This window comes from Bacillus rossius, chromosome 11 (genome assembly GCF_032445375.1).
Source record: "Bacillus rossius redtenbacheri isolate Brsri chromosome 11, Brsri_v3, whole genome shotgun sequence".
Taxonomy (NCBI): domain Eukaryota; kingdom Metazoa; phylum Arthropoda; class Insecta; order Phasmatodea; family Bacillidae; genus Bacillus; species Bacillus rossius.
The window spans coordinates 52692578-52974458 of record NC_086338.1 but is presented as its reverse complement, the minus strand read 5'-3'; the positions used below and the strand labels follow the sequence as shown (position 1 = coordinate 52974458).

Genomic DNA, 281881 nt, shown 5'->3' with positions numbered 1-281881 from the left:
TTACATACTGTTTACATTTTTTTTATTAGGTGGCAATCAGAAATATATATCTGGCGTATTGGTTAAAATATTTTCTTTATATTTTTTGAGTTAATTCTTCTTCTTCGGTGGCATTAGAGAACTTTTAAATAATTATTTTACACCTCCTATCAGACGAACCAGTGACAGAAAGCAATAAAATTAGCTGTAAATCAGTGCTCATAAAATTTACTGGCAGATCATTCAGTTCTCCCTGTTTTTAATTCAAAGAAGCACGCTTATTCCAGCAAAGATTTCTTAATGTGGACCTTCATTGTGACAAGTGTCAATGTCACTCACAAACCACAAAAGAATAAAATTATTTTAATGTTATAAAAAATAAGCTAACATCAAAGAAATGAAAATCTCAGGACGAAAAAAGATCAAAATATTTTCTAAGATTCGTAATTTGTTTGATTGCTACATTTATTTAATGTTATATTTTTAACAGGGTTTTTTATGTGATATTTCAAGAACTGTAAATAAATGTATAAGTTATTTTTAATTATCTAAAATAATGTTTTTTATTTTATTTTTCTATTCTGAGTTTTTAAACACCAATAATAATTTTACATGTTAGAAATATCTCACGTGTTATTATGTATTATGTTTAATACTTTTTTATCGTAAATTTAGAAGTTTGATTAATCAAAAAAGTTAAACATTTATTTGCAATACTATTAAAGTGATACATAAAACATCCACACAAGTGAGTAATGGAGGAGTGAAAAGGTGACAAAACGTTTCGAGTGAACATGAATGTGCCGAAGAAAAAAAAACACAAAAAAAAACTGCTGAACACGGGTCGAAGTTGTACTGTTCACTAAAATCAAAAACAGGAAGTGAGTACACATGATAATATTATATTGTACAAACGTTTGTAAAATCACCCAGAAAGGCAAAACGTTTGAGCTTAAAGTTACCGTGTCTATTTCTGGTCAGTAGTTGATAAAAATATAATTGGCTTCCGAATCGGACGCCAAACGTTACATGTGTACAAACCTTAAAAGAATAAAAGTATGATTTGTTTTGTATTCAAATTTACCTCCGCTTATATCGACATAAACGAAACCTCTTACCGTGTAAGTAAATTGTATCTATACTGAGTGTGTTAATAAATGGAATTATGCTTATTGGTTGGCACTGTTACTTCCTCCTGATCCTACCCCCAAGTCCCGATTAGCATCACACAAGACCCGTTCGTTTCGTGGCCGGGGAGATAAGTGTCCAGACACGGCCATTCGCACAGGAAGCGGCCCATCGCGGCGACGCGAACAGGACACGGGCAAGAAATCGTAAACAAGGGAAACACTTCGGACAGCTGAACACACCCGGGCCGCTGTAAAAACCTCTAATAAAGACTTCGGACTTGGCACTTACGCACGCCTTCAGAGGCGAGATAATAAACACATAACGTCTCTTTGTCCGTGCCATTTCCGGTTCATCTTTTTTTTATCGCTAATTTATATTTTGAATTATTCATTCAAAATTTTTTTGGCACGAAAAAAAATTTTTTTTGAACGAGTAGGCTACTTTCAGTACTCGCCAGAGATGTGTGAACATGAACCCCGGTAGCGAGGTGTTCTCGTTTTGTTCATGTTGCAAATGAACTTATAATACGAAACTAGAACACGAAATATAATGTATAATTCTTTAAAATAATGCCGAGCCTGATGAATGGACCGACAAATAAAATATTAGCCTTTTAAGTTCATACCGAAATTTCCAGACGCGAATAGCACATTATTATTATTTTAATGTTATTTTAAAAAAATAACAAAAAAATTCTAGTCACGAGATTTGAACCATGTCCCTTAATGTTGATGGGCGCGCTCTACTCCTGCGCCAGCGAACACGTTTTACAAATTGCAAGGAGAATAAGACAAGTATTATAATCATTGTAATGCCAGCATTCTTTGTTATTTTGAAAATTGAGTTTACCTTTTACTATGACTGTTTTAGTTTGCTAAATATATCCCATGGTAATTTGACTATCATAAAGTTTCATTTGGCACATCAATAGGTTGGGTAGGTCCCATGATGTTTATGAAAGTGACTACATACGGGTTTATGTTGCTGCACGTGGGTTCGCCAACTTTTGTGTCACATTTCCGTTCATCGACATCCGTTACATTTTCCCGGAATCACACCTGCCAACTGCCGTATTGCCGACAGATAAGATGTTTGCACATCAAACATCTTCATTTTTACTCTTAAAGGTTGCTACACATTCGCATCCACAGTCATCGTATGTGGTTTGTAGAGCTCCATTTACAAACGCGACATTTGCAAACCTCTCAAGATCGATTAAAAGTGTCTGATTACGTATAGCATTTAAGAGCTATGGCACTTGTCTATAGGTACAAGTTTCATTCCACGGTTTCGTCTTACACGTGTATGTTTTTCGGACAGTTAAAAAGGCTAAACAGTGTTTTTTCTCGGACGTTTTAAAATGTTAAAAATTTCTACACTTAGTATAGAAAATGGTTTAGGGAAATTCAGGAGACTGTATCTTTAATATTCCATCATAAAATGATAGGGTCGCCGCTACAAGTCCCTCAGAGAAACGTCACCGACGACAAGACTGCGCGCTAGTTCTGTGCGTGGCGCTTAGAGGCGAAGACGCGTGTGCTGCGCCAGCCAGTGTGGCCCTTATTGCCACCGTACTTTTAGATCCAGAAGATTTTTCTCCAGTCTGAAACTGTCATGTATTATTTAATGCAGGCGACTGCAAATGGTGTGACAATTACACTAGTTCATGAACCATTGACTCATTCCAAATGTAAGCCCATTTCATCCATGGAATGAAGTCTAAATATTAAAATAAAATAAAAAAGCAAAGATGTCAGAGCAGCTGACATTTGAGATTACAAGATGAAAGAGAGATGGTATAATCAATAGTTTTGTTTAAAACAATACAAACAGATTTTTTTAAAATATTTTGTATGTTAGGTAATTGTACATCTCAAATAAGTGCTTATAATAGTCATTCAGACTTTATAAATCAATAATTGATTTGCATTTATTAATTAACGAATTAATGTTTAGAAGGGGCCAGTGATGACTTGAAGAAGGGAAAACATTGTTAATTGAAACGACAGTTCCTGACACTATAGTTCCTGCAAGCTTTAAATAAAAGTATGCGTTTCTGGCATTTCCAAATTATATTCAATTTCACAGTTTATTTTAAAATGTGTAGCAAGAAAATAAGTTGAAGCGTGCAATTTCCCACTCAGGGCAAACCTATCGATAGCATTGCCAATGTCTGTAGCACTGTCGCGAGATATGCTTATCTACACTTTCTCCCTGTACACAAGCTAGCCTATGGGTTGTCAGGTTTTGGTGAGGCACGCATAGAAAGTGCTATCCATTTACTAAAGAGATAGGTATCATATGTTTCAAATAATTTTCCCATAGAAACATAATTCGAAGGTGAAATAAAAATGAAAACTGCATACATCTCATTGATTATTTTGACGTATTAATTTTTCTAAATTATCACTATAAAAATGTATAGCACTTAAGGAACCCCTCCCCCCCCCCCCCACCCAACAAACAAATCTTATTTTCCCCCTTGGATCCGCCACTGGTAACAACCCGCGCTATATTAGAGTAAACATTTCAATTTTGACCAATCAAGCAATGTTTCTTTAAACATTCCTCTTTTTTTTTTTTTTTTTTTTTTTTTTCAAGAAACGTTAATCGTAAATAGAGGAAATATAAAATGTTTAAAAAAAAATTTAATGCTTAAAGTGTGTTTTTAGAACGTTATGGAAGAGATGTGTAGGAAAAATTAAGCGTAAACAATGAAATTTGAAACGACAAAACATTTAATCTTAACTCCCTTTTGATGAAAATGCGTTCTTCAGTCCGATGCCGAACTTCTCTCGCCAGCCGCAGAGTCTATGGCGCTCTCAGCATGGGCGCGCCGGTCGAACTGACAGCCTTCCTAGCTGCTGGAAGACCGCCGCCAGCTATTAACTTAGCGATCTTTCGTTTGAGGGGGGGGAACATCAAGATATAATTTGAGAGCGCGTTCAATTGTGGAGGCATTTCGTTCGTTTTTTTTTTCCAGGCGCAGGCTTTAAACGCAGGCCTCGACATGGCCCACATATTCGACTACGGGCTCTGGACCCAGGATCGGAGACACGCCCCCCCCCCCCCCCCGTGCTACATTATAATCGCATGGTTATTCCTTAACTACACTCTTTTTAGAATGTTATTTAACCTGAAGATACTGGGTATGATTATGATTGCTATTTTGTAAGTCCAAACTAAGCTTTGTTTATAAAATTTATTTTACTTTAGAATAACCACAGCAAAGTATTTATTTTTATTTCACACACTATGATAAAAATTAAAATAGTTACAGAAAAATATGTATAAGTAGGGACCGGAAAAATTTGCGGGTTCAATGACCTCTAGGATGAACTTTATAGTTCTACGTAAACTCGGTCAAATGTCACCCTCTCATTGGCTGCTGTCTTGTGGAGGTGTCCCAACGTAGCGGCCTGTGATTCGATACAGCTTCGGTTGAGTGTTTCTCACTGGCCCAGAGTCATCCAGGTTGAGTTGCGAGCCAATAGCAGAGGCAGCACTGAAGGTATTACTATTTGAATTTCAGGCTGTCGGGAAATGAATCTGCGAATTATTTCCGGTCTCTGTGTATAAGTAGCCTATGTGTGTAAAATCTTCTAAAATTTCATTGGATACAAAAATAATCAATGTTTTTTCTAGTTTGTAAAAAAATTATAATAGTTAAACGTTTAAAAATAAACGGGCCCTGGACTCTTGTGGGTCAATGGGGCTCGAACACAGACCTCCAACGGGCGAGGCGTGTGGGAACAGTTGAAGGAGTGTGGCGAAGCAAGTAGCCCCTCGATTAAGGCCCCTCAACGTCAGTCCTGAAGTGTCCGTGCAACAAACTTTTCCCCCGCCCCCTTATTTTATTTTTTATTTTCCAACCGGTCATCGCGGCTAATGACCCCAACGCGCGCGCGGAGGCCAAAAGATTTGTCGCGGACGTCGCTTATTCAATCGCGCGATCCACCTTCTCCCCACCCCCCACACCCCCCTTTTCTTCATCCTTAATTAAACCGGCCGCCCGGTACACTTCCGGTTCCGGAGATGACGTGAGAGCGTTGGACTTCACTCGAGAGATAACGATCCACCCCTCCCCTTCCCCCCTTCCCCCAACACACACACATTACAAGTACCTCTTTGACGAGAGCAAATAAACTAGCTTCTTACATTGTCACACTAACTAACCGCGCGTGGATAAACATCTTAAAAAAAAAAAATTACGTTCTCATGTTTCATTACACAGCGAAGCACTTCGTTCCTTCACCCCCCCCCCCCCCCCTCTTCCAAAAAAAAAAACTTCTTCGAAACGACAGCCTACTTGTATGCAGATTTCTTTATTTTTTTTAATCTCATTAGCATTAAAGGAGAGTATTCTTTATTTGATTTTGTTTTTTTTTTCCCTTTAGAAGATGGCACTCTTGTCATTATGTGCTCCACGTATGTACATTATCTGAGCTGTCTCGTGACGTTAAACTGCGAGTGAATTTATTCCCCGGGCCGGACAGCGACATGGCGGGGATGTTCGCAGGCGCCGCTAACGACCCGTCTCACCTGCTCGAAGACCCGGGGGTCAGGGGTCAGGGGTCAGGGGTCAGTGACAGGACCTCCGAGATCCGCGGACAGGACAGCAGGTACAGTCTCAGCTCGAGAGAGCACGTTTTGATGAATCTATTTGTATTTTGGACCTTAGTGTAACCTGGTTTTTTTTCTTATGTAAATATTTATTACTTGTGCGCACTTAACGTTCCTATATTATATATATACTATATATATTATGCATATTGATGTTACTATTTAATTTCTCATTGTATTCATGCTTGGCGCTTAATTTAACTTTGTTTGGTGTTTCTATGTAAATTTCTTATTATATACACATATTTTATATTGCCTTAATGTAATTTTCACCTGTCTTATATATATATATATGTATATGTTCAACCTGATTTAAAGACCGTGATTATGCTATACCGTCTTTACCTGTAATTTATTTGGCATATTAATAAATGTGCACATAATTGTGTTGAAGGGAATACTTGAGTATCGACAGAAATTCGACACACCTCTACAGGCCCTTTCTAATCTAGCTTAGAGCCCTTTGTTAGGACTGTTCGATCGCATTTTGGAGGGTTGTCGGCAAATACCCCCCCCCCCCCCCAAAAAAAACCTTCAAGACATCTGCACTCGCCAGTGATGTGTGACAGTGTGGCAGTGTGGCAGTGTGGCAGGTCTATAGTGATACCGTCAATTATTTCCCGTGTTTTATTTTTCGCACCCCCGAGTGCGCTTTCCTGTTCCACGTCGGTCACTGACAGCGCGTTCTTTTAGAAATGTTGGAATCATACAAACCGCGTCGGTCGCGATGCGATGTACGCCAGTGTTTTCCCTGCCAATCACGTTCGATACATCTGCGACATACTTCCCGGTTAGAAATTTTTTTTTCTATATATTCATCGCGTCGTGGGCGTTTCTTACGTAAAATATAGATACATCAGAATAATTTCGAAATACTGCTTAACTGGTGCATCGGTATTAATATTAGCTACCAGTCTCATTATGCTACGTGTAGCGTTTTAATCGATAACTAGAGATCGGAAAAATTCGCGAATTCATTTCGCGATAGGCTAAAATACAAATAGTTATACCTCAGTGCTGCCTCTGCTATTGGCTTACAACTCACCTGGATGACTCTGGGCTAATGAGAAACACCCAACCAAAGATGTATCGAATCACAGGCTACTATGTTGGGACGTCTCACAAGACAGCAGTCAATGAGTGGGTGACATTTGACCGAGTGTACGTAAAACTGTGGAGTTCATCCTGCAGGTCATTGAACCTGCGAATTTTTCCGGTCTCTATCGATAAGGCAGTCGCCCACACTGTTAAAAATTTTCACCTCAAATTTACGAGAGAAAAAATATTATCCGGGGATCTTCGTTACATTACGGGTTTCATCGAAAAAATTCATTGGTACTGAGTTATCTTCCGTCAAACGTAAACTCATACAAATCTATTTAAAGAGTATTAACTAAACCTTCAAAACGCTTTCAAATCTACAACAAAATTATGCTTATTATTTCTACGTGAAACGGAGCACAATATCTAAGAGCCAGAACCCGCCGTAGTTCATGCGATAATCTAGTTATCAGTAGAGAACTGCAAAACTCGCGGATTCATTCGGTGATAGGCAAGAATTCAAACACAGATACCTCTCAGATAATTTTGCTATTGGCTTACTGTTTATCTGGACGAATCTAAACCAGTTATAAACCCTCAACCATCAAAGAAGGATCCAATCACAGACAAACCAGATGAGACGATTTACAAGTCGGCAGCCAATGAACTTGCGTTATTTGCCAGAGTGTACAGGGGAATGTGCAGTCTATCCTGAAGGCCATCGAAACCGCGAATTTTGCAGGTCTCTATATCAGGCAACACAAAGACCATTTCGTTTGTTTGAGACCGATTCTTCTTTGAAAAGTCCGTCAACTTGCTTTGATTTCTAACAGTGTAGACGCGGCAGGTGGTGACTTTCGAGCCGAAATATTTCATAGCCCGGAAATTCTGACGACTTGTCAACGTAACTTTTAATGTCCCCGAACCGGGTCATTGTGAATAATTTATTAAAACTGAATGATGGCATTACTAAGCAGAATCACCACGTGATTAAGAAAATTCAATGTGTATAATCACTCCCAAAAGTGATTTTGATCTACCACAGTAATAAATAATTAGTAAACGTCGAGTTTTTTTTTAAATTAATTTATCATACTTATTCTTGGTAACATGCATCTGCGCCTTGAACGAGATTCTTAATTTTAAAAAAACCTATAGCAAGACTTATAATAATTTTTGTATGAATAGTTTTGTTCTTTAAATTATTCATGCAATGTGCTTTGTTTCAATTGTTTGGACAAACGACATTGAAGTTTTGCACTGTTTTCAATGGAAAAATTTACAAGAATGCAAAATTAAAAGTAAAAAAAAAAATTGGTTGGCTGTAAAGTCGGTTTATGGACGATTGTTTAACGTGACAACGTCAAAACAAAACATTGATGAAATGATTGCATACTTTTATGAATAAAATTGAATCATTTTTATTGAATTATTACTATTTTGTATGGATACAAAGAAGGAGTGAAATGAAATCTACAATTTAATTGATAAATTTACTTTTATTTGCACTCATTAATTCAAATATGTTTATTACTTTAACGAAGATATTATTTCAACTAGAACTTTTATACATGTTTGCTATTTAACTTCTTCCAATCTGTGTTATTCTGTTAAGGATAGGACGATAATAGGAAAAGTAGGAAACGAATGAGAGTGTTTTCAAGTTTAATGTGCCTCGAAAAAGTGAAATCGATGGTTGTTCCAATCTAGTGGAAGAGAGATAGATGCGGCGCAAGCGTACAATGAGCGTAGCGGGACACAGCGTAACGAGACAATGTGCGTAACGGGACACTTTTTCGTGCGTGCAGCCGACGTTCATCGATTTATTAGACGCTGCCACGTCAATAAAAAAACATAAACACACAAAGAACAAGTTTAAATCGGCTGATGTCGAAAAGATGGCCCAACGAAGAAGCCAAACAGGTATTGCGGACAACCCAACAACGGCAGCACAGACAAACACTTGAATTGTCAGAAAGCACATGAATTTTGTGGAAGGAATTTGAATGTGTTCATCTGTGCTTTCGTCCGTAACAACTATTTAGGTTCATCATTGGGTCCACGTGTTCGACATGAGCTCATTTAGACATGCTCTCTGTGAATTTATGTTTTCATTTTTTTTTCTTAGTTTGCATTCTTGAAAAAAAAATTTCCATGACAAACAGGGCAAAACTACAATGGCGCATGTCCAAAGAATTGAATTTAATCAATTTGTTGTGATTAGAGAGACAGGAATATGCAGTTTCTGTTTGAGATGTCCAAGAAGCACGGAGACGAACAAACCTCTTGTCAAATTAATTCCAGTTGTTTAATATTTATCTAGCACAGATGAAATCCTTTTACAAACAAGACAGTAGATTGTGCTGGGTGTTGACTATGATTGTGGACCGCCATACAGGATTGTGACGTAACAGCCGCCATCTTGGATGACCTTGATATTGACCTACGACATTTACTTTAAAAACTACCTCAAATTTCTCTAAAATTTCCTCAGTTGGACTCAAAATTAGACGTTAATTGACCCAAAATTCGCAAAAATCACTAAAGAAAAAAAGAAAAACACACGTTTCGAAAAAATATTTCCAACCTATTTTTTTTTTTAACTTAAAATTAAAAACGACTCAAAGATGACATTTTTTGAAGGAAAAATTTCATTATTCAAAAGCGAAAATTTCTCGCCTAGGTTACCAAAAAGCCGGTGGCTTCAAATGTCGAAGTAAGCCTCCAGGGAGACAGGTCATCGAGTTCGAAGTCCCCAGTTCGAACCCGACGAGTTTAAAAATGTATTTATTCAGGTAAAATTTATATTTTTTTTAAAAACTAAAAAAAAATATTTAAATAGGATTACAGCATGGGTTGAATCTACATTTATAATAAAAATAATAAACACAGTAATAATATAACACTAGATATTCTTGCACTTGGAAAAAAAACTTGTAACGTATTTATAACATGGAAAAACATGGCTACCAACGCTGCCAAAGTACTCGGCTGCTATTAGTCGCACACAGAGAAAAAGGTTTTTTGAATCAAGCAAATATTTGTTTACATATGGCGAAAAAAATATTTACTTGGTGGAACAAAAATATTTTTTTAGTTTAACCAAACTCGGTAAGTAACAAAAAATTATTTGTTACACCCAACCAAATGTACATTTGAGTTGACAGAATCTTTTTTTTTTGGGTCGACAGAATCTTTCCTACTAAAATATAATTGTTTGAATTAACAAATATATTTTTTGTTTCGCCATGTATAAACAAATATTTTGTTGAGGCAAAGAAACTTTTCTCTCGGTGGCACGGAGTTCTAAACAATTTGCAACTGTTTTAATTTCATCCTCTGATCTAACGATGCATGCGATATCGTCGGCATATGCATTAAGCTTAAATGAAATGTGGTTTACAGGAAAGCCATGGTAATTTGGTTTCTAACAATCAAGCATAAAGGTTCGATGGCGACTGTACATAAAACCAGTGACGATGGGCAACTTTGTCTGGCGGAGATCTCAAGAGCTCGGAAGAGAACAGTTCTTGCCGAGCTGGCTGCTGTTGTCCTCGGCTCGCGATAGATCGATCTTTCCAAAGTCGATACCCGGTGTCAGCGTCGACCACCCGCGGCGCCAGCAGCACAATATCGCTGCTGTTTCGCGGGAGACCTGAGGGGCAGACGAAGCGAGGGGAGGAAAGTACGAGAAGAGAGAAAGAGAGAGATGGAACCGAGGAGGTAAAATAACCGGGAGGGAAGGACTCCACCGGAAGAAAAACAGGAAACAATCTTCACAATCGTCGGGAAAACCTCATCAACGGGGGCTCGGGGGACGGGAAATAAAACCGGAGGGACAATGGTTCCCCCGTCGTGGACCCGTCTCCGAGCAAAACGCCTTATTTTGCTCAATTAGTGCTCGCAGCCCCGCGGTGCTTTCATCGCGTCTCTGCGCTTTCATGAAGCGGTCCGTGAAGTGCTGCGTGAGGAAGGGGGGGAGGGGGGTGGAAAGGGGTGGTTCGGGGGTGGTTTGCGTGGCGATTAAATGAGATTTCTGCCCGGCGACAATGCAACCGGAGGAAGGGAAGGGGCTGAAAAGGCGTTCGGACGGAGTTGGATTGCCACCACACAACCCCCTCTCCTGCCACTACGCTCTATTTACAGAGACCCGACTCACCCCCCTCACCCCCTCTCGTCAATTTAAATGTCTCGCGGAGTGCTCCCGAGGTCCAATTACCAGCCGGGGCCCCGCGACCGGAGACAAATGCGTATCGGAGCCAGCCTTCGTGGAGGGATTCGGTGTGGGGGGGGGGAGGGGGAAGTGACTGCATCCGTCCTCCTCCTCCCACATTGGTGGTACGATCCGCGCAGCTGGACGGCTTTCAAACATAATTTTTTTCGAGCAAAAGAAAATCCATCATGAAAAAACAAAACACACACACACATTGAAAAAAAAAACATGTCTAGTGAGATGTGCTTCTATCGCGGTGTCGCCTCTATGGCGCGGGAACGTAAGTAAGATTGCATTTCACGCGCAGAGAAAAATGTTTGTTTGAATCAAACAAACATTTGTTCATATATGGCGAAACAAATATTTACTTGGTGGAACAAAATATTTTGTTAGCTCAACGAAACTCAGTAAGTAACAAAAAAATGATTTGTTACACCTAACCAAATATACATTTGAGTTGACAAAATCATTTTGTTGGGTCAACAGAATTTTTCCTACTACACAATAGTTGTTAGAATTAACAAAATAGGCCTAAATTTATTTCGCCATATATAAAAAATATTTTGTTGAGGCAAACTAACCTTTCTCTCAGTGCGGTTACGCAGTGGCGTAGCCAGGATTTGTGTATGGGGGGTGTTAAGAAGCGTGCCCCCCCCCCTCCCCCCCGTATCAAAGCGGGGGGTCCGGGGGTCCTCCCCCGGGAAAATTTTGATTTTAAGGTGTAAAATAGTGCTATTTTAGCAGTTTTCGGTACTTAAATTTAATATTGTAATGGTAAAAATTTTATTAATTTTAATATCAAATTTGTTTGAGTGATGAATAAGAAATTAATTAAAGATTTGGTGCTAAGAGGGGGGGGGGTTGAACCCCTAAAACCCCCACCTGGCTACGCCCCTGCGGTTACGAAATATTAATTAAATTTAATATATAAATATTTATTATGCTTTGAGATCGTAGCAGGGCAGAATCCCTGCTAATGTTATAAATGCGAAAGTGTGTTTGTCTGTTTGTCCTTCTTTCGCGCAGCAACGGAGCAACGAATCGACATTAATTTTTGCACATGGATAGTTTGTGGGCCGGAGAAATACATAGACTGCTTACTACATCATTCAAAAGTTTTCGGAACCCTTTTCTTCAAATATGGATGTCGGGAAAGCAAGCCAAGACGCAAGAAAGTTGGCATCCGAGCAATCCTACTGGTGCTGCGTTATTGTTGCCACCTCAGGAGTTTATAAACCAGGCCTTGAAAACCGGACAGCACCAAGATGGAAACGTGGAAACCTGACATTGTCACGTCAGTACGACGGTAAATTCATAATATAAATATGTTTAATTGTTAAAAATATTTTTTGACGTGACAACGTCTAATAAATCTATGAACGCCGGCTGCACGCACGAAAAAGTGTCCCGTTACGCACATTGTTCCGTTACGATGTGTCCCGTTACGCTCATTGTACGCTTGCGCCACATCTATCTCTCTTCCACTCGATTGGAACAACCATCGATTTGACCTTTTCGAGGCACATTAAACTTGAAACACTCCCATTCGTTTCCTACTTTTCCTATCATCGTCCTATCCTTAACAGAATAACAATGATTATAAGAAGTTAAATAGCAAACATATATAAAAGTTATAGTTAAAATAATCTCTTCGTTAAAGTAATAAACATATTTGAATTAATGAGTGCAAATAAAAGTAAATTTATCAATTAAATTGTAGATTTCATTTCACACCTTCTTTGTATCCGTACAAAATAGTGATAATTCAATAAAAAATTATTCAATTTTATTCATAAAAGTATGCAATCATTTCATCAATGTTTTTTATGACGTTGTCACGTTAAACTATCGTCCGTAAACCGACTTTACAGACAACCAATTTTTTTTTCTAATACACAAGTCTTTATTTAATGGATTACCGTATCGCTGCTCTATTCTCAGTTCATAACCCTCCATCGTCCATAATCACCCCAAAGCAAGCGAGACGACAGAGTCCTTACCACTAGGGTTAAACATTTACCGCGCGCGTACGAGAGATACCGTAATTTCGCCACGTTTATCGCATGCGTACCATCACAGTATTTTTTTTTTTTCCTGTTGTAAATGGAACAGAAATTTACATGGAAACAACTGTATCAGAACAAAACAGTGTTCGCAAGTAATACTGCATTCCCACTTCCTCCAATGTTAAAGTTATTTGCATACCGTTACCTGAATAGCTCTCCATTATTAACTGCGCAAATTAAATAAGCATGATAAAACAAACAAAAAATTAAATTCATGAGGTTGAATATTCGATTGTATTTTCCGTGGTTTGAAAAAAAAATAGGCTTGAATTAAACATCAATTAAAATATATAATATATTAAACAAAAATGACAATGTTTCTCAGAACTGGTTTTTTCAAAAGATAATTTGTAACGAGAATGATTAGAACAATAATACTCTGAACAGTAAAAGATAACTTTCAAGAATTTGTGTTCGAAAATTGTATCAACATAATTAATGTGTAGATTAATTACTTATTACAAATAATAGATCAAAGAAAATTTTAATTTTTTTCCAATCCATTTAAGTTAATACATTATGGTATAAATTTGACAATATGCATTACAGGTAAATATTGACGGATCACACTTGGCTAAATCTGCATTTCGAGGAATGTTGAAATAGTAGGTACTATTATCTAAATACATTTAGTAAGTCAAAAAAAATTTCATTTTTTTTTTTTTTTTTTTTTTTACTTTCCTTGACTATATCACGCAGAACATGAGCAATCAGTAGAGACCGGAAAAATTCGCGGATTCATTCAGCGATAGGCTAGAATTCGAATATATGTACCTTTTAGATGATTTTGCTATTGGCTTACTGTTCATCTGGACGAATCCAAACCAATTATAAACCCTCAACCAAGGAAGGTATCGAATCACAGACAAAACCAACTGTGACGACTCACAAGTCGGCAGCCAATGAAATTGCGTTATTTGCCCGAGTGCACAGGGGAATGTGTGGTTTATCCCGAAGGACATCGTACCTGCGGATTTTTCCGGTCCCTAGCTATCAGCTTACAGATGAATAGAGACTGGAAATTCGCGCTTTGGATGACCTCTAGGATAGACTCCACAATCCCCTACATACTCAGGCAAATGCCACCTGCTCATTGGTTACCGACTCGTGACACGTGTCAACTGGGACGCTTGCGATTCGATACCTTTTTGGTTAAAGGTTTTCCATTGGCTCAAAGTCCTTCAGATAAACTGTGAGCCAATCAGAGAAACAATTTAAAGGTACAGTTGTTTGGATACTATCATATCGTGAAATGAATCCGCGAATTTTTTCCGGTCTCTACAGATGAACAACGTGATAATAGCCGCAGCAGTGTGTGTTACACAAGGTTGCGATATCTCTCTTGCAGTGTCACGAACTGGTCGCCGAAGGAATCTCGTGCGGCGTTGCCGCTGCGGGTGTAATAAGTCGGCTGGTGTCGGGGGGTTGTCGGAGTGGGGGGGGGGGGGGGGGAGGTTGACGCAGGAATGGTTCGGAGTGAGCGCGGCGGTGTGTGAAATAGCCCTTAGCGGTGCGGCGCGCGCGACAAACCAACCGTGTAATGGAGTGCTTCCCCGCCACCCCGCGCATATCTGCTGCAGCCCTCTGGGTCTTGGGGAGGGGGGGAGGGGGGTGTCACCGGCCAACGACTGCATGATCGACCCCCCACCAATACACCCTTCGTCGACGATCGCCAGAGGGGACGCACCACAACGCCGAAATGCCAAATTGACTACAACGCCGACAGCTAGAAAACTGCTGTGTGCCACAACGCCGAAATACATTAACGCCGAAAAATGCCATTGCAGGACTGCCACAAAGGTTAGGTTAGGTAAGGTTAGGCTAGGTTAGGCTAGCCTAGGTTAGGTTAGGTACACAAATTCATTCAGTTTTTTTTTTTTTTTTTTTCATTTTGCTCCTGTGGCCCCTCCCCTCCCCGCAGCAACATTTTTCGGCGTTACTGTATTTCGGCGTTGCGGTACACAGCAGCTTTCTATAGCCGTCGGCGTTGCGGTCAATTTGGCATTCGGCGTAATGGTATTCGGCGTTATTGTACGTTCGGTGTTGTGGTAACGAAACCATCGCCAACGCGTGGGAGTAGTTACGGGTGTTTGTTGGAATCTCAGTGCGCGCCGGACATCTAACATCTAACATCTAACATCTAACATCTAACATCTAACCTCGGCCACGAGCAAGTTCGCGTGTTCTCGTGTCGCGAATACACTTAGCCTACAATACAACAAAGAGCGAAATTCCATGCACCAGGATTTTTGAAGTGAAAACTTCTATAGGAAGGTTTGGATTAGGGAGTAAATTCATGTAATTCGTCATCGACATGGTCACGTGACGTGTTAACTTTTTTTATATTTCAAAGATAAAACTTAACTTATTTTATTTTTGAAGATACGAGTTTTTAATTTTATCTTTATTTTCCAAGGAAAATTTAACGTTATTGCGTGGTACATGTTGCGAGTATTGGATATTTTTTAGTAGGTAGTTAAGTTAAGATTATGTTTTTTTTCTCTTTTGTTTATTTATTTACAATGTGAAATTCTTAAAATGTCAGGTTATTGATTTATTAGTGATAATGTTGATTATTTGTATGTTTAAGTTAATATTTTTTTATTCTTTCAATGGAAAAACTTCATTTCTTCTAGTTTAAAAGTTATTTTTGGTAGGCGTAAAACTTATGGGTTCACGTCACATACCGTACATGCTAATGATATAATACCAATATCATTTTCTTGCGTACATTTGACGTAGAAATGATTTCATATTACACATTTAAAAACCAAATTTTAAATGTTCACTTCTATCGACAGTCCCCATGACTGATGATATATTTTTTTTAAATATATATAAAACACATACTAATCTTCTATTATTTATATATGTTGTAAAGTATGTACTTATACGTATGGGAAGTGAAAACGTGGTTAATAAGTTTAAAGGAATTTTTTTTTTTTGTTTTACGTTTGATACAAAAACAAAATTATTTGCACAGAGCACTAAAGTGAATTCTACAAAAACTTTTTTATGGTGCTCATTTTTGTTTTTGAAAATAGTTACATTGTTTGGTTTTTTTTTCGAGACCACCTGTAGGCACAAGCGCGTCTCACACCCTGTGGGTAACTCAGTTTTGAGGGCGGCCTGCCCCCCAAAACTTCTCCCCCTCTCCCTCCCACCTCACGCGCCGGGGGGGGGGGGGGAAGCGTTTAGAGCAATTTCCACCCGACACGCCGTCTAGCGACCCCAAGGGTTTATTATTATAATAATAATTCGAGTCCTCGCCCATTCACGCGATGCCATTCAGAGTGTTTGCAGCGCGCACTGCGACCCTCTGTCGCTCTGCCCGTGAAAAAAAAAAAGATAGGGGGGAGGGGTTTATGGTTTAGCCCCGTTCTCAATTGAAAAACACTCACTTAAACTGCCCGCGGGGGTCTTTGCAGCCATTGGGTAACGAAGGGGGGGGGGGGGTGAGAGAGACACGGGACCTCCCATTAGCCCGAATTTGATTTCGAAAAGGGAGGATCATCTTTCAGTTTTTATGAAAAACGATGAAAATACACAGGCATAATACGAGCGCTCTTTTCCTCGCTGTTATCATCCATTCTTCCAGCAAGAGACGGAAGGAGGGGGGGGGGGGTGCTCGATGGAACTGCTGGACAAAAAAATATACATATTTATAATGAATTGCTTTGCGGTGCTTACACGTCGGAGATGTTAAGGCCCCTCGCCACCCGGACACACAAGCGGTGTGCAGAGCTTCAGAAAGAAACAGCGTGATTCCAAAACTGCTCAAAATATCACAGTGATGTTTCTCAGCGAAAATCGTTTATGGACACGCTAAATTAGGATGAGTAATTCCGTTTCCGTATTTCGTAACTAACTGTAGTTTTTTAAACAAAGAAAATATGTAACACGCGCTTTTTTAAAGTACTTCAGGATATTAGAAAGTTCATTGTATTTTTATTTTTGCGATGGTTCTGACCATTTCTAGTTTTTTTTTTTGCAGTAACAAATTGTATCGATGGTTGCGAAACGTCCGCTAGAATTCGCTGAAAAAAAGTTTCTAGCCTCGCGCAGGGGCACCGTTTATTGAAACAGTTGCCGATTTGTTTCCCTACTGGGATTCGGGTTTGTACATGTTCTGGAACGAGTCAGGTTACTGTTGTGTCCCAACCGAGGCAGTGCTCATTCGCTACTTTATCCGATCTTCTTAGTTTTAGTAAGGTCAAAGGGATATTGTTTTTTTTTTTTACGTGATAACATCTTATAAATCGACGAGCAACCGGCTGCACGCACGAAAAATTGTCACGTTCCGCCCGAGCCGAGCGTGCAAGAACCGGCCCAACCACCGTGCGAGAAAATCTTCCTATAATATCAAACAGGTTAAGGCGGGCTTTTTTAACTAATTAAATGTTCGTGATTATATTTGAAACAAATTATTTAAATTAATTTTTGGAAAAAAAACGTAAAATAATATTTGAAAATTAAAAAAGTATGCAAATATTTCATCTCAATGTTTTCTTATGACGTTATCACGTAAAATTATCGTCCACTAAGAGAAAGGTTTGTTTGCCTCAACAAAATATTTGTTTATATATGGCGAAATAAATATATTTTGTTTATTCAAACAAATATTTTGTAGTAGGAAAGATTCTGTTGACCCAACAAAATGATTTTATCAACTCAAATGTATATTTGGTTAGGTGTAACAAATTATTTTTGTTAATTACCGAGTATGGTTAAACTGAAAAATATTTTGTTCCACAAAGTAAATATTTGTTTCGCCATATATAAACAAATATTTTTGATTCAAACAACCTTTTTCTCTGTGTCCGTAAACCGACTTTACAGACAAACCCCCCTTATTTTTTTTTTCTAAATTGCTGAAGCGGCACGGCATTGTGTAGTGTGTAGTGTGTAGTGTGCTTGTCACGGGAGTAACCAGCGGTAGTTTATCGACGTTCTTCCCGAAGTTAGGAGGAGGTTGGCAAGGGAGAAGGTGGTGGGGGGGGGGGGGGTTGCAGCTGATGGCTCAACACCTGTCGGTCCACGGGGCCGCCTTTTATCTCGCTTATCTCGCCGTCTAAATCACCCTCGACGGCCAGCGAGGCCGGGACGTGTCGTAGGAAGCGTGCCTCCGCATATCTCTCTCTCTCTCTCTCTCTCTCTCTCTCTCTCTCTCTCGCCCGGAGCGAAGAACAATCCGGTTCCGAGCCGGCTCCGGGCAGCTGGAGGCCAAGGCTCTCGTCCCTAGCCGGAATCTCCGGTGGGAGACAAACATCAACCAGGTTGCAAACAGTAAGTACTATGCTACTACAGTAGTACCTACTAAGTGGGGTCGAACCCTGTCATCTTGAATCTTTCCAACATATTTATGTGATTCCCACTGGGTTTTTTTTCCTAACCTAACTAATAACTAAGTGTATTTGGGAGGGGTCTGGGTAGTGAAGACTCTTAAGTGCGTCTCAGGCCGAAGCCTATACAGTACGCTGTAAGCATGCAGGTTATGAACCATGCAGGAGAGGAAGCTTGCATAATGTGCTAGGAGGGGATTGGCCGGCCATGGCAACGATTGGCGCCATGACTAACTCCCCTCACTCTTAAATCTAGACTATAACTAGAGATAGGTTGGGCCCAGGTAAAGCCTGCATAGACACAGGGAAAACCCTGGGCACATTCATGCGGGATGCAAAATTTCATGCATTGATTGATTCCCACTGAAGGGTGCACATGGGTGTGTATTCCGAGAGAGAGGCAGACCCCCTCCCCTTCCCCCTGGAATCATCAAAAAAGACACTCTCTGTGAAACGGGAATTAGCAATGTAATCCCTCCCCCCTCCCCCTATACGGTGTGCAGGGCTTCAGAGTAGCCCGCGCGAAGATAAAACCGCTCCAGAAGTCAGAGTCAGGGAAAAGCATCTGTCGAGGTGTCGAAATGGTAGTTCTGTTTCCGCATTTAATTTTTCTTACTTTTTTTTTCCTTTCGAGAGCGAAAAAAAATGGCTGACCTGGGTGTTATCAGGAAAGTATGAAACTCCCGGAATAGATTCTTAAAAGCACCAAAGTGAATTGCAACCAAATTTGTCATCTTTATTTCTGCCCCATACAATGTTGTGGTTACCATCTAAATTCTCGTGGTTGCTTTATACACTACGTAAATAATGCGCGCCAGTTCAAAGCCTTGCGCTTAGAGGCGATACCGCGCTATAAGCACCAGCGATTGTCGCGATTACCATTCCACGTCACTAAACACAATTAAGGTGGACCTCATAAGATTGCGAATTCAAATTCCTGGAATGGGAGGGGATAAACAATATCTTGGCGGAAGATTTTATACTTTTTTCTTGTATGATATCTACTAAGAGACCCCATGCTCGAAGTATGTGACTGCTAGGATAAATTTATCTTTGAAATATTTGTGCAATGGGATTAAAGGACTTGATGTAGGCTAAGCATGTTTACAGAGTAATTTTTAGGCGTAAAAAAAACCGGTGCAGATTCTTGAAAGCACTTAAAGGACTTGCATTACACATTTATCTTCATTTCTCGGCCATATATAATGTTACGGTCACCGCCCAGTGCACTGGGAGAAGACTGCGCGCCAGTCCAGAGGAGACACCGCGCTAGAAGCACCAGCGAGCACACACACACCGCTGACGAGGCGGGGGCCCTAAGGGCGCAGGGGCTAGGGGATCACCGAGGCGCTCCGCCGAAGAACCTCGGCTGTTTCCGGAGAACCCGAGCGCAGGCACGAGGACTCGGGTTTCCGCGCGGACTTGCAAGACGACACACACTGGGGGGCGCGTCGAGACAAACATAACACACATTCTCCCCTCCCCTCCCCGTCCAACCCTCCCAGGGCCGCGCCCGAAAACCCACCGCCGACAATGGCGACGGGATACAAACACAGAATGATATAATGGCGACTGCCTGCCTCGACCCTGCGAAGAAAGGCCTCTTCTTCATTCTCCGACGCCTGCAGACATCGGCAGAAGAAACTGCTGCCCGTCGCCTGCTTTTGTAGCGCCCGTCCTCACAAGCTCTGCTTGAGGGGGGGTGGTGGGGGGGGGGGGGTGTTTGGACAGCAGCTGTAGGTGGCGGGTGGAGGTTTGAGGAAGTGCGTCAGCCGCCATCATTTATAATGACGTTTTATTTTGGATTGCTTCACCAGGAGAAAATATAAATTCGCAGGTTCAATGACCTGCAGGATGAACTCCATAGTTCTACGTACACTCGGTCAAATGTCGCCCACTCATTGGCTGCTGTCTTGTGGAGACGTCCCAACGTGGCAGCCTGTGATTCGATAAAGCTTTTTGTTGGGTGTTTCTCATTGGCCCAGAGTCATCCAGGTGAGTTGCGAGCCAATGGCAGAGGCAGCACTGAGGTATAACAATTTGTATTTTAGCCTATCGCGAAATGAATTCGCGAATTTTTCCGGTCTCTAAACATAAGTATTATTTCATAGTGGAGGTACCACCAACAGTTTAAAACCATAGGATAATTTAATGGAATTATGTTTTTTTCCAAAGTTATTCCAGACATTGGTTCTTCATTGCAATTTATATTTCAAAAATTTGTTGGAATAGTTTTAAGATCTAACTAGCAAATTTAAAAAAAAAAAAAAAAACAGATCGTAGCGGTAGTAAATTTTACTCTGAACATCTAGTCGATGGTCCTGGTTTAGTTAAGCTGGACTCACAATGTCAACACGAACACTACACGCTCAGTAGCCAATGAGAGACGAGGTCGCCGTGACGTCAACACGACAAAATACGCGCCGGCCTGCAAGAAGTCGATCCTATTTATAATATCGTTGTGTCGTGCCGCACGGCGGGAAGCAATACAGAAGCTTTACAAAACTAAACTTCAAAAATATTTACCAATTTGGTAAATCTTTATATGCTGTAAAACGAAATTTCTTTATACGTTCCGGTACAGGTTCACATTTGATTGTGTGAATTCAATGGTTTATTAACATAGCTAACAGAGGAACTATATTCTGTCCCTTATCGACATATCTACATATAATAAAATAATGTTCGCAGGCATTTCACGGCCAATTGTCTGAAGTAGCTTGTATTCCGGGTTGTAGCCGCGTCCTTGGCGAATAATTCAACCGACGTTTCGGTCGACATTTCAGTCGCCATCGTCAGGGAGCAGTTACCTACTGAGTTACCTATTGATAGAGACCTGAAAATTCGCGGATTCATTTCGTGATATGCTACAATTCAAATAATTACACCTTAGCGCTGCTTCTACCACAGGTTCACTGTTAATCTCGAGTAATGAGGGCCAATTAGGGACCCTCACTCACAGAAGTGTCGAATCACAGACAGTCGAGACGACTCACAAGTCAGCAGCCAATGAACAGGTGGCATTTGCCCGAGTGTGTAGAGTGTAGTAGAGTCTATACTGGAGGTCACTGAACCCGCGAATTTTTCCGGTCTCTGCCTATTGAGTAGGTAACTGCTCCCTGATGTTGGCGACTGCAATGTCGACCAGAAACGTCGGTGAATTATTCGCCGAGGACGCGGCTACAACCCAGAAGCCAAGCAGCTTGAGGTGTCCAGGTGTCCAGGTGTCCAGGTGTCCAGGTGTCCAGGTGTCCCCGCCCCCACCCGGAGACGATGACCTCACTCGAGCTGTCTCGTCGAACTGGCGGGGCGCTTCGCGGCAGATAAGGGTGAGGATAGCACGTCGCTCATTAGCATCTCATTTCTGGGTTTCCCCTCCCGCGGGGGTGGACCCCCTCACCACTCCCCCCTCCCCACTTCCCACCTTCCCCCCTTCCCCCTTCCCCCTTCCCTCCTTCCCCCTTCCCACCTTGCCCCTTCCCCCCTTCCCCCTTCCCATCTTACCCCCTTACCCCCTTACCCCCTTACCCCCTTACCCCCTTACCCCCTTACCCCCTTACCCCCTTACCACCGACCTTACGTTCAGTTGCCAATAAACTGAAACCACAAGAAAGATGACTTGATGTAAGCTTTTGGACATACGCCATTGCTGAGCACTTTTTCTGTACAAGAAAACTAAAAAAAAACAAATGACAACAAAAACACAAATTAAGCAAAAAAATTGCTGTTGTCAACAGGATATAAACACCACATAATATTCCATAACGGGGTCCATGTGGTGTTCATATCCTGTTGACAACAGCAATTTTTTTGCTTAATTTGTGTTTTTTTGTCTTTTGGGTTAATTTTTTAGTTTTCTTCTACAGATAAAAGTGCTTAGCAATGGCGTATGTCCAAAAGCTTACATCAAGTCATGCACTCCCATTGCACAATTTTTTCAAAGATAATACACAAGAAAGATATTGAAACTTTTTTTTTACAAAACATAGCTATGGATATTTTTACAGGTTATGAAGATAACACTCATTATTTCACTATTTTTTGTTTGTAGCTACATATTTTATGAAGTGTCATCCCCTACCCATTTTTACAGGAACATGACTCTGTTTATTACAAAACGGTATTAAGTGTTTTTATTTAACATTTTAAATCTCTTCCACTTAAGCAAATAGTCATCAAGTAGTCAAATTAAAATTTTAAAACTATCATTTTGGATTTGAATCTCTCACCCGAGTTGTTATTGCTAGTGGTTATGGGTCAATCTGACAGATAGCGTCACATGTCGCGCAAAAAAAAATTGTCTTGGTTTCCACTGTAAGAGTCGCACTTGCATATCTATCTGCTTAGTTCAACCGGCCATGGCGTATGTCAAAAGAAGAAAAAAAGGGGGGGGGGGTTGTGTGTAAAGTCGGTTTACGGACGATAATTTTACGTGATAACGTCATAAGAAAACAGTGATGAAAAATTGCATACATTTTAATTTTCAAATATTATTTTCAGTTTTTTTTAAATTAAATTTAAATAATTTGTTTAAATATAATCACGAACTATTAGTTATAGAAATAAACTGAAATCAAATCAATGTCAATAAATGGTTAATTTGAAATGACAAAATTGGACAAATAAATCAAATATTTTTAATTGCTGATTTTAAAAAGCCCGCCTTAACCTGTTTGATATTGTAGAAGATTTTCCTCGCACGGTGGTTGGCCGGTTCTTGCACGCTCGTCTCAGGCTGAACGTGCTAATGAGTCATGTTTAGGGACAGGAAAAATTCGCGGGTTCAATAACCTCTAGGATGAACTCCATAGTCTACGTACACTCGGTCAAATGCCACCCACTCATCGGCTTCTGTCTTGTGAGACGCCCCAACGTGCAGCCTGTGATTCTTATAAAGCTTTGGTCGTGCGTTTCTCATTGGCCCAGAGTCTTCCAGGTGAGTTGTGAGCCAATAGCAGAGGCAGCACTGAGGTACAACTATTTGTATTTTAGCCTATCGCGAAATGAATTCGCAAATTTTTCCGGTCTTTAGTCATACTTTTTCGTGCGTGCAGCCGGCGTTCATCGTTTTATGAGACGTTATCACGATCAAAAATTGCGAGAATTATTCCAAGAACGCGCCAGGCTCGCAGTGGACTCCGAACCACGCGGATGCCATCTCACTGTTCAGAAATCAGAGCCGTGCAGAGATTGAGTGAATCGGTCACAAAGAATGGTCCTTGGATGTCTGTGAGATAATCGCCTCGAGCTGAACAATAAAACAGAAAGTTCTCTAAGGGTTGCGGAGTATTAGCGGTCAACAATGAGTCCGGGTTCAATACAAAAGAAGCTTTATTTCAAAGCCCGCTCAAAGAATTCCTGAATGCCGTTTTTTTTTTCGGTTGGTTAAGGAGGGAGTGATATGGGAAGGGGAGAAGGGGGAAGTAAGACGGGAAGTAAAAAAAAAGGATAGCGCAAGTGAAGATAATGCGGTGTTTAAGCGCACGAAGGTCTGAACAAACAAAAACCCGTGGTGTTTTCGTTATCAGCGCCGGCCCATCTGTAATTGGTGTTTGTGTAGACACAGCTTGCCACGGGCGCACGCCATTGGCCTGACGGCTCCGCTGCGTTTTGTCCTCGTCGGGAAGCGATTGGTTCAAATGGGTTCCGTCATTGCTGTTAATTAGCAGGTTCTCCGACAGCTGCGCTGCACTTGTTGTAGGGTCAAAGGTTTTCCCGACCAGAATATTTGCGAAACATTATATTCCATCATAAATGTGAACTCTCACATGACTTGCTACCGTTATAAGTAGCGACCGGAGAAATTCGCGAATTTATTTGGCGATAGACTAAAATTCAAATACACATACCTTTTAGATGATTTTTCTATTGGCTTACTGTTCATCTGGACGAATCTCAACCAGTTATAAACCCTCAACCAAAGAAGGATCGAATCACAGACAGACCAGATGAGACGACTCACAAGTCAGCAGCCAATGAACTTGCGTTGTTTGCCCGAGTGTACAGGGGAATGTGCAGTCTATCCTGAAGGCCATCGAAACCGCGAATTTTTCCGGTCCCTAGTTATAAGTAGAGACCCGGAAAATTCGCGGGTTCATTTCGTTTTATGCTAAAATTCAAATAATTGTACCTTAGTGCTTCTTCTGTCATTGGTTCACTGTTAATCTGGAAGACTGAGGGGCAATTAGAGACCCTCACTCATAGAAGTGTCGAATCACAGACACTCAGTCGAGACGACTCACAAGTCAGCAGCCAATGAACAGGTGGCATTTGCCCGAGTGTGTAGAGGATATTGGAGTCTATCCTGGAGGTCATTGAACCCGCGAATTTTCCGGGTCTCTAGTTATAAGTAGGGATTGGAGAAATCCGCGCGTTCAATGACCTTCCACCAATCCACAAGATTACGGAATTGAAAAAAAACAAACTAAAAGTCAGTCATGGGGACTGTCGACAGAAGTGAAAACTTAAAAATTTTGTTTTTTAAATGTGTCATATGAAATAATTTCTACGTCAAATGTAGGTACGCAAGAAAATGATTTTGGTATTATATCACTAGCATGTCGGTGACGCGAACCTATAGGTATTGCCCCTACCAATAATAACTTTAAAACTAGAAGAAATTAAGTTTTTTCATTGAAAAAAAAATATTAACTTAAATCTACAAAAAATCAACATTATATCTAATAAATCAATAACCTGACATTTGAAGTTTCACATCGTAAATAAATAAACAAAAGAAAAACATAACCTCAACTTAACTACCTACTAAAAAAAAATCCAATACTCGCAATATGTACCACACATTAACGTTAAAATTTCCTTGGAAAATAAAGATAACATTAAAAACTTGTATTTTAAAAATAGAATAAATTAAGAGTATCCTTGAAATATAAAAAAAATTAACACGTCACCTGACCATGTCGATGACGACTTACATGAATTTACTCCCTATCCAAAACTTCCTTTAGAAGTTTTCACTTCAACAAAAACCATACCGTAATAAACGTAACATTCGTAAAGCGAGGAAGTTAAAATTACTTCCGTAATACACCACAGCATTAATAAGACTCGAATATTTGACCTAATGAAAACCTTCTATGGGATCTTAAGACAGTGAACTAATAATAATGGTATTTAGGGCCTACCACACATTTTGTGAGTTCTCTTTAAAAATATATCTTTCTAAAATAAAGCGTTTTGAAATCACTTCATTTTCTTTCTGTTAGATCCAGGAATGATTTTTAAACAATATCTTATATTTATTAATATTTTCTCAAATGAATGAATATTTATGAAAATAATTTTTGCATCGAAAATGAAAAGTTACTGTATCGATTATTATTGAATTATTAATCGAATGGCATGTGCATACGTTTTTATGCACCCTGTGTAAGAGCGTTTTCATGGTAAAGGAGGGGGGGGGGGCATATTCTGTGGAAAAAAGTTTAAGTGTTTTTCGTTGTCATTTATCAGGACTCCCTCCTTATCGTTTCACTTAAAATCCATTATTTTTCCATTTGTTAGAAACTACGTGAAATCGCAAATTGTACGTTGTCTCACAAAATTACCACTATCCACGATCTCCAGAATTTTGGGGCTGCCCCGAAAAAAAAAATCGTTAAGTCGCGATAACGTTAGGGTTGTAAAAAAAATGCTATAATTTTTTTTTACTTCGGTCTCTTCATGGGTGGTTATTACGGAACTCCTATAATAAATTGCTGGCGGGAGCCAATTTTTTTTAAAATAAAAGAAGCTCGCCCCTTTCGAAGAAACAACAATTGATTCTCTGGTCTATTAAAAAAAAAATATGGATAGCCGGTAATTAGATGATATCTTCCTAATAATAATTTTCGCTGTCACAATAGACTTGTTAACAGACGTCCGTTTGGCGAACAAATGACTTCTGCTGAGCGGCGCGACCCCACCACCAAACTTCACCCCCCTTCTCCACGACGGACTAGGCCGCAAATGGAGGGAGCGAAGGACGTCATAAATTAGACCACCCTTTCCCTCTTCTCACCCCCCTCTTCACCCCCCCCCCCCCTCTAGCAGCAACACGGCCGCATCCAGCTCAACAGATGGCGGGCAGCAGGCGCTAATTAGAGTAATTAATGACGCGCGCGTGCGCTTCGAGTCGGCCAGCCGAGAGGGGGTGGTGGAGGGGGGGGAGAAGCTCCCGGACAGTCCGGGCGTGACGTCACAACATGGCGGAGCCGTCCGTGTCCGCGACAGAGGACTGTTCACAGGGGGGATGTTTGGACGTCGCCTTGAAAAAAAATATATATTTATTTTTAGTTATAACCGTAAAACTCTATTGAATACGTATGTTTTTTTTGCAAAAAGTTGGAAACAGTAAGTAATGTTTAGAGACCGGAAAAATTGGCGGATTCATTTCACGATATGATAGAATCCAAACAACTGTACCTTTATATTGCTTCTCTGATTGGTTCACAGTTAATCGGAAGGACTTTGAGTCAATGAAAAACCTTCAACCAAAAAAGTATCGAATCGCAAGCGTCCCAGTCGACAGGTGACACGAGCCAGTAGCCAATGAGCAGGAGGCATTTGCTCGAGTGTGTAGAGTATAGTGGAGTCTATCCTAGAGGTAATCCAAAGCGCGAATTTTTCCAGTCTCTAGTAATGTTCGCAGGCTTTCACGGCCATTGTCTGAAGTAGCTTGGCTTCTGGGTTGTAGCCTTTGTCCTTGGAGAATAATTCACCGACGTTTCTGGTCGACATTGCAGTCGCCATCATCAGGGAGCAGTAACTGATGCCAAACATATTCGGAAAATTTCCGGGTCTCCATTTTATCATGAAGCCTAGTAAAATTTGTCAATAATTTGATTTAAAATTGTTATTTGTTTTTTCACTGTGCGATAAATATAACTAGTGAAAAGGTGATGAATGTAATCAAGTAAAACATTGTAGACTTCTATGCACATGTCGTATGCGTAAGAGGCTTGAAAGATGCGTGGGTTCAATGACGTTCAGGATAGAGTCCAAGATCATCTGCGTACTTGGGCAAACGTCGCCGGTTTTGTTGGGTTCTGACTTGCGAATCGTCTGAGCTGGATAGCTTGTAATTCGATGCGTTTTTTTTATTGTGTATCTCTAGGGGTATGCATAGTTCGAGAAAAGATTCCTCGTCTAGCTGAAAGTTAAAACACTGTAGCATCGTCTGTGTTTCGTGATTAGGTGTCTTTCCTCCAGGTACACGACGACTGTCACAACACCAATCACAGCAATTCAGTTCAGAAGCAAACGCGTCCTGAGTGGTTCAGTAAAAAAAGGCAACAACTTCTCTCGCAAACGACCGCCAATCACAAGGAAGAAACCCCTGGCACGGGTGTACCTTGTTGCAGTCTAATAGGCGTTCAGATTTATTCGCCAAAAATGCCTGTCCGTATGGATAGAGACCGGAAAATACGATTATTCATTCGGCGATAGGTTAAAATTCAAATACATATACTTACCTTTTATATGATTTTGCTATTGGCTTACTGTTCATCTGGACGAATCTCTACCAATTAACAACTCTCAACCAAAGAAGGATCGAATCACAGACAAACCAGATGAGACGACTACAAGTCGGCAGCCAATGAACTTGCGTTATCTGCCCGAGTGTACAGGGGAATGTGTAGTCTATCCCGAAGGCCATCGAAACCGCGAATTTTTCCGGTTCCTATTGATTAGGCGTAACGGCTTCGGCCTGGGACGCACCTAGAGTCTTTACTAGGGACCGGAAAAATTCGCGGGTTTAATGACCTATAGAATGAACTTTATAGTTCTACGTACACTCGGTCAAATGTCACCCTCTCATTGGCTGCTGTCTTGTGGAGGTGTCCCAACGTAGCGGCCTCTGATTCGATACAGCTTCGGTTGAGTGTTTCTCACTGGCCCAGAGTCGTTCAGGTGAGTTGTGAGTCAATAGCAGAGGCAGCACTGAGGTGTAACTATTTGAAGTTCAGGCTGTCGGGAAATGAATCCGCGAATTTTTCCTGTCTCTAGTCTTTACTAATCGAAAATCCCTTCCAAACAAATACACTTAGTTATAGTTAGCAAATTAGACGTCTGCCTTCAAGCTTCATAATCATGAGTAGAGTCCCGGAAATTTGCGGATTCCTCTGGCCTCAGGATGGAATTCAAAGTTATAGGTGTGCTCGACCCATGTTTTCTTTCCAATTGGCTTATTTCTTAGCCAGAACATTTTTATCCTTGTTATTTGGCACTACCTGATTCGCTTACTTCTCTCCTAGCTGGGCGTCTTTGGCTCACGGTCGTAGAGGGGCGTGTCCAGATAACTTCGGTCCAATCATGAACACAGTGCGAGAGTGTGGAGGTTTGCATTCTAGCTTGCGACTAAATGAATGCGCGAAAATTCCGTGGCTCTAGTCATGAGTTGAGGAGGTTGTCGGGGTGCGATAGGAAGGCACTGCGAGGCAGGACGCGGCAGGACGAGGCAGGACGAGGCAGGACGAGGCAGGACGAGGCAGGTCAGGACTGCTCGCCGCGCGGGGGGCGACTCCCAGGTCGCCGCACCTGTCCGTCTCGCCAGGAGGTCCCGGGAGGCAGCCCCGCGGCCCGCTCGGGCGAGATCGTAAACAACCCCGGCCAACCTTCCACTCCACCCCCCAACCCCCCAACCCAGTTCGTGTTTCCGCCCTCAGCGTGTTCCCCAACATTCCTGAACACGCACACGTCGTCAGCGGAGACTGCCATTCATTTTGTGCCATTCTAGAGTTCAAATAATTATACCTTTCGGCTGCTTCTGTTTTTTTTTTTGTTTGTTCACTTTTAATCTGGTGGACTTTTTACCGATTAGAGATCTATAGGTAGGGACCGGAAAAAAAAATCGCCGTTTCGATGGTCTTCAGGATAGACTGCACATCCCCCTGTGCACTCGGGCAAGTAACGCAAGTTCATTGGCTGCCGACTTGTGAGTCGTCTCAGCTGGTTCGTCTGTGATTCGATCCTTCTTTGGTTGAGGGTTTATATAACTGGTTGAGATTCGTCCAGATGAACAGTAAGCCAACAGTAAAATCATCTAAAAGGTATATGTATTTTAATTTTAACCTATCGCCGAATAAATCCGCGAATTTTTCCGGTCTCTACTTACATCACGTTATCACTTTTGTATCAGTTGTGAATAAATATTTTCCACTATTAAAGGTCCAACCCTCGTACGCAAAAAAAACAAAAAAAAAACAACCATAGCCGTGTACATTATCTTTCTTGCAGCATTGCAAAATATTCCTTGACAGTAGAGACCGGAAAAATTCGCGGATTCATTTCGTGATAGGCTGAAATTCAAACATGTGTACAATTCTGCTGGTTCTGCTATTGGCTCGCAGTTTAACTGGAGCTCTCTGGGCCAATGAGAAGCTATCGGCCAAAGAAGCGTCGAATCACAAGCTACCCAGTGGAGACGCCTCACAATTTAGTACCCAATGAACACCACGTGTTTACTTGAGAAATGCAGAGTATAATGGAGGCTATCCTAGACCTACTTGACAGCTGTTTCGAAAAGAAAGAGTCTTCTGGTAAAGTACAGAACACTTGTTTCCTGTGTACGAAGTACGAAGTACAAAGTACGCGCATGCGCACGGCAGCTGGAACTCGAACAGATAGCATCTCGTGCCATCGACAGCCGCGACGACGCCAATTACCCGAGGAGAGAGAACCTGTGGATAGGTTGTGGTCTCTCTCTCTGCCCGCTTCTTCGGAACGACTCAGATGATCAGCGCGATAAGCCGCAATGAAGATAAAGCGAGGACTGGAGTCCTGGAGCGTGACGTAGTAACCGTTAACTATCGCCTCCAGGCGGGCCCTCAATCGCCGAGCAGAAAGAGCTACGAGTGTCTACGCGCCGCCTAAAAAAATTGGTTGTCTGTAAAGTCGGTTTACGGACGATAGTTTAACGTGACAACGTCATAACAAAACATTGATGAAATGATTGCATACTTTTATGAATAAAATGGAATCATTTTTATTGAATTATCACTATTTTGTATGGATACAAAGAATGAGTAAAATTAAATCTACAATTTAATTAATAAATTTACATTTATTTGCACTCATTAATTCCAATATGTTTATTACTTTAACTAAGAGATTATTTCAACTATAACTTTTATACATGTTTGCTATTTAACTTCTTCCAAACTGTGTTATTCTGTTAAGGATAGGACGATGATAGGAAAAGTAGGAAACGAATGGGAGTGTTTCAAGTTTGATGTGCCTCGAAAAAGTCAAATCGATGGTTGTTCCAATCGAGTGGAAGAGAGATAGATGCGGCGCAAGCGTACAATGAAAGTAACGGGACACAACGTAACGGGACAATGTGCGTAACGGGACCCTTTTTCGTGCGTGCAGCCGTCGTTAATCGATTTATTAGACGTTGTCACGTCAAAAATAATTTTCATCCTAAATGTATGAGTTATCAAAATTCGTCAAACGATTTAAAAAGGGGGGGGGGGGGGGGGGGGTTTGTCTGTAAAGTCGGTTTGCGGACGATAATTTTACGTGATAACGTCATAAGAAAATATTGTTTGAAAAATTGCATACTTTTTAATTTTCAAATATTATTTAGAGTTTTTGCAAATTTAATTTAAATAATTAGTTTAAATATAATCACAAACAATTAGTTAAAAAGCCCACCTTAACCTGTTTGATATTATAGAAGATTTTCTCGCACGGTGGTTGGCCGGTTCTTGCACTCTCGGCTCAGGTGGAACGTAACAATATTTCGTGCGTGCAGCCGGCGTTCGTCGATTTATAAGATATCACGGCAAAAAAATAAAAATATTTTTCTGTTTTCAATTGAATCGAATATCATTGAATTAAATGTTTGAATTGTAACGAAATCAATCAAAGAAAAGAACTGATATGTATTGAATTGTTACATATCTCTACATATCTAAGTGAAACAATCGAAATAATTTAAAACGAAACAAATAAACAGCCATATGAATTGAGATTTTTTTAAAAACTGTTTTGACAGTTATTGTATAGTGATTGAAGTGGAACGTTAGTAAATTGGTGCATTTACATGAAAACAACTGAATCTCTACAAAATAGTGTTCGCCGTATCTTGATAAAATTTCTTGTCGAAATTCACGCCCAAAGCCGGGGTTTAGTATTGTTTTAAAGAATACTTTTACGCTTTTATTGTAAGATCGCGGGCAAGCAGAAGGAAAGGTGTGCGGTTCTGCCTAACAAAATGTGCTTTTACAAACAAAACAAAAATCCTTTGTAATTCAGTTGCCAAGTAATAAATTATAATAATTCATGTAAGATATTGTAACTTTGTACTTTGTACTTTGTTATATTTTTTGCATACGTTTTTCGAGATAATATACAGTATTTAAAATTTTCCTATTGATGTTCCATTCAAGCATTATTTTTTTAATCATTAGGAAAGGATAATTGAATATTACAAAATTTGACTTAGTTTTTTATTTTGTTGCATCATGCTTATAAATGCGCGCAGTTAATACTAGAAAGCTATTCAGGGAACGGTTTACAAATTACGTTAACCATTTTGAGCTACTGGGACAACACGTAGCATAAAATTACCGGGTGAGGATCCGAACCGGTGTTACACTACGTCTACTGTCAGCACACCAATCGCAAACATCCAGAGCTATGATTGGCCCGGCCGAAAAGGGCAATGGCTTCTCTCACAAGAAAACACAGGCACACCATAATATTTCAGTCAGCGAATATATTGTTTCGCGTAAAAAGTACATGTCCCAAGCCATTATAGGGACAGGAAAAATTCGCGGGTTCAATGACCTCTAGGATGAACTTTATAGTTCTAAGTACACTCGGTCAAATGTCACCCTCTCATTGGCTGCTGTCTTGTGGAGGTGTCCCAACGTATAGCGGCCTGTGATTCGATACAGCTTCGGTTGAGTGTTTCTCACTGGCCCAGAGTCGTCCAGGTTAGTTGTGAGCCAATAGCAGAGGCAGCACTGAGGTATAACTATTTGAATTTCAGGCTGTCGTGAAATGAATCCGCGAATTTTTCCGGTCTCTAGCCATTAATTAAAATATATTTCACTACACGTGAAAAACAGATTATGTCGTTCAGATCAATAAAAGAATAGAGTCGTGTACTTGAAGAGCTGTGTTTTTGTTTTGGAAAACATTTTCGTGCACGAATTAATCCGCGATAGAAGACGACAACGCCTGTAAGATGGAAAGGTATCTCTTCAGCACCTTAACTCGGAGAGGCGTCCCTTTAACGAGACTAAAACCGATCTCGTTAGAGAGGATCGTGGAAAAGGCGCTAGGGGAGGGGGGTGGGATGGGGGGTTCAGCAGGCGCCAGGCGTCGCTTTGTAGTGGTTTAGCGTTGCCCCGGCGTCACGAATTGGTTTTTGAAATCCCTCGCTCAAACAGCGCAGCCCGTCGGGGGCGTAGAGGAAGAGAGGTTCGCTCCGGCGTCTCCGCAGAGAAAGAGAGAGAGAGAGAGAGAGAGAGAAGGGGTGGCGCGGACGCTTTACAAAGGCGCGTCTAACTTGTCAATTACGGGGGTGGAAAGGAACCTAGACTGGAAAAGCGGCGAAGGGGGGGGGGGTGAAAAGGGAGGGATTGTGTTCGGAATCGGGTGGGAGACGCCTGGCCAATCAGGAGTCGCCTGGCGGAGAGGAGAGAGGGAAAAAAAGCAGGTGGGGAAAGTGAAAAAAAAATGCAGGGGGTTGGGAAGACGCCACGGGGAGAAAGGAGGCGCTTTGAGCGCCTCTTTGGCGTCGCGTTCTGTTTCGCGCGCATGCGCCATGCCGATGCGCACCCGTCGGAATGGCGTTTCGATGCATCGATACGATATCGACAGAGGCCCGGAAATCTCGCGGTTTCGACTGGGCCGGTATTCCAAGAGACAAATATACAGGTTAATGTGTTGAATATGCCACACCTGTACTCTAACCGTATTCCTAGTGCCGGTCCCTTATTTTTTAGGGAACGGACTTCGTTTTCCTGCCCGTTGCCGATCTGTTGCCCTGCAATGTTGACCGAAACGTCGGTGAATTATTCTCCAAGGACACAACCCAGAAGCCAAGCTACTTCGGGCAATGGCCGTGAAAGCCTGTGAACATTATTTATTGATTTCTCATAGGACTATTCCACGCAGCGAAAATATTTCGAATGATTTTAATTCAATGCATCTAGCATTGAATAGCTTATAACGAATTTCATATTATACCTACTAAGGTACTTGTGCATTCTTGACCTTCAACCACTATTTCCCATCCCTTGCACTAATACATGGTCATATAAAAATTGGCTTTGGGCCAAGGTTTAAGATAATATTAAAATTGTTTATAATAAATTTTGAAAACAGTCCTGTACACACATAAGCATCTTTATTATTCTTGCTGACAAAAACCAATATCAAATGTGTTCTTTGCATCCGGGTGCCTCAATATTAAGTAATTATTTCTTTTCCTTGCTTGCTGTTAGCTCAGGGTGCAAGAACCGGCCAACCACCGTGCGAGAAAATCTTCTATAATATCAAACAGGTTAAGGCGGGCATTTAACTAATTGTTCGTGATTATATTTAAACAAATTATTTAAATTAAATTTGCAAAAACTGTAAATAATATTTGAAAATTAAAAAATATTTTAATTTTTCATTAATGTTTTCTTATGACGTTATCACGTAAAATAATCGTCCGTAAACTGACTTTACAGACAACCCCCTTTTTTATTTTTCGTGTCTTTTTTTTTTTTTCAAAAAAAAGGAAGGAGGAAAAAAAATTTTGCGTGCTCAGTGGTTACATCTGACACCGAGATATTCCGCAAAAACATGAATAGGAAAACCGTAGCTCGGTTGTGCCTGAAAGAGAAAAGGTCTCCAATTAAAGCTTAGGATTTTAAAAAAAAAATTGGGCTGTTCCACCCGGGCATGCCACGTGCCTAAAAACATATTTTTTTTTTTTTTTACTTCTCTTTTGCCTGTAAGCATTTTCCATCAACCATCCCGCGAGAAAAAAAAATGTATATATTTATAATTCCATTGAGAAAAAAAAATTAGCAACTGCAATGTTTCTAACTTTCCTCTTTTTTTTTATTTTCGGAATCCTCAAAGTAACTTCTGTTCCGCGCTGTATCTATGTATCTGTTCCTCTCAGCTCTCTAGGACCGCCTAACGATCTAGCGGGAGTATGTCATGGCGGCTTTTTTTTTTCCTGCGAACCTTCCGCTTCCGCCGACCCACCCTTTTTCCCCCGCAAGTCCTCAATTCTCAACCTCTTCTCCCTCCCCCCCCCCCCACGTCCGTGAAAAACCGTCCGAAAAACCTTTCATCATTCTTTTTCCCTCCCCTTCCTTCACCCCCTCCCCCACACCCCTCGGCGTGACTGCTTTGTGTATCATGTTGCGAACGCGCGGAAGGGCCTGAAATAATTGGACGATCCAGCGGGGAATCGCGCGCGGCGGACACAGAAAAACTGCGAGCGCAGAAAAAGTTAAAAAAAAAAACTGGGGGGACGGGAAAGGGGTGGAAGATAGAAAGGACGTGATGTTTTGCGGACCGGAATTCGCGTGAGGAATGGAAAAGGAGTTTAAAAAAAAGGGTGGGGGGGGGGGGGGGGAAAGGGGATGGAACAGAAATGTCGAGGGGGTTGCATCGGGAATTGGGCACCATCAAACCCCCTCTCCCCCACCCCAACCCCCTTTTTATCTCTCTCGCGGAAAACATCAATGTCTACTATTTTTATCATCGTTACCAAGTTATTCGCTGGCAGCTTCTATAATATCATACAGAGAAAGAGCGAAATGGGGATGGGGAGGGGGAAGGTGAGTAGGGGGTGGGGGTGGAAAAAAAATAACATGCAAGGTACAATGGAGCGCGGGCCTTAATGAAACGTGAGATGGAAGTGTTTGGCTGAATCACGACAGACAACAACAACAAAAAAAAATTATATACGTGTATACCTGCGCTTCAGTTCGTTCTGCCTCATCCTCCCCCCCCCCCCCCCACACAAACCTTTTCCCTAATTGAGGTTTAAAGTTACGTGAATTTGTTCCTTCGCATCGACGGGGTTTGGTGGAAGGGGAAAAAAAATATTTTTTATATATATATATAACACGGATACGTGGGTGTTTGAAAGGCAAACATCGATTACATACACGTCAAAAAAAAAAACGTAGCATCGGGGAATTTTTTTTCTCTCTTTCTCTCTTTCTCTGCGAAAGTTGGAAGCGCAAATTAATTACCGGTGGCTTCGCTCTGCCGTCGCGTATGAAAGATAACACAATCTGCAGGCGAAAGAGGGTTTGTTGCCATCAGACGTAGTCTTACTCGTGGAGGTGATGTTTGGAAGGGGAGAAGGGTTAGCAGATGTGACATCGTCATTGGGAAAGCGCGCAAATCATACTCCGGTTCTAGGGAGGCGGTCTGCAGGGTAACAATGCGTGGCATGTAAGAATAAGCACTGTGTAAGCATAAAATATAGTCTTAAGAAAAAAGAAAAAAAATAATAATGCATAAAAACAATATAAAAATAATATAATTAAGTATTATTCATAGAATAAAATAAGTCATTTGCTTCCGCCCTGCACGACGGCATGTTTATTTTATTGTAACATGTTTCTTTTTATTCACTTTTACTACTTCAGTTTTAGGTGCTGACTGGCAGCGGAGTGAGTGGTCAGTGTAACCACTCACCACCAGGGGCGCTTGCGTCCCTGGTCACTAAATCCAGTACTGGATACACGAGTCCAAGTGCCCAACCCCCCCGCATGGTAGACTCTACTCTGTCCAACACTTCATCCAGACCATCCTCTGTCTCCTGTAAATTACTACACTTGCTCCCAGCATGACTGTGCCCAGGGCTTTCCCCTATGTCTATGCAAGTTTTACCTGGGCCCAACCTATCTCTAGTTAAAGTCTAGATTTAAGAGTGAAGGAAGTTAGTCATGGCATCAATCGCCACCATGGCTGGCCAATCCCCTCCTAGCACATGATGCATGCGACCCTCTCCCTGCATGGTTAGAGACCTGAAAAATTCGCGGATTCATTTCGTGATATGCTAAAATTCAAATAATTATACCTTATTATACCTTACCACTATGGTTCACTGTTAATCTGGAGTAATGAGGGCCAGTTAGAGACCCTCGCTCAAAGAAGTGTCGAATCACAGGCACTCAGTCGAGACGACTCACAAGTAGAGACTGGAATAATTCGCGCTTTGGGTGACCTCTAGGATAGACTCCACAATCCCCTACATACTCAGGCAAATGCCACCTGCTCATTGGTTACCGACTCATGACACGTGTCAACTGGGACGCTTGCGATTCGATACATTTTTGGTTAAAAGTTTTTCATTGGCTCAAAGTCCTTCAGATAAACTGTGAGCCAATCAGAGAAGCAATATAAAGGTACAGTTATTTGTATTCTATCAAATCGTGAAATGAATCCGCGAAATTTTCCGGTCTCTACTTACAAGTCAGCAGCCAATGAACAGGTGGCATTTGCCCGAGTGTGTAGAGTGTACTGGAGTCTATCCTGGGGGTTATTGAACCCGCGAATATTTCCGGTCTCTATCCATGGCTAATCCCAGCATGACTAGGCGTATAAACTTCGGCCTGAGACGCACCTAGGTCCCTCCATAACCCGGACCCCTCCCAAATACACTTAGGGCGGTATTCCAAGACGTTTGAGTAAGGTAGCGAATATGCACTGCCTTGTTGGGCAACTGCCGTACCCTAACTCTCGGGTCATATTCCAAAACGTGTCCTAACTGAACCCCTGTAAGGTATCAGATCGGCAGCCGTTTTAATAAACGAGGACTTGTGCGAGGCTATAAACAGTTGTACTGCGTGGAATCCATCGTAATTTTAGCTTATTTTTTTTTAAACTTTGGAATTATAATGTGAAATAAAATATTTAATTTTGGTTGTACCAGAATAAACGATGAATTTTTGGCCGTATTTATGTTTGCTGTTTTTTAAGATATTAGGGGGGGGGAGGGAATTGTAATCGTAAAAGTTCCGTTAAAGTTCATTAAAAAGGAAAAAATATATATACAGTTATGGATCAAATCGGCAACAGATACGACACAAAAATCAGTGCCCTAAAAATAAGGAACTGATCGTGTCCTATCGTGCACTTGGAATATGGTTAGGGTACAGGTATTACTTATTCAACACCTAAACCTTTATTTTTGTGTCTTGGAATATGGCCCTTAGTTTCAGTTAGGTTCGGAAAAAAAATTGGGAATGCGTCAAAACCGAACAAGAGCGAAGTCAATCCGGCGCTTCGGTGATTCCGTTACGTAAGGACGTGATCTGAATCTGACGAGTAAACGTTTTTACCTTGGGTAATAAAGAAGAACACTTGTTACGAATCATCCAGGGATATTCACTACACTGTGATAATTTTTTATGGAACAGAAATATTCAAGTAAACTTACAGATATTTGTATTTTTTTTTTACATTTAGATGAAAACGACTGTAATACTGGGTTCGGATTTTTACCAAGGCATTTATGCTTTTTATTGTCCCAGCACCCCCAACAGTTAAAGTGTGTTTATAAACCGCTCCTTAATATCATTCCATTGTGAACTGCGCGCATAATAACCGCACGATACAACAAAATAAAGTCAAATTATTTAATATCCATTTATCTTATCCATGATTAAAAAAATTATGGTTTAATGAAACATAAATTAAAATATAAAATTGGCCAATTCTCATAAGAAATTCTTAGTAATATCTCGAAAGACGTATTTCATACGTGCTAGTATAACCACAGCCGTTTGTTGTGCAAATGTTACAAAATCTGTTCTTGTAGTATTACAAACTATTTTTTAGCAACTGGTTTCCAAAGGAATCTTTTGCAAAAGTACATAAAAAATATTTTCTGCGAAATATTTGGTTTACTCTACTGATAAAACACTTTTCTTCTCTTCCGCGCGTCTGTTCGCAGACAAGACCCAGAACTCAGAAGTCAAAGCCTTTCTTAGTTAATACGAAAATCAAGTTCTATGGAGCTACGAAGAATCCTTGTTTGACGACTCCGATGCTTAAATATTCTGCAGTTTCGAACAGCGTAGTTAGATTAAAGATATAACCAGCATTACCAGTTGCCGCAAATGATGTTTTAAATCATTTTTCCAGATTGCAAGAATCATTTAACGATTGTAGAAAGACTTTTATTTATTTCCACTAAGTGGCTTATCAGTGAATGCGTGAATTTTGCTTTCATTAATAAACAGTTTTGTTGAAGACGAAAAATGATTTTACTTGAAATACACTTTAAAATTTTCACCTTAAATTTACGAATAACGCTGGTTACAAATTTATCGAAGGATCTTCGTAAATTTGCGGCTTATTTTCGAAAATTTACTGTAATGAGTTAGCTTATTTTGAACATGAATCAACTATAATAATCGTATCAACAAAACATTCCAAATCTTGTTGTATATACGGTGGAAACCACGGTTGTGTTTTCCCTGTTCACAATGAAACACTAAACTCGAAGTTGAAATCAGACGTAGTTTCTACGAAGAATCAGTTATCTGAGATTACAAACACTCCATGTATTTCATGTCGGTTTTTCGTCGAAAAATCCGTAAACAACGTACAACAATGTACAACATATTTTTTGGCATCAAAGGAATTTTTTTTCATTCCATTGTCTACAACACTTTTTGAATTTATTTTTCTTGAATTTTCCTTCTGTACAAAATGATTAGACACTGAGGCAAAATATTTTTGTTATGCAATCGTAAATAACCCTACTATTGACAACAAATCAAAATAAAATCAAACATGCTACACTTTTATGGGAAAAGTTATTTGGAAGACTTAAGCGACAAAAATAAATTTAATTTAGTAAATTTGACTAGTTATACTAAAATAAAATTTATTTTCTACTTAGCAAGTTATTTGAAAGGATGGCTAATTAAAACAAATAACTTGCTGGGTTAGCAAAGTAATTTATTTTCACAGTTCAACTAGTCAAATATGCCCAATCAAAACATATTTCCGTATAAGTCGTTCACACAAAAAAAAAGTAGGTATAGATTGTTTGATTTTATTTTGATTTTTATTAATAGTAGGGTTATTTATGATTGCGTGGCAAAAATGTTTTTAGTCACATTATCTTATATTTTGGCGTACGTTGGACATTTAAAACCTTTTGTAAAAAAAAATGCATGTAACTCGAAAACTACGACATTTTTTTAATTTAGTTTTTTTTTTTTCTAATTCGTGATTTATTGTCATATCAACTGCTCTCTGCTGGACATTGGTTATGGGTAGCGACTGGAAAAATTCGCAATTTGGATGACCTCCAGGATAGAATCCACCATCCCCTACATACTCGGGCAAATGCTACCTGCTCATTGGCTACTGACTCGTGTCACCTGTCAACTGGGACGCTTGCGATTCGATACTTTTTTTGGTTGAAGGTTTTTCATTGGCCCAAAGTCCTTCAGATAAACTGTGAGCCAATCAGAGAAGCAATTTAAAGGTACAGTTGTTTGGATTCTATCATATCGTGAAATGAATCTGCGAATTTTTCCGGTCTCTAGCTATGGGAAAACCCGTATATATTTTCTACAGTGAAATGTTTAGCAGGGAACACTCCAACCCCCTCCACCCCCGATCTTCTTCTTGGTCTACCATCCCTCCAACCATCAACCTCCCTTCGCCCTTAACGCGGTTTCCAGTGGGTGTGTTGCGTGGGGGGGGGGGGGGGGGGGGTTGTTGAAGCGTGTTGCCTGAGGGTCTGGCGGGCCCCTGCATTAAGACGCACCAACATCCCGACAGTTGAGAGCATTTTTGTGTCCGCGCCCCCTATTTACGGTCCCACATACAAATTTCTTTGCGCGCGCGCGGAAATTATTCTTTGTGCGTGACTCTCTCTCTCTCTCTCTCTCTCTCTCTCTCTCTCTCTCTTGGTTTAGCCCCGGAGTCGACATCTCTTATCCTCCCCCTCCAACCACCCCCACAAACCAACCACCCCCCTTTTTTCCCGTCATGATGTAACGACTGCTGATTATTAGAGGAAAAAAAAATATTTGTTTTAGTTGGGCATTAATTCTTATGAAGGTTATGATGGGAAACGTGCTATAATAAAGCAGCCTTACGAATGAATTCTCCCACATCATTCATAATATAAAAAAATAACCCAGAAGAACTAGAAATAATAAATGATAACAACGTAAGTGTTTCTATTTATCTGTGGCGATATATTTATACATTTCTTTTCAAAGAAAGGATCAAACAACAACATTGAAATTGGCGTTAAGGTAAGCAAAATGGTTATAACATTTTAGCTAAATTTTAAATATATGTTAAGTATTGAAAACGTAGGATGAACCCGAATTACATAATAATAATGTTAAATATTACTTGAGATTTACATATAGTCTATCTTTATATTTATATATTTCTTGTGTGCGTGTGTATGTCACTGAACTCCTCCTAGACGGCTGGACCGATTTTGATGAAATTTTTTGTGTGAGTTCACGGGGATTCGAGGATGGTTTAGATTCACAATTGGATATTTTATCTCGATTCTGAGTTAAGAAAAAACTAAAAAATGTAATGTGTGTCATATATATACAAACTGTTAGTGTCATTCCTCTATGTCTGCCGAGCAAAAGCTTTCAAACCATTACGTTACGTTTTGCTATTGTAAGGAACTAAGTAGAGAGTAAGAAAAAAAAAGCTCTTGACAGTTTGTAGTGTTGCCATATTTGTTTCAATTTTCAATACCGTTTTTGTATATTACAATTTAAATTGCAGAAAAAAATCATGTTTCATAGACACATAAATAGTGAGTGTGTCATTTCTCTATGTCCACGAGGTCTCGCCGCGTTATTTTCTCCTTGGGGCGAACCCGTCCGCTTAATTAAATAAACAGGTTTTATCGTTGAATGATTTCATGATTTATTTCATGAAAATCTGCTCTCATAAAAAAGTTAGTTTTATAGACATTCAATAGGTGTCTCGCTCTCTCTGAAGATCAATCTATGATTCGTTACAAATTTATTTCCTTTATTTTTTTTAGTTTGATTTGATACAATATGATTTCACTAAAAGTCAATTTCTACCCATTCCTATTTTCATTTCCACATTACGAAGTTTCACTTCTTCCACGCGGAGGGACTCCACGCAATATTTTTGCATGCAATTAAAAACTATTTTTTAATGATGCCAAAGAAGTATAACTTCTCATGAGCGTACCTAAGTACACGCACCCATTTTTTTAAATTTAATTTCTTCTATATATTTTTTTCCTCCCTACCTAGGGCACTCATAATTCTTTTAAATTTCACGTGTATGTTTTCAATGCCATTCGAGTTGTACAATTTTTTTTTGTCAAATTGGTCATAATTTATACTTTGTTTCATTTTGGAAACATACGTATTTTAGGTATTATGACAAATAAAAAAAATTAGTTTCACTAACATTCTTAGGTTTTTATTGTGTGGATAGTTTCAAGTTTAATATTATGTAGGTACATAAATTCTTAAACTTATAAATTTCTTCGAAATTTATTCATAGGTAGGTAGGGCCTACTAATATTTTCTATTTGTCAAATTGTTATTTTTTTTACATTACCTACTTATTTGCAAGGAGTTTGGTTTAGTGTTATAATTTATCTGCTGAGAGTCAAGAGTCTTAGGGCTGCTGAGACCGAAGACCAGAAATATTTATCAATTATGTTATATATTGTTGAAAAATTTGAATTTAACTATTTCAGGAAAGTTGATTTTTTTATTTATTAGAATAGTTACGTGTAATTGCCATCTTCCTTTATTTCATATTAAACATTATGTTTGGTTGAGTGTGAGATAATTTTATTTATGTATGTTTTAATTTCATTTAATTTCTTATATATATATTCTTACCTACCTATTTCTATTAAATTTCAGGCGGATGTTAACATTGTCATTCCAGTTGTATAATTTTTTTGTCAAATTAGTTGTTATTTATACTTTTTGTTTCATTTTGGACTATGTTTTTTTTATACTTAATTCAAAGATTTGTGGTGTGTACAGGGAGTGATGTCTCTATTAATTTCTATACTCCTTTGGATAAGCGGAATATTGCCACCACAGTTTTACATATAAAGAAATCCTACAGATGTTTTAAACATTATGACAAATAAATATAGTTTCACAAACATCCTTAGTTTTTTTTGGTGTGTATAGTTTGAAGTTTAATATTATGTATGTACGTAAATTCTTAAACATAGAGTTATTTATTAATTTATATAGATAATTATTAATAGGTAGGTAATAAGCTTTCTATTTGTCAATATTGTTATTATGGTAGATAGGAGTACAGTAAATGCCTACATTCTTATATTCCTTTATATCTCTTTCGATTTGGAGTGTTTCTGAGCCATTCGGGGTCCTCAACGTCAACCCCCCCCCCCCCCCCCCCCCCCAGGTGGTTAAATCCCCAAAATTTCGAAAGTTTAAAAAATTTGAAAAATCTATCTCTTTCGATTTTAAGTGTTTTCGAGCCATTCAGGGTCCTCGAACTCCCCGCCCCCCTCTGGGAACAAAGCCCCAAAATTTCGACAATTTCAGGAATTTCAAATATCTATTCTTTCGAGATGGAGTGTTCCAAACCATTCGAGGTCCTGAACATCCACTTTCCGCAAAAGTGAAAGCCCCAACATTTCGAAATATAAGAATATATATAAATTGGATGTTGGCATGTATGTCGTCGATAAACTCTTACACCGTTTGACCGATCGCCATGAAAGTTGGCACATCGAAGTGTTTTTATCATGGAGAAGGTTTTTATGCTAACAATTTTTTTTGTAACTCGCCGCTAGATGGCGCTGTAGCGCATCAACTTCTAAACCTTTCAACCGATCGCCATGGGTAAACAGAAAACCATAGGTCACAGATACACAAACAGTAATTATGTGTCATTTCTTAATGTCCACCACACTGGACATATCGCTATCCATTTTGTTGTAACTCGCGGACAATATATCACCCGGTGTTCAGCCCGGGCAAAGCCGGGTACTGCAGCTAGTGTACTTATATAACAGAAAAATACGTTTTTGAATAAATATACTTATCAATATTAAGGTTTTTAACTTTTACAAATATATAAAAATAAGCTTCTTCAGAAACAAAATGAAATAATTATTAAATAATTTAATCTTGCTTATGATTGTCTTCTGTGGGCATTAGGTGACAAAACGTTTGGACGAAAAACAACGATACAATAATTCATGATAGAAAGGACGGACTTAGCTGAAGATGAGAAATTTCCGTGACCGGTTCAAGTCCGAAAAATCGCGTACGACCGCCAGGTGTTGAACCATGTACCCCGAGTTGATGAGGAGGAAGTTTTAACAAGACATCAACAGGTAAAAGATCAGAACTCGGAAAGTAACTAAAACGGGAACCTCCAGCAACATGGGGTTGTCTGTAAAGTCGGTTCACGGACGATAATTTTACGCGATAACGTCACAAGAAATCACTGATGGAAAATTTGCATACTTTTTAACGGTGGTTGACCGGTTCTCGCACGTTCGGCTCAGGCGGAACGTGACAATGAGTCATGCCTTTTTCGTGCGTGCAGCCGGCGTTCATCGATTTATAAGTAGGGACCGGAAAAATTCGCGGTTTCGATGGCCTTCAGGATAAACTGCATATTCCCCTGTACACTTGGGAAAATAACGCAAGACTTGTAGTCGTTTCATATGGTTTGTCTGTGATTCGATCCTTCTTTGGTTGAAAGTTTTTAATTGGTTGAGATTCGTCCAGATGAACAGAAAGCCATTAGCGAAAATCATCTAAAATTTATATCTATTTGAATTTTAACCTATCACCGAATGAATCCACGAATTTTTCCGGTCTCTATTTATAAGACGTTATCGCGTCGAAAACGGGGTAGTGGCTGTGTCATGCCTATGGTACATGCGCCATGGTCATGATAACGTCCAGCCAATAGGAGCGACAGTAATTGCGTCGGTGAACACGGGTCTCTCGGAGGGACTCGTTCGGGGATTGATCGTTTGTCGAGAGACGTCTCCCAGGTACACGCCCCCTCGGGCCGTACCTCCGTCGCGGGAGGGACGAGGGGAAGAGAACAGGAGACGCCGAGACATGTAGCAAATTAAAAACATCGCTTGTTTCCACCGTTGCAGCGCGTTGCCCGTGGCGGATATCTTCCTCCTCCACCCCCCCCCCCCTCATCCTTCTTAATCCCCCTTCGACTCAGCCCTTTTACCATCGTTCAATTTTTCTTTTCTTTTTACGTAGCGTCCTTTGTACGAGGAAAGGATTGCGATTTGAAACACGGCGTTCGTATAAGCGACCGTTGTAAATTAAATCACTTTTTTTTTGTTTCCATAAAATTAATTTTAGTAATTCGTGTTGTGGCGTCGAACATGTTACTTTTATTTTTTAAAAAAAAAAATAACATGGTATTTAGATGGGAATTTTGATTTTCATTTAACATGTGCGGATTTCTTCTTGATTTTTTTTACTCTCTCTCTCTCTCTCTCTCTCTCTCTCTCTCTCTCTCTCTCTCTCTGGCACAACAAGAGCTCTCGAAATATTGTTCTTGTCATTCTCTCTTCCAAAGCTGAAGATTTGTGCTTCCGTACATTGATGTGAATTAAAGGCTTACCTATCTTTTAAAATGATTATGTTTGAAACCTAAGTTTAAAAATATTTAAAACTATAGAAAAATTTGTTTGCATCTTTTAGAATTTCCCAGGGGATAAATTTAAAGTGAAAATTCGATCATGGTAATAAATTATTATTACTTCATGTAATTTACCATAAAAAATGTGCAAATAACGAATTAGGCAGCGAAGATTGTTGTTGACATTTGCTACCTAGTCATAGAGCTTACCATACTAATGCATATAAAAACATTTTACTCTAAAGTAAGTATTAAATGTTACAACATCTGTAAAAAATAATTCTGTCAGAATGTGGACTTTCCATATGTTCTGGTTTTAAAAATGACAATCCCGAATTTTTTTTTTCGAGCAGTGCCATTCACCTGAAAATCTAATTAGTTTTGGTTCGATTGAGGCAATTTCTAATTGGGGGGGGGGGGGGGGGCTATCCTTTTACAACCAATAATATCTATGATTGTGGGATACGATACTTTTTTTTGTCTTTTTGCGAGGAATGATAAAGAAACAACTCTTCGGTATCGCTTTCTTTTCTTTCTCAGCGCCTTCGGAAGAGAAGGAAAAAAAAATAAAGGAAATTGGTTTCTAGCCTTTACAAAAAAAAACTTTCAAGCGTAGTTTCCAATAGGGCTTTTAGAACTGTTTTCTTTCGAAAGTTGCTTTAAACTTGCCATGGAAACATTTTGCGAGCCGGTGAATGAGGAGGGGGGGGGGTAGGAAGGGAGGGGTTATGATCTACCGTTGTTAATTACAGCCTGTTTATGTCCCAATAACTGCCAGCCAGCGAGGGCTGAGTGCTCACCCTACTGGTGGAGGGGAGTGGGGTGGTTGCGGGGGTGGAAAAGTGGGTGTTGATAGGCTCTACGGGACTACGGGTTGGGGGGGGGGGGGGTAACTCACAGCGAGGCGGGGGAAGAAGAACTCCGAAAGCTGAAGGTTTTCCTCAGCTACGCGGGAAGGAAAACTTTCAAACTGCAAATTAAAGCCAAAAGTGAGTTTCAGGCAACAAGGAAGAATATAATAGCTGACAGTAATTTTTTTTTCTCCTCGTAGCCTTTTGTGAAAATTTATAGGCGAAATCATAAAACGACTAGGAACTTTCCAACGTTGCTCAGAGGTTTTTTTTTTGTTTGCGTGATTTGGTTTTTGGTTTTAGTTGGTGAGGCACGAGATAAATGGTGCTTATAAAGAAGAATAATACCTCTACAAGCTTACCATAAGCCCTCTTGCATTATTCTCTAACAGATGATTTTGTAACCACCACAAAATAAATATTTGGAAAGGGGGTAAACTATAAATGATTTTGATAAAGATATACGTAGATTATGTTGCTCTCTTTTGTGCATAGACCTAGATAGACTGCAAGTATCTTAGTTTCTTAGTCTCTTAGTCTCTTAGTATCTTATGGCTAAACTCTCAAAAAAAACTGTATAGTTTAAAAACAAACAAAATATGCATTTTAGTAATATCCGAAAAAAAGTTCACATTTAGTGTTTACCAACTTTTTACTATATATCTATTACTGTGAAAAACGCTAATGATTTCATAAATCTCTTAAGCTAAAAAAATCAACATAAATACATCATTTTAAAGAGCGTTAGTTTTCCTTGTTAATTTAATCATCATTTCCTAAGCCTACTGCAACTTATTTTCAAGCCTACTGAAACATATTTTCTAAGCCTACTGCAACTTATTTTCCAAGCCTACTGCAACTTATTTTCATATGTGGATATACCAATGTATCTTGAATGATTTTTTTTTGTAAGTGGAACTGAAATAATCTTTTAAACTGCATGTAATTATCTTAATTTTGTACATTCACGTTAAAGCAATTGTATCGCTGCAATAAAATGTCCGCAGTAATCTTTGGTTTGAATTCTTGTCCGAGCATTTATGCTTAGTGTTGTCCCAGTACCTCCAATAGTTAAAGTTATTTGTAAACCGTTCCCTGAATATCTTTCCAGAATTAAATGTACACAATAAAAAACATTACAAAACAAAATAAAGTTCAATTATTAAATCTGCAATTATTTATTACATGATTATAAAAGTTATGTTTGAATAAACATCAATTAAAAAATATAATTATTCGCCAATTTTCATAAGAAATACTCAGTAATACCTCGAAAAAAACGTATTTCACTCTCGCAAAAATAACCGTAGTCATGTGTTTTGCAAAGTTACAATATATTTCATGTAGTTTTTAAAACTATTTCTTGGAAACCGGTTTCCAAAGTGATCTTTTGTAAACGTACAGGACATTTTTTTCCTCCGGGACAGTCGCAGAAAAGCAGGCCAGAAGTAGCAGTGTTTGAATTCTACCCTGTCGCGGGAGGGGGGAGAGAGAGAAATATTCCGGTCTCTACATGTAACCTTAAAATTAACTCGACTGACTGTCTAGTGACGGCTACCCGGCCCGGCTTGTCACGTGGTATAGATGAGGTCACTACCCTAGCTACTCGGCGCTAGAGACCGAAAAAATTCGCGGTTTCATTTCGCGATAGGCTAGAATCCAAGTGCGTGTAACTTATTGCCGCTTCAGTGATTGGAACACAGTTTGCCTGAAGGACTGTGAGCCAATGAATGACCCTCAACGTAAGAAGTATCGAATCACAAAGCATCCCAGTTAGCAGGTATCACGAGTCAATGAGCCAATGAGTAGAGACCTGTAAAATTCGCGATTTCAAATCCCTAAAGGATAGACTCCATGATCCTCTACGCACTCGTGCAAATTACATCTGCTGATTGGTTACCGACTCGTAACACCTGTTGACTGGAATGATCGTGATTCGCTAATTCTTCTGTTATAGATTTTCCATTGGGCCCAAGAGTCCTTCAGATAAACTGTGACCCCAATCACTGAAGCAAAATAATGTCGAAAGTATTTGGACTCTATCCTATCGCGAAATGAATCCGCGAATTTTACAGGTCTCTACCAATGAGCAGGTGTGATTTTCCCGCGTGCACAGTGGATCGTGGAGTCTATCCTAGAGGTCATCGAAACCACGAATTTTTCCAGTCGCTACGTCGGCGCTACCTCGAGCCACGGTGACGTGTCGTGCCGCTATAGGGCGAGCCGCATGTCGAAAATAAAAAAAAAACACGGTGCCTCTTAACTCCCGCTTTGGAAAGAAAACCTTTCCCATTCCCGGTCGCTCAATGGCTCGTATCCCTCTAACGGGCGGATACACACACCCCACTCCACCCGCGGCGCGCACCCCCTGGTAATAAGTAAATCGTGTTCCCTCTTCTCCTCTTGGTAGTGGGGGCAGGGAGTGGGGGGGAAAAGCCCGGCCCACACAATTAACGAGATGGCGCGACATTAGTTTATTTAAAAGCCGTCCTGGGTTAATCTCTCCCCCTCACCAACCCACCCACACTCACACACTCACACACACACACACACACACAAACCCTCTTCGCCGAAGCAAACCACCCCTTGCTTTCCCCACTGTCATCCCTCATCTGCGCGGAGTGGTGCCGCGAGCTACAAGGGCGTAAGTGCTCGCACATGCGCCGATTACATCACGACTTCATTTTGTTTTTTTGTTTTTTTCGAACTGAGATCACGCCGTTTGGAAATAAGTGTATTTCACAGACTTTCGACAACTTTCAGTCTACACTGAAAAAAAAAATATTTCGTAAATGGAACAGGAATATGTATTCATGTAAAATTACAGATATTTGTAAATTTGCACGTTTGCATGAAAACAGCTGCATCACTACAAAGATTTTGTTTGCTGTAATACTGGGTTCGGATTTTTTTACCCGGGCATTTATGATTTGTGTTGCCCCAGTACCTCCAATATTTAAAAACCGTTCCTGAATAGCTTTCCAGTATTAAATGCGCGCATTAATAAGTATAATTAAACAAAATAAAGTTCAGTTATTGTATATCTGATTAAATTTTCCATGGTTGTAAAAAAAAATCAATGCTGAAAGAAACATCAATTATAACAGAATTTCGCGTTTTCAGTTTCCTCCATGCACTCGGGAAAAATTACGCCTGCTCATTGGCTGCTGACTCGTGACACCTGTTAACTGGGACGCTTGTGATTCGATACTTCTTACGTTGAGGGTCATTCATTGGCTCACAGTCCTTCAGGCAAACTGTGTTCCAATCACTGAAGCAGCACTTGGATTCTAGCCTATCGCGAAATGAAACCGCGAATTTTTCCGGTCTCTAGGTATAATTATTTGGATTGTAGAATATCACGAAATGAATCCGCAAATTTTTTCAGGTCTGTACTAATGAGCGTTCAGGTGTTTCCTAACCCTCCCCCCCCCCCCCCCTTTTCCCGAGGAACATTGACCGTGTTCGACTGATAGGTCTTTTTGGTTGGCACACTCTTGCCCAGGCTACTGTCTCCCTCCCTCGAGACCTGCCTAGCCACACCCCCCAACCCCCCAACCCCCCCACTGATCAGCCAGTCCTCTCGAGGGGGCGCCCATCTGGCGCATAACCACCCCCCACCCCACCCCTCTAGCGTCCTGCGACCCCCACCAGACCGCGACTGCTGCCTTCTGGTGCGCAGATAAATCTCGATTCGATGCGCCGACAGCGAGGGGTAACGCCGACAACCCCCCCCCCTCCTTCCACCACCCCCCGCACCCAACACCCGGTCCGCAAACACAAGAGCGCCCCGTCGCTAACTCAATGACGTCTTAATGAAAACGAAACACCGCGTGCTGTGTATGTGTCCGTGTCTGTGTCGTCCGACACGAGAGCGTGTTTGAAACACCGATAGGGTCGCGGTTACACCGTCAGAAATTACAGTACCTCTTCACGGACGTGTCAACGATAAATTCACCTCGAATAAAGGAAAATTTCAGATGGCTGGATCAACGTATATAAACTACGGTCTATTTCAACTTCCACGTTCTTCCCCCCCCCCCCCCCCCCTTTTCGTATAAAGAGGACAAACTCACTTGTAGAAGAGGTTTTTTTTCTTCATGTGACTTAGTCAGTTTTTGAAAAACACTAACATTTATCTTGTGGGTTCATGTTCACAGTAAATTGACTCTGAACCTGTTAATTTACGAAGATAATCCCTGGACGATTTTCAATCGGCGAACGTGGTAAATTTTAGCTAAAAATGTTTTGACAGTGTTCTATCCTCGACTTAAAATATCATTCTTTCACTCTTGTGTTCCATAACTGGATACTTTTTTTTAAATTATTTTTAATATGGCATTCGAGAAATTTGCTGAAACTCCACGTGTTAAGTTTACCACGCAGGAAACAACATGTGTGAAATGCCATGCATCAGATTGGAAGTGTTACTTTCATCCTTCTGGAAACATTTAAAGTTTGTAAAACATCGTTTCTTGTGGCATTTGAGGAACCAGCTGTAACTCTGCCTGTAAGTGCTGACACTAACTGAAAACACATGCGTGCAAACCCGTGCAATACGTTCATCCTCAAAGAAACCTTTTTGGTGTTCTTCACTCGCACTTAGAGACAGGAAAATTTCGTGGATTCAGTTCGTGGTAAGCTAAATCTCAAATAATTATACATTTGTGCTACTTCTGCTACTGTTTCACTGTTAATCTATGCTTGAATGGAACATCAAATAAAATATAAAATTATACGCCAATTTTCGTGAATAATAAGTTACTCAGTCCTATCTCGATAAATGTATTTCATGTATGCGAAAATAATCAAAGCCATGTGTTGCACAATGTTTGTAGTATTACAAACTATTCCTTGGCAGCTTATTTTCAAAAAAAAATATGTTGTGTAAAAGTACATAATTTTTTTTTCTGAGTAGATGTGAAGTCATCCAAGTTGGGTTGGGAGCGTGCGGTAGAGTTTTGAGGCTGGACTTTATAAGCGTGCTAGATAGCAGGTTTATTAAAGTTGTATTATTAAGGGCATTATTTTTTTAAGTACGTGTGTTTTACAGGTCGGTTAGCAACACTCTCTAACAGCACTTGAATAACACAGGCAAATCCATTACATAATGCGATTTCCCCAAGCTGAACGCTTTCACGAACGGTGTTACGTATTTGAAGTTGAAAATTTTATTCAATGCCGCGTGTAGGGAATTTTAATTCAAACTGCGATCGTCGCTAAATCCCGTTGCGGTGCGGTAATCATTTGTCCCGTGTAATCTGCCGCAAAATGGAAGCGTTGCCAAAGCCGGCTTACCGGCGAACCGCATCATCGGCATGATCTCGTTTGCGCAACGGAACAGTCCCTCGCCAGAGTAATGCGCGGAGTGCTAATTATAACTAATCTGCCATGCATCGTGGTTAAAATAACAAGTCGGTGGCGTTGGAGTTTTAGCGCATCGATTTAGTCATTAGTCGGGGTCGGTCGCGCCGGTTGGCAACACCTCGCCCCGTCTTCCTCGCACGCAGGATTGCCAACTGTGTCGCGACGAGCATCCCGAATAGTTGGCGCTAAACAAAATAAAGTAATACTTAAACAGGACTTACATAATTCAATTTAGATTTTGTTAAACACCTTATATTCTAAAAAAATTACATTTTTTTCTATGCTGCACATAACTAAGATGTAAAAAGTAATTCAAGTGAAAAGTTACTACGCTAGGCTTATATATGTATACATAGGCCTACGTATAGAAGGTTTCGTTTGTTTGTTTTATTTTACAATTCTACAGTTTTATTCCAAGCATGATGAAATTTTGGACATCTGACATTAAAAATAAGTTAAAAAATTAATGTCAAATCAATTTAAAAGAAAAGAATGATCTACATTGGATTTTAAAAACCACACCCATCCAATGTTTCCCCCCCCCCCCCTTAAAGCAGAATTATGGTACTTCTAAGTATTTTTCCACGCGTTAAAAATAAGAGAAAAAATTTAAGTCTACAACTGATTTAGAAGAAAAAGATCTATCCTCCTACCCCAAAATGAAGCCTCTTTACTTTATACAAATTCCGAGAAATTCTGGAAGGTTCATCTAGTAACACATACAGAAGATAAATTCGCAGTATCTAGACCATCGCTTGAAAAAGTTGATACCCAATGGTTAGAGACCGGAAAAATTCGCGGTTTAGATGGCCTTCAGGATAGACTGCACATTCCCCTGTACACTCGGGCAAATAACGCAAGTTTATTGGCTGCTGACTTGTAAGTCGTCTCATCTGGTTTGTCTGTGATTCGATCCTTCTTTGGTTGAGAGTTTACAACTGGTTGAGATTCGTCCAGATGAACAGTAAGCCAATAGCAAAATCATCTAAAAGGTGTATGTATTTGAATTATAGTCTATCGCCGAATAAATCTGTGATTTTTTCCGGTCTCTAGCTCGAAGTATTACTTTGATCAGGTTATTGCCAGGGCATTTATGCTTTGTGTTGTCCCAGTACTTCCAATAATTAAATTAGTTTGTAAGCCGTACCCTGAATAGCTTCCCAGAACCACCTAAGCACACTAATTAGCATAATAAAATAATTAAAGTCAAATTATTGAATATTCGATTATCTTTTTCATGGATGAAAAACATTATGCTTGAATGAAACATAAATTAAAATATAAAATTATGCGCCAATTAAAAAAAAAATACTCAGCGTTATCTCGAAAAAAAAAACGTATTTCATATTAGCAAAATTAACTATAGCCATGTGATGTACAGAGTTACAATATATTTCATTTAGTGTTAAATGACATGGTTACAACGTCTAAATTCGCTGAGAAGGTTATTTCATTTTCTTCTTTTTACTATCGCTTCGGGTGTTTTCCTGCATATTTGTTGCTACAGCTCTCTTGAGTTTTTTTTTTCTTGTATACCTTGAATTTTCACATGTAACGTACATAGTATGTATTAATTTTACGAAGGAAAAAAAAACAACACATGTGAGTGAGTTGTTCAGCACCCGCCAGAGATGTGTAACATCCAACCTAAAGGTAACGGGAAAATTCATGTGTTATCATGTTGCAAATACGCTTACAATACGAGACTCGGACACGGCATTTAACGTAAAAATTCATTTAAAAAGGGGGGTTGTCTGTAAAGTCGGTTTACGGACGATAATTTTACGTGATAACGTCATAAGAAATCATTGATGAAAAATTGCATACCTTTTTAATTTTCAAATATTATTTACAGTTTCTGCAAAACTTTATTTTAATAATTTGTTTAAACATAATCACGAATAATTAGTTTTAAAAAAAAACCGCCTTAACCTGTTTGATATTATAGAAGATTTTCTCGAACGGTGGTTTGGCCAGTTCTTGCACGCTCGGCTCAGGCGGAACGTGACAGTGAGGCGTGCTTTTTCGTGCGTGCAGCCGGCGTTCATCGATTTATAAGACAAGACGTTATCACTAGAGACCTGTAAAATTCGCGATTTCAAATCCCTAAAGGATAGACTTCATGATCCTCTATGCACTCGTGGAAATTACATCTGCTGATTGGTTACCGACTCGTAACACCTGTTGACTGGAATCATCGTGATTCGCTAATTCTTCTGTTAAAGATTTTTCATTGGCCCAGAGTCCTTCAGATAAACTGTGGCCCAATCACTGAAGCAAAATAATGTCAAAAGTATCGCGAAATTAATCCGCAAATTTTATAGGTCTCTAGTTATCAACGTCAATAAATACATGGGCCTCAGCAAACTGTTTTTTTTTTAACTATATTTCTTGGCGCGATTCACACGTAGTTATCGCATTCGCCGCTAGAATCCCTTTCCGAAGCAGCTACGACTATCGAATAATCCGTTTAGCATACCGTAATTTTTAACAATGTAACGAAACGGCTCCGATAAAAGTGAAGAGGGAAAAAAACTAAAAAAATTACCCTATCCCCGGCTTCAGACATGATTTTCTTACAATATTTTTTTTTCTAAAATACTGGCAATTTTGTTCAAATTAATCAAACCGTTAATAAAATTAAATTTTCCTTTTTGGTTGGCACTGTGCCGCCAATTAGTATTTTTGGCACAGTTCTAAATTTGAATTTTTTAAAAAAAATAACGTCGCCAGTCATTTTTTTTGCTGTAAGAACTTAAAACGTTTTTCCGCCTCCTGTACACTCCCGTTTAATCTTTAGAGACCGGAAAAATTCGCGGATTCATTTCACGACAGCCTGAAATTCAAATAGTTATACCTCAGTGCTGCCTCTGCTATTGGCTCGCAACTCACCTGGACGACTCTGGGCCAGTGAGAAACACTCAACCGAAGCTGTATCGAATCACAGGGCCGCTACGATGGGGCACCTCCGCAAGACAGCAGCCGATGAGAGGGTGGACATTTGACCGAGTGTACGTAGAACTATATAAAGTTCATTCTGGAGGTCATTGAACCCGCGAATTTTTCCGGTCCCTATTAATAGGGACACCTGTATTTCGCGATTTCATTTCGTGTCAAGGTATTTCACAAAACACTGTAGCTTTTTCTAAGATTCATGGCAAATTGTTGAGAGTGCAGCAGTACGGTGACCACATTCTCATTGGCCCCGTCAAGAGCGGGACGACACCTCTCGCCGACCTCAGCCAATAACCACAGGAGAAAAGCTACAGTATCTTGTGAAATACCTTGACACGAAATGCATTCGCGAAAAACAGGTGTCCCTAGCTATTAATAGAGACCCGGAAAATTCGCGGGTTCAATGACCTCCAGGATAGACTCCAATATCCTCTACACACTCGGGCAAATGCCAACTGTTCATTGGCTGCTGACTTGTGAGTCGTCTCGACTGGGTGGCCTGTGATTCGACACTTCTATGAGTGAGGGTCTCTAATTGGCCCTCAGTCCTCCAAATTAACAGTGAACCAGTGGTAGAAGCAGCGCTAAGGTACAAATATTTGAATTTTAGCATAAAACTAAATGAACCCGCGAATTTTCCGGGTCTCTAGCTATTAATCTTTGTCAGACCCTTTCTCCACCAATATTTCCCAAGCAGAAATGTATAATTTTTTGCCGACCGTCTAATGACCCTGCAAGCGCTGTCGTCTTATCCCCGCCTCTGAGCGGACGACCGTCGCCTGTGAGTGCATCGAAGGCGCCAGCTGTCCCAGGTGGCAGCACCGCGGCCACACATCAACGAAGTTCCTCCCGCCGAACGCCGTGTGCCGACGGCTGAGATGTTCACACGTCCCCGGGCCAGTGGCATCTGTACACGAATGACAGGTATAGGGACCGGAAAAATTCGCGGTTTCGATTGGCCTTCAGGATGGACTGCACATTCCCCTTGTACACTCTGGCAAAACAACGCAAGTTCATCGGCTGTCCGACCTGTGAGTCGCTCTCGGCTGGTCCGTCTGTGATTCGATCCTTCTTCGGGTCGAGAGGGTTTTATAACGGGTTTGAGATTCGTCCAGATGAACAGTAGTAAGCCGATAGCTAGAGACCGGAAAAATTCGCGGATTCCTTTCGAGACAGGCTGGAATCCAAACTCGTTTAGCTTAATGCTGCGTCAGTGATTGGACAGCAATTTACCTGAAGTACTCTTGAGCCAATGGCAAACACTCAACAAAAGAAGTATCGAATCATAAGAATCGCAGTAAACAGGTGTCCCGAGTCGGTAGCCAATGACCAGGTGATAGTTGCCCGAGTACATAGAGAATCGTGGAGTATATCCTAGTGGTCAATGAAACCGCGAATTTTTCCAGTCCCTACCAATAGCAAAAGCATCTTAAAGTTATATGTACTTATTTGAATTCTAGTCTATCGCCGAATGAATTCGCAAACTTTTCCGGTCTCTAATGACTAGAGACCTGCGAAATTCGCGGATTCATTGACCTCTAGGATGGACTCCACAGTCCTTTAAATACTCGCGGAAATGACACCTGTTCATTGGCTACTGACGCGTGAGACGTCTCAACTAGGCTGTCCGTAATTCGGCACTTTCTTGGTTTAGGATTTTTTCCCATTGGCTCACAGTTCCCCGGATAAAATGTGGGCCAATCGCAGAAGCGGTACGAAGGTATACTTGTTTTTATGCTAGCCTATCGCGAAATGAATCCGCGAATTTTGCATGTCTCTACTAATGATAGGTCTCGCTTCAGCAGAATTTTTGGTTCGCGCCGTAGCGTAGTTCTCGTAGTCCTGGTAGTTGTGTCTTCCGCCGCGGTACAGTGGCGCCACGTGGCCATTGGGGCGTGTCGCGACCAGCGAACAAGGGTCGCGAGGTTTATATATATATGTGTGTGTATGTCCAACGAACGAGAGCGATCGTAGCATCGGCGGCCGGTATCGGCGCTCCACAGGAATATCGCATTAACCGCGCGCACCTCCCATCTCTTCTCCCGCAGCAGGACGTACATCGCGTTGTGTGTTGAAGGGGGAGGGGGGGTGTTGGTCGGGTAGAGAGGAGGGTGGGGCGGAAGGGCTAATGGGAGTAATTATGTGCTTCGTAGCCGGCGCGTCCAATTAAATAGCTGCTAATTCATCACCATCCATAACCACGTGTCACGTCAGTTGCGAATGTGTGCCTCTAACCCCCCCCCCCCCCAACCACTCAACCACACGCCTAATCAAGAGAATAACACCTCTGTTCAACGAACTGTCGAACAACGTGGTGAACATGCCCCGACAAGGCGAGATATCCGACCGAACTGAACATCACAGTTGTTTCATCGACTTGACGAACAACACTCCGGATTCCACGCCAACCTACAAAGCCTTTTTCCACACGTGTAACTACTTTTTTTTTAAGTTGAAAAAAAATCACGTTGGTTAAAAGCGCAGGATAAAGGCATTAGTTAGCAGGCACCAGACCGAAAAACATTTGACCGAAATTTCGCGGAGACAAAAACAATTTACTGTTTGCAAATGTAGTTATTTACAGTGTAAGATTTAAAAAAAAATCAATTCCATAGACATATGTATTATTCCTAATGTAGTGTAACTAATTATTATTTAGTTTCGTTTCTCCCCACTTTTTTTCACATTATTTACAGATTCATACTAAGATCTTCAGAAATTTAGCAACCACAAAAGCAACCTTGTGCAGGCTCTTAATGCTACGAAAAGCTAAAATTAACATAACACAAAAGAAATACTCAAAATTAAATTTAAAAAAACTGAATAATTTTTTTTTTTTTTAATCCAGTAACATAATTTTTTCCTGTTTCGTTATCTTATGTATGTTCCAATTATAAATTATAATTCACGTTTCACATCTGACGTTCTCATCTCTGGGATTTGTCATGCGGTGTTTCGCAGTTCTCAAACACGCCGCCAGTGGCGCTCTTTGTCAAATGCACGTGTTCCGTCTCCTGCTGCCGCCGCAAAAGTCTTTGGCAACAAACGCGCGCCTGGTTGTGTAATTTTTTATCGGAGGCAAAGTTTCCTGCAGAGCTCACGTATTCAAAAAAACGTACGCGGGGCGTAATTAGCCAAGCATCCTACCCTCCAAATCCCCCTTTTTTTTTCCTCGCACGACGGCATAATGAGGAGGAGGGAGGTTGAATTATTATGTTATTTCCCTCTCTAGAGGTTTGTCATTTGGAACTCGTCGAGGGTTGCGGGGGTTGGACTGATGTACAGGTAAATTGGATAGGGTTTCGGAAGGGAAGTAAGAGTGCGTTTGTGATTTATGTGAGTTTTTTTTTTTTTTTTTTTTAATCTCGCTGTTGCCCCTGGCGGCTCCTGGGAGATACGGGACCCGCCGCGCGCGGCTGCCAGGCGGGCTGCATAAATAACGTCCGCTCAGGGGCCTCGCTGACAGGCGCCTCTCTCTCCTGCGGCGGGTGAAGGGTTGGGGGGGGGGGGGGAGGAGAGACGCCTCGGGACGCCGGGGCGTCGACAGCCGCGTGATGAATGGCCGGGGCCAATACGCGCTCGGCGGCCGGCCACGTGACCCGAGGAGCGGCCCAATCACACGCCTCGCGCGCTCCGAGCCGCGCTTGCGCTTGCGCTGTCGACAGTCCCGCACTTCAAAAAACTTGGAATCCAAATTCCATAAATATTTGGCACGAGAAAGTCTTATCTACAAGCAGCTTCAATAATATCATTTATTCGAGACGCAATAATTTTAATTTAATCGTGTTTTCAATGTATATAAATAAAAAAAAATTATTTCGAAATAGATGCCAAGAAATACTTTGTAAAACTTCCAAAAAGAAATATATTGTAACGTTGTGCCTATGAAATACGTTATTTAGGATAATACTGGATACCTCTTACGAAAATTAACGCCAAATTTTATATTTTAATTGACGTGCAATCAAGCTTTTAATTTAACCATGAAAAATATAATCGAATGTTCAATAATTGGACTTTTTTTATCATGCTCATTATTGTGCGCAGTTAGTACTGAAAAGCTATTCAGGGAACGGTTTACAAAATAACTTTAATCTTTATTCCAATTTTTTTTTTAATTACAGAGAACCAATCAGTTATGATATAAGAGCTGATTTAATGTTGCATTAATTTATTGAATATGAATAAAATAAATTCTGATGAGTTTGTTTTCGCCGAGAAGTAAATGTTTTTTTTTGCCGAAGGCGAGAAGGTCGCCCGAGGCATGGGTCAGGGGGGACTGTGTGGGGGGGGGGGGGAGGGGGGAGCTGACTGATAGTCCTGGTTCCAGGAGACAGCTACAGGACCTCCCACGTCCTGGACTCCTGTCCCGACACTCGCGTCCTCATTCGTCTCCGACCGCGTATCAAAGCTCGCCGGAGACGTTGTTTTCTTCCTAACCTGACTGAAACTAAGTGCATTTGGGAGGTTTCCGGGTTAGGGGAGAGACTCTAAGTGCGTCTCAGGCCGAAGCCCATACGCTCTAATCATGCCGGGTCAAAATACCGCATGTATAATTTGAAGTGACTAGATGCACTCACATACAAGCTTGTTTTCGTGAGTGCTAAAATTCCTGGTTAATTAAGTGAATATTTTTAAAAAAAGTTTAAAAAAGGGGGAAATTAATTATTATTATTATTATGTTCAAACCATGCAGGAGAGTAAGCATGCATCATGTGCTAGGAAGGGGATTGGCCCGCCATATGCAACGTTTTAGCCATGACTAACTCCCCTCACTGACTATTCTAGATTAAAACTAGATAAGTTGGGCCCAGGTAAAACCTGCATGGACACAGGGAAAACCTTAGGCAATTTCATGCATTAATAAACAAACAGTATGCTTTCGGGAAATCAGAAGGATGGATCTGGAAGAAGAGTTGGACAGAGTAGAAATTAAACTACTAATCAAAGGGCGGGAGCTTGGACATGGCTGTCCGCCGTGTGACGTCTAACCTCTAATATTCTAAAACGAGCCATTTTTGTGTGTGTACATACACATTGGCATATCGTAAACGGCTCCGACGATTTGAATGAAAATATGTAGTTGGTTAACGTTCTGCTTTTTAAGTTTATCAATATAGGTGAATTCCACGGAAAAACACGATTTTACACTTTAATAATATATATATTTCTCTAAACGTTGCTTTATAGTTAGCGCCATCTGTCGTTAGCTTTTAATTCAGCTACTCAACTACAGATGGCACTCGCATCCAATAGCAATTGTGTTGTTGGTTAACCAATCAACGTGTCGTGTTAGCTGAGTGTTTCCTTGGTTATGGAGCACTCGAATTTACAACAGAATTCCTGGATACTATCAACGTTTCAGAGTTGCCTCCAGACGAATTGAAATAAGGAAAAAAAATACACTAATAGTACTATTGCGTAATTTTGATGTATCAAAAGGTTTAAGTTATGTAAAGGTGTAAGACTTATTGTTAAAAGTCAGTGTAATAACATAATAAAGAGAAAAATCGCTACTGGTGAACAATCCGGAAAAGAAGTACTTACACCTAGGATAACTCTTGACTCATCAAAATGTCAACCATGCAGCGACCACCAATTTCCAGTAAGATCTGAATTTGCCATTACAGTGCACAAATCTCAAGGCCGAACTTTTAAACTTGGAGTGGGCTTAAGATCATCAGTTTTTATGCATGGCATGTTGTATGTGGCATTTTCCCGAGTAAAGCGAACAAATACATTAAAAGTACTCCTCCCAAATGAAAATCCTCGACACATCCGCAACATAGTATGAAAGGAAATATTACTTTTAAGTTCAAAAACTTATAATTAATTAGGTATAACTGTGAAGTGAAAATAAATAAAAACCATAATATGGCTGATTATTTAAAAATAAAGTGTTTAACAATGAGCATTAGTGATTTTTTTATTTAACCGACTGCAGATCTTAACAGTAAGTTGGTAGGTATGAAGTATAGTGAAGATTGCAAAATATTCATCTCTATAGCATATATTGTCTATATATCTAATCTATCTAATCACATATCCAGTTATTGGAATAGGTAGAGTTATAGGTAAACTCGAATAAGGAAAAATCTACCTATTCCGCTCACTTCATAAAACACTAAACTTTAAATTGCTCGTATAAATAAATGCATACATTCATAACATATTTTTTTTATAAATATAAAATATCTACATCTCTCGTATCTCGGAAACAGCTCTAACGATTTGTATAAAAATGTATATTTAATAAAGTGTTGCTTTTCAAGTTTATCTAAATAGGTGTCTTCCCTGAAAAACAACGAATTTATTTAAAAAAAAAAAAAAAAGACACCGAGCGAAACTTGAATTCCCAGGTACTACACTTAAATTCGAAACTCGGAAACTAAAACTAATGTAGAATAATTTTAAATAATGCCGAGAGTTTCAAATATATACGCAAATTGTATTTTCAACTACATTTCTGGACGCGAATCACGCGTAGTTTCCGCGCCCGACGCTAGAATTCGCTGTCGGAGCAGCTACATACATCAACTATCAAATCACTCCATTTGCAACACAAAATTTTAAACTATATAACGAAACGGAACCAATAAAAGCGAAAAAGACTAAAAAAAATACTCAACCCGGACTTTGGACCTGAATTTTTGACTAGGAATTTTACTAAAACACTGTTCATTTTTTTAAAATTCATCGAACAGTAAGTACAATAAAGTTTCCCTTTGATTTTGGTTTTGTGAACTTTTGTTCGCGCCACCCACCACAGATGGCAGCACCATTGTTACACATTTCCGTTCCATACGACTTCCGTTTCGTTTACAAAATTACTCTCACCAAATGCCGTATACCGGGAGCTAAGATGTTACACGTAAAAAACATAATTCTGATATAAGACCCTTTGTAATATATTCGTGAATAGATGGAAATCTGTCACCTTGGAAAGTGTTATATCATGGCACGCAGTCTCCTGATGCTCTGTACAACTTCTGTCCCCTCTACCCCTCCACCGAGAGGCTCTGGATGGACGATGTGGAATGATTATGATATTCTAAAATAAAATAATTACAATATTTACTTATTGACGTGACAAAGTCTAATAAATCGATGAACGCCGGCTGCACGCACGAAAAATTGTCCCGTTACGCACATTGTCCCGTTACGCTGTGACCCGTTACGCTCATTGTACGCTTGCGCCGCATCTATCTCTCTTCCACTCGATTGGAACAACCATCGATTTGACTTTTTCGAGGCACATTAAACTTGAAACACTCCCATTCGTTTCCTACTTTTCCTATCATCGTCCTATCCTTAACAGAATAACACAGATTGGAAGAAGTTAAATAGCAAACATGTACAAAAGTTATAGTTAAAATAATCTGTTCGTTAAAGTAATAAACATATTTGAATTAATGAGTGCAAATAAAAGTAAATTTATCAATTAAATTGTAGATTTCATTTCACTCCATCTTTGTATCCATACAAAATAGTGATAATTCAATAAAAATGATTTAATTTTTATTCATAAAAATATGCAATCATTTCATTAATGTTTTGTTATAACGTTGTCACGTTAAACTATCATCCGTAAACTGACTTTACAGACAACCAAAAAATTTTTTGTGACTACCGAAGGCAAGAATGAACTCTACCAACCTTCACGAAGCATTCTGCCCCGCCGCAGCAAGAAAAGTCTCCTTCCAATAGCAGCTGAGATACGCACACCGTGACATTATAAAAAAAAAAGTTGCACAAACTACGTGTGATAATTACATTACACAATACACAACGTCACAATTATTCTAATTGTTGTTAATAATAACTGTATAAAGCATAATCAAGCACGTATTTGACAAAAAAAAAATTCAACTGGCAGAATAAAACCGCTTACATTCGGTTACAGAAACAAGGAACTTCTTTTTTTACTTTGTTTATACACAAATGCAGTAGTATAATCACAAACAAAAAAAAATCCAAAATAATTTTTTGTACATTCTTCGAAAATTAAAATGATAAAATTTTTTTGTAAATTCAAATAAATGTTCTGTGGCTAACTGACAAACCTTTGGATTTTGATTTTTTTTTTGCAGTACTTTCCACACACGGTGGCGAGGAAAGCGCGCAGGTACCACGTGACTAATACCGGCTGCACTCGTGGTTCGCCGTGCCAGACACAGGGGTCGCTGTAATAAGGAACCTGATACGCCGGCGCCCCTGAAGACCTCAGGTTTCGCCCCCTGCACGCACGCACGCACTCGCCAAGGGGTTGAAGTGGAACGGGGTGAAAGAGAAGAGGGGGGTATGTGGGGGGGAGGGGAAGGTGGTAATCTGCCACGCGTTACTTTCCCCCCCTTCTCGACCTCACCTGATACCGCGCCAGGCTCACGTATGTGGCGCGCCTAATTTGCTTAATGGCACGCCGCGCGCGGCAATGATGATGTATCGTCCCCTGCGTTCTCCGCGAGATACCTCTCTCTTCCCCTCCTTCACCCCTGACGCTTCCTCGCTCTCCTCCCCCCCCCCCTTCTTCTACACCGCCCACTCCTCCTCAACCCCCCCCCCCCTCTCCCGGCGCTGACCGCGACTGCAGCGCTCCAGGCGGCCAGCCGAGGAACCACGCGGCGAGCTGGAGTGCGCCTGTCGCGACATGTCGCTTACCTCTGCCCAACTGCCAGACGGCTTGCTGCGACGTACACACTCCAACCTCGCTGTCGCCATGTTGTCATGTCCATGGAGCTCTTGGCCACGTGTTGGTGACGGTTGGTAAGTTTGATCGTTAAACACAGTTCATCCATGTAATGGACTAGTTATATTTATAACGAAATATTATGTTTGTTTTTTGTTTGTTTTTTTCTTCGCAGTTACTGGGCTAATGTAGAGTTTTATCTTTTCCTCTTTGACGGCCTTTTTAAAAACGTGTAACCAAGGACAGAAGTTGAGTTGATGGGAGGCTTTTTCCTCCGCCATGTTGTTGGAAATAAGAAAACTTGAATGACAATGCTGAAAATCTAATTATTTCCTGTACATCAAAAAATACAGGCCTATAGCTAGGTAGCTGTGAAGGAAAATAAAGGAATGTTGGTAGTGACATCGGTTTTAACTGATTGTAGGGAGAGACAGGCCTGGATTCATCAGAGAAATATTCTCTCTTCTTTGGTGCCTGAACTGCATACAACATTCTGTCCACAAGGAATCTAGGCTAACTGTTAATCCTGGTGATCGGACTTTAAATTATTAAATTATCGTGCATGCGATACATGATAGTGTAAATTTTATCCAGAAAACTTTCATTGAAAGGTTAGTTGGAAATATATGCGAGGTATATACGGACTGAAGTCACAACACTTTTTATTCGCCACCAATCACAGCAGAAGTATTATCGCCTTCAATGTACTCCCCTTGGCGATCCTAGGGACTGGAAAAATTCGCGGTTTCAATGACCACTAGGATAGACTCCACGATTCTCTATGTACTCGGGCAACTATCACCTGGTCATTGGCTACCGACTCGGGACACCTGTTTACTGCGATTCTTATGATTCGATACTTCTTTTGTTGAGTGTTTGCCATTGGCTCAAGAGTACTTCAGGTAAATTGCTGTCCAATCACTGACGCAGCATTAAGCTAAACGAGTTTGGATTCCAGCCTGTCTCGAAAGGAATCCGCGAATTTTTCCGGTCTCTAGCGAACCCTACACCGCTCCATACGACGTTTCCATTGTTGAAAGCATTGCTGGAAGTCTTCTTCTGTCAGCCGGTTTGAGAACCTCCGTCGCTTTTGCTTTAACCGCTTCCACACTTTCAAATATTGTTCCCTTCAGTGCCGAGTTGATCTTGGGAAGTAGAAAAAAAAGACACGGGAGTCAAGGTCGGGCGAGTGCGGTGGATGTTCCAACAATTTATTTTGGACTTGGAGCTAGGAATAATTGTCAGGGGACTGCATGCTATGACGTATTGAAGCCACTTTTTTTTACGTCATCATCGCCATATTTTGTCGTCGTAAACTTTGCGGAATTGGTGTTTGACCACGGACTGATAATGGTTAGTAAATGTCAGCTAAAATCTACCTCTTTAAACACAGTCACTTCCATAACACACAGCCGTTTAAAACCTTTTTGCACAATGCGAACACTACGCTTCAGCCATTGTTTTGGGTGTCTAATCAACATGGCGCAGACCACAAACTGGAAAAAAAAAAAAATGCACGTATCTTAATATTTTCTTTGTCCATTAATCAAGTTTTCTCTATGAATTTCAGTGTAAACCATAAATGGCGTATGTCCAAAATAAGGTTTTGAATACAGTTGTAGTAGATTTTAAATGTAGATGAAGGCATATGATAAAACTTCTTGTAATTACACGAGTGTCTGTCATCGAACACAACGGAAGTTTATTTTCTAATCACCCTCGTGTGTCCAGTAACTGTGTTTTTTTTTTATGGAACAGAAATATTCATGTAAAATTACAGACATTTGTAAATTTGTTCATTTACACGAAAAAAAAAACTGTATCACTACAAAAAAAAGTGTCCGCAGTAATACTGGGTTCAGATTCATACCCGGGCTTTTATGCTTTTGAGTTGTCCCAGTGCCTCCAATAGTTCAAAGTTATTTTTGTAGACAGTTCTCTTAATAGGTTTGCTGTTTTAAAACTAAATAGTCAAATTGTTTAGTATTCGATTATCTTTTCAATGGTTTAAAAAAAATTAAAATGTAACATTATGCGCCAATTTTTTTTTAAGAAATACTCATTGTTATCCCAAACAAAAAAAAAAGGTATTTCATTAAGTGCAAACAGTAGCCATAGCAATGTGTTGTTCAAAGTTACAATACCTTTCTTTTAGTTCCTTATTTTTGTTTCTGTTTCTTGATAACTGGTTTCCAAAGGAATCTTCTGTGTGAGTCCAGAAGACGTGTTCCCGTGTGCTTGCTCCACGGCTTATAGCTAGAGACCTGAAAAATTCGCGGGTTCATTTCGCGATAGGATAGAATCCTAATACATCTGCCTTTCTTGCTGCTTCAGTGATTGGGCCACAGTTTATCTGAAGGACTCTGGACCAATTAAAAACGTTCGGCAGAAGGAGTATCGCATCACAAGCTTCCCAGTTAACACGTGTCACGAGTTAGTAGCCAATCAGCAGGTGTAATCCGCACAAGTACATAGAGGATCATGGAGTCTATCCTACAGGTCATTGAAAATGCGAATTTTTCCGGTCCCTACTTGTAGCACGAGACGCGTGGAATCCCCCCACCCTCAACCGGGCGGTAATGGCCAATGGCATGGAGGGATGAGGAAGTGGGGAGGGAGAGTGGTGATCGTCACAGCCTTTTTTTTTTTTCTAATCCGTGTGTAATGTTCGTGTAGTCACCTCTCGAGTGGCAGCAGTCGGCGTGTAAACACATTACCTTCTGTGGCATTATCGCGGGAGGGTTATTTGATTAATGCCACCCCCCTCCAACCTTCCCCCTCCCGCACGCAGGCCCGCAGAGATGGACGCGGGGAGGGGAGGGGGCAGTGCAACCACAGGGGCGGTGGCTTTTCGCCCTGCCGGGTTGGGGGGGGGGGGGGGCAGTTTCGCGCGGCCATTAAGCGCCACAAACGAAATGAGTTTCGAAAAAATGTTGATTTCCATAAGTGGACTTTTCTATTTTAATAAAACACGTCCAATCATCTAAATGGCCGCCGCCGCATCGCTAATAGCTTTTTTTTTTATATAATGCCCGGGCGCGAAACGTGTAAAAATAAAAAAAGAGTTATCCCATTTTACTCATCATTCTTCTGGAGGGGGGGGGGGAAAGGGTTTGGTGAAAAATGGTAGGAGTTGGGATTTTTTTTTTTGGGTCGGCCACTGCGTTTTTGAGGTCAATCGTAGCCCGCGAAGGAGTGTAGGTGGGGGGGGGGGGGAGTCGCTCGATTCCAAAGCGATAACTAAGCGCGCGCGCGTGCACCGCACGGAGCACGCGAGCGGCCGCAAAACGGAACGCACTCAGACATATTAGCGCCCCTCGTGCGCGCTATGCTGCTGCTCGGAGCGAGAGGGGGCTAAGTCGCACTCCTCCCCTCGCGGGCGTCTGCGTTTGACCGCTTCCCGAACGCGAATTCCCGGTTTCGGGAAATCGTCGTGAAAAGGGGGGGGGGGGGGAGGAATAAAAGCACACACAGGCGTTAGTGAGCGGCAGAGTTTGGCTGTTGATTGAACACTTTGTATGAACTCCCAGGTTTCGAACCACCTACACTTCCACCGCGCGCCAGAACTCTGCGCTGGCGTGCAATTGATAGAGACCGGAAAAATTCGTGGATTCATTTGGCGATAGGCTAGAATTCAAATACATATACCTTTATAATGATTTTGCTATTGGCTTACTGTTCATCTGGACGAATCTAAACCAATTATAAACCCTCAACCGAAGAAGGATCGAATTACAGACGAACCAGATGAGACGACTTACAAGTCAGCAGCCAATGAACTTGCGTCATTTGTTCAAGTGTACAGGGGAATGTGCAGTCTATCCTGAAGGCCATCGAAACCGTTAATTTTTCCGGTCCCTAGCAATTGAACTACACTAGTAGTATGAAGTAGCTTGGCTTCTGGGATGTAGCCGTGTCCTTGGCAAATAATTCACCAACGTTTCGGTCAACATTGCAGTGGCCATCATCAGGGAGCAGTTACCTACTGTGGTCCTTACCAGTTGTCCTGCCTTTATATACTCTCGGCTGAGGCGAAGGTGCTTCTTCCTGATTGGCTGCTGCTGTGGGCCAATCAGAGTCTTCCTTTCTTTTAGTTGTCTGGGCTATTTTTCCAATCAGGGGCGATTTGACCTTGACCTTTGACCTTCAAAATGTTAAAAATTGTCACCTTTAATTTAAGAAGAACGCCGAAGAATTCGCCGTTACATTAGTACATTTAATTGATGACGTTAAAAAAATTCTTCCATAAATTTAATCAAATAGTTAGGGGTCAAGAACCCCGACATGGCAGTTGACATGGTACCTTGTTTACCGAATCACACACAGATTTAATTTTTCTCTACTTTTACAAAAGATTCCTTTGGAAACCAGTTTCCAAGAAATATTTTTGTAATATTACAAGAAAGATTTTGTAATCCTGTACAACACATGGCTATGGTTATTTTTGCATAAATTTAGACGTTCTTTTCGAGATATTACTGAGTATTTTTCACGAAAATTGGCGCATAATTTTACATTTTAATTGATGTTTTCATTCAAGCATAGGTTTTTAAAACATGGAAAAGATAATCGAATGTTGAACAATTGGACTTTGTTTTGTTTTGTTGTGCTTATCAAGTGCGCGGTTAATACTGGACAGCTATTCGGGGAACGGTTTACAAATAACTTTAATTTGTACTGGGACAACATAAAGCATACATAAATGCTCGAGTAAGATTCCGAACCCAGTATTACTGCGACCACTATTTTGTAGTTATACTGTTGTTTTCATGTAAATTTACAAATCACTGTAATTACAAAAAAATAATAATTTGAAATGCATAGTTCAATGACACAAAGACGTGTAAACACACGTGTGTTTTCAGGGAAGTCTGGCTGAGAAAAAAAATATATTCCGCTAAATATGGGCGTCTTCCTGTGCTGAGTCATGAAAATCAAATATATTTTTTTTATTTACCACCAACTCAACACGGGGCGTGTCCCGTGACGCCCATGTCATATTCTTTGTTTCGTTCAGCGTTTTATCAACGGTTAGATTCCGAATAATGTCTCCAAATTAAGGCGAAATGCTCTTCACTCCCGACGTTTCATCTCTTTCTTTTGTTTGCTTTACGGCGCGCCCTCCTCGGGTCACAAAACCATCCCCTCCCTCCCCTTTTTTTTTCTTTTCCAATCGTCCCTTTATTTCCGTCTTTGGTGATCGCGTGGTTGCGGGGGGGGGGGGGGGTTACACCAGCCCCTCTTACAACAGCTAGGGGTAAGAGAGAGAGCACAGCCCAGTCGGCAGTTGCGCCCCTGGCTTACAAGGGACTGCGTAAGGGGGTGGAGGGTAGTCAGAACAAAACACTCTTCAAAATGTTTTCCCCGCTTCCTCCCCTGACGTTATGACGCTAAGAGACTGATGGGTTCGCCGGGGGGGGGGGGAAGGAGGGAGGGAGGGCCAATGGCTGGCTCGGGAAGAGAGCTGATGATGATGTTACAACCCCACGCACAGACCTAGGGACACGCCCCACTGGAAGAGCGAAGATATCCTCGGCCGCAGTGTTATGATGGTCTCGTACATGTGATTATTCCCTGGAGACGGGTGCCGTTGTACGCCAGAGGGATGGGTTTGGGGGAAAAGTGGAGGGTGGTAGGTCGACTTCCAACCCTCCTCCCCTTCCCTTCATCTCTAGGGTCTTTACCCACACACGCGGCTTAATCCGCGCGCCTAATAGAGCCGAAGTAAAAAGCGGTGTCGCGCCTTGACGAGTAGGTGGGCTACCCTCTCCCTACCCCCCCCCCCCCACCAACCCTTACACACACCTTATCCTCCGCCGAGGTACAGTCGCGACCCGCGGCCCGTGGGGGGACCCCTACCCCCCTTCCCCCCTGTGAGTACAGTCGCGTCCACTCGCCCTGCACACCAGGGCTTTCCGTCGTCGACCGACATCCGGTACCAGTACACATGTTCTCCAGTTGCTTGACAGAGCCACGACGTATGTTTTTCTCTGCATTTTACGTGGAATTTTAAGACCATTAAATTCACGAGATAAAATCAAAATATTTTACTCACAATTCCAACATAAAGTTTTGAATATAATGGCTGCTCTGGGGGGGGGGGGGGAGGAAACTCGTAAATGTAAAACATATATGGTAGTCATCAGTAGAGTTCTACTGATAAAACAATAAAAACTAATTTAACAAATTAATTAAGTATCATAATAAAGAGCAGCCGGGCGAGGTGCTAGCTTGCAGGTTGAGGCCATGCGCTGTGATGCGGCGCAGTGAGTGGCAGAGCCGTGAGCGGTAGAGCCGTGCGTGGTATAACCGTGAGCGGTAAAGACGTGAGTGGTAAAGCCGTGCGTGGTATAACCGTGAGTGGATAGCCGTGAGTGGTAGAGCCGTGCGTGGTAGAGCCGTGCGTGGTATAACCGTGAGCGGTAAAGACGTGAGTGGTAAAGCCGTGAGTGGCAGAGCCGTGAGTGGCAGAGCCGTGAGCGGTAGAGCCGTGAGCGGTAGAGCCGTGAGTGGTAGAGCCGTGAGTGGCAGAGCCGTGAGCGGTAGAGCCGTGAGTGGTAGAGCCGTGAGTGGTAGAGCCGCATGAAAAGAGCCGCGGACTGCCGACCCCTGCTCCAGTCTCACGACACTCAGATACTCGGGCTTCACACAGGATCTCATCTAGCAGAGTGTCTGTGCTAGCTGGAAACTATTCGTCTCTCCTGAATCGTCTCATAAACTACAGGTCATACGGTGCCTAAATCCTTAAGCTCTCCAAAGTTCTCAAACACCCAGTTCACCCGATTTCCAATGTTCAAAATTGTTTTCACTAACAGTGATAGCTTCCTTTTAAGAGCTAAAATTTAAATTTTAACACGATTCCTTACTGGAATTTGTTGTTGTCACACGAATATTTTCATCATATATTATTCACTTGCAATATAATGAAGGAAAACATTTGTGAAAATTTACGTAATTGCGTGACATTTTACACCCATTGTATTCCACCCATTTTATTTGTAATAGATAGAGACCATATAGATTCGCGGATTCATTACGAAATAGGATAGACTCCAAACTCGTTCAAACTTAATGCTGCTTCAGTAATTGAACCACCGTTAATCTGAAGGGCTCTGGGCCAAAGATAAACCCTCAGCAAAAGAAGTATCCCAGCTAACAGGTGTCACGAGTCAGTAGCCAATGAGCAGGTGTAAAATTTGCCCGAGTACGTAGGGGATCTCGGAGTCCAACCTAGAGGTATTTGAAAATTCTCCAGTCCATAGTTATAGAATAACAAATGCAACGGAGTTATAGTGTTGACATTTTATAAATAGACCGCGAATAATAGTAATGACGAGAAAAAGAAAAAAATCAACATTACGTGTAAGACTGAGCCTTGAGTAAACTAAACTCCAGTACTAATAAAAATTCCCCCAACGTGTAAATTTCCTTCACCACCTAAACTTCTACGCCACCCAAAACTATCACACTTCAGTGACTCCTCCTGGGTCTTGACTCTGTGAAATACTCAGCTGACAGACCGCCAACTCTGTGCCAACATTGGCCTCCAACACTTGGGTTAGTCGACGTACCTTTCAATGCGCCTGCGCGGCTGTTTTCTCGCACAGCTTCTCTGTACGGCGTGAATGTCTGAAAGTATGCGTACACTCAGGGTTAACTAGATTACGCAAAGTTTCGTTTTTATAACTTTTTTTATCACCTATTATGTTAATGATTATTGCTAATAACTTGTGATGTGTTTTAAGGTTTATTGAGCAATACATGTATGTTTTATTTATTTTATATTAGCCATTATAAGCATAATGGTTTCATCGTTTTACAACAGTTTTACACTCCATAGTATATTTTACGGGTTATATACATATATACATATATATACATATATATGAGAGATATTTGTAATGAAAGTAGCGTTTGGTCAATTAAAAAAATTTTAACTCGTGAGAAAAAGTTTTTATTGCGTTCTAGTTTACTACATATCTACTTCACATCTTCACTTAATCGTCATTCAGTTCCAAACACTTTTCATAGCGCTGAACCAGTGTCTTTGGCGTCTTTGCATAGAATTTCACCGCCTGGGAATGTAATTGACATTTTGGCCATTGGCATCATGGACTTCGAATACGCAATGCGTGTAGCCTAAGTACAGGCGGTTAGCAAACATCTCCGAAAACGTTTAAGCAGTCTCCGTACTCGAGTCGAAAAATGATGGCTTCCGTTGTTTAGTACGAAGGGGGTTTTATTTTGTTTGATTTAATTAAACGCTGGTAAAAAATTGCAATAATTACAAAATTACTAATCTCAACTGGTTTAATATCCAGGTGGTGAATGAACTACTATGCAGAGGGGTTAAAGAAACTGATGCAGTGTTAGGAAATGTGCTTGTAACTGACTATCGATTATGTTTTATAGATAATACTGAGTATACTTTTAAAAAAATTGGTGCATAATTTCATATTTTAATTGATTTAAAATTCGATCATAATTTAACGTTAAACCCTTGAAAAGATATTTGAATATAGGTATTATGATTGGAATTTATTTTGTTGTATTATGCTTATAAATGCGCGCAGTTGGAAATGGAAAGCTATTCGGGTAACAGTTTACAAATAGCTTTAACTATTGGAGGTAGTGGGGCAACACAATAGCATAAATTTCCGGGTGAGAACCCGAACACAATATGTATTACCGCGAACACTATTTTGTAGTGATGCAGTTTTTTTTTCACGTTTATGTACGAATGTACGCTTTCGTTATGCCTCTCGTGTCGTATTTTTTGACGTGACAACGTCTAATAAATCGATGAACGCCGGCTGCACGCACGAAAAAGTGTCCCGTTACGCACATTGTCCCGTTACACTCATTGCACGCTTGCGCCGCATCTATCTCTCTTACACTCGATTGGAACAACCATCGATTTGACTTTTTCAAGGCACATTAAACTTGAAACACTCCCATTCGTTTCCTACTTTTCCTATCATCGTCCTATCCTTAACAGAATAACACATATTGGAAGAAGTTAAATAGCAAACATGTATAAAAGTTATAGTTAAAATAATCTCTTCGTTAAAGTAATAAACATATTTGAATTAATGAGTGCAAATAAAAGTAAATTTATCAATTAAATTGTGGATTTCATTTCACTCCTTCTTTGTATCCATACAAAATAGTGATTATTCAATAAAAATGATTCAATTTTATTCATAAAAGTATGCAATAATTTCATCAATGTTTTGTTATGATGTTGTCGCGTTAAACTATCGTCCGTAAACCGACTTTACAGACAACCAATTTTTTCAATCGAGTGTTTGGCCTAAGTTACCTCGGAACCAGCTCGACGACGGTCCATCTATTCCGGGCGAGTAGTCGCGCCGGCCAATCAGCGAGCTGCCTCGCGGGCCAATCGCGCGCCTGTTCTCCCAGCGACGGGGCGCGGCCCCGGAATAATAATTCGAAGCTCCCCGGTGAAGAGAGGTAGAGTGGGGGTGGTGAGGTAGGGGGACTGTTATCGCAACGGAATTGCGGACGAGCGAACGTTTTGTAAAAATGAAAGCGGTTATCAGCCGGAGCTCACGCGATGCAGGAACACTCATGGAGATTGGCTCGCCCTCCCACCTCGCTCGCTCGCCATGTACGGGGTGTCGCAGCCGCGCGCCGTGACTCATCAGCGCCATCTTGGCTCCCGGCGTGCGGGAACAAATGAACAACGTTAAGGGGCCCACCTCGTCAGGGGTGTATGTGTGTCAGTAATATATAATTTTACTAGTTTTTACCCGCGGCTTCGCTCGCATTGAAGCCATTCAATAAGTATCAGAGATCATTACAATAGAAATGAATCAATAAAATATATTTCTCTGTAACAAAAAATAAATAATTTTGAAATTTTGAATTTTGACCGTTGATAATACAGTGCAACACTATTACAGTACTAAGGGTTGGAACTTCATAACTGTAATGCTAAATGGCGTTAAAGTAGCTAGATATTGAGATTTTTTGACAAATTTTTTTTTATCTTTCGTAAAAAAAAATTTTTTTCAATAAAAAGTATCCTATGTTACTTCTAATACCTCAAAGAAAATGTGTACAAATTTTCGTGATGATCGGTTAAGTAGTTTTCGCGTGAAAGCATAACAAACAAACTTACATTCACATTTATAATATTAGTAGGGATTATTTTTTGTGCGGATAAAAACATATTGTTACGAGGACGCTAGCGACGAGGCCGGCCAGCGTGAGGGGCGCGGTGGAGGTATCACCACCCGTCCCTCTGCGGTATTCCCATTAGAGTGTTAAATAGGGTGTTCTGATGACGTAACACTTCGAAGGGTTGCGAGATCTTTGGCGTCCTAGTTACGCCCCTTGACGCAGGTGGGGCTCTGGAAATGTGCCGAACACTAGAGAAGGAGAGAGAGAGAGAGAGAGAGAGAGAGAGAGAGAGAGAGAGAGAAATGTACAAAGAAATAAATTTCTCTACTTTTACAAAAGATTCCTTTGGAAACCAGTTGCCAAGAAATAGTTCGTAATACTACAAGGAAGGTGTTGTAACTTTGTACAACACATGACTGTGGTTATTTTTGCATATATGAAATGTGTTTTTTTTCTAGATAACGCTGATTATTTCTTACAAAAATTTTACCATATTGACGTGACAACGTCTAATAAATTGATGAACGCCGGCTGCACGGACGAAACAGTGTCCCGTTACGCACGTTGTCCCGTTACGCTGTGTCCTATTACGCTCATTTTATATTGATCTTTGCTAACCTGAACCTCCTAGCATTTCTGCAGAGTCCGTGGTGCAAATATCTCTCTTCCGCTCGATTCGAACAACCATCGATTTGACTTTTTCGAGGCACATTAATCTTGAAACACTCCCATTCGTTCCCTACTTTTCCTATCATCGTCCTATCCTTAACAGAATAACACAGATTGGAAGAAGTTAAATAGCAAACATGTATAAAAGTTATAGTTAAAATAATCTCTTCGTTAAAGTAATAAACATATTTGAATTAATGAGTGCAAATAAAAGTAAATGTATCAATTAAATTGTAGATTTAATTTCACTCCTTTTTTTCCGTACAAAATAGTGATAATTCAATAAATATGATTCAATTTTATTCATAAAAGTATGCAATCAATTTCATCGAAGTTTTGTTATGACGTTGTCACGTTAAACTATCGTCCGTAAACCGACTTTACAGACAAGCAATTTTTTTTTATTATGTAAACAAACAAATTTACAAATATCTGTGAATCCACGCGAGTAGTTTCTGTTCCAGTTGCGGGATCCGAGCGCGTCTCGAGTTCATCAGCCGCGAAGGCGCGGGTCGCCCTAACAATCGCATCTCCTCGCGGGAGGAATCGAATTTGCTGCGACAAAAAGACTTATTCTGAGGTGCTTCCGAGGAAGAAAAAAAAATTCTTTCAAACCCACAGCGTCTCCCGACACCATCTCGAACCAAAATCCTCTTTTTTTTTTTTACAAGAACGGGAGGGTGTGGGTGAGGATTGTAAAGAATGATGGAGGAGAGATAGAGTGAAGTCGCTTCTTCGATCTGACGAATAATTCCTCCGCCCTCTTTTATAGTCATCTTGAGTTACGGGCGGCGAAAAAAGGGAAGGGGGTTGGGGAAAAGAGGATAGACCTTTGGAGGGTGGGGGGTTGAGGAAGTGATAGAGGGAGAGAGTAGAAAAGAACGAGAAAGCCACAATTGAAATTCGCAAATACATCAATCACCCGTTTGTGCCCATCATCAGGATTGAATCGCGGAGTTGCCGTGGTTAGGGAAATACGTGCGAAGGCGAGAGGAATTTCGCGATTTGGACCGCGGTGAGGGGGAGGGGGTGTTGAAAGGAGAGTTGTGAAAAGGGAATGAAAGGGGGAGGGGGAATAAGTTGACGATTTTCGATCTCAGAACGAGAATGATTGAATGCCTGCCGGCGGCGCGCGTGGACGAAGTGGAAGCAGAAAATCTTTTTATCACTCTTCCCCTTCCCCCCCCCCCTCCCCACAACACCCTGACTGACGCAGGCACCATTTCCTGCTCAAGTGAGGACGAGCCACGTTTATTGAATGTTTCTTGCAATGGCGGAAATTTATTTTAAAAAATTTTTGTTGTGTAAACATCTTAGCACTCGGGATACGGCATTTGGTGACAGTAATTTCGTGAACGGAACGGGATTCGATTGTAAATTACGGTGCTGTCACCTGTGAAAGTCTCAGAAATATTGAAAAGATGGCAGACCCACGTGATTCACACGTAAGTATATATTGCTTTCGTGAACATCGCAAGAATTTACACCGCGCAAACGTATTTAAAAAATACAACTTTATAATATAGTACAATTTTAATACTTTCTGTTATAATTTATATCTATAAAAGTGTATAATGACAACTTTAAAAAAATACGTTAGAATCCTGGAATATAACCCATTGTTAACATTGAAATGTAGAGACAGCGCAGCGTTCAACATACTGTCGAGACGCAACAAATTGTTAATAAAAGAATTTTGTGATAAATTTTGACTTTGAAATAATTGTTGAATCAGATCAATACGGTTAAGGTATGTTGCAAGAAGTATTTACAGACTGATTTAAGTGTTTTAAGCAAAATCAAATAAATACAAACATATGCTTAGTGTTATAAAATGGTTTTTTTAATGTGTCCGGTTAATATTTTAGTAATGCCATATAAGTAAAACGCCTAACTTTTGTGCCTACGTATGCACACACTGTTTTATATTAAATAGTACAGTTATTAAACGTAATATAAATCTTTATTTCAAAATTAGTAATACCTATGCAAAATTTGTTAATATGTAACATTTGTATAACTAGGGACCGGAAATATTCGCATTTTCAATGACCTGTAGGATAGACTCCATGATCCTCTATGTACTTGTGTAGATTACACCTGCTGATTGGCTACTAACTCGTGACACGTGTTAACTGGCTTGTGATTCGATACTCCTTCTGCCGAACGTTTTTCATTGGTCCAGAGCCCTTCAGATAAACTGTGGCCCAATCACTGAAGCAGCAAAAAAAGGCAAATGTATTTGGATTCTATCCTGTCACGAAATGAACCCGCGAATTTTTCCGGTCCCTATGTATAACTACGGGGTATGCCAACTATTCTGATTTGCCGGGGGGGGGGGGGTGAGAGAACAAATTGTGTTATTTATAACAATTTTTCTATTGGGATTAAGTTTACTTAACGGTGGGGGGGGGATCTCCCCCCCCCTTATTTTTATATTTGTTCGCATAACGTCTGCGTGAGTCAGGCTTCAACTTATGAAATGCTGTATCAGTTAGTTTTATGTGACCAAAAACGATATTTTTATATTGATGTACAAAAGCTACTTGGCATATAAACTTTGAAAAAAATATATATATTTTATTTTTAATTTTCAATTTATTTTTTGTTCCTAGAATACTTTTTTTTTTATGTATTTGAACCTCTTTTCGTGCTCAAAAACGTAAGAGACTGTGAAGTCTAGTTCATCGTCATAAAATAACACGATATTTGGAAGTCTATTTACAATTTTACTTGTATACAGGATTGAGTTAAAATCAGGGAACGTTTTGTGGTGGAAGTGGCAGTCAAAGACACAATGACTATTTCTGCGGTGTTTTTAAGAACTCCCCAATGTCACGAGGTACGTAGGTGAAGATTGCCCAGTTTCCATTGAGCGTTTTCAAGTCTCTTGTCAACAGCAGCGCTTTCAATTTCAACTAATTTACATCTAAGTGCGCGACCTGAGAAGCTATTTCAACCATCACCTTCATCTTAGTGAAATTGTAAGAGCGTTTTGAATCTGCCAAACTCCACTGTTCTGTATTCAAAAACGCCACTTAATTAAGAACCATGTATTTTTCGCGAAAAGATTTTCTGACTTGCTGTGTATTAAAAACTTTGTAACATTTTCTGAGTTTCGTGGTTGGCTGATGTTTTTTGTTTCAGTTATAAGTCTTCTGTCAGCACACCAATCATAGCCATCCAGGTGCTGAATGGCCCGGCCAATAGGGCAATAGCTTCTCTTGCAGACGACCGCCAAATACAAGCGCAGGCATACCTTATTGCAGTCTAATGAGCAGATTATTTGACTAAATATACATTCCCATACTTATAGCTGGTAGCTGATGGCTTAAGGCTGATGGCTGAATGCTGATGGCTTAAGGCTAGAGACCTGAAAAATTCGCGGGTTCATTTCGTGTTATGCTAAAATTCAAATAATTATACCTTAGTGCTGCTTTTGTCCATGGTTCACTGTTAATCTGGAGGACTGAGGGCCAATTAGAGACCCTCACTCATAGAAGTGTCGAATCACAGGCCACCCAGACAAAACGACTCACAAGTCAGCAGCCAATGAACAGTTGGCATTTGCCCGAGTGTGTAGAGGATATTGGTGTCTATCCTGGAGGTCATTGAACCCGCGAATTTTTCCTGTCTCTACTTATGGCTGGTAGCTGATTACTTAATGCTGATGGCTGAAGGCTGATGACTGAAGGCTGATTGCTCAAGGCTGATGGCTATTAGCTGATGACTGAAGGCTTATGGCTAGGGACCGGAAAAATTCGCGGATTCAATGACCTCTAGGATAGCCTCCATTATCCTCTGCACATCTCAAGTAAACACGCGTGTTCATTGGGTACTAAATTGTAAGGCGTCTCCACTGGGTAGCTTGTGATTCGACGCTTCTTTGGTCGATAGTCTCTCATTTGCCGAGAGAACTCCAGTTAAACGGCGAGGCAATAGCAGAACCAGCAGAATTGTACACATGTTTGAATTTCAGCCTATCGCGAAATGAGTACGCGAATTTTTCCGGTCTCTACTTATGGCTGATGGCTGATGCTGGTTGAAGGTTGACTGAAGGCTGATGGCTGATTGCTTAAGGCTGAAGGCTAATGGATGCATCTGCCAGTCTCGAGATGGGAATCGTCGCTCGAAGTCCCATTTAACTCGCGGGAAGATAAAATTCGCGTGCGGTGGATCTCACCCTAGCGTGCGACCACCCTCTAGCCGGCCGCGGTGTGACGTCACATAGTTGGGAGCTTTGAATTGAGGGGGGGGGGGTGTTTCGCTGTAGTCCCGACGTCGAAACACGCAACTGTTTCAGCATCGCAAGTGTCATTCCATTTGCGGGGCAATAGCTGGGTTTGTTTCCGCTGTGTTTCGTCCGCGGCTGCAAATGAAGATAACTCTGCGTGCGTTTACGGCCGTGTTTTACCGCGCGCTGAACTTGCCCCCCTCCCCTCACCACACATCCGTGCTTTGAAAAAAAAAATACCACGATACTTAAAACGGAATTGTTGTCTGCGTGTGTAAAAAAATATTGCATTAAATGTATGTGACAACGGTGTGACCATTACGTGGAAAGATTTACGCATCACGAAATAAAAATACCGCTACAAAAAAAACCTCCATATGTTACGAAACTTATGTAAAACTATTTATTCCTATCGCCAAGCTAGACTCGACAGTGCTATTAGTATCTAAAGTACTTTAAACAGAACATCATTAATGCCGCATGAATAGAGACACTGATATATCGCGCATTCATTTAGTCGCAAGTTAGAATGCAAACCCCCACACTCTCGCACTATGTTCATGATTGGGCCGCAGTTACTTGGACACGCCCCTCTACGACCGTGAGCCAACTACGCCCATCTAGGACAGAAGTAAGCGAATCGGGTAGTGCCAATTAACAAGGATAAACATGCTCTCGCTAAGAAATCAACCAATGGGAAAGCGAACATGGGTTGAACACACCTACTTACTACCTTGAATCCTACTCTGAAGCCAGACGAATCTGCGAAATTTCCGGGTTTCCAGCCATGAATTTTACGCAAAACGATCTCCAGACCAACAGCGTGTTAAAAACTTTGTAGCTCTGTGGGTGTTTCGTGGTTGGGTTCATTTGAGGTACACGCCCACTGTCGACAACAACAGAATCATCAGAGACAATATCCACGTCCACACCAATCACAGCCATCCAGTGCGGAAGCAAGCGTGTCCTGAACGGCCAAAAAAGGCACTTCTATTTTATACACATATCTAGAGACCGGAAAAATTCGCGGATTCATTGCACGATATGATAGAATCCAAACTTCTGTACGTTTATATTGCTTCTCTGATTGGCTCACAGTTTATCTGAAGGACTTTGAGCCAGTGAAAAATCTTTAACCAAAAAAGTATCGAATCGCAAGCGTCCCAGTTGACACGTGTCACGAGTCTGTAACCAATGAGCAGGTGGCATTTGCCTGAGCATGTAGGGGATTGTGGAGTCTATCCTAGAGGTCATCCAAAGCGCGAATTTTTCCAGTCTCTACACATATCTATGGAGAAGGCAAACATTCGTGCTTCATGATACGCTAGTCTCCGAGGTGTACATATATCTTTGGCGTCGCAGAGTCAGTGAGTGAGTAGGTGTAGGATTCACAGTGGCCCAGCGCTCGCCAGCCGGCGGGCTTGCGCATAGAGGCGACGCCACGCTAGCGGCACCAGCGAACGTCGCCCCTACACGCGAGAGACACAGGGGCTCGCGCCAGGAGCTGCGTAGCAAGTCTATTACCCCCCCCCCCCCCCCCCCCCAAGCCATCAGTTCCCGCGGAGGAAGAGAAAATAAAAGAGAGGAAGGGGAAGGCTGTGGAAGAAGTTGAAAGGCGGATGTTCACGGTGGGAATTAATAATCTGAAATTGAGCTGGATCTTGAGGGACCGCCCGGTGCGACAAGGGGTTAAGTCCCGTCCAAGATTCGGTCGTGAACTACCTTCACAGACGCGATGTGTGACGTCTTACCAACTCCACAAAGCCGAAGGAAAACTTTATAGTATTAACTTTTCAATGAATTTTTAACAAGTTGGCCAGTACTTTTGACGTGATAACGTCTTATAAATCGATGAACGCCGGCTGCACGCACGAAAAATTGTCACGTTCCGCCTGAGCCGAGCATGCGAGAATCGGCCAACCACCGTGCGAGAAAATCTTCTATAACATCAAACAGGTTAAGGCGGGCTTTTTAACTAATTGTTCGTGATTATATTTAAACAAATTATTTTAATTTAATTTGCAAAAACTGTAATAAATATTTGAAAATTAAAAATTATGCCATTTTTAATAAATGTTTTTATGACGTTATCACGTAAAATTATCTTCCGTAAACCGACTTTACAGACAACCCCACCCCCCCCCCCCACCCCTTTTTTTTTAAATTCCTTGTCGCAAATCAGGTACAAAGCCCGGGTTTAGTATTTTTTACAAGTTTTTTTTCCTTCTTCTTCTTCTTCTTTTATCGGAGTCGTTTCGGTATATAGTTTAAAATTTCAGTCTGCAAATGGAATGGTTCGATAGTCTATGTAGCTGCTCCCGCAGTGAATTCTAGCGGCAGATGCGCATGAAGAAATGTATTTGAAAACACAAAGTGCGAAATTTATCACGGCTCGGCATTATTTAAAATAATTCTACGTTAAATTACCGTTACCGAGTTTCGTATTATAAGTAGGGACCGGAAAAATTCGCGGTTTCGATTGCCTTCAGGATAGACTGCACATTCCCCTGTACACTCGGGCAAACAACGCAAGTTCATTGGCTGCCGACTTGTAAGTCGTCTCGGCTGGTTCGTCTGTGATTCGATCCTTCTTTGGTTGAGGGTTTATAATTGGTTGAGATTCATCCAGATGAACAGTAAGCCAGTAGAAAAATCATCTAAAAGGTATGTGTATTTGAATTTTAGTCTATCGCCGAATAAATCCGCGAATGTTTCCGGTCTCTAATTATAAGTGCATTTGCAAAATAAGAACACGTGAATTGGCTCGTTACCGAGGTTAGATGTTGCACATCTCTGGCGAGTTACTGGAAGACTAGCTCGCGTTATTTTTCAAACTCACTTTCGTACATTTTATTTAATCTGACCGCCATTTTACCTCGAAACTTAAGTTCAGTAGCGACTTAACGCCACCTTAGAGCCAGCCATTAAGGACAGTAGGGTGCACTATAAGTAGGGATAGGAAAAATTCGCGGGTTCAATGACCTGCAGGATGAACTCTATAGTTCTGCGTACATTCGGTCAAATGCCACCCACCCATTGGCTGCCGTCTTGTGAGACGTCCCAACGTAGCAGCCTGTGATTCGATAAAGCTTTGGTCGGGCGTTTCTAATTGGCCCAGAGTCATCCAGGTGAGTTGTGAGCCAATAGCAGAGGCAGCACTGAGGTGTAACTATTTGTATTTTAGCCTGTCGCGAAATGAACCCACGAATTTTTCCTATCCATAGCTATAAGATGACCTTAGAGCTCAGAGAATCGTTCTGAAAATTTTTAAAAGGTTAGTAGCTTGACTACTAAACAGATTTGTGTAGTGCGGAACCCCATAAGCGTGAGTTCTACTTACACAAGCCCAATTTATTATGTTTCTTAAGAATTAACAAGTTTTTACCACACGTGAGTTCAACGTACGGTTTAGACGATACTGTTACATTTCAGTGTACGAGGTCAAGATTAATGTTTTTAACTATACCGACTGAAATGTCGCTGTCTCCAAGGGAAAAGATAAGTTCCTCTAATTCCGATTATGTTAAATATTAGTTTGATTACTCGCTGTAATTTTTTTTTCCTAGAATTGTCCTTCGAAATTCTGTTGCCAACGATATCACTTGTAAAATTACAAGGCAGAGCTTTGTATTATTTGCAATTTTACAAAGCTCTGCCTTGCAGTTTTACAAAAGTGATATCGTTAGCAAGTGAATTTCGGGGGATTTTCCTTGTAAAAAGTACAATTTTTTTTTACATATATGAGTGCTTTCTTCCTCGTAATTGGCGGCCATCTGCGATGGAAGCCATTACACACTGGATGGCTGCGATTCGTGCGACGACAGCAGAAGTGTACCTCAAAGAAACCCAACCAATCGATAGAGACCTGAAAAATTCGCGGATTAATTTCGTGATATGCTACCATTCAAATAATTATACCTTAGCGCTGCTTCTACCACTGGTTCACTGTTAATCTGGAGGACAGTGGGCCAATTAGAGACCCTCACTCACAGAAGTGTCGAATCACAGACACTCGGTCGAGACCACTCACAAGTCAGCAGCCAATGAACAGGTGGCATTTGCCCGAGTGTGTAGATTGTAGTAGGGTCCATCCTGGAGATCATTGAACACGCGAAATTTTCCGGTCTCTACCAATCGAGAAACGGAGGCGATGCTACAGTGATTTTTAAGCACACAGGTATAGTATCTCAAAAAAAATTTAAGGAAAAATACTTGCCCAAATATCATTGGTCTCTCCGCGTCGAAGAAGAGCTGTCATTGGCCAGGTCCAACCCCTGGACCTTGATTGGCGGGTTGTGTTCCTTGAAGGCCCTCGCCTATTGGTGGCGTGTGCGACTGTAGTTCGCGGTAGAAGCGTACGCAGAATTTCATTTCGGTGAGGGGATAGAATTAAATTTGCTTTCAAATGATTTTCTTTTGTTGGTAAAGATGATTGATTTTTTTTAGTATTTCGTAAAGGGGAGGGGGATATTTTACCCCCCCCCCCTTACATTTCACCCTGTTTCAAATTGTTAGGAGGTTTAGAATTATAATTAGAGACCGTTAAAATACGCAGATTCATTTAGTAATATGATAAAATTAAATTAATGATAGGTATACTTCTGCCGATTCTGCTATTCGTTCACTGTTAATCTGGAGGACTCTTGGCCAATTAGAAACCCTCAGTCAAAGAAGTATCGAATCACAAGTTACTCAGTTGAGACGCCTCGCACAAGTCAGCAGCCAATGAACAGTCGACGTTTGCACATGTATAGAGAGGCTGTTGGAGTCTATCAAAGAGTTCATGGAGACCGCAAATTTTCCCAGTCCCTATTCATGGGAAATTTCGCAAACAATCGATAGGTAGGGACCGGAAAAATTCGCGGTTTTGATGGCCTTCAGGATAGACTGCACATTCCCCTGTACACTTGGACAAATAACGCAAGTTCACTGGCTGCCGACTTGTGAGTCGTCTCATCTGGTTTGTCAGTGATTCGACCCTTCTTTGGTTGAGATTTTTTAATTGGTTGAGATTCGTCCAGATGAACAGTAAGCCAATAGCAAAATCATCTAAAAGGTGTATGTATTTGAATTTTAGTCTATCGCCGAATAAATCCACGAATTTTTCAGGTCTTCATGTATAGATTAATCTCATGGTTACCAAAATAATCCGCGCAAAATCCTGGTCGGAGCAGTCTGTGGGCTCTTGCGCCGCTCTTGTTCTGAGGACGGGCGGTGTCGTATTCATCTGCAGTCTCCGCGCCTGCCGGGGTTAATCTTTTGTCGTCTTTTCTTCCAGGGTCTCCCCCGCGTCTGAAGAGGGTAGTGGGCGGGTGAGGGGTGAGTGTGTGGAGAGCAGCGAGCGAGGACCAACCAGAACAGCTGGAGCATCCTAAAGTCGGGCGTCTTAACGCCTGCATCCCCCCCCCCTTCCTCACCGCCTCCCTCCAAGAGTGCTATCGCCTCTCTGGAACTCATTCCAGCCGCGCCTCCTCATCTCGTAATCATCTCGCGAATTCTTCAGTTTATCTCCGCCCGGCGCCACCATCTCTCTCTCCCTCTCTCTCTCTTTCCCTCTCTCTCTCTCTCTCTCTCTCTCTCTCTGTGTGTCTCTTTTTTTTTTCGTTCTTCTTCCTCTGCGCTGCATCTAGTCCTCCCTCCAATGGCGGTGGGTTGGGAAAGGGGGGAAAGGGAATTGCGAATCCAATGGCGGGCGAATCTCGGCGCCCCCGTGACGTCACGACCGGCGGAGTCACGAACTTATACATAGAGACCTGTAAAATTCGCGGATTCATTTCGCGATAGGATAGAGTCCAAATACTTTTTTTACATTATTTTGCTTGATTTATTGGGCCACAGTTTATCTGAAGGACTCCGGGCCCAATGAAAAATCTTTTAACAGAAGAATTATCGAATCACGATCATTCCAGTCAACAGGTGTTACGAGGCGGTAACCGATCAGTAGATGTAATTTGCACGAGTGCATAGAGGATCATGGAGTATATCCTTTAGGGATTTGAAATCGCAAATTTTACAGGTCTCTACTTATACAGGACGAGTCCGAATTCGCCAAAAATTCAGCTGCAGGTTCATCACGACGTATTAACTTCAAAACGTCTCAGCGACTTGTGGTCTAAGGCGCTTCACTGACTCACTGACTCCGTAACGCCAAAGAGGTGTGTATACCTTGGAGACATGCGCATCATGAAGCATAATATAGACACCTGCCAAATTCGCGGATTCATTCGGTGATAGGCTAGAATTCAAACACATATACCTCTTAGATAATTTTGCTATTGGCTTACTGTTCATCTTGACGAATCTCAACCAATTATAAACCCTCAAGCAAAGAAGGATCGAATCACAGACAAACCAGCTGAGACGACTTACAAGTCAGCAACCAATGAACTTGCGTTATTTGCCCAGTGTACAGGAGAATGTGCAGTCTATCCTGAAGACCATCGAATCCGCGAATTTTTCCGGTCCCTAAGCATAAATATTAGCCTGCTCCCTAGAGATGTGTATAAAATTTAAAATGGAAGTGTAACAATAGAGTAACATACAGCTATGTACATAAGTGGAACACGCCTTGCTTATTAAATTAAGAGGTCTTTTATATTCATCTTTTTCAACGGGCCACTTAGGCGCCTTACAACCTCCTAGTTGTAAATAATAGAGAAATAATCTGGGATAGAACATTGCGCATCAGGTTTATGTTTAATTGAAAGAAGTTCTGCAAAATTATTTTATTGAAATAACTATAGGTATAACTTTTTTTTTTTTTGGCTGGTTACTATCTCCAAGTATACAAATTCATTTTAAGCCACGTGCAGTTTGTGCAATTGAAGCATTTGGAGCCAAATTCATTTGGAGAAATTGAAGCAGTAGGAGTCAAATTCAGTTGGAACAATTGGATCAATTGGAGCCAAATTCAGTTGGAGCCAAATTCAGTTGGAAAAATTGGATCAATTGGAGCCAAATACATTTGGAGCCAAATTCAGTTGGAACAATTGGATCAATTGGAGCCTAATTCGTTTGGAGCCAATTTCAGTTGGAATAATTGGATTAATTGGAGCCAAATTCAGTTGTAACAATTGGATCGATTGGAGCCAAATTCAGTTGGAAAAATTTGATCAATTGGAGCCAAATTCAGTTGTAACAATTGGATCGATTGGAGCCAAATTCAGTTGGAAAAATTTGATCAATTGGAGTCAAATTCAGTTGTAACAATTGTATCAATTGGAGCCCAACTGTGTTGGAGCCACTGGAGCAGCAGCCAGAGGCCTGCAGTGCGCCAGTCCGCCGCGAGACTGCGTGCCGGGCGCACGGCCTCGGGCCAAGCGCTCATTAGGACGCCCTGTGCTCGTCAGAAGTGTCTCCGCGCGCACCTTCTCCGAGAGGAACCGTTATTTCCCACCCCCCCCCCCCCCCCTTTCCCCCGCGAGCCCAGCGCACAGACGTCGCGACAGCGGCCGAGGGATGGGGGAAGCTATTCATGTTTATGGATCGCGCATTTTTGCGAGAGCGCTGCTAGATCAAAGGGACGACTGGCAAATCTCTGCCTTTACCCCCTCCCCCTCTTCCCTCCACAAAAAAAAAACAAGCAACCCCTTCCCCCTTCCCCTAGCGGTCCTGGCATGCTAATGTACATGTTCGCGGTAATTAAGGATCGGTAAATGAGAGGCGCACAGGATTAATAATTATTGTGCCGACTCCTCGGCTGCAGGCGAAGAAGTGAAAAAAGGGGGGAAAAAAGAGGGGAAAGGGAGAAGGGGGGTTAGAAGTGGAAATGAACAGCACACAGGCTTTATGGCGACTCGCTTCATCTTGTACGCCGAGTTTTTACTCGAATATATGTTTTTTTTTTTTCTTTTTTCGTGGCGTTGAAATGTCTTCGTGGATGACACCGAGAGAATAGGTTTGTTTTGAGTCATACAAATATATTGTCAGTTATTAGCGTTATTTTTTATAAATTAATGCTTTAGTTTAACTCAAATAAACACGACCAATAAACTACTGTGATTCTACCGACTAATTGTATAGTTGCGACCAATAAACATAGGTAAATATTATGTGACAAAATTAGATTTTAAAAAAAATATTTTCAATTGAAAAAAAAAATATTCTTAACTTGACTGGCACAAGTTCAAACAGATTAAATTATTTTTCTTTTTAATTTTATGTTAAAAATTTTTTTTTCCTTTTTTACAAGGGGAACCCTACCTCTTTAAAGCAACAGTAACTTGCGAAAAACGCTGAGTTCCACAAATCTACGAGTATTTTATTTAAGTCAAAATTGTGTTCCCTGAAATACGACAAAACTCTTAAATGAAGAAGGGCGTGTTAAAAAAAAATTGTTATCGAACTGTAAGTAGGTGGAAAAATGTAAGTCCGAGGATTTTTTTTTCTACCGCATTTTACTCCCGTAAACAACTTGAATGTTTATTTTAGCGTGAAGTGCGATTTTTCACACCAGAGAATTAAAACGTCTCTTACTTAACGTTTCCCACCTGGTTACACACTCAAACCGCCGAATTATTATTTTCCCACCCGACGATTCTATCATTGCAAGAGGAAGAAATAATTATAAAATTGTACCTTTTTCTCTAAAATTTTTCCTGGTATTGAAAAAGTCAGAAGGCCGTGCGATTTCAGGAAATATGCACTACCAGCCTCAGATTCCCACGAGGCAAGATTCAAATCAGAAAAACTGTGTAGTCGCTTAACTTCCTTCGAATTTTTCAAGTTCAACTTTTCAATTTCGCAAATTCATGCTCAGTCAGAGAGCGGCTCCCAAAGCAAAGCATAATGTGGCGGAAAAACACGAAAATGGCCGAAGATAGCCGAGAGAGAAGTCTCATTGTCTTATTCCTTGGGGGTAGAGACCGGAAAAATTCGCGAATTCATTCGTCGATAGGCTAGAATTCAAATACATATAACTTTCAGATGATTTTACTATTGGCTTACTGTTCATGTGGACGAATCTCAACCAATTATAAACTCTCAACCAAAGAAAGTTCGAATCACAGACGAACCAGCTAAGACGACTTACAAGTCGGCAGCCAATGAACTTGCGTTGTATGCCCGAGTGTACAGGGGAATGTGCAGTCTATCCTGAAGGCCATCGAAACCGCGAATTTTTCCGGTCCCTACTAGGGGTGTGATGCAACATTTGTCCCTACATCACTATGCCAAAACCTGCAAAATTTATTCACTCCCAATCCGTATCATGACTTTATTTCGACAGTAGAAGTTTTACAAGTTTTTTGGTGCCACACAAATAAATTTTTCATGAGTTCATATTTGCTATTCTGTTGTAAAATATAGCACCCCTTATTAAAGTTCTGTAAAGGAGTTTCACCATTGAAAAAAAATAATTTAGGGCTTTACACGTTGAGGGGATGATTCGAGTGCCAGAAATTTCGCAGTTTCATTCGATTTCTGATAGACTTTCAAATTATGTATTATTTTGCATAGATTTAATCATTGCAATGCAACATTTTTGGCCTAAATCCAATAGTCACCAGTGGTCAGTTAAAGGAGATAATCCCGTAGTTCACTACCTACTTAGAGAACAATAAGTTCCTCGTGACACGTCAGGTGTGATCTCTAAGTGGGAGGGGAGGACAAGTTATATTTACCAATAGGCAGGGGCAAGCATTTTTCGCGAAAATATCTGAACCCTTATTAGACTGCATCAAGGTATACCCGCACCAGCGTTTTCTTCCTTGTGATTGGCGGCCGTCTGCGAGAGACGTCGTTGCCTTGTTTTACCGAGCCACTCAGGACGCGTTTAATTCGGCACTGAATCACTGTGATTGGTGTCGTTACAATCTATATGTACCTGGGAGAAACTCACCCAATCACGAAACATAGACTGTGCTACAGTGTTTTAACTTTCATCGAGTCTCGAAATTTTTTCGCGAAATCTGCATGCCCCTACCAATAGGAAATTTTCCGTATTTGTATGTTAAATTTCTCATACAATATATAGGTAAATAATTTCAATCACATGTTTGTAAATTTAAAAAAAAAACTCTTTAGAAATCATTTTACATAACAGATAAACGTATTGCGGAAACAGCTTTGCATAGTATCAAGAACACAGATCTTACTCACAGTCGGGGAGGGTTGTGTGTACAACTGGCTGTGACGTAGCTGAAGCAACTTTATATATCACCATCGCCACTTTGCACCGTCCAGAACATTGTGGAAATGATGCTTCACGTGATTTTTTTTGTTAAATAAGTATAAATGATAATCTCCATCATAAATAGAAATGTCACCTCCACAAAACAGTAATTTAAAAGCTCTTTCCACAAAGCGAACACTACAGTTCAGCCAAGGGTTTTTGGATGCAACTTCTATCATGGCGTAGACGATTAATATAGACCGGAAAAATTCGCGGATTTATTTTGCGATAGACTAAAATTAAAATACATATGCCTTTAAAATGATTTTGCTATTAGCTTACTGTTCATTTGGACGAATCTCAACCAATTAAAAAACCCTCAACCAAAGAACGATCGAATCACTTATAAACCAGACGAGACGACTCACAAGTCGGCAGCCAATGAACTTGAGCTATTTGCCCGAGTGTACAGGGGAATGTGCAGTCTATCCTGAAGGCCATCCAAACCGCGAATTTTTCCGGTCCCTAGTGGTGGGTGAAGTTCAGCACTTGGCAATTTCCCAATATTTGAGGTCTTCCTCTATCTGGCTTGGGCGCCACCCCTGCAACTCACCCCCTCGGCACTCCTGAATCCTGGACGACACGGGGGGGGGAGGGGGGAAAGAGGCGGAAAAGTCATTTCAGCGAAGCGACGGCTGTAAGCCGCGCCGAGTCTCCGGGTAAGAAGATTTCCAAGTGACCGGTTGGTGCTGGGAGTGTCTCCTCTCTCCTGTCGGGCCCGACACGTCTCGCCCAAAGTGGCGCTCCTGGCGGCCCGAAGGGGGAAAAATATCATCGTCGACACTTCCGCGGCAGCTCTGGCCGTCGATAGGCGCTTTATCGCGGGGGCAGGGGAGGAAGGGAGCGAGGGAGGAATTGGTCGGCCATTTCGGGAGAGACGAGTTCAGAGTGGTTGGGAGTGCGGGTGAGAAAAGGCGTCGTCAAAAAGAACGACCCTCTTTGCCGGAGACGGGACGATTTCTCCCGCTGGGTGTTCGGCAACCGGGGCTGTGTCTGTGCGATTTCTATATTCCTACCCTTTAGAAACCCAGAAATTCTGAGGATCATTTTGGTCACCAGTTGGACTGCAAACATCTATACCTCAGCTTTGTTTTTACGACAGGTTAACAACAGTTCGAGACCGGAAAAAATTCGCGGATTTATTCGTCGATAGGCTAAAATTCAAATACATAGTAAGACCTTTTAGATAATTTTGATATTGGCTTACTGTTCATCATGGCGAATCTCAAACCAATTAAAAACTCTCAACCAAAGAAGGATCGAATCACTGATAAACCAGATGAGACGACTTACAAGTCGGCAGCCAATGAACTTGCGTTGTATGCCCGAGTGTACAGGGGAATGTGCAGTCTATCCCGAAGGCCATCTCAACCGCGAATTTTTTCCTGTCCCTAATCATGGGTCGAGTACATGCATGACTTTTAATTCTACCCTGAGGCCAGACGAATCCGAGAGATTTCCGGGTCAATATTTCGCGTGCGACACAAGAGGGAAAGTGGAGTGTGACAGCAGCTAACGGTTGACTTGATTGTGCACACGTCACCAGAGAAGAACACGGAACTCTCCAGAACTGGCGCTCGGCGAGAGAGGAGAGGAACCGCCCAGTCCATGTTACACGAGGCGAGGGAAGCGCGGTGTCGAGGCAAGCAGAGGCGAAAACGAACGCAATTCAGCAGCAAGTCTTCTTTTCGCGAAGAGGTTTAGCGGCGTCGCCCCATCTCTCTCTCTCTCTGTCTCCCTCTGCTCTTTTTTTTTGTCCTACCTATTATCCGCGAAAAATGCGCGCATAGAGATTGGTCTTTTCATGGCTTTTTTGGTGCAAGAGCAGCCAGCACAAATGGAGGGGGGGAATTCAGACAAGAAGTTGAGCTGCAGTGTAGAAGGGGAGAAAAAAAACACACGCTCACATAGATGCGCCTTCACCTATCTGTTGCTCGCTCGTGAAAAGACTGTGCGGATGAGAGAGAGAGAGAGAGAGAGAGAGAGAGAGAGAGAGAGGTAGACGGAGCAAGAAAGGCAAGAGAGAAAGATAAGGGGAAGAAAAAAAAGGAGGAAATTAAAAGGAGATATGTTCTCCTGCACCTTCCTTCCCCCCACGAGGTTTTCTTTTTTTTTTTTGTTATTACTATTTTCCTCTTATTTTTTTTTTTTTTTTTTTAATTTTCAGAAGCGAGCAGACCCGGCTATAGAAATCACTCGCGCTCATGTCACGCAGTTTGTGATCCACCACCCCACCCCCTTCTCTTTCTCTCTCTCTCTCTCTCTCTTATCCTTGAGGCGCGGTGCTTTTCACAGTCTCTACCCCCTCCCCCCACTCATGGAGGTTGCCCGGCCACGCCCCTCCACCCCACCCCCCTCCACCGGCGGGACACAACTGCTGCTGCCTGGCGGCGGGTAGAGGCAACCACCGGGCAACAGGGGCGCCTGACGTTGCCTCGCTCTTGTCCCCAATATTCTAGAGTGTCTGCCTGAGACCATACCAGGCCAGGGGGGAGGGGGTTGGCAATCGCCATAGTTTCAATCGGCAGATCAAACGTAGCAATCTTCCCCCCCCCCCTCCCCTTTTCAACCTCCCCGTGTTTTCACTCTCTGCAAACCTAGCTGAAGAGCGGTGGTGGTGGTGGGGGTATCTGCTGCTAGCCTGATGAGGGAGGTTTGGAGAGAAATTATTTTTCTGATGTTACCTCCCTGCCGCGGATCACTAGTCGCAGCCCGCGTCGGGGCGTGTCGCGACCCGCTGGAAAATTAAATACCTACATTTTTTTCCCCCCTGATTTTTTTTAAGTCATACTTCATATACTGGTCCATATCATTAAAAAATAACATTTGTTTATTGTCAAAATTATTGACAAATTTATTGTGTTTATAAACTTTTTCTAGTCTATTTATATAAGTGAGATCACGTTCTCGTATGTATAATTTATTTTCCATTTTGAAATATCACATTTTATTTAATAAATAATTAGAATTAATAAATTATAATTAACATTCAGCATATAATTGATTTTCATTATTAAACAAAATACAGCTCGATTTTTTTACTAATTTAATTAATAATAAATAAACATGAGTTTATATTAATATTTAAATACAGTAGATATTTTTTTTATTTTAATGAATGTATACTTTAACAAACGTATTTATAATATAAATTCAGTCTTTCTATTATTTTATTTCTATTAAATATCTGCATGTAAAATATAAGTTAGTTTTTATTACGTTAAGTAAGTATAACTTCTAACACGCGTACATAATGAGTACACGCGCCTTTTTTTTTTTTCTATCTGAATGTTTTTAAAAATATTTTAGCCTAAGTGGCACTGGAACGTGCGGACGATTTCCTCAAATAAATAAGAACAAATATGTGATACGCATAAAGGAAGTAATTCATAGCGAGAAAATCAACAAAAATATCTAATAGAAAACTTTAGATTGTTAGAGACCGGAAAATTCGCGTATTTAGTTCGCGATACGCTAGAATTCAAATGCCTGTACCTTTGCGCTGATTTTATAATTGGCTCACAGTTTGTCAGGAGAACTCTGGGCCAATGAATAGAGACCGGAAAAATTCGCGGATTCATTCGGCGATAGACTAGAATTCAAATACATATACCTTTCAGATGATTTTGCTATTGGCTTACTGTTCATCTGAACGAATCTAAACCAATTATAAACCCTCAACGAAAGAAGGATCGAATCACAGACAAACCAGATGAGACGACTTATAAATCAGCAGCCAATAAACATGCGTTTTTTGCCCAAGTGTACAGGGGAATGTGCAGTCTATCCTGAAGGCCATCGAAACCACTAATTTTTCCGGTCCCTAGTTATAAAGATATATTTTGAAAAAAAAAAATTCTGTAGAAGTAAAGTTGTGTGCTGTGGACTCTCAGCAAAATTAAATACTGATGAGCGCTCATTACAAATTATTAAGGGCGGGTATGTTTCGCGAATATATCTGGGCGCTCACTAGACTGTAATAATAAGGTATATGTCTGCTTTAGTGATCGTTCACTTGTGATTGGCGGCCGTCTGCAAGAGAAGTCATTTCCATGTCTGGCCGAGCCATTCAGGAAGCGTGGATGACTGTGATTGGTGTTCTAACAGCAGGCAAGTACCTGGAAATAACCCAGCCAACCAAGATGCGCAGTCAATGCTACAAATTGTTAGCACACAGCTGGTCTGGAAATCTTTTCGCGATGAATGCATGGCCCTACAAATTAATGATATTCGACTGACTTACTACAAATAGCAGTAAACGCAACGATTATACCTTGTGCGAACGCAAAAAAAAAAAAAAAAAAAAAAAACAATTTGTAGAGACTGGAAAAATTCGCGGGTTCAATGACCTCCAGGATGGTCTCCACAGACGATTGCATGCTTGATCAATATTCACCTGTTCATCGGGGCCGATTCGAGACGCCAACTAGATAGCCTGTGATTCGCCACTTCTTTCGTTGAGGGTTTCTTATTGGTCCAGAGTCCTTCAGATAAACTTAGGGCCGATAGCTAGAGACCGGAAAAATTCGCGGATTTATCCGGCGATAGGCTAAAATTGAAATACATATACCTTTTAGATGATTTTGCTATTGGCTTACCGTTCATCTGGACGAATCTCAACCAGTTATAAACCCTCAACCAAAGAAGGATCGAATCACAGACAAACCAGATGAGACGACTCACAAGTCGGCAGCCAATGAACTTGCGCTATTTTCCCAGTGTACAGGAGAATGTGCAGTCTATCCTGAAGGCCATCTAACCCGCGAATTTTTCCGGTCCCTACCGATAGCATAAGCGACGGAGAAGTATATTTGCATGAATATTACCGTTTAACGAAATATGTCCACGAAATTTTCTGTCTCTGAAAATTTTACAATATTGTCTAGGAAGTGCAATGAAACTAATATTTTGTAATGAAGATACAATACCCCAACATGTCATAGCTGTTGGTGTATTTTTACCCCGTGGTATATGTAGGCCTATATAAATTTAGATATTAACGCATGTGTATTTTCACCACAACTGTTAGTTAATTTTATTGTATCGTTCAGGAAATTTACATTAACCATGAACATGTTGATTTGTACAACTTCCAAAAAGATTTTAATTTCTATTAGCTCATAGCTGTTAACTAACAATGTGTACTTTCGAGCGGTTTATATTTTTAATCACTCAAAATCAAGACACTGATTAATAATACACTTTATGTGATTGTAATTTGGTCTATACTTCCAAATGTGTAATTAAACACGTTAGTTATCGTAATAAAAGTTGGAAATTTCTATATATTTACCGAAGTCTGTAGTACTATTTGGTTTTCTAGAAACTTTTGTGTGAAGTGTTACCAACTGTATTCGTTTTTTTCTTAAAATAACATTACAAAAATGTAAAAATACTACACCTTTATATATGTTACATTTCTAGTTTGTTTACAGTGTTAGATGTAATTCCCCGAACAGGAGTGTCTCGCGATTCGAAGACTTACACGCATAAAACAATTTTACACTTTTACAAAAGATTATTTGAAAATCAGTTGTAAAGAAATATTTTTTTTTTAATCCTACAAGAAATATATTGTAACTTTGTACAACAAATGGATAGGGACACCTGTATTTCGCGAATACATTTCATGTCAAGGTATTTCACAAAACACTGTAGCTTTTTCTAAGAGTCGTGGCAAATTGTGAGGGTGCAGCAGTACGGTGACCACATTCTCATTGGCCCCGTCAAGAGCGGGACGACACCTCTCACCGACCTCAGCCAATAACCACAGGAGAAAAGCTACAGTATTTTGTGAAATACCTTGACACGAAATGTATTCGCGAAATACAGGTGTCCCTACAAATGGAGTTTTCTCTCGCAGACGGCCGCCAATCACAAGGAAGAAACCGCAGGTGCGGCTATACGTTGTTGCAGTCTAATGGGCGTTCATATTTCGCGGATAATGCCTCCCCTACTTATACGTAGAGACCAGAAAAATTCGCGGGTTCATTTCGTGCTATGCTAAAATTCAAATAATTATACCTTAGTGCTGCTTCTGCCATTGGTTCACTGTTAATCTGGAAGACTGAGGGGCAATTAGAGACCCTCACTCACAGAAGTGTCGAATCACAGGCCACCCAGTCGAGACGACTCACGAGTCAGCAGCCAATGAACAGTTGGCATTTGCCCGAGTCTGTAGAGGATATTGGAGTCTATCCTAAAGGTCACTGAACCCGCGAATTTTTCCGGTCTCTAATTATAATAATAAATAGAAAAATAAACGCTTCTTCTACGAGTAAATACGCTTTCCCTTATATAATTAAAACTTGAATTTAAAGAGCCGCCGCTTTCATGCAGCCTCTACTTCTGAGTTTCCTTATTTGTTTCTCGTTGTTCGTTGCCCGCGCACGACAGCGCGCTCTGTCCTCCGCGCAGGGCATTAAGGGCCACTCTCGCCCGCCGGGACACGCAGGGGCGACGTCTGGCTTACTGACTGATCATCCCGGGAGAGCGCGCCTTTCTTTGATGACATAACCACCCCCCTTCCTCCACTCCGGGCAGGCATTCATCCTGATGAATTCTCCATCAATTCGCCGGGCAGAATGGGGACCCCGCCTCCCCCATTTGCCCTGAGCTCCTGATAATCTCTCCCTCCAACCCCGCCCCTCCCTCCCAACAGGGCCTTTGATTTTAACTTGACCATATGTGGCGCGCGGGAGCGACCCTGGTTCTTCTTCTTCTTTTTTTATATACCTCGCCCCCTCCTCGCGCGGGGGTTGAATGGGGGAGGCCCCGGGCTGGGTCGCATCTTGATCCACCCCCTGCGCTCTCTCTGGCGAACAATGCCGCGACTAGCGCCAGGGGCAGTGTGCTTCCGCGCGGAGGGACGTTCCTCGCGATTGCTTCAAGTGAGCATTAAAGCCAAGTCTGCACTCGCGCTACGCTCTTAATGAAAACTCTCTCTCTTTCAATCATTTTTCTTTTTTTTCGGAGAATTACTTTCACTGCCACCCTCCCCCAACCCCTCAACCCCCCCCCCCCCCCCCCCCCCAACCGCGAATCGGCACGCTCGGGATGCCCGTCAACTGCGCGGATTAACTTCCGGTCCGAAACCTCCCAACGACCTGGTGTGCGTCGAAACACTGCCCCCCCCCCCCAACCCTTTTATTTTACCAACCCTCCTTTCCCGCTTACGTTTTTTTTTTTTTTTTTTTTAAACGATGATTAAGACCCCCTTCGCCCACCCGGGCGTCGCGCGCGATAGAAACTCGACGGTGAAGATTAGTTAGTCTCTGGATCATGTCGCTGCGTGTTCGCTGAACGTCCCACGTCGTGTTGTCACTATAGGGTCCGCAAGCACGTGCAGTATAGAACAGGAGCAGTCAACCTTGTTCGCTTGGCCTTCTTATAAGTAGGGACCGGAAAAATTCGCGGGTTCAATGACCTCTAGGATGAACTTTATAGTTCTACGTACACTCGGTCAAAGGTCACCCTCTCATTGGCTGCTGTATTGTGGAGGTGTCCCAACGTAGCGGCCTGTGATTCGATACAGCTTCGGTTGAGTGTTTCTCACTGGCCCAGAGTCGTCCAGGTGAGTTGTGAGCCGATAGCAGAGGGGGCCTGCACTGAGGTATAACTATTTGAATTTCAGGCTGTCGGGGAATTAATCAGCGAATTTTTCCGGTCTCCACTTATAAGTAGGGACACCTGTATTTCGCGATTTTATTTCATGTCAAGGTATTTCACAAAACACTGTAGCTTTTTCTAAGAATCATGGAAAAATGTGAGGGTGCAGCAGTACTACGGTGACCACATTCTCATTGGCCCCGTCAAGAGCGGGACGACACCTCTCACCGACCTCAGCCAATAACCACAGGAGAAAAGCTACAGTATTTTGTGAAATACTTTGACACGAAATGTATTCGAGAAATACAGGTGTCCCTACTAATAAGTAGAGACCTGCAAAATTCGCGGATTCATTTCGTGATATGCTACAATTCAAATAATTATACCTTAGCGCTGCTTCTACCACTGGTTCACTGTTAATCTGGAGTAATGAGGGCCAGTTAGAGACCCTCACTCACAGAAGTGTCGAATCACAGACACTCGGTCGAGACCACTCACAAGTCAGCAGCCAATGAACAGGTGGCATTTGCCCGAGTGTGTAGAGTGTAGTAGAGTCTATCCTGGAGGTCATTGAACCCGCGAATTTTTCCGGTGTCTACTTATAAGTATAGACCGGAAAATATTCGCTGATTCATTTCGTGATTGTCTGAAATTCAAACATATGTACAATTCTGCTGGTTCTGCTATTGATGGCTCGCAGTTTAACTGGAGCTCTCTGGGCCAATAAGAGACTATCGACCAAAGAAGCGTCGAATTCAAGCTACCCATTGGAGACGCCTCACAATTTAGTACCCAATGAACAAGCGTGTTTACTTGAGAAGTCCAGAGGATAATGGAGGCTATCCTAGAGGTCATTGAATTCGCGAATTTTTCCGGTGTCTACTTATAAGTAGAGACAGGAAAAATTCGCGGTTTTGTTTCGTGATATGCTAACATTAAAATATTTATACCTTTGTGCTCTTTTGCTATTGGTTCGCTGTTAATTTGGAGGATTCTTGGCCAATTGAAGACCTTCAATCAAAGAACGATCGAATCACATGTAACCAATTTGAGAATCCCCACATGTCAGTAGCCAATGAACAGGCGATGTTTGCTCAAGTATGCAGAGGATCGTGCAGTCTCTCCTAGAGGTCATTGAACTCGCGAATTTTGCAGGTCTCTACTTATAAGGAACCAGGACGCCTCTGAAGTGCTCAGGGCAGGCTGATCCTGACGTAACCTGACGCAACCTGACGCAACCTGACGCAACCTCTTACTTGGGCACACTTCGGAAACTGTTCGGGTTTGGGGTTTGTGGCTTTCATCCCCGTGAACTGTGGGCTGTCCGAACTTCGTGAGTCAGCTGCTCCTTGTCGCCATGGCAACGACACAGCCCTGGTCCCAGGATACCTCCATAGAACAGGGAGGAGATATAGAAGTGCGAATCTTACAATGGGAACTGAAACCATGTTTTGGCGTGACATGTGACGCTATCTGTTGGCTGGGCCCGTAACTACTAGCAAAACAATTTAGCTTTATAATGATAATTAAAGTTCTTTATGACTAATTGCTAGAGACCGGAAAAATTGTCGAATTCATTTCGCGATAGGCTAAAATACAAATAGTTATACCTCAGTGCTGCCTCTGCTATTGGTTCACAACTCACCTGGATGACTCTGGGACAATGAGAAACACCCAACCAAAGCTTTATCGCATCACAGGCTGCTACGCTGGAACGTCTCACAAGACAGCAGCCAATGAGGGTGACATTTGACCGAATGTACGTAGAACTGTGGAGTTCATCCTACAGATCATTTCACCCGCGAATTTTTCCGGTCCCTACTAATTGCTTAGTAGAAGAGATTTAAACTGTGTTGAGAAGGGAGGGGGGAACTTAGTATTGGTTTGTAATAAGAAGTAATGTTCTTTATTATTGTATTCCTGGTATGCCACACCACAAAATGTAGTAAATTAATGTTCACTAATTTGTTTGCCTGATAATAATAGCTAGGGACACCTGTATTTAACGAATACTTTTGGGGCAAGGTATTTTACAAAACACTGTAGATTTTTCTTGTAATTATTGGCTGTGGTCGGTGAAGGCTGTTTTCCCGCACTTGACGGGGCCAATGAGGACGTAGTTACCATACTGCTGCGCGCCCGCAATTCGCCAAACCTCTAAGAAAAAAGCTACAGTTATGTGTGAAATAGCCTGACACGAGATGTATTCGCGAAATACAGGTGTTCTTAATAATAGCTGAAGCATTTTTTTCCCCTCATGATCAACGTAGCTTTGTTAGTAACATATTAGGAAAGCTACTGTCTAGCGGGGTTGGGCCCAAAACTACTTAATATAATAGGTAGGGGTATGCAGATTTCGCGAAAAGATTTCGAGACTAGATGAAAGTTAAAACCCTGTAGCACCGTCTGTGTTTCGTGGATGGGTGAGTTTCTCCCAGGTACATATAGATTGTAACAACACCAATCACAGTGACTCAGTGCGGAAGTAAACGCGTCCTGAGTGGCTCAGCCGAATAAGGCAACGACGTCTCTCGCAGACGGCCGCCAATCACAAGGAAGAAACCACAGGTGCGGGTGTACCTTGTTGCAGTTTAATAAGTAGGGACCGGAAAAATTCGCGGTTTCGATGGTCTTCAGTATAGACTGCACATTCTCCTGTACACTGGGCAAATAACGCAAGTTCATTGGTTGTTGACTTATAAGTCGTCTCAGATGGTTTGTCTGTGATTCGATCCTTCTTTGCTTGAGGTTTTATAATTGGTTGAGATTCGTCAAGATGAACAGTAAGCCAATAGCAAAATTATCTAAGAGTTACAGTATATGTGTTTGAATTCTAGCCTATCACCGAATGAATCCACGAATTTTGCAGGTCTCGACGACTAATAAGTGTTCAGATCTTTTCGCGAAAAAAAGCCCGCCCCTAATGACAGGTATCGGTAGGGACAGGAAAAATTCGCGGTTTCGATGGCCTTCAGGATAGACTGCACATACCCCTGTACACTTGGGCAAATAACGCAAGTTCATTGGCTGCTGACTTTTAGTCGTCTCATCTGGTTTGTCAGTGATACGATCCTTCTTTGGTTGAGATTCGTCCGGGTGAACAGTAAGCCAATAGCCAAATCATCTAAAAGGTATATGTATTTGAATTTTAGCCTATCGCCGAGTAAATCCGCGAATTTTTTCCTGTCTCTAGTTATCGGTCTCGGCAGTTGGAGTTTCTCCCCCGAGGCGGCGAGAGACGCGGTCTGAGAGCGGAAACAGTTCTGCGCCCACGCCAATGCGGTGCCGGGGGGAACGCGGAACGCCTTCACGCCGCACGGTGCGCCGGGGTTAAGCCCTCCGCGGCCCGGGGCTGCGGCGCGGCGATAAACAACGGCAAGAACCGAACATTTCACCGCCGAACCGCGCAGGGCCAATTCCCGGAGAAACAGTTTTACAACACGCGGGGAGGGGGGAGTGGATGAAACGGTCTGCGAGATTTCCCTTCACGGAAAAGGCATCACGAGAAGGGGGGGAAAAAGGAAGGGAAAGAGGAAAAAAAAGAGTTTTCTCCAACTATCTTCCCCTCTTCCCCCGCTCACTTTTATCTTCGCTGTTATCTGTTCCATCGGCGTGAATCGTCTCGCAGGACCCGGGGAAACAGAGGTGGAAAACGCAGAAATTCCACTGCCTTCCTTCCCCCTTCCCCTCTTCGTTCCTTTCCTCTCCGCGCCGGCTTGACAGACGGATAATCCATCTCGATTTACGACCCCCTGAAACCTATCTAATGCTCACTAGCGCTCCTATACGGCCGCGCGTTTCCGTGGCACCTTCCCGTTACTTGATTAATTTATCGGTCGCTTGGGAGCAGCACAGGCGCGGCGGGCGGCGGGCAGCGTGCTAAGCGGCGCACGGCCGGCCTCCCTGCCCGCACTCCGCTGCGTGTGGGGATCCACGCTTACCTTAGACCAGCCCTAACTCGAGAAAAAAAAAAACCACGTAACTTAGAACTGTCATTAGAAGAGACCTGCAACATTCGCGGATTCATTTCGTGATATGCTACAATTCAAATAATTATACCTTGGCGCTGCTTCTACCACTGGTTCACTGTTAATCTGGATTAATGAGGGCCAATCAGAGACCCTCGCTCAAAGAAGTGTCGAATCACAGACACTCAGTCGAGACGACTCACAAGTCAGCAGCCAATGAACAGGTGGCATTTGCCAACGGAAAAGCGAGCTCTGCGCATGCGCGGAATGTGGGCAACAGATCGGCAACGGTCAGGACAACAAATCCGTTCCCCAAAGATAAAGTGTCTGGCCGTGTCCTATCGTGCACTAGGAATACGGCTAGGGAACACGTGTAGCATATTCAACACCTAACCCTTAATTTGTGTCTTGAAATACCGGCTTAAGATAACATTTCCGAACGTATTATTGCTTACGTTTTGCCTTTCCTCAAGACCGTACATTATGTAGTTTTTTCTTCTTATAGAGAATTTATAGAATTGAAGAGAGGCTTAAAATGTACATTTAGACTCATCCTTACAATTAGCCTACTTGCACCCCCTTCTTACTTTTAAGATGTATTTCAAAGAAAGACTACCTATTGTTATCATCATTATGTGACTCCAGGAAACTTTTTAATTAGTTTTTCGTTTCAAGGCCCAAAACCATCGTCATTTCAAAGTCACGTAAATAAAAAACAAATGCATTGAAATGGACATTAGTAGGTACATTATGTCTCTTTGAACTGTCATTTTGCACAAATCACTTCCACTGACAAATTTTGGTCGAATTTGTTAAACGGAAAAATCGGACCAAAGGGGTAAAAATGGCGAACGTTTTATGAACAAAAGAAAAATCACTATAGTTCCTTCAATCGAATCCTTTTTTTTTTTTTGGTTATCAACCCTCATAAAAGTAATACCAAAAACTTTCTTCTAAATCAATTTTGATACAACTAACCATTACTGCAAGGGGTGAATAAAAAACCAGGGTTGAAGGACAAAAAAAAATCCTAACTCCCTTAGCAGGAACACTATAAAATCCGTTCAAGTTTTTTGTCAACCTTCTTAATATCATCTAAAACTTTTTCTGAAACAATTTCTAATACGACAAATCATTATTTCAAGTGGGGGGACAGCACAGAACCTACCTTCCTGTGCAGTTCCGATTTCAAGTTCATGGGAATGTATGTCATTCTTATCTAGAACGTTCTAGAAATTCTAAGAAAGTTCTGGATGCATATAAAGGATTCGAAACATTGTGGCTGCATGGAGTTTGCAGCAAAAATATTGTTTTGTATAAATATAAGTGTGTGTGTGAGTGTGTGAACATATAGAACATGTTGTTCATTAAATGCGTAAGCGATGGTCGGAATACATTGGTCAACGAACCTTTTTGTCCCAATCTGTGTCTTTTGGTAGCACAGAAGAATGATCACTCGTGATGTTTGCTGTTTCCGGTTCCCGTTTCAAAACGTAAATAATTTAACATTTATTATCATTTACTTTTGCCCTACGAAATATAATTAAATATTATTGAATTACCGTAAATTTCACAAGTCAACTAAATATTCAAAACTTAGTTGCGTACACATTTACAAAGCATGAAAACAATTTAATGCGCTCTGGTGACTATTTTAGAAATCAGTAGATTCCGACATCGCATTGTAGACAGGGCATTTTTCCGTGCGATAATGTGACGTTATTCACATTAGGATAAGGACACAGACCACCCACAAGATCAGACGATTGTAGACTTGCCCTAAGTTTTAGAAAGTTCCAATAGACAAAAGCAACTCAGAAATCTACCTACGCCTGTAAGCTCTGACAAAAGGGATTTTTTTTTAAAAGAAGGTTGCACCTAAGAACTAATTAAACTCACTTTTAAAAATAAAGTATTTATATTTTGACATTTAAAACAGCAGGCTAGATTAGAGAAAACTTGCGTGCTAGATATTCACTAAAACCAATTTAAAAAAAATTTGTTACGTTTTGTGGACAGCGGGTCATTAGGGTTGCAGACACACTACACGGAATGGAAGCAGGATGCTAAAATTTCTTGCTGCCAGAATACAGTGAACTCTTGCTCACACGACTTAAAAACCAACAATACAGAATGTTCTCAGTTATGGGGTTGTAACATGTAGTTATAATTTGGATGTGCTTCTGACCTAAAACAGTTCTAAATCGTGATTATTTTTCTATTATGTATGTTTCGGTTTTATATTTTTTTAACTTAGGTGTTTCTAAGTTGTGGCGTTTCTATGTTGTGCTCAATGTTTATACCCTGTCAACTCCGTGCGCTGCGAGGTGCTGGCAGGTAATATGGGGATCTAAGTGTAAGCTTAAGTACTTAGCTGTTATTACTAGTGGCATTTCTGATCCAAATAAGATAAGTGGTAGGAGGTAGCCTACTTTTCACAGACGAGAGAGCCAAACGCCCGATTGTGCATCTTCGGTTGTTTTTTTTGGTTCATTGTAACTCATGATAACTAATGGTCAATTAGGTTAGGTTAGCTACATTATAAATACTTTAAAACATTGTGGACGGTTGATTTGGTTAGGATAACTACATTAAAGATAGTTTGAAATCATGTAAACAAAAATCGAGCATGAACTTCGGGGAACTTCGGGTGTGGCTCTCTCGTCTGTGAAAAGAAGGATTCCCAGTGGTAGGAGCGGAGTTCGGCATACGGCAAAGGGATAGGACCACCTGGGACTTTAGGCGTTTTCTAAACACCACTATAGTGCGTCTCATCCTTAGATTGCAGTCTGCATTCAAATGGGCATTTACCCTCTCTTTCCAGTGCAGGATTTGTGGCATTAGCACTGCCCTTATTTCGATGTGCTATATGTATTGATGGAATACAAGAAAATGTATTTCATAAATTCTCATTTTAAAAAAATTATGTGCAAACTACAAAGTTTCAGATATAGGTATTTAAAAAAATGTTCAGTTACCTATCAAGTTGTATCTATATATTTTGTGCTCTATGGCATGTATTCGGCAAAAAACCACACCTAAACAAGGACAGCGCTAACGGTAGAAATTGTGAATTGGAAAGAAACGCAATTTGCAAACTAAGGGTGAGACACGCTGAAGGATCATTTTTGCCAAGTGAAGAGCCAAAAATCAAAACGGAATTACTTGCGATATTTTACTAAAGGGCCTAAAGTCATATATTTATGATTTAAGATAGTGACTGCTTCTTTTATTTAACTTAACTGTTGAGTAATTAGGGTTTGCTACTTAAATTTTTATTTTATTTCGCTGAAACGGCTGGGACGCCTGGTTGTCACCCAGGCCGGACCGTCTGCCGTCGAGCACACGGCCCCGGCAGGTAGACCAACATGGCGGCGCGGTGTGTTTCCGATAACCCCCGCAGCCGCTGCCGCGCGCTGCCTGCCGGAGCCACCCTCCCCCCCCCCCCCCCCCTAGATCCGCGCGCAGACACCGCCCCGGCAACACCTCCCCTCCCCTTCCTGTGACGTAGTTCAGACACACGTGGGTCGCGTTCCTTCCTTCCGTTTTCCCGCACGAAGGGACAAAAAAGCGCACTGAACCGCGAAGAGTCGTTCCTGCACTTCATGCGCGCTGAGTACGTAACGGAACTGCTCTATGTGGTTGATCACCGTCATCTCGTATCTAACAATTTTGGCTATAGTTTGGGGGAAGCCTGCTGTTCACAGACGAGAGAGCCAAACACCCAATCGTGCATCTTCGGTTGTTTTTTTTTTTTTTTGTTCATTGTAACTCATGATAACTAATGGTCAAATAGGTTAGGTTAGCTTAGCTACATTATAAATACTTTAAAAACATTGTGGACGGTTGATTTGGTTGGGATAGCTACATTAAAGATACTGTGAAATCATGTAAACGGTTCCCTAGCATGAACTCCGGGGAACTTCGGGTGTGGCTCTCTCGTCTGTGAAAAAAAGGCTTCCCATAGTTCGGCAGCTTACAATTATTTGGAGGTCCCGTCCACGGATACCTCTGTGGAATACCGTGTGTACCTATAAATGGTAACATTTATTTCAACGTAGAATAACTACGAATTTTCACAGATCTCACATTATTGACTTATTGCTTTTATTCCGTGAAGTATACGCAACCAGCAGCGTAGTTAACTTCGCTCGGTTGCCTACTTACAGGCTTAATACAATAAACACCTCGTAAAAAAGTTTAGTTTTATAAAATAATTTTTCAAAAACACGCAACATCAGTGCGATGAAAACTTCGGAGGTTTAAATAACTTAAACCAATTTTTTCCCCTTAAGTTGTTAGGTACTTACTTTAAAATATTAAATATACATATTAGCTACTGCGCACCCTAGCGCGCGCATCAAACCGTGTACTACTCTTGACGAACATAACCTCTTGCAAACATTTTTTGCGAGCGTGTTTTTTATTCGCTCAGCTAGCGAACATACGCCCGGGTAGCAGCTACTCTGTACATATACTTTTGACAGCTGCGCATTTCGACGTGGGTAGTACCTATACAGAAAAAAAAATTGGTTGTCTGTAAAGTCGGTTTACGGACGATAGTTTAATGTGATGTTATAACAAAACATTGATGAAATGATAGCATACTTTTATGAATAAAATTGAATCATTTTTATTGAATTATCACTATTTTGTATGGATACAAAGGAGTGAAATGAAATCTACAATTTAAATGATAAATTTACTTTTATTTGCACTCATTAATTGAAATATGTTTATTACTTTAACGAACAGATTATTTTAACTATAACTATTATATATGTTTGCTATTTAACTTCTTCCAATCTGTGTTATTCTGTTAAGGATAGGACGATAATAGGAAAAGTAGGAAACGAATGGGAGTGTTTCAAGTTTAATGTGCCTCGAAAAAGTCAAATCGGTGGTTGTTCCAATCGAGTGGAAGAGAGATAGATGCGGTGCAATCGTACAATGAACGTAACGGGACACCGCGTAACGGGACATAGAGTCGTCCTTTTTCGTGCGTGCAGCCGGCGTTCATCGATTTATTAGACGTTGTCAAGTCAATAACAAAGCTTAATGTAGCAACCAAGTCAGCGAATCATGTAAGGCCCGTTCTACAATGGCATGAAAACGGAGACGGATCACGTAAACGGATTTAACGGAACAGTTTCTTCAATAGCACGCAGACGGAGACGGAAACGTACGGATTAGCTCGACAATGCTGAGATCTTCCGTTTACTTTTGCTCCGTAAAGCCGAGTTTTTTTTTTTTTTTTGCTGCTGTGGTAGCCATGTTTGTTTATGTTCTAAATATTTTAAAAATTGTTTCAAGTTAAGAATATTTAGTTTTATTTTATTACTGTGTGGTTTATTTTATGTAAGTCTGCCCGTGCTATAATCTCGAAGCATAATATATATTTTTAATGAAATGAAAATTCATTGCTTGCCATTTGTTACGTTTCCGTGCATTGTGTAAGCAACAGACGCGATAGTGAAAATTTCCGGGAGTTAGATACTTCTCCATTTCCGGGGCTAAGAGTATGAATGTTCCTTGAAGCACCTATCAACGAAGTCTCGAGAAGTACAAAAAAAAAGGGGGGGTTGAGTTTCTAGATTGTTTTTTAATGCACTAGTTTACCCTGATAGTTTGGCGAAATTACAAGCCTATTGTCAAATTGAATTCGTTTGGATACCCTCCCCAAGTTACACAATATAGTACACGAGGGCAACGTTTTTAGAGCGTATTAATTTTTGACGTGACGTCTAATAAATCGATGAACGCCGGCTGCACGCACGAAAAAGTGTACCGTTACGCACATTGTCCCGTTTCGCTGTGTCCCGTTACGCTCATTTTATATTGCTCTTTTCTGACCTGAACCTCCTAGCATTGCGACCGAGTCCGTGGCGTAGTTCTGTTTTCATGCATTTCAATGTAACATTTTCATTGCTCTTTGCTAACCCGTTCCTCCTAGCATTGCTGCAGAGTCCGTGACGCAAATGTATTATTTTTGACTGCATCTTTGTGTTGGGTAAGCCATTTTCCTTCACATCATCCTTGAAACACTCCCATTCGTTTCCTCCTTTTCCTATCATCGTCCTATCCTTAACAGAATAACACAGATTGGAAGAAGTTAAATAGCAAACATGTATAAAAGTTATAGTTAAAATAATCTCTTCGTTAAAGTAATAACCATATTTGAATTGATGAGTGCAAATGAAAGTAAATTTATCAATTAAATTGTAGATTTCATTTCACTCCTTCTTTGTATCCATACAAAATAGTGATAATTCAATAAAAAAATTATTCAAATTTTTCATAAAAGTATGCGATCATTTCATCAATGTTTTGTTATGACATCACGTTAAACTATCGTCCGTAAACCGACTTTACAGACATCCTTTTTTTTTTTTTAACTGTGGGGGGGTTTGAAAAGTGAATTACTAAGTAACGGGGAGTGGGATTGGTTTGCTGGTCTCGGGAAAGAGGCAGGCAGGCCTGCAGTAAATCTGGCCGGTGTGTGATTGAGGCTCAACTCTCCGGGCCCGCGCGGGAAGTAAACTCCGGCTCCGCTAAGCCCCTGTGACGTGGCCGCCGTAAAGAGAAGGAGGGGGAGTGGGGGGAGCGCGCGCTGACGAGATGGCGGGCGGTAACTCGCTGACCGCGCAAATAAACGCGCCGTACACGCGCCGCGCCGGCCGGCCAAATGGACGGGCGAGATGGCGGTGTTCTTCGCTCTTCAACCTCCCCCTCCTCCTCTATCGGGAGGGAGTGGCGGCATCGCCGACTGTAAACTCGCTAAATGTCACCCGCGTCCTGTTTCGCGCATGGTGGGGGTATACAGGGGAGAGAAACGCATTACCCGCTCTGCCAGGATGGTCCTCCAGAGACCCTCTTCGCTAGAATTCGAGGAGGGAGAGGGGGGAAAGCGGATCGACCGCCGGAGAAAAAAATATATATATAGATAGATAGGGGGAGGTAAAGCCCCCCACACATATACACACACACACACACACCACATTCAATACTCGCCCTCCCTTCGGCGGAAACAAACCGCAACGACGACTGTGATTGGTGCTTCTCCCAGGAAACTAGCCCCTCCGTGTGCGAGCGCCCCTCCCCTCTCTTCAAAGTTTCCCCTTCCCCCTCCACCAAATCACGACAGGCGCGGGGTTCGAGGGAGAGACGCGATGCGATGCACGTGTGTTGTTTTAACCGCGCGCATGCGCCCGCAGCGGCGAGCACAAATCGGGAACAACTCGATAACGTTTTCGTGCTAAATGACGCCTCGTTTTTGCGGGACGGAGTGGGTGAAAAGGGAAGAACGGGGGGTTGTTTGTTCCCCCCGCCAACCCCCCACCACCGGCTCCCGAGAGACATCCGCTGCCGTGTGCGACGCCGGGAAAGAGCGTTTCGAATGGAATCTAAATTCATCCGCGTTTGATCCGGGCTTAATTGTTTTTCCGTCCCGCGCGCAGGTAAAAATGATGGTTCGCCGAGACTTGATTGCGGGGAAAATTACAGAAAAAAAAGAAAGGGAGAGACAGCAATAAAGGGGTGGAAACACTATGCTTTTAACACTAAGCAGAACTGCTGCTTGCTTTTTTACGAACTCACTTTACGAGTTATTAACGCAAAACTATTTTTAAAAGTGATCAAGAGATCCTGGACGAAGAGCCATATATGTCCTTGTTTCCATTCCCAGCTAGGTATAAGTTTTTTTCAAGTCGTGTTAACGAAATTTCCATCTGAGACCCAGGAATGTGCGCAGAATTTCATTTCTGGAAAAAGGGGGGGGGGGGATAAGAACCATTTTTCCCGCTGTTTGCTTTCAAATTCTTTCCGTTTGTTGGTGCGAATGAAAGACTTTTTTTTATTATGATTTCAGTGACGAGGGGGGACAATTTACCTCGTCTCTCTCAACCCCACCACCACCATCAAGTGCGGAATGCAATGGCGAACCACAACCCAATCACGTCGCATAGTCGGCCCTAGTCAAGCCAATCATGTCATAGCAATGTCTCGGATCCAAACACTACCAAGGTTCGTGCGCCTCCTTACTATCCTTAAATTCCTTAATTTGTCTCAAACTGATTAAGGCCCCTTTAAAGTCATTAAATTTCACTGCGAATCCTTAAAATCTCCCTAATAAACACATACAACCAGTAAACGGCATGTATATCGAGACCCATAAATTCGAAAACTACAAATTACACCCACTTAATAAACACCGAAGAGAATCGTATGCCATCTCACCCAACACGGAGAGCTGCCTTGTTTTTAATTTTCCTTCTCGCTTTACTTTCAAGGTTATATCTGTGAGTGAATCTTTCAGTTCTCGCCAGAGATGTGTGACTTCTAACCTCAGCAACCAGAAAATTAATGCGTTCTCATGATCAAAATACACTTATAATACAAAACTCGTACACGAAATTTGACGTGGAATTTTTTTAAAAAAAATAATGCCGAGCGTGATAAAATATAGCAAACTGTTTTTTTTTTTTCAACTACATTTCTCGACGCGAATCACACTTAGTTTCTGAACCCACCGCTAGAATTCGCTGCCGGAGCAGCTACGTCGACTAGTTAATAGTTTGATTAGCATACCTAAGTTTTAAAATGTATAATGAAACGGCTTCGATGAAACCGAACCTCCCCTCACCCCATTTTTGAAAATACTAAAACCTGGCTTTAAATCTAATTTTCGACCAGTTAAAATTAATTAAACCATTCTTTGTTTTTGTGAACTTTAGTTGGCGCCATCCGCCACAGATGGCAGCACCGTGGTGGTTACATGTTTCCGTTACTTGACTTCGTCACTTCCACGAAATTACTCCCCCCAAATGCCGTATGAAAGCTAAGATGTTACAAATTAAAAAAAATATATATACATTTAATAGAAATATCGAGGAAAGTTTTTGCAATAGCCCAACAGTTAAATTTTGTGATGTCCTTCAAAATTGTTACGAAAGTAACCACTTCACGCTACGACCTTTGTACGATGTACGAGTCCGCAGCGGCGAATGATAATTACTCTCTGGCGGCGAACGCGCGAACTAACGGCAGGAATAGAGAGAGGGGGGGGAGGAGAGGGGCGGGCCACCCTTCATAGAGGATTAAAACTGGCAACAACGCCTAGCAACGCCGCGTGACACGTGAATTACACCCGGCGAAGACTGCGAGAAGCGGGCGTCGCCGAATAATAATAAAAAAAAACATACGGTTCGTCGTTGAACAAAAGGGCGTAAATACAGCTTTGAAGCGCGCGCGGAGCGTAAATAAAAGAGAGGTAGAGAGGAAATAACAACCCCCCCCCCTTCACCAACCGTCTGTTTACCCATAAATACTTGCGCGCGGAGAGGGCGGGAGTTCTAGGGAAGGTAACTGCTCCAGTTGCTGGATGAAGGGGAGGGGGCAGGCAGCGGGCGAGAAATAAAAAGACCTCCGCGCCGCCATATTTCTATCAGCCCGCGAATCCCTCCGAAAATTTACGAGCCCTAGTTCGGTGACACGTGAGGGGGGGGGGGGGGGGCAGAAAGGACGGGAAAAAGAGCCAGGTATGGCTCCGGGCCGGTCAAAAAAATTGAAATTGAACAAAGAACGCGGACGGAATGGGCCTCTCGGGAAATGAGGCAGAAACGGCGAGAAGCATTATGCGAGCTCTGGGAAGAAGTGGGAAGAGGAGGGGGGGGGGGGGGTTGAAGGCGGTGTCGGTCCGCTCTGCGGGGCGAGACAGAACACAGAAGAGACTATTTTTTATATCTCCCGCACCGGCGTCATGATGAAGACAGCAAGTCGCCATTCAAATAATTAATACTCATTCTTCGTTGCCTCGACAAACTGTACTTATTTTTTTTTTATTATCTCCTATTTAAAATCAAGATTTGATTGTGTTTGACTTTAAACGCAATTCTTGTAACCAAAAATAAATGATTATTATTATTGTTGAGCGTATTTTTCTATTTATCAACAAACAAAACAAAAAGAAAAATTAAAAATTTTACATTTTTTAATTATATATATACTTTTGGAAATTTGAATTTCTATTGCCAAAATGAAGTGAAACACAACTACAAAAGGCACGTGGATAAAACATTAGGTTAAAGATAAACCGCAGGACAATCATCAACATGGACACCAAAGACTATGAATTGAGAACACCTGGTTGAACATTACAAAAAGACTTCGCAAAATGTTGAACGAGACTATCTTTTACTATCAATGGAAATAATGCGCAAGACAAAAAACACTAATGGAAATTCCAAAGACCACAGTATGAAAGTGGAGGAAACACACAGAACAGAGAGGATACCTCCGTGGGAGAACCGGATGTAAAATCCAAGAGTGGAAGAGTAACAGGAAATCTTCAATACCATGAGGACGGAGAACTTCGGATACACAGGAACAGCATCAACCACAGCGAAGTCGAGAAGCACTAGTTGAATGAGGTTGCCTTCCCTTACTAAGTTGAAAACAAAGGGAAGCAAACCCGTAGTCAACTGACCAATCACAATACAAAACGAAGGTATATGACCATATAATAAAAGTTTTTTTTTTTTTAACATTTGTTCCCTTAAAATTTGGAAAGTAAAGTCACACCACAACAAGACTTGTCCCGATTGGCTGGCAAGACATCTAGTCCATTGCGCCTGCCTATGTGTTGGGTTTTCCCAACAACACTCTAACTTGAGGCGTGAAAAATAACTAACTGGCGACATAGTGTCGCGCCTGTGTCTTGCTTTCTTTTTAAATCTAGAATGTAACAGCCTCACTAATCAGAAGATGCTTCAAAATTGTAAAAACATTATTAATAAAGTTGTAACTAACCAATCAAAATAGAGAAAAAAATTAATAAAAAAATACATTCATCTTTTTGTAAAATCTAACCAAAATTAATAATTAAGATTCAAGCACAACTATAATACCTTAATGCCTGCACATAGTAGAAGAAACAGTAATATACATTAATTATGAAACCTTATTAAAAACTTCAGCTACATTACAAAACACATTCTCAGTGTTATCAGTAGCAGGGGGCAGGAATTATTCTATGTTACAAAGTAAAATCTGTGAATTTTAACTAAAAATGATATTGGCTGCAGGAAATAATCATTGAATTCCTTTTGACCTAAAATATGCCATGTTAAAAAAAATTACATAAATGGCGTAAGATTCTCAATACAGTCAACACTTACGGAATTGTGGGAATTGAGGAATCAACTTTGAAATTCCAAGTAAAAATGATTGTAGTTTGACACAAAATTCTTTAAATAATACAAAATTAGCAATATCCTTAAATTTCCATGGGTGAAGCCACTATTTATAAGCTCATCTACAAGTGTATGTGTTAATATGTTCGGGCATTACGCATGTTTTTTTTGTTAGTAAGTCTTGCTAAACTGTAACACAGATTATTGTTACATTAAATTCCACATCCAAGGGGGTGAAAAAGAAATAAATACAATTTCAAAATAAATATGTGTCTAAAGAACTACCAAGGCCGTCTTTCCATTATTCTAACTGATTTGATATAATTTTAAAATATACCTTTGAATCTAATGAAGCAAGATGTTTAGAATTAATCACATACTTCACCATCCTAAAATTTGCATGATTAAAGCTGGCGATTAACCAGTTAACAATAATAGACAACTTTGAACGAGCTCGAAATTTGTACAAAAAATTACTAAATTCACAAAAAATAAAAGCAGTAAAAATTGGGAAAACATTATTTCTTCAGTTAAAAATGTATGTTACCAACATAAAAACATGACTCACAATATCTTTGTTCATCAAATTATTTAACAAGTTTCAAATACACCAATGACATATTTCTTTTTTTGATAGGTCAAACACAGATGAGTAACTACATATGATGTACACACAGTTTCTACAATTATGATTTTTGGACTATTGTTTAAAAAATGGAAAATATGTTAATGGTTAAGTACATATTAATAACCCCGGCAATTGATAGGAGAAATAAATTTGAAAAGTGTTCTCAAATGGTGAGAAAAAAAATTATTCAGCAAGAATCACATTTTACTTATAATTTGGAATTTAAAAAATCTTTAGAACTATTATGTAGTTTTTAATGACAATACCTGTTTTAACAAATTAAGAATCCGAGAATACGTAGTTACTAGAAAATGAAATATCGAGAAATGAAAACTGCAGGATGGCAAATAATGGTTCACATAATAGTTCAGCCCAAGGAAACACAGCTTATTTATTAAAAAAATATTTCTATAAAAATGTATAGTTCAAAAAAAAAAGATCAAACAAACAGTAATAGTAATCTGTAAGCACTTATAATGGTTCCATCATATAGCTTGAGAGTTTTTTAACAAGCAGTTAACTCTTGACGTGTCAATGCCACATTAGTTAACCTTCTCAAAATATGACTTCGAACCCTTTGGGTCAGGCTTGATCGTTGGAGAATCTGGCTTCCAATTGGCAGGGCAAACTGTAAAACAAAAAAATACACATCTATATATGTATATACATAATATAAATGGCCAATTTCATGAAAATACTGTAACAGAAAAGTCAGTCACCACTATTAGAGATTCAACCTCTAAAGCTAATACCCAGTGTCCATGTTTGAGAGGGATTCAAACACAATATCTATAATTTTTTTAAGTTTTTAACTAGAGATTGATAGAGTCTCGAAAACTTCAACAGAGTCGAGCTAGTAGCTGAAGCTCAACTCCACTCGAAAGTTGAGTCGTACTTAACAGGACAACACTCAACTAATACATATTTGACGCATGCAATGAACGTAAAATCACATACCATTATTTTGCAAACATAGCACAGCGTAATCTCATATTTACAGTTTCACAGTTTTCTTAAATTACAGTTGATTTTACATAGTTTAAGCAATTAAACTACCTTGGAAACCTGTTTACGTTTCGAAACAATAGAAAACACTCCATTTTTAAATGGCCTGCTATTTCATAGGTTTGTAACAAATCAAACTATGAAAATAAAATATTTTAATGTCTGGAATTTATTTATTTTTGGCTATATTTTTATACACACTACATACACTAATGTGACAAAAAAAAAATGTTAAAACGTTGGAAAAGTTTCTGCTGAATGTTACTGGCACTGCTGCAATTACATAATGAATCTTTAAAATTAGCAAATTCCTGCACATGTGCATTGTATATGTAAATACTCCACTGTAACAATACATGTAAAATTTCCCCGATTTAAAGCAACCTTGTTCTAATTTATCCTCTGCAAAGATAGGCCAGCTGTGTGATTATTACAGTGAAATCTCATTACAACATACCTTAAACAACCCATAATTTTAGTTCTAAATAATGAAAGACCTTTATAATGAACTCTTACATTATCTTGTTGGGACTTGAGAAAATATATACTTTAAACTTTAAAGTGAAAATCCTTTCTAGTGAGGTACCTTAAAATGAGGTTTCAGCATACACAGTATGTAATTTAAACAACCCACAATTTTAGTACTTAATGATGAAAGACCTTTATAATGAACTCTTACTTTATCTTGTTGGGCCTTGAGAAAAAAATATACTTTAAACTTTGAAGTGAAAATCCTTTCTAGTGAGATATGTACTTCAAAATGAGGGTTTCAGTGTACACAGTGAATTCTACTTAATCCTACATTTTTTTTCCCAACTCCCAGGTCCATGTAGTGTCCTTGGGCACGTGACAACATTGCAGTCTGACTGCAAACCCCTGTTGCCAGACACCTGGATGATCGACGCACGTGCGGGGAAACCAAACCAACTACAGAGTCCCGCGCACGTACACCACAATCCGGCAGCGAGGTGATTATTACAGTGAAATCTCATTACAACATAACTTAAACAACCCACAATTTTAGTACTTAATAATGAAGAAATCTTACTAAATATGAAACATCTTGTTGAGACTTCAAAATATATACTTAAAACTTTAAAGTGAAAATCCTTTATAGTGAAGTACTTTAAAATGAGGTTTCAGCATACACAGTATGTAATTTAAACAACCCACAATTTTGGTACTTTATAATGAAGAACTCTTACTAAATGTGAAACATTTTGTCGGGACTTCAAAATAAATACTTTAAACTTTAAAGTGAAAATCCTTTCTAGTGAGATGCTTCAAAATGAGGTTTCAGCCTACACAGTATGTAATTTAAACAACACACAATTTTAGTACTTAATAATGAAGAACTCTTACTAAATGTGAAACATCTTGTTGGGACTTCAAAATATATACAGTAGAATCCCGTTATAGCGAGCACGGTAATAGCGAGAACTCGGCTATAACGAGGTCTTTTTGAGGAATTTACGGCGTGATCGTGTGAAGCGCGCCTTGGTTATTTGTCTGCTTTATCTCCACCCGTCTCGCTCGCCACTAGACGTCTTGCCGTTGACACCTGTCAAATTCTTCAGCCTTGCAGTCGCCACCTAAGTGCGTGGTTTTAAAAATAGAATCCCGTCCTTTCTTTCTTTTATCAAACTTCGGTTAGTTATCTGTGCCTGCGACTTCACTGTCACAGCATCACTGGCTGGCTTCAAGGCCAAGGTATGCTCAACTGGAATAAACCAAGCCTTTGAACATACATATACTTGTACGCATTTCTTATTATTTATAAAATAGACAAAATCTTTTTTTCCCCGCCATTAAACATAAAACAATGCGCACTTTTTTTTAAAAATATAAATGCTCTTAATTATTTTGTTGGGAAATTTATATTAACGAATAATAACATTGTTTATAACTATGTTAGGCCAAAAACGTCAGAGCTGTCTTTATACTTGTTGCTAATTGATCGCGTTAATAATACACAAATATTTATAAACTTGTTTGGAATTATTTCAGTCGTGACACGTTTACAAACACGTCACGTTATTTATTTTACTATCTGACAAATAGTAGGTACTACCGTATTTATTTCCGATTCGCTAGGACAGTTTTAACTTTTGTTTCGGTCAGTTGTTGGGGTAGCTGTCCAGGAAAGGGGTGGTGATGGTTCGAGTTTAATTCCGAATTTATTTTCTAAAAACGTTTACAGGTTTTTTTAAATGAAAAAAGTATTGTTTTCCAGCGACTATTTCGTTTGAGGCGTACGTGCGTTGCCGCACTCCTGCTTTTTTGTAAGGAATTAAATCGTCGCGCTACACTAGCGCCACCTGTTAGCTACCTCCCGAACCAACATGGCCGCCAGCAGACAGCCCGCGTCGACGATAGATAGCAGGACAATTCTGCGTCGGCCGCGGGCTGAGATGCTATACTTACGTGGCGTGGTAGGGTTTTCTGGTTATTTTGATGCAATCGGTGATCGCATCCGTACTTGTGAGGTATCGTTTTAAAGAGAATTCACACATCAGCTCACAGAAATTAAGATTTCATTAATATAACCTGTTATTTTCCAATTATACAGGTTTAAACACAATTTTTATGCTATTTTCGGTTAATTTTTAATTTTTGGGGGCCAAAATCTGGCCAATTCAGTTATAGCGAGGATACGGTTATAGCAAGGATCAAACCCGGAACCGTGACACCTCGCTATAACGGGACTCTAGTGTACTTTAAACTTTAAAGTGTAAATATTTTATAGTGAGGTACTTTAAAATGAGGTTTCAGTGTACACAGTACGTAATCCCACATTTTTTTCCCGAACTCCCAGGTCGCGTGTAGTGTCTGTGGGCGCGTGACGATATCACAGACCGACTGCGAGACGCCTGGATGATCGACGCACGCGCGGGGAAACCAAACCAGCTGCAGGGGCCCGCGCGCGCACGCCATGTGCCGGCAGCGCGGTGCTCACCTTCGCCGTGCTGGTCGACGAACTGGAACGCCTTGACCAGCCTCAGGGTCTCATCCACGCTGCGCCCCACAGGCAGGTCGTTCACCGTGATCTGGCGCAGGATACCCTGGAGCAGGTACTTCTCTTGTGTTTCCAAATCAAAAAAAAAGACCAAAATAAAACTGCACATATATGCATATACACATATGCATGATCACATACATACGCATATTCACATATTAATTTCCATTTATATAAACTATAAAGATTAACATCAGCCTTAACTGTTGCTAAGCATTTTGCAAATAAATTTTTTTTTAAAAAAAACCATTCGACCTCAGGAAACTAGTAAGAGTGAACGTCACAAGCAATAATAATACAAATCTTAACTTGTATCGTTTATCATCAGCAAAATTGCTAAGCATGTTACAAAAAAAAATAAAAAACATTCAACCTCAGGAAACTAGTAAGAGTGAATGTCACAAGCAATAATACAAATCTAACTTGTAGGTACCATTCATCATCAGCTAAATTGCTCAGCATGTTACAAAAAAATTTTTAAAAAAACATTCAACCTCAGGAAACTAGTAAGAGAGAACGTCACAAGCAATAATACAAATCTAACTTGTATCATTTATCATCAGCAAAATTGCTAAGCATGTTACAAAAAAAAATAAAAAACATTCAACCTCAGGAAACTAGTAAGAGAGAACGTCACAAGCAATAATACAAATCTAACTTGTATCATTTATCATCAGCAAAATTGCTAAGCATGTTACAAAAAAAAATAAAAAACATTCAACCTCAGGAAACTAGTAAGAGAGAACGTCACAAGCAATAATACCAATCTAACTTGTATCATTTATCATCAGCAAAATTGCTAAGCATGTTACAAAAAAAATTAAAAAACATTGAACCTCAGGAAACTGGTAAGAGTAAACGTCACAAGCAATAATACCAATCTGACTTGTATCATTTATCATCAGCAAAATTGCTAAGCATGTTACAAAAAAAATTAAAAAACATTCAACCTCAGGAAACTGGTAAGAGAGAACGTCACAAGCAATAATACCAATCTAACTTGTATCATTTATCATCAACAAAATTGCTAAGCATGTTACAAAAAAAAATTTAAAAAAACATTCAACTTCAGGAAACTAGTAAGAGTGAACTTCACAAGAAATAATACCAATCTGACTTGTATTATTTATCATCAGCAAAATTGCTAAGCATGTTACAAAAAAAAATTTTAAAAAAAACATTCAACCTCAGGAAACTAGTAAGAGGGAACGTCACAAGCAATAATACCAATCTGACTTCCATTATTTATCATCAGCCAAATTATTACCTAGTATTCATTACCCTACCACTAAAAATAAAACTGATAAAAATAATAAATTCTGACTAACTGTGGGCTGACACGAACAAAATACTGCTATGTGAATGAATGGGTCTTAGCAGCTCATCAACATTGGGGTCATTGAAGATGAGTCAAGAGATATAAATGGAGGATTGATCGAATTAATGGGAACACCCCGAGAAAAGCTACTGCCTCACTACAAAGTCGGTCATATTTCCCACTTGTGTAAACTGACATGACCCCACCTCAAAGAGACGAGTGAGCAGATTATTCTACCGCTGCGTCCAAAATGCGAATATATGAACATGTGAACTAGGAATGTGCCTTTATATAAAGATCTTGCTTGATATTCTATAATTTTGCTATTGGTCCAAGTCAAGCCTTGCTGTAGGTCTATTCCTCACCAGCTATCACCAGTAACCTCTATAACAGAAGACATTTTGTGCTATTACAGGACTGCCACTGGTTTATAAATCAAATCCTGCACTCGAACACTAAAAAATACTCGAAAATCCTGGAAACTCAAAGTAGAACTCCTGTAAAAAAAACTCTTACAGAAACAAACTGAAATCCTTGCAATCTGAATAAAATAATCATACACCAAATTTGTTGACCAGGCAGCTTACCAAAAATGTACTCACCTTTGTTACTATGAATATGTTACAAAAATATCCCAATTAGAATATACAAGACATTTTTATGATTTTAATTTTAAAAACAAACAGTTGAAATAAAAAAATCTATCGACTTAGCAAATCAATTTAAGCTCTTTTTAAAATTTGACTCTGCCATGAAATTTGCCATTTTATTTATTTGAAGCTTCAGTTGTCATACAAAGCTTCGCATCTGATGTGAAGCTTTGCACTTGTTGGAAAGCTTGAAAACATTGGGAACCTAACATTTGCTCATGAAAATATTTTATTTTATTTTTGTCGTGTATGTTTATCTTGAATGAAATTGGTGACTTACAAATCAAAAACCTGGCACTCACTCCGTTTGCTTTTACGAATGCCCAATTGGTTGACCACTTCATCAGTTCAAATATCTCAAAAATTAAACAATTTTTTTATTAAATTTCAACCCTGTATTTTATAAAATAAGTGTAACACAGTTTAGCGGAGAACAACATTTGCAAATTGGTTGACTCTGTGAATACTTTAAACATACAATTTGATATTCACTTTACAACAAAAAATTAGTATTCAGACAGGCCTACCCAACCTTTTTAAGGATAACTTGATGTAAGCTTTTGGACATATGCCATTGCTAAGCACATGTATGTCTGTAGAAGAAAAACTACAAAAATCCCAAAAGATAAAAACAAAAACACAAATTAAGCAAAAAATTGCTATTTTCTTTTGAGATTTTTTGTAGTTTTCTTCTACAGACATACATGTGCTTAGCAATGGCGTATGTCCAAAAGCTTACATCAAGTCGTGCACTCCCATTGCACAAATCTTTCAAAGATAATATTTTTTTTAAGGATAGTTGCGATGTTCAAGTATTGGTTAGATATTCAACTCAAAATTTTTATAGGTTGTTTGAATCGGTACGGTCCTTATCCGAAGGTAAACCTGGCAGAGTGTGTAATTCCCTCCCCCGAGCCGTGACGGGGGGAAAGCCGGCGATGCGGCTCAGCCGACCTTGTCGTCGATGATGAAGAGTCCTCGCAGGGCGATGCCCGCATCGTCCAGCAGCACGTCGTAGTCCCGCGACACGGTCTTCTTGAAGTCCGACAGCAGGGGGTAGTTCAGGCCCCCCAGACCCCCGGCCTGCGGTCACACGCCCCCTCGCAGACACGGCTCGCTCCGGACACGTAGACACAACACTTTATGGTTTTCAAAACAGGAGATTTTAGTCGTATTTGTTGTATTTGTTTTTATGAAACCTGTTTATTAAATAATATAGCATACTACTGAACAAATATGACACTTAAATGTTCCATGATACTAATTTCTACAAAACAAGTGTCATTTTTACTGAAACCTGATGCACTTGTTTCAATATAATGATTTGTAATAAGCATGTACAACTATTCGGAATTAAAATAAATCTGTTACGTATTTTTGTGTTCGAAAAATGTACAAACATAATAAATTAAAATTTATCAGTTAGTAAATCTCATAATAATAATAATAATAGTAACTACTTGAACTTAAGATACAATTTTGTATTCCTAAATTCTATTTTCAGCACTTTTAAATTCCAAAAAAATTCTTGATTGTAACAAATGACAATTTTTCCATGGTGCAAAACTAGACAGAGAAATTTGACTCTGTAGGCATGTGTGCATACAAACTGTTCAGCAATAATTATGTAGTCAAACTTTACTTTTACCCATTTTACAGTTTCTTTTATGAAATCATTGTAACTAGTGTACTTAAATCCATTTAGCAACCTTTATCTTCAGTTTGTGTATGCACTATCTATGACAAAGCTAAAAGAGTTGAAGGTAGATTAATTTTTTTGTATTTGTTTTTGAAGTGTTTTCACTTAAAAAATTAAGTATGCTAGCCTTAGTAAACATCACAAAAAGAACTATTGTACTTCGTAAATTTCCGCAATCAAACAAAACTCAGAAACGGAGAGAAGTTCTAATGGATAGGGACCAATTTATATGTTGAATTTTGATAAAACTGAAACTAACCAATGCTTCTTAGTGCTACTACATCAAAATTCAAGTTAATGTAAAATGTTACACAGAAATTTAAGTTAATTCAATTTATTCACATTATAAAACCTTTTCTCCATAATATAAATCAATAAATGTCCTTTCCTTGTAGATTGTACCAATAATAATTGCAACTTAAATCATCTTGTATATGTGTGACATAATAGTAAAAGTAAATACTTACAACTGTTTACCAGTAATCGCTAGGGACCGGAAAAATTCGCGGTTTCGACGGCCTTCAGGATAGACTGCACATTCCCCTGTACACTCGGGCAAACAACGCAAGTTCAGTGGCTGCTGACTTTGTAGTCGTCTCATCTGGTCTGTCTGTGATTCGATCCTTCTTTGGTTGAGGGTTTATAATTGGTTGAGATTCGTCCAGATGAACAGTAAAGCCAATAGCCAAATCATCAAAGAGGTATGTGTATTTGAATTTTAGTCTATCGCCGAATGAATCCGCGAATTTTTCCGGTCTCTAGTAATTGCTTATTGTTCTGAGTCAATACCACACAAGCAAGTATAAAAATTAATTTAATTAAGAAAGAGAGTGATTGTAAAATTGTCATTATATACCTTTTTTTTTTAGTAAAACCATAATGCATTAGGTAACATTTTAGTTTTTTTAAGTTGAATTTTACAGTTTTAAAAAGACACTGATATAAAAACAATTTGCAAATTCCACAGTCCCCGGGTGGCCAACTGCCCCGCCCCACGCACCTTGCGCGGAGTGTTGATCCACGCCAGGTGGCTGAAGTGAGAGTCCGTCGACACCCCCACCACCTCCGTGTTCGCGTCCTGGAAGTCCTGGATCCTGTCGCTGAACGCTATGATCTCCGTGGGACAGACGAACGTGCTGGAAGCACACATCACCAGCACAGACCCTGAAGGGCACTCGTCGCGACACTTGCGACTACTGGAAGGTGAACATTATCATTATTGTTTGAGTTGGGTTTATCACTACAAACCTATTGTGAAATAACAACTTTTAAAATCTTAATTTTTTTTTAAGACAACATTTTTTTTTTTGTCTTCTTACAAGAACATTAAAAATTTATTTTTATAGACTCTTTTTATTTCCTCAAACAATTACATAGACTGAAAGCACCACAATTTTTAAACCTAAAGAAACAAAATCAATGTGTAGTTTGCACCATAACACTTGACATTATAAAATTTTAATATTCATAGTATTTTAGTCACTGTGATCTTGTAATGTCTAAACGTAAAAATAAAATTCAGAGGCAAGTTAAAACACGCAGCCATCGCTGACTGTCCACTTACAAGTCGAGGGGGTAGAAGAACAAGACGAGGTATTTGCCCTTGAAGTCCGACAGCTGGATCTCCTTGAAATCCTGGTTGACGACGGCAGTTCCGCGGAAGTCTGGCGCCGGATGTTGGACTCTCGCGGCGAACAGCTGGCTCCCTGTGGGCAAGCAAGACCGCAGTCACACTCGCTACACGACACAAAACCAATTGGAGACAGGGTCACTCCCAAACCAAAAGTAGGTACGTTTTACTCAAAATTAGATGTGTCAAAATAATATTCAGAGCTGAAACAGCTATAAGGAGTAATACTAAATGACAAATCAATATAAATAAGCCTACATAATTCAGGTAACTTCCTGGTAAGGCACATGATGTTTACAAGCATACGAGCAGTGGGAAAACACTCGTTAGTATATCACATACTGTACCTCTTCGATGGAATATTATGTACGACGACTTCTTGTACATCTCTGTACTACTTACTGGGTATAAGTGTTTTTCATAAATAAAATGTGTAATACACCCATTTTTAACCTTTAACACTTTATGTTGAAATTATGGTGAAGTTAAGGTGATAACACGTTTTCTTACACTTAAACCACATTTTCTGCTATTGCATCATACATTGAAATTTTATAAAAATATGCATAATAGAAACCAGTTGCTCACACATTCACACACAGATTCAAGCAGTAGGTAGGCTTGTAAGTTATCATGGTAAGTAGACGTTCCACAGATATTTTTTCAACCTGTGTTTTAAATTAGCTATGTTTTTTTTTAATTGCCTTGTCACAAGGTCTAGTTCATTCCAGAGCCTGCTACTCGTGGCTGCAAATGATCATGACAAACATTTGGATGAAAGTACTGTAATTTTCAGCATAGCGTTTTGTGTGGATTGTATGACATGGCTATGGTAACTATATAGGTAGTTAACACTGGCGGACATAATGAGGTGATCCTGGGTACAAGGCTTGGTAAGCAAGGATAAATGTGTGCATATCAATTCTTTTGAGTGAGTTTGAACCATTTTTGCTGGTGCATGTGTATGTAATTCTCTGTAAATTTGCAATCAGGCATCTTACAGAAATCTTGGGGCAGGTTATAAATGGAGCATTAACACCCAAAGCTCTGCCATATTATTTGGCGGCCCTGTCAGGCAACCATCAGAGCCCTACAAAGGAGAACTAATCTGCAGAAAGATATACTAACCGATGCTTAAGGCTCTAGCTGCTGAAGAAGAATTTACTGCGACTTGTAGCTTCTGCAAAAAAAAGGAATTAAGAATTAGGTAACAATTAAATATGATTTTCCATTTGAAAATTTGATTTTGAGCACTGCTGATGTTCCATGAAAAACCAGTTAGTTTTTTTTTTCTTTTATTTTAATTGGAACTCTGAGCTATTCCTGGAGCACAAGTCCAGCCAGCACGGAGATCAAATCATTCCAGCCGCAATTTATGTTACGTATTTATATTATTATAAGGAATAAAACGTTGCCGGAAAATGTGTTCCATAATATAACCAAACAAACTGTCCACACCGCTCACGACGAGAAGTAACGTGGCCTGATTGCAACCGATATTGTGCCCCACAGCAGCAAGACTCAAATTCAAATCGTATTGTTGACATTACATAGCAAAGAACGAGCCTTTTCAGGTTACTTAACCACAAAACACCATGCACCATCACATACCGGCTATACTTTTTTTTTTTTTAATCTAGTAAGAGTTACACCTAAGTATACTTACAATCAACATTGGTACAGCTCTTCGTGCAAGACCCGAAATTAACCCGGCCATTGTTTTTAAAACTTATATTGGAATATGAAGTAAAATTAGGATGACAAGCCTTTACGACAAAAAAATCAAAACATTACAACTCATAGAGGTAACAATTTAACTATGAAATTGCTAAAAAAATGATCACACATTTGTCATGTGACTTTGCTAGAATTAAATAATCGAATTGTCTCTAACATGTAACAACAGTTGGCTTTTTAAATATTAAATGATTTTTAAAACGTGCCCTTACACTAAAAATCTAAAACTTTTATATTTATTGAGAATAACCCTGGTTTGATGTTTTGTTGTAATATATATAAAGCGTATATTAATTTTAAATATATTTTTAGATTAACCAAAGTCAATTATTAAAAATATATTATTATTTCTAAAATAAGTTAAAAATTTTCTGCTCATTTTCAACTGATATATCGCTCCACGATATATTAGAATATTCTCGTGGTTTCGGAAGTTTTCTCTGGATAATTTTTCATTGGTTGTGTTGTTACCAAACAGCCAATGAGAGGCTGTTGTCTGCTAGTTTGTTTTGAAAGTCGAGGAAATGTTCCGGCAAGTTCCAGTTTCTTTGAGCTAACCTAGAAAATCGTATATAAGTGACGCTGGAATGTATTTTCCTACACTATTCGCGGAGAGGTCGTGAAGGAACGAAGAGATAAAGAAGTAAACTGTCAAGATGATTGGATCTAAGTTGGTGCCAGTTGTGAATATACTTAGCAAAGCCTTGCGGCCGGCTAATGTCGGTGCTTGCCGCAGCGTGTGGGGATATCCGGCCGTGGGCTCTCTGGTTCGGGACGTGGAGCGACAGCTGGATAAGTTGGAGCGTGATTTCTTCCGCTTCAGCCCGCTTCGCAGACTGACTCCTCGCCAGATACAAGTCCAAGGAGTCGACGCCCCGGCCAGCGAATTCCGCATCAACCTCGACGTCAGTGGCTACAACCCGGAGGAAATTTCCGTGTCCCTGAAGGACAGGCATCTCTCCATCGAAGCTAAGATGGAGCGCAGTTCCGAGGATGGCAGCAAGTTCTTTCAGGCTGTCAAGCGTGAGTTCACTCTGCCTGACAATATTGAAACGGACTCTTTGAAATCTTACGTCAATCACGATGGCATTCTAACGATTGAGGCGCCTCTGAAACAGGAAAAACCTAAGGAGTTGCCTATCTCAAAAAATTAATGTCATAGTAGTACTTTTTTGTATCTTTATTCAGGTATGCTTTTCATAATAAAGACTGATTAGGTGTATAATTGACAAGTTTGTATACAATGTCCTATATACTAGTACTATTTGCAGGTTTAGTGTTCCTGTAGCCTCAAATTTAAGATAATGCATAACCTCATTTTTGCAATTGAGTTTCTATTTGTAAGTCATGTAGACGATATAACATGGTGAAGTAGTGGATAAACTTGTTTATATTTGTTAGTATGTCTTAGCAGAACCAAGAGTTCTAGAAAATAATGAGCCGATGCACCTGTCAAGTTATATAGCTGCTAACGGTTGAGGAGTTACTAGCATTGGTTATCTGAAAGTTTTAAGTTTTGCCCTTTTCTTTTTATGCTTGAACATTCATCATAGATTGTTTGGTTAGCATGATTATGAAACTGCAATTAGTGTGCACAATGGGCCAGTTGACATTAGACTGGGGTTCTGGCAGAATTAGAATTGACAAATGTCTGGCAAATTGGCCGATCATTCATTCAGTTGCCATCTCTTGACACTGTGAACAATCTATTCATTTTCCTAAGGCCTTTATATTGGGAACAAATGTAATGTTTAACCGAATGGTCCTTTTGCAGATTTAAACTAAATTAAAATAACCAATTCCTAGGCCTTTTTTTTTTTTTTTTTTTTTTCCCCCCTTCACATATTTTGTATTAGGTAATTAATTTTACTAGATGACTTATTCTAGTAAAGTTAGTTGCTCAGTTGGTTATTTGAAAATTAGTATCAGGTAATGAATTAATTGTGGCCACCCCTGAAGATGCAGACTTGAGCTGAGAGGCTAAAGGGTGGTATTCCTACGGCATGGCTTGTTAAAACATTTTTGAAGTTATGTTCTCAAAATACTTTTATACAACATAAAACGTTACTATGTTATCCCTGCAAACTGTTTCTGAAGTCGTACTGCTTTCTGTGAAATTGCTGCTGGCAGATTAATTCACAATACCTAAGCATTGATGCGGCCACCACATTTTTATTTCCCGTGTGGGGTTTGTACATTTATGGTTTGGAGAACTTGTTAAATTGTGAAAATGGGTTGTTGATAGGTTAACTACATTCACTACTTAAAACGATGTGGATAGTTTGTTGGGTTGGTATAACTACATAAAAATTGCTGTCGAATCGTGAACGGTTGGTTAGGTTAGGGTAGCTACAGCTTAATTGTGTAATTCCTAAGTAACGGTCATAAATATTTTACAGTATGTTTAATGTAGCCGACCTCGCATTCTCCAAATCGTAATGCACGCATAGACCCACACGAGGAAAGGTAAAAATGTGGTAGCTGTTTATTGTAATGTTAAGTTATAAATGGTGATTTTGTCAGAAATCAATAAAAATCCCTACAATGTTTTCACTGTAAATACAGGCACTTTTTTACTGCCTGTAAAAAGTATTTTGATCATTATTCATGGCTTTCGGAAAAGCCGTGCCGTAAGAATAAGGGATGAAAAGGTTTTAATAAAGGAATGGGGCCCAAGCATCACATTATTGCCAGGTGTTGTGCTGTTGCATGCTTTGGGCCTGTGATGCTGTTCTTTAAAGTCTCATTGTGGCTGCTGTGCACATCTTGAAAGCCAGCACACTCGTTGAGGCTCGACAGCTTGGTAGACAATTATCTCGCTGTTTGCGGATCACAAAGGCTGGCAGAATGTGCTTAGCAGTTGCAACAGTGAAACACTGGAGGACTGTGGGTGATAGTCAGACAAGTTTGCAAATGAGCAAGTCTTATATGTTCAAGAACGGCCAAATACACATTCACTCTTTACTTCGTCGGAAGTGGTGGTATGTAATTCTTAAGTTACATCAGCACACGTTGGCATGTTAGTCATTCTTAAGTTCTACAAATTTGTAACCTGTGTTTTTTATTTTACCATTATCTTTGTTAAAACTTTATATGATCTAGACCAATTTTTTGCCAATTTATAAAATTCTGTAACTTCGTGTTAATTTTGAGTAGTTTGCAAAGAGTTTATTCAGATGTGTGCAAGGGAGACTGACAATGTCGAATATATCTTGATGTTAAGTGCAAAGTATAGAAAAAATTGAATTAATGAAAATTAAATTTGTTTATTTTTTGTGAAGCAGTGAAGTTTAGTTTAGAATATGTCGGTATGAAATTATTGCAGCAAAGGGAGTGTTTGCATTATTGTGAATTCTTAATTTTTTTGTCATATGCTCAATTAGTTGTGTACACCATTAAACTGTCAATTGTGGTTGTAGAGGCTGCAGGATAGCTTGAAGTTACTATGTTGTGCATTGATTGTATTTTGTGAATTTTTTTTCTTTTTCAATAAATTTTTTGCAACATTTTAATTTTATTGTCTTTTTGCCCCTTAACCTTTATTCACAATTGTGGTGATAACTTTGTGGAGCTAAAGTTTGGTTAAAGTAATGAAATTCAGAAAAATAATAATAATGAATGAATGAACTTTTTTTTTTTTTTTTGCTAAGGAATTTATTTGATTTAATCTGTTGTGATTGCAAGAGAATTCTGCTCATTTAGGGTTTCTATTAGCTTTCCTTTATAGAGTGATAACTATGTTGGCAATGTAAAGAAAGATAAAGAAATATTATAACAATGTTACCATTGGGTACAAGCTGGAAAAAAATTTAATCCATTTTCAGTTACAATTTTTATTAAAGTAAGATTAAAATTTGATGTTGGTGATCTTTACATTGTAATTGAAAATGGGATTAATAATACATGAATTGAAGGCAAACAACATAACTTAAGTTGGCATTAGTGGAAAGAATTGTTGAATTTTTCGTTTGTGAAATATAAACATAAATTAAGACCCCATTATTTTAAGGAAATACTGCATAACATTTGGTCAGCGACGGGCAAAAATATACTAAATTTTAAAGATTGAGACGGTGCACAATAGTTTGGATGCATGTTACATGGGCCTAAATTGCATTCCAGTTAGTTTAAACAGTACTTAATTTATTAGCATGGTCTGGTCAAAACCATTAAGATACTATTATGTTGGTACACGTGTGAGCGATGGAACAAATTAAGCATGAAGTTACTTCTTGCTGGCCAAATGCATTTGGAGGTAGAATGAAAATAAAATGTCATGGAAATACACTAATGTACACTCTCCTATTAAGTGGCTCCATTGAAAATTTGGCAAGGCCATAGAGATAAAACTGTGTGACCATGACTGTGAATGTTGCATTAATTCATTCGGTTACCTATGGATTCTATTCACGATAGACTTGTAATTCATGATAAACCCAGGCATTTAAAATCGCAACTTGACCAAGGATCCTCTGGTGGCCAAGAACCCTGGAGTTTTGCCCCCTCCCTTTGTCGCTCCCTCTTGGATGGCCCTGACTTTAAGGCTTGTTTGCTTCCTGACCTATCTGCTTCTGCAACTAGTGGTGGGAGTTGTGTGCAATTTTGCCCCCATGACGAGCAGCGATCAGAGACATGGTAATGGTAGGGCCAAGTTGCTGTGGCTTGAATCGCTTTTAATGACATCGTAAACCCAAAGGAAGGGCATCAAATGTAGAGGGATCAAAATGGAAGATACGTTAAAATGAGAAATTTTAGAAAAAATAAATTGTGCATACTTATGTATGCAACTGGAAGAACCAAGATTTTTTTTGTTACGTAAAATTTTTTGACTGAATTTTTGAACATCTAGTGGCAAATGTTTCAAAATAAATAGTGGGGCATCTGTAGAAATTGTCCTAAATTTTAAAAAAATTGTTTTAAAATATGATAATGCAACATAGTTGGGTAAAGCTGTTTGAAATTCTTTAAATGGATCAACTAAAATTCACGTCCCTCAGAATTGTCTACATATATTTAATGTCTCCCAGCCATAAGGACTTCTGGGCCGTGTTACCACTGTTAAGTGTACTCCAGGGGCTTCCGAGACCCTCCTCTAGTAAAATCAGGGAAACTAGACTTAATATCTACATACTACATATTAGTTCCAGAATAAGTTGTTAAAAGTTGCACACCTCTCTTTGATTAGTATTTAATATAAAAATTGCCCAAAATACTTCAGAATTATTTTTAGCCATTGCATCTTTTAAACTTCAGGGGATGGGGGGGGGGGATGTATAATAATTTTATCTCCAAAATAAGTTAAAATTAATGACTAATAGAAACATTTCATGTTGCAAGCACATTTCTATGTATTTATGCATATAATAAGTATATCTTGAGTACTTATATGTACAATTGTGGGTGTTATTAATTTCATTACCAAGTTGCAAATAGTTTTTCATTAAGTATAGAGTTTCAACTTTTTATTATATTTTCTTGATAACATTAAACTGAAGGTTCTGTACACCAGTGGCACTCAACGTTTTGCTGCGGATGATTCGTAACTAGAAAGAATGCGAAAAGTGGCGTATGGAAATAATCGGTGCTGGATCCACTACCTGGTCCTGCCCTCTTACCTCCCGACCCTCCTGGGGGGAGGGGGTGGGTGCTCAGACCGGGGTCGCTGCCAAGTTCGTGGGCAGCTGTCCGTGCCTGCAGCGGCCGAGCCCGGGCCGGTGCTATTCATAGCAGTGCGTCTTCGTCGCCACGCTTGCCCCTGCACTCGCTGTAGGCTCCCACTGCTGCAGCCCATCTGCCGGGTCGCGAGTGATCGAAGTTCCGTGCACTGACAACTAGGATGTCCACGAGTCACGAAAATATAACTAAAAATTTATGACTTTGGTGACGAAAATCCCGAAAAAGACACAAAATAAACGTAAATGATGCTGGAGGACCGGGACTAATTAATTGTCTTTTGCTAACTTACATTTTTTTTTTATGCCCCATGATAGTTTATATTCACACGTACAATAATCTATAAATAGTTAAGAGACTTGTTTACTTAAATCATTACTAAGTTATCTCTAAAAAGTTTTTTTTTCTACCATAAAAATTGTCCTATCTGTGCATAGTAGAATTATTTTGAATCATGTTTAATCTTTTTTTTTTATTGTCCATATAAAAATCAATCTGTCTCAAATAGTTGTAAGGAAATTTCACTAAATGTCCTGGAAAAGCGGACTGTGAGACTGAAAGTCCTGTATTTTTATTCTATTTTTTTTTTGTTAAGTTTTTTAAATGAAATGTAATCATCAAAATCTAATTATGGTATTATTTATATAATATCATCAAAATCTAATTATGGTTTTATTTATATAATACAGTGCAGCACAGATATATAATATTGGCTACTACAGGCCCTTTTTGGATTCTTTTTAGTTACAAATCATCTGCAGCAAATGTTAATGAGTGCCACTGGATTACCGAAACTTCAGTGAAATGACATCAAGTATAATTAATAGTTGAAACTCCACTTATTGAAAAACTATTTATAATGAAGTTAAAATTAATAACACCCTCAATTGTACATCAGGTAATAAAGGTATACTTACTTCATGCATAATTATTTAGAAATGTGTCTGTAATATGAAATGTTTTGGCTATTAAATCATACATTTTAGTTTATTTTGTTGGTGATACAATCAAGATATATGGGTATGTGTAACTTAAATGTTAACTGAGGATGACTTAACTCTACAAGTTAGCCTAATACTTTTGGTTAGCTTTTTCATCATTATTGTGAAAATAGTGCTCATTACAGTAACTAAAACTATCAAGGATCAGAAACAAAAACACAATGATGCCACCAATGATTCTCTACAAATTAAGTTTGACAAATATGAATAAAACATTGAGATGAAAGGTGTTTATAAATACTCTGTAAGATCACCAACACAGCACACACTATTTTGCTTACTTATTACAAGCAATACTTTCTGAGAATGATGGTTTAAAGATATTTAACTGTTGCATGTAAAAACTAAGCCATTTATAAAATTGTTTCAAATTAAAAATTATTCTGACTATTACCAAACAGTTTTTTCATCTATAAATAATCTAAGTTATCTGTTGGTAGGTAAGTGTTGACTGAATCTTGGTACACGAGGTGGTGTGAATATGACAGCACACATGTGGGAGTCAAAGATCAATGAACTATATAGTTCATGGATTGACTGGCTGTCCGCCATGTATCGGCAAATTGGCTAAAACAAACGTAAAAAAAATGTAGCACAATCAAGAAAGATTAAGTTTGTGAAGTCCAAAGCAGTGTCAGAATTTACAATTTTGAGGCTCTAAATTGACGATATGACCAAGTTAAGCCTTGTAAATTGAATATAATATTATAATTGACAACAGAGCACTTAAACTTTGCCATTATTTATTTATAACAGTACTAATAAACAAAGACGCATCAAAATAGCCATCCCTGTAGTTGTAAACATTGTCAAATGTAGAGTTGTAACGAATCTAAAAGGTTGGCTAACCTTGACGTTAGTGCACAGGCTAGCATTGGTCCTTATCCACGCAACCAATCTTCACAAACTTCTTACACCAATTCTGTGACAGGTGGTTTAAAATGAACAGTTTCCAAAAAATTCTGTTGAACTGTGGCCATGGACTACATATTGTTCCCATCATACGTACTGCATATGCATCTGCATCTTGATGAACATGAAGACTAGGCTTCAACTGATTCAGCACAGGAAATAGCACACACTCAGATAGTGGCACAGGCATTTTTGCAATAGCACTCGCTCCTATCGTGCACAGCAGATGCACAGAACGGTACAGGATCAAGTTCGGCAACATCTGTACAGCTGTGAGCTGTACGTAGCCTGTCAGGATCAGAGTACCTACCACCGACTTGCCTTCGTTTCATTCGGGATTCGTTGAACTTCGTATGTAGCATACAGTTTTAATGTTTGCTTGTGCAGTAATGTGGGCGCCACCATGCGTCAGTCCCTACTGTGCTTGCAAACAAATTGCCTCGGTAACGACAGGAACCATAGGTATCGGAGATGTAACAAAGATACTTGCTGCAATTTTCAAATTAATATTTTTCTTGTCTTGAATGGCTTAAGTATCTTTGTTATATCACTTGTTTCCTTTATGTTGTGCTTTTAACCTGCATGTTTTTTTTTCTTAGCTTAAAAAAAAATCTTGAAAGATACACAAAGGTGAATATTCTTGGGTGTAAGAAAGGATTTGTGCTTCATAGACTTCCTGTAATTTGATTTAATGCAATTTTTTTGGACATACGCCATTGCAGTTTTGTATGTCCGAACAAATGCATTAAATCAAGATTCCACATTGCATTTTTAAAGAACATTTCTTGTTATTTATATCGTGAATCAGATGTAACCTAGCCTCAAATAATTTTCAAGTGGCTATCTTAAAAAAAAAATTTGGTTTATCTTTCGCTCTGTTTCAAACAATACTTCGAAAGAAGAGAAACATTTTTCATTGCATCCTTTTCCGGACATTGTCTGAATTCTGCTTGCACAAACATCAGATGGATTTATACACTGGATCATTCGTAAATTATTGTACAAATTCAAGGAATAGTATCCAAACTATGGCCTGCGGGCACCACCCTTCCGCCCCACCACAGTATTACAGTATGTTGGTATGATGAGCTTGGCCCTTAGGACTTACTGGGGAATCGCCCTGATATAAGCAATTAAATTTCAGCTTTACCAAAATTAGCAAGTGAACCCTTTACGAGATATGTGTGTGTACATGATCCCACACCTGTCAGCTGGCCTCTTGCATACTTACTTCCTGTACTGCTTCAGAACTCTGGTGTCAAGATTTTCTGGTTAAAACATTTCATCCCAATAAACTTGTGTTACCATCCTGTACATAACAAATATGTGTGGTACTAATATTTCAAGCATTTCATTTTAACTTATAAATAAAAGTAATGAATTAACTTGCTAATCACATTTTAAAACGAAACACTTTCCGTCAAACAAACATTACACTGTGTTACTTAAATACTGGGAGGGAATGCGGGTTCTTGCAAAGTAATCAACACATCTTAAAATTGAGTCTAACTCTCAAGACATTTTATTCTGTTAACATGTAATACATAATTATATTTTTCATAAACGTATATATAGCAATAATAACAAGAACTGTAAAAGAAAACCAATGTTTGCCAAGGCCACATTCAAGCCAATTAATTCCAGTTACAGAGATACAAAAAGCGTCCACGACACAAAAAGGCAAAAATATCAAGTTTACGTTCTTTGCAGCAACTTCAGTGCAAATTAAAGTACTACGCTTAACAGCTAAAGTGTATATAGTAAATCACAATTCAGCAAGCCACATTTCATCAAGCATTTCTGCTTCACCCTAACGTAAAAATACCTTCGATGTGCCTTTAGTCCGGAAGTGAAGCATTTACAGACTACTACATTTACAAACCATACAGCGTGAAACATCTGACATGAGTATTTGTAACTGCATTTTACACCACCACAAACACTACAGCAAAGGCAATCCTTTTCACCAGTTACAGAGTTACACGAGGAGTGTCTAGAGTCTGCCTAGCTTAGCATGCAGATTGACACTAAATGTGTGAAATGTGAATCATCTAAGTTGATTTAGGGGGTAAATGTTCAGTGAAGTTATTGCAAAGTTTTCACAGGACCCTGGTGACATCAATGCAAGTGGCAAACCTCAAGCAAACCAATTTTTTTTCTTTCTTTTATCTTTCCAATATTGTCTTTTACCCCAAATATTGAATCCAAACCTACATGTTTTGTGTGCAGTGCAAGGTTATCTGGGGGAGAAGACAAACTCCTTATTTTGTTAGTGCTGCCTTTGTTATAAAGTAATAAATATGGAAACCCGGCTTGGCAGGCGCGTTCGGTGTTTCAACGTGGCGGTCTTCTTTGAAGTGACGAATTTGAAAACCCTGCCACCGCGACAGCCCGGATGACCAGCCACGAGTGCACGTCATTGGCTGCGAATGACGCAAGCACACACTGCGAACACTTGAAACAACCTTGCGTTCTCATTTGGCGTCCAGGAGGGTTTTTAGAAAATATCGGCTTGCAAATAAATTTGGCCTGGTGTTGTTTAACTATCCAATCATCTCTACGGAAAAGTGAAGAAGAGGTCACTGAATTTTTTTTTTCCCTTGCGACGCTCTCGAGTAATGTTTGAGGTCCAGGCTGTCGCCGAGTGGACCGTGCGCGCGCGCGCGTGCGTGTGCGTGCGCGGTTAGTGCTGTGCGATGGGGATCATCTTCTCGCCCTCTATCGCTGGCAGGGGCGCCTCCACCGTCAGCACGCCGTCCTTGGACAGGGACGACTTGATGGTCTCCGGGTTGGTGCCCTTGGGCAGCATGAACTCCCGGTTGTACTCCCGGTACACGGACTTGCTCTCCGTCTTCTCCTCGTGTTTCGCGTGCACCTGCAACCACGGACACGAGCCATCGCGTCCTGTCCACTGCTGCCAACCCTCGCGGCACCCATACAGTGTCGGGCTATGACTGTCAACAGTGGCGTAGCCAGGATTTGTGTATGGGGGGTGTTAAGAAGCATGCCCCCCCATCCCCCCCCCCATATTAAAGCAAGGAAAATTTGGATTTTAAGGTGTAAAATAGTGCTATTTTAGCAATTTTCGGTTCTTAAATTTAAATATTGTAATGGTAAAAATGTTATTAATTTTAATATGAAATTTGTTTGAGTGATGTATAAGAAATTAATTAAAGATTTGTTGCTGGGGGGGGGGGGGGGTTTATGAACCCCTAACCCCCCCCCCCCTCCCTGGCTACACCCCTGACTGTCAAGTCCGGTAATCCACACTGAAAAAAACTTGGAGTTCAAGCCCACATAATACTACAGATGCCAAGTAATTACAAAAGATCTTGAGTTTGTGTACTTTTCTTACACAAGGAGGTTTCTGAAGAGTATCAAAATGATACTATTTGTGAACCTTACAAGTTCCTTAATGCCAGATTCTGCATTAAGTGCAGCTCTCAATGCAAACACAAATATGTAGCAGTATACTTATTGTCATTCATAGTTACATGTTCCTATGGAAGTTCACATTAAAAAATCACCACAATATATTTAATATATACAGAATATACACACAAGATATTTAAAAAAAAAAAAAATTCTGAAAGCTTGGAATTTGTACATAAATTCACAAATTAGTAGAATGTATGAACAGAACAAATTAAATAGTACAAGCTGGCAGCTATGCCCCTTGGATAATGACTGAATGGTGTTGACGAGGTACTGGCTTGATTCCCTGATGTCCAATACACAGCACAAAACCAAGAACCAGGCACAAGGAGATTTCCCACGAGTGAAAAGTTCCCAGATTCGGCCGGAAATCGAACCCGGGATCGTTATCTCACCAGTCACATGCCTTGATGGGACTAAATGATGAGGAGTTCCACAAATAAATTATGTTTCTTCACATGCTACCACTAGAATAGGAGTTGTGTGAGAAATAACAAATTTAACTAACGTACGTGAATTAAAAGGCAGTTTTAGCGAAAGAAGAACATTTTTACCTCCAATTCCATTTTAAAGCTGCATAGAAAATGTCTTATTGCTTGATCATTTTACTAATGATTTTGTAATTAACAACAAAGAGACTGATTTGTGTATTAACATATACATCTTTTCAGGATATAAAAAAGAAAAATATATATTTTTATTTAAAATGTTGCCAGGCCTCAGTAACAATGAATCATCCAACAGTCGGTGAAAATACAGACAGAGACACTGACAAACTTTGATACATTTCCATAAAATGCTTTGATTTCATTAACTCCCGATCATAGAGAGCTATTAAATTAAAAGTTTATTTTCATCTCTACCGTATAACTGTAATATAAAAAACCATGTTCACGTCCTATCTCTAAAGAAAATGTTAAGAATTAACAAAGATACCTACAAATGAAATTCTGTACGAAAAAATCAAGACAGAATAAAAATTTATTCAATGCTTTCCACAGCAGGTTTCATTCTCATTCTGCCAAATCGAGGACATCCAAGGACATTGAGATTGTCTTGATTGTTAAATCCCTGCCAATTACAAGTGCTTCTCTGCACTAACTTTTGGCACAGTTGTGTCCCCGTGTGCATTTTTCAGGGACCACGTTGGTCCATCCTGGTGTCACGTTCTGGGCGGGACAAAATATTCAGTATACGCAACCTTTGGAAGCCGCCCAACACGTAACTCGCGATGGCTTCACACACAGTTGGCAACGAGTCTAGGTTAATATAAATAAACTGACGGTGCTGGGTGGTCCAACAAACCATACCCCGGCTCCGATCCAATCACCGATCGGCCAAAACAAATAAAAGATGTGCACATGTTTCACGAGAAAGGTCTTGCAACCAGTTCTCTCCCCCCCCCCCCCCCCCTCACCCCCGGGGAACAAAAAGCCAATCTTCGAGGTGCTAGATTGCGCTTGCAAAATAGTAACTATGAAACAAGAATGATAAACGTAATCCCCTGGGAATGGTTTTGGACTAAGGGGCCTCTGAAGTACGATTCAAACCACTCGGCTGGCTACCAGTCCGTGCTTGCACACTGGGGTTTTGGGATTGAATTTGTGACCTTTCTTCACCCCTGGGGGCAAGTATAAATGCCCCAAAAATATATTCAAGCCCTATATGTACAAAAAAATAAAATTATTATTAATCATTAAAATAAACAAATTATGTTTAAATTTTTCAATGCTATCCTCAATAAATATAGACAATATCTGTCTGTAGTTCAGTTGTGTACTTGAGCGATAAGTTGTTATGGTGTGTTAGAGTCACGCAGTCTTGTATAATGACAGGATTTAGATGTAACATGTAATCGTGGTTTGTAGTGCATACTAATAATGTGCTATAGGGCTTACCGAGTCATAACCGGATGTTATGTGTTATTAAAACAATATCTGACAAGTTTGATTCTTATTAAAACAGCTATTATATAATGTCTTTGTTTCAGAAAGAACTGTAAAAAAGATTTTGAAAATTTAAAAAAAAAGCTTAACAACTATGCTTGTATAATGAGTTCATGTTACTCTGATGTATCTGACAAAATTAATCTAACATTACAGCAAATCTTCCAGTGCGTGATCTGTCCAAAATACTATTGGAGTTGAGTGATTGACCAATCACGTCCGACTAGACATTCATTATCGACACAAATAGTCCGTAACAAATATATGTCTCTGATTCTATGGCCAGGCTGCAACTGTTAAGCTATAAATTCCAACAGCACAGTAATCAATTAGTCAGAGAGTAGTAATAGGAAACTCCTTCAAGATTTATCGGCTGGAAAGAGGTAATAACGAGCTCATTTATCTTCCAAATAGCTGGCACTCGAAAGATTGTGATATGTACTATGAAAACTTACAATTGATGAAAAGAATCAGACATCCTGCTTCAATCTGCAGAGACTCGATACATGAACACTATTTTAATAAGTACACTGTCCAACAAGTGATCAATAAAATGCAAACCCAGACACAAAGTGGTTTTTAAAATACAATGGTGGAATCAAAACATAAAAAAAGTTTGTTCCAAGAAATTTCATGATATTGGTTGTGCTCTGAATTTTAGAGGCATACTTACACTGAAGACAAAAACTTGTCAAAACTGAACTCTGAAGCTATCTTGATATCTCATTGGTCTCTTTAGAATTTAACATTTGAAGGCCATCAGCAAATAAGCTTCGCCATAAAACTGGGGTCACTGATTTTTCACGAAAAAAAATTCCAAGGCTAAGCATAATTTAATACATTGTAGTGATACCAGTATTACACAGTTACATGTAGTGCAGACATCAGCCAATGAAAATATAAAAACAACTGCCCTTACACACAAATCTTACAAGCACTTCTTTCCTGGCTGCAAGTGGCTCAGTAAAGTTATAGCCAATAGAGATTTTTAAAAAAGCGAAAAAGACTTGAAAAAATCCTAAACCCCAGCTATGGACCTGATTTTCGAACTAAGAATTTCATTAAAATACTGCCCTTATTATTAAAATTCATTATAACTAGTAATACTTTAAAGCTTCTACACACATTAGAAGATACTTGCATAGCTTTACTAAAACATTAACATTAAATTTCAAAACAATTTTATAACATTAAGTATATGTTTGTATATTTGTTTTTGCTTAAATGACAAAAATCAGTCTAAATTATTACTAAAAACAAACCTTTACCTTATTGAGCTGATTCAACATTATTATTATCATTATTATATAATTTAATTTAAAAAGTTTTAAAAATTTTTATAAGCGACAAGGTTTGAACCAGATCCATTGACGTTAACAAGTCCATGCTCTACAGCTGTGCTACAGAGCCCGTTGAAAAGTGCATGAAGAATATGTATTATAAATATTGTAGTAGTTTTTTTTTTCAGGTATTTTTTTAACTTGAGATTACTTTTTACTATGACTTTTATAGTTTACCAAATATATTCCAGGGTAGTTTCACTATCATAAAGTTTCATTTGGCACACCAATAAGCCCCCTAGAGCCTTAGAGATATAAAATAATGTAGCCAAATGCAAAAAAAAAACATACTTTTCCCACAACTTGACCCCCCCCCCCCCCCCCAGGCCATCGGCTGGCGACGCCCTTGCCAATAAGCACCCTGAAGTGGCAACCTCACTTCCACTTCATTTGAGCTGAGCAATATCCCAGCCCCTGCTCACTAAAGTAACTACATTCATGCATCTCAATTTTGTCACTAAATGTTTGCTTGTCTTTATGAATTCAGTACATGTTGGTATGTACCATAATTTTTACGAAAGTGGCTGTACAAGGGTTTACGTTGCTACATGGTGGGTCCTTCATATTTGTGTCACATTTCCGTCTATCGACTTTCTGTTACATTTTCACTAAATTATTCCTACCAAATACCGTAAGTCGGTTTACGGACAATAGTTTAACGTGACAACGTCATTACAAAACATTGATAAAATGATTGCATACTTTTATGAATAAAATTGAATCATTTTTATTGCATTACCACTATTCTGTATGGATACAAAGAAGGAGTGAAATGAAATATACAATTTAATTGATAAATTTACTTTCATTTGCACTCATTAATTCAAATATGTTTATTACGAACATATTATTTTAACTATAACTTTTATACAAGTTTTCTATTTAACTTCTTCCAATCTGTGTTATTCTGTTAAGGATAGGACGATGATAGGAAAAGTAGGAAACGAATGGGAGTGTTTCAAGTTTAATGTGCCTCGAAAAAGTCAAATCGATGGTTGTTCCAATCGAGCGGAAGAGAGATAGATGCGGCGCAAGCGTTCAACGAGCGTAACGGGACAATGTGCGTAACGGGACACTTTTTCGTGCGTGCAGCCGGCGTTCATCGATTTATTAGACGTTGTCACGTCAATAAGTGACATTAAGGCAAGTGTTGAAAAGACTCGGTGCACAGCAGGCACATTGTTGCACGTGAATCACGGATGTCAGCACTGCGGTAAGGGGTGGGGGTCGCTGTCGCCGAGGCGGCGTGCAGTCCGAGGGCAGCGCTAATAATAGCCGGCCGCACCCGCCATGACGCAGACAGACTGCTGTCTTCGCGCGCGCGCAGGATCGCCCAACGCAGCTGTCCGGATCAGCCCAGCTCAAGCCCAGCGCCGGCCCCGCAGACATTTCCGACCGATCACGTTCGATACATCGATTTTTTTTTTTTTTTTTTTTTTAAATTTTGCTGGTTTCCAGCGTGACGCCAACGACCAAAGTTTGAGAATGAAAATACGTAATAATAAAATTGCAAGATTCAAACTCAGGAAATGCAATCTTGAGATCTATGAATAAAGGATGCTGTAAATGTTAGTATTTCAATAACCTGAAGGCGAGGATGTTGATGTATATTGTTACAAAGAGACATTATCACGGGTGAGAAAGTTGGAAATAGTGTGAAAAATTAGTTTAGGAGCGTCTAATATTTCCGGAAATTTGAGTGGGAGAGGCAATTGAAAATCTCTTAACCTCTTGAGAAATGTTTCCCGATCCGCCATTTGTGGACACTCCAGTAAAATATGGTTAATGTCGCCTGATAACGCTCCGCAGCCACAATTGGGGGTCTCTAAAATCCGTATTTTGTGAAGATGCGCGGGAGAGGCGTCGATTACGTCAGCGCGAACTAAATAACGGCTGCGGCACAATGCCCGATTAAAAAAAAAAATGTTTTCACTTCCATAACGTCGCGGGCACATCGTCAGAATTATGCTTTCGGAAGATGGTTAAAGTGGTGCATTGGTATTTTTTTTTTTTTTTTTTTTTTTAAGGTATTGTATATTAAATTTATCAGTGAACTCTTAAATATGTTTTACAATTGAAAATTAAAATATGAATTAACCTTTGGTATTTCTGTTATTAATGTCATTTTTTTAAGCTATTGTATACTTACTAAATTTATCTGTGAACTTTCTTAAATGTGTTTTACAATTGAAAAATAAAATATGAATTAACCTTATTTCTCTCAAACATATGAAATATTAAACTCGAACACGAATTTAACGTAGAATTTTTTCAAAATAATGCCGAGTGTGATAAATATACGATAATTGTGTTTTCAACTATATTTCTTGACGCGAATTCCACGTAGTTTCCGCAGCCGCCGCTAGAATTCACTGCCGGAGCGGCTACGTCAACTATCGAATCATTCGATTTGCAGAGCGAAAGGTTAAACTATTACCTCGTTTAGGGTAAAATTTCAATCCGGATTGAACCAGGAGTGGAGTGAACTCGGAGTGAATGTGTAACGAACATAGACTGACGAAATGCGTTTATGGTAAATATCACAATCCAGATTTAAATGTAAACAAGATCGAAGTTGGAGTCAAAATGGACTGAAAATGTTGTCCTTTCCATTTAATTATCAGTTCTGTTGTTCTTTTGAACCCCGCACTGTCCATTTCTGCCTTCACCAACTCAAATATCTCACCTTTCCTATACTTTTTTTTCCGTCCAGCAATCTTAAAATATGTTTTTCAGTCATTACGTCCAACAATAACTCTACTTTCATCTCTGTCCACACATTCCTCTGCTCTTTTTTTGCCATTTTCACAAATTATGCCTGAAATGCAACGAGACCAATAACAAACAATGCAATATGGCGGCGGCTTACTCGTGCGTGTTTTCTTTTCACTCCAGTCCGTGTTTAAAGTAAAATCTCAATCCGGATTCTTCAGTCCAGTCCACCTCAACAAGTGGAGTGGATTATCTCACTTCACTCCAACTTCAGTCCACAACAAAGTCTTTTAAGTAAAATTTCAATCTAGATTCCTCACTCCACTCCAGGTTCAATCCTAATTGAAATTTTACCCTAATGAACGACAATGAATTTTATTAAAATACTGCCCATCTTCATTTAAAAGTTAATACTATAGCCCATCTTCATCTAACAGTTAATACTATAAAGTTTCCCTTTGGCTTTGTGAACTTCGGTTCGCGCCATCCGCCACTGATGGCAGCACATTGGTTACACATTTTGGTTCCAATCGACTTCGTTCCATTCACGAAATCTATCAAATGCCGTATGGCGAGAGATAAGATGTGTGTCACACATCACAAACCTTCAAACGTTAATGGCTGTCGTTTATTTGGTAGGTATTTAACAGCAAGACGTCTCGCTCGTGTGTGGCAGGCGTGAACTTATAACTGCACTGCGCTGTCTGCGCTGTGGAGATCCTACGCCCATGTGCGCCCGGCCTTGGGCTGGGTTTATAAATTGGGTAGCCTATTTTTCACAGACGAGAGAGCCAAACGGCCGATCGTGCATCTTCGGTTTTTTTTTTTTGTTCATTGTAAGCTACATTATAAATACTTTAAAACATTGTGGACGATTGATTTGGTTAGGATAGCTACATTAAAGATACTGTGAAATCATGTAAACGGTTTCCCCCAAATAAATACACCTGTTGTGGTACAGGGGAAAAAAAAAGCGAGCATTAACTTCGGGGAATTTCGGGTTTGGCTCTCTCGTCTGTTGAAGGAAGGCTTGCCAACGTGAGTATTCGGGTATGTCCAGAAGGACGAGTGAATCGTAGGCTTCTCGTGTGTGTGTGTGTGTGTGTGTGTGTGTGTGTGTGTTAAGAAGTGACGAGACATTCGGGGTCCGCCGGCAGTCGAGGCGAGACCTCGTTGTAGCGCCTCGCGCGGGAGTCAAATGGGCCCGCGACTGTTGGAGTGTACAGGCCACGCCCGGGCGCGGTGCTGAACTTTTCGCACGAGACCTTGAATTCCATACGATGAGCCTCGAGCACGTTTGTTCGGCTTTCGGGGGGACAGGCCAGACATATTTATTAAAAGGCACGAAGAAATTTAAATTCCTTGTTTGAGATTATAGCTACGAGTGTTTCTGCTGCATCGACGAGAGAAATTGTGAGTACAGCTGATTTGATTGTAGATGGTGTTGGTATGTTTGGTTTTTTCGCTACCAGACTTTGCGGTGGGCCAGAACCCCCGTTACAGTATTGGTTTGTAAAATATATTTTTTTTTATTTTTAAGTTTATATTACAAAAAGTAAAACTGATCTGAAGTTAGCTCTATCCGACTGCCCGGAACAGAGAGCTTAGGACAACAACAGCCTAAGTCATTCCACGCAATTAAGGCAATATCCACCCGAGTTTTTTTTTATTATTTTTAAAACCCACTTTGCGAACTTTCTCCAACACAGCAGTTACTTAGTGTCCTTCATACATGTGTGTACTATCAATAAAAATTAAATTTAGAGTGCGAACCATCGTACAGGTTTAACCAGGGACTCTAATAGTCTCGAATGTGTGATTTTCATGGTCTGTCACAAAGCTTATTTTTTTTAAACCCACTTTGCGAACTTTCTCCAAAATAGCAGGTACATAGCGACTTTCATTCATATGTGTGTACTATCAATAAAAATTAAATTTTAGATTGCGAACCATCTTACAGGTTTAACAGCATTGGGAGGTGCAAGTTCGGGCGTTAGCCGGGCGATGGCAGCGCCTGTGTCCACTTTGCCCCGACATGGCCACTTTTCCTCGACATGGCCACTTTGTCCGGCATGGCCACTTTGTCCGGCATGGCCACTTTGCCCGACATGGCCAATTTGCCCGTCTCTCCCCATCATACATTCAGCATTTACATTTTGAAAAGTACATTACGAAATTTGTCTTTACATGACCTTAAAATTAATGTTTTTTTTTTTAAAAAAAAAGAGCCTTTCTAGGAAAGTCGAAGGAGCGTGGCGCGACTACGCTTTGCCAACCCCTGAGAAATGACGCGCCAGTTGGAAACACGCGGCGGCAGTGTTGCGCACACTGACGGCGGTGACGTCACCGCTGGCATCTTCCTTTCCCCCCTCCCCCTTCCCAGCCATCGTTCTCCATAACAAGTAGGCTTGGTCACGTGGTCCGGCGGTCAATAACTTCTTCCTACGGCTTCGTGCAGTAGTAGGGGGCGCTCTGACGTACTCGACTGCGCCCTGCCTGTGGTTAAGAAGGGGAAGCCTAAGATGCACATAAAGTTCTGCCATTCCCGATTACACCCGAACAATTCACCTTCGGCCAACCTCGGGTTTATTTATACATATATTTATATTTCTCTGCTTATTTTAATGTAGCTATACTATCCTAACTAACCGTCAAAAGCGTTTTGAAGTGTTTTAAATGTAGCTAACCTAACCGACCACTTTTGATATTTGAATTCATTTTTCCTGCGCAAAAATAAAACAAATCCCGAAGTTGGCCGAAGGTGAATTGTTCGGGTGTAATCGGGAATGGCAGAACTTGAAGTGCACCTTAGGTCTCCCTGGTAAAGAAGCTAGGGAGTCTTGTGTGTGCAACCTTCGCCATGTAATTTACGTCAAAATCAGGATGAACCCTCAATCCCGCTTTCCCCAACTGGATAGCAAAGCATGTTTTATTATAATGAAGTTTAACTGCTGATATGTTGTTATCTTCGTTTAAGGGTTTTTCCTACCATGTGCGTCTCTCCCTGAGGACGGGGGCAGATAGCAGTTCCCGAAACGTCGCTTGTTTCTGTTTTAGAAAACTGGTGTGTTTGTTTCGTCTTTTCGTTTTGTCGTGTTTTTGTCTCGTTTTAACTCAAACTGTTGTGCTGATTTTTTTTGGGTTCAATATTTTTGTGCTATCATTTGAGGGTTGTTTTGTTTTGTTTTTTTTTTTTTTCGTTCTCTTCTGTTTTTGGAAAACTATTGTGTTTGTTTCGTCTTTTCGTTTTGCGGTGTTTTTGTCTCGTTTCCAATGTTGTGCTGATTTTTTTTTGGGTTCGGTATTTTTGTGCTGAAATCATTTGTGGGTTTTTTTTCATTTTGTTAGTCCATTTTTCTTTGTTTTTCTTTGTTCGTTGACCATATTCCTGTGAGTATTGTGTGGTGTTTATATCCTGACAACAGCAATATTTTTCTTAATTTGTGTTTTTTTCATCTGTGTTTTTTGTAGTTTTCTTCTACGGACATACATGTGCATAGCAATGGTGTATGTCCAAAAGCTTCAGAAAAACAACTACTCGATTAAAAACTTCCCCGAGTTGTGACTGTTCAAAAAAATATTTAAGGATACGCTGAAAGCGGATGAGTGGTTCTGTTTCCATAATAATTTTCTAAGCGTGTATTTAGTAGTCGCACGGAATGATAATATGTAACCACGGTGCTGCTATCTGTGACGGATGCCGCGAACCAAAGTTCACAAAGCCAAAAGGAAAACTTTATAGTATTAAATGTTTAACGAATTTTAACAAGATGGGCAGATTTTAATAAATATTCTTGTGGGGGAAAAAAAGGTCTAAAACCGGAGTAGTAGTATTTTTTTTCAAGTCTTTTTCACTTTTATCGGAGCCGTTTCATCATATAGTTGAAAATTTCGGTCTGCAAATCGAATGATTCGATAGTCGACGTAGCTGCTAAGGAAACGAATTCTAGCGGCGAGTGCAGAAATAAATGTAGTTTAAAACACCATTTACGTATACTTATCACGCTATGCATTATCTTAAAAGAATTCTACGATAAAGTTCGTGTCCGAGTTTCGTATTATGAGTGTACTTACATGAGTAGCCTTACAGTCGTGTAGCCTTGTCTCGTAGCCTTGGAGACTTGTAGCTTGGTAGTATTTTAGTCCTGTAGCCTCGTAATCCTTAAAAGGAACAATTATCGAACCTAATTTTTACATGATAACGTTTTGCAGTCGCTTCGCGTCCTCTGCGGCATGGGGGAGAAACTCTTAATTACCGAGACTGAGACCTAGTTTTTTGAAGTAGTTATGGGACCGTCCGCTAGATAGTAGTTTTCATAAATATTGCTGACATAACTACATTAATTTATTGAGAGAAGTAATGTATAAGCTATTATCAGGCAAACAAACCAGTGAAAATTCACTATTTAGATAGCCACTAATTTTGCGGTGTGTAATACCAATGAGTTTTTGCACCTCCTACTCCTTTATTTATTACATGACGGTTTATTACAAAACAGCATTAAGTATTTTCGCATCTATTAAATTAGTTTTGGGTTGCCAAAGAGCATAGAAAAGAGATAGGAGATAACTTACTACTGTAACCAAAAAAACGTATTAACTAAAAGAACTTTTTATGAGAACCTCTATTCCGATTTTTTACACGAAATATCGGCCCCCAAGGACTTGAATGTTGGAAGGGACCAATTGTTGTATGTATCAATTATTGTAAATATCTTTTTCTTGTTTAATGTATTCAAATTTTCTCCTCCATGTGTATATATTTTTGTACCTCTCATTGTCAATAAAATGAGTGAATTTTTTGGCGGGGCGGACCCCCTGGGGGGTCCCCCATTAAAAAAAAAAACTTTGTATGAGAACCTCTATTCCGAATTTTTATTTGCTGGTAGTTATGGGCCGCCCAACAGATAGCGACACATGTTTCAGTTTCCACCGTAAGAGTCGCACTTCTTTAGTTCTGTGCTCTGCGGCGCTGTGAGGCTAGCAGGAGGCGGAGGACGTCAGCCACTACTGGTAGGGGCTGGGGAGGGGGGAGTGGCTCGTGACGCAGCTGCAGGTGTGGGTCGCGCGTGTGGGCGAGACACGGCCCGCTCCTGCCGCGTGTCCTTATATGTCCTGAGCGTCCTTGCGGCGCGGGAAGCCTAAGATGTCCATCAAGTTCCGTCCCTGCCCGAACACGCCCGAACATTCACCTTCGGCCAACTTCGGGTTTATTTAAATATATTTATATTTCTCTGTTTTATTTTAATGTAGCTTTACTAACCTAACTGACCGTCCATAGTGTTTTAAAGTGTTTTTAATGTAGCTAACCTAACCGACCACTTTTAATATTTGAATTCATTTTTATTCCTGCGCAAAAATAAAACAAATCCCGAGGTTGGCCGAAGGTGAATGTTCGGGCGTGTTCGGGCAGGGACAGAACTTGATGTGCATCTTAGGCTTCCCTTGCGGCGCCGAGCGGTCGCCCACGCGTCACGATTCTCTTCGTTCTTTTAATGCGTAGAAGTCGAGGCTAGGGCCCTAGCGACGAAGGACTGGATGATTTCTCTAAACCGACCGACAGGTCGAACTGCAGCTCTATCCTTTTTTCCGAGTGTGTCCCGGGAATCGAACCCGGGATCGTTAGCTCACCAGCGGGTCGTTACCACAACGCCGAAATACCACAACGCCGAATGTCAAAATTGACCACAATGCCGACAGCTAGAAAACTGCTGTGTACCACAACGCCGAAATAACAACTGAATGAATTTTTGTGTGTTTCTTAAATGTACCTTAACGCCGAAATACCGCAATCAAACCTAACCTTACCTAACCAAATCTAGCTTAATATAACCTAACCCAGCCTAGCCTAGCTTAGCCTAGCCTAACATAACCTAGCCTAGCCTAGCCTAACCTAACCTAGTCTAACCTAACCTAACCTAACCTGTGTGGCAGTCCTGCAATGACATTTTTCGGCGTTAGTGTATTTCGGCGTTGTAGTATTTCGGCGTTGTGGTGCGTCCCCCTCACCAGTCACAAGCCTTGATAGGACTAAATGATGAGGAGTTCCACAAATAAAATATGTTTCTCTTCGCATGCTACCACTAGAATAGGAGTTGTGTGAGAAATAACACATTAAACTAACGTATGTGAATAAAAAAGGCAGTTTTAGTGAAAGAAGAACATGTTTACCTCCAATCCCTTTTTTAAAAATCTGCATAGAAAATGTCTTATAGCTTGCTCATTTTGCTAACAGGTTTTGCAATGAACAAGAAGGATGATTTTTGTATTAACATATACATATTTTCAGGATATTAAAATATATATTTTTTTTGTTAGAATGTTGCCAGGCCTCAGGAATTATGAATCATCCAAAGGTCGGTGAAAATTCGGACTGAGTCTCTGACAAACATTGATGCATTTCCATAAAATGTTTTGATTTCATTACCTCCCAATCATAGAGTTAATTGTATAACACACAATTAGTATACATAAAAAACCCATCAAATAAGTTGACACGTAGAAAAAAAGGCTTTAATAAACAATTCAATATGGTTGTGTTATGAATTTATTCAAAATTATGTGGGGGGGGGGGGGGGGGGGAACGAAAATTAGACCTTGTTTCCCACGCCTCCCCACCGTGGTTCCCACGCCTTCCCACTGGTTCCCACGTCGGTCCCCATTGTGGCGGGCGGAACAGGTAGCTGTGTGTGTGTGTGTGGGGGGGGGGGGGGGGGGGGGAGCTGCACAATTCTGACCGCGAGCTCTAAACGAACAGCAGGAAGTGGCTGAGCGCTCTCTTCACCAACAATGTGATGGCCAGAACGATTCAATTGACCGAATCGATTCCATCTGAATCGGTTCCGAGTGGTGATTCGTCCAAAATATCCGTTCATTACGTTCTTTTAGTTCGCGGGATCCGGCACATCTCAAAGAGTCGTAACTCGTTTGCCCGTTCAAATATTCGTTACGTCTAGGCGGCTGGTCTTGTCGTGCTAATTTTTTTTTTGACGTAACAACGTCTAATAAATCGATGAACGTCGGCTGCACGCACGAAAAAGTGTCCCGTTACGCATATTGTCCCGTTACGCTCATTATACGCTTGCGCCCCATCTATCTCTCTTCCACTCGATTGGAACAACCATCGATTTGACTTTTTCGAGGCACATTCAACTTGAAACACTCCCATTCGTTTCCTACTTTTCCTATCATCGTCCTATCCTTAACAGAATAACACAGGAAGAAGTTAAATAGCAAACATCTATAAAAGTTATAGTTAAAATAATCTCTTCGTTAAAGTAATAAACATATTATAATTAATAATAAAAGTAAATTTATCAATTAAATTGTAGATTTTATTTCACTCCTTTGTATCCATACAAAATAGTGATAATTCAATAAAAATGATTCAATTTTATTCATAAAAGTATGGAATCCTGTAATCAATGTTTTGTTATGACACTGTCACGTTAAACTATCGTCCGTAAACCGACTTTAAAGACAACCAATTTTTTTGTGAATTGGTGTGATTATCATGATAGTTGTAGTCACCCGCGTTTTCAACCTATATTTATTATAAAATTACACGATTTTATGTTGATTTTGCACAAGTAATGTTGCCTGGTAGGCACACAGAGATAAATAGTGAGTAAATTTACACTTGATAGTGGTGTTTTGAAATGCAAACTGTTTGTATAAAATTACACAAACATAAAGTGGTATTTCACTTTTTGTTAATACAATTTTAGCTAGGGCATTGTGGGTGTAATGCTATCAGAATAATCGTTAGTTTACAGAGCTTGTATTTCTACGCCAATTATGACATTTTAGAATATCAACCTACTCTTGATGGAAAATTACACAACGTAGAAATAATTTTGCACAATAAATGTGTTAAAATACAGAGATTGTTTTTTTTTTCGAATAACACGATAAAAATGTAAACGTACACTAACACCAAATACGTATGTAATTTTACAAAAATTGGTTGTCTGTAATGTCGGTTTACGGACGATAGTTTAACGTAACGTCATAACAAAACGTTAATGAAATGATTGCATACGTTTATGAATAAAACTAGCTGACCCGGCAGACTTCGTACTGCCTAATTAAATTGCAATAAAGTCCTGTCAAAAGTATTTGTAATGTGACATTTTTTTGTTCCTACATATTTTATAGTCGGGACAAAAAATTTTCCTTAACAGAACCGTCACCCTGGTGATAGGGTGTTGTGAATAAGAAATATAATTAAATAAAACATATAAATAAAAAGATAAATAATCTCTTTATTGTTAATCATGTGAAACATAATAATTTTTATTTTCATTGTAGTGCATGATTAGATCGGTAATTAGCTTGGTTTGTAGCATTTCGGGTTCTTCTACCTAAATTGATTCGTCTAATAGGAGGCATATCTATATTATAGATTATTTTGTCACATGCAATAATTAGCGATCATAGGTAAATAAACACTGCGCAAAACACTATTTAGGTAAGAATTTGTTGCGTGTATAAGTTGACAAAAGCAAACTCATTAGGGTAGGTAACCTAAAATCCAAGAAAAAAAAACCACTGACATTGACAGTTTGTAGTTGTTTCAACTTTTTTTTTAATTTGATATGACTTGGAGTAAAATCCTTCAAGCCGTATTTAAAATAGGGAAAAGAAATAATAAAAACTTAAACTTATGAAATACTTTTGGTAACGCTGGTTTTGTTTGACTGATGTAATGACTTGAAAACTGACGCATTTTAAAGTAAAACAAATGAAATAATATCGCGAAGCCGACCTAATTGAACTATTCGATTTCAGTTTTTTTTTTTTTGTTTATCTGTGCTCCAACGCACACTGTTTTGATAGATATGATTGAACTTTGTACAGAGGTAATAAAGTGCAAATTGACTCTTTGACGTTAGGAACATACCTACATTGTTTAAACAACAATGAGTGCTCGTTTTAGTTAGAAAAAGTTTGTATGGGAAAAAGAAAAGGGCTGGTTTTAGGGTTTTTCCGGCAATTATTCGAATTTTTCTCGCCGTAAAAACCATCTTTGAACTTCAACGAACATTTAAAAAAAAAATTGGCCAAATTGGTCCAGGCGTTGTTGAGTTATGCGCTTACCAACACATTTTGCGATTCATTTTTATATTATAGATTGAATCATTTTTTATTTTAATAATAAAATAATAAATACTTGAAATTATACTAGTAATCAGATTTTTAAAATGCAAGAATAATTAACCTTTATTGCCGAAATTGTTGTTGTAATAAGCAATGAAAACCACATTAACTTTTCACTTCACTTTATAAACAGTCGACGAAACAGTTCACGTGTAGATGACTTGTAATTAATTTTAAAAACTGGCGTTTAGCTATAAAGTATAAGTATGAACAAGTTTTCATATAAATAAATTGTAATCAAATATCTATCATCAATTATATGAATCACCATAATTCTTTAGTCAATTGTAACATAACCTATTATTACTGCACTCGCCGACAGATGCTACTTTTTTTTAATAATATAAGAATAAATACTTGAAATTATACTAGTAATCAGATTCATTTTCTTAGGTACATTTGACTTAGAAATTTATCATATTACACATTTATAAACAAAGTTTTAAGTTTTCACTTCTGTCGGTGCGGCGCAAGCGTACAATGAGCGTAACGGGACACAGCGTAACTGAACAATGTGCGTAACGGGACACAGCGTAACGGAACAATGTGCGTAACGTGACACTTTTTAGTGCGTGCAGCCGGCGTTAATCGATTTATCAGACGTTGTCACGTCAAAAATGTAAACGTACACTAACACCGAATACGTATCTAATTTTCCAACAAAAAAAAACAGTAGTTTATAAACGCGGGTTTAGTAGGGACCCACCCTCGCCTAGAACCAAGAGGTCGTGTCACGTGCTCCAAACAAGGCGCTGCGGAAGGCAGGCCCTTAATTGGCGGTGCCATCAGGCCACACCTCCTACCTCTCCCCCCCCCCCCCCCCCCCCCCCCCCCCCGCCAAATTACACAACTTTCACCGGCGTCCTCTCGGCGCGCCTGCAGTGCTGCCACCTAAGTTGTTCCGCAACTAAACACAGTCGTTTCGAATAACGCTTCATTTGGGAACATAATCATCTCGTTGCTTGAGGCAAGTCTGGTTGATTATGAAATGCTGTCTGGTTGGAACCTAGAGAGAAGCTGCAGAGTTATTCCGTAACTGATTGGTATGAAAGAGTCACAATGATCTAAGCACCGCGATGTTCTGGTGACAGTCCGGGAGCTTCAGACGGCGGGCATAACATCCATTACATGGTTAGAGATGTTAACAAAAATAATTACAATGTGAGGGATAGGTGTAGGGATCGGTGTAGAAGTGTTGGCGAAGGTGTATAAGGTAGGTATTGTAGATAGGTGGCTGCTGATAGATGCAGGATGCAGATAAGGTAGGTAGGTGGATTGCGACAGGTGCAGAAGGGAAGTTTTGGGATAGTGGTAGGTGTTGGAGTAAGGTGCAGGTGTTGGAGGTAGGTGGATGGTGACAGGTGCAGAAGGAAAGTTTTGGGGTAGTGGTAGGTGTTGGAGGTAGGTGCAGGTGTTGGAGATAGGTGGATGGTGACAGGTGCAGAAGGAAAGTTTTGGGGTAGTGGTAGGTGTTGGAGTAAGGTGGATGGTGACAGGTGCAGAAGGAAGTTTTGGGGTAGTGGTAGGTGTTGGAGTAAGGTGCAGGTGTTGGAGGTAGGTGGATGGTGACAGGTGCAGAAGGAAAGTTTTGGGGTAGTGGTAGGTGTTGGAGGTAGGTGCAGTGTATGGTCACAGGTGCAGAAGGAAGTTTTGGGGCAGTGTTAGGTGTTGGAGGTAGGTGCAGTGGATGGTGAATGGTGCAGAAGGAAGTTTTGGGGTAGTGGTAGGTGTTGGAGTAAGGTGCAGGTGTTGGAGATAGGTGGATGGTGACAGGTGCAGAAGGAAAGTTTTGGGGTAGTGGTAGATGTTGGAGGTAGGTGCAGTGTATGGTCACAGGTGCAGAAGGAAGTTTTGGGGCAGTGGTAGGTGTTGGAGGTAGGTGCAGTGGATGGTCACAGGTGCAAAAGGAAGTTTTGGGGCAGTGGTAGGTGTTGGAGGTAGGTGCAGTGGATGGTCACAGCTGCAGAAGGAAGTTTTGGGGTAGGGGTAGGTGTTGGAGTAAGGTGCAGGTGTTGTAGGTTGGTGGATGGTGACAGGTGCAGACGGAAAGTTTTGGCGTAGTGGTAGGTGTTGGAGGTAGGTGCAGTGGATGGTCACAGGTGCAGAAGGAAGTTTTGGGGTAGGGGTAGGTGTTGGAGTAAGGTGCAGGTGTTGGAGATAGGTGGATGGTGACAGGTGCAGAAGGAAAGTTTTGGGGTAGTGGTAGATGTTGGAGGTAGGTGCAGTGTATGGTCACAGGTGCAGAAGGAAGTTTTGGGGCAGTGGTAGGTGTTGGAGGTAGGTGCAGTGGATGGTCACAGGTGCAAAAGGAAGTTTTGGGGCAGTGGTAGGTGTTGGAGGTAGGTGCAGTGGATGGTCACAGCTGCAGAAGGAAGTTTTGGGGTAGGGGTAGGTGTTGGAGTAAGGTGCAGGTGTTGTAGGTTGGTGGATGGTGACAGGTGCAGACGGAAAGTTTTGGCGTAGTGGTAGGTGTTGGAGGTAGGTGCAGTGGATGGTGAATGGTGCAGAAGGAAGTTTTGGGGTAGGGGTAGGTGTTGGAGTAAGGTGCAGGTGTTGGAGATAGGTGGATGGTGACAGGTGCAGAAGGAAAGTTTTGGGGTAGTGGTAGATGTTGGAGGTAGGTGCAGTGTATGGTCACAGGTGCAGAAGGAAGTTTTGGGGCAGTGGTAGGTGTTAGAGGTAGGTGGATGGTGAAAGGTGCAGAAGGAAGTTTTGGGGTAGTGGTAGGTGTTGGAGGTAGGTGGATGGTCACGGGAGGTGGAGGCGGAAGACGAAGAGACCACTCACCAGCAGCTTGTTGTCCACGGTCTTGACGACGATCTCCTCGGGCTGGTACTGGCTGACGTCGAAGCGCAGCTTCAGGGACTTGCTGTCGCCCTCGTGCTGGATGAGCGGCGAGTTGAGCCCTTCGAGCCAGGTGCGCACCTCGCCCTTGCCGCCGTCCTGGCTGCTCGACGTGGTGCTGGAGGTGGTGCTGTAAGTGAGAGGGGCGCTGCCTCGCGGTTAGACCTCGGGCGAGGGGACGGCACAACACCACACAACACCACACAACACCACCACCGAGTCTTCCTCACTCACACAGACTATAGCATCGCCTCGTGTCTAGCTACTAACGCGCGTATTAATGATATATAGCAACTAGAGACCGGAAAAATTCGCGATTTCATTCGGAGATAGGCTAGAATTCAAACACATATACCTCTTAGATGATTTTGCTATTGGCTTACTGTTCATCTGGACGAATCTCAACCAGTTATAAACCCTCTCAACCACAGAAGGATCGAATCACAGACAAACCAGCCGAGACGACTCACAAGTCGGCAGCCAATGAACTTGCGTTATTTGCCCGAGTGTACAGGGGAATGTGTAGTCTATCCTGAAGGCCATCCAAACCGCGAATTTTTCCGGTCCCTATCAATGATACATAGTAACGAGTTGAAGCAGTGTTTTGTTAACTATCTTGACGTTTCGACACATCTATGTTTAGTTTTTGAAGTTATGCGGTTTCACCGTCAGTTTATTTTATAAATGGTTTGTATCAATAAAAGAGTCTGGGGTCGAGGATCTGTGGTTCCCCGTACTTGCATAGTGTTTTTTATGGATTTACTTGTCGTTGCTATATATTATCTCTGATATTTGTAAAAGCGAGAAAAAAATATTAATAAATCAAAATTATTACCTGACTGATGGTAACTGTCACTCACTAGAACCTCATCATCTGGGCTCAACAACGCATTCGAAACAGCTTTTACAATCTCATTTGCGAAATATATGTTTATACAAATATATAGTAAGGAAAAAAAATTCAACATGGGGGGTAGATACAGGCCTTAAGTAAGTTAATCGCTAGCTGTTAACTGTGTAATTTTGTTAACAGCTCTCAGGCTTACTCGTATGCAAGTTGTTTTTGTGTTATGACTTTTTATTATGTATAACATTATGTGAACTCGATCTGCAACTGACGTATACCTACACTTAAATTAATTTTTTGAAGTATTATTTATTATGAATATTATTATGAATATTATATTATTATGAACTCGATCTGCAAATGACGGAATACCTACACTTACATTAATTTTTGAAGTATTATTTAAATTAAAGTATTAATTAAATTAAGTATTAATTTAAAAAAAACTGCTCATAAGTCCGTGTGAGGTAGGGATAGCACTTACTTCAGCCCTGGAGAACACACAGCATGCACTTAACTGACAAGCAGTGGGGGTGAAAAAAACATTAAACTGTTGAACAGACACGCGCTCTCAAAGACAAACACGAAACACAAACACAAAGTTCAAACAAAAAACAGACCACTACAAAAAAAATATATTCTACGGTGTGGATTCAGTTGCGCAGGAAGCGACGTACACGACACCGAGTTACTTACTTGCGTTTATGAAAATGATGTTCCCTCGTTTCAACTTGAGACTCGGTTGCATCACAGATGTATGTCCCATGCCGCAAGGGTAGCGCAACGAGCCAGTAAATTATATGCTGGATACGGCGGCGTTTATGTACTCATTTTTTAAATTCTATGTGTCCCTCAAAAACTGCCTCTTTTACGACCGGATTCGAACCCGCAAAAACGTCGTGCTAAGAAGACGACGATTTAAAAATTCTTGTTAGAAGTGGGACTGGCTGTCCCGAAGTTTTTGGAAGTTAAATGTATATTGGATAAGTAAAGACCAAAAAAAAATATTTTATATCAAGACTTAACAAACATTTAAGTAAATACCAGTCGTGCAAGCAGTCAATTTAATTTTTAAATTATGTGACCCGTCCACGTTCGTCAAGAGAAACTAAGGTGGGAGGGGGGGGGAATTTAGCCGGGGCCCTTCTCCCCGTTACTTAATATACAAATTCTCAAACTCAATAAATTAAATATATATATATATAATCTTAAGACTGTAAATGAGACCTGTGAGTACTGCATAACTTGAGAATTTTCCAGTGAATTCTATAAGCAACAGACAAGTAATTTCATCCAACTATCAGGGTAAACTCATGCATTAAACATTAAAAGAATCTCTAAACTCCACCGGACACACCTTGTGCCACAGAATGCAGAGTGAAGTCCTTGTGCCTTTTCCCCCATCTTTTCCAACCCTCTCGAAGGCCCGAACGGGGTGATTATGAACACACAGTTTGGGTTGAACTCCTTACTTTAACTATAATAAGTATTAAATAATGTGGGCTTTCAGTGATACGGTTTTATTTCAACACAGCTGGTTGTGCTAAGCAGCCACAACTTTTTTACAATGAAATTTAACGTAAACAACATTTGAGGTTAGGAATGTTACCGCAGTACTTTTTAATCTACGGTTTAATTTTTGCTATGGCAAAAACACAGGTATTGCAACATTCACAACAAAAATATACTTTACTCCATCTTTATTAATTAAATAATTACTAAACAATCACATAGTTTTGACTGCTTGAACTAAATATATATATATATATATTTAAGTTACAAGTGAAATAAAATTTTAATAGCTCCCTGATAAAATAGTTTATTTAACGTAAACATTAAATATTCACGTAGTTGCTTGCCCTTTGACGTCACTCATTTGTACCGTGAAGACGATAACGGAACACATCCTGCATGTTGGTTCGTAGTTACGGAATGCAGTACGTGTTTCGGTAGAGCGTGGAAAGCAAAGCAAGTCAGCATCAACCCACTGGACCAGTAAACATAAATGATAGGGATACGTCAGTGTCGACCTGTGAAGCAGCACAGTCCGAAACAAACGGGATAAGAACCCGAGGACTTTTTATCACTGACACACTCCACGGAACTATGGCCTAAACATGCTGCTTTAACTTCTTTCGCAAGTAGAATCCCTGAACACCTCTTCAACTACTTACAGTCACATTCGCCAGAAATAAAAGATACCACAGAAATACTCATGGATCCATAATGATTGTGATCCTCCTTCATACCGATGAAAGTCTTCTTTAATTGATAACATTTCTACTTTCGTATTCATCACATCAAAAACAACATAGAACATCAATAATGTTCGCAGGCTTTCACGGCCATTGTCTGGAGTAGCTTGGCTTCTGGGTTGTAGCCGCGTCCTTGGCGAATAATAATTTACCGACGTTTCGGTCGACATTGCAGTCGCCATCTATCAGGGAGCAGTTACCTTACTGTCGCGGCTACAACCCAGAAGCCAAGCTACTTCAACACAGCACACTGTATGTACAAGTTACTAGAAATGCACCATCCATTCACCGCAAGTCACCCAGTTAAGTACTGTTAGTAGCCACTCACCATGTTCACCAGGCATCTCTACAGTAAGTACAAGAACAAGTCACCGGTACGTGTAGAGGGGGGCAGATGAACCTCGATGACGCGGCCGAGACGAGATGCTCGCGTGCCTCACGTTTACCAACATCCCGCGGCGGAAAAAATACGTCCATCACAGAAACCCCCCCGAATCCTTAGTTAGCTCCGGGTCTCCAACTCCCCGGCGTAAAATCGAACACATTCAAAACCCAAGTTTGGATTCTTTCATTTACCGGATGCCACACCGCATTTATATTTTAAGAGGTTTGCGCGTATTAATCTACGTGCAAAACTAATGCTAAATTCTTTTTTTTAATGAAAAAGTGATTTATAAACAATAGCTAATGAAGTCCGTCCGAAGTTTTCTTGTAGTTTTTCATTAAAGTCTTGCCAGACAACTGAGTTACTTAACACAGCTTTTATTTAACCCGTCCACTTTTTTTTTATTTTTTGGCCTTTATATCACTTTGCCCAGGAACCCGTTTTTAAGCACGTCTCCGCCACAGAGTCGGGGCCACAGAGGGTGCGAGCTTTGAATATATATACTGTATAGAAGTCGCGAGTGTATAATGATTTACTCTACGTTTTTCAGAAGCGTATGATGAGCAGCTTGGGAACTTCACCGCTGCAGTGCGCTGCCGTAACGCCCTGTATCGTCTTAGTTGTTATTTACACGTTAGAGCGCAGCACTGTCGCCCGCTGTCATTCCCCCGCACCCCCCACCCATCATTCACTGCAGCTCGAGGTCGTTCAACGGGAGGGGGAAGGGGTGTTTGAAGAGTTTCGACACTTGTCCGCCAGGGACCACCACGAGTCGATGCCCCTAGAGATGGTGGCGATTGGCAGCGGTGAATTAACCAACTACCTCAAAACCGTATTAGAAATTTCAACCTGGGCTGGCGACTTCTATGCAGTATGTGTATTCAAAGGCGCGAGGCAGCGCACGCCCGGCCGCGCCAAAGAAGCGGGGAGAGGGCGAAGTCCCGGGTGCAGCACCTGGAGAACTCCGAAGCCTTGAGGTTGTCGCCGGGCGGGATGTCCGGGCCCTCCTTCCACGAGCTCTTGGTCTCCGTGGTGTGCGAGTGCCGGCTACGGCAGGGTTACCAACACCGCGGCCCCACAAAGCGTGCCAGAAACAACAGTCACGACCACAGTTAGTCGGAGAGGGGAGCCGAGGGCGAGGTTCATCCCGCGCCAGCAGACGTCTGCTCGTCTGTGTGTGCGACGGTGTTTACCATCTAGCAGCACACGTTATATAACATCTGCGTGAAACTTTACCCACACTTGCACACCTGAACATACTAACTACCACAAGCTGCGTTATCAGGCTTCGCACGGGTTCACAATGATATTTAACTGAGAAAGTAAAGTAAATAGACTAATATAAAAATTATTTTGAAACTGCAACTTCATGGCATTCAAATTCATTAACCAACACCGCGTCGAAATGATGCCAAAGATGATTTCAGAAAGACTGCGTTAGGTAGTATTATAAAATTATGTTCACTTTATATATATATAGGGTCCGTTTGAAATCGACGAAACTTCGCACGCAGGTTCATCACGACAAAAAAACAAGTGAAGAACATCTTTACGACGTGTGGACTAAGACCATCCCAAGTCTGGTTTACGTCTCTGAAGTTGGGGCTGAACAACATCTGACTCATTCTGTATATGATAGCACATTCGGAACGCACCTGTCCACCACGTGCCCGATGTGTAACGGTTTTATCAGCGAAAGCCAAGAAAGCGGTAAATTAAGTCGTTTTTCCACGTCCTAAATAAAAAAAAATTTGCTTTATCTTACGGAAACACACACACGTATAAAATAAAACTTAACGGATGTCCATCTGGAATAATGTAGTTTTATGACAGTGAAATAATTTTTTTAATAGGTCCTGAAACCCACACACTCATTTTATACTAGATACTATCTGCTACTCAATTCTATGACAAAGTACCATTTTTAAACATTTTGGCTAACTGCCCTGAAAGCGAACTATAGTGATTACGGGACTGAAACTTGAATTGCTGGCTACTTCTTGACATAACTTTTAAAAAATTTTAAGACGATTTTATACAACTTTTTTTTTATATTTAAATATTTTCTTAGTTTCTGATTCCTCATTTGACTTATCATTACTGAAAAGGTCTACAAGTGTGGACAATGTTTCACGACAGCATTAATTAAAGAGTTTACTAGTTTTCACGAACCCACACGAAGTGAAATTAATGTTCACTCGCTGCAACCGCTGGCAAAATATGCAGCTGAGATTAAAGTAGTTATTTTTGACGGGCCGACAAAACCATCACACTTCTAGGTGTGTGTATGTGTGTGTATGTGTGTACAGGGCCGGATTTAGAGGTCCGGAGGCCTCGGGGCAACAGAGGAGCGGAGGCCCCCTGGCCCCAAATTATTTTACAAATAAAATGAACCATTTTTTTTTTCAGTCGAGTTTTCCAATAAATAATTTGTGTGAAATCAAGTAGATTCTCTTAGTATTAAAAAAAACATACATAAATATAATCGGAGACAAGAATTATATGAAATTACTAGCTGCCCGACCCGGCTTCGCACGGTTATACCAATTGAAAAAAATTAAGCCACACCTCCCATTTACGGTAATGGTAAATAAAAAAAATTCAGTGAAAATGTATTACAATGCTGTATAATGTACCGGAGAGAAAATGAATAGCACCGATGGTTTCCCGACCCGTGCACGCAAGATACAACTGATGTACCCGTACTTCGCTACGGCAGTCTACAGGCAGATCACTCTTGCACCGCTCATTCTACATGCCCCTCCTTGTGGGTACGCCACTGCCGCGCGATGCCCGTTGCCATGGAGATGCAGAAGGCATGAACAATGCAAAATCCTGTTCTCATGCACACAAAGTACCCACTGTTGCCTTGTTTTAACCACCCATGGGATCTAATTTCAGAAAATGTCATCCTGTGTAACATAAGGAACATTACTGTGAAGTTACAAATCTGTAAAATATATATACTTGAAAAAAGGGCAATTTTTGATATTTAAAGTACCCGCAAAATTTCAACGGTGATGAGGACTGCACTAACAATGAAATAGTCGTTGCCATAGAGACGAATGAAGCATCAACAAAGCAACAGCCGTTGCCATGGTGATTTCCTACCAAAAACTGGAAATTTTGATATATTACGCCCCCGAAACTCCCCTTGGGATCGGATTTCCACAGAATCCGTTCTTAGTGAGCGTCTACATCACAAAATGAGTAACTATGCTAAATTTCAAGTCAATCGGGTGTATAGTTTTAGAGATCTCGTGATGAGTGAGTCAGTGAGTGGTATTTCGCCGGCGCCATCTACTTAAAATGTTGGTTTGTCCTGAATTTTTCCTGAATTTTCTTTGCTATAAACCTCACGGAGCCAAAGACCTTTCCAACGACTTCAAAACCGTGGAAATCGGTTCGTGCGTTCTGGAGTTATAGCGTCAGGAAGGAAAACCCGACTTATTTTTATATAGTAGATTGTGGGGGCCCTCCGTTTGTGGAGGCTCTTGGGCTTTCGCCCCGGTTGCCCTCCCCTAAATCCGGCCCTGTGTGTGTATGTATGTGTATATGTGTGTATATGTGTGTATATGTGTGTGTATGTATGTGTATGTGTATATGTGTGTGTATCCCACCCCACCAAGTACAAACAGGCGTTCTGCTGACGCAAACAAACCTCCCCCGGCGGAGGATAGACCAGCGCGCCGCTCGGGTTCATGTCAGAGGCCTGAGGCCTGCCGTGAGGGAGGGCAGTAAGGACGACCACGGCATGCGCAGGAGGCGCCTCGTCGCCCCTACGTGCGCTGCAGTGCCGGCGTGCAGTGCCGCGTGCGACTGTGACTTATGGGACGTTCAGTGCGTAATGTTCGCAGGGCTTTCACGGCCATTGCCTGAAGCAGCTTGGCTTCTGGGTTGTAGCCGCGTCCTCGGCGAATGATTCAACCGACGTTTCGGGTCGACATTGCAGTCACCATCATCACGGAGCAGTTACCTACAGTAGGTCCCAACCTGATCAGCCAGCGGCCGCGGAAAGCCTGCAGTTTGAGCTTTGAATACATATATATTCAAAGGTTTGAGTGAACACGAAAGGTGTTTAGCTGACGGAGCGCAACACATGGAGGAGGGGGGGGGGTGAGAGTGACGTCACGCTGTCTGTCGCGAGACAACGAGCGGCGCGCCGGGACACAGGGCCTTGAGGAGTTGGAGTGCGGGGGGGGGGGGGGCAGACAAGAGAAGAGAACCAGCAGTTGCAAATTGCAAACAACCAACATGGCGACTAGCGCGGCTCGTCGAAGCTTCACGTGGCTGAAGACCAGTTCAGTCAGATGAACTTGCAAAACCTATGCAATTAATCCTGTTTTCAAGAACACGTTTTTTTCCCTCTCTCTCTGCTGACTGGCCGACAGCATGTTGAATTTTTTAATCTCACAATAGTCTATATTTTTTTTTATGAATAGTAGAACAGTATGTCCACACAAATCTGTAATAAAATCTCCCTGAGTTTTCGCTACCTTTCCCTGATCACAATTTCAATTATTTCCTTATATATATATATATATATATATATATATATATATATATATATATAATCTATGTTGCGCTTATAGAAAAGAAATAAAATCTAGCCTCCACCATCCCCACGGATGACCTAGTGTTCTCACCACTTTTTTTTTTCTTGACAGAACCATGCATAGGTATCTACGCTATTTTGTAGTGTGTATGACTATGCACTATCCTGTACAACACCTTATGGAGAGAGAAAAATGTTTTTACAGTCTGAAGCATAACATTTTCCCGTCTATTTATAATCGCCAGGGAATTTCCATCACTTTTCCAGGAATTCACGTAAAATCCCTGACCAACTACAACTTCCCTGACTTTCCAGAATGTGGACACCCTGCAGCATTTCAGCATGTAATTTATTACATACACTGATGTATGTAGTACACGTTTGCTACTGGTTTATGGAATACATCAATAGCCTTTAATCATTAACTTATGGTTTAGGTTGAAAAGGGTCGATCCACCATGAACCCAATAAACTCTTGGTCTTAGTTCTGTGATTCCAGCTCTGTTTAGACTCCTTAGTTAAGAGCTGAGACCATGCAAAGGCTATACAAGCATACAACACGCATATAAACCATACACGATATATTATGATTCACGAAATTTTATTAAAAGCACTTTTTTTTTGGTCTGGTAACAACGTACACTTTTAAGATGGGGATTATATAAACACAATCTTTCATTCCTAAATATCATCCAATAACTTTATTACATATTTTGAACAGTTTTTTATGGTTTAGCGTAACATTAACAATAACCTCATACGGTGTTTAAAGCGACGCAATTTTAATACACTGTACCTAATAGTTCATAACTTGAAAAACAATAAATCATTTCATTCAAGGAGTAGAAGGGAGGGGCAGGGGTGTTTCCTCAAGGCTTAAACCACTATTACGGCCTAAGGAGGTTGATTTCAGGAAACATTTACAGCATTTCACTCTTCTGTGACGAGCTGCAAAACGTAATACAAAACGTATGGCCTATAGTTGTGAGTTGTGGGGTACACACACGGCGTGCAGAAGAAAGCACTCGATGTGAAAGCTGCTCAAGATATCCGAGTGGCGTCAGTTTACAAAAAAAAAAAAAATTGGTTGTCTGTAAAGTCGGTTTACGGACATGACAACGTCATAACAAAACATTGATGAAATGATTGCATACTTTTATTAATAAAATTTAATCATTTTTATTTTAATAATAAAAGAATAAATAATTGAAATTATACTAGTAATCAGATTTTTAAAATGCAAGAATAATTAACCTTTATTGCCGAAATTGTTGTAATAAGCAATGAAAACCACATTAACTTTTCAGTTCACTTTATAACCAGTCGACGAAACAGTTCACGTGTAGATGTATGTTGTGTGCTGCCGCTGTCTTTCTTCTCCTCGGAAGCATGGGCCAATCGAGTGGAAGAGAGATAGATGCGGCGCAAGCGTACAATGAGCGTAACGGGACAGCGTAACGGAACAATGTGCATTACGGGACACTTTTTCGTGCGTGCAGCCGGCGTTCATCGATTTATTAGACGTTGTCACGTCAAAAAAAAATAATAATACGCTGAGGGCGGATGAGTAGTTGTTTCCGTATTTAGTTTGTAACTGTACTTTTAGAAGAGTGTAAAAGGCTTAAAAGCGTATTTTCAGAAAGATTTATAGACATTAAACACCCGTTAAAGATTGCTGAAAGGGTTTTTTTTATTCTACTTTTCCCCCATGTATTTTATGTCTGTTTATAGTGTGTTTTATAATGTATCATTTTGTCCTTTTTGTGCTTCTCGATTATCTACTCTGCGAGAAGAGACAATTTCGTCTGGAATTGCTGTTTGTTTGCTTCGCAAGGTTTGTGTGTGTGTGTGTTATTACAATTGGCCTTCAGGCCTCTGTAATCGCAATACTCATTGAATAAATAGCATTTATGAAAAACCGAAACCAATGGCCTTGCGTTATCTTCGTTCCCTCCGCCATATAATGTGTAGGGACCGGAAAAATTCGCGGTTTCGATGGCCTTAGGATAGACTGCACGTTCCCCTGTACACTCGGGCAAACAACGCAAGTTCATGTTCATTGGCTGCCGACTTGTGAGTCGTCTCATCTGGTTCGTCAGTGATTCGATCCTTCTTTTGGTCGAGGGTTCAAAACTGGTTGAGATTCGTCCAGATGAACAGTAAGCCAATGGCAAAATAAACTAAAAGGTATTTGTATTTGAATTTTTAGTCTATCGCCGAATGAATCCGCGAATTTTTCCGGTCTCTAATAACTAGAGACCCGGAAAATTCGAGGGTTCATTTCGTGTTATGCTAAAATTCAAATAATTATACCTTAGTGCTGCTTCTGTCATTGGTTCACTGTTAATCTGGAGTAATGAGGGCCAGTTAGAGACCCTCACTCATAGAAGTGTCGAATCACAGGCCACCCAGTCGAGACGACTCACAAGTCAGCAGCCCATGAACAGTTGGCATTTGCCCGAGTGTGTAGAGGATATTGGAGTCTATCCTGAAGGTGATTGAACCCGCGAATTTTGCAGGTCTCTACTGATGACGTGATGGTTGCCCCCCGTGCACGACGAGAAGACCGCGCGTGAAGATGTTCCTGAGCGCGGCGCCTGAAAGCAGGGCCGCTGCAGCCGGGCTGCTGAAGCCTGAAGGCCGCCGGGGGGTGACGTCACCGCCGGACCGGTCGGCGCACCTCGGAGCCGGTGTCGGTCACGCCTCCAGGGGGCGGGGAGGTGTTTAGAAACGAAACAACACGCCATATCGGCCTCCAACTATTTCATTCAGTCGTATTTTTTTTTTTAAAGTGAAACTTCATTTAAGCGAGATGGGGAGTAAAAAATTTCAAGGCCGGAATTATAATGCAACGTTTTACGTGAAACGTTTTTTTTTTTTTTTTCGGGTCGATTTCCGGTACCTAGTTATTGGCTTTTGACTTGGGAGACTACTTCTGAACTGAGCTTTTGATTCTAAATTTATTCGGTTGATCGTTTTTCACCAGGCCATATAATACGGGAATATTATATATATAATGATTTAAAAGCACATATATATTTTTTTTGTATGTAGCTTTTTTTTTTTCATACTGTGAAAATTTTAGTTGCATGGTGCGCGCGCATGGTATAAATTCACTCTCGTCATTTTTTTTCCATAACGCGCCTGAGGAAGTATAACTTGAAAAAAAAAATTATCTGTAAACACGAACCCCGTCCCAATCGCCGGCCCTGACCGACAACGGACTTCGCTGGTTTCCACGTGCTTGCAGCCTGGCAGCCTGGCAGCCTGGCAGCCTGGCTACCTGGGGCGCCCCACCAAGTCCCGGCGGCCGGCGCGGGCGGCCATCTTGGCGCGGCACGGATATAACCGAGCTTCCATTTGATCGCGAACTTGAGTAAATAGAGCGGCGGTTATTCCTGGCGGTGTGCGGCTTCAACCCTCCCTCTCCTAGCGCAGGGCTGCTGCGGGCGTCTCACGGTAGGCTTGCAGTGCGCCGCCATTTTCCCTACCGCCCCGTGTGATCTGCTAACCGCCAGCGAATGGATCGAAGCTCTTTTCAATATTCGATTTGACTTCACCAGGAAGTTTGCTATTCGTTTTATTTGGAGCTCCGGTCGTAGTGCAAAGCTTTGCGCCTGATGTGTAGCTTGTCGTTTGTTGCAAATCTTCAAAAACCTTGAAAATATTTTTTTTTTGTATTGTCTAGTTGGTTATTTATGTAAACAAAAGAACGCACTCTGTGTGCTTTTATGAATGCTTAATACTAATATCGTGCATTTTTTTTTTTAAATTTTTGTTGAAAGATGTACTGGGCCCGACTGGTTTAATTACTTAATTAGTTCAAACATTGCAAACGTTAAACGATTATTTTTGAAGTGAAAACTTCTTTAGCCGCGTTGAGCGATTTTTGGTAGGGGCAAAACTTATGGGTTCGCGTCACCGACATGCTAGTGACGTGTTGCGCCAGACTGGCGAATCGCAGCGGCCTGCGTACATGTATACGCATATATACACTAATACGTAGAGACCTGTAAAATTCGCGGATTCATTTCGCGATAGGATAGAGTCCAAATACTTTTGACATTATTTTGCTTCAGTGATTGGGCCACAGTTTATCTGAAGGACTCCGGGCCAATGAAAAATCTTTAACAGAAGAATCAGCGAATCACGATCATTCCAGTCAACAGGTGTTACGAGTCGATAACCAATCAGTAGATGTAATTTGCACGAGTGCATAGAGGATCGTGGAGTCTATCCTTTAGGGATTTGAAATCGCGAATTTTACCGGTCTCTACTAATACGTTGTATATACTCGACTGTATCATGTGCGTGTTGGACTCTTTTTGGATGGTTAAAATCTTGTGAGTTCGCATCACCGACATGCTGTAGTAGCAGTAAGTGAAGTTAATTTGACCACGTGAATACATGACCCAGGTCACTGGTAAGTCATAGCTACTGCAGGTAATGAATTTTTACGTAATTTTTACATACCACTGACATCTGTTGTGACTAAAACATTATGTAAGGATAAATGATATCATACTGACATCGTACTGATATAATACCAAAATTATTTTCTTAAGTACATTTGACGTAGAAATTATGTCATATTACACATTTAAAAACAAATGTTTTAAGTTTTCACTTCTGTTGACAGTCCCCATGACAGGCTTTTTTTTTTTTTAACTTCAATATCCATATTTTGTCAAACAAAACGTAATGCTGCTTCGGCGAGAACAAAATTCGCAACTCGATTTCGACTTCGCGAGTTTCTTGAACGTTCGATTTGATATACTCGCTTCGCATTCAAGAACCCTCATAGTACCTGCGCAGGCCTACCGCCAGGGGCAGCAGGCGGTGAGGGAGGGGGAGGGGGGGAGGGGCGACGGACGACGTCACCGGGACGTCTCTCGGGCGTCTATTCTGGTCGATAAGGCAGGCCGCGACGTCTCTGCGTGATGACAGCCGATGCGAGGCACGCTGCCCTCCCCACGTAGGCGAGGGGTGGCAGTTGCCAGCCCAGAATTGTCGAACACGCTATTTAGCCACCCCGTTTTGAAGTAAAAAAAAAAAATTATCAATAATTTACAAACTTACATGATAAAAGCACAGGCAGAACAATCAACCAATTGAAAAATAGGCATACTCTTGACAGTTGAGAGTTGTGTGTGTAATGATATCTACTTTACAGATGGTATGGCTATCAATTATTAAAGTAATTAACAATTAATATTTTAGGGTAAATAGAGAATGTTAGCAATTATTTTGTGAAATGTGGTGAAAATAGTCTGAAAAAGCTTTTTTTTTTTTTTAAAAAAAACTAACAATTTAATGCTAGGTTGAAATAGCTTGGCTTCAGGGTTGTAGCCGCGTCCTTGGCGAATAATTCACCGTCGTTTCGGGTCGACATTGCAGTCGCCATCATCAGGGAGCAGTTACCTACCTGATGATGGCGACTGCAAGAACGTCGGTGGAATTATTTGACAAGGACGCGGCTACAACTCAGAAGCCAAGCTATTTCAGAGGATGGCCGTGAAAGCCTCGGAACATTATTAATGCTAGGTTCATATTTTTTTTAATTTCCCAGAAGAGGTCTCTTACACGTGGGGGCACACCACACAACCCCCCCCCCTTGCTTAAATGGAACAATGATTATGAAAATTTGTAACAACAACACATTTAAGTTCTTATTAATCTCACTAACATGTGGATGATTGTAATACTCAATTTTTTTTATATTGTGAAACGCATAATAAAAAGCTAATAATCTCTCCAGACGTTAAAAGTACATTTTACAATAAACTACCGGTGAAGTTACATTTGAAAAATGTGGTAATATATAGGTGGTTAGTTATTTTCCTTTTTATGTTACCAAAAATAAAATTAAAAAAAATCCCCGATTATGACAGCTAATCACGCAAAAAGTACGCAACCTAGAAATGTTTTTTTTTTTTTTTTTTAACTATACAAATGGTTGATAATAATAGCCACAAAAAGTGACCTGAATTCCACGAAGACAGATAAGTATAAAGTTACGATGTGAAAAGTATTTCGAGATGCTGATCGAAGATTATCAAGTACCAGCAATCTTTACAGTACCGCCACAAACGCAATCAGGCGATACTTCAGATGTCTTCCCTGCTAACCGTGCCCGCATGTTTCTACTCCTGACGCAATAATCCATCAGGCACCGGCCATTAGCGGGAGTTGTGAAGTGTTTTACTTAGTTTATCTGATGTGCTGCACATGACTACTTTATCGAACTGCGATAACGCAGTAAGGGCGTGATTGTGACATTCATTGTCTACAAGCGTGTCTTATCGTTAGTCAGCTATCAGACGCCCGCTATCTGCTGCTACAGCCGTCAATGTTTCGGTGTGCTCTGTTGCCGGATAGACGCGAGCACCAAATTTTGACATAACCTCAAAATGTAATTAAAATGATTTGAATAAATGGTGTTGAAATAAAAAATGGGCGTTTTAAGTTTCCAAAAAAATTATATTAAATGAAGATGTATTAAATTAATAAAACACTTTAAAAGTATTTCACGAGTTATATTATGAATGTATTAAAAATAATAAGCATATACACTAAGTTATGAAAGCAAAATAATTTAAGACACTTAACCGACACAAGTCATCTCAGGATAGGGCGCTTGAACGTTGTATACTTAACTTATTTCAGGTAAAGAAAGTGGAGCAGCTTATGTTTTCACAAACATTAATCAGCGACTATAAAAGGGAAGCATAAAATACCCCCGTGTGAAATGTATTCCTGTGAATTGAAATAAAACTATTTGCTAAACGAATTTTTTTATTTAAGAAAAAATTTATTTTATAACATAAAACAAATTTAAAGCAACTCACCCAGCGAGGGGTTTATAGTAAGTAAGATAGGTGGTGACTTTCCACGCAGCCTCACAGTGTTCAGTGTTTTGAAAAGTATGCTGACAAAAAGGAAACTGTATCGCGAAATACATGGTGTGTCACGACATACACGTCACGTCAAAAACATTTCATTGGCGTAGCTGTGTTCATAAAGTTGGGGGGGGGACAAATGATTTTGATGTCATGTAAACCCATTCCCCTCTTACTAATACGGGGGGTCCGGGGGTCCTCCACCGGAAAATTTTTATTTTAAAAGTGCAAAATAGCGCTTTTTAAGCAGTTTTTGTATCTAACCATTGGATACATCGATGTTAAAATTATTATTGTTTCCTTAAGATAAAATTTGAGAGTGAAGAAATTACAAATAAAGTTGGGCAGAATAATATTATAAAATAAAAATATCACGGTCTAGAAAGTTGGGGGGACAGACCCCTCCACCCTAAAAGTTCAGGGGGAACACGTCCCCCCTGTCCCCCCCCCCCCCCTGTTCCTACGCCCTTGTCTCCAACACAAACAACAGAGCGCGCGCTCAGAAGACCGCTGTGTCAAGGGGGGGGGGGGGGGGGCTGTGACATCACTGAGTCAAGAGTCTTGTCGCGAGGTCGCATGTATAAGTATACGCTGAGGACGAATGAATTGTGTTTCCGTGTTCCGTATTTAAACTGTATTTTTATGACAGTGAAAATGGCCAAAACGGGTGTTTTCAGAAAGAAAAAAAAATATTTTAAGCATGAAACGTCACGAAAAAATTCTTGGAATCACTAAAGAGACTCGCAGTACACATTTATCCTCATTTCTACGTCATATAATTTATGTGTGTTGCTCATATCTCAAAATCGCCCTATGCACGACGAGAAGTATTCACAGTCTTGCGCTTAGAGGCGATACTGCGCTAGAAGCACCAGCGATAGTCGCACTTATCCCATCTCACTAACACAAATACAACAACCATGACTAGATGGGTCCCTAAATGGGGTATGTAGGAACCTAAATAAGTCGTATGATTTCAACAGTGTTTTAGCCATAACAGTACTTAAAAGTTTAAAATAGAAAATTTGCCATCGTTAAGGCAGAGAGCACACAGACTAAAACTGTTAAGAAATTTCATCTCAAATTTACGTATAACGCTGGTCAAAAAATATCTGGGGATCTTTGTAAATTTACCGTTATTTTCGTACAAAGTTCACTTACTTCGAAACTGAATCCACAAGAATAATTTAAAAAAAAAAAAACTGATCAGGACTTATGCAATGAATAGTCCGTAAATTGACTGTAATTTATAACAGTGTAGTGTCTATTGACAGTGTTATTGCAGCTGTAGTCGTTCCCGTAAAATAATTCGATACTAAACGCATAGCCAATCAGCCAGTCTCGATTAACCTCAGGCATTTCGAACTATCAAACGACATACAATTGTTTACGGCCTGATAACACATGAAACCAAGATTCTTATATCTCCACATTAACTGAAATTGATTCGATATTTGTTATCAAGAGAGTTCTTTTTTTTACCCCCGCTGGTTTCAGAGTTCTTCCGATGAAGTGTCGTGCAATCGCAGCACGAAGCACAAAGGTCATAATTCCAGCCTATCGCGAAATGAGCCCGCGGATATTTACGACCACCAATGGCGGTTGTCTATCGGAACGCACTTCAACGCGCGCCCGTTGTACGTGACGTCACAAACACTTGGTTTATGATTGGTGGGAGGGTTGGGGGGGGGGGGGGGGGGCAGATGCGGCTCGTTAACTAGAACCTTCTTCCCCGGGGGAAATTTGAACCATGGAGCTCATTTATTTCTCGGTCGTGGCTGGCAGGACGTGGCAACGTTTCTTTCTCGCGTCGCAGTGGGGTACTACGTCACTGTCGTGGTTGCGCGCGTGACGTGAATGTTTTTCTGCCTTTCCTTTCTCTCTCTCTCTCTCTCTCTCTGTCGCGTTGCTTCATCGCAAACTGGTGGGTTCGTTGACCTGTAGGTTCGACCGCCGGGCTAGACGCACAGTCCGCCTAGTCAAGGGTGTGTTAAGTGTCCAATGAGGCGGGATGATAAGCGCGACGCTCGCTAGTGCTTCTAGCGCGGTGTCTCCTCTGGACTGGCGCGCAGTCTTCTCGTCGTGCACAGGACAACTGCTGAGATCTGAGCGGTGACCGTAACATTATACTGTGGAGAAATGTAGATAAAGGTGTAATGCAAGTCCCTCAAGTGCTTTCAAGAATCTGTACTGGTTGTTTTACGTCTAAAAGATTACTCTGAAAACACGCTTTTTAGTCGTTTTCTCTCTTCTAAAAATACATTTTAAAAACTTAATCCGAAAGCAGAAGTACTTTTCGGCCCTCGGCGAACTCTTAAAATGTTTTTTAGTAAGCAGACGCCACTCGGTTATCTCGAGTAGTTTTGAAATCGCGTTGTTTTTCCCTGAAGCTCTGCGCACCGTGTGTGTGCCCGGGTAGGCGGGGTTTTAAGTGCATGTACCGGATGTTCTTGTAAACAGGACCACCACCCCCACTAGGGCCATCTCGCGACTGGGCGTTGTCCCACGACTACTGGTGGGGGCGGGACCCCTCTCTCCCGGGAACCCACGGCGGTGCTAGTCGGCGGAGCCCCCGGTCCTGACGGCGAATGACGGGTGAGGCGAGCGCTATAAATACTCCCCCCCCCCCCCCCCCCCCCACGTGTCGAGTGACCACGCCGGTTCCACGGCCCGACTGCTTGCAGCTTAAGGGTCCCGCCTACCCGGGCACACATACGGTGTGCAGAGCTTCAGGAAAAACAACGCGATTTCAAAACTACTCAAGATATCCGAGTGGGGCCTATTTACGAATAGCATTTAAGAGTTCGCTGAGGCCCGAAAAGTACTTTTAATTTCGGATTAAGTTTTTAAACTGTATTTTTAGAAGCGTTAAAATGCCTAAAACGCGTGTTTTCAGAGTAATTTTTAGGCATAAAATAATCAGTACAGATTCTTGAAAGCACTTAAGGGGCTTGCATAACACCTTTATCTTCATTTCTCCGCCATATAATGTTACGGTCACCGCTCAAATTTCACAGTTATCCTGTGACGACGAGACGAATGCGCGCCTGTTCAGAGACTTGCGCTTAGAGGCTGTACCGCGCTGGAAGCACCAGCGAGCGTCGCGCTTATCATCCCGCCTCACTAACACACATACACCCCTGAAGAGGCGGACCCCTTAAGAGGCCGTGTCACAAATTTGTGCTCCTATCTATATCAATGTTATTTTAAAAGGCAGTTTTTCTCAAAGTCTATAAGAGGTAGGGGCCAGAAATTTTGCCTACTGAAAGTATACAATACATTTAACATAACCGCTTTTTTCAAATTTAGTTATCATATCATATATTATTTCTGTGATGAAAAAAATATAATCAATATTTTGATTTGTCCAGATACAGTGAAATTTTGCTTATATTTATAATTATTTAGCAAAAACTGAAAAGGCCATTGAAATGTATTGTACATTACCTTCCGATCAGTGTCTTCATGATCATGATGGGTTTAAAAACCTGGTTGTAATCAAGTCTTTAACTATTTCATGACAACATTTATACTTAATAATTTGGAGATAGGCCTTTTCTATCCTAAGCCCCTGAGCTTTTACTATCTGGTCTGGCGACCGACCTGACACTCTTCAACCACCCCAAGGGTCTCCGATTGCACATCCGATAAAAAAAAAGCTGTTCGTTCATTTGTTTTTGTGTCACAGACTTCACACATTTATGCCAAGGGAATATTCCGCTGATGTGACGCCATACGAATGTATTATTCGCGACCATACAACTTTTTTGTTTGTCATCGGGAAGAAATGTTCATTTTCAATTGAGCATTTTTAAATGTCAGCGTAGAATATGCTTATCTGCCCATTTTGTTTCTTTCCATAATAATGAGTAAAGTTAACATTGTCATAGACATTTTATTATATTCGTTTGCCGTCCAAGTAAAACTGTCACACTATATCGCACGTAATTATATATTTTACTAATTTGTTAGTTGTCATTTTATTTAAGTTACAAATAACAGTAATCAAAAACTATTACTTAATAGTCCAGAAAAGAGATTGAGTTATTATTCATTTAATAGGGGTTTAAAATATGGTACTACATACATATTATATATATATTATACATATTATATATATTATACATATATTATCTTGTTGTCTTCTTTGTAACTTTACTGGAAGAATGGCATTTGGTATGTATGTTAACTCACAATGAAAATACTTCAGAAGTACTCAACAGTGAACAACCTAGGCCCTATACTAATTTCATTATGTTCATGGAAATATAATTGAAATTACTAATAATGAACTGTATGTGTTTCACGTAGAGATATCGTACGAACTGTATGTGGTACAGACCAACATTTGCTAAGGCTCTGAAAATACTTAATTTCAGTTAATGTGTGGAGAATATTAAAAGTTATAAATAATGATATATATAAAACAATGCAAAGTTATCAGCATAAAAATAGAAGTTATTTTTACGTAGCGCCTATTGGAATGAATATTTTGTGTTGAATTATGTGGCATGATTAATTTTCTCTTATGGTATGTGTGTTTTGTTAAAATCTTATAAAACATAACTTACTGTTGAAGGATTTTCATTTTTTTTTTTTTGTTATGATCTTATTTAAACAAGTTTTAATTATATTACACATGTCTATTTTAAAAGCATTTTAATGTATATTTATAGAATTGTAATAGGCTTTATAAGGACTCTCAAAATGCATGTGAGTATCTATAATTATCTACATCACCATTATGGCCGTTTCACAAGATCAAATATTTATTGAATTCAATCAGTTGCATTCATTGTACATGATTTTGAATTTGTACATTGAATTCAATACAAATTGAAGATGTTATTCAACTAAGCTTATTAACTTATAAGTATTTTGTTTGTCCAGTACATAAAAGTAAAAGATTCTTTATTATTTCAATAATGAGCATCTATAAGCAATAACGTTTTCTAAATATTTACATAAACATAATGAAATCTAATTTTTCAATACTTTATATCTACGATCACATCAACGGCAGTATTATGTAATCAATGAGGTAATGAAATATCTTTAAAAGATATTTTCTCCTCTGTAAAGTAAATTTGTGATACAGCCCTCTTAATGTTAGTCTAGTGAGTTATTTCGTCTTCTAATATGCTACAGCAATATATAAAACTAAGTTTTGTTAGAGTTTTAGTCTTTTGTAATGTTAAAGTGTAATGTAATCAATTCATTATTTTTTGTAAATTCTTATTCATAAAGATACATATCATAATAAGATAAATAGTAATATTTGTAAATTTAGATTCTTTGAAACAACATCGATAAGAGGTTCTCCTACCTCTGTTAAACCATTGAATATATATAATGTATAGAAGTCGCGAGCCCAGGTTAAATTTTCTGTCCGGTTTCTTAGAAGAATTGTTGTAGTTCCAAGCTCCGCCGCTGCGATCGCTTTCATCGCTGGGTATCGGCTGTATACGCCCCTGGCGGTATTTGGCAGAACTAAGTTAACCAGCCCAGTCGTGACATCATCCTTCACCCCCCCCCCCCCCCCCCCTTTTCGAAAATCCCAGACCAACGATTCAAATTACCCGGCAGGTCTTATCAACATCGTTAGGCGACCTTGAAGAGGAGCTTCCCTTACCGTCGTTTGAGAATGATGAAATCCCAAAAGAAGCTAGCCACGGAAATCACTGAATGATGGGATTCTGTACCCGAGTGAAGTGAAAATTAGCTATTAAAACTTTGTATTGGGCCAATAGTCAGTGTTACGTTCAAAATATGGTTTTATTTTAAAAGTAAAATACTTATTTAAACTATATTTCGCGTTTGTACAAATTTACTTTTAGATATTGGCAAGGAAAATCAACATACCTTAAACAACCTTCTCTTATTCAACGTTATCTATTAAGTAGTAAAAGGGGTAGATATTATTTAAAAAAAAAAAAAATGTAACCCACTAAATCAGTATTGGCAAGATATATATAAATTCAATATTAAAATACGCACATTAAAATTTTTTGTAATTAACTTTTTTCGGTAATAAAAATTCAGGATGATTTTGGTTTAATTGGTTTACGTATATTGCTATATTTTCTAAATCACATAGAAAAGGGAAAACAGTGCATCAGTGAAAATTCAAAAATTTAGTTTAAGTAATACTAGCCATACCAAAAGATCAATATGCGAGATAAGAAATTTGGTAACTGCTCTACATTTCAAATAAAAATGCACTGGTTTCATGAATACTGAAATGTATGCGTAATAAGGCATATTATGTTATTATACTAAGCATGACTATAACTAAAAAAATTACAGTAATTTTAAACGATGGCAGTCTTAACATACAATAAGTGCGCGAGTCTTAGTTTATTTTTTAATTGGCTTCTTCGTCAGATGGAAAAGAGTTAAGATTTCATCAAGGAAAAATATATTCTCAAAGTCACTAAACCGGGAGATAGAAAATAAGGTAGGTACTTAATTTTAAATAAAAGTTAAAATAGACTTACGCTAAACCAATTAAAAATAAGTCGTAAAAATATTTTTATTTATTAAATATGTTCTATACTTGACAGTTCTTTATGTATAATTCTTCAAAAATCTTTGAAATTTAATACATATTTTCTTAAAATGGTAGAATATCAGCAATACCCGGAAATTACGTGAGCAAAGCCACGGGTTATTAGATACACTTTTATTATAAAATAAAAACAATTATGCATTTGTAGTTCACGAATGTGATATTTTGTTTATTGCTTCACAACATTCATTTGCCAGTCTCAAATTTCATTGTACCACTTGTCAGAAATGTCACCAAAAATGAGAGATAGTTTTTTTTTTGACGAATTTCAATTACGAGGAAACCTTTCGCAAGACTTTTTTCTTCGCAGTAGTCACTGGGACACCATTAATTTAAATCCACTAAGATAATAAAATTGTGTGTATAATGATTTGTTTTTGTATATTTATATAACTTCCCAACCAATTTTTAATGATTTTCATGTGAATAAAAACTTGTAAAGCAATTTAATTAACTGTGTCATAATACTTCTGATTAGATGGAAATACTAACTTTTCATCAGTAATGTACGACGATAAAAATATTTATTATTGCAAAATAATATTCACTGTTCAAATGCAAATTTAAATAGATTATTCATACATGTTTCCTGCTAATTAATGGTTTAAAATAATAATTTTTTAATATAAAATCATTTTTCTCTTGTGTTAAAATGGGTTGCTAAAATGAGGAATTATAAATACCTATGTCACTTACTAAGTCCGTGCACAGATTTACACAAAACAGCAATGTAAATAATCTTTTTTGGTAGTTTCTAATTTTGTGCCCTGGATAACATGAATTTGGTTTAATTCATACCAAAGTGAATTTTTTGAACAACTTAAATTGATGTCATAAATAAATATTTATTTTATATTAAAAATCCACAAACAGTTTTTAAAATATAATATTTATCACGCCAGATGGAATAATAAACAAAAAATAGCTCTTATATGTTGTCTGTGTTTAAAGAATTGTATTATATTTCATGGAAATAATATTTACCTTTCGGTTATTAAAAGAAAATATATTTGTATTCAAAATACTTGCGCATCGTTTTTACGAGCATTCGCAATAGCACGCAAACAGCACACAGATAGCACACACGCACAGAGATAGCACAGAGCTTGATGCTACATTCACGCACAACACAACACAAAATAATACCGGAAGCATTCAAAAAAGTTTTTTAAATGTAAAACTCCCGTTCACAATTTTGGTCACTGAAGTTGGCATACGTGACGTTTGTTTAGATTCGTGTGTTGTTATTGTGGTACGGTTTTCGTTAAACCCAGAAATATTTTAAATATTTCAAAGTTAATGTACAAAACACAATGAGCATTCAAAAATATATATCACTGTTTATTTCAAATCCGGCTTCTTTAACACATTCAGACCCAGACTTCCAAGCATTTAATTTAGCTTCTTCATTTTTGTATCCTGCGGATCCCCTGTCATACAAAATATTTTTACTTTCTATTACAGCTATCAAAAAGCTATCAAATGTGCCTTCCATTTTTATGTTATCGCGTGTTTGAAAACAATAACAAACTACTCAAGTCAAGAGCACCAATACTTTCGTGACAATTTTTCTTTTATAAGCCCACTCGAGTAGTACTTAAACTGTTTGCTGATTGGCTACCACCATGGTCGCGCACAGAAAATAACCTAAAAGTTAAAAGTTAATGAACTTTCTGTGCGCCGATCCTGTGCTATTTTTCTGTGCGCGTGCTATTTGCCAATGTGGCAGCTCATATCTAATAGTGTATGTTGAACTTCTGTGCGTCTGTGCTGTTTGCTTGCTATTGCGAATGTAGCCCGGGCTTAACTTGTGTATCTAACCTCAAAGCAAGGAATATAAAGAGTGGGAACTCAATGCTATAACAAACACTCTTATTTTCTTTGGAGATCCGGGAAATGTGCGTTATTTATAAGCAACCTAACATAGTAAATCGTTAACTTTTCAGATCTATGTTGGCAAAATTGATTTTTTTTGTGGTCATTCGCTACTGGGAATATTCACCATATAACGTTTAAGATTATTTATTTTGAATAACGAAACAACCAAAACATTATGTAAAAATGCTTCATCTTATGTTAAAAAAATTATAAACTGCATAGCCACAAAGTATGACATCATACCATTAGTTTCTGTTACTAATAACAACACGTGCACGCGTTTGAACAGTCATCGCAGCCATAGTTGTTTCATAGCTACCAAAATCATTCAACGTTGTCAAGAATTATTCCAAATTATGTTTAGCCATTTTACTCAATGCGCCACTCCGTTAACACAACATTTTATAAATTCTGAACTACGAATGTCAGTGGGAATGTACACTATACTGTACATTCCAATCTGATACGCTTTAAGAAATTTCTGTAGTTTTCTTATTATTAAAACTTAATTTTTGATGTTGGCATCTTTTAACCGCACTTCTTTTTTTTTTTTTTTTTTTTCGGTGGCCGTACTCCTCCAATTCAGTTGCGCCCGCCGGTATCTAAGCGCTCGGATTTCAACAAAAGGCACCGCCTCTCGATAGAGTGAAACAGAGAATTACGCGCACGACCTTGAAAAAAGCGACGCTACAGCGCTCTGGCGTGGAAGCTGGTAACTACGAGTACCCTCTTGTGGAAAGAAGAGCTGTCTAGCGGTGGAGCTAACAACTACCTCAGTTTTGGATCCGAAAATTGGAATAATAAATCCTATCCCCTCGCGACTTCTATAAGTTATATATATTCAATGGTTAAACTGTATGATGGTGCATTGTAAAAAATTAGGTAGTCTGACTTAAGTGAGATTGTATTTAGATTGTGTGTAATGCATATGCAATATCTAAGCATAAGAATTTATGTTATTATCCTTTTAAAACGTTACACTATGCAGGGATGTAGCTAGGAAAATGTGAGTGTGGGTTGCCTGCAAAAAAAATGGCGACACAGCAAATTAAATACCACAACTTTAACGTCAATTGTTTTAGGAAAAACAACACCCCCGTTTAAATTTAACCAAATTTTCTCAACCATCGTTAACGTTCACTTCTATTTCAAGCGAATTCTTCTGTTCTTCTGTGCTGCCCAATGCTGAACTGCAGTTTTAAATGGGTAGTCTTGGACATCTGGACCTTCCAGCGAAATGCGAAGCAGGGAATCAAGCGTGAACTCACTCAGTCTGTTTCTCAAGTCAGTTTTTATGAGCTTCATTTGAAAGAAATCTCTCTCAGTCAGCTGTGTGAAGTGGAATGATTCTGTACACTTGTGCGAGTTTGGCTATATTTGGAAACAAACTGCCAATTGTTTTGTCAGTGCAAAGAAAGTGGACCACTTCTGTACAAGTCTTTTTCCTGTGGTTATCAGCCATGTATTGCTTGATTTCACACCATTCTTGTAGGCAAAGTCTTGATTCTAATCCAAATCTTGCAGACAACAGTTTTATAGCTTCTGTTCCATACACATCAAAGCGATGGTCATGAGGAGATGGAAGATGTGTAGGGTTAAAAATGGAAAAACATGTTAGAATGTCACAATCGGTAAATCTGACTTGAATGTTTTCAATTAGTGTTTGGAGGTACTGTAATTTAATGTTCTTGAAATGAGCAGCATTTGTTGGCTTGGTGTGAACTGAGACACCTTTACTTGCACACATTTCCAAATATGATGCAATTTCCCTCTCATTTAATCCTTCAAAATCTTTCAGTCTCTGAAGTTTGTTGATGGTTGAATCTACAAAAGACTTCACAATACTCAAATCAGCATTTTCCTGTTGAAATATTTTAGAAAGACGGTTCATGATGGGTAATACGTCACACATTAACAACAGTGTTGCAATGAATGAGAATTCAGTCACATAAGAACACAGACCCCGAGCCCTTGCATCATTTCTTTCTTCATATTCCCTTTCAAGACTTAGTACAACACTTGGATAAATATCTTTCATCCGAAGTACACATTCTCCATAGCTCAACCACCTTGTATGACTAGGCTGCTTGACCTTGCCTTGTGGATCTTGAGGAAATAGACACTGTAATTCATGCAGGCCAGCACTTCTGACAGAGCTGTTTTGGTAAAAGTCAAATACCTGCCTCATAATGTCACAGAATTTTTTTATTCCAAGGGTCTTTTCAGCAGCTTGCGATACAGCCAGATTCAACCTGTGGCCTGCACAGTGTACACCAACAGCTTCACATACATTTTCTACACCTAGCTGTTGCTGAATTTCTACCTGTTTCTCTCTTATCTTTTTAACTGCCCCATTATGTTTACCTGTAAGAACAGGTGCACCATCTGTTCCAATACCACACAGCTTTGAGAAACATAGATCACTATCATGCAAATATGATATAACAGCATTTGAAATGTTAACAGAGTTCAGGGCAACACCTTACAAATTTGAGGTACAATTTTTTGTACCACTAAGGCCACTATTTCCTAAGTCACTGAGAATGTCAATAATTTTCAGGAAACTGCTTTGCAGGACACCTTCACTGTCAACATAACGTGCATGAATGACTAATTGTTCAACTACAGCTGAATTTGTAGTCTCATCAATTTCAATTGAGAAGAATGGTGCATTTTGTAACTTGTCCAAGATCACATTTTCTATCACAGTGGATAAACTAATTACCATATCTTGAATGAATGTTCTACTACAGTAATTAGCATTTTTTGCTACACGAATTGTGTCTTTGATGGGAACACCAAGAAAGCATGCCAAGTCCAAAATAGGCTCAGGGTTTGTTGTATGAGGAATTTTCTTTTTGCACAAGAAGTATAGACATGCAAACGCTTTCATGAGATCTTCCTCACACATGCTTGGCTGTATTTTGTCACTGATGGGACCATGAAGGCTGGCTTGCAATTCAAGTTTAAGTGAATTAATATGTGCAGCACAATTTTCGTGTCGAACAACACTTTCCAATCGCAAACGAGTGCATGGGGATTTTGTCCAAGTATCTCTATCAAAAGGAGTTTTGTTAAATTTTTGACACAGCAAGCAGAACATACCTTTAGCATCTGTGTTGTAAACCAACCATGCTCTGTTAGTTTTCCACTCTCGCCTAAATGTGACTGCTTGTTTTCGTCCCACTGCAACTGCAGAACTAGTTGAGGGTGTTAGTGTGCTTGCTGGTAGCTGGTCTTCTGTAGATACACCCACAACACTTGATGAGCTAGTTGATGGCACTGGTGGCTGGTCTTCAATAGGCGCAGTGTTTGTCACAAGGCACTTGTTTTCTAACTCTGATACTTTACAATTTGATTTGGTAGTCTCTTCAGAATGAACATTCTCACTGTCCAGAAAAATTTCCCGTTTTTTTCTTGGTTGTGAAACGAATAACTTTGTAATTGTCTGATTTCTTTTCCCATTGTTAGACATGTTTACACTACTGTAAAAGAAAGCCCTTTGTGAATATCTTAAAATAAATACAGAACCGACAATGTTATTACTAAAACTAATGGCTTATTTATGTTAGTTTTCTCACAAAAGTTTTATTAGTATACCATTTGTCACAAATTCTTCACTCACTCCTTTGGCACTCTAGAAATATGCCATTGGAAGTAACAAGTAAATATACTCATCACCTCATAATACACAAGCCTTCTCTCAATAACAAAGAAAAACTTTCACAAGTCCAACTGACCTATCCACTCTGACACTCATACAACAGATTAATGTTTTAGTATAGGCCTACATGTCACTTTTGATGGTGCAGTAGAGTGGTTTGCTTGTCACTTAACACGGAAGATAGGAAGGTCCTTTGTTGACGCCTGGCGGCACTGTTATCTCTAAATCATCAGACACGCGGCGGCAAACGAGCCAGGCTAGGCGGCACGGAGTGTTTGACCTTGTCTTTGTCCCTCCAACGTAAGGAAAGAGGGGGAGGAATGGTTGCCTAGCAACGTAGAGACTTGGGGTGGGAAGGAAGTAGCAGAGAGCTTCTCTGCAGCGGCACATCACACGCAGCAAGACTGTCTAAAAATAGCTCATCCCCCTTCCATATTCACTCCTCCAGCTCCGGCCAGGCGGCAAAAACTGCTTAGCGCAACAAGGAGATAACATTCCTTGCCATACATCCAGGAATAGAGATATGGTTTTTAGATAAAATTAGTGTGGGTCGGCGATTTCCGAGTGTGGGTTTCACCGCCCCATGCCGCCCCATGTGGCTACATCCCTGACTATGAATTTCGTATACTTTTTAATGTCAACTAACATTATTTTTCACGGAATATTACATCCAGATAAAGAATAATTACCACATGTTTGAAGATTAATTGTATTCCGATACATTTAAAGTATTAAAATTTTTAGATACGACTCATACTACAGTTGTAAATGTGAGATTTCTTGGTTCTGAATCCCTGCATCCGCAATTTCCTAGTGAGCCGCCGGTCAGATTGTCATCCTCTCAGATTGTCGAGGAACCAGATACATTTTTCGTCGAGTAATCTGGCGGTATAGTAGCTTTATCACGCGCTGCGGTTACAGTTACTTCGGTTGAATAAGCCACTAAATCTCACTGTTAAAAGAGAGAACTTCTAGACCAGAATATTGGAAATAAAAATTTACTGACACGGCCTCTTAACACCGCACTCCCAACAACGAGTTTATTAATTAGGCCACGTTAGCCTCTAAACACTTGCACGCAACAGTCAGCCAACCAACTGAGGGAAATGAATGGGTGACTTCCCCCAGTCTGACGTCTACACGATATAAATCAAGAGCCAAGCAACACAGCGACAGCTTTTTTTTTTTGACGCGATAACGTCTATGAATCGATGAACGCCGGCTGCACGCACGAAAAAGTGTCCCGTTTCGCACATTGTCCCGTTACGCGGTGTCCCGTTACGCTCATTGTACGCTTGCGCCGCATCTATCTCTCTTCCACTCGATTGGAACAACCATCGATTTGACTTTTCCGAGGCACATTAAACTTGAAACACTCCCATTCGTTTCCTACTTTTCCTATCATCGTCCTATCCTTAACAGAATAACACAGATTGGAAGAAGTTAAATAGCAAACATGTATAAACGTTATAGTTAAAATAATCTGTTCGTTAAAGTAATGAACATATTTGAATAAATTAGTGCAAATAAAAGTAAATTTATCAATTAAATTGTAGATTTCATTTCACTCCTTATTTGTATCCATACAAAATAGTGATAATTCAATAAAAATGATTCAATTTTATTCATAAAAGTATGCAATTTTTTTCATCAATGTTTTGTTATGACGTTGTCACGTTAAACTATCGTCCGTAAACCGACTTTACAGACAACCAATTTTTTTCTGAAGCTCTGCACACCTTATGTAGGTGACATCTGTCCAAGTCCCAGAGGTCAACGAACCCGCGAATTGTTCCAGGCGCCATAGCAGGCACCCGTCACTGGGCCTTCAGACATCTGTTCTCATTGTCGGCGTGCCGCAAGTCTACTCGATGAAGAGTAACGAGGCGCGTGATTGGCAGATTGCCCGAATGCCGCGAGATCTAATGACGAGGGTAAATCAGGTTTGTATCCAGCAGCAAGCCTCAGCGAAGAGGAGAATACTAAAGAAGCTTGATAAATACATCATCACTAGATACCTGTAAAATTCGCGGATTCATTTCGCGATAGGATAGAGTCCAAATACTTTCGACATTATTTTGCTTCAGTGATTGGGCCACAGTTTATCTGAAGGACTCTGGGCCAGTGAAAAATCTTTAACGGAAGAATTAGCGAATCACGATCATTCCAGTCAACAGGTGTTACGAGTCGGTAACCAATCAGCAGATGTAATTTGCACCACGAGTGCGTAGAGGATCATGGAGTCTATCCTTTAGGGATTTGAAATCGCGAATTTTACAGGTATCTAATCATCACAGTATACATTAGAGAACCTGGCGAACTACGGAACCACCCTTGAATGACAAAGTGTTACCATTTAATTTACATGGCTGCTACGCAAAAAAAAAAAAAAACTTTCCCTCGTCCGCTATCCATTAAATAAAATTTTGCACAGCCCTAGAAAAAAAATTGTAGGACTGCTACTTCACGCGACAACGTAAAAATCAATATTATACACAATTTTGTATACCTCCTACGCGTAAGGAAAGCATTTGGACATATAGTTTATGAATAACACACGTAATTTATCATGTTATCGACCCGTGTACTGTACATTAGAAACATGACAAAACTTCAGTCATGTTTGTGAAGTAAGCGTAGCACACTTACGAAAAGGGAAGGGAAAATCCAATAGGATCGAGTATCCACTCTGTACTGGTAGGCTACTTATATTTACTCTATGGTGTGTGCGATGTATGGATGCACGTCGTTGGGTTGGAGGGGGTTTCGGCCTTATGGTCATATAATGGTTTCAGCGTTATGGTCATATTGTAGATTCGCTGTTGTGGCATTCGGCGTTATGGTATTTCGGCGTTGTACATTTAAATTCTCTTTCAGTATATTTACTGACTTTCTTCTGAGTTTGTTTTTTGTGGCAGTACTGCAGTGACATTTTTCGGCGTTAATGTATTTCGGCGTTGTGGTACACAGCAGTTTTCGGGTCGTCGGCGTTGTGGTCAATTTGGAATTCGGCGTTATTGTACGTTGGGCGTTGTGGTATTTCGGCGTTGTGGTGCGTCCCCGGTTGGAGGACAGGTTGTTTCCCGGGAGCCGGCACAGGAAGTGACGTCATGAGGCCGTACCCTCAGGGGAGGCACAGAAGCGAGAGGGCAGTCCAACGAGACTCATTGTGCGGCGTCAGCGGACCACAACAACCCCCCCCCCCCCCCCGAAGCTTCTTATAACTTCCCCCCAACCAACACCCTAACAACCCCCCTCCCCAACCACTACTAAAAAAAGACTGGTAACTCGCCGTCTGTCGCGGGCTGTACACGAATCCGTCTGAAGTACTCATGTATGTACGGTACGTGTATATGTTCTTGTCCCACAGAAGTGACATCACGTGGACTATCCTGAACCTGAAGTGAGGTATGCCGGTGTGCAATGTTGGTGAAGTGAATTCGACAAAAAAAAAATACAGTAGTCAGTAAGTTACGTATGTTCCGGTGCGAAATACTATTAAAGATTTTTCATAATAAAATTAAGTTTATGTTAAATTTGTGTGTCAAAACTCAATTTTTTTTTCAGTACTTTTATGTCAGTCATTCACTTCTGAAATCTGCACTACTTTATACAGTGTTAACCTTCAGGAAGAGTTGTGTGTTCCCTCCCCTATTTCAAGGAAAATCTTTAAAAATACAAAACGCTGAACTTCATAAATGTCAAAATAGATAAATAAATTAATAAACACGGCGTAACGAAAACTCAGAACGACGCCGCACTCTTAGCAAGTGTTCACAATATTAAATGGGCTATAAAAAGTTTTCTCCGTCTTTCACTTGCCTGCTGTGACTCGCACGACCGCTGATGCTGGAATGACGACAGCCAGTCGCGTCTCGTCTGTCCGTACGTCATCTGTTCATCCGTCAGCCGCGCAGCGATTTACAACACTCCGCTCGTCAGTCATAATATTCACACTCCATTTCAACGCCGCCAACTGTTGGAAAAACGTTGGACACAAATTTATCTTCTACTAACTTTAAAATTGGTTAAACGTAAGATAAAGAAATATATATATAGTGCGTGGAGTCCCTCCGCGCGGAAGAAGTGAAACTTCGTAATGTGGAAATGAAAATAGGAAGGGGTAAAAATTGATTTTTAGTGAAATCACATTGTATCAAATCAAACTAAAATAAATCATGAAATCATTCAACGATAAAGGCTGTTTATTTAATCAAGCGGACGGGTTCGCCCCAAGGAGAAAATTGACGCGGCGAGACCTCGTGGACATAGAGAAATGACACACACTCACTATTTATGTCTCTATGAAACACGCATTCACACTCGCTCTGTCTCTTTCTATTCCCCCTCCCCAGGAGCGTTAAACGTTTAACGCAACCTTGTTGTAAGTCGCATTAGAAGTTTCACTTCAATAATGGAAGTAGCTTAGCAATTAAACAAACCTTATAAAATAGGTAACTAGATTTGACACGCAAAAGTCAAAATTCAAAAGGATTAAGTTAACAGACTTTTGACGGAAGGGCGGAAGAAATTTTTCGGGCCATATTACTTATTGGCTGCAGATCACGTGGTTGTCGGACGGATGACGGACTAATGTAATTCTGACTAAAGGCCCTGCCACATTCGCGCAGTCGGTCTGTCTGATCTGTGCGACCGTGATGTCCGACCATGCTATCAGATTCATATTCTGTGGCAGCGTGCTACATGCGCGTGTCTGATGCATCGGTTCACATTATCAATCATGGAGTGACGAACTGTAGATTACTTGGCTTTACTCGAGAGATTTACACAAAATATATGTTAAATGAAATGATTTCTTGAAAATCTGTTCGATTTGAATTTATATTAAAGCCAAACACGTTATGTTCGTGCCTACACACTTTTATCATTTTCATTTTCGGGTACTTCGTTTTCCGTTTGAAAGAAAATTAACGGAAGAAAAAAATGCAACAAAATGGTGTTCAAAACGAGAACATAGAACTATAAAATTAAATCGTTCGTTTGGAAATAATTATTTCAGCACGATTTTACAGTTTGTCTGTACTCACCACACCTCTCATTGACAAATATAATTCGTTACGGCATATGCTGATGACACTTTCTGACCTCAGAAGTTCAAGTTCGCCAGACAGATCCGACTTCACGCGATTGCACTATCGCCACCTGACGTCACAGGTCACGTGAACCAATCGATGCCATTTTCGCATCTGCATCATCAGCTCCGACGTATCAGTCAAGGGGGTGTACTGTGTGGGAAGCCTTCATTTCACAGACGAGAGAGCCACACCCGAAGTTACCCGAAGTTCATGCTCGCTTTTTTTTTCCGTACCACAACAGGTGTATTTATTTGGGATGTAGCTTACTCATACGTCATACGCCGTTATATCTCATTGTATAAACCGGTGTGGCATTAAATTTTGCGGTCGATTAGGATAGGTTAGATGCATTATAAATACTTTAAAACATTGTGGATGGTTGGTTATATTAGGTAAGTATAGCTACATTAAAAATACTGTAAAATCATTTTATGGTTGCTTAGCAAATAAAGTTTTAATATGTAGCTATCCAGCGCTAGGAAACCGTTTACATGATTTCACAGTATCTTTAATGTAGCTATCCTAACCAAATCAACCGTCCACAATGTTTTAAAGTATTTATAATGTAGCTAACCTAACCTAATTGACCATTAGATATCATGAGTTGTCCAAAATAAACATTCACGGACACACGGCAAACGAAAAATATGGCGGCGTACAAATAAATACTGTTGCCTTGTGTATGGTCTTTCCTTTTATCAACATCGCCATATTTATTTACAATGAACAAAAAAAAACCGAAGATGCACGATCGGGAGTTTGGCTCTCTAGTCTGTGAAAAGAAGGCTTCCCGTATCTGTGTTGGTGAGGTGGTGCTTCTAGCTGAACTGGCGCGCAGTCTTCTCGTCCTGCTGGGGACTACTTTGAAATCTTGAGTGGTAACCGTAACATTATATGGCGGAGAAATGAGGATAAAGGAGTAATTCACGACCCTTGGGTGCTTTCAAGAATTTTCATCGGGCGTTTTATGACTGAAGATCATTCTGGAAACATGCATTTTAGAAGTTTTCACTCTCCTAAAAATAGTTAAAAACGAAATAAGTTAACCGAACGACACATCCGTAGGGACCGGAAAAATTCGCGGTTTAGATGGCCTTCAGGATAGACTGCACATTCCCCTGTGCACTCGGGCAAATAACGCAAGTTCATTGGCTGCTGACTTGTGAGTCGTCTCATCTGGTTTGTCAGTGATTCGATCCTTCTTCGGTTGAGAGTTTTTACTTGGTTGAGATTCGTCCAGATGAACAGTTAAGCCAATAGCAGAATCATCTAAAAGGTGTATGTATTTGAATTTTAGTCTGTCGCCGAATAAATCCGCGAATTTTTCCGGTCTCTAGGCATCCGCCATCAACACGTTCTTAAACGCCAACTGGATATCTCGAGCAGTTTTCAAATCGAGTGGTTTTTTCTGAAACTGCGCGCACACCGTGTGTGTGTGTGTGTGCCCAGGTGGGCGGTCTTCTGGCACGTGCCATACAACGGCGACACGTCTCTGAACTCTGTGGTGACGTACACCCGTTGTCCCTTCGGCACAACGGTCTTCTGTGGGCGTGTTCTTGTTTGCCAGACGTGTTTCTGACGTGACGTGTAAAATGTGACACACCTTGCATTCCCTTTCAACAGTGTACGTTTCAAAATACTGGAACAATGTGATGCTGCGTGTGAAAGGGTGGTGGTGGGGGGTGGTTTTTTTTTTTTTTTTTTAGAATTATATACCTATGTTTTCACAATCATTAATCAACTACTATAAAGGGAGCATGAAATACCCCCCGTGTAAAATGTATTCCAGTGAATTGAATTTTGAAAAAATCTATTTTATAAATGATATATGCGTGAAACAAAATTTAAAGCAACTCAACCCAGTGAGGGATTATTTATAACAATAAGTAGGGACCGGAAAAATTCGCGGGTTCAATGACCTCTACGATGAACTTTATAGTTCTACGTACACTCGGTCAAATGTCACCCCTCTCATTGGCTGCTGTCTTGTGGAGGTGTCCCAACGTAGCGGCCTGTGATTCGACACAGCTTCGGTTGAGTGTTTCTCACTGGTCCAGAGTCGTCCAGGTGAGTTGTGAGCCGATAGCAGAGGGGGCCTGCACTGAGGTATAACTATTTGAATTTTCAGGCTGTCGTGAAATGAATCCGCGAATTTTTTCCGGTCTCTAACAATGAGTGGTAAATCGACCCGATGACGCAGGACGCAGACAGACACGCAAGGATGTTCCCCGCCCGTCTGGCAGCTGCAGCGTGTGTCGGGAAGTAGTTCGGCGGCTGAGACGCGGAGCTGACGGACGCTGGGAATGCGACGGCGCGCACGCCACGTCAACACGTGCGCGCGGTGCACGGGGGGGGGGGGGGGGGGAGACAGCTGCGATCACCCGGCACGACACGCTCGCCGAGCGAAGGCCGCGGGTCTACCAACCATAACTAGGGACCGGAAAAAATTCGCGGATCCATTTCACGTTATGATAGAATCCAAACAACTGTACCTTTAAATTGCTTCTCTGATTGGCTCACAGTTTATCTGAAGGACTTTTGAGCCAATGAAAAAAACCTTCAACCAAAAAAGTATCGAAACGCAAGCGTCCCAGTTGACAGGCGACACGAGTCAGTAGCCAATGAGCAGGCGGCATTTGCCCGAGTGTGTAGGGGATGGTGGAGTCTATCCTGGAGGTCATCCAAAGTGCGAATTTTTCCAGTCTGTAACTATAACTACCCGCTCCGCGAACAAGAGAAAAAACCCGCGCAAGAAAATCACGGTCGTTTATGAAGAAAAAAAAAATTAAGAACTCGAAAGTGGAAAACAGAACTAATTTATTCCCCGAACTTCTTTTGCTAATTCATGTTTATCATGAATTCATACCGTTACGAGTAATATATAGGGAAAGCTGGGTTCGTAAGGGTATCCCAATTATGTTTTATACAATTTTATTTTATTACTAATATTTGCATTACAAATAAATAATCGCACTTGAAAATGTCTGGTCACAAGTCACTTTAATATGTGTCAAGTTCCACAGTTCGCACTCCTCACTGGAGTTAGGCTCAACAGTGGTTCACCCCTTACCTCGCGCCTGTCCACACACAGTCGCACTCTCACGGTTCCGTCGCTCCTCGTCGCGCCACTCTCGATGGAGGGGGGAGGGGGTGTCTCTCTCTCGCCCTCTTCGCCGATCTCTCACTTCACTCTCTCGGAACTCTCGGAACTGCCGCGGAGGCCGGCGTCGAGGCTTTTATACCCGCCGGCCGTCCTTCTCGAACCGACGGGAATAGCTGTGATGTGTCGCGTCATGCCGGGCCAACCCGATGCCCGAAACACCCAGAACAACGACGCTTATTCACGCCACTCCTCGCGGCGGCCTCTGTAAAACCGGAATTCCCAAACCGCTAAAATGGTGACAATAACCCGAGGCGGGGCAATGCAAGAGGGGCGGAGGACGTGGGTAGCGAGGACCCTTGCAATCCGGCCAGGCACCCGTGGCATGACTTAACCGGCGCGCGTCGCGGCCTTCCGTCTCCTACGTTCGTAACACTGCCCCTCCTTAAAACTGTTTGTCCCGAAACAGGTAATGCATCCCTTCTGGCAAATTCCTTCAATCGCTCCAAAAGTACATCTCCTCTTATCTCTCTGGATATGGTAGACCACGTCATTTAGCCGTTTTCAAGACTTCATAACGGGCCTTCCCACGATGCTTGAAGCTCAGGGCACTTTCCCTTCCTTCGTTGCGGGTTGTAAAGCCATACCCAAATCGCTCTCCTGAAATCCGGTTGGTCTACCTTTTCAGGTCGTAACCTCGTCTTCATTCGGTTCGTCGCTAATCAGAAGATTCTTATGGGCTGTAATGTAAGCCATATGCTGTTCTAGACGATTCACATAATCAGTGGCCCTGGTCGGCTCTCTAAGAAGACGGCTGAACTTAAATGTCACAGGGCAGCCTCAACTCCTGTCCGAACACAATACTCACGGGAGTCTTGTCATAGATATAGAGACCGGAAAAATTCGCGGTTTCGATGGCCTTCAGGATAGACTGCACATTTCCCTGTACACTCGGGCAAACAACGCAAGTTCATTGGCTGCCGACTTGATACTCGTCTCAGCTGGTTCGTCTGTGATTCGATCCTTCTTTGGTTGAAGGTTTATAACTGGTTGAGATTCGTCCAGATGAACAGTAAGCCAAAAGAAAAATCATCTAAGAGGTATATGTATTTTAATTCTAGCCTATCGCCGAATGAATCTGGGAATTTTTCCGGTCTCTAGTCATAGAGCGGGACCGCCGGTGTGTCCCGAGGCTTGCCATTGGGACAAGCCCAGTGCTCGGGGAGAGCGGGGAAGGCGGTAACCAGACAAATCGATTGCGCCCCGTCTCCTGCCGCTGGGTCACGTGGTCCTCCGGGGTCGACGCCCCCACGACACGGGTCGCCCCCCGCGATCGAACAACGACCGGGCAAAAGGCTCTGCCTCCACCGAGCTGCAGTTGGATGATTGGTTCATACCAGCGAGTCTGAATTCGACCGAAAAAAGCTTCCGCTGTCGGGTCATCACGACAAAATAAATTTAAATCATCTATACGTCTAACGGTCTAAAGTGCTTCCCAAAGGCAACGTCTTTGAAGTTAGATGTGAACATTTTTTTTAATTCTAAACCATAAAGTATTTAATATGGATTACTGAGCGTCTGTTTAACTGAACGGAGTTCTACAACCACCCTGATTTTTGTCGTTACAGCAAATTTATTTCATTAAAATAATTGGGGTTACCTCCCTCCACAACGTAAAAAATAAAGTGCATGTGGACAACGATCGAACCCATCATTTATGGAATTCTAGTTGGACACGATATCGCTATCGCGTGATTATTCAGCTTTTAACAACATTGTACAAATTCTTGTTCCCATGGCGCGTCGCTTGGCAAGCCGTGCTGAATCGTGTCGTAGGTACCTCGACGCATTACCAACACTTCAAATAGTTCCAAGCCAATGGTAATATGACATGAACGGTAGGAAACAGACGAAGGAAAACTATCAATACACAAAAAAAAATAGTATTAAATATTAAAATCTTTGAAAGTGTACACTCTTACTAGACCTTGCGTGCCTATTAAAGAATGCATTAAAACCTGTCAGTAAAATCTTCTTGATTATAATATGCGGGCTGTCGGCCAGTCAGCAACAACAAAATTAATTAATTGTGTAGATATTTTATTAAATTTTAATTAATTTTATAATTTCAACCTCAAAAATGTAGTATTTTCTTTATTTAGCTAAAATTACACGGACATTTAATCATGTAATTTACATAGGTGCCCTTTTTCACCATCCAATACAACAAAAAACGTTTCAGACAATTTTCTGTAATATTAGAGAAATGTTAAAAAAAAAACAGAAGCCTGAAACTGTACGCTGTCCGAAATTTCCGAACTGAACATTGTGAACTCGACAACAATGGTCTGAACTGAAAGTTTATTATTCTGATAACTTGTTGCAACGAGGAAATAGGAAACGTCATAAGGCTGAGCTAGTCACCATGTTAGTTAATTATGTAAGCTGTGCTGTCAGTTCTAAATTACGTTGTGCACAATACCAAAGAAATTAAAGAAAAAAAATACTGAAAACCAACGACAGCACAAGAAGGTTAATTTTTTTTTCTATGACTAGAAGATTGAGGACTAGGTTTTAGTTAACCTGACGCCAAAATGGGAGAAAATGTTTCTCGTGAAAAAATTTTTAATTGTGCTGACTTGCACTATCTAATAGGCTACGATTTTCATCAATAATATAAAATCATCTTCGGATCAGTAGCCATTCGTATAGGGATTACATTATTATATTAACTTCGCGCATTAAAAAAATATATTACATGCTGCAAGAGTAATTTAGTAAAATATAGATGTAAGTTAACAACAATGCAAACTTCAAAGGTATCATGGTAGGTATATAAAATCTTATATATACCCATTTGGTGATTACGTCAAATAAAGGCACGCCTAAAAAATATTGTCTGCAGTTGCAACAACTGGTCCCATTTGCAGTGCTTTCTATACAGAATGAGTCTGTGAACACAGCTGTCGATTCTGTTCGTTCTGCTAATTTGGGCGTACATGCGAATTTGATCCACCTTTAAAATTCGTTTATCAACACATTAACTGCGCTAAACGAAAAAAAAAAAAAAATATCGATCTCTTCAATGTATGTGATGAAATAATCTTTGTTTAGAGAATACACTGGGCATTTATTTAAGTTAATTTAAAATCATTTCATATAATGCTCACGCGTATTTTTGGCTTCAGGCGTAATAAAAACCCAGTCCGCAAATGTTACTGAACTCGTTAATTCGTTATAGGCCTAACTATATTTTTTGAAAGTTAAATATGAAAAAAACCAAACTGTTATTGTTACTAGCAATTAGTGTTCTCGTTACGTTATTAAACGAAGCACGCCATGCCCACTGCAACCAGGGCAGAGCCGAGGGGGATATTTCGCCCTACCTGGTGGTGCTCTTGGTGAAGAAGTTAGACTCGCGGTTCATGAGCTCGGACCGGAAGCGAGTCATCTCCTCCTCCATCTTCTTCATCTCGGCGTCGAAGCGCTCGCGGATGCTGCTGAACTCCGTGTCGATGACGCTGAAGTCGCCCAGCTTGATGGGAATGTTGCGCTTGATACCGCTCTCGGCCATTTTCAAGTGCTGCGCGCTGCTCGGTCGGGGTTTCAATTAGCGGACGCGGTAGAATGCGCTGCTGGCTGCGATGTCACACGTACCGCTTAATCACCGTAAACTTAATTCGCACAGTCGAACGTTTTGAACGCTGCGTTACTCCAAGCTGCGCGTCTCGACTCTAAATGACCGACTGGGCCGGGCTCCCTGTGTATTTAAATAGCAAATGACTGCTTTTTTCTCCCCCCGTAGCGAGAATCCTACGTGGAGCAAGCTCGAAGAGTCGAGGTATTGGCTGGCCTGGACGACGCGCTGGCGGTATGTGGACGCTCGCCCCCACTCGTCCTCTATTGCGCATGCGCTGTTTGCGGTGAGGGGGAGCCGGTCATCCTAGATCCTGGAGCGGACAGAGAGCTTGGCTTCGCGAGGATCTAGGGTCTTCCCTTCTCGTTGCGCATGCGCACGACGAGGCGGCAAACTTTAACGGCTTCCACCGGCGCGTCACTAAAAGGTCGGTAGGTATTCCCGTCGTTGACACAGTGCCACAAATGGAGACGAGCGGGTGCTTGATGTTCTTCCGTGAAATCTTGCGGTGCAACAGCTACATCTGTGGCAATTGTCAGAAATTTCTGTCTGAATTCTGCTTCAAGCGAGCCATTGTGGGTTTCTGAGAAAGACAAAAACATGTCTGTTCCAGCACAGACAACAATCCTAGTTTCGCAAGTATACATTAACCATGCTCTCATTGAACTTGTAATCAGAAATTACCTAGATGCAAGAGTTTATATGACTGAAAATTTAATGTGTGGTTGGTTATAAGAAATCAGAAAGTCTTAATAAAATATTGTAAATGACGAAGCCTTTTTTAGATTCCCTTGACTAAAGATCGTTAAGACCGAAATTCAGAGTTTCATTCAAGGCGAGAGCTGTTATTTTTTTTTCTGACGCTGTAGATCAATATCCTACAGACACTCCCAACCTTAATTAACAAGAAGCGGTGTTAGACGAGAAGATATCAGGACTGAAGAACATATCTGTCTACCCCTGGTCACAGATGTGCGCTCCCCTGAAGAAGCGTCTTCATTCATTCGTGCTTCCTAGCTACATCGAGGGCGTTGCAAGAGCACGGACATTGGTTCGTCGACGCTCTTCTCAAGTGTCGGAGAAGAACAGCTTCTGTGCTTTCAGCCAAGAAGCGCGAGAATCAAGAGTGTACGCAGAATTTCATTTCCTGGGTGGGTGGGAGCGGTCGGTGGGGTGGGGGGGGGGGTGTAGGTTCTAGAACTTTTTGCCCGCTGTTTTGCTTTCAATTTCTTTCTTTTTGTTGGTGAGAATAATAGATTTTTATAAATTTTTCAGGATCAGGGCCCTTCCCCCCTCCCCCCCCCCCCATAACCCTGGGCGTTCGTCCTTGGAGATAATAGTTGAAGAAGATTATTATAGCAACAGATCCTTCTGATTTAGCAGTTCGCAGAAACATTGATGCTTGTGAGGAAGTTTTGTTGAAAAAAAAATCTATTTTATTTTTGTCTAAAGAACTCCCCAAGACTGATTTGTGCATTTGTCGTTGGATCTGAACTAGTTTGTAATAAACTAATTCAGATCCAACGACAAACAGAGAAATAACTCTTTAGAATAAGAAAAATAAAATTGGCATTAAAATGTGTTAATTTACAAACAAATGCAATATAATATACAGAAAGTATAAGATTTTAAACTAGTTATAGTATAGAGTTTAAGATAGGGGAGTTGGTAGCAATGGCATTAATTGCTGCCGTGGCTGTCCAATCCCAGAACAAAGCACACGATGCATGCTACCCTTTCTGCATGGCTGAATCCCTGCATGATTAGGCGTAAAGGCTATGGTATGACACACACCTGGAGTCTTCCCTAACCCAGACCGCTCCCAAACAAATACACTTAGTTTAGCTCAGTTTACGTAACTCAGTAAAGACGACATATCTCCCGACTTAACCCATCAGCTGTCAAGAAGTATCACACAGAAAAAATTCGAAATAATGCTTTGATCATTTTTATTTACAATCACCTATATTTGTGTTGTTGCAAAAATAATTCTTTATATATATTTTATGAAATGTATTTAGTGTGATTAGCCGATGCTCGACGCGCCCCTGTGTGTATCAGGTGTAGTAGTGGCGGAGCAAAGAGGTGGGTCTAAGGCTCTTCCAAATAATCGATTTACTGAAGTCTCAACCGGCATCGAATATGTCGCAATTGTATATGTTTAGTGTTACAATCATGGAACAGGTTAAAGGATGTTAAGCTATGCTAATTATTTATCCTCTCCATGCCTAAGAATTTAATTGTTAAAAGTTGCCAACATTTAAATTTTTTTTGTAACATTTTTTACGAATCAGAAAATATATCCAACAGCACTTTCTTATCATTCAAAACATGTTGGGCCACATTATGTACTGAGTAGATAAAAATAGTTCAAGGGAATGCGGGGAATACAGAAACCAGCCGCCATTTTGTATTGCGCCATCTTAGATGGCCTTGAATTATGACCCCATCCGCCATCTTGGTTTTCATTCCATCCTGCTCTGTCATTCCACTTATGCTATAGTCACAGGCGACGCGACGTGTTTCAAGTGTTTCAGTCAATTTTGAAAGACATATTGGATTTTTGTATGATGGTGGCAGCCATATTGGTTCTCGCATCACTTACTAGTGCGTGCTATTGTCGTTGACCGCCATATTAGATTGTCAGTCTGTAGGTGGCAATCATCTTCTTCCTGGTGTTTACTGCTGGAGTGCGCTGGTATCAGTTGTTGAATGTAAGGACGAAGTTAGATATAAAGTAAGTCCTTATAGAGTTTTTTTTTTTTTAAGTAACAAAGCAAGCTTAAACCTTTCCGGGAAGGTGGTGGTTGCCGAATATACCTGCCGCTCTCTCCGTCACCGCTACGCCCACCGCCGCCTCTTCATCTGTGACTGGGCGGCCGTCACAGAGCCGAGGACAGCCGAAGACAGCCGAGGAGAGAGCGCGGATATCGTTAGTCATCCTGCATGGATCTGGCGGGGGGTTCGACCCTAAAGGGAAGCCTTCTTTTCACAGACGAGAGAGCCAAACGCCCGATCGTGCATCTTCGGTTTTTTTTTTTTGTTCATTGTAAAATGTTAGGTTAACAACATTATAAATACTTTAAAACATTGTGGACGGTTGATTTGGTTAGGATAGCTACATTAAAGATACTGTGTAATCATGTAAACGGTTTCCTAGCCCTGGATAGCTACATATTAAAAAGTTATTTGCTAAGCAACCATAAAATGATTTTACAGCACTTTATTTTTAATGTAGCAATACTTACCTAATATAACCAACCATCCACAATGTTTTAAAGTATTTGTAATGTAGCTAACCTATCCTAATCGACCGCAAAATTTAATGCCACACCGGTTTATACAATGAGATAGAACGAAGGAAAAAAAGCGAGCATGGACTTCGGGGAACTTCGGGTGTGGCTCTCTCGACTGTGAAATGAAGGCTTCCCGACCCTAAAGGCCCGTCTACAATTTAAACGTGCTAAACTGTGTCCGACGGACACTGATCGCTGATTGGTCCACGTGACCCTCTGACGTCATCGGTGGTGTGGGCGATGGTCAGAATCGCCCTTGTCCGAATTCCAAATCTGTGTCCTTTGGTAGCACATAAGAAGAAGAAATAGACTCGTGATAATTTGCTTTTCCGGTTCCCGTTTCAAAAACGTAAAAAAAAAGAAAGTAACGGACGGTGTGGTAGGAAGCCAAGAAAACACCAAGACGACATTTTGTCTGGTGCTGTCCGTTTGCAACAGGTGCCTTTCAAAGACCAGACACACGAATTAATTTTTGCAGAGTGCTTAAGAGTTCATTTATGAGCATCACTTTTATTTTTTCCTCACAAAATAAATAAATATTACTAAACTTCCACAACCCTCACAAGTTCATATAATATTCAAATCTTAGCTGCGTACTAATTTACAATGCATGAAAACAATAAATAGCAACAATCTAAAAAAAAAATTTTTTGGCGCTGTATATTTACTGCGTTCTGGTGACTACCTACTTTAGAAATAGGACATCGGACATTGCAATTGTAGTCGGGGCAGTTTTCCGTGCGACAGTGTGACGTCTTTCACATTAGGATACACTGCTCAAGATATCAGAGTTTACGAAGAAAAAAGAAGAAGAAGAAAAAAAAAAATTAAGAATCCGCAGAGGACGGATGAGTAGTTTTAGGTGTGAAAAGGAGTGAAAAAATTTTTCTGTCTCATTTTCAGGCATGAAACATCCGATAGATATTCTTGAAACCACTACAACTTAATCTTCATTTCTCCGCAATATGATGTTAAAGTTGCCGCCCAGATCTCGCAGTGGCTCTATGCACGAGGAGAAAACATGCGCCAGTTTAGAGCCTTGCGCTTAGAGGCGATATCGCGTGGAGCCGTATCTGACGTCTTTCTGCCGAGGCAGTCCTAAGTTGCTGATGATCAGTAATGATCAGCCAAGGAAACACGACCCTATCATGACTGGAGCGAACAACAGACCCCCGCCATGACCTTCAGTTGATTTAAGAATATGACGTTTTTGTTCCAAATGTCTTGTATAAAATAGTTCTTGAGTTTTCTATAGCTAGTAAAATACTTTTAAAATCTGAAACTGCTTTGTCGTCGTAAGATCATCTACTATAACCACAAAATGGATATAAAAAAAATTCTGTGTTATAAAATATAAAAAGTGATAAAATATCTATCGGAACCTAGATTGGTTTACAAAGTTTTCTTATAATTTACTATGTTAAAAACACCTATTTCTTTCAACAGGTATTTTTACTAGAGATTTTTTTTAAATACTCATCATTTAAACTCTCATGATTATTTTTAAAAAAATGTTTAAAAAATACTTTTACTGTAGTAAACATTCTATAGGACTCTTAAACTCACCACAAGTCTAGAGGGGCAACCCTTACTAAACAAACCCACGTGGTTTTGTTTACATCAGCTGAATTTTAACACTTCTATGGGAAAATTGCTAAGGCATTGATGGTGCAGCACATATAATCGATATGCAATCAAGGACACATATCATTGAGACAGGTCAAGATCCAACAACCGATAGTGGTTTGCAGTCATCGTAATTACTCAGGCTTTCACAGCTTATCTTTCGAAAGGCGATTTAATGTTTTGTTGCGTGTGACTAAAAAGGTTCGACACTGAAAGAGTCATATTTGAAATGTCACCAGTAAAATTATTTAACAAGCTTTGAGATAAATTCTACATCGAGTAAATGTAAACAATGAACAGCTGTTTGAAGGACGTTTTCATAAAACGGTTCATTGTGGTGTTGGCGTATTACTGTAAAACAAAAATTATGTCAAAGAAGCTCCATTTTTATTTCACCATCAATAGGACGAACCTGTTTAAATGTATGTAAAGTCAAGTCGTGTTTTCTTAAAGTTTGTCATGCCATCCTGGGTCTATGATTTATTTTTTTATATCTAGGTTTCCTGACTTTGATTTTTAGCTGCGTCAAAAGTGAAGAGTTCGCCAACGTTTCGGTCGAAATTGCAGTCGCCATCACCAGGGGAATAATCTCCTGCTGAGAGTCTTGCCTCTAAATATTTCCGTCTGAGAGGTGAGTGTTTCCTGATTGGTTGTAACTGTGGGTCAATCAGAGGCTTCTCTCTCGTATTTAGTTGGCTGGGTGATTTGGACAATCGGATATGGGCTTCCGTGATTGGCTGAAGGTGCTGGCCAACCAGAGGGCTCTTATCTTCTGGTTGGCTGGGCTATCTCATCAAAGGCGATCCAATGCAGAGCTTGGTTTTGAATTTTTCTGAAGAGACTGTTTTCAGTAGGAGACCATTACCCTTATGATGGTAACTACAATGTCGACCGAAATGCACATTATTTATATATGTCTTTTGTTTCCACACCATAAATATTAAGTCCCGTGTCAAAGGTAAGGCTAGCAGACGTGTGCACATGTGTAATTTTTTTTCCCAATTGAAACTAAGGTTTATGATTTTCAGCACTCATACCTTGCGGCTATGCAGGTTTTTTTTTTAAACAAAAGATAAAACATTTTAACATAATGTTTCAGTTGTTCCGCCTTGAAAAATAAATAATTTTAAACATAATAATGTTAATATTCCCTACAACGAACGACTACAAATAAACTAAGGTTGCCGACATTTATTTTATAAAAGTTAACGAATTTTGGGTTATTAGGTTGCCTTTAAATACCGCACAGTTCGTTGATTTCGAAAGAAAAATTAGAGCGTTAGTTACAGCATTGACTTGTCACTCTAACTGAGTGGCTAGACCGCTCTCGGACTGGCAGGCGGAGGCGACCAGCGCACTACCATATTAGTCCGCGACCCGAGAACCGAGGACACGTATGGTGACGTCATGTGTCCACTTCCCCCCCCCCCTTCTGCCTTCACCAACACCTCCAGTCTCTCTCTCTCTCACTCTCTGGAGAGCCGGGCCCCCGCTAATCGCTCCGTCACCGAGGAAGTATGTCAACGCCAATGGCGGGTCCTGTGGGTGCTTCTCTCCCCCCCTTTTTCCCCTAATCATATCCCTTAATCCCCATAACTAGGGGCGTGCAGATTTCGCGAAAAGGTTACGAGACTAGATGAAAGTTAAAACACTGTAGCATCGTCTGTGTTTTGTGATTGGGTGTCTTTCCTCCAGGTACACGACGACTGTCTCAACACCAATCACAGCAATTCAGTTCGGAAGCAAACGAGTCCTGAGTGGCCCCGGTCAAATAAGGCAACGACTTCTCTCGCAGACGGCCGCCAATCACAAGGAAGAAACCACAGGTGCTGGTATACCTTGTTGCAGTCTAATAAGTGTTCAGATCTTTTCGCGAAAAATTCCTGCCCCTACCCATAACTAAAAACTACGGGGCATGAATTTTTCGCGAAAAAAAATCTGAACGCCTTTTAGACTGCAATAAGGTACACCCGCTCCAGCGGTTTCTCCCTTGTGATTGGCGGCCGTCTGCGAGAAAGTCGTTGCATTGTTTGACCGAGCCACTCAGGACGCGTTTGCTTCCGAACTGAATTGCTGTGATTGGTGTTGTGACAGTCGTCGTGTACCTGGAGGAAAGACACCCAATCACGGAAACACAGACGATGCTACAGTGTTTTAACTTTCAGCTAGACGAGGAATCTTTTCGCGAAATATGCATGCCCCTACCTATCACTTCGCGGTGTATTTGACCGTCACGCTGTTATCACATCAGTATGTGATGCGGTCATGGAGGATATGTATTAGTCAGTGGAGTTTGTTGTCTGGTCTGAAGTTGAAATCAACTGATTTAGCAATTTGATGACAAAACCGTGAAGGTAACAAGTAAGAGGGTTGGTGTGAGCAGTCTTTGTCATTAAAACCTTTCAAGGCAAAATGAAACGACCACTATACTACTCTCATTTCATACTGGGATAAGAAACATTTTTTTTTTGCTATGATGAATTTTTAATGCTGATTAATTGCTTGCTTAACAATGCGGATTTATATAAGTATTCTAAGATCATTTAGTATTTTAAATAAATCTAACCTAACCAATCTTTTATTTTAGTTACGATAACCTAACCTACCTCCATCCCGGAAAAAAGAACTATTATTTATTACACTACCTAACCTAACCTTTTACTTAGGTAAACTTAGTAACTGTTCGGCTTGTGGTAGTGGCGGGTGCAAAAAGTGCGTTGATTCGCGTCAAGAAATGTAATTGAAAATGCAACATGAGAATATATGAATTTGCTCATTAGCGAGGTTAAATGTTTACACATCCCTGGCAAGTACTGCAAGACTTGCATCACATGTAATTATTATTATTTTTTAGCAGTCGGCCAAAGAGGAAACACATAGGTACTTTGTTACAGAACATCCATGATTCTCTCTGAAATAACTACGGCACGTCATTTATGATATATTTATTTCACTCTTAAGAGTAAGAAGAAATATTTTCAATGGGTTGTATAACTGTCTTTGGCGCAAAAAATGTTTTCGAGATAGATCACGATCATTAAGTATGTTATAGAGTAAGATCCCAGAGCGATAAGACATAACTTATTTTCACACAGATGAAACCTTAGTTTCTCAGTAGCGTCTCGCGTGCTCTGAATACCTGCGTGCTTGTGGAGCTCGCCCTGTGACACCTGGCCAGGTACCAGGTGAGAAAGTTAACTAAAAATAAGAGTTATTTTACTTAAATTTATATGGCTGATTTTTATATATATTTTGTAGAATATTATTCTGAAGTCGTATCATCAGTGTCAGACACTTATTATGGACCAGAACTTTTGTCAGACGCTTTAAAGCTCCACAAAAAATAAATTAACTTTACTTATTTTTACATGTCTGATTTTTAAATATGTTATTAAAGTAACTATTACAAAGTTACATTTCATCAGTTAGACAAATTGTAGTGACCAAACATCCCCTAAACACAACAATTATTCAGCCAGGAGTACGAGCGCGAGAGCACTGTGCGCATGCGTCTCAGAGTAAAAAATTTAAATATATAAAGAATACTTACTGCTTTCTATCCAAGATTTTTGCATCTCTATTTCAATAAGATAAACATTAACGTTATGGCTATAATTAATAAATATTGAAGTAAAATAATTTATTGCATATATTTAGGATAATTAATATATTCGGAGCTATTTTGTTTTATTAGGAATTATTTTTATGTTATTGTAAAAAATATTGAACTAGTCGTATACATTTAAATTAGTTTTTCTTCTTTTGCTGTTACTTCCTGCAATAAGAGAAAAATAATATTGCCATAAGTCTTCTGGCACTGAAACTTCACCGTCCTTAAGGTCATGTACAGATAAATTATTTGGCAATTTTTTTTCTCAGCTTGTAATACTGATTTCCTCAATATTAAAGCAGCCTTATTAAGAATGTCCCGATCATTTAAATTTTCTAGTAACTCCTCATCAATGACTGAAACATGTTTTGGAGCAAGTAGCTTCATATTTTGACGCATTAGAAACTTGATCTCCTTCATAAATACTTTATTTATTTTGTTCTCTAAGTTATGAGGAGTGAATTCAACCACCCAGTGGCGTCCATGCGTTACTTGACAATGCAATGACAATTAAGTTGCTACGCTGCTGATACAGTTCATTACACATTACTTTAGTACTCGCTGCCATCGGTTGCGGCCAACGAAACAGAACATAGCCAAACATGAACATCTTTACACTTGAAAAGTATTGTTATCACGAAATTTGTTGCTGGTTGTAGTATGTTGTCATGCAGCAGCAAAATATGAACAAAAAAAGTGCCCTAAATATAACTTTTCAACTTTAAAATTTTAGAACAATGTATGTGCATTTTGGGACAGTGGCAGAATCAAGATTTTTTTCGGAGAAAAAAAAGGTTGGGTAATCTGGAAAAAAAAAATAGAAAACAATTTAAATTTGAACACCTGTATTAAAACAAACTTTAATTAGGTACAAACGACACTATGTAACTCACTGACATGTGGGACTACGGTAGTAGCCATATGTAGGGACCGGAAAAATTCGCGGGTTCAATGACCTGTAGGATGAACTCCATAGTTCTACGTACTCTCGGTCAAATGTCACCAACTCATTGGCTGCTGTCTTGTGAGACGTCCCAACGTAGCATCCTGTGATTCGATAAAGCTTTGGTTGGGTGTTTCTCATTGGTCCAGAGTCATCCAGGTGAGTTGTGAGCCAATAGCAGAGGCAGCACTGAGGTATAACTATTTGTATTTTAACCTATTGCGAAATGAATTCGCGAATTTGTCCGGTCTCTAGCCATAGGCGACGGGGCTTCTTACGCAGAGCTGAGTTGCCTTAACTGGTATTTTTAAAATTTATTTGTCAACTGTTAGAAGTTATATTTGCTATCTGAAAAATTGGTAATAAATGGCAGGAGAGGATGTGTTCATGATATTTGTGGGAAAAGGCCGTTAAAGTTGATGTATTTCTAGCTCGTTGGCTCGGAGTCCTCGACATAAAACAATCCGTGGGCCAATCGCAGAAGCGGGCTTAGGCCGGGATTGTAACCTACGCAAGGAACGCAATGACGCAAACACGCAATCAATGCGAACGCAATAAAATCGCGATCGCTTATAAAGCACGCATGTCGCAAGACGTCACCAACCTAAACAACTTGAAAATGTAGAAAACCAATTTCTTCCCCGGGCTTCTTTTGACCATTCGTGTTTAGCATAAAAAAAATTATGAAATTGTCGATAATTTTACTTAAAAGTATTATTTTCTTTCACTGTGCGAAAGTTGAACAAGTGTAAATTTGACGTAGCCTATGTAATAAAAACTTCTTGGCTTTCTATGCACAAAAAGTTGCGATTTTAAAAGGTTTCGGGACATTGGAAACGCAAGATGTTGAAACATGGCCAATGCCTGCGTTGCATTTTTTTTGTGTCTTGCGTAGTTTATAAAAGGGTATTTGAAGAAAAAAAGAATAGTTGTTGAATTCTTTGCAGCTTGTGTTTTTTTTTTTTTTTTTCATCCTTCCTTTCGTTATTACGTGTCTTTTGTTGCTTATAAACTCGGCCTAAAGATAAGATCGTTAGAATCCGTGAATTTTGTTGGTCCTCAAGAGCGTACGCAGAATTTCATTTCACGCTTGAAAAAAAAAAGGGGGGGGGGGGGGGAATAGAAGCAATTTGCCCGTTGTTTGCATTCAAAATGCTTTCCATTAGTAGAGACCGGAAAAATTCGCGGATTCATTCGGTGATAGGTTAAAATTCAAATACATATACATTTTAGATGATTTTGCTATTTGCTTTTTGTTCATCTGGACGAATCTCAACCAATTAAAAACTCTGAACCAAAGAAGGATCGAATCACAGACAAACCAGATGAGACGACTTCAAGTCAGTACCCAATGAACTTGCGTTATTTGCCCAAGTGTACAGGGGAATATGCAGTCTATCCTGAAGGCCATCGAAACCGCGAATTTTTCCTGTCCCTATCCATTAGTTAGTGGGAATGATAGAGTTTAGTAGGATTTCAGATGGGAGGAGGGTATATTCTACAATCAATCCATTCCCCCAATTGCGTAGGCCCTTTGCCGGTCTCGTGAAATAGCGTAATGAAAAGCGTTGTATCCAGAAGTGTCGTCGACGGGTCGTTAACACAACGCCGACAGCTAGAAAACGGCTGTGTACCACAACGCCGAAATAACAACTGAATGAACTTGTGTGTTTTCTTAAATGTACCTTAACGCCGAAATACCACTATCAAACCTAACCTTACCTAACCTAACCTAACCTAGCGTAATATAACCTAACCTAACTTAACCTAGCCTATCCTAGCCAGTGGCGTAGCCAGAATTTGTGTATGGGGGGTGTTAAGAAGCATGGCCCCCCCGGGAAAATTTGGATTTTAAGGTGTAAAATATTGCTATTTTAGCAGTTTTCGGTACTTAAATTTAAATATTGTAATGGTAAAATTTTTATTAATTTTAATATGAAATTTGTTTGAGTGATGAATAAGAAATTAATTAAAGATTTGGGGCTAAGGGGGGGGGGGGGTTGAACACCTAAACCACCCCCCCCCCCTCTGGCTACGCCCCTGATCCTAGCCTAGCCTAACCTAGTCTAACCTAACCTAACCTTTGTGGGACATGCAAAATGCAATGACATTTTTCGGCGTTGAGGTGCGTCCTCTTCGTCGACGGCGTCTCTCCGAACCCCCCCCCCCCCTCCCCCAACCCCGCCACATTCCGCCGCGGAGCGCCCCCCTGGCGACTGGGGGCAGCCGCGCGGCGTATTTTTACCCGGGGCGCCGACGTCCCGGCGCGCGGCTGAGTCACGCGCGAGTTGCGGGGTTTCGCCACCGCGGCGCTGCGGTAGCCCGTCCGCCCTCTTTCCCCCTCTCCAGCCTTCGCGAACAGTCGAGAGGCCATTGCGTAACACCGGAGCGGCACGGGCGCGCATTCCTGCAACAACGACGAGCCAGATGCATGCGCGTGCAAGGCCGCGGCACGGCGGCGGAAATACACGAGAGCCGGCGGAAACACACGAGCAATCTCGCTGCAGGCAGCACGAAGTTTACCGAGATAGCGTGTCCCCGTGTTTATAAAAAAAAAATATTAAAAACAACTGGGATTGTACGAGTTTTTTTTTTTTCAAGGGTACATACCGCCTATGTCAGGGGTGAATTTGCAACAATGAAGCGGGATGATAGTTGTGACGCAAAGACCCCGCGAAATTCGCGTTATTTTTCTGGCTTTGTGTTAGACTCTACCAAAGTGTGCGTAATAAGTCGATGTCATGTCGTATAATTAAGTCAGATTTTTTTTTTTTTCGTCACCGGCGTATTATCAGGGCCACGCATTTTTTTTCGCAAAAATATATTTCCAGACCAGCTGTGTTTCAAAACTTTGCAACATTGTCTGTGTTTCGTGATTGGCTGAGTTTATTTCAAGTGCATGTCTACTGTCAGTCCACCAATCATAATAGTTATCCCTACCAAAAATTTACAACAGAAAATACAACCGAATATAATAAAAAGAAACCATCAGAAATACAGCAGGAAACAGCAAGATTTTCTGTTGTATACAATTCAGGAATTGGCATCTTTCTATTGGTTTGTCTTGTAAGTCTCAGTGTTATTTCAGATGTGTTAGTTGTTTTCTGTTGTTTTTCGGTGGATTTATTGTATTCTTTTTAGGTTTTGTTGGTTTCTGCTGTAAAGCATGGTGTTGGTTTCCGGTGTTTTCTATTTTATTAGGTTGTTTCTGTTTTTAGGCACTCTGTTTAGGTCTGTTGTTTTCTAGTGTTTTCCATTGTTTTTTTTATTGTATTCTGTTGTTTTCTGTTGCAATGCACTCTTGTTTTCTAGTATTTTTCATGATATTATGTTTGCTTATGTTGTAAGGCTTTTTTTTTTACATAAGATACAATGAAAAAGCACTAAAATATAACAGAAAATAACATACCTACAGCTTCACAACAGAAATCAACAAAAAACAAATTCTTTTCAGAATTAGTTCAAGACAGAATCCAATAAAAACCAATGCATGCAGTGTGCCTTGACAATAGAAACAACCTATTACACTGTTTTTTTTGTGGGCTAATTTCTCCCAACAGAAACTACTGAAACCCAATACGAGTAAAGCCATTGTGTTTACTACATAAACCAACAGGATCCAATAAATTACATCTGTCATACAACTAGAAATACTGAGATTCCTGTTAGGTTTTGTTGGATTCTGTTGTGAATATTCGGTAGGGATACAGCGCGGAAGCAAACGCGTCATGAATGGCTTGGCCAAATAAGGCGATGGCTTCTCTTGCAGACGGCCGCCAATCGCAAGGAAACTACCGCCACCGATCCATCATATTTAGAGACCGGAAAAATTCGCAGATTCATTTCGCGATAGTCTGAAATTCATACACATATACCTTTAAGCTGCTTTTGCTATTGGCTCACTGTTCGTCTGGGCGACTCTGAGCCAATGAGAAAGCCTCAACCAAAGAAGTAACGAATCAGGGGCAAACCAGGTGAGACGACTCTCACAAGTCAGCAGCCAACGAACTGGCGTTATTTGCCCGAGTGTACAGAGGACTGTGTAGACTATCCTGGAGGTCATCGAAACCGCGAATGTTTCAGGTCCCTAATCATATTGCCATGCGGGGTGCAGTGTGTGTGAGGCTTCTAATACTCACTCTGGTGCTCTGTATTGCAGGATGCACCCTACACTTGTGTGACGTCACTTGGTGCGTGTTCTGTATAGGCAAAAATCATGGGCGTCTCTGGCACATAGTTTTTTTTTTTGGGGGGGGGGGAGCTAGGACATAAAATAAATTTATTTATTTAAATGCTAGTACCTCCGTCGAGTTAAGTATAAAATGTCTGTTAATTTTCAAACTATGCTTTATATGTAGTCTAATTTTTGACACCTGATCTACTATATGTCATCACTGTAAATGCATGCGTTTTATAAACATGAAAATAGTATAAATAAAACTATTGGATGTACTTGAAAATATTGGGGGGGACGGGGGGACGTGTCCCCCACGTCTTCCCCCCCCCCCTCCGGCCCGGACAGAAACACCCGTGGCAACAATCATTAGCGCGGGCATACTTTATAGAGGTATAATGAGCGATCAGATTATTCCTCGTAAAGTACATTGCCTCTACTTACAGTCAGATTATCTTGTAGCTTTATAGAAAATAATCATATTATAGATTATGTATGTTTACTTAAAGACTACTCTGGATATAATCCTTTTTATAAGGTTTGCAAGAGTAGTTTATTTATATTTATTGCACACATGATTATATTTTTAACACACATATATATATATTATATAATATAATACAGTTTATATTATATAATAATTCATATCCTTTTAGCTTGCTTATACAGGTTTCCAGGGCGTTATTCTGTCATAATTCTTATTCTTATTTTCAAAGAGAGATCTGGTGTATATTTTTAATTCTCTTATTCTTAATTAATTCTTTTCAGTTCATTTATCTAATTTGATATAATATTCCGGCTATGGAGGATGTTGATATTAAGGATATTAATCAAATTGTGAGAGATAAGAAGACTTATGACATATGGAGAAATTACACCTTTGAAGTATCCAAGAGACTGGAGCGTTTCGATAGTTGGATGCACGAACAATCTCTGATGGAAGATCTGCTTTCCGATACGGAATAACTTACTACAGAAAAAATAAAATAACTCTTTGAATCTCCTACACAAGTTTCTTTGGCTGTTCTTCTTGTGTATAACTACTTACAGTCAATTAGCGCATGTCAAAATAACCCGTGATGCAATGAAAATGGTAATTTAAATGTAAAAAAATAATCTGTTGCAATGAAGACTGTCGCCATATATTAACACGTATTTCGTAAGTCTCTGAAAAATCGGTTTATTTTGTACGGGCAGGCACATCACAGGAATAAAAATCTGAACACTCGCTAGACTGCAATAAGGTATGTCCGTGCCAGTGACTTTTTCTTTATTTGGCCTTGGCCACTCAGGACGCGTTTCAGTGGCGTCTCGTCAGGGCAAGCAAGGCAAGCAGTGCTTGCCCAGGCAGTTTCCAGACATTGTATTTTTTAAATAAATATTTTATTCAGAATAGTATTTTAGTTTGGCTCGTGCCGTTAGGTGTATGTATTTTTTACACTATCTTCTTGGGACCCAGTACTGTGCGCTGTGCGCTATAAGAAAAGAACTCGTTGACACACAATACACAAAACATGCTGTTTTAGAAGCGTTGCTAGGTTTAGAAGCGCTGGTAGGACCGCTTTCAGCAGGAAGGCTGCCGCAGTAGTTTCCTTTCGGAAGGGGGGGTGGCATGGTACAAAGGTTCAGGGAGGGGATTGGCTGTAAAAACACGTCGTAGAAGCTACGATTTTTTTTTTCCTAACCTAACTAAAACTAAGTGTATTTTGGAGGGGTCCGGGTTAGGGAGGGACCTAGGTGCGTCTCAGGCCGAAGCCTATACGCCTAGTCATGCTGGGATTAGCCATGCAAGGAGAGGGTCGCATGCATCATGTGCTAGGAGGGGATTGGCCAGCCATGGCAGCGATTGGCGCCATGACTAACTCCCCTCACTCTTAAATCTAGACTATAACTAGAGATAGGTTGGGCCCAGGTAAAACCTGCATAGACACAGGGAAAACCCTGGGCACATTCATGCGGGATGCAAATTGGCATGCATTACGTGTAGGAGTTTACAGGAGACAGAGGATGGTCTGGATGAAGTGTTGGACAGAGTAGAAAAGAGTCTACCATGCGGGGGTTGGGAACTTGGACTCGTAGTCCGCTTTGCTTTTTATCCAGGACTGGATTTAGTGACCAGGGACGCAAGCGCCCCTGGTGGTGAGTGGTTGCACTGACCACTCACTCCGCCGCCAGTCAGCACCTAAAAAACTAAGAAACTAAAACAGAAAAAAGATAAATGACTTACAAACTAGGCATTTCGTTACGAAATATGCAAACACCCAACTCAGGGATGGACGTGCAGTGCTTAAGATAAAACTAAAATAAGAACTAAAAATATATATATTTTTTTAAATTTTTTTTAATAGTTTTTTTTTAGATTTTTTATTATTATTTTAGAAATATATATTTTTGATGACTATTACTTAGTATCTAGGACTTATTACTAATTTACAAATCTCTAATATCTACTACTATACTACTAGTTAAATATAGAGGAACTGTCGGTGTATAAAGTTACAGGTGAATTAAGTCAAGACCTATTCGCATTCTGGCATTGTTGTAGAAGCTACGAAGGTAGCGCTTTCTTGCCGAACTGAAGCGAACATGGCCGAAGCAGACGGTGGAATTATTCCGCCGACTGCTTCGGCTATGTCCGCCACAGTTCGGCAGGGCAGGTGGCGATGTCGCGTTTCAGTCGGCGGTCGTCTCTCGGGGAGCGCGCATCTCTCCCGCGGGCTGTTGGCTGGCAGTGCGTGGGGGATTGGTGGGCGTACGCGTCCCGCGGGTAGCGGATACGGGATCCCAGCTCGAGAGTTGCAATCTCGCTGGGGTGACTGTGAATAACCAATAGCAGTCCGCGGACCAATGGCCGGCCTGTGGAGTCGTTATTACGGGTGAAAGGTAGCCTGAATGCAGCTCGGCGCGTGGCAGAAAGCAGTTCCGTCGGCGAAGGCACCGCAGGGGAGCTCTATGTGCCCTGGATGCGAAGTGTAGACGAACTGCGGGCTGGAAATTGCGGAGCTGTGAACTGCCGCGCGCGCAACGGAACTGAACAGCATCGTAACTCTGAAGGAAGAGATGGCGGCGCCTTTAAGTTGGGGCCCTGTTGGAGCCAGTGGTAGCCTGGGCGGCGCGACCTTCAACCGTCCCGGGATTTTGGAGGACAAGAGGGTCCGACTCGCAAGATACTTAATTCGCCTGAACGACTTACCCCCACCCTGGCTTGAAAGGTTGTTGGCTGTTGACTGGAAGAAGGAAGATGAAGATAGCGCAATGTCAGGCTGCCTTTCGCCCCGTGCGCCCGCAGTTCGAGCCGGTTTACTGGCTCGTCTGCCCACATCTGGTTTAACTGTGGCTGCCTGGGCAGCTGGGCTGGGCTGACGATTGAAGTCGCCCGCCCCTGGGGGCGCATGCGCCCCTGGTTAATAATAACCCAGGAGTACCCAACATTTAAATGCGGGCCGCAAAGCCCAATCACCCAACTCCAGCATGGTTGATTTTTTAGCCCCTCCAACTTTTCTTACCTAGACCCTTCTTCCCTCTTGTCCAGTAGTTACCTGCTTGCTTAATGCATGTTAATTGATCCCCGCATGACCCGACCCAGGGTTTTCCCTGTGTCTATGCAGGTTTTACCTGGGTCACATTAGCTAGCTTTTAAGCTAGGCGACCAATGGGGCGTCAGTCATGGCGCCAATCGCAGCCATGGCTGGCCAGTAAACCCCAATAAGCACACGATGCACGCGCCCTTGTCCCGCATGGTTAAAAACCCGCATGGTAGAGTGTATAGGCTTCGGCCTGAGACACACTTAGGTCCTCCCCTAACCTGGACCCTCCCCTTACACACTTAGAATAATTTAGGCTAGGAAAAAAAATCGTGGCGTTTCAGGAATGATTGACGTGCCAGTTTCTTGGTACACGTACCAGTTAACAGAGTTTCTGATCACGTATGAAGATAATTTATTTTGTGTTGGTACGAAAAATACCAAGATTTAATTTTTACTATTGTAGTAAATTGTTATGAGGTTCTTCTCTTTATTTTATGTACTTACTTTGCCATGTGTTGTATGTTTATATATTTTGTACCAGATATCGATGATACTACATTCCCACTTAGTATATAAGTAATGTAGAGTAGGTATTTTACTATCAGAATAATGTAAGTCAAACATTATTTTTTTAAAAATAAATTATTTAAAAAAAATGTCAATTTTTCTACATGTGGAATAGTCAATGTTCAGTTAAGAAAACTACTTAAATAGCACCATTTTGTACATTTAAATCCATATTTTCCCGGGGGAGGGCCCCCGGACCCCCCCCCCCTCCTCCCTCATGTTATGATGTGAACGGATTTGTTGCTTCCCCTCATGTAAACCTCACGCCTCGCCACTGACGCGTTTGCTTCCGCACTGAATAGCTGTGATTGGTGAGCAGACAGTAGTCTTGCAACTGAAAGAAACTTAAATGTATCACCAAACACATGATATGCTATAGTTGTTTGAAAAAAGAGAATTAGGAACCGGAAGACGTTTTCCCACTTGGTAAATATTTATGGTGGAAAAAAAACGAAATTTAGTTTTACGTTTAGGTACACTTTCACATTTTTAGTGTGCGTTAAACTGTTTATTATGTTTACTTTTAATTTTTGAGCGTAGCCAACAGCGGGATTACCTGTGCCTTATCAATATATCAATATCATGATTATTTGTATCTATAATTTTCTATAGTTTGACTTTCAAAATTTGGCTTCGTTAAAGCATAGTACCAATATAATTCAATATCATGCCTGAATATGATAATGACTGGCTGCTAGAAGTAGTTTAACCTACGAAGTCATGGTCGTTTAGTATTGAATTATTATTTTTTTAATGACTACAACTGCAATAGTAGATACTGCCAATAGACACTATTGCATGGTCTTTTGAAAATCTCTGAACGAGCGGTTTCTGCTTTAACGAGAGCATATGTTCAACACACAAAAGATAAAAAAAAACTTTTTTTTATGGTATTAAAACTGTTGAAACCAATATGGCGTATTTCGGTTTTTCTCCCTTAACACATTTTTGGCCTCGGAATATTTTCGTGGAAAACCACACACATGTTTTTTGACGTGACGTCTAATAAATCGATGAACGCCGGCTGCACGCACGAAAAAGTGTCCCGTTACGCACATTATTCCGTTAAGCTGTGTCCCGTTACGCACATTGTTCCGTTACGCTGTGTCCCATTACGCTCATTGTACGCTTGCGGCGCATCTCTCTCTCTTCCACTCGACTGTTTATAAATAGACTTGCCATACGGCCCGGTTTCGCCGGGACAGTCCCGGATATACTGGGTTGTCCCGGTTTCGCCGGGACAGTCCCGGATATACTGGGTTGTCCCGGTTTCGCCGGGACAGTCCCGGATATACTGGGTTGTCCCGGTTTCGCCGGGACAGTCCCGGATATACTGGGTTGTCCCGGTTTCGCCGGGACAGTCCCGGATATACTGGGTTGTCCCGGTTTCGCCGGGACAGTCCCGGATATACTGGGTTGTCCCGGTGTCCCGCCCGGTTGTTGAAATTGTCCCGGTTTAGATTCAGGGCACAGTTTCTTGGAAATAATTGAGCAAAATTATTAGATCAGAGAATGATTAATCTGCTATTGTGTGATCAGTAACATTTTGGAAAGTAACACAGTAATACAAATTTACAGAAGTCGGCAGCAGAGAAGTTCGTTGGAGGCGAAGCCTGCAGTCGACGTAACCTTGGATCAACCAATACGCATCCCGCCCCCGCGTGATTGTCATTGTCAATATGTTTCCCCACTCTAGCAGCGCCAAAATATACCTACCACTTACGAAACTGCCCGACTTGTACCGAGCACTAACGGAATCTCGCGATAGTCGCCAAGTGAAAAATACGAGTGGTACAACAAGTAGAAAACTGTTTTGTTTTGTAAAAATATCATGTTTGTGTACCATTATGAATAAAATAACAAAGATTATCTATTCTATATTGTAAGTGTTTTTTACATTACTGTTTTCATAACCCCCTCCCCCCCCCCCCCCCCGAAACCGACATCCCTAAAACCTAAAGTAAAAAAGACAGAACTGTCCCGGTTGGTACGTGAAAAAATATGGCAACCCTATTTATAAAGTGAAGTGAAAAGTTAATGTGGTTTTCATTGCTTATTACAACAATTTCGGCAATAAAGGTTAATTATTCTTGCATTTTAAATATCTGATTACTAGTATAATTTCAAATATTTATTCTTTTTTTATTAAAATAAAAATGATTCAATTTTATTCATTAAAGTATGCAATCATTTTATCAATGTTTTGTTATGACGTTTTCACGTTAAACTATCGTCCGTAAACCGACTTTACAGACAACCAATTTTTTTATGGTACTAAAATTTTTGAAACCAATATGGCGGCTTTCGGTTTTCTCCCTTAACACATTTGGCCTCGGAATATTTTCGTGTAAAACCACACGCATGTTTATTTTTCTTAGTCAAGAGAACGGCGTGAGTTATGGTCCAAGATCTGCGTGCCTCAGCGTCGTTGGTGTTTACGCGTGCGACACGCTCGCAGAGTGTTCGCGCAGTCCGCTGACAACAGGAAGTTTACAAAAGAGCGCGGCCAGTCTGGCGGCTTCCAGCCCGGCGCGGACTGACGCCTGCTCCTTTGAGCAGCTCTCTCCCTCCCCCCCTGTCGTGAGACTCGGCGGGCTATTAATAATATTCGTCAGAGGCCGCGCGGGCCAGCAGGGAGAAAACCTCCGGCGCAGAACAGAGAGGCGAGCAGAGTCGAACCTCTCTGCCGGGCCGTTCACCGGGTGTTTTGAGGGGTCCCAGTGTGAAGTGGGAGATCGGGGTAGGCGCAGTGCTGAGAAGGTCAAAGGCTAAGGACACAGCCAACTGTCTGGTCAGCCGAGCGAGGCATGAGGTCCGAGGTGGTGACTATGCTGGGATGGGTAGCCCTGGCCCCTGGTCATAGCTGAAGTCCTAACATCTTCCCGGTCGAAAAGGGGCGGGGTTGGGGGGGGGGGGGGGGGGGAAGTAATACCTAGAGACCGGAAAAATTCGCGATTTCAATGACCTATAGGTAGGGACCGGAAAAATTCGCGGGTTCAATGACTTGAAGGATGAACTCCATAGTTTTACCTACACTCGGTCAAATGTCACCCACTCATTGGCTGCTGTCTTGTGAGACGTCCCAACGTAGCATCCTGTGATTCGATAAAGCTTTGGTCGGGCGTTTCTCATTGGCCCAGAGTCATCCAGGTGAGTTGTGAGTAGGGTTACCAGACACTGATAACAAAAAAGGAGGACATTCACCTCGCAAAAGGAGGACATTTCACTAAAAAGGAGGACAATATATTTTTTTAAAAACCCATGAATTAATTTCAATGGAGTACGATATTTTACAATGTTTTGGCATTTAATACAGTTTCAGTATAAAGAATCAAACAAACTACGCATGTACAGCATATTAATAACACGTGATTTTGCATGTGCTGCTACCTGTCAAGCTGTCATAGAACTACTTACTAGTGGGGTGACTGTGCGGACAGCACATTAGTGCGCACCGCGCGCTTCACTCAGAGTGTAACTGCAGGAATTATCTCACTTTATAAAAAAAGCCGGATATTTTGAAGCATTAAGGAAAATCCGGCCGGACGCAAAAAAATACATAAAAAAGAGGACATGTCCTCCTTTTGCCGGACGTCTGGTAACCCTAGTTGTGAGCCAATAGCAGAGGCAGCACAGAGGTATAACTATTTGTATTTTAGCCTATCGCGAAATGAATACGCGAATTTTTCCGGTTTCTACCTATAGGATAGACTCCAATATCCTCTATGCACGCGAGAAAATTACACCTGCTCATTGGCTACTGACTCGTGACACCTGTTAACTGGGATGCTCGTGGTTCGATACTTATTTTGTTAAAGGATTTTCATTGGCCGAGTATCATTCAGATAAACTGTGGCTCAATCACTAAAGACCGGAAAAATTAGCGGATTCATTTCACGATATGATAGAATCCAAACAACTGTACCTTTATATTGCTTCTCTGATTGGTTCACAGTTAATCTGAAGAACTTTGAGCCAATGAAAAACCTTCAACCAAAAAAGTATCGAATCGGAAGCGTCCCAGTTAACAGGTGTCACGAGTCAGTACCCAATGAGCAGGTGGCATTTTCCGGAGTTTGTAGGGGGTTTTCGAGTCTATCCTAGAGGTCATCCAAAGCGCGAATTTTTCCAGTCTCTATCAATCACTGATGCAGTAAAAAGGCAAACGTTTTTGGATTCTAGACTATCACGAAATGAATCCGCGAATTTTTCCGGTCTCTAGTAATAAGTACCTTGACGGTTCTGTCTTAATTTACGTGCTCTGGAATTTTAAAAATCGATCTGCAAGCCGACTCCCAATCCCCCCTGAAAGGGCAGGCGAGGGTGCCGCCCTACTGGTTGGAACACGATGTCTGCCGAGCCCGTGGCCAGGGATATTGTGAAGGGGAGGGTCTATTCTAACAATTATATAATTTTTACGAGCTAGTTTATTATTATTGTTGAATTTCAAAATAAATATTCTCAGGGATTAGTAGACTTTTAGAACTCAAAAGTTCACGCATAGAAAATTCAAGTAATTATTTTCCATGATAAAAAAAAACTGACCATCTGTGTAGTTTGGTTTTTATAAGTAGGGTCTACTTTGTTTTTCATACTTTGTTCTTATGTCAACTATTTGATGATTTTCGCTAAAAACAAGACAAAAGCATATACCTACGCAAAGTAACATTAAATATTTATTACTTGGGAAAACACGTGCCGCTTCTGCGTATTGGGCTGCAATGGGAAGGAAACACAGTTTCGCAGACATCTAAGTTGGCGTACATAGTAACATTGCATTGTTTTGTCGACGCTCCCTTCTGCGACTGTGGTGGGCATTTTGACTGCCACCTGGCGGCGAACTGACTAACCCACGTGGGCTCAAATGAGAATTAAGAGGTTTTTCAGTTAAAACGAGGGTAGAGTACAACCTAACCTAGCTAATTTCAAACATAGGCTGGAAAAAAACATTTGTGTAACACCTACCGCTTGAATCTACGTCTAAATGTAACAGACTGGTTATCATGTAATACTACTTATTATCTTGTTTCGACAAAGCAGGATTTTTTAATAGTGGAAATTACTTTCCAGTACGTGTAACGCCTATGCTTAAATTTTAGTCACCTGTAAACTAGCTTTTAGTTTAAATTTGGTGAATGGTTACCTCCTATCTTTGAACACTTAGTTAAAGCGTAATTATTCTCTCTATCTTATAACCTATTTTATCATCTGTTATATTTGCATTATGCTTTTTTTTTTTTTTGTAAAATTTCAATGCATGATGTAATAGCAGAATATGTGTTGAAGTGTAAGAAAAGGCGTATCGCCTCAACTTCGCCACCAACAAAGACGATACTAAATAAATAAATAGGGACAGGCATTTTTCGCGAATAAACCTGAACGCCCATTAGACTGCAACAAGGTACACCCGCACCAGCGGTTTCTTCCTTGTGATTGGCGGCCGTCTGCGAGAGAAGTCGTTGCCTTGTTTGACCGAACCACTCAGGACGCGTTTGCTTCCGAACTGAATTGCTGTGATTGGTGTTGTGACAGTCGTCGTGTACCTGGAGGAAAGACACCCAATCACGGAAACACAGACGATGCTACAGTGTTTTAACTTTCAGCTAGACGAGGAATCTTTTCGCGAAATATGCATGCCCCTACTTATAACTAGTCTCGGAATTATTTCGCGAAATATGCATGCCCCTATAAATAATTGAAACTTACGTCCGTCCGCGTGACGTGACGAGACGAGGGCGCGTCGCGGCAGAGAGAGAGAGAGAGTGGTAGAGAGAGAGAGAGAGAGAGACAGAGAGAGAGAGTGAGAGAGAGCCTGTATAAGGCGCGTCGATGCACGACGCTACCCACGCGCCTCCCCACTCTCCTGACCCGATCTCTCGCTCACGCGTCACGTGACTCACGCTGCAGGGACCCCTGAGGTCCCCCGCGAGAACTTGCAACCCATCCCTCCTCCTCACCCGCCCTCCCTTCCCCCCCCCCCCCCCCCCCCGCCAGCCAACCAGTCAGCGGCGCGGGTAGGACCCAAATTAGTAGCGCATTGTCTAGCGCGCCGCTTCCAGAAGCGTCTTCCAGTACGCCTTTCCGCTCACCTCTTGATATTTCTGGCAACCAGGCGCACAGAAAAAAAAATTGGTTGTCTGTAAAGTCTGTTTACGGAGGATAGTTTAACGTGACAACGTCATAACAAAACATTGATGAAATGATTGCATACTTTATGAATAAAATTGAATCATTTTTATTTTAATAATAAAAGAATATATACTTGAAATTATACTAGTAATCCGATTTTTAAAATGCAAGAATAATTAACCTTTATTGTCGAAATTGTTGTTGTAATAAGCAATGAAAACCACATTAACTTTTCATTTCACTTTATAAACAGTCGAGTGGAAGAGATAGATGCGGCGCAAGCATACAGTGAGCGTAACGGGACACACCGTAACGGAACAATGTGCGAAACGGGACACTTTTTCGTGCGTGCAGCCGGCGTTCATCGATTTATTAGACGTTCTCACGTCAAAAAGTATTTATTCTAGAGGCGCCTACGAAAATCCACGATGAGTAGTGTGAGAGACGGAGTTCTGGACCAGTTTTTCCCTTACGCAGACACTGGCGACCATATTGGAATCTTTAAAGGGTCCGCCTAGTCAGAGGTGCGTTCGTGCTGGCGAGGCGGGGTGATAGGGGCGCCGCTCTGTGGTGCTTCTAGTGCAGTGTCGCCTCCAAAGCGCAAAGTCTCTGGACTGGCACACAGTTTTGCTCATCTTGCATTGGGAAACTATGACATTTCAATCGTGAACGTAACATTATATGGCCGAGAAATTGAGTGCTTCCAAGAATCTCCATCAGGAGATTATTTTGAAAACACACATTTTAGCCTTATTCAATTTCCAAAAAATACAGTTTGAAAACAAAATATTAAATTAGAAACACCCATCCACCCTCAGTGTATCCATAAATTATTTTTGTAAATAGACCCTATTGGATATCTTGAGCAGTTTTCAAATTGTGTGGTTTATTATGAAGCTCTGTATGCTGGGAGTTAAGACATTACACCTGTCAAATTGGGTGTCATATTATTCACTATAGGATTACGGTGGTATCATTCTTGAAGAAGATTTGGGATTCATCTACAGGCGTCATCTGCTGTTGTCGGACATGATGTATTATGTCACAGTAGGGACCCTGGTTCCGAGGTTCGCTTGTAGACGGCGGGAGTGTCTCTGTATTATTTTCTTATTAATATCTTTATAAACTGTATTGATGTTTTATTATCTCTTTCATTAACATACACTGTACAACTGATGTTACAATCTTACACACGTGTCGTCTCTCTAGTCGCCATTCTACACACCGCGTACCAACCTTCCAACATCTACATTACCACATCTCCCTCTTAATTGCTACGTCGACACACACTAGATTTAATAATGAATTTATCTTGATACATATTCATTAAGGTAGACAGGTTTTTGTGGGATTCTTTGTGACCTGGACCTTGTGGGAATGTGTGGATGAGCTCTGCAGTCCCCTGGTTGATTATTCTTAATATCTGAGTCTGTGAAACCTTTGAATCCCCCGTCCAACACTCTTTCAGACTGCGTGGGCTGCTCAGAAGCTAATTTTACCACTTTGTGTTCACCGGACCAGTACCCTTGTTTGCCGACCTTAATGTCATGTCCTGCTATTGCAAATTCTCTTCTTGCAAAGGATTGCTTCAAATGATTAGTGTTCCTTCTCTTTACCCTACCCTTTTCATCCTGGATAAGTACTGAGCGTGGGGCACCTAGGACATCAATCACACAAGCAGGCTTCCACACACCCTCATCTAGATAAACAACATTGTCACCCTTTTGGAACTCAACATGTCGCAGCTTGGCAGTCTTGTCATAATGCTGCTTGTTTTGGAAATTTTTTCGTGCCTGTAACAAATCAAAGTTTTCAACAATTTTAGGTTTCAACAAGTGATTGTGAATTGGCAGAGTAGTTTTGGTTCTCCTACTGAACAAGAGTTGAGCTGGACTGAAATGTGAACCTAGAATGGGAGTATTGCGATATTCAAGTAGCATTGTATGAACATCAAGATTTTGCTCTGCACACTTTTTTAACATTTTTTTACAAATCCCTACTGCCCGCTCTGCCAGACCATTACTTTTGGGATAATATGGGCTTGCAGTTTGAATGGTGAAGCCATAACTTCTGCTAAACTCTCGCATTTCAAAGGAATTGAAAGGCATGTTGTCTGCAACCAAGATATTGGGTACACCATGTGTTGAGAAAATTACTTTTAAGACCCTTACAACAGCAGATGAACTCTTGGAGGTGAGAGGAACTAATTCTACCCACTTGGAATAGTAATCACAGAGTACTAGATAGGCACCCGAGCCAAATTCGAGGATGTCACAAGCCACTTTCTGAAATGGTAAAGTTTGTGGTTCTTGTAATATCATGGGCTCTTTCGGGTTTTTGGAGCTAAATTTCTCACAGAGACCACACTTTGCCACAGTGTTTTCAATGTCCGTGTCCATGTTAGCCCAATAGAACAAAGTTTTAGCTCTGGCTTTGGTTTTTGAGATGCCAAAATGTGACCGATGCAAGTGCTCTAATACAAAGTCTTTGAGGGATGCAGGAACCATGATTCTATGTCCCAAGAATACTAGACCTTCTTCGACTACAACATCATTTCTGAATTTATAATAGAATTTTACAATGTCTGGTACTTTAGTTTTTGATGTTGGCCATCCATTTGAGTGCAGTTTGTTCAATTCGGCTAACAGGGCATCCTTTGCTGTCTCCTGTTGGAAAATCAATTTGTTGTCATTGGACATGTTTACTGTGTGTACCACCTCAGTTAAGGAAACATCAACATCAGTGACATCAGCTTTTGAACACGCCCTGCTTAGCGCATCAGCTACAAACATTTTTGAACCAGGCACATAAACAAGATGCACTTTATACAAGCTCAGTTTAAGTCTTATGCTTTGTAGTCTTCTAGATGAGATCTTGTGAATTTCTTTTTTCATTACAGACAGTAAAGGTTGATGGTCAGTTTGAATGGTTACGTCTCTACCATAAATGTACTGGTGGAAACGCTTGCATGCAAACAAGACTGCCAAAAATTCTTTGTCTATCTGACCATAATTGATTTCTGTAGGTGAAAGACACTTGGATGCATAGCACACAGGTTTGCCATGCTGCAACAGAACACAACCTATACCCTCCTTACTGCTATCAGTCTGAATTACAATGTCTGCTGACTCATCAAACGTTTGTAGGAATGGTTCTGAAATTAGTATAGCCTTCAGCTTCTGAAGGCTTACTCCATGAACATTGGGGTCCCAAACAAATTCAGAGTCTTTTTTCAAAAGGTTGCGCAATGGGGTGGTGACTTCAGTGTAGTGAGGAATGAAGTCTCTTAGATAGTTAACCAAACCAAGAAAACGTTGAAGGTCTTGCTTACATCCAGGTACATCATAATTTACAATGGCTGAGATCTTGTCTGCATCTGGAAGTACACGACCTTCTGTGAAAGTGTGACCAACATACTTAACCCCTTTCACTTTGTACTGAAATTTGTGGACATTAAACTTGACGTTGCACTTTCGTGCCCTATTGAGCACTTCTCTCAGAATATTGTCATGAGCTTGCTCATCCTCAGCATAGATTAACAAATCATCCACATATATTATGACACCATCAATGTCACCAAATGTTTGAGTGTTGTATTTTTGAAATACCTCAGTGGAGATATTCAAACCAAAGGGTAGTCGTTTGAACTGATAGGAGCCAAATACAGTGGAGAAAGTACAGTATGATGAGCTGCGTTCATCAAGATTGACATGCCAAAACGAGTCCTTCAGATCAAGCACACTGAAGTATTTTGCTTTGCCAAGCTTTGCAACAACATCTTTGACTGTGGGTAATTCTACATACTCCTTGATGATGGCATCATTCAGATCCTGAGGATCAAGGCAGAGCCTTAATGATCCATTCGGTTTTTCAACAATTACTAATCTGTTTACCCATTCAGTTGGGTTGTCACATTTGATTATTATGCCTAACTGACAAAGTCTGTCTAATTCAATTTTTAACTGTGTTTTGATTTGGATGGGAAGTCTATGAGGTGGATTAGATGATGGCACACAGTTCTCTTTCAGCTTAATAGTGTAGTCACCCTCAAACTTACCGATGCCAGTGAAAACATCTCTGAAGGCAGTCACTATGTTTTCTTTGGATAGCTGACACACTTCATCGACTATGTTCTTCTGTAGAATACCTAACCTCTCACAAGTCGGAAGTCCCAAGATTGGCACAGAATCTTCATTCACTATCACAAATGTTTCCAAGGAATTCAAATTGTTAAGAGACAACATTAAGTCACAAAGGCCCACAACATCAATGTGAGTGTTGTTGTAAGCAGCAAGTGACATGTTTTCTTGTCGCAACTTGATGCTTGGTTTGACACACTGCAGTTTGGAGAGGGTTGTAAGGGGTAAGATGTTGACACAAGCACCAGAGTCAAGTTTGAATTTGACACTCACGAGATTTTCTACAAGAAAAGTTTCAGTCCAACTTTTTGACAATGCAATGGTGTTCACTTCACATCTTGTATTTGCACCGCAGTTATGATCTTCACCGGTAGGCCTGGCTGAGATCTCATCACAGTAGTAATCTTCATACACAGCAGCATGTTGTGTATTGTCACAACTACATTTTACTTCAGTTACTTGTTGCTTATCACCAATTGCACGTGAGTTGCATACCTTGGCAAAATGGTTCATGCGTCCGCAGTGGGAACACAGTTTTCCACGTGCAGGACATTTCAATCGGTCTCTTGCATGTTGATAGCCACACCATTTACAAGCAATTTCAACAGTTGTTCGTTGTACATTTGGGGCTTTCGTGGTACGGTATTGGCTGTTTTTTCTGTACTTCATTTCATCCACTGTGATTTTGCAGTGGCTTTCTTCACCGGAGTTAATAACCTGACTTGCTTGTGTGCTAGTGATTTCTGCTGTTCTGAATCTTCGAATTGTTTCGTCCAGAGTAACATCTCCAATTTTCAGCACCTTTTCTTGTGTCGCCCGATCTCGTGTTCCAAAGACAATTCTATCACGTAGAATTTCATCTGTGTTTTGAAATTCGCAATCCCGCAACAGTGTTTTTAGCTCCGTCACAAAAGCATCGAATTGTTCACCTTCCTTCTGTTTGCGGTTATAAAACAAGAATCTTGCATGAAGAATGTTTTTCTTTGGATTACAGTAGGCCTGAAATTTGTTCAGAATTGTGGCAACAGTTTTGTTCTTTTCTTCGTCTGCAGTGAAGGTGAAGGTGTTGTATACATCCAACGCATCTTCCCCAATTACATTTAGGAGAATAGCAATCTTGCGTGATTCACTCTGTGATTGTAGATTCGAAGCCTCAAGATAGATCTGAAATGCTTGACAAAATTTTTTCCAGTTTTCTGCTAAGTTGCCCGTGAGCGATAAATTGGCAGGAACATTAAAAGCAGTAGCCATGTTGAATTTACTAAACATGTACAAGCACTCCCGAATGCTAGGTGATCAACATTACCGTTAACGTCAGGACATTTGATGTAAATCCTAGTTAGTTGGACATACCGACTGCGCCATGTATTGATGTTTTATTATCTCTTTCATTAACATACACTGTACAACTGATGTTACAATCTTACACACGTGTCGTCTCTCTAGTCGCCATTCTACACACCGCGTACCAACCTTCCAACATCTACATTACCACATAAACTTCCCAGTGTGATGATTTGCGCGTGAATCTAGGAACACATTCAGCTATGTTGGAGCTCAAAAGCAATGGCAGACAACAGCAGACGACATTACAAATCCAAAATGGCCACATACATCCAAAATAATACCATTCCATCCAAACAGAGTCATTCGACACCCCAATTGATGTCTGATGTCTTAAGTATCCAAGCCGGCCGCCAACATTTTCGCAAATGTCTTCAAGAAAACTGGTCCACAACCCCCTTACTTCCATCACTATCATAGTTGGTTGACCATTTAGTTTCTGAACGAGTATATTTTATTACAAGTATTGAAACAGTGCCAGTTTAAAAAAAAAAAAAAAAAAAAAAGTTGGTATATGTTTTTATGTTGCATCAGTAAAAATACATTAAAGTCAATTTTTAGCAAATAAATTTATAATATTTGGTTTAAAAAAAATATAAATAACTAATTTTCATTTTCACAATAAATAAGTAGGGACCAGATTATATGGTGGATTACGATAAAACTGAAATAACACCGGAAAACATGTCGCGACACCAAATAACACAGAATTGTAAGTTAATGCACCATAAAGCACCAAAATGTAACTAATAACATAAAATTAATCAGCAATTTTAATCAAAACTCAACTCAAAACATAAAAATTCATTATTTAATATATTAAAATCAATGAATTTAATGTATTCAACATGGAATTTTTTACAAAAAATGAATGTACTAAGTAGATTAGAAAAAAATTTGCTTGACTCTTTTTTAATCTTACAACTGTTACTATTTATTAACTAATTTTTACATTTAAACATTGGTAAATTTTTCAACCAAGCACCTGCTTATTGGTTTTTATTATTCCGAGTGCACCATAAAAAATCCATCATAAATATACAAAATTCATAAAAAATAAAAAAATTAACACAGATATCTCCTTTTTTTAAAATGAAATTAGCCTACAGAAAAGACAGTAAAATTTTATCTATAAATAAATTTTTTAAATATTTATTTTGGAAATTAATTATTTGGTCAATATTTTATATCCTCTTATAAAATAAATATGCTGCTTCTTCATGAGGTACTTTTATATTTGTTTTTCGGATTTCCCCCACTCGAATGGGCTTGTGAGAGTTTTCTTAACAATGTTCAATCTTAATTTGCCATTCCAAATTAAAATTTGTATGCATGTATATATATCTTGCTTCTGCCCCTCAGAAAATTGTTTTTTTTTTTTTCCAGCAGACTAATCCCTTCCTACTTTTTAAAAAAGGTTCCAGAAGGCAGTAGCGGCCATAGACCTTACAGGGCCCTGGGCTATTTATATTTATCGAGGTCCTCCGTGGGAACATTTTAAAAATTTACTCTTTCAAAAAACATTACTAACCAAACCTGTAACTTAAATATCGACGATGGTTTTGCTTTTCTGATAAATTATCCTCAGGTCAGGTTTACAAATGCTTACGATAAAATTTACGGCAGAATCGTGTCATTCTATGAGGCAATAAAATGTTTAAAATTTTTTTTTTCTAATATGAAATCATTAACTGCACATTAAGTTGTGAGATAATAAAAATTTAATTTTCCTTTTTCCATTAATGTCATTGTTTAAAGAAGGAACATGTCTCACCAATGTTTTAACATACCAAAATCAAAAGTTACGACAACCAACTAACTTCAAGCTCTCTGAGAACTGAAAATACTTTCAGGACGATACAATTTTCCAAGAAATATTCAACACTAGACAACATTTCTGGAATTTAACCTTACACAAAACTCAAGAACTGTAAAATTAATTTTATTTCAATGTGAAAAAACAAAACACATGTGACAGTCAAACCTAAAAAGTTAGTGTAAAGGAACATGGATTAGAATATTTAAGAAATATAGAAATTGGTGAGTTAAGTTTACGCTCATTCATTAAAGACTGCAACTTTGCAAAAAAAAATCTTTTATGTAAAAATAATTGTTTTCTTAACATATAATTTACAGTGTTAACAATGGTAGCTATATGAAGAAAAACAAACTTTTGAGAATACAGAATATTAAGATAAGAATTACTTTACATACACAAAACAGTATTTACAAATTTTCCCCCTAAATTCTTTCGTGAATTCTTACTAGAGGAATGCAGTCTTATAATTGTAGAAAAAAAAAGTTAAACAGTAATGTATAAACTTTTTGTATGTACTTCAAAGTTCAATAAATGTGACATTCAATGATGTGACACACACACACTCACCATTAGAAGAAAATTAAATTCTATGTTTTTATATTTATTTTTCTACATACTTTTCCCAGTCATTGATGATTATGAAAAATTTTTGGAAGCACATAGAGTATTTTTTAGCTATCTATCTTTATGAATATAAATTAAAAAATTATTGAACTAATGCTCTCTGTTCATAAGGGATCGTCCATTAATCACGTGAGGCTCGAAAAAGGTAGGGGGGGGGGGGGGGGGGGTCAGGAAAAATCACGAAATATCACAAGGGGGAGGGGGGTTGTAGAGAGATATCACGTGTATTTATTTTTTCACGCAATTTCTACTTATAAGTCTTTCCTTTATTATTTTTATGCCAGTGAGAATAAACCTGCAACCTTAATGTGTGTCTGGACATTTTTATCACTGTGCTTAATTTTCCAGAATTAAATTAGATTATACCTACATTTAAAGATAATTTTCTGAAATTTTTAAAAATATTTTGTACCAAAATAATACACGTGATTTATTTGGGTGGGGTTTAAGTCTAAATCCTCACCAACAATCACTAGGGGGGAGGGGGGGTTAAAAATTTGCTAAAAAAACATCACGTGATTAATGGACGACCCTTAAGTCATGAAGAGTATCTGTAGCACGGTTATCGCTTCTGTCCCATTCCGAGAGGGAAGGGCAACGCTCGGTCCCGGCACGGGGTCACCACATGATGCTGTCTGACTCGAGGCTGCCGGCGCCGCTCTGGGGGTTCTTCCACGGGCCGAGGGGTCCCGGCGCGTCTAGCATCCTCAGCACGCTCCGCTCCGACCAGGGGTCCTTCTCGTAGATGCAGCGCCGCTTCTCGCGCGGCTCTGCCCCCGGCGGGCTGCGCTCGACGGCGTGCGCGCCGCTCCTCCCCACGGACGCGCTCTTCGCGATGACGACGACCCCCAAGGGCCCCGCCCCCCTGGCCCCCGGGCCGCCATCCCCCCCGTCCCGCCCTCACGGCCACGCGCCCCGCTGGTGCCTCGACGGCCGCTTGCACGCCAGTACTGCGCTGAGCAGCGCGGCTAGCTGTACCACCACCACGCCACTCAGCACGGCCAGGAACAGGTTGACGTGGTCGCGGAACCACACGTCCAGCTTTCCTGCGCAGCCCTGGACGCAGAGGGGCGAACGACGTTCAGCAATACACACACACACACACACACACACACACAGACAGGAGCATGGCCCCCACAAGGGTGGGGCTGGGTGGACCCCTGGGCCCAGCCCTGTTTATTTTTATCTCAGTGTGTGAAATAAATATACATGCTCGCTGTGGTTATTTTTAAGTAAAATAATTTCATAAATAAAGCTTAGTTTTGGAATTATAAAATAGTAGGTAACCATAATTCTACCCTGTGTTTTCAGGTTAAATAATATTCTAAAAAAAGAAATAACCATGCAATTATAATGTAGCACTTGACTGTACGATAAGGGAGGGGGAGAAGGGGGGTATCCGATCCTGGGTCCAGGGCCCGTAATCGAACGTGGGGGCCCATGCACACGAGGTTAAATGAATACATAAGTTGTGTTTTCAAGACATGCAAAACAGGAATACTAAGAGAAAACCTAATGGCTGATGGCAATGCCTGTCTTAGTTTTTTTAATTGTAAATAATGCAAGTTTGACCCTGCAGGGAATTGAACTCGTATCACCTGGTGGGAAGCATGTGATCTGAACACTCAAACACCATGGCACGGTAAGTTTGATAATGAATGGAAAAATCCAGTTAGGCAGAAGTTAAAATTAGATAATGGAAATAACAACAAAAAAAAGGGGGTTGTCTGTAAAGTCGGTTTTACGGATGATAATTTTACGTGATAACGTCGTAAGAAAAAAATTATGGAAAATTGCATACTTTTTAATTTTCAAATATTATTTACAGTTTTTTTTGCAAAATTTAATTAAAATAATTTGTTTGAATATAATCACGAACAATTAGTTTTAAAAGCCCGCCTTAACCTGTTTTGATATTACAGAAGGATTTTTCTCGCACGGGTGGGTTGGCTGGTACTTGCACGCTCGGCTCAGGCGGAACGTGACAAATTTTTCCTTGCGCGCAGCCGGCGTTCATAGATTTATGAGACGTTATCACGTCAAAAAATTAGTTTCCACATTATTTCTTAACTGATAGTTTGTCCACATTCTTCCGTTCCAAACACGTATGGCGTTTGAAAGAAGGCGGACAGACAAGCGTTTGTCATCAACAGTCCAGATGGAGTGAGTCGGGCTGATGCTCCAAGAAATAATTCATTACCGTAATCCTACCATCTGTCAGGAACTGTGCATTGGCTAACTTAAGGCATGGTGGTCTCCCCTGTGAGGAGAGGACTGACGAGGGAAAGCCGAATGGACCACTTGGTGAGTCCGCGTGAGGCGACGGGCGGAGGACGGAGGTCACGGCCCAGCGGTTGTCTCGCACCTCGGAGTGCCTGGCGAGCGTGTGGTTGGCCGGGTCCCGGGACTGGCACAGGGCGGGCTCGAGGGGCCGCGGGTCCAGGAAGGCACGCTCGTCGCCCGCGGGGTTGGCCAGCCTGCAGCACGAGCGCGGCACGGCGAGGTCGCGCCGTCCCAGCTCGCGCAGGCGCCACACGGACGTGTCGTAGTCGGCCGCGCCTCCCGCCCCGCAGCACTGGAGCTGCAAACGGCTCAGCACATCACCCTCGCACTTCTTGTTCCCCAACAAATTTTCTAGTTAAATAAATCTAAATTCAACTAGATGTTAATTTTTAATTGTACTGATAGCACAAGTGATCATTATCATCAATGTGCTTGCGTGACATTTTATCGCTTTTAGATGATCTATGGTATGGCATCACAAAAATCGCACATATTCGAAAATAAGTTACAAGTGAAAGTTTCCCCAAGTCAATACATCTGACTCAAATAAGTTCTCCAATGGCATCACAAAAATCACACATATTCGAAAATAAGTTACAAGTGAAAGTTTCCCCAAGTCAATACATCTGACTCAAATAAGTTCTCCAATGGCATCACAAAAATCACACATATTCGAAAATAAGTTACAAGTGAAAGTTTCCCCAAGTCAATACATCTGACTCAAATAAGTTCTCCAATGGCATCACAAAAATCGCACATATTCGAAAATAAGTTACAAGTGAAAGTTTCCCCAAGTCAATGCATCTGACTCAAATAAGTTTTCCAACGGTCTCAAGATACCGGTGGTTTCATACGGAGGCGTGGATCACGATGCTGCACATCCGAAAGAGATGACTGCTTTATTGTCTCAACGTCTTTGCGCAGTCAGTTCTCCGATGCTGCTGAGCTGCAAAAGCAGCTTCATGCAGCTTGCAGGACAACAGTAAACCTCTCTAAGGCTAGAAGAAGGTTGCGAGAAGAGAAAATTTGTAACCTCAAGACCTGCTACGGACCTGAAATCGACGGGTTACGGGGAACGGTTGCAGTTTGCCCGTGAGCGAGTTAACTGGATTCTCGATCAATGGAGGATTGTGCATTCAAGTATCTTTTACCCTATCGTAAAATGTTTTGAAAGAGTTTCAATAAATTGACAACTCCTGTTAGTACAAAACATGTCATCGATAATGGTCATCGATTATGCTCACTGAGGACATGGAAAAATAAAACTCGTCTTAATACAAAATTCTCAATTAAACTGTCAGGTTTGTATTAATAAGTTTTTCCTGTACTGCAAAGGAAGATGTCACAGAACACAACTTTAACCGATGGAATTAACGTGTACTGTTGCAATTTAAACATCTAAACAAGTGCTTAAAGTGTAAGAGTCTAGAAATTTTTCTCTAAATTTTAACTCTTTAAAATTATAAAAACAAGATTCACCACTGACCACCCCGTGTGAAAATAAAATACGTACTTATGCGTACATCACCGTCACACATGACAACAGCTATCTTTATACAGGTTAGAAAATTCTTTAACATAAACATAACATTCATCTACAGGTTAAATTCAAAATTAAATTGCATCATGATAGTCACCAGCTGCCGTGAATTTTAACCTATAATGTTTAAATTGTATAATTAATTATGCTGCTTTAAATTTGACACATCCATGAAATGCTGTTAAACTGTGACAATTTTTATGTGCAAAAAAATATTAAATAGGTAAGTTTTTAAAATCATAAAAAATTTATTATTTAAAAAGTAAAAATTAAAACATTAGTGATAGGTTGAAAACACCTATGAGCAAAAAATAAAGATAAACTTGCTGACTTTCAAATCTCTATTCTACTGATAAATAACTTGATATTATTAACACTGAAAAAATATTTTTTTTATAAGTTACAATATTTAATGAATATTTTATGCCTTTTTATATTGATTTTTTTTCTTTGTTACACCTAGCGATTGCTGACCAGCAAATAAAACAAACAACCTTGAACCTGCAAGAAGAAAACGAGCGACGCTCACCGTCGTCTGGGCCAGGTCCACCGCGGCGGTGAACTGGTCCTTGCCAGGGACTCCGTACAGCCTCTGCACGGACTCTGTCAGCGAGGCGGCGTCCACCCCCACCCCCACGTACTGCGGGCACAGGGTGGCCACGACGCTGCACGAACACTCCCCCAGCAGCAGCAGCACCAGCAGGAACAAGTACTGCAAACACGACGACACGCTGGGGTGAGCGCTCGTCTCGCACTCTCTCTCTCTCTCACCACCGCGGTCCAAACCACCAAACATTCTTCCTGCACCGCACAACGAAGATTCCTTCCGGCATTCACATTTTTGTCCGCTTTAGCGTTTAGACTGCTATATACAATAAATCATCACTGAAGGACTTAACATACGTAGTAATCTCAGAAACAATTTGGTGTCAAATAATATGTAGTGCATTTAGAGGAAAAAAATAATTCCAACCCTGATTTAGAGACAATGACATATCCAGCTTAAAAGTAAAAAAAAAATCGCTACTGTTTTATTAATTTAAATAGTGATCCACGAAGCGGAGTTAGGACATTACCACCAACTAGCCACGAGTTGGCCCTGGCCTCACTTAAACCATCCATGCCGTTAGGTATTTGATTCACTCTATTCAATTCTTTAACTGTAGCTGCTGTACGAGAGGCCACGCAATAAATCTTGTGCATTGAACTTGGTGTTTTCGCCTGTGGCCACCCACGTGTGTGACACACACCGCATGCCGGCGTGCGGGACGCCCTGAGAGCCCACTGCGTTCCTCACTGTAGCGTGCTCGACGCTGAGAGCGGGTTGTGTCCAGGGGGGGGGGGGGGGGGGGGGGGGGGATATGAGTCAACGCCTCGCACGGGCGACGTCACAACCCTAGATCTAGAGTCTCTACCGGGTCCGTGTCCCCGTGCACTGTGGCGCCTACTAACTAGATGCACGAATGCCGACGAACCCCCCCCCCCCCCCCCCCCGGCCCGGCCACATCATCCCAACCAAACAAAGAATCCGAAATTTTTATTGCAAATAGAAAACCAATCTTTAAAAGGTTATTTTAACACATTTCTGACAACTTTACAAGTCATTAACAACAATATAGATTTAACTTATCTTAAAATGAGTGCTAAATTAAAAAAAAACTTAACAGTAGCACTTAAAAAATGTAAAATACCACAATAAAAAAAAATTGAATGGATTTAATAGGTGAAAATGTTGCCAGTATCGTTGATTTAAAGACTGAAAATTGTACTTCCTAGTAAGATATTTTTACGGTTTGGGCGATCGCCTCGGGACCAGACAGACTTCCTCGACACAGTAGCCACTACGTCACGCCTTTGAATATATAATACTGTATAGAGGTTGCGAGTGGATAGGATTTACTCTACGTTTTTCAGGAGTGTATGATGAGGAGCTTGGGAACTTCATCCGCTGCAGGGCGCTGCCGTTAACGCCCTGTATCGTCTTAGGTTGTTATTTACACGTTAGAGCGCAGCACTGTCGTCCGCTGTCATTCCCCCCGTGCACCCCCCCCCCCCCCCCAACCCCAACATTCACCGCAGCTCAAGGTCCGTTCGACGGGAGTTTGTGCGTCGCGAAACTGCAGGGATTGAGAGGTGGGGGCGGAGGGTGGGGCGGAGGACAACGCGTGTTTGAGGGAGGGTGAGGGAAGGGGGTGTTCAAAGAGTTCGACACCTGTCCGCCAGGGAACACACCACAAGTCGATGCCCTAGAGATGGTGGTGATTGTGGCGGTGAATTGACCAACTATACCTCAAACCGTATTAGAAATTTTAACCTGGGCTGGCGACTTCTATACAGTATGTGTATTAAAAGTTCACGCCGAACTGCGGGCGGACACGGCGGCACGGACCGGCGGGAGGGAGGGGGTAGGGGGGCACGGACTCACGGCGGCCAGGACGCAGCGCCCGCGCAGGCAGGCGGCCCACCAGCCCAGCACGCCGCCGGCGCTCACCAGCACGCCCAGGGCCACCAGCCCCAGGGCCACGTGGTGGAACAAGGGGTGCGGCGCGGCCTGGGTGCGCGTCAGCAGCCGGGAGAGCAGCACTCGGGGCGCGTCCGTCATGAGGCAGCCGCCCAGCACCACCAGTGCCGCGCCCGACACCTGCGCACCCGCAGGGGAGGTCAACGTGCGCAGCAGAGTCCTGATCTAGACAGAGGAGATCAATGGACCGAGGTTCTAGTACAGCAGAGTCCTGATTCTCCTGATAGACAGAGTTCATGTGGACTGCAGTGACCTTGTGTAATCAACACTTTAGACGACATTGATAGAATAGGAAAAACGCCTTGGTTTTCAATTAGCCCAGTGGTACCACTTTCTCGAGATGATGTTTTCCACAGGACATGAACGGATCCAGGTGTCTTGATAAACAGAGTTGATGTGGACCGCAGAAACCTTGGATAATCAACATTTTGGACGACAGCGATAGAATAAGTAAACCGTCTTGGTTTTCAATTGGTCCGGTGGTATCGCTTTCTCGAGGTGATGTTTTCCCCAGTACATCAACGGATCCAGGTTTTATTTAGAACAGAAGTGTCTTGATAAACAGAGTTGTTGTGGATTGCACAAACCTTAAATATAATTAAAATTTTGGACAACATCAATAGAATAAGAAAACCGTCTTGGTTTTCAATTGGTCCGGTGGTATCACTTTCTCGAGGTGATATTTTTTCCAGCTTCTAATTGTCATGTCTTTCCATGATTCACACAACCAGTAAATAACATAATATACGAGTTTAATAGTTTTTAGTCTTTCAACAACAGTTAGATGATTTTCTATGTCCTCAAGCAAATTTTTTGAAAGTCTTTCTCAGTAATGGTGCTTTAGGTCGGCTACGACAATACGTTGGGACAAGATTGTATGGTGAATTGCGATAAAAACCGAACAGCATGTAAAAACACTGCTTGACATTGAAATGCAAGTTGATACACGATATAACTCTGAAATGCCAGGTATATCATGGAATTAAGTAGCATTAAACCAAAACTTAATCCAAATTATAAAAAAAAAGAATCTATCTGAAATTCAAGGAATGTCGTTATTTATGGATAGAAAATAACCAAAGTAAATGGATAAAAAAAAAAATTTAATTTGTTTTATCGTTCATCTGTTATTGAATCACTTTCAAACCATAAATGATCACTAATTTATTTTTATTGTTCTGAATGTATGTTTTAAACCAATTGATTAAAAATTATTTTGCGGTAAAAATGTACCACATAAATTTTACCCCTATTTTGGTGGAGTAAGTATTACAAAACAGTAACACAGAAATCCTCTGTTTTAAAATCAAAATTAAAAAAAAAAAAATCCTTAATAATACAGAACCATTGTTATTACAATCTTGGTTAATAGAAAGTTGAAAACTAATTTCTGAAGAAAAAATAATGAAAGCATGGCTGTCATGCTTTTAGAAGAGAAACTTCATACTTCAATGATCCACTTGACGGTAAAACAAATAATAAAAATGAACGATAAAAAATGAATTAAGTAAGTTACACAATAATGTGCACACTTGAGGTTTACAAGTGTAAAAAAAACATGGCTATGGAAACCTACCAATAAGGCTTAAAATTGTCTGACTCTCTCCCTCCTACTATCCACCAATGAGTGCCCTCTTCCTGAACATTGCATTTTTTGTTATTCTCTGATGAGTCATCATCTCTAATTATCCAACCGGCTGAAAAGAAGATTCAATTCTAAAATTAACTGATAAGTTAAGTTAAACTAATGTTCCCCTACTGTTTTTTTAGAACACTATAATTTGCTGAACTTTGAGGCTCACTAAATACACGTCACCTTTTATTGCACTTATTATATATACATACATACATATATATATATATATATATATATATATATATATATATATATATATATATATATATATATATATATATATAATCTCTCTGGGTTTAAAATGTTTAGAACATTTAACAACTAAACCATTTTTATTCTACTGTCTTTATAATAGTATTATAAATAGTATTATACAGAGTGGAATAATACTACATAATACTAATTTTTTTAATTATCATGGTTTTTATAAATGAATACCGTATATATTTTTATTTGCCAAAATCTTATGACAAACCCAGTCTCCAAGACGCTTGTGTACCATGGAGCAGTGGTTCCTAATCTTTAATTAATGTTTAAGAACCAAAAAAAAATCAATTTAAAAATTAGATGGGAACATTGCCAAATTAAAATTTACTTATATTAAAAAAAAATCAAACAAGTTTAAATTGTGTTCATGAAAAGGTCATTTATGTAAAATTGTTGGATTTAAGCTTAAGTGAAGGTCAAACCAACAGATTTAAAACAAATGAACTGGATATTAAATAAAAGCTAAAGTAATAAAATATTATGAAAAATTAGATAAAGATAAAATTAATAGATTAAATCTTCCAAACAAAAAATGTTTTCCAAAATATTAAGAAAATATTTATTAAAGCTGGAAGAGCATGTGCAAAGCAAAGAATTCTGCAGAAGAAATTTCAGAAGCACAGAAAATGTTACATGATGAATCATCATAAAAAAACAAAAACAAATGAACAACAAGCTACTTTATGCCTTTTCAACATAATTTGTATATATTTTAAGGCCGAAAAAGGTGTTGGCTTACCTGAATACTTTTGAAAAACAAGTTTTGAATTTAAAAAATCTCTGGCAGTAAAGTTAGGTGGACAGCATCAATTCTCCAACTCAACATCTTACAATAATTGCTACCGAACACTGAAAACTTCTAAATGTATGTGTATATACTAGACTGGAAGATGATTACTTAATGAAAACATAATTTACAAGTTTTATGCCCCGGGTGATTACTAAGGGAGTTACGTGCAGGACCATAGAGAAAAAATAAGGGCCCAGGGTTAAAATAATTTTTTTTGGGCCCTCAACCTTATATTTAATGTACTGTAATGAAAGATCTGTGCATATAGCGTAACTTGTAAGGATTCCATTGAATTCTATTAGCGACACACTTGTCATTCTGGTCTTACCAGGGTAAACCCGAGCATTAAAAAAAGTTTTGAATCCCAACTGGGCCTTCCCGGTGCATCGGTCCCGGGGATTCTGCCCCTCCCCTCAAATTTTAGAACTCTGTTCTTTATTAAATGTAGAACACGTTTTTCATCTAAACATAAAATGAAAAAAAAAAAAAAATTGTTTTTTTAATAACATGAGATGTCACACCTGTGAAGACAGGTTCAACGACATCATTGACTCCAGTGCTGAATGGTTACATGGAAACGAGAAACGCAACACACTGCGGGGGCGCTGCGGAGAGTGACCCAGCGAACGACGACAGAACAGAGGCGAGAGAAGAGGGACGCACCATGAAGAGGCAGTTGCAGCTCAGCAGCACGTATCTGGGGAGGGTGTGCTCCGACCACTTCATGGCGCGGGCGAGGCAGGCACACTGCCGGCGCGCGGCGCGCGGACAGGAAGTGAGGGTCCCCCCCCCCTCCCACGGCACGGCGACAATGGGCCGTGTCAAAAGGCAGGATGCGGGCTTCGCCGCCCAGCCGTGCCGGCCGCTTCCTGGCCGAGCGGGGTGGACACACACGGTCGCGGTCGGCGGAACAAGTCGTTCGGGACTCGTTCGAGGAGAGGGGCTCGCAACCTTTCCCACAGTCATTTCCCTCTTGGTATTCAGAACGCGAGGAACCTATTGTAAACACTTTCCCCTGTTAAAAACGTTTTGTCTTCGGTGCCAGAACCTTTATTTCCAATATCATTTTAACCAGTTATAAGGCTTTCACTTACATGAAGTTTAATTTTCAGTTCTTTTCAGATGTTACAACAGAGCTAAAATTACCTTAAAGACCCATATCTAACAGTCCAATCAATCTAAAAATACATCAATATCAAGAGGGGTGGGGATTTTTATATAACTCCCCTTTACCAAAAAAATAAAAAATAAAACCTTTCATTCACACGAACAAAATGAAAGAATTTAGAATTCAAAAACAAACTGAGGGCAAAGTTATTCCAGCCCTTCCCTGCCCCTCAAAATGAAATTCTACCAATGCTCCTGATCAAATAATAGTAATATTAAAAACAATTTTTTTTAATGGAAAGTATTTTCCCAGTCTACCAAGTCCAGTACAACTAAACCATAAATTACATTGCATAGGAATATCTCGAACAAGTCTTACAGTACCTAGCCGAGGTTACTGTAGAAGGATTTCTGTTCTCAAATACATTCACTGCTAGAGCAGTTCCTTTACAAGTTACAAGCATAGTTGGAATATGCAAGTGCTCACTTGAGTTTATAACACTGGAGAACTATTATAGAGGCCAATATAGTTCTAGACATTAATATTTACTATCGGGAAAATACAGGCCAGTGATGATTTAGTTACAAGAAATACAATATTATATTGACTCACTTTGATGTTAGAAAATTTATGGGGGGGGGGGGGGGGGAAGAAGGAAAAAAACTACCTTAAATTTTTATTTTTACGGTAAGAAGTAATTACTGAAATTGTAATTTAATGTGCATCTATGTTACATTTATTTAATAAAAAGCTTTTGGTAGTTTCCAAATTTTTTTTTTTCAAGCAATGTGTAAATCAATTTTTTTGTGTAAAAAAAATTTTACTTTTAATGTTTTTTTATAAAGATGAGCAAGCTGAGAAATAAGACTCGCTCTCTACTGGAATTAAGCCAGAAGGGCTATAATATGGGTGGAAGGAAGTTCACACTTGGCTAACATGAGTGAAAAACAGAAAAATAAGAAACATTAAAACATTTTATTCAACTTCTTCAAAATACACACATTATATAAAAATTATTAATAATGCTTTGAACTGATCAGACTTTAAGATGACAGTTCCAAACATTCCAACTCACTATAACATACAAACTAGCAACATATATACCAAATGTATAGTAATAAACTGTTAGCAGGTGAAACACATTCTGCAGGTCACCAGTTACGGACAACAAATGATGTGTTCATTGTTTTTCTGATTCTACATGCTCCAACAGTGAACCAACTGTAGTAGACTCCCCCGATCATCGGCGTTAATTATGGGAGTGATACTGCGGATAATTCAAAATATCAGCAAGTCATTTAATTTAACTCTGTATATTTGAAATTTACAACAGCCTACTAAAGCATCTAAACTTACACTGTGGCAAAATTTAGTAGATGTCTTTCCAATTAAACTTATGATTTATAAAGATATATACACAACCTCTCTCCATCAAATAAAGTGCCAACATGGAGTTGTGTTCAACATTTAGCAAGTGGCTGGAAGAAGTCCATTTACAACGGCATTTTAAGAAAATGAGTGGTTTTATTGTAAAAATACTAATTTGACGTCTGACGCCGCTCAACGGCCTCCAACACCACTCCTCTGTTCTTTCAAACCTCCTGCAAGTGACAAGTGTGCGTATGCGTTGAATTATGCGCCCCCACACACATTTTACAGGAATTTGGACATAAAGTCTATTTTTAAGAGGAGTTTTTGAGAAAGGTAAAAAAAAATTTTCATCCAGAAAACTTTTGTGTTTAAAAAAAAAAAGTACCAACTAGAAAATTTCATCAAGCTGTTGACAAGTGGACAGCAAAATTTGACCTAAGACCATACCAGGTGTTAAATAAAGCAAAATTGCTGAGCTGCACACAACTCAACGTGGTAGGCCGTGCATCTTGTGGTTATCGGCATGTGATCAAAGTGACAATTGCTGTAAACGAGATGCTGAAACCCAACCAACAGTAGTAAAAAATGCAGCATATAAATTCTAAAACTATTTTTGTTGTGCACGTAATTCAAAACACCTATTATAAAAAAACAATAACAACCAATTCTACTGTTTCAAAAAATAAATTGGGCTAGATATAAAACCATAAACTCTTGTCTCTACAAATTAAACATTAAAAAATAACCTGGAAATGGCATGAACCGGGCTGTGTTTAAGTTGAGTTTTGTGAAGAGATGTGATGGTCGTCATGTTGCAGCGTCTGGACCGGCGGGGACGAGCGAGGAGGCCCGGGGACAGGGACTAGAAGTCGAAGGGCCCGCCCCGCCCCCCGCCGCAGCCCGAGGGGGTCGCCAGGTCGTCCTGCTCGCGCTCCGTCGTCTCCTGCAGCTCGGGCGGCAGGTGCAGCTTCTGCACACATCAGCGAGCAACACACTTCGAGGTTAGCAAAAAATGAGAACTGTAGGAAATATCTAGGGGCCTGTTCTTTTCGCGATCGTGATTAAACGATAATCAACGCGAAATCACAGTAAAATACAACTTTTACGCGAAATCGCCACAACACAGAGTTTTTACACGAAATTTAGTAATAAAATGCGAAATCGCAGTGTTTTTATGCAAAATTTAAATACTGGGTAAAAGACTTGTCTCGTCACTGGTAAACAAACATCACGTCAGCCGGGGGCGCTGGCATATAGTTGGAACAGCGTCGTAGTATCAAGCAGATTATCGGGCGAACCAGGCCCTGGAAACTTGGGAACTATCTTTACTTCGTCACCCAGCCGTACGGGGCAGCACAAGCATTTTAAATCGCGCCAAAAAGCGGAAAAATGTAAACAAACATTCATTTTCAAATGGTGTGACAATGATGATTAGTTGGTCAACAGTGTTTTATAGATTTCGTTAAAGGGATTAATAGTTTTCCAGATTAGTTTATGGGAACGAACTAATAATCAGTGTATAAATCAAAAGTTTTTCATATAAATATATGTAACCTATTTGTTTAGGGTATTCAGTAATGAGTAAGTTCAAGTAAAATTATTTAACTTAAATAATTTCAGATATATTTACAGTAATACACACACTTTTTTTTCTTCAAGTTTTTAGCACCGCTTTTGTGTTTTTAAGTGAATTTTAACACTGCTTTTGCTAATTTTTAATGACGAAATCTGAAAATTTTAATTACCAGTTTCAGGGGGCCCTAGAAATATCACATCACAATTTTACACCTAAATGTGTTAATTGAAAATTATTTTTAATTTGACAGCAAAAGTTCTGACTGTTTTACGTATAATCTAGTGCAAACATAAATTACAAAAAAAATTAAGACACATGATGTGCTACTATTAAAGAGTACAGCTAAATCATAGAATTTGAAAGAGAGGGTAGGGTATACACATACTGACATCTCTTCTCTTCCCCCTTGCAACAACCTTTTAAACAGATTCACACTAATCTCATTGTTTTTCACTACAAACCAAATTTTTTTTCAACTATTCAACTCTCCTACATTTTCAATACCAATTTAGCTCTATAAAAAAGTATAACATGTATGTTTACGTAAAAAAAAAAAAACTAGTACTAATAAGAGGGCTACAAAAAAAAAATCTGGTGATCCAATTTCAGGCCTTTACCAGGACCTTTCAATCAAATTTCAGAAAGAAAATTTCCGAATAAGTAGAGTTTCTAAATGTTTATTTTTCAATGTGAGTTTATAAAACTGAACGGATGTGTCAAAAAAAAAAAAAATGCAAGTTAGTAGACCTGAGGACACAGGGGCACAACAACAGGGGGAGGGGGGGGGGCAAAGGTTATTTTGCCCCCCCCCCCCTCTGAAACTTTGAAGTGGGGGCAAACGGGGGCAAAGAAAGTGCTGTGTAATCAATTTTTAGATATTAAAACTGCTCAAATAGCACCATTTTCCACCTTGAAATACAAATTTTCCCAGGGGAGGACCGCCGGACCCCCCACTTCAATAGGGGGGATCGATGATTCTTTATGAAAAGGTATATTGCCCCCCCCCCCTTTGGAAATGTAGTTGTTGCGCCCCTGTGAGGACACCCTGACTGTCCACCGGGACACGACTGATCGGCCGGGGAGGGGGGGGACGCTGGTCACCTCGACGAGGAACCTCTTGCGCCGCAGCTTGAAGGCCAGGTCGTAGCTGTCGGGCGCCGGGGGAGCCAGCGTGCTGACTGCGGGCAGCTTGCGGAGGTGCAGCAGGCCGTGGTAGTCCTTGAAGGCCGGGTGGACCGCCCGCTCCGTCCCCGCGAAGGACTCCAGCCCCAGGACGGTGTCCGCCAGGTGCTCGCACCGCCCCGCCAGCCACGGCTCCTGCCGGGCCACACCCGTCCCCCGACTCTCCCGACCGCCGACACTCGCCGGAACCACGGCCTTCTACGGCTCCGCACCAGAGACCGGAGAAAATCCGCGTACTCATTCCACGATACGACAGAATCCGAACAACTGCACCTTTTATATCGCTACTCCGATTTGCTCGCTGTTTACCCGAAGGACTTTGAGCCAATGAAAAAACCCTTCAACCAAAATAAGTATCGAATCGCAAGCGTCCCACTTGACAGGCGTCACGAGTCGGTAGCCAACGAGCAAGTGGCATTTTCCGGAGTGTTTTAGGGGGTTTTTGGAGTCCATCCCCGAGGTCATCCAAAACGCGAATTTTTCCGGTCTCTATTCCACACACATATACCATTTTGTTTGTTGTTTTCTGTGTTCTCACGGCGTGTCTGAACCCACAGCTCTCGAATGCAGCCCAGCAGGACTGACAATGGGTACTACCCCCGCTACTGCCTCTTCACAAGTATGCCATTCGGCACAGATATAATGCAGAGTTTTAAATACTGAATATTTAACATGAAACCTTTACTCATCAATAATGGTGATATTCAATTTGAAATTCGAATTGGATAAAAAAATTAATTTTTTAGCAGAAACCTAGTGGTTAACCCGGACATCTGGAATTACAAGTTACTAATAATACTGTCCCAATCTTTTATACCACATTACAGCTTTGGATTTGCTACCAGGTTACAGTTTGGAATTGCCACGAGAAAATTACAATTATTTCACACAAGTTGCTACGCTTCTGGAAATACGGTTTTTTTTATTTTCGAAACTAATATGTATCAAATCTTTTTTCTAGCTAAATTTTAACATCCATTTTGTGTCAATTTTTTTGGACTGCCATAAAGTATGAAAAAAAAAGTTTCACAGCAGTATTTAGAACTCTGCATTAAATCTGTGCCGAACGGCATACTTCTAAAATGGCAGCCGTAGGGGGATTTGTAAAATTTAATTTTTCTTTTGTACTCTGCATATATATATGATAGAGATTAAATACATAAAAATAGAGTATTATAAATAATTATAATAATAAAAATATATTTCCTACAAATAAAAAAAAATGTATGTATAGTGTTGCTGAAAACAAAATCTAAATTTCTCAATAAAACCTAATAACTTCTTAAATGTTAAATTTTTATCCCAATGAATTATTTGTAAATGAGTTACACTCAGTGTATTTGCTGGTACACCATATCATTCACGAGTACGGAACACAGCCGGAGTGCCGCTCACCCGGAAGAGGTGCGCCGGCACGGTGAGTAGGCAGACGGCGTAGGCCGAGCGCAGCAGCGCGCGGAGGCAGTACAGGAAGAGCTGCAGGTCGGCGGGGCTCCGCCCCCACAGCGGGGAGCCCAGGGAGGCCACGGCGATGCGCAGCACGCCGGGCTTCTCCCCGGGGGCCGACACGGCGAACCCACCGGCCGCGATCCGCCCCCGCACCGCCTCCAGCAGGCCCCGGTACGCCGGGTTCTCGAAGCCTGCGCCGCAGAGACAACCCTCTTGAGCACACGGCGCTCTGACCATGGGCGTCCCAAGGATATATTTTTTGGGGGGACTGCAATTGATTTAGTTGTTGAGGAATATCCATCCCCTGGAAAAAAAAAGCGGGGGGTCCGGAGGTCCACCCCCCACCCCCCCGGGAAAATTTGGGGTTTGAAGGTGCAAAAAAGGTGGTTTTTAGGCATTTTTCTTTCCTAAATATTCTAATTATAGTTGGTTGCAATATATAACTTATTTTTTTATAAAAAATATTTTAGAGAACAAATTTGTAAAAAAACAGTGCTCACATTACCACGATTGGACTAAATGCACCATGCGCAACATATGGGTTGTATCACAGAAATCGTATTTTTTAATATAACTACGAAGCTAAATATATTATTGGAGGGGACGAAATTGAAGACTTTTATTATTGGGGGGGACGTGTCCCCCCCCGTCCCCCCCGGTTGCGACGCCCATGCTCTGACCGTAGCTCGAGTCAGGTCGTCGGCGGAGAAAAGGTCAGCACCTCCGGGCGACGGAGACCGCCCGTCGTCGCACGGCCAGTAGGAGATGTCTGCGGCCCCAAGCTGCTCCGGGGCCATGGTCTGGGACAAGTCGAAGTGGCGGCCGAAGCGGGGCGCCGCGGGCGACGACGGGACCGCGGGGAGGTTCTGGTAGCGCCAGGCGATCGTCATCTTCTCGTCGGTCGCGGGGGCATCCGGCGGGGCGTCGTCCCCCGCCGGGGCGGGCAGCTCCGACACCTGGGCGCACACAAACACCCCGAGCTTTGTTGGGCCTAGCTCACATGCTCTCACGGCCGTTGTCCGAATACTGTTTCTTTTTTTTATTTTGCAACTGCCACCGAAACATCACAGATTATTCTTTAGCCTTGATGCAGTTCAAACCACAAGCCCTGCAAACTAGAGCTTTTAACCCCAATTTCTGGACGAGGCGCACCACATTCTGTTGAGAGAGAGAGAGAGAGAGAACAATGACCATTTTTTTCGAAGCGCTGTATCTCGAGAAAACTATGGGACGTACAGAACTGAAACTGAGCTCAAATTGTTTCACAATCAGTCTTCTTTAAAAAGATATGAGTGCGTTATTTGTCACCGCATATACTGTTGAAATCATAAGCGAAAAACAACAAAAAAAAAAAAGTACGAAAAATTTGCTGTTTTTTTTTTTGCAAAATATCTCAAAACGCACCAGAAAATTCTGTCGGATAATTCCAGATTAAGAGTCAGCACCCCAAAAAAACATAAGGAATGATAATAAAACCGACTACTGGATTTTTTGCAACATGAAACTACCATTTGCCTGTATTAATCCTGAATGTCTATGATCTACCTGAAAATAAATACCTACTTCTTAGAAAACAAGATTACTCCAACCACAGAAGCAAGGAAAAGTAGCACAATGTTTTGAAGAAAATACTGGCTCAATGTTTATTCATTTCCTTCTTTAATGACAGACAAGAATAGACGATGGTAACAGTGACTGTGGTTGCAAACGAAACAGTTTAAAATGTAAAACATAATTCAAAAAACAAAAAAAAAAAAAAGTTCTATCTCTTTGATTAATATATATTAGTACAAAATTGTGTAAAATTAATAATATTATTCGTTTAAAAAAATTAATATTATATATTTTTATATTTATTTTTTGTTAAAAAGCTGATTAATTTCATTATTTTAGTGTTATATCGTGTACTTACATACTTTACAGCATTAATTTGGTTTTATCTCGCAATCCAGGGTGAAATGTTATCCCTAACAACACCCTCACAGCTCGAGTCGGCTCGTCTGCACTGCACATGACAGACATTGCTATTCATATGGTGCATAGGGTGAACCCTGAGGTCAGAGGACATGAAACACTGAACCGAAAGCCGCGCGACAAAGGTTGAGACACTCACCAGCTTCTGTGGAGACACGTCCTGACTAGCGACGAGGAGACTGTGCCCGCACACGATGCCTTCGGCCAGGAAGTACTTGACCAGCAGCCTGGCGTAGTGACCGTACTTGTCCTCCTCTGAAACAACACTCGGTGTTCCAGGACTTTCCAAGGGCACACACGTACAGTTTCAAGGACGAAACGATAATGATCGTACAAGTTGAGAGTAGAAGGTATTATTTTCAGTTAATTGAGTTACATATGGTTTTCAGGACACTGCTCAATACAAGGTTCACTGAATTTGTTTTAAAAACATTATAAAAAAATACATAATAAACAGTCCTGGGACTACTTGTCAATGCTCAGACCTGTTTAGTCGCAACTGTGTATTTACTCCTTAAACAAATAGTAACTTCTAATAATGCTATTTTAGAAAAATGTAAATGATCTAACAGTGGACGCACCACAGCAAGCAGAGTTAAGTCGTACCCAGATATACGTGCGTTGAAACCTCTTCGCCCCGATTGCAGAATCTTTCCTCCCCATCCTCCTTAGAGCATTGTCAACAGCCACGCTTCGCTCCAAGCACACCGTCAGACATTCCCCCCTCCGGTCTGCCTTCCACCCGCTGCATGACCAGCAAGTTACAGCCCTGCTTCGCACAAGCCAACATTACGTAGAACAAGGCAGTAACCCGCCAGCTATCGCCAGAAGCGGCCGTACCACCATGCACTGAGCCCCAATTCGAGCACAATGCCGTAGGTTTGATCGCACGAGACCAGGGTTCAAATCATGTGAAGGCAGTAGAGCACTCAGCGGCACTCCAAGCGTACAGTGTGTGTTCGAAAAGTATTAAAATGAGAGTCTCTTGAGTTAATAGCACTTCGGGTGTTCTTATTTAAGCACAGACGTCCAGCGTTTCCGAGTGGCTAAAACAAACAGGATGAAAATCATCCGTCAGCTCTAACGCTATGGAATCTAGAAAAAGAACCTATTATAAATTTTTTATTTATTTCCCGACACATTAATAATTCAAGACTTTTCAAGGCCTTGAAACCAAACACTGATAGGACTGCCAAGGATAGCAAGTGCCCTACATACACACTGTTTTACTCTGTTGCACATCTGGGTGCACCAGCGTTCAGACTAGCAATACAACAAGTCTTTCTGCATTTCGCTGCAGTGTGTTAGTTACTGCAGGTTACATGCAACAAACTTCCAGCACGCTGACCACCCACCAAAGTGATTCCCAGGGCATCCTCTCTGGGTCCCCGTTTCACGTCACCTCTTGCGGGATGACAAACACCCACCATCGTGTACAACTCTTCCTCATCTCACATCGTATCTCCACAAAATAAATGTTTATAATAAAAAGCTAGCACAAACACAAACTGATTATTGTAACAAGCAACAACCAGGAACGAACACAAAATTTCATTTTGGAGAGAGGAGGGGGAGATTGAATTATATTGCCCGCTGCTTGCTTTCAAATTCTTTCAATTTGTTGGTGGGAATAATAGTATGTTTTAGGATTTTGAGGGTGAGAAGGGTGGAAGGGGAAAGAGGAGGGTATATCCACCCTGTGTATGCCCTTGATAACAACAATAACAAAATACATGGTTTGTATCGAGCCAAAATAAGAGGCACAAATTTTAAACAGACCTACACAGTCAACTACAAAACATTTCCGTACCTATAAGCGTGATTGTTCCAACCGGCAAGCCACCACCTGCAACAAACAACAAATTATTTTTTTTTAATTACAATAGTGTGGAGGTCTCGCTGTAGCTCACTCAACTCCTAGCTTGGTGCTTGTTAGCATCGTGAGTTATCAGCGTTGCTTAGGTTGGAGGGTGGCATGCTTAGGTTGGACGGGTGGCGTGCTTAGGTTGGAGGGTGGCGTGCTTAGGTTGGATGGGTGGCGTGCTTAGGTTGGATGGGTGGCGTGCTTAGGTTGGATGGGTGGCGTGCTTAGGTTGGATGGGTGGCGTGCTTAGGTTGGATGGGTGGCGTGCTTAGGTTGGATGGGTGGCGTGCTTAGGTTGGATGGGTGGCGTGCTTAGGTTGGATGGGTGGCGTGCTTAGGTTGGATGGGTGGCGTGCTTAGGTTGGATGGGTGGCGTGCTTAGGTTGGACGGGTGGCGTGCTTAGGTTGGAGGGGTGGCGTGCTTAGGTTGGAGGGGTGGCGTGCTTAGGTTGGACGGGTGGCGTGCTTAGGTTGGAGGGTGGCGTGCTTAGGTTGGACGGGTGGCGTGCTTAGGTTGGAGGGTGGCGTGCTTAGGTTGGAGGGGTGGCGTGCTTAGGTTGGACGGGTGGCGTGCTTAGGTTGGAGGGTGGCGTGCTTAGGTTGGACGGGTGGCGTGCTTAGGTTGGAGGGTGGCGTGCTTAGGTTGGAGGGGTGGCGTGCTTAGGTTGGACGGGTGGCGTGCTTAGGTTGGAGGGTGGCGTGCTTAGGTTGGACGGGTGGCGTGCTTAGGTAGGAGGGTGGCGTGCTTAGGTTGGACGGGTGGCGTGCTTAGGTTGGAGGGTGGCGTGCTTAGGTTGGACGGGTGGCGTGCTTAGGTTGGAGGGGTGGCATGCTTAGGTTGGAGGGGTGGCGTGCTTAGGTTGGACGGGTGGCGTGCTTAGGTTGGAGGGGTGGCGTGCTTAGGTTGGAGGGGTGGCGTGCTTAGGTTGGAGGGTGGCGTGCTTAGGTTGGACGGGTGGCGTGCTTAGGTTGGACGGGTGGCGTGCTTAGGTTGGACGGGTGGCGTGCTTAGGTTGGAGGGGTGGCGTGCTTAGGTTGGACGGGTGGCGTGCTTAGGTTGGAGGGTGGCGTGCTTAGGTTGGATGGGTGGCGTGCTTAGGTTGGAGGGTGGCGTGCTTAGGTTGGAGGGGTGGCGTGCTTAGGTTGGACGGGTGGCGTGCTTAGGTTGGAGGGTGGCGTGCTTAGGTTGGAGGGTGGCGTGCTTAGGTTGGACGGGTGGCGTGCTTAGGTTGGAGGGGTGGCGTGCTTAGGTTGGAGGGGTGGCGTGCTTAGGTTGGACGGGTGGCGTGCTTAGGTTGGACGGGTGGCGTGCTTAGGTTGGAGGGTGGCGTGCTTAGGTTGGACGGGTGGCGTGCTTAGGTTGGAGGGTGGCGTGCTTAGGTTGGACGGGTGGCGTGCTTAGGTTGGAGGGGTGGCGTGCTTAGGTTGGAGGGGTGGCATGCTTAGGTTGGACGGGTGGCGTGCTTAGGTTGGACGGGTGGCGTGCTTAGGTTGGAGGGTGGCGTGCTTAGGTTGGACGGGTGGCGTGCTTAGGTTGGACGGGTGGCGTGCTTAGGTTGGAGGGGTGGCGTGCTTAGGTTGGAGGGTGGCGTGCTTAGGTTGGACGGGTGGCGTGCTTAGGTTGGAGGGTGGCGTGCTTAGGTTGGACGGGTGGCGTGCTTAGGTTGGAGGGTGGCGTGCTTAGGTTGGACGGGTGGCGTGCTTAGGTTGGAGGGGTGGCGTGCTTAGGTTGGAGGGGTGGCGTGCTTAGGTTGGAGGGTGGCGTGATTAGGTTGGAGGGGTGGCGTGCTTAGGTTGGAGGGTGGCGTGCTTAGGTTGGACGGGTGGCGTGCTTAGGTTGGAGGGTGGCGTGCTTAGGTTGGACGGGTGGCGTGCTTAGGTTGGAGGGTGGCGTGCTTAGGTTGGACGGGTGGCGTGCTTAGGTTGGAGGGGTGGCGTGCTTAGGTTGGACGGGTGGCGTGCTTAGGTTGGACGGGTGGCGTGCTTAGGTTGGAGGGTGGCGTGCTTAGGTTGGACGGGTGGCGTGCTTAGGTTGGATGGGTGGCGTGCTTAGGTTGGAGGGGTGGCGTGCTTAGGTTGGAGGGGTGGCGTGCTTAGGTTGGACGGGTGGCGTGCTTAGGTTGGAGGGTGGCGTGCTTAGGTTGGACGGGTGGCGTGCTTAGGTTGGAGGGTGGCGTGCTTAGGTTGGAGGGGTGGGTTGCTTAGGTTGGACGGGTGGCGTGCTTAGGTTGGAGGGTGGCGTGCTTAGGTTGGACGGGTGGCGTGCTTAGGTTGGAGGGTGGCGTGCTTAGGTTGGACGGGTGGCGTGCTTAGGTTGGAGGGGTGGCGTGCTTAGGTTGGAGGGGTGGCGTGCTTAGGTTGGAGGGTGGCGTGCTTAGGTTGGACGGGTGGTGTGCTTAGGTTGGACGGGTGGCGTGCTTAGGTTGGACGGGTGGCGTGCTTAGGTTGGACGGGTGGCGTGCTTAGGTTGGAGGGGTGGCGTGCTTAGGTTGGAGGGGTGGCGTGCTTAGGTTGGAGGGTGGCGTGCTTAGGTTGGACGGGTGGCGTGCTTAGGTTGGACGGGTGGCGTGCTTAGGTTGGACGGGTGGCGTGCTTATGTTGGAGGGGTGGCGTGCTTAGGTTGGACGGGTGGCGTGCTTAGGTTGGAGGGTGGCGTGCTTAGGTTGGACGGGTGGCGTGCTTAAATTGGAGGGTGGCGTGCTTAGGTTGGAGGGGTGGCGTGCTTAAGTTGGACGGGTGGCGTGCTTAGGTTGGAGGGTGGCGTGCTTAGGTTGGAGGGTGGCGTGCTTAGGTTGGAGGGGTGGCGTGCTTAGGTTGGAGGGGTGGCGTGCTTAGGTTGGACGGGTGGCGTGCTTAGGTTGGACGGGTGGCGTGCTTAGGTTGGACGGGTGGCGTGCTTAGGTTGGAGGGTGGCGTGCTTAGGTTGGACGGGTGGCGTGCTTAGGTTGGAGGGTGGCGTGCTTAGGTTGGACGGGTGGCGTGCTTAGGTTGGAGGGGTGGCGTGCTTAGGTTGTACGGGTGGCGTGCTTAGGTTGGACGGGTGGCGTGCTTAGGTTGGACGGGTGGCGTGCTTAGGTTGGACGGGTGGCGTGCTTAGGTTGGACGGGTGGCGTGCTTAGGTTGGAGGGGTGGCGTGCTTAGGTTGGAGGGTGGCGTGCTTAGGTTGGACGGGTGGCGTGCTTAGGTTGGAGGGTGGCGTGCTTAGGTTGGACGGGTGGCGTGCTTAGGTTGGAGGGTGGCGTGCTTAGGTTGGACGGGTGGCGTGCTTAGGTTGGAGGGGTGGCGTGCTTAGGTTGGAAGGGTGGCGTGCTTAGGTTGGAGGGTGGCGTGCTTAGGTTGGAGGGGTGGCGTGCTTAGGTTGGAGGGTGGCGTGCTTAGGTTGGACGGGTGGCGTGCTTAGGTTGGAGGGTGGCGTGCTTAGGTTGGACGGGTGGCGTGCTTAGGTTGGAGGGTGGCGTGCTTAGGTTGGACGGGTGGCGTGCTTAGGTTGGAGGGGTGGCGTGCTTAGGTTGGACGGGTGGCGTGCTTAGGTTGGACGGGTGGCGTGCTTAGGTTGGAGGGTGGCGTGCTTAGGTTGGACGGGTGGCGTGCTTAGGTTGGAGGGGTGGCGTGCTTAGGTTGGAGGGGTGGCGTACTTAGGTTGGACGGGTGGTGTGCTTAGGTTGGACGGGTGGCGTGCTTAGGTTGGACGGGTGGCGTGCTTAGGTTGGACGGGTGGCGTGCTTAGGTTGGACGGGTGGCGTGCTTAGGCTGGAGGGTAGCGTTACAATGGCAGTGCCGCCCAGAGGCTGGACTGAGAACAAATCATTCGAGTGCTCGTGAGGATTCAACCTGCCTGCGTGCTGTCACTCACACAACACACAGCACACACAAACTTAATAATCTGGCATACTAATTTAAAAAAGTCATTTGAAAAATCTTATCAAAGAATTCATTTCATGAGTTTATCAGCAAGATGTAGCCAACTTAACAAATAATGATAAATTCATACAGAGTACTAGATCCCACAAGGAAACTTGCCGAGCTAATTTATTTTTTATTTGATAGTCTATACCTGTAGGAAGGTACCTATGTTCCAGCTTTATCGGTACCAGTTACCAAAGCGGCCGAAAAAAAGTTTGTGATATACTCCATGATAACAACACATTGGAGGGTTTCAGAGGCCCTGTTGGAACCTGTACAATGGTTCACACTCTAAATTTAACTTTTATTGATAGTAAACACATGTATGAAGGTAACCATGTAACTGCTCTATCGTTATGTTTGCTCATTCTCTTGTAAAAATATTAAATTTTGGTTGTAAATAGCCGTATTTGAGTGGAATGACTTAGGCTGTTGTACCCAGCTGTCCCGGGCGGCCGGATTGAGCCGGCGGTTAGAGCTAACTTCTGTTCAGTCATAACTTTGATCACCCTAATCTCTACAATTTTTTTTTTAAATGGGCATATACTATTTATATGTTTATGACAATACATGTAAAAAAAATGTTCAAAAAGAAATTTTTATGCTCAAGGATATATGCTGCTGGTATACCAGTAAAAAAACTTTTTCGTCAGCATACCAACAATATAATCAAGTGAAGGTACGCCTGAAGATGTCAGCAATTGGGCATTTTGTATCGATAGTTTCGTGCCAGAGATGGTTTTCACTTTATTTAGACTTTTCTTGTGAAAACTCTCTACTTTGACTGACATTACACGAAGTTAGTAAAAAATACTTTGACAACAGACCATACACACACACAAACATGTAAATAAACAACTGCCATAGAATACAACATACATAAAGATTGGAATACAGACTACACAAATACATTATGTTCGGGTCGCTTCTCGCTTGTTTCACGTACCAAAATATAAGTAAAGGCCATTAGACTCCGAACAACGAATCTCACCTAATTGTGTAATTTAACCGGTAAATACATATTCAATTTCTGTAATTAAAAGTTTAATTTTACAAGAAATATTAAAATGGAAACGTAAAAAAAATCCTAGCTCTTGTTGAACCTGAGCCTGCAGATTATCAGTTCATGCATTTTACTACTACACAATATTAATGAAGGGGACACATACTCTTAGTGTCATTAGTTCGCAGGCAGCCATAAGCTTCACTAAGCCGACGAGACACACCAAGGCAAAGTATAGGAAGTTGCCAGCCAGACCTATCTATATGACCGTTTTCCGAACTACCGATTGTTCTTAACATTACTCTATGGCCCGAAACCGTGTTACCGCAACAGCAAATTTGAGCGCAAAAAAATTACAATTTAAACAATTTTTTGGCCATTCCAATTCAGACATTGACAGCAGTTGCGTGATAAAGTGAAACATATTTTTTAGAATCTAAAATATTTAAGATCAAGTATTGCAAAAGTTCGTCTTAAAAGTCCTGCAAAATCGATCTAAATATTCTCTGGTATTGAAATCGATTAGCGAATTGCGTCAAACGCAGACCGCGTTTTAAAACAATTGTACAACGTATGATTCCATTTCAAATTTGTAATTTTAAAATTAAGTTAAGTTCAACAAATATTATCTGTCTAGCTGTGGCTGAGTCGGTCAAATGGTAAATAAAGTTAATTTAAGTATCTAACATTATTTAACGTTATTCTTACCGCATATCTCAAGCATTCCTTTACATTTTTTTAGTGTTAAATTTTAGATGTTTTTTCATAATAAAAACTTGTAAATGTTAAATTAAATTTTTGGACTGTGTAGAAATTGGTAGCACCCAGAGGAAAACTTCCAGTATTCGGAAACGTTCGTCACGTTGGCTATTTTCAAAAAAACTTCAATAAAGCATGCCAGGAAATGTTGGTGTTTGTATCAGCTAAATGCCAGTAATCTATAATTGAGATTTAAGTTGGGATTTTTCAGTTTATAAAAGATACATTAATAGCACACTACACAGTAAAATTATTACTACCTTTGAGTATTAAATCACAGTAATACGAAATCAGGAAAAACAAAAATTATAAAAAAAAAATATTAATTGATTCTCACACAAAGTGTGCTACATCGTAGACTTATTTTACTGTCAGGTTACTCATTAATTTCAAACTAGTCAATTTGCCTTGAGATTTTTAATAGTTCTGATGGCAGTTGTGATGAACGTTAGGATGGGGCAGTACAAGGGCCCACAAATAAGTCCATGTAACAACCTTTAATCTCCAATTGGAATTTCTTATCTCCGCCGGGCTTAATGAAAAGGTGAATTGAAAGAGCATAAAAATACGAGTATTTTCGGATTTTTAACATTTATTTTCGCAAATTTCGCTAAACTACATATTTACCCTCATGTACTGTCATGCCTCAGGATGACTGCAGAATCAAGTACACTAAAGAGAGAACAGTGAGGCTGGTGACAACAGCATCTGCACTCGCCAACAACTTGGTGGCCCTGGACGCGCACAAGTACGGCGTGGCCGCATCCGTCGCGGTCGTCCACAACGGCTACGTCAACGTCATCCCCGTGTACAACCCGGAGGAGAAGTCCCAGTACCTGCCGTGCATCGTAGCCGGCACCACGCCCAGGAAGGTCACCGCGGAGGTGATGCAGGTGGGTCACTTCTTTGTGCGAGCGACGTTGTGGACTGCGTACAAACGTTGTCATGTTTTATTTATTTCTTTATTTATTCAATTTTTGTTCTGTAGATCCCATATGGAGGTAAGGACTCCTGGATATAGAACAGGTCAATTAATACAAATATATACATATATACAAACAAACTGTACAACCACAAAAACTAAATATTACAGAGTACTTTTACATTTCAAAAGTAAGAAAGAGAGATTAAAAAAAAAAAACATGGGTACATAAGAAATTGAATAAACTGAAGTCTAAAGTTCAGAGTGAAGAGTTAGTTTACAAAACTCAATATTTTTCTCCTCGCCTTTTTATAGGTGGACAGTTAATTAAGAAAGTTGTTCCTGTGGCTACTGTACCATTAATGATTACATTGGGTCAAATAACGAATAGGTAATGTGCTAATTATTCTTGAACTTTTCACTATTTTTAGTGATAATTACATAAACAATGATCATTAGCGTTATAGCTTTGGTAATTTACAAATATAATTATAGCACCTTGGTATGCCCCATGGTGGTGTGTGCTGCATCAATAAGGAATCCACATACAGCAGCGCTTGCGAGGGAGCAGCTTGGCGGGTGAGGGGAAAGTGGAGGAGAATCGATAGCGATGAAAAGGGAGAGATATTTTAATAGCGCAACAGAACTGATGAAGGAATTGGGGTGGGGAGAGGCTAGTTTAGGGTGTATCAATTACTGAGCAGGGTGGGAGGGTAGGGAGAACTGGGATAATGAGTTGCGAGGGGGAAGCCTGGAAGTAGAAGGGATAACTTTAAAAATTTTAAAAATTAAGTTTTTTTTTTTAACATTTATAGTTAGAGCGAACAATTCTTGGACGAAAATTTGTCTTGGTGAAAATAGTGTTAAAAGGCATATTTTTGGCCAGAATTAGGGTTTTTGTGAAATTTTTATGAAAGTTTTTAAGGCTGAATAAGATTGAAAAAATGGTACAACTGGGTGGTAGGGAGAACGACAGGGAAGAGGATTGCGTGATGGCAAGGAGTGTGTGGTTTAGTTAAGGTGAAGATTGAGAGGAAAGTAGGGTGAATGCTTGCCACTGGGCTTGTGCCAAATTACAGCAGTCTTCAAATCTTCCGGTGTCCGTACAGCATTTATAATGCAATGGCACGTAGAGGAACCCGTTTATAGCATGTGTGCTTGGAGGGAACAGGAATGCCCGGAGGTAAAAAACCCGCGGGCACCGTCTACCACATCCTCTTCAATTTTTTCACGTGGCTAAACGCAGCCCCAAACCGAGCGAGAAATTCTTGTGGACAAGGGGTGTAAAATAATGTTGGCCAGAAATGCGTTAAGTTGAATGACAAGTATTTGGATATTGTTAAGCCGTGGGCGTGCCCAAAAACTGTGAGGTTATGTGGCAGTTGATGTTGCTGTCGTTGATATTCTCCTGGGTGTATAACTCAGGGCCCGCAGTCACTAGCTAACTGCACCTCGCCCCAACTCCCTGGATGTAGCAGACAGCAATCGATGCTCATGGAGTGAGTTGGGACTGACAACTGGTATACTCAGATGTCTGAAAACAATAGAATATGGGTTCACTCGCTTTTTTTTTTTGTGTGCCTGCCTGTGATTTAGCCAATTTTAAGTCCTCTTGAAAAAATCTCATTCACGGAAACATTTTTTCCTGAAGGATGTCATTTATAGCCATGGAAAGAGGAATATTGTCCCCAAATATACTCCATCAGTTAATTATGAAATGTTTTAATGGTTTTCCTTTAAGTTACTGCTGTACATTTTTTAAAAAAAAAACTATTATGATGTTTGTTCCAATGAGTCAATAAGACTTTTGATTAAACCATTTAACTCTTTCTTGAAGACTTTTTTGCACGGAGTGAGGTGGCACAGGATTCTGATTCCAAAGGACTTTGGTTCGAATCCCAGCCCAAATTCTTGATTTAGGTTTATCATAGTTTCCCGAAAGTATTCCAGGTAATTCTTACTTGGTTCCTTATAATAGACGATGGGCGATTCTTTCCTCGACATCCATTTATTGTTTAGTTGAGTGTTACCGTCTCTAATGACTTAATTGACTAAACGTTAAAATTGGGTGCATGTACTTATCAATCCATGTTAGAAGTTATAATTACTTGGTTTAGTAAAATATTAACTTTAATTTTGAATGCAAATAATTAATAGAAATAAAATAATAAAAGGACTGGAGTGATATTATGAATATGGTTGGTAAAGTATTAACTCAATCAAATAAAAAAGTTTAATTATATACATAGTATTCAATTATTTATAAAATCAATTATTTAATTTAGTAAAATAACCAAAATAAATTTTAATTAATAATGAAAATTAATAAACATGCTGAATGTTATTCTAATTTATTAATTTTAATTATTTATTAAATAATAATGTAATTTTTAATTTAAATTCAAATAAATTGTTCATAATTAAAACATAACTGTATATAATATAATATAATTATATTATAATATATAATAATATATATATAATAATATAATATATATCATAATTAGAACATAACTGTACTTATATAAATGCACTTATATAAACACAATTTCACTAACATTCACAATAAATAAATGTTTTTAATTTTATAGACCAGTATTCAATATCAGTCACTAAAATTTTTTTTTTAAATCACATATATATTTTTTATTTTTTTGTAGCCTTTTTTTCATACTGTAAAAATTTTGTTGCATGTTGCGTAGTAAAAATTCACTCTCATCATTTTTTCATATGCGCATAAAGAAGTATAACTTAAAAAAAATCTAATATGCAATACCTTTATCTAGTCATATTTACGTACCACATAGTCTTAAATTCAGAATTGCGACAGAGGTTTGTGTGTTCACCGAGTCTGTGCTGTGACAGGTGTTGTGGGGCGTCTTGAAGGAACAGAAGGTCCTTGTGGTCGCCTCGACTCTCGGAGTGCAGGTGTACTTGAACGGCGACTTCAAGTCTTGCCGCTATCACTACGCGTTGAGTCCCGCGAACGTCGGGGACGCAGCGTACTTTGTCAGAGGTCTTGCGATCGTCGATTGCCAATTCCTGTGCGTAGGTCAGTTGGACGGAGTGTTCCTTTTGAAATTCACAGACAATTGATTTGGAAGCACACGCTTGCACATTACGAATGCACGCATCAGCACAGAGTGCTCGCACAGCGCACGTCACGTTTTGGTACCTGGAAGTTCTGTCTCATGACTTGATGTTTAAAAAAAAAACGCATGTTTTATTGCTTGTTTTTAAACCTTGCATTGAATTTTGAAGATAGAATATGGATTTTAACACATGCAAGATACCATATACTATTTGAACGTGAAACATTAGCGTTTTTGTGTTTGTGTTCCAAAGAGTTTATGCCAGTTTTTAACCGACTTCAAAAAAAAGAGGAGGTTATCAATTCGAGTGTATGTTTTTTTTTTTTTTATGTTTGTTACCTCAGTACGTTCGACTGGGTGAACCGATTTTGATGATTCTTTTTTCATTTGAAAGCTGGTGCTTCCCGTGTGGTCCCATTTAAATTTGGTCCAGTTCTGACAATGGCATCCATGAGAAAACCATATAAGTCTTAAATTTTCATTAAATGTGTGCGCGACAAAAGGACGAATAACTCAATATCACGCCAACCGATTTCGATAATTTTTTTTTTATTGGAAAAGACGTACTTCAAGGGTATTTTAATGAGAGTTTGGTTAGGTTCTGATCATGGGATCCATGACAAAGTAACGGAACTCTTCAATTCTTAGGAGCCTGCCATGGCGCTAATTAGCAATAGCAACATTTTTTTTAAGTTTGTTATTTTAATTTCATTTAATTTGGTTAAACGTGACTTCAAGAGGTAGTTCTTCAAGACACAGATAAGACACGACTAACACGGGCCGATACTGGTACATGAATCTATAATGATCTGTATAATGAAGAAGCACATTAACATATATTTTTATTAAAAAAAACACCATACCTGTATTTATATTTACGAACTTAAATTAAAAAGTATAAATAAATAATATTTTAACAAAATCTAAAAACTGACTTCAAAATAATATACTTAAATGAAAATGCAATAAAAAGTAAAAAAAGTACTTTATTAATTTTAGGTTTGGTACCTCAGTCCTTTAAACGGCGCTTTCTCATTTGATCAGCACGTTTAGTAGGTCTACCCATATTCAGACAAATTAGTTCGTGTACTTCAGAGTCCCTAAAAATGAAAAAAATAAACAAACATTTTAACAAAAAAAAAAACCGACTTCAAAATAAACAATTCCAACACAAAATAATATGCACTAAAAAGTAAAAAAAATAATTGTGTATTCTTCTACAACTTAATAATCAAATTACTTTTTCTACTCATCAACTCGACTACTTAAAAGTCAATCAAATTATTACGATAATATAATGTAGTTACAATTATTGTTATTTTTGGAGTGGGTGTCAGCCAAGTATTTAAAAGTATCTACGACTTTGAAACGTCATAAATACCAATACCTAATTAAACCAAACAAACGAACTTCAATTAGACATTATGCTGACACCGACTCCAAAAATAACAATAATTGTAACTACAATATATTATCGTAATAATTTGATTGACTTTTAAGTAGTCGAGTTGATGAGTAGAAAAAGTAATTTGATTATTAAGTTGTAGAAGAATACACAATTATTTTTTTTACTTTTTAGTGCATATTATTTTGTGTTGGAATTGTTTATTTTGAAGTCGGTTTTTTTTTGTTAAAATGTTTGTTTATTTATACAAAATGTTCACGTATGCACAGAAATCACACTCTGTTTGGTAAGAATGCAGACAATAATTTAGATATATCGCATTAATTCCATCCTCTGTTGATTGTTTGACACCAATCCCTCACTTTTTGCACGTATTCAGATCGTGCAAATTTATTTAGTGTGAATTTAATTTTACTGCCTCAGTCTTGAATAGCATGTGTGTAAATTTCAGTTAGTACGAAATCGCCACAGGCAAAAAAAAAGTCGGACATGATGCCACGAATTCTGCTTTAATGTGGTAAACAACAGATGTACCGTGGCATACCGTTAGCTATACGAGGGGGGGGGGGGGGGGGGGAAAGATGCGGTGGTGAAATTCAGTCTAGCCAGTGGCAGGAAGCTCGCACGCACAAACACAAAAGAAATGTCTGCCCATTTGTCTGCCGGTAACTGTACGTGCGCAATTTGAATCGTGGCTTCCAAGTGAGAGCGTAATGTATCGTGTTCAAGTATTTGAGAAAAAAAATTTCTAGAATTTTGCAGCATGCAGAATGTCATGAAGGCCACAACTTATGATAGTCACACTTTTAGTTTTAAGAAAGTCAACTGTGCGCACAATCGTACGAAATAAGGACTCTGTCAAACGTTCTTACAAGTCTGATGCTGTTGGCAGGACCATTCTCGGTTTTGCCTTTTTTCGCAAAGGATTGTTTATGCTCTGGACACTTAACAGCCAATCAAAGGCTTGTGTGGAAGAGATGTCGTTCTAAACTACTTAGCCAAAGTGTTTGGGTTGAATGAGAGATGGCCTTGAAGGGAACACGCTGAGGGTCCCGTGTGACTGCACCCCGTGTGTGCAGGCATGTCGGGCGGCTGCCTGTGCATGCTGCAGCCCCGCGAGGGCGGGGCCGACCCCGGGCTGGAGCTCCTGGAGAGGAAGGCGGCCCACGGCACGGCCGTGACGTGCCTCGCCGGCTCCGACCGGGGCCTGCTCCTGGGGTCCGCAGACGAGACGGGGGCGGTGGTGCTCTGGGAGCTGGCGGGCCGGCGCCTGCACCGTCTGTTCGACGTCGACCACTCTGGCTCCGGGTAGGCGGGCAACCTCGGGAAAGACCCTGCTTTCGTCGGGTTTTCATTTCTTTGTTTTGCCACAATTTAAATTTACCCAAAAGTTTTGTCATTGTGAGGCATGTATCTTATAAATCTTATAAATGATATCTTTCCTTAGTAACAGGCTCCAGTCTGTATTCACCAGTAGGAAATACCTTTTTTTTTCACACCGGAAGCTACATCTGTCGCTATAATTACACCAATCTGCAAGTGTTCACGGCAACTATTGTCCAATGCTGGGCCTATGTCCTGAAACAGAACAGTGTGCAAATTATTGTGATTTTTATTTAAGGGCTTCACTTACCTGGTTCATGGTATATGTAGAGCTTCAAAAGAAACCATGCTATTTAAAAACTGCTCAAGATACCAGATAGGCGTCTGTTTACGAAAAGCTTTTAAGTATACGCTGAGGGTGGATGAGTAGTTCTATTTATGTATTTTGTTTTTTAAACATATAAAAAAGGCTAAAATGTGTGTTTTCAAAATATTTAGGCTTGAAACATCCGGTATATATCTTTATCTTAATTTCTGTCATATAATGTTACGGTCATCGCTCAAATATCACAGCTGTCCTATGCATGACGAGAAGACTGCGTGCCAGTTCAGAGCCTTGCCCTCAGAGCCAACACGTTCAATAAGCACTAGTCTCGCAAACTCGACTTGGGTGGGAACCTTAACCTGGATAACCTTTATTGTTTATGTTTGCAATTATATGGATTTTTATTTAAATTCTAATAGTGTTGAATAAAAAATTTGATTTTTACAGGAAATCACTGTTGCAGATATAAGGGGGTTCTACCATTTCCTAACTCATAGATATTTATAACTGTTACTATGTCTGGGCTAGTGAATTGAAATGTTTACAATAAAAACATTATCAAATTGCATTTGAATGTCATGTGAACGCTAACACATTTTATTAGAATGCTCTCTAAAGGACTGATAATGATGGCCTTTTAGACATTTGAAACTCCCGCCAAGTGCTGTTGGACCGGCGGGAGTTAGTTGCGCGTCTGTGCCTCATTTTGGGACATACTCAAGTGTTTCTTCCTTACCACGTAAGAGAACTTCGTTTGGGCGCAGTTTGCTGTCGAAGTGTCATAAGTTGCAAACGAAACAGATAAAGTTGAAAGTGTGTGCGCGTGGATGTGTAGGAAGTACTCCCGATCGCAGGTTCCCGTGCACGGGCCTGAAGCTGTGGGGCGGCCTGGTGATTGCCGCCTATGGCTCCGGGCACGTCCGCACCTTCCGCGCCGACTCGGGCCGCTGTGTGTCCGAGGTGGCGGCCCACGCCCGCTGGGTCTCCGCGCTGGACGTCGCCACAGAGCGCGGCTACTTGCTGACCGTGGGCGAGGACTCCTTCGCCAAGGTCTGGCAGATCGCTGGCTCCGGCAGCAAGGTGGGTGTACGCGGGAGCCTCGCATGCGAGGGAGGTAGAGGTAGAGAGAGAGAGGTAGAGAGAGAGTGAGAGGTAGAGGTAGAGAGAGAGAGAGTGAGAGGTAGAGGTAGGGAGAGAGGTAGAGAGTGAGAGGTAGAGAGAGAGTGAGAGGTAGAGAGAGAGAGAGAGAGAGGTTGAGAGAGAGAGGTAGAGAGAGAGTGAGAGGTAGAGAGAGAGTGAGAGGTAGAGAGAGAGTGAGAGGTAGAGAGAGAGTGAGAGGTAGAGAGAGAGTGAGAGGTAGAGACAGAGAGGTAGATATATATATATATATATATACACACTAAGCTAGCTTTCAGGATTTATGTTGCAAATGAAAATTGAAATGACTGAAGGTTTTAAGGTTTTATTTTTTGGCCAAATTTTAAATGTTTTATTTAAGTTTATTTTAGAGTTAACATATAATTATTTAACACAAGTTTAATTATAAGACTTATTTCATAGTGATTCACATGGGATGGCACACACGCAGTTGGTTTGCTGATGTGTAGAAAGTGTTTGTACAGACTTCATTGACAAAATGTGTTGACGTCAAGATGCATCGGCTACCATGTACATAGACATGTTTGCTTTAATCAGAGTGCTTCACAAACTAAGGGATGAATCTGCGACTTGCGGAAGCAACCGTTCCTCATGATTCTAACATGTGACGAGATGAACTTTTGTTCCTGTTGCTTGTACTAGGGACTCTCAGACCAGGTAGATGGGAGGCCTGTTGATTGTAAGCTGATTGAAGTCTGTAATAAACAAGTAACCTCAACGTATGGCTATACTTCCTTGCTTGGGGCACATATCCCTTTAAATTCGGTCAATAGCTACTGCACAGCTTGGAAATAGAACCCACTACCGTCCGGCTGCGAACAATCATTGGTCATCACAGCGGCAGCCGAAAACAACTACACTTATCAAAGTCCCGATTCCAACCGCATAAAATTCTTTTGAGTTGCTGGCTCAGCCACATTGGTACACGCTGCTATTCTGTTGTACAGTCATTGAGCACCATCGCCATTATGAAACTGAAGGACGCATGCGTATGAATACTTCCTTGGAAATAAAGATGATACTGCCATTTATTATAATTTAGGAAAGTCCTTGCTACTTCCTTAAAATAACACATAAAATAAAAATCCCCATATAGTGTACCTCTTTATAACAAAAACTTCCTTGTAACAAAATTTTTCAAGTCCCCATGTAATAAATCGATGAACGCCGGCTGCACGCACGAAAGTGTCCCATTACGCACATTGTACGTTTTCACCGCATCTATCTCTCTTCCACTCGATTGGAACAACCATCAATTTCACCTTTTTGAGGCACATTAAACTTGAAACTCTCCCATTCGTTTCCTACTTTTACTATCATCGTCCTATCCTTAACAGAATAACACAGATTGGAAGAGGTTAAATAGCAAACATGTATAAAAGTTATAGTTAAAATAATCTCTTCGTTAAAGCAATAAACATATTTGAATTAATGAGTGCAAATAAAAGTAAATTTATCAATTAAATTGTAGATTTCATTTCACTCCTTCTTTGTATCCATACAAAATAGTGATAATTCAATAAAAGTGATTCAATTTTATTCATGTAAGTATGCAATCATTTCATCAATGTTTTGTCATGACGTCACGTTAAATTATTGTCTGTAAACCGACTTTTTTTTAGTTTTGGTGTTTGGGCGTCAGCATTTTGAAGGGTGTGAGAATAACGCGCGGTGGGGAACTGTGTGCTCGCAGATAAGACACGTGTGGACGACACACGTGCCGGACAGCCTGCTGGTGGGCGGGGCCTTCCTCAACAAGTGCGGCTCGGTGTTCGGAGTCGCCGGCTACGACTCGGCCGACGTCCTCTGCTACGCCGCGGAGGAGCTGCCGGCCGGCCAATGACGCGAGACCACAGCAGGGCCTTTGAATATATACACTGTGTAGAAGTCGCGAGTGGATAGGATTTACTCTACGTTCTTCAGGAGCGTATGATGAGCAGCTTGGGAACTTCACCGCTGCAGTGTGATTGCCGTAACGCCCTGTATCCTCTTGGGTTGTTATTTGCACGTTAGAGCGTAGCACTGTCACACCGCTGTCATTCCCCCGCACCCCCAACCCAACATTCACCGCAGCTCAAGGTCGTTCAACGGGAGTTTGTGCGTCACAAAACTGTAGGGATGAGAGGTGGGGGTGGAGGACAAAGCGTGTTTGAGGGAGGGTAGGGGTGTTTGAAGAGTTCGACACATGCCCGCCAGGGACCACCATGAGTCAATGCCCTAGAGATGGTGGCGATTGCGGCGGTGAATCGACTAACTACCTCAAACCCGTATTAGAAATTTTAACCTGGGCTGGCGACTTCTGTACAGTATATATATTGAAAGGCAGGGCTGAGTATGGGCAAACCTTACTAATATGTTCACGAAGCAACCGTGATTTACGCTTTTTCTATCGGGGTTTGTTTTAATCTCCTAATGAACAAGTTAGCTGATGTGTAAATAATTCTAATGACTTGTTCAAACATCTTAAATAAACTTCTAAAAATTATTTACTCAAATTTATGTTACATACACCACAATGAAAGCTTTTATTGATAAAAATAAAACAAATTTTATTGTCCTTATTCCATCTTGAAAGGCAACACCACAGCACAGAGAGTTGTTCCTTGTGGTTTTAGTGCTGTATTATATTCAGTGTGACCCCACTGCACTTGAGGCTTCTTTGTACGTACCTGATTGTCCCCGATATCCCAGCAGTTTTGCCAGCATTAGACTGAGCCTGCCTGTTTTTTTTATATGCAAATCAAATATTTTTCTAATCAAATGTGAACATGAAGTGAAACCTTTTTGATCACACTTGTCAGGCCAAAAACATAATTCATAAATGTTGATATATACTGATATAAATAATGATTTTTTTTTTACTTTATATTATTTTCCTTTCAAAATTTTAATTTTTCAAAAATTGTAGCTGACTTAACCCAACCAACCTTTTAATTAGTAATACTCATCTAATTTCCCACTACACATTTACTTTTTCTTTTAATATGTATATGTGAAAATTTTTTAGTGAGATTCTAATTCTTACTATTGAATTCAATATTTGTGTTCTATTCAAATTAAAAAAAAAACCTGTACAGGCCTAACCAATACATTAGTTTTTTTTTTAAACAAAACTTAATCATTGAACTTAAGAAAATTTCAAATATTAGTAAAAAAAAAAAACTTAGCATTTTCCACAAATTTGTCACTGTCAAATATTTTATTTATAAATTAAATAATACAGCTGGTACATTACAGATTGTTCCACAAGTGTGTTGTGGCATAAGGACAAATTAAGCAGAAACACTAATTCTGCCCACCAACTGCAAGCAAAGATTGAAATGCTGTTAATTTGGCTTAAGAAATACTTTAATACAGCAGATAGGTAATAACACCATCTGCTATCATTAAAATACTAGCTTCCATTCTACAGCTAGTTATATCTATGTAAAGCAGATGTTCAAAGCTTTATGTTGATTTTGCACGTTGCAAATAATCTGCAATTATAACAGCAAACCACACAGTAACGCTTAAGTAATAGTTCATCTCGTGCAACATGTACTTCAATAATGTGCAAAATAATCAAGTAACTAGTATAGGAATGCTTAAAATAATTTTGCTACACTTTTATATCTTTCCAGTAACAACATGAACACAAACAACAAAAGCAAATCTGACAAGATTATCTACCTCATGCTCTGTAGAGTGTAAACATATCTCTTAGCACATAATTTCTTCACTAAAAAAACCAACTATTTTACTGTCTTCAGGTTTTTTTTTCTTTCCAATGCAGAAAAATGTTTTGGCTGTCTCTGCATCCAAAGAAAAGAAGAAAAACCCACCTTATACTTAAAACAATACTTCCATAATATCAAAACTGTTAAAAATAAAAACTTATTTTATACTAAGGAACATAAATAATATTTCGTAAGTCTCAACCATTGTGAATGTTTACTCTTCAGGAATGCAGAATATTACCATACAGAAGAATGGAGTGCAATTCAAATATCAAAGAAACAGAAAATTTCTCACACTGCGAAGCAGATTTTCTGTCACCGAGCTGAAGAATGCATCATTATGACCCTGAAAGATCCTACAGCTTATTCCTCCTTCCCCACGGCTTCGTCTGCACCTTCGGTGTTGTTCTCTTCAGTCTTGGCTTCGTCTTCACCCTCCAGAACGATCTCCTCTGGGTCCGGGGCCCTCGGCAGGAACTCACAGTCTGGGTACATCTTCGCGAAGATCTCCCTCCCCTGTCCACAAACGACATCGCAAATTAACACTACCCAACTCGTGCTGTTAATGGCCAAACACTTTATATTTCATGGCCATGAACTCAAATGCATCACAAGTGGCGAGGTTCGTAGGTTCAATATCAACATCTTTGCATGACTAAGGGCCGTATTCCAAGACACAAAAATAAGGGTTTAGGTGTTGAATATGCAATACCTGTACCCTAACCATATTCCAAGTGCACGATAGGACACGGCCAGTCTCTTAATTTTAGGGCACTGATTTTTAGTGTCCTATCTGTTGCCGATTAGATCTATAACTGTATATGTATTTTTTCCTTTTTAATGAACTTTAACGGAACTTTTACGATTACAATTCCCCCCCCCCCCCCCACATATCTTAAAAAACAGCAAACATAAATACGGCCAAAAATAATCGTTTATTCTTGTACAACCAAAATTAAATATTTTATTTCACATTATAATTCCATAGTTTTAAAAAATAAGCTAAAATTACGATGGATTCCATGAAGTACAACTGTTTATAGCCTCGCACAAGTCCTCGTTTATTAAAACGGCTGCCGATCTGATACCTTACAAGGGTTCAGTTAGGACACGTTTTGGAATATGACCCGACAGTTAGGGTACGGCAGTTGCCCAACAAGGCAGTGCATATTCACTACCTTACTCAAACGTCTTGGAATACCGCCCTAAAACTTGGGCGAACTGAAAAGGCAACAAGAGTTTTGGGACCCACTACAATCTAAGAGGTCCTGTCACCTTAGGAATGAATGAATGAATGAATGAATGAATGAATGAGGGCTTACCATCTTGTTGACATTGGCATAGATAGAACAAGATAGGGAATTTTGATCTGAGAAAATTATGGAAAGGAAAAAGTACTTCCTGCAGGGGAAAAAAAGGGATTAGGAATTATTTCAGGTTACAAATTTCAAAAAATTTCTCTATTATTACTGGGTAGTTAGGTCAAGATGCACAATTCCTAGTTTTCTACACATCTCTCTGAAATTATGACAAGATTTTCCTATGATTACATAGACTAACACACAGATTCACTCTGACTTCTTAAAAGACTGCTGAAATGAGAAAAGTTATAAAATACATATGTACAGATACAAGGATTTTTCCCGCCATCGTCAGCTCGTTGCTTGTTTTGAGTATACAGTAGAACCCCTGTCATACACTTTTCAACGGAGGGCACAAAAATGGTGTATGATGCGGGAAAGTGTATGAAAAGGGAATGGCAATAATGAAATTTTTTTCCAATCTAGCATACCAGCACAATGCCAGATTAAACATAAATACATATGTGTAAATAATTGCATTATATTACTGAAATAAATGAATTCATAATTATATTATACATATAATAAAACCACCAGAAATGTAAAATACAGTCCATAATCAAGTAAAGCTGACATGAGAAACAGTGGCCTTAAAAAGTACAAAACAATCCAATCGTAAAAAAACAATAACAAACGGGTATATTCAGTTCAACGATAAATGACTGCACAAAATATGAGGTCCGTGCCTTGGTAAAGCACGTGCACCATTTTCATGATCATTTCTTGTTTGCGCCACTAGTCTTGCTTGGTGCTGGCCATAGATGCTACTAGCGAAGTGCACAGTCTTCCTGATACTATCCATATCTATGGTGCAATATAGTTATTTTCTTACGTTTGCAAATGTAAACAATGATCTTTTTTCAAAATAAAAGCATTAAAACTGAGTTTATAAGGAGGAATATAAAAAAAATGTGTGAATTTTAGGACTTTTCCGCTTCGTAAAAACGTATGAAACGGGAAAGTAATGGTTTTATAAGTGTATGTTCCGGGAAAGTAAACCATTGTAAATATAGTACTTTCGGCGGGACCGAAATTAATCGGTGTATGACACGGGAAAATGTATGAAACGGGAACGTATCATCGAGGTTCTACTGTATTTATATACACCACATTTACCTGAAAATAATGAATCTCTTGAGTATATAATACAACCCCAAACGTTTTAGCTTACGACTACATGAAAAAGATTTTATGGATTGGAAATCAAAATTAAATTACATAAAACTTTAAAGTTATTTAATTTTCTAAATTTAGTCCATGTTTACTACAGCCTTTCTGGTGCCGCTTTAGTTGGCAAAGTGATTTATCTGGTCTGTTTTGAAACGCCAAGCCGCAGTTAGAAAAGAAAATGTGCTTCATGACTGTAGTTCAAAAGCATTGGCTGTTCATAAAGCGAAGATTGTGGTGACATACGGAGGTCCCCTGGGAGGGTAGCAGAGGGGGAAGGGGTGGCTTCCCCGGCAGCCACAGTGAAGAGGAACAGCAAGAACCCAGTGACAACTCTACTGCACTCTCTCCCTATTATCTGCAGAGGTTCAGGAAGCCCCAGGACCAAAGTGGCGCAAGTGACGCAGTTTACGGGCAGAGCGTTAAGTTTTTCCAACTAAGTGGAGGTGTAGGAGGTGTTAATTAACAGCGGACTAAAGTGGCATAAGTGACAAAATTAAAGAGGCAGAGCCTGAAGTTTTTTTTTTTTAAAAAAAGTTTGTGATTATAATGCAACCACCATTCTTAGTTTCCACTCGATAAAAATAACGGCATTATATTCAGGTAAATACGGTATTGTAAAAAAAGTAATGTTTTGCAGTTGCGGTAAATGGAGAATGATCAGGTGATCGGTGGCAAAGAACGACACTCGCCTGCTTGACGGCAAACTCGAAGTCCAGGTCGAGGTCCGGCCCGGAGCACAGGAACACGTTGGCCGGGACGCCCGACGAGAGGTCGCAGCCGGACGTCTCCGGGCAGTTGAAGTAGAGCGACCACAGCACCTGGGGCTTGATCGCGACGGCACCCTGGGCCCTGCTGGGCTGTGCCGCCTCCGCTTCTTCTCCCTGGCACGCGGCATGCATCCGTCTAGCACCATCACTTTAACAAGATCTAACAACCGTCAGCTCTTCACCATACGTCCCTTCGCTGTTCCCGGGAAAACGGTTGTTATTCACCGTCTGGCTGATTCTGACCTGTCTCTCCAACCACCAAACCCAAAAATTATATATATTTCACAATTAAGTCCATTTTCATCTTTCTCTAACAAATGTATGAATATTAATTTATTTTTGAAATGGCAAAAATGTCTTGCAAGGAAAACGATACCGTTCAAGAATAAGTGCATGTAAGCTCTCACCGTGTTGCCAAAATAAGGTCAAACACTGTGTGTGGCGTGTGTTTCAACAGGCATAAATTTGACCCACATATTTAGTAAATATTAACACTCACGGTTAAGATTCACGCCTTCAGTAGTATTCTATTAATATAAGCGAGTGTCTCGACAAAAGTACCCCTGGGTCTGCTGTACTACTTCAGGAGGAAAGGGCAGCAGTCACTGACTTTCCCCAACCCCCCACTTTAGCGACCTCCCCTATCACCAAACTACTTACTACAAGAGTACGAGACACAGGAGATTTGGAGGTGATGCTATCACGCTATCACATTAAGACTGTAGAGTTTCCAAAAAATTGGTTGTCTGTAAAGTCAGTTTACGGACGATAGTTTAACGTGACGTCATAACAAAACATTGATGAAATGATTGATCCAGAAGAAAAGGAAATATCATATTCGGCCTGAGACAGCCATAATAGGTTTTTGCAAACAAACCATTTAGGCATTAAAAATATTATATTCTTTGAGGAAGAATTTTTTTTAAATTTTTCTATCTTTTGCATGATAAAATCTACCTCTTCATACTTTTACGAATAAAATTGAATCATTTTTTATTGAATTATCACTATTTTGTATGGATACAAAGGAGTGAAATGAAATGTGCAATTGAATTAATAAATTTACTTTTATTTGCATTCATTAATTTAAATATATTTATTACTTTTGAAATGTTGCGTGCGCCGTATTTATTTTTACAAGTACAAAAAAAAATTTCGCAGCTGCAGGGTTTCGAACCGACAACCTTTAGTTTGAGAATTAGGTGCGCTAACCACACGCCCACGAGGCCATACTAATGTAGTGTAGTTTCAAATGTGCATATATATATATATATATATATGCACATTTGAAACTACACTACATTAGTATGGCCTCATGGGCGTGTGGTTGTTCACAGTAGGGGTATAATATTAACACGATTTTATAACAAATACGCATCCCAAATACACCAAACTTATTTATAATATGTTACAATATTTTTTTAAAACATGGTGCAAAAGATCCCGGGTGTAATTTGAATTATTATGTGTAACTGTATAACACCATTGTTGGGTCAAAACGTATTTGAATTTTCAACATTACTTTTAAATAACCGTACTGATTGTACTGAAAATCGGTGGACGATCGTTAAATTGCATAATGTTAATAATTAAAACGACGAAAATATGATTGAAAAGTCAAATCGATGGTTGTTCCAATCGAGTGGAAGAGAGATGCCACGCATGCGTTCAATGAGCATGAAGAGAGATGCCACGCATGCGTTCAATGAGCATGAAGAGAGATGCCACGCATGCGTACAATGAGCAAACAGAACACATCCGTAGTGGGACACTTTTTCGTGCGTGCAGCCGGCGTTCATCGATTTATTAGACGTTGTCACGTCAAAAACGAAGATGGATTCCTATAATATGTATACAAACTGCAGAAGATTGGTTGCAATGCATAAAAGTTGCCATTAATAGTGTGGGAATATTCACAAAAAAATTTTTGTTGGGGCACAGTTTAAAGCAAGTAGTATGGTGAATACGCTCTTTATGCGTCACAAAATTCAGTCAAGAAATACATGAAGATTGCTTGTGCTAGCAGGGAGAACCACAACACTATTAGAGATATGGTCATGCCGCTCTCATAACAAATAAACACAAACTCTAGCTGGTTTATTTCTAGATTTCCCCCTCTACTGAAAGCCAGTACAGCAGACAGTAACTATATATAGTTGGAGAGGGCAACTAGGCACTGGCACCAAGAAGAAAGGGTGCTAAATAAAAGAGATAGTGAGCATGTGGTTTGTCACCAGAACCCGATCCATTTCCTTCCCCAACTCTCCCCTCACCCACCCCCAGCTAGTAATCTGATCCGCCGACCTAGTCACACAGCACGTACTCTCTCACTTGGCAGTCTTTGTGGTTAATGCGGGAAATTTTTTTTTCAACTGTCTCCTTCCTTGTTTGGAGATGCCATTAATCACTCGTCTTACAAAAAGGCCACCAAGGAAGCACTCGTAATCACCAGTTTAATTTAGTATGATTTACGTAGTCAAAATGACGGTGCATTAAAAAACTGTTGCGACTTCAAAGGTCTTCTAGTATCCCGTACTCTTTTAATTGAGAGCTTCCACCATACATGTCATTTAAACAAATTCAATTTTTTTTTTAGGATGTCACCCTTAGACAGACAGAGAAATACACTAGCACTAGATTGGATTGTACTAAGACGGCCCTGTGCTACATTTTTGGACAAACTAAGAAAAATATGTAAGCTACTAAGAAATGGTCATTCCATTGTAATTTGAGAACACTTAATAGTATTTAATGGTTTTTAATTATTATTATTATTATTATTATTATTATTATTATTATTAAAGGGGTTTCTGATAACCAGGCTTCACTACAAATTTAACACAGCGATGTTCCCTCGACCAAGCAAGGGCACTGTGCCTCACCTGCTTCTTGGCTGCGGACACTGTCTGCGTGGCCTGGGTGTCCGTGCTGACGCGCGGCGCCGTGCCGTCGTCCTGCTCCGTGCGCAGCAGCAGCTCCACGACGGCGCGCACGTCCTCCCGGGCCGTGGCGCGCTGCCTGCACGTCATGTGCACCACGTCTGCGCAACACACGCTCACACACACCCAGGGAACAAACACCTTTCGCCTCGCCGTTTTAAAACTGAGACATCGCCCTTCCTTTTTTTTTTTAACGACTAAACAGAAACAGCACTGCTTGATATATGTTTGTTCCTCCTAGATTTTAACTCAAATGCAAATACAAAATGTTGTGAACTCTACTTGGGCAAGAAAACACAGCACTGCTTGATATATCGTGGGCGTACAAGGAAAACCCACTAAGTCCAGTTAGATAAAAAAAAATATTCATATGACAAAGTCCAGTTTAATGTGTTTCATGACAAGTATTATAATGTTACATTAAAAAATGTTTCAGTACCTACGTATATATTTTACAATATTTTACAAACCCATATGACTATAAAAATCAATTTTTCTAATAATTTAATTATATGGACTTAAAGGGTTTTCCTTGTACGCCCACAATATGTTTGTTCCTCTTAGATTTTAACTCTAATGCAAACATAAAATGTTTTGAACTCTTACTTGGGCAAGAAAACACAGCACTGCTTAATATATGTTTGTTCCTCTTAGATTTTAACTCAAATGCAAATGTAAAATGTTTTGAACTCTGCTCGGCCAAGTGCCGAACCCTCCCGAGCACTCACACAGTCCCGGCGGACAGGCATTGGTGGAAGGCCCGATCTCGATGACCGTGACGGGCTCTTCGACGCCGTCCACCGGGGGGAAGTTGAGGAGCGTCAAGGACTCCTTGTCCGCCGGCATCAGCGACCTGCAACCGACACTCCACTCTGCCGCCAACTAGCGTGATCACTACCCCTGCCAACAGTAGTGGATCCATAAGGGGGGGGGGGGCTAAGGGGCTCAAGCCCCCCTCCAAAAGCATCTGGGTCCACTATTGTTTTAGTGTTTGCCTTGATAAAAGCCTAGCCTCAGCTGGGTCAAGCCCCTCCCAAACAAAAATCCTAGATCTGCCACTGCCCTGCCAATCAAGTCACAACTCAATGTTACTGATAGTTCTGCTCTTTAGGCAGGTTGAATTAGATTGCAAGCACGACAATCTACCAAATAAATTTTCCGAATATGTATACATAGCGGGACACCTTACTTTAAACCACCATGTTTTCTACAGGTTTTACCTTGTTAACTAAACAGTCCCACATACTGCAAAAACTATCTTAGTATCTTACTTTTAAAGTGCTTTGAAAACTTGTGCAAGCACAACTTTTTTTTACAATCAAGTCAAGTATTAATCTCTTAAAGTGATACAAACAGTAAAATAATGACTATTCCTGTTAACTAATTTATAAGAGAAATAATTAGGGATAGGTAAATTACAACGAAATCCAATCTATTTTCCTTTAAACACATTTTTTTTTTTTTTTTTTTTTTTACAAAATAGCATTATTTGTATAATAGTGATGAAAAATGAAGTTTAAAACCCCAAAAATTCACCTTTTTTTTTTTTTTTTTTTGATATAAGCACCAGTATTTATGACAAAGTCAGCTAGTTTTATCTACTGAAAAAGAAATAATATCGCTCAGTGATCATCACTGATGTTTTGGTTTGATCCAGGAGATTTTAAGGTGCATCCCTTTGATAATGAGCTCAGGATAATGAGCTACTAGCTACTAGCAACCTCTGCTTCAGCACTCATCTATATTGTTATGTACCTTCGACAGATCCAATACACAAATTAAGCAAGCACTATTGTGTAGTTCTAGTGTTCTGGTGCAGGTACATTCTGTTTTCGCAAACAATCCTATTTGAACAATGACTGTAAACAAAAACGTAAGTACAACTATAAGCCTTTTAACAAGTTAAACCTTAACAGATGGGGTAGGTGTTGGAATATTTAGCTTTTCAAAATTTTTTTTTTACATTTATGAATTTCAGAAAGCATATGTTGTAAGTAGGAAACTACCATTCGTGAAAAGTTATACGAAGGAAATAAATACGTTATTGTTACGGGGAAAGTGTTGGGACTCAAAAAAATATGACATAGGCAGGAAAACATTATGAGCAGGAACACTATAAGAGTGTTCCACTGTATTTATATTTAAGGTCGGACTATAATTGTAAGTAAAGATCACAGGCAAGGTTCAAACCATGCTAACTGCTATTATTTTTGTAGCAGCAAACCACGGTATGATTACCATCTTTGCCTTGCTAGGTGGATCTTTAGGTTTCACCAGTTTATTAGAAATGAACAAAAACAAGGTGTGATTCCGTCTGAAATATAATTACTCCATACTGAGGAAACTCATAACAGATACAAGAAAATATTAACGTACATTATTAATTACATTTTTAAACAGCTCTCAGGTATATTCAAAAAAAATTAATGGCCGTTCGTACATGGAATTATCAAAAGTTTCATTCACTAAAAAATACATAAACCAATAAAAAAAATACAAATATGTTCAAACGATCCCAGGATATATACTTAACATCCAGAAATTATGTTTATCTTATTAACTGCATCTGACGACATAATTTAAAGAAAGTTCAGAAACGGGTCAAAAGATACAGAAGCACCGGAGAACGGGGCTTCGTTTCCCGGAGATCACGCGGGTACATGATGCCAGGGCGCTTGCGTCCTGTAGTGGAAGGGAGATGAAAATGCCAATTCGGCGTCCGGCTCTCGGACCCTGTCTGGAACAGTCCGAATCAAAACTGATCAGAACTTGTACACAGACAGTATACGGGGCAGAAAATGCCCGGAAAAGTTAAGGGGAGGTTGGGGAAAGTCGCGGATCGTCACTCACCAGACAGGGGAGTTGGCTTCTGTTTACCGATGCGTCGCCAGCCAAGAACTGGATCCCGCGAATACGCGGCTGGGCGCGGTCGTTTTCATCATTTAAAAAAAAATAAATTTAAAAGATAAATAACTATTACACGTTGTACTACGCAGACGGAATAAACTACTTAAATAAATTACAGGGATAGCATCCCTTATATAAGCGACTACATAGTCGGTTACGGCCGGATGGAAGTCTTGCAGTGTCTCGTCGATCCGCCGATTTTCGCAAACGGTCCGTCTGCAGTTGCGACGCTAAGTGTCCCGCGGAGAACCGCGTCTCGTAATTAAAAGTAAATCTTGAATCAAAAGTGGAGGGGGTGACTGGGAGTCCGGACCGAAAGGTTCCGAAGTTCCCCGAGAGGGCGTCATAAAAAAACTCTGACTGATGTCTCGAAGTTGGTAGCACTGGCCGACTTTAGCGCTACCTGTTGGGGGGTGTCTGAAATAAAAAAAAATCAACTCGCCCAAGGCGTCTGCTTTACCAAGGGAATAAAGGGCGCAGTCTAGTGCTGCGCTCTGGCGGCCTACAGGATAAGTTGGCTGGGAGGTTCGCGAATTTGCCGCTAGGTATCGTGTGCGGTCCATCTTGGCACACACATTTTTTATGCAAGGCGTCCTTGAAGACGGTCGCTGTCTGCTGGGGTTTCTGACCTGTCATTTGCCTTAGGCGAATTCTTAGAACCGAGAGAGGACGGGGGTGAACAAAAGTGCAATGACGCTGAGAACAAGCGTCCAAGATGTGCTTTTCGAGGGGAGAACCTAATACGTATTCGTGACAGTAATGCCTATGGTCAGCTTGCCTCTGAGAAATGGTAACAGCTCGTCCAGAGCTGCTGTAGGCTGTTTTAGTCATGAAGTGAAGTAACGTTACAGGACTGGGACGTGCCTGTAAGCGAGGGAAATTTTAAGCGAGCTGCCAACAGAGTATTAGATCTGCAAAATATCAGATACGTCTCTGGGAAAGGTGCTTCAGACTACTGGCACAAAGTTTAACTTAGGGTATACACCAGCCTAACAAAGTGTAAATCACCCAAAAAAAACCAAATTATAAAGAAAAATAAAATTTCCAAAAATAATTTTAATTATATAAAATTAGAGAAATAAAACGTGTCGAAATTCCTAATTACCAGCACAGGTAGACTATAATTGCAATTAAAGATCACAGGCTTTGGGTGGACTATAATTGTAAGTAAAGATCACAGGCTCTGGGTGGACTATAATTGCAATTAAAGATCACAGGCTTTGGGTGGACTATAATTGTAAGTAAAGATCACAGGCTCTGGGTGGACTATAATTGTAAGTAAAGATCGCAGGCTTTGGGCGGACTGTAATTGTAAGTAAAGATCGCAGGCTTTGGGTGGACTGTAATTGTAAGTAAAGATCGCAGGCTTTGGGTGGACTATAATATTGTAAGTAAAGATCGCAGGCTTTGGGTGGACTGTAATTGTAAGTAAAGATCGCAGGCTTGGGGCGGACTGTAATTGCAAGTAAAGATCGCAGGCTTCGGGTGGTAGGCCGTGCCAGGTGATAGTCTCGCAGGTCCGAAGCGGTGGTCGGCACGAACCGGTCGGTGACGAAGACGGCGCGCGAGAGGCCGCCGGAGGGCGAGCCGCGCAGGAAGCTGGCCGGGGCGTGGCCCACGCCCATCACCAGGTGGGCCGCGTCCAGGCGCTGGCCCCCGGACACGACGCCCGCACATCGCGCCTCTGCCGTGCCAGCGCCGCTCACCACCAGGGCGTCCGCCGGGCGCTTCAGGTGGTACAGCCCGCCGAACACCGCGCACAGCCTGTCAATCACCCAGCACGCTGACTCACCACGGCTTCTCTCGGGAAGGAAAACACAACTCAGCACGTTCGTTTTTATTTGAACTGACTGACGTGCCTGGCATCGCCCGGGTATTAAGTCTCGGGCAGACAAGGGATTTTTTTCTCTTATTTCGGTCAAAGTCAATATGTGCGATGGGGGGATACCTAGTTTTTATTCGAAATCAGACGCACAAAGTAATTTTTTTCTAGTTAATGGTGAATGCCGACGTGCGAAATATTTCATCAAGCCTGGATTAAAACTGAAAAAATTTGAGGGTGGGGGGAAAAAAAAACACACACACAGATATTAGCAGCAGAAAAAAAAAAGAAAAAAAGAAACATTAATAAAATTTGAATCTTTGTAGCAGAGTTTTGTCTCTGTTATTTACCCCCTTTCACATCATGTCTTTTTTATTAAATTTTTTTTAAAAGTCAGTACTTATTTTTTCCCCACTTAACTTACCAGCTAAATTTTATCCTTTTAGCTATTTTATTTAATTATAAGTATTTGTCACATGCCTACCAACAGCCAAAGGCTTTAACGGTGGAATTTTTACAGCAAAAAAAAAATTCATTAACATAGCACCCACACAGCACTGCAAGTTAAGTGGCTGGTACTGATGTATTTTTTTGGTGACAAGTGATAATTTGTAAATGCGATTTGGTGGGTACTGTTTAATTTAAAATATATCTGCTTGTAAAAATAAACATGTTATGTAAATAAAAAAATCCTACAGTTCTAGCAGCGGAAACCATTTGAAGTGAAGATGTTTAAAATGTTGTTTTTTTTCCAGCCTGACTGAAGAGCAAATATCACGACTTTCAGAACTTTTTGAAAAATTTTACTAAAAGTTCTTCACGTCACAGGGTCATTAAACATAGTAATATGTAAATTCATGTATTATTCACAGGATCGTGCTGATTTTTTTGGGGTTGGAAAGCTAAAATCATTTTACGAGATAATATCCAACATTATCAAGTCGACAGTCTCAAAGAAAATTAAAAGGGGCGTGGTCAGGAGCACATACTGCGAACATCCCCACGACCTGAAAAAAAAAAAAAAAAAAAAAAAGGAGAAAAACAGACAGAATTTTTTTTTTGGGTTACATTCCAAATACTTTTTCGTGGGATGTAATTCTGTCCTAGATAAAACGTAAAATTATACTTTTGAAGCTACCGAGACCCGATTACAAAGCCAGACACACGTGTTTGTGTGTAAGCTTCATGCTAATTTTTCATTTGTTGTGAGCAAGTTGAATAGTGCGGGAATAACACAAGAAAGAAATCGCAATGAAGTTGTGCAAAACCTCACCTGTGATGGCAAAACTGCAAGAGAAGTGTTTAGAGCAGAGCCTGGAAGCGCGAGTGTACCTGCAGAAGCACTGCGGCAGCTCGCCGCTGCCGTACATGGGCCAGAGGAACGGCGTGTTGCCGTAGCGGCCCAGGCTGTTGAGGAAGCGCTGGGTGCGGGCCACCCCCTCCAGGCACAGCGTCTCCTCGGTCACCATGGCGATGGCGTACAGCACGTAGTGGATCAGGTTGGCCGTCAGCTTCTTCGACTGGAGGTACTCCACGAAGGGCCGGTCCGCGTACTCTGCACCAGCACGCCCACTCCTACACTCCCGCCTCCTTCTCCCCACGCGCTACACACCGGCGACCTTGCACTGTTACCGTGAAGCCAAGCTCTACTCACGTCACTTTCCTTCTAGAACGTACAATTTGTTGCCCGCAATTTGCATTTACGATTCTGAATTATTTTTTTATATTTTTCAGTATTTTTTTTTTTTTTTTTAACATAAAGTAGATATTTTAAAAATTGCCATTCCATTACGGCACAGGGCACACGTTTCCAACAGATTTTAAACGAAATCGAAAAGAAAGACTACGGACAAAATTATTACAGCTGTAGCTGTTAAATTTTCTGTTTTTTTTACAAAAACCTCGCATCATTTTACACGGGAAAAATATTGTTTAGGGAAGCTAAACACAAGCAAATTCATGGGATCCAGTAAAGTTAATGGTCGATGAAAAAAAAATAATGACTGTATGGTACATGACAACTCATAGAAACCAAGTTCATCAGAAATGATGAAGGGAGAGGAATGGAACATTGATGGGATGAGTGTTATAATGGAAAAACCACATCTACCACGTATTCCACTTGCGAAAAAAAACTGGGACTGATCGCCATCAGGGCTCGAACCCAAACTGTTTGAAGCGGGAGGTGGCCTATCCGACCACTCCAACCCCCTGTGGCCAGGGATGAGAAAAGAGAAGCGTCGGAGCCCTTACCCTCGAACTCCTTCTCGTAGTTGTCCTGCTCCATGCAGGCAGTCATGAGCTTCATGAGCATGCGCTTCTCGGCCACGGAGATGCGGTCGGTGGAGAAGACGTCGGCGCGCGAGCACGGCACGGGCTCCAGCCGCCCGCCCAGCCACGTCAGCACCCGCGTCACGCTGCGGAACTCCGCGTAGCGCGCGATGTTGGACGAGATCAGCAGCTCCACGAGCGAGCCGCGTGCGAACAGCAGCTGCCGCACGCAAACACACCTCGTGTTGTCTCCCGGCAGCACGGATCGCTTGTGCGCCGTGAGTTGGGACACAAGAATAATGGCCTAACTTGATGTAAGCTTTTGGACATACGCCATTGCTTAGCACATGTATGTCTGTAGAAGAAAACTACAAAAAAAAAAAAAAAAAAAAACCACACAAATGACAAAAAACACAAAATAAGTAAAAAAAAAAAATTGCTGTTGTCAGGACATACATGTGCTAAGCAATGGCGTATGTCCAAAAGCTTACATCAAGTCATGCACTCCCATTGCACAAATCTTTCAAAGATAATAATAATGGCCTAGTCCAACTTTGCTTTCTATTTTCTACAGGTAAAATTTGATGCCTTTTGCTGTTAAATCACTCTTCTTTTTTTTTTAAGAGCCTAAATAGCATCAGTTTATTCTGCGATTTAAGAACTGCAATCATTCAACAAAAAAAACTGGCGATACCACAGACAGCATTTCCAGGTGTCAGGTAAGGAAAACTGCATGTCCTCGATGTCAGGACGCGTGCAAGCGGGTCTGAGCTCCAGTTCCCGAGGCAATGCAAGTCACGTGTGCAAACCAACCTTCGGCGCAAGATCCAGGTTGAACTTGCGGTACTCCTTCTTCACCGCCGACTGGCTCCACAGCTTGCGCTGCGAGGGGGCCGACACGTCGTCCCCGTCGACCGAGTCTGCCTTCGTGTCGCCCGAGCCCTCGGCCGCCTCCTCGCCGTCCGTCTGCGTCCTCTTGGACGAGGACTGCGACTCCGCCAGGCCCGCCGGCTCCCTGCGACACGGGCGGCTCCCGTCGACATCGGCCGGAGGGCGTGAGCCCTGACCGGACACGAGAGGCCGGGCCCAGGGGTAGCAGGCCCCTCCCGCGTGGCCTCTGCGCTCACCACTGACCGGGAGTGATGACTACAAGAGATTAAAGATTTGAAAACCCGACAAAAGAACTAAGGAGAACGTGAACCAAAACGAATCGGGCTTAACAACTTGTCCAAAATAGGGGTCATTAGATTTTGAACGTTGATGAAATGAATCGACGAGAAAACCCAACCCCCATGTTCGTCCCCTGCACACAATTAACAGAGATCCCTAACATAATTTTTTTCATCGATCTGCCAGACGATTTCATTTTTTGTTGGTGCTAAAATTGCCCTCTAGCACAGCCATTCTCTACTTCCCATATTTGTTTTTATATCGGGGTACACTTCATTTTGTAGATCATCTGCATTTCGTACAATGTTGCAGAATTAACGGTTTAATCTTATCATTCTGTCGTTATCTCTTGCCAAACGATACTCGTAGTTTTTTGTATTTAGTTTTTTTAATAAATTTTTAATTTTTTTCTATTTTTTTATGAAACAAGGGGTTTTTTTTTTTTTTTACTATTTGATTATGATAGCAAGTGCAGGTGCATCTGTTATTTATTTTTTTTTTTTTGGGCCAGGCGAGGGGGCAGGCAGGGCGACTTGGGCGCCCCATGCGGCGGTGCGCGGTAACTAGCCAGACGTAAGCTGCAGGGCGCGGCGGAAGCAGCTGCCCCCATTTTTTTATCACCATGCAGTTGCACTCGCATATTTACAGTTAAACAAATTTTTTTTTTAATTCACCCATGTTGTAGACGCCTCGAGGCATGGATTTGTTTCATCTGCCGGTGTGCCCCGAGTTATTGAATAAAAAAAAAAAAAAAAAGGCGCGAGGTGCTCCCTTCTTGTCCCAACAGACGGACAACTAGCGGACGGTCTGCCGGCCAGCCACTCACTCCGGGACGTGCCAGCCGTCGCAGACGTTGGAGACGGCGGAGAGCTGGTTGCCGGCGCCGACGGCCGCCTCCCCCTCCCGGAGCAGGGCCTTGGTGTCGTCGGTGACGTTGTACAGCCCTCGCCAGGGCCGCCGGCTCTCCTCCACCCACCGCTGCAGCCCGTCCAGGTTGAAGGAGGCCCACGGCCCGCCGTAGTACTCGTTGCCGTCCAGGTGCAGAACCCTCTTGCCCGCGCGGCTGGCCGCCGCCGCCACCATCGACTCCGTCATCCCTGCGACCACCAGCAGACACTGCCACCGGTAGGCAGGGATGGGCCCCGCCAGGGGCGCCCGGAGAAAGGGGGGGGGACACGGCCGCGACGGTTTCGCGGTTGTTGAACCCTCCCCCCTCTCTCTTTTAATCCTAGAGAGGGGGGGCCGCCATTTTCAAGTCTGGCCAGGCAGGGGTGCCAGTCACCTTAGCTACGCCACTGGCTACCACCACCAGAACCACCCTCAAAACTACCGAGTCCGTCAATTTCGCTAGCTGATGCTCCGTGGCAGTCTGCAGGCAGGAAACACACACTCACACACACAGGGGCGTAGCCAGAGGGTGTTTTAGGGGTTAACCCCCCCCCCCCCTAGTACCAAATCTTTAATTAATTTCTTTTTCATCACTCAAACAAATTTCATATTTAAATTAATAAAATTTTTACCATTAAAATATTTAAATTTAAGTACCGAAAACTGCTAAAATAGCATTATTTTACACCTTAAAATCAAAATTTTCCCTGGGGAGGACCCCCGGACCCCCCCGCTTTAATACGGGGGGCAGGCATGCTTCTTAACCCCACCCCCATACACAGATCCTGGCTATGCCACTGCACACACACACACACACACACACACAAATCATCATACAAGCCTCTTCTCTTGGGTACACCTCCGCCGCGCTTCAAACGGAAAGAAATAAAATACCAGAATTTCGAAAAGTCAACTTATAATAAAAAAACAAACATTAGAACTGACAATCAGAAAAATCTGAACATAAGATGCCATCTTGGATTCAAGTTTTTAAGGGCCTTCAAATTCACATTTATTTCATCAACAATAGGTACTGTGTGATGGCAAAGACATTTACAGAAATACTGGAGGGTGAATACTAGAAAGTGAATGATGGAGCATCAAACACTGTGCTAGCCATTCCCAAGGAGATTGTCAAGAAAATATGGTTGCAAATTGCTTTAAAAAAAAAAATCTTGTCAATGAGTGCAAAACTGCAATGGTGCACGTACAAAAAAACTGTGTTAAATCAAAAGTCTCCATTGCATGAATTATACAAAAAATGTGTTCAATGATATGCCATCTTTATGAATAAACTGAATTCATAAAAAATAAACTACAAAATCTTGTCTATGTAATCTTGTCAGGGTTAGTGTGAAAGAGAGCCAGAAATGGTGATACCCGCTGAGCTTGGGAACTCTAGGACAAATATATTGTGAAGTAAACCTGATAAAGGATCAGAAAAGGCCAGAGAAGGTAAAGTCCGTAAAGTTCTTAAAGTCCCTGATTACATGTATTGTGCCGGAAATTAGGAATTTCGACACTTTTTTTCTAATTTTATATAATTTTAAATTTTTTTTGGAAATTTTTTTTCTTTATAATTTGGTTACTTTGGGTGATTTACTCTTTGTTAGGCTGGTGTACTCCCCTAAGTTAAACTTTGTGCCAGTAGTCTGAAGCACCTTTCCCAGAGACCTATGGGATATTGTGCAGATCTAAGACGTTGTTGGCAGACCGTTTAACATTTCCCTCGCTTACAGGCACGTTCCAGGCCTGTAACATTACTTCACTTCATGACTAAAACTGCATACAACAGCTCTGGACGAGTTGTTACCATTTCTCAGAGACGAGCTGACCATAGCCTTTACCGTCACGAATACGTCTTAGGTTCACTCCTTGAGAGTCACGTCATGGACGCTAGTTCCCAGCGTCGTTGCACTTTTTGTTCATCCCCCTTCCCTCTCGGTTCTAAGAATTCGCCTAAGACCAATGACCGGTCATAAACCCCAGCAGACAGCGACCGTCTCCAAGGACGACTCGCATAAAAAATGTGTGCCAAGATGGACCGCCCACGATATCTAGCGGCAAATTCGCTAACCTCCCAGCCAACTTCCCCTGTAGGCCGCCAGAGAGCTGCACCTGACTGCGCCCTTTACTCCCTTGTTAAGCAGACGCCTTGAGCGAGTCCATTCTTTTTTTATTTCAGACACCCCTCAACAGGTAGCGCTAAAGTCTGCCAGTGCTACCAACTTCGAGACATCAAAGTCAGAGTTTTTTATGACGCCCACTCGGGGAACTTCGGAACCTTTCGGTCCGGACGTCCCAGTCCCCCCCTCCACTTTTGATAGAACATTTACTTTTAATTACGAGACGCGGTTCTTCGCGAGACACTTCGCGTCGCGACTGCAGACGGACCATTTGATTATCGGCGAGTCGACGAGACACTGCAAGACTTCCATCCGACCGCAACCGGCGATGTAGTCGCTTAAATAAGGGATGCTATCCCTGTAATATTTTTTTTAGTAGTTTAGTCCGTCTGCTTAGTACAAGAGTAATAGTTATTTTTCTTTTAAATTATTTCTTTTGAAATGATGAAAACATCCGTGCCCAGCTACGCATTCGCGGGATCCAGTTCCTGGCTGGCGACGCATCGGTAAATAGAAGCCAACTACCCTGTCTGACAGGATCCGAGAGCCGGACGCCGAATTGGCATTTTCATCTCCCTTCCTCAACAACACACAGGCGCCCTGGCATCATGTTCCCGCGTGATCTCCGGGAAACGAAGCCCCGACCTCCTGTGCTACTGTACCTTTCTATCCTTTTTTGAACTTTCCTATATTACGCCGTCAGACAAAGTTCATCAGATAAATGTCACATCTGGACTTTGAGAATACTGGGATTATTTAAATATATTTGTGTTATTTTTTATTGGTTTTTGTATTTTTAGTAAATGAAACTTTTTATAATTGAATTCAGGGTCGACCCTTATTTTTTTTCTGAATATACCTGAGATCTGTTTAAGTACTTAATTGATATTGTATGTTTATATTTTTTGATAACTGTTATAAACTTGCTTTTAATAAATTTGACGTAATTATATTCAGACGGAATCACACCTTGTTTCTCTTCATTGCTAATAACACTGTGAAACCTTAAAGATCCCCAGCACAGTATGTAAAAGGTTTTTCATTTCTTCTAAGTTGTGCCCCGACAGGCCAGTTTTTAAAAAAAAGGTATTTTGAGATTGTGTCTGATTGGTTATTGGGTATGTCATGTGGGCGAGTCCTTCACTGTGAAGGAGTCGGCCATGACAGTTGTGTGGTTGTGGTACTGAAAGAAAACTGTCGGGCGATGGCTTAAAAACTAACTGTAAAAATATGTGTTGTAATTGAGTTTCACAGCTGTGGTTCGGGCAAAGGTGAATGAGAATTTTTTTTTTTAACATTTTATTAAAATTCATAGACCACTGTTATCAGGGAGAACCCATCACAATGCAAAAATGAATTTTGTACCATGTTATAAGTAACCACAGGATTTTATTATCAGTGATCTTAGTTTCGTGTGACATTACAGTACCTCTAAAAATTAATTTTTCAAATGCAGCAAACATTGTTTTGCAATATTTTCTTGTGAATAATCGGGAACTGTGTGGTAAGAAATAATAACAATAAAAAAACAGTAAACGTTTCCTAAAGGATTTATTTCATTCAATAATTACAGAGCAATAATTTATGAAACTTAAAACAGTATTTTTGGTGCCATGCATGTAACTGTCAGACAAAGTAGCGCTAGCCAGAGGTTTGAACTGTTACAAGTTCCACCCAGTAGGTAAACAATGGTTTAATAGTAGTTTAAATACCTTGTGAAACTTCTTTAAGAATTTTACTATACATAAAGTACATCTGTGGAGGTACACAACCAAAAAGTAATTTTTCAAGGCTTTACACAGCAAAGGTAGAGGTGTAGGATTTCACTTCACACACTACGCACAAAGTTTGAAGGTGATGGGCCAGGGCCCTCTAAGATTAGTGGACTCCAAACCATGTGGGCACTACCTCAGTGATAATAAAAAATGAGTCATCCCACAAACCACAGTAGTGATCACATCACAGGAACTGAGGACCCTATCAAACCTCATGGGACAGTAGTTATCACATCACAGGAACTGAGGACTAGAAAAAAATATAGGCTGAAGAGAAAAAAAAAACTTGATGTCTCTCTCAGTACGCACAGTAACAAAATCAGTTTTTTTTTTAAATCAACTAAATATGTATTACCTAAAATATGTGCCAAAAATGTTTGTGATAAGAAAAACCCTCAATGCACAGAATGACCAAAAAGAGGTTGAAGAACAAAAATTTCATTACTTCCTTAGTAGGATTGTAAATCTTCTAAATATTACCAAAACATTTGTTTGAAATTTTTTGTAACAGTACCCCCCAGTGCAAGGGGAGATTAAATTTGATTCTAAACTTAGGGGAGTAAATAGGTACGTTATTGTCAAAAGGGAGTTTTCATTGGCATAACAACGGACATACCTACATGAGCTACAAGCTTATTGCCACGTTATTCTAATTCAGAATACATATTCTAGATCCATTCAAAAAAATGCTTTATTCTTTGAAAAGTAAACATTCAAAACATTTTGGCTACATGTTTACGTGATTATTTTGAAATCTTTGAAAACGTAAAGGGTGCTTTGATCATAAAGTTTTTAAAATGTTGAATAATTTTTAGAGAGTTACAGAATGTCTGTCAATATATATATATAAAAATTCAGCACAACAGTTGAAAAAAAACAAAAACACGACAAAATGAAAAAACGAGACGAACACAATAGTTGGGTTCAATATTTTTGTGCTTTCATCATTTGTGGGGGTTTTTATCGTTCTATTCTGTTTTGGAAAACTATAGTGTTTGTTTCGTCTTTTTGTTTTGTTTCAACCGCTGTGCTGAATTTTTTTTGGGTTCTATATTTCTGTGTCGTCATCATTTGTGGGGTTTTTTCATTCTCTTAGTATATTTTTCTTTGTTTTTCTTTGTTTGTTAACCATATTCCTGTTACAAAATATTTTGTGGTGTTTATATCCTTGTTGACAACAGCAATTTTTGCTTAATTTGTGTTTTTTGTCTTTTGGGTATTTTTTATTTATTTATTTTTTATTTTTTTGTTTTCTTCAACAGAAAAAGTTCTTAGCAATGGCGTATGTCCAAAAACTTACATCAAGTCATGCACTCCCATTGCACAAATCTTTCAAAGATAATTTCTATAGTTACTGTTAACAATTCTGTAAAAGGACGTCACAATATTTGCACTAGATTACCAGCAGAAGACAATTTAATTTTTAAAACTTTGTTTGCACCAGTACAGTAATAAGAACATGTTGAAGACTGAGAATGTTGATGCAAATAATAATTGTGTTGGAAAGTGTGTGTAGTAATGAAAATATTTTTAGTTAAAACCTTTTTTGCTACCATTATTATATACCAATTGTGTGTGTGTGTGTGTATGTGTGTATGTGTATGTGTATGTATGTATATATATATATGATTTATTTTTATTTTTGTAATTAATGTAAGGAAGTGTGGTTTCCTTAATATTTAGGGTGGAAAAACAGTCTTGGCCCCAGACATGTCTTTTTGAAAACAGTCTCAGCTACAATGTAATTCTAATGATCTTTGGAGAACCATATGATTCAGTTGCAGCTAGCATAAATAAATCATTAGGGCAATGACAACAATCAGGACAATATCTCATTGAAACCAGTCTCATCTACCCCATTCATAAAAATAAAAAATTAAAAAAAAATTAAGTTACTATAGCATGCACTGTCAAACAGTCTAATCTCTTGCGGAAAACAGACTTTTCTCTGCTAATAAAAAATAAAGCACATGACAACTGTCATTATACTGCACAGGCAACCTAATGCAACCAGTAGCAACCAGTAAGAATATTAAAACACTCTTATGATATATATATATATATATATATATATATATATATATATATATATATATATATATATATATATATATAAACCATCTGTAGTGTTATACAACACCAGTGTTGGAATTTTATTACGTATTTTATTTCTTACAGAAAAGTCGCTAACTTGAAATTTACCACCATAACTCATTAAAAATTAAACTAGGTAGGCCTGCTTTAAGTATGACATACTTTTCATAAATAATTAAAAAACACATTAGAAAGTAAAAAAAAGAAGCATATTGGGACATCAATTTTTTTTCTCAGAAAAGTGGCTCTTTTCCATAATTAAAAAAAAAAATTCATTACAAAAAACAATATTTTATAAGCCCTTTAAGTAGGCATATATAGATATTAAATTAATAATTTATTTTACTGCGCACCGACATACGTTGGTAATATAACTGTAATAAACAAAAAAAAAAATTTGTGCAAAAATTAAAACGAAATCATATCACTTAGGCTACAGCATTTTGCCAACATACATTAAAACAGGAAATCTCTTTTTTTTTTTTTTTTTTTTTAATTAACTGCACCAAAATAAAAATATCAAAGATTCTAAAAATTAAATACTATAATACAAATAAATATGACAAATAAAGTCGATCTTTATCATCGAATATAAATTACAAATACGACAAAATGTCATTAGGACAAACTTATTTCACCTAGGCCGATACAAAAATTTACCTGTTCCAACCACGATGACATCATATTCCGTGGGTAAATCGTCTTCCATTTTTCGTCGATTATTTAGAACAAAAGTCAAACAAATATATCAATTATGTTTTTGCGCACCACACCTCTCTAGCCCAACACCATTATTGACATTTTTGACAGAACACACGGCAAACAGAACCCAACGAGCACACAAAAGGGACATCCACATTTCATAGAGCAAAGTTAAAAAAGTAGACTAGTGTAAACGCAGAGAGTAATATACACAAACATCAGAATACAGAGAAAAGTAATTTTAATTAAAGCTTATCTATTGTAAAAGAATCATTGAATATAGTTAACGAAAACTTGCTTACAGAAGCTGAAGTTTCATTTTATTTTAATATTAAAATATATATTGTGAATTTGAAAAGTTTACCTATTACAAACTTCAGCTTCCAACATGTTCCAGTGTGTTTTGTCAAATAAAGTTGGAGGGATAAGACACTACCTAAAACGACATAACAGCAC

The 281881-nt window shown here is 40.6% G+C and overlaps 7 protein-coding genes and 1 long non-coding RNA gene across 11 annotated transcripts; 3 read left to right on the top strand and 5 right to left on the bottom strand.

Annotated features, from left to right (window-relative positions):
• The first annotated feature begins 62883 nt into the window (after positions 1-62883).
• LOC134536993 (uncharacterized) lies at positions 62884-116194 on the top strand. Its single transcript, XR_010075903.1, has 3 exons — positions 62884-62971; positions 113336-113480; positions 115328-116194. It is a non-coding gene; the product is annotated as an uncharacterized LOC134536993 (long non-coding RNA).
• On the bottom strand, positions 111874-122770 carry LOC134536991 (peroxiredoxin-2-like). 2 transcript variants are annotated; one of them, XM_063377130.1, is made up of 7 exons: positions 122492-122770; positions 121954-122005; positions 120760-120901; positions 120196-120331; positions 118451-118579; positions 115469-115574; positions 111874-112135 (listed from the first exon to the last, which is right to left on the bottom strand). In XM_063377130.1, the coding sequence occupies exons 1-7, from the start codon at positions 122540-122542 to the stop codon at positions 112050-112052; spliced, it is 702 nt and encodes a 233-aa protein (XP_063233200.1). In that variant the 5' UTR covers positions 122543-122770; the 3' UTR covers positions 111874-112049. The 2 variants fall into 2 exon arrangements, with proteins under 2 accessions (XP_063233200.1, XP_063233201.1); XM_063377131.1 differs by lacking the exon at positions 111874-112135 and having other exon boundaries at positions 115469-115591; positions 122492-122697.
• A 300-nt stretch (positions 122771-123070) lies between these two features.
• On the top strand, positions 123071-123804 carry LOC134536992 (heat shock protein beta-1-like). Its single transcript, XM_063377132.1, has one exon. It carries the CDS (start codon positions 123219-123221, stop codon positions 123714-123716), a length of 498 nt encoding a protein of 165 aa, XP_063233202.1. The 5' UTR covers positions 123071-123218; the 3' UTR covers positions 123717-123804.
• A 7837-nt stretch (positions 123805-131641) lies between these two features.
• Positions 131642-190991, bottom strand: LOC134536990 (protein lethal(2)essential for life). 3 transcript variants are annotated; one of them, XM_063377127.1, is made up of 4 exons: positions 190218-190745; positions 156026-156118; positions 151528-151714; positions 131642-133023 (listed from the first exon to the last, which is right to left on the bottom strand). In XM_063377127.1, exons 1-4 carry the CDS (start codon positions 190403-190405, stop codon positions 132832-132834), a joined length of 660 nt encoding a protein of 219 aa, XP_063233197.1. In that variant the 5' UTR covers positions 190406-190745; the 3' UTR covers positions 131642-132831. The 3 variants fall into 3 exon arrangements, with proteins under 3 accessions (XP_063233197.1, XP_063233198.1, XP_063233199.1); XM_063377128.1 differs by lacking the exon at positions 156026-156118 and having other exon boundaries at positions 151528-151732; positions 190218-190991; XM_063377129.1 differs by lacking the exon at positions 156026-156118 and having other exon boundaries at positions 190218-190991.
• Positions 190992-222884: 31893 nt separating this feature from the next.
• On the bottom strand, positions 222885-231904 carry LOC134536473 (tetraspanin-11). Its single transcript, XM_063376193.1, has 6 exons — positions 231825-231904; positions 228515-228730; positions 226619-226801; positions 224632-224847; positions 223171-223322; positions 222885-223131 (listed from the first exon to the last, which is right to left on the bottom strand). Exons 1-6 carry the CDS (start codon positions 231849-231851, stop codon positions 222885-222887), a joined length of 1041 nt encoding a protein of 346 aa, XP_063232263.1. The 5' UTR covers positions 231852-231904.
• A 1463-nt stretch (positions 231905-233367) lies between these two features.
• On the bottom strand, positions 233368-246588 carry LOC134536989 (elongator complex protein 4). Its single transcript, XM_063377125.1, has 7 exons — positions 246389-246588; positions 241774-241809; positions 240103-240218; positions 238711-238945; positions 237936-238180; positions 236460-236675; positions 233368-234752 (listed from the first exon to the last, which is right to left on the bottom strand). The coding sequence occupies exons 1-7, from the start codon at positions 246519-246521 to the stop codon at positions 234645-234647; spliced, it is 1089 nt and encodes a 362-aa protein (XP_063233195.1). The 5' UTR covers positions 246522-246588; the 3' UTR covers positions 233368-234644.
• Positions 246589-247252: 664 nt separating this feature from the next.
• On the top strand, positions 247253-258515 carry LOC134536988 (WD repeat-containing protein 54-like). Its single transcript, XM_063377124.1, has 6 exons — positions 247253-247392; positions 248143-248385; positions 251280-251466; positions 253991-254219; positions 255414-255639; positions 257411-258515. Exons 1-6 carry the CDS (start codon positions 247390-247392, stop codon positions 257558-257560), a joined length of 1038 nt encoding a protein of 345 aa, XP_063233194.1. The 5' UTR covers positions 247253-247389; the 3' UTR covers positions 257561-258515.
• Positions 258516-258897: 382 nt separating this feature from the next.
• Positions 258898-281590, bottom strand: LOC134536987 (rab proteins geranylgeranyltransferase component A 2). Its single transcript, XM_063377123.1, has 10 exons — positions 281384-281590; positions 274667-274937; positions 273484-273685; positions 272653-272890; positions 271732-271954; positions 270120-270341; positions 266399-266523; positions 265614-265771; positions 262654-262845; positions 258898-259949 (listed from the first exon to the last, which is right to left on the bottom strand). Exons 1-10 carry the CDS (start codon positions 281430-281432, stop codon positions 259797-259799), a joined length of 1833 nt encoding a protein of 610 aa, XP_063233193.1. The 5' UTR covers positions 281433-281590; the 3' UTR covers positions 258898-259796.
• Between the last annotated feature and the right edge of the window lie 291 nt (positions 281591-281881).

Coding starts and splice junctions, on each gene's coding strand:
- LOC134536990 (XM_063377127.1), bottom strand. CDS start 190,405: ATGGCCGAGAGCGGTATCAAGCGCAACATTCCCATCAAGCTGGGCGAC. Junction 156,119..190,217: donor TTCACCAAGAGCACCACCAG/GTAGGGCGAAAT, acceptor ACCCTGCCGTAG/CCGGCACTCGCACACCACGG. Junction 133,024..151,527: donor CCGTGGACAACAAGCTGCTG/GTGAGTGGTCTC, acceptor CCGTGGTTGCAG/GTGCACGCGAAACACGAGGA.
- LOC134536473 (XM_063376193.1), bottom strand. CDS start 231,851: ATGATGTCGTTGAACCTGTCTTCACAG. Junction 224,848..226,618: donor TGGACCTGGCCCAGACGACG/GTGAGCGTCGCT, acceptor AGCCGTTTGCAG/CTCCAGTGCTGCGGGGCGGG. Junction 223,132..223,170: donor CACCAGCGGGGCGCGTGGCC/GTGAGGGCGGGA, acceptor CCCGGGGGCCAG/GGGGGCGGGGCCCTTGGGGG.
- LOC134536989 (XM_063377125.1), bottom strand. CDS start 246,521: ATGTCAGTCAAAGTAGAGAGTTTTCACAAGAAAAGTCTAAATAAAGTG. Junction 240,219..241,773: donor TGGAACAATCACGCTTATAG/GTACGGAAATGT, acceptor GTGTTGTTTCAG/AGGAGGACAAGTACGGTCAC. Junction 236,676..237,935: donor TGCCGGCGCACCTCTTCCGG/GTGAGCGGCACT, acceptor GTGGCCCGGCAG/GAGCCGTGGCTGGCGGGGCG.
- LOC134536992 (XM_063377132.1), top strand. CDS start 123,219: ATGATTGGATCTAAGTTGGTGCCAGTTGTGAATATACTTAGCAAAGCC.
- LOC134536987 (XM_063377123.1), bottom strand. CDS start 281,432: ATGGAAGACGATTTACCCACGGAATATGATGTCATCGTGGTTGGAACA. Junction 265,772..266,398: donor TGCCTGTCCGCCGGGACTGT/GTGAGTGCTCGG, acceptor TGTGTTGCGCAG/ACGTGGTGCACATGACGTGC. Junction 262,846..265,613: donor TGTCCGCAGCCAAGAAGCAG/GTGAGGCACAGT, acceptor GCCGCGTGCCAG/GGAGAAGAAGCGGAGGCGGC.
- LOC134536991 (XM_063377130.1), bottom strand. CDS start 122,542: ATGGCCGGGTTAATTTCGGGTCTTGCACGAAGAGCTGTACCAATGTTG. Junction 122,006..122,491: donor GAGCTGTACCAATGTTGATT/GTAAGTATACTT, acceptor TTTTTTTTGCAG/AAGCTACAAGTCGCAGTAAA. Junction 112,136..115,468: donor CGTCGACCAGCACGGCGAAG/GTGAGCACCGCG, acceptor TTTGTTTTACAG/TTTGCCCTGCCAATTGGAAG.
- LOC134536988 (XM_063377124.1), top strand. Junction 254,220..255,413: donor GTCGACCACTCTGGCTCCGG/GTAGGCGGGCAA, acceptor TCCCGATCGCAG/GTTCCCGTGCACGGGCCTGA. Junction 255,640..257,410: donor TCGCTGGCTCCGGCAGCAAG/GTGGGTGTACGC, acceptor GTGTGCTCGCAG/ATAAGACACGTGTGGACGAC.